This window comes from Passer montanus, unplaced genomic scaffold (genome assembly GCF_014805655.1).
Source record: "Passer montanus isolate IOZ18808 unplaced genomic scaffold, ASM1480565v1 scaffold28, whole genome shotgun sequence".
NCBI lineage: Eukaryota > Metazoa > Chordata > Aves > Passeriformes > Passeridae > Passer > Passer montanus.
This window is the reverse complement of record NW_024367483.1, coordinates 5,635,952-5,924,309: the sequence shown is the minus strand read 5'-3', so window position 1 is coordinate 5,924,309 and position 288,358 is coordinate 5,635,952. Positions and strand designations below refer to the sequence as shown.

The window sequence follows — 288,358 nt, the reverse complement described above, 5'->3', positions numbered from 1 at the left end:
GAAGGTAGTGTTGAAGTAAGAGACTGCCTAGTACATATATTTCAACCTGGCAGGAGTGACTTTTAAGTTGGACTAATCAGTTAAGCTATCAATTAAAGATGAGGCTTGACTGCATCCACTAATGAGGAAGAAACAAGGTATCATTATGAGTTGTCAGTATATTACTATTTATTTTCTGTGGAAAAAAAAAAGACACATTGCTCCAAATAGCACAAGAGGGAACAGAGGAGAAATGACTGTATGGAGATGTAGGACTGAACAACAGACAGAGAAAAAGGTACTTTTTGGCTGGCAGCCACTTGCATGTCTCATTATTGTTATTTATAAAAGATGCTTTGTTTTGCACTTTGAGAGCATTTCCCACTATTCAGGAACAGAAGCACTCTTGCAAAATTCTTGAGGAAAAGAACCACACAACCCAACAATAAACGCTGCATGATTTTCCTCATCAATCTGTTTGGGGAGATGGCAGTCAGGTTAACCACGACTCCTGCTTGATCCTCTCAGAGCTAAATTATGCATGAACAGTGAAGGCACAGGAGAAGCCATCACCAAGATGGTCACAGAACTACTCTTTTCAATGAATTCATTGATGTGAGAGGAAAAATACATAATCAGAGGAGGGGGGAGGGAACAGCACAAATAGTCAGACAAGTTGAACTCCAAGCAGCAGAAGACCTTGACTCTGTTTTAATTTTATATATTTAGACCCTTAATATTTTTTGTAATTAAAAGTAATTTCTGAGATATAAAAGTTAGATTTATGCCTATCACATTTTTATCAAATCTGTTAGAAACAGTTATCTAAAACAATGACAGACAGTCAAAACAATTATGTGACTGCCTGCCTTCTGTTTTCCAAAACCAGCTGTTCTTCAGGATGCTTTCTTTACTTATCAGGTATAAGACAAGCTATCAAAACAAAAAGCTGTTTTAGAAAGTATTTAATTATTTAACCACAGTAACACGTTGAAAATGTTGGATTCTTTGCTATCCTGCAGTTTATTGAAATTACCTCGTTGAGATATTTATGAAAATTTACCTGTTATTGTTGCCAGTTTGGGGGTTGGTTGTGGGTTGGGTTTTTTTTCCCTTATCTTCCTTAAAATGTCAAATACACTCAACTATGATTTTGAACAGTCACATGATATTGCATGTCTCCTATTAAGAGCTGTTAATTAATGCTGTTCTATTAACAGATGTTTTATTTCTTTTTTTTCAGGTAAAAATTATGTTATTCACATAATTGAAATTGAAATCTTTAAAAAGAACCAAAGAAGCTTAGTACTTTATCATGAGGCGATTGTTCTCCCCCAGGAACCTACCAGATTCCATTGAAAAGTGATATTAATTTTGATATTGTCTACAAAATCAGTATTTACCAGCCAGAGTATTAAAAAGAACTCTAAGCCAATATATTACCCCCCCCCCAGCTGAGAATTGTACTCCTATCTTAAATTAAGTTATGAATAATTCCCATCCACTTGGGATTAACTCTGAAAGAAATTCCAGAGGGAACCAGCCCAGAGGGCCAGAAATAAAAGGAAACTCTTAAGCAGGCAGAGAAGAAATTCAGCTGCAGTGGAATTATCAGGGTCTTTCCTTGCTGAATGTACCTCAAACCTCTGCTTGTGTTGGCCCCAGGATGGTCCCAAATGTGTAAAGGCGTCCAAGGTGACATTATACAAAAAATGGATTGCTGTCATCAAAATGTATCCTTTTAAAAAGCATGATTTAATAAAAATAATGATACTATGATGTACGACAAAGTACTCAGTAAATAAGGTTTTAAGGTGAGAGGACAGGGAATATTAGCGAAACCTCTCAACTATGAGAAATAAAGTAAAATAGAAATGTAAAGCCTTCTCAATATACAGAAGGTGTAGAAAAGAGAGAGGGAAGTGAGTGAAAATGCACACAGTAATTGTAAATTTTAAAGAGAAAACCAGAATCCAGTACTTTAATTACCCTTTATTACTCTATCTAGACTCAGGAGCAATATTTTTTCTAGAAATATTTTCTGTGGACTTATTTAAGGGCAACACTTCCAGTGGAAGACAAAACTTAGTCTGGAAGTAGATCATGGTAAACTCCAGCCCATCCCTGCCCCGTGGCCTTGGCAGGTCCCTGCACCTGGGAGCATCTCTGGCTCCAAATCCTCTTTTCCCTGCCATGTGCACAAAGAGCTCTTCAGATACACTACAAGCACCAGGCACCAATCTTCCTTTTCTAGCTGCTGCCACGCTGCTAAAGGCAAAAGCAAGTGCAAAAAATGAAATATTCTTTTCACCAGTTGCTCAGCAGTGCTCTAAGGCTTAGCAGGTAAGAATTGAGACTCAAAAAAGCAAACTAGTCTAGCAAAGCCTTCTAAGTTTTGATCCTTAGCAATTCCAGCTACATATTACTTTAGAAAACTGAATTATATAAATCCATCAGCTCATGTTTATCATCATGATGATTTTTTAAAGATTATTAACACTGTGGTAGGATTGATTTAAAACATTAATTTTCTCAAAATACTAGTCTCCTACAGGAAAAGAAAACAACCTGCATATGATGTATTACACGTGCTTCACAGTGATATGTCTTACTATGCAAAAAGATACAACCCAGAACAAACTAGAAAAAGCTAGACAAAAATGTAACCTGAATGTTTTTTCAGATGGAACTCACAAGTTATTTGTTAAAAATCAGAAGCCAGACTTAGTGGCAAGCTTCTGAAAACTTGCACAGCTCTGATAAGACAGGACATCTTTCATAAATATTCATTAAAAATTACCTTTTCTGGATCATGAATTTTTCAAGCAGACATTGGTTTGACCTCTGCAAGAAACAAAATCCAGCCTGTAGCACGTCTCCATTTTCTCACAAAAAAACCAAAACAAAACAAAACAAAAATAAAACACAAAAAACAAACAAACAAACAAACAAACCAAAAAAACCAAACTGGCTTTTCTTGTTGAGCATCTACTTTTTTCCACTACATGAGGCCCAGGTCAATTAGCCTTGTAATCCAAGCATTAATATTAAATTCAAATTACAGACTTTAAATTCCAAAGTGTTACCTTCTTATTTTCTTGAAAAATTCATTGTGAGGCAAGGCAATGGCTTGCATTTCAAACAATTTTCTAATCTACCATCACCATTCTTCACACATCTTTCAGTTCAAACAAGACAGTTGTAACTGGTAATCTTAAAGCACTTCATTGACATCTCCTGGGCTAGGAAGACTGGAATACATTTGTAAATCTTCTCAATCTGTTTTTTCCTGCTGGAAACTGGGGACTCCCTTTGCACAAGTGTTATCACACCAGGTAAAACATGCAGATTATTCAGTGCCATCATCACTGGTTAGCAAGAGAGGTACAAATGGGTGCTGGGATAACTGAACTCAGGTGTGCTGTGCTGAAGAGACCCTGACTGGCTGTGATCTCTCCCCAGGGTTTGTTTCACAGGGCTGTTTCAATCTAATCAGATAATTACTGGTAAAGATTTGCTATATCCTTTTTCAAAAACTTTAATTTTAAATTATCAACATAATGTTGGCAGCTTCAGCTCTTTTGCTGTTCACCTTTACCCTAACATCTTGATGCACAGATCAAAACACCACCAGCCAATGCAGACAGAAGCAGAGAGCTTTACACCTCAGCTCCATAGCTAAACTCGTGCAGAAAAAGAGAATTATGCCTTGTAACAGTATTTCAACTTGGCTGGTCAAAAAAAGAGAGAAGCACCATGCTTTGTGCATGCTGCTGCATAAGCATCATCATAATTTCTCCTTAAAATCTCATTATTTTAGAGTTACTAGAAAACTAAGGATGGAAATGAGAGATTTCCTTGCATGATTTGTCCTTGTCATAAGAATCTGAATTGGAAATATGTTAAGCAACATAACAGACATTTTCTCTTCTGATGCTCTATTCAATTCCTCCTCCCCCCAGCTTGTGTGCAGGCAAACCCCATGAACACAGATCTAAATGTAATAGAACCATAGCTAACAGGGAAAAAATTGGGAAGCTGAAATCTTTAAATTTTGGCATGCTCTTACAAAATTCTGCTTACCACACCGTTCTCAAACACCCTAATTCATTTAAGCAAAACCACATGATTTATTGCTTAAGATGAACGTAAAATCCTTCCAGTGCACAAACTCATTGGGACATGCTAGCAGGGTTTAAGCTGTGTATTCATAGAGCTTCAACAACAACAACAAAAAAATTATATGGGGAGAGGTTGAATTGTGTGTACCTCGAGTAGCAGGGTAGGAGCAGGCATATGGCTGTATCAGCACACCACAACCTAGGCATAGTAATAGCTACATGGTAAAAAATGATTGAAAAATGTTCAGCATTGGAGGGGACTTTTACAAACTTCAATCTTGCTTACTTAACTCTTTGTTTTTACATGCATTTCTTTAGTTTGTCCATGACAAGAAAAAAACAAAATAAAAATTACAGTCTGAATTCCAAAAGAGAGTGGTTTGTTCAGTATAGAGGACAGAAATGTGTCAGGGGCTTTTATTACATTTTACATCTCGCTGCTTATGTGCAGAGAGAGCAAGAGAGAGAGGAAATGAAGCAACCCAGTTGCCAGAGAATCAAGATGTGGCAAATAATATATGCTCCCCCTTTCAAAGGCAAGGTGCATATACACATATAGGCTATTCATTGTGAACAACAGAATTGCTATTTGCCTATTTCAAATGGAATCCAAATGTGCCAAGCACAGCAAGAATACTGAGAGCAAAGAGTGCTTAATATTCTAGCCCAGCTCACTGAAAAAAGCACTGAATTGACAGAGCAGTGTTCTGTAGAGCAACATGATGTGTCTGCTTTAAATGGAGAATAATGGATTTAAGTTTAGTGCAGAACTAAAGGGCTCAATTACTATTCATGAATTCTGAAATGTTCTACTACAGAAACTCCTTTTGCATGAAATGTTCATCAGAATCAATGTGTGGAACTACAAAAAGTAAACCTTGCCCCCTCACACAATACAGTACTTACCTAGATTTGTGCATTTACAAAGAGCATTGCTGCAGCATTTATCTAAAGCCACCTAGACTACAAAATAAACTATTTTAAATGTGCTTCAGAGGGTTGCTGTAGGGAAAGCTGCTGTACTAGTGCCATTTTTTGGTGCTATAAGACAAGTGCTGCAGCGTTTGCCTGCCCTAGGATGGGACTAGTGTTTCAGGAAAGCTGTTTTCATGAGGTCTCAAGAGAACCTTTTGGGCAGCAATGTGAGAAGGCCAGTTTGCAAGTCCTTTGAAGGGTTTTTCTAACATAGCTGGATTTTTGTTACAAAGTGCATTAAGACTGGTAGTTTCAGAAAACTCTTTTTATTCTTTCTGTAAATATTCAAAAACTCAATCTTCATTCACCACAAAGTCAGAACCAGCACTTACATCCTGTACAATTCAGTATTTCTCTTGAAATACAGGGTTTTTCCCACAATTTAAAAGCCTCACTGTCTTCCACAGGTTTAGTCTGTAAAATTTTTATGCAATATGGCATTTGATCAGTAGCTAAAATGCAGTCAGAGAATTGTCTCTTCTCTTGTGTTGCATATACAGGCATGTATTGAAGTCTCGTGGAATTATTCTTGAAATCTAAGCACATGGCTCTTCAGATATGGTTGCCCTTTGCAGTTTGCAATACTCATTATAATTAGAGCTAATCACAAGGAAAAGTTCTGTTCAGAATGAGAAAAAAACTAGTGCAACACGTCTTTCATATAAGATGTCGCTGATATTCCCCTTCTAATTATGTTCAAGTAATAATCTCCCTTAAAAATTCATATATGTTTTGCTTCTTTGTAACAAAAGGCCAAATTAATCATTTCTCTGCTTGGAAAACATCTGCCATTCAATATCTATTAGCATATAAAGGATGACAATTCTTCAAGCATTTGTGTATCCTGCATTATAATTGAGATTAGCACAGGATTTTTTTTGTGTTTGTTTATTTCCCCAAAACACTATCTTTTAAAGAGTGAAAAGTTTTGTGTGTTTTCTGAATGTAGAGATGAGTGTCAGTCCTGAAGGGCTTTCAGGGGCTTTGTGTTAACAAGTTCCTTCTGTTTGCATATTCCATCCCTGAGAGCAGCACACGTACAATTTCCTCATCACTGTGTGCCATCTGGAGTACGCTGCTCGAACTGCAGGTTGAAAAGAAGGTCTGAGGAGTATTTTCATTGCTTGTATCTGGGAATATTATCTATTTCAAGGCCTTTTTCTCAGATAATGCATCTGAAGTTTGGTGAGGATTTTGACAGCATTTACAGTAGAGTAGGAACTTCATTTTGGAAATCCCTTTTTTCACCCTGTCTGCTGTCCTTCTCCTCAGTGAGCTAGAATCCAGGAGAGATGAGACCCAACTCTGATGGCTACTCCTGAATTTTTGTGGTACCTTGACTAAGTAGCACAAGCTACGAACAAAACCAGCCATGATTGCTGATTTCAACTTCCAGTTCTGAAGAACTGAAGTAAAAAAATCACCTACAAAGAAATTGCAACAAAGAGATGACAGTCATCCAGGGTCACTCAACAAAGAAACTTGAAAGCCAAGTTAGCTTCCTTTAAAGTTTTAAGTCATGTTTTGAGGAAGAAGGCCAAGAGCAGGTCTGGAAATAACTACAGGAACAGAGATGTCTTTGCTAATTGCAAGTTCATCTGAAGAAGGAAATTTCACAGGAAAAAAGGCTTCTGCTGCCAGGGAAATGCCACAGGGAATGAAACCCTGACTCCTTAAGCAGCCACAGCCTAAGACCAAAGAACAGCAAAAGCAGACACATGGTACGTTTCCTTGCACTAAGAAGTAGTTCTTTTCCTTCTTTTTTTTCCCTTCTTTTTTCTTTCACACACAAAAATCTATGAGTGTCTTAATTGGGTTCAAAACCAGGTATTTCAAAAGGTGAAACTGCAATGCACCTGAATTTCTCTGGCACACCAGAGAAGATTGGGTTGGATCTATGAGAGCTGGATCCAAGATTCTGTTTTCTAAGAGTCTCACTGACCCATGGTGTGGGAGCCAAGCTTAGAAATATTGTGAGGGTGTCTTTGTAGCTGAACTTCCACAAGGTTGTATGGCAAAGAGGTTCAACCAAAATGTTAATGTTTAGAGAGGCAAAATTTCAAAATCTCAAAATGCATTTATCGCAGAGAGTCAAACAAAAGGTAGAAAGTCAGCTGGGTACAACTTAGTTCCTTCAGTAGCTAAGAAAACACAACCATATTTTCACAGAGGAGGCAGCTTTTGTTCTCCACATTGCTGTTATGAATGGGGACTGCTGTGTTACCTTGAACTCTTTAATGCATCTTGGTTAAATAGTGACAAAAACTAGACTCAGACAATTTATTTTATGCAATCTAATGTCGCTGGGCTACAGCTGAGATTACTTTAGGAGGGAAAATTTAACAGGGCTCATCCAATTGAAACAGTATAGATTAACTCTGTTGCCATAGAAACATATGATTTTGGCATAGCGAATACAAGAACAGTACATCTAGTCTGGTATTTCACTTCTACTAAGGACTATCATCTGATTATTCAAGGGATGATTATAATAAGACACATATCATATGCACCTCTTCATAAATTTGAGACTATTAAAACAGCATTCTTCGGTTATCAAAAAGTAATGTAAAATTACCTCATATTATTATATGCACACTGAAAAGCACAAAAATTGCAATAATTAAATGTATGCAAGTATATTAATTTTCTGTAATGTAAAACGTCTGACAGATAATTATCTGAATTATTTGGAAAACTTTCAGACATTTTCAAGCAGATTTTATAAATGCAAGTCAACCTTCTTGGAAAAACAAAGTTAAATTGCATGTGAAATTATATTAGTAGCTCAAACATTTTTCTCTTATATGTCTTTAACACTTTGAGAGGTCTTTGAGTCTTCCTACAAATTAATGCATTTAATGTTATTTTTCTGATTGCTATGCCCAAGATAATTTCCTTTCCTGACTTTCTTGAACTAGCAAATTTCAGAGAAGCATAACTTTGGGCATCTTCCTCATGGGTAACAGGTTAGGGACCCCTTTCTTATTAATTTTTCTTTTTTTCCAAATAAATTATTCAAATATGTTATAAAGTAAATGCAATAAGATGAACCCAGTTCAGTTTTTCAGTATCCAGATTTTCATTTTAGATTGCAAGCAAAATATAGAGAAGCATGCTCTAGAAAGAATGAGATACTGGTAACAGCAACTCCGTGAGACTGGAGTCCACATTTTAATTGTGGGACATCTTGATATTAAAGAGATATTCATTCTAATAAGAAATGTAACTCAGAAACTGCAAAGTTTCAAGTGACAATCTTCACTGAAATAAAGGTATCTTTTTCACCCGATATTCAATGTCACTTTCTTTTCTCTTTGGTAAACTACATCAGTATTAAACACAGAAGAAAGTTCACAAGTGATCAGAATTACACTATTTCTGTTTTGTGTGTGCACAGCCTTTTATTATTGTTCTTACATCGGAGCTTTGCTGTCTATGTTATATATCTCTCATTGCAAGTACAGGAAACATCAGGCAGACAAAATATTTTAAAATGTTTAAAACTATTCTTTCTAAGCAAGAATATTCATGTATATAAATACCTATGTTTACACCTGAACTCAGTTACTCTTATGGACAATGCATTCTGTTTAATTCTATTGGTATTTGGGGCCTCAGCAAACAAAATGCCAAAAATCTTTAATTTATTTTCTGCCTTAGTAGGAGACTTGAAATGTACATTATTTAGGGGCTTTTTAGTAAGTGGCTTTTTGATAGGACAAAATATCTTTATTTTAAAAGAAAAAATGTTATATTAAAATGTTTTCTTAATATTGTAGGCTGCCTATAAATTCATGCCCCAAAAAATCTTTCCAAAATAAGGAATATTGTGATGGGATGACCTCATCCAAGTGCCAGATGCTCACCCAGCAGTTTTCATTTGGTCACCTCAACAGGACAGTGGGAGAAATAAGACAGAAAACCTCATGGGGCAAGATAAACATCTTATCAGTATCCACTGCAGACAAAGCAGATTTGACTTGGGGCATATTGATTTAATTTATTGGTAATCAAAATAACTTTGGATTGTGAGTAAAAAAGACAAAAAAAATATAAAGTAACACCTTCAGAACCTTGCCCAGGCTCAGCTTCACTCCATCATTCCCTCCCCTCTACTTCTCCCAACAGAAGCAGAGCAAGGGAAGGGGAATGGGGGCCATGGTCAGTCCATAATAACTTCTCTCTGCTGCTCCTCCTTTCCTCTCACTTTTCCCTTGCTCTGGCATGTGGACAGCCAGTAGCAATTTTTAACAATCTACTTTTTAGATACACTCAAGACATATTAAAATGTAGACTGAATTTTGATCAATTTCAGATTTAGAAATAAGGCAATGCCAGACAAAGTTTAGAGCAGACCTGTCAGAACCCACACATATGTTTCTTTAGAACCACGTTCTGCTTTCACATGTTTTTCTATCTCACACTTGTCTGCCATCTGGGTGTGCTGCATTCTTCAATTCCCTGAGACATCTCTTAAACCAGACCAAATTAAGTTCTTCAGAATCATTCCTTTGCCACTATCTCCAAGCATGCTACCCACTGGCATGGCACCTCTTAAATCCAGGCAGCAAACAGAGCTAAAATATACTTCATAATTTTATAAAAAGCAACTAACCCACCAGATATAGCGGTATTCCAACCACAGGACAAAACTAATTGCTTTGATACAGGAAAGTGTTTCACCAAAAATAAGAAAGGACTGCTTAAAAAAAAAAAAAGACAAAGTACCTACAAAGTGGATCATATTACCATTTAGGTATTGAAAATGTGAGAAGTTAAATGATTTGTACTTACAAAATATTCTGTCCTTGCAGACAGCTCCATAGTCCAAAACAGGCATTGTTCTAGAGTTTGCTTTTCACTCTGCTTGGAACAGAATAGATCTGTTGTGCATCAGAAAAAACAATTACTTTTTTCTAAGAGTTTTTATTGTTTTGATATTATTTTATTATATCTAGTAAAGTACTAGAATCCATGGAAATAATGTATGTTTTTTATAAAATATTGCACCTTATCATGACAAGAGCCAATTACCATACTGCACAGATTATTTTGTAAGTGTTTGAATTGATTTTTCAATTCAGTCTGGAACATAAATACGGCTGATGGATGTACACAAGAATTACTGTAAATTATTTTTTTCAAACCTGAAAGGAAACATTTTGTGTGATAATTCTATAACTTCATTTTACAAGAAACATCTGGGGAAATTACTTTTAATCTATGTGATACCATACACCTAGTGTTTTGAAAATGGGAAAAAAAATTTCTATAGTTCTTTATTTCCAAAGAAACCACTTTTTTTACTGATATGACAAAACCCTGGAAAAGGACACACAATGGCAGATATTCTGAGTCCCATTATAAGCAAACACATATACATTCAACCTCACAAGAAGGTTGAAGATTTAACCTTCCAACATCTCATTTTAGATAACAATACTTGTACACTTTCTTCACGTCAGAGAAAGAAACCAAACCTTGCTTAGCAAATGTAACAATTGTGGAATATTTAAGTGTCTAAGATTTGAACTACTTCTTGTGTCCTTCCCCTGATGTATTTGCATTAAGTCTTGAATATGCAGGTCTGATTTACCTGTTCAGATGGGCAAAAAAGTATTCATAAAAATAAAAGCAACTTCCAATGCTGACCCTGCAGCAGCCAAAGTATAAAATATATTAGTCTTACATCACAATTCATCCATCTCTGGATTTATTTTGACAATATCCTGACATCTTCACCAGGAACTGGAGGGGAAAGAAGCACAAAATTTATTTTTTTTTAAAATGAGAATACACTCAAGCTGAGAGTGCTGATGCTTCCGGACTTCTTCCCACAATGATATCTTTTCAATGGAGAAATCATAATAAATTTTTTGGACGCAAATCAGGATTCCATAGGGTTTATTCTGAGATGATTGTGGCTTTCTACACTTTTAGTTTCCTATAGCAGTATCCCAAGTGATTCGGGAGTGAGCTAAATTGTTGAATGACATAAACATATTATTGAATGACCAAAATGTAGCTAAGTCTGGGAGACTTGAGAGCCTTTTTAGACACTTTGATGAAAATATAAATTTAGAACCATTTTGGAAGTTCTCTCTTTTATTTCACACAGTATTTATCTCAAAGGGTGCTTGTTAGAACAGTGCTCCCTGTTCTGGCCCCAGGTCCCTGAGGAACTCATCAGTGGTCCTTCAGGGATCAATGGAAGACTCCTACTTAACTGTGAAACTGAGCCACCATTTACAAACAGGGGTCCTTGCAGGACAGGAGAGGTCGTTTCCAGGGAGGTTTAAAGTGAAAAGAAAGAAATCAATATGTAGTTTTAAAAATAACTCTGTTCAGGGAGGAGAGGAAGCAATCATACAATGGGACATTTTTAAATTGTTTACTGTGTGTGTTACAGTGCCAGGCAGCAACTACAGCATTTTCTACGCCACACATGAAGCAAGAGGCATTTTTCTCAGTGGAAAACAACACCAATAAGTGACATAATAAATTGTAGCATCTTCCAGAAAGACCAATAATTTTAAAGAAAAAAAGAAATATATAAGAAACATTGGAAAGAAATGCTAAAAGCCATGCAAATTATCAGCTCAAGTTTGTAAATTTATCCCTTTGAGTGTTGAGTTATCTTATTTTGACTATTTTTCATTGAACAGAGGACAGTCTCACAAGTTTATGTCAATTTTTTTTGTATTTACCCGAACTAGTTTGTAGAATCATACTATAACCAGCTATTCAGCCTGGAAACAGTGAGTGGAAACATCAGTCAGAACCAGGTTTTCACAGGTTGATCAGCTCTCAACTGGCTGTATGAATTCTGACAAGTTCAAAGTGATTCACAGCTCTTATTTTGGAAAATCAAGTCATCAAGTTTCCAATTCTACATCCTCCTGAAATTTAGAGGTCCATTGTTAAATGCCTCACTTGACCCCCAAGTTCTTTTTAGAATTTGCCCATACTATTGCTCAAATTATGGCAGTATACCTGAAACCTGTGATACAGACATTAAAATGCAGAGCCTGTATTAAAAAAACTTATTTATTTTTGAGATCTTGGCATAAATTAGTGCTTGCAGGGAAGAGAGGATCCAAGATCTTTGCAATGACACCTTCAGTAAGGTCAGGCAAGACCCCCTGAACTGCTGCTCTGCTTGGCTCCAATAATGCAGCTGGCACGTGGTTTTAGCATGACCTCCCTGGCACATGCAGGATCCATTGCAAGTGGCTAATTTAAACTCCATTAAAAGCACCTCCTAAGTATCTTACAAACAGAAGACTGTTCTCCATGACCTTTCCTGCCTCTGCAGGAACAGTTGTTATTGACTATTTACAAGTGTCTTATCTCTGTACAATTTAATCAGTTTTGCAGCAGAAACCCCCGAGGCAGTGTTGAAAGGAAGGTTCACATTCTCCAGCACAGATGTTGATCATCATAGTTAAGGACACAAATCGGTCCTTAACTCTGGTGAATTCTTGTTAAAAAAGAATTTTTGTTATTTGCCTGGATTTTTTTTTCAGAAGTCTTAATTGAATTTTTATAATTAAATTATTTATCAAAACATCATCAGAATACAGCTGTTAAAAAACACCTGTACCTGAGAAAACAAAATATTTCTGTAGCACATGCTGTGTCACAAAATGCAGCAGTTACCCACACAGCACAAGAGAAATCTTCTCCCATTGCCAACTCCATTTTGAAATGAAGTTGGTTTTTTCACCTTTTACTTGCTGTTTTTTTCACCTTTTAAGAATTTCTTTCCTCTTTATCACTGAAGAAAAACACAAGGCCCATAAAATAAAACCCCTGTAAACTAGCATCAATGTTAATATTTAACAGTAGTCACAAATTCCTGGTTGTGGAGGTTTTTTTTTGTCTTCTTTGTTTCAACAATCAGTAAAATGTTAGCTAAAACAAAACTAAAACAAGCAAAAAACACCCCCCAAATCAACAGTGAAACCAAATGAAACAAATCCAGAATGGGAAGGAATGGGGAAAAAATTGCTGTAAAAAACAAACAAACAAACAAACCTGAGTAAATATTCCTAAAATACCAAAAAGTCATAGAAGTCTCATCCCATTTTCAAAAGACACAAAGGAGAAGCAGTAAGGACTCAGTGGGTTTAGGGAAGCATAGTTTTACAAGGGCCTGTAGTGATAGAACAAGGGATTAAAACTGAAAGAAAATAGGTTTAAATTATTTTTTTAGATTTTAGTTTGTTTTTGTTTTGTTTTTTTTTTTTAAGAACACTGCTGCTACTTTTCCAATACCAGAAAATGAGAAAGGAAATAGATAGGAAAGGTTTTTCTTTTCCTTGGCAATCAAACTACACAGTTGCCAAATAAATCTGTATTTTCAACTCCTATGAAAACTGCCAGCATATCATGGTTAACTCAAGTGTACAGATAATTGGCCTTAGGAGACTGGGAAAGTTGTTTTGAGAAGGCTGCTGCTCTCACTGATGGATTTTAGTAATATGACAGAGACAAGCTTCTGCATCTTTTGCAACTTTTCTGTCATCTGCGTGTTAAGTATTGTAATAATTTTCTCTTTGTTTTGCCCATTCTAAACTTGTATGTATTGTTATTTCGAGGCAAAAAACCCAACTGATTCATGTGGACTTCGTGGCAGAAAGAGACCCCTGAGCCTCTTCAAGGGCTGAAAGAAGGCAGCAACTGCAGGGGCAAGAAGAATGATGTTGAAATTTAGAAAATATTGGGAGAACATGATGCAGAAAACCTACTGTTACTTGGTCTCCCGGAGGCAGCTGTGTCAAGTTTCCTACAATTAAAAGTTGGCTAAAATTCAGTCTGGAAACAGAAGGACACAGAGACTGGAGGAAAAGTGGAATGTAAAGCCTTTACTCTCCTTTGCTGCCTAACCTGGCTTTTCTGGCTTTCTGTCTTTAAAAAGTTAAGCCAACTAGTTAATATAGTTAATAGTTTAAAACCCACTGAATTTTCTTTAACATAAAAATCTTGTGATCTTCCTTGGGAAGCTCACTCTCAGAAAACAAACAAAAGAAGAAAAAACAAACCAAAACCAAACCAAACCAAAACCAAAACATTCCAAAAAAAGCCCAAAACCAAACCAAACAAAAAAACTGGTCTAGACAGGTGTGCCTGCTGGTTTGGACCCTCATCATAGTTATCTATTTCCCTGTATTACCTGGCACAGGGCAGCTGTCAGTGGGGACCCTCTGTCCCCACAGGTCCTGCCAGGGTACAACAGGAAGAAGAGAGGAGCAGAAGTACCAAGCTGAAAACAGAAAAAAAGAGTAGAGGGGAAAAAATAAAGAGTGAAAGGAATATGGATCTGTGCAATTTGGGAAGTACAGCAGACATCTGGAAGAAATTAATGTAGGAGCTTTGTCTACTTGTGAAATCAGGTAGAGATACACTAAAAGAACTCTTTTATCCTAACATAACCTTTCAGATAATCAAAAGTTGCTTAGCAGTCTATAGATGGATCAAAGTGAAAACCAATTACCAGTTGAACCCATAAAAATTTGAAAACATAGGTCTCTAAAAGAATTATTTTAGAAAGTGAAGAATTTCATCTGAGAACTCCAGAAGAGGAAGAAGCTTGCGTAGGAAACTTGTGAAAATTTTTCATCAAATCTGAAATCCAAAGTTCTCTTGAATTAGAGAGTTTATGGAAACATAAAAGGTCAAAAGGTAATGGTATTAGAAATCAAGATCTGAGAAAGAGAGTGCTTTGATATCTAAAGTAATATTAATAAAATTATTACGGAATTAATGAATTAATAAAAGAAAGCAGCACCATAAAGAATAGAATTAAAACAAATGGACATAAAATGATGACCTTGGTATTAAACATGAGGGCTTTTGAAATAGGAGAAGGAAAACAGAGATGAAGTCTAAAGACAGAAACCTGCAAAATGCTACTGGAATGAGTTGATATAAGCTAGCATGAAAGGTTATTCAAAATCTTGACAAGGAAATAAACCTGGAGCAGTACTCTATGCTTGGATGGAGTCATTATACTTGAAATGAAAACATTTTGTGGAAGTCTGCAGTCAAAGAACTGAAACAACCTGAAGAGAAACAAAATATGAATCATATGCACAGTGAACAGAACTAAAAATTCCTTTATGAGAACTGCTTAAGAGAAATCCACAAACATAGGTTGTGCTTACATCCTTAAATATAAAAAACCTTTGTGGTTTACAGTTCACACTGATAAGTAAATATGACAACTGTAATTCCTTAAATAAATTATTTTGATAGAAAAAAAGGTCATGCATAACACCCATGTATGTTGGAGCTAACACCTTGGTGGGGGTGAGAACAGACTGTGGGCTACAACTTAATTATGGATGTAAAACTTGTGTTAACTCAGGCCATTTTAAGTGTATCTTTAAACTCAAGATTAAATACATACATTTCACAAGCCTGTAGAAGCAATGTAGGGGGAATCACAGAACCATAGATCAGTTTCTCTTAGACCTTAAAAATCATCTCGTTTCTGTTTTGGGCAGAGATACCTTCCCCTAGACCAGGTTGCTCAGAACCTCATCCAGCCTGGCTTTGAACACTTCCAGGGATGGGACACCTACACTTCTCTGGCCAAGCTGTGCCAGTATCTCACCACCCTCACATCAAAGAAATTTTTCCTACTATCTAATCTAAACCTACTCTCTTTCAGTTTGAAACCATTCCCTTTTGTCCTGTTGTTACATATTCCTGTGAATTATCTCTCTCTGCATCTCTCTTGTGGGCTCCCTTCAGGCACTGAAACACCACAATTAATGAAGCCCTTTGTGTTCCAGACTGAGCAAACTCAATTCTCTCAGCCTTTCCTCCCAGCAGAGCTGCTCCATCCCTCTGATCCCCTTGGTGCCTGCTCTGGCCTGGCTCCAGCAGGTCCCCGTCCTTGTTGTGCTGGGAGCCCAGAGCTGGATGCAGCCCTGCAGGTGGGGTCTCAGCAGAGCGGGGCAGAGGGGCAGAATCCCCTCCCTGCCCTGCTGCCCACGGGGCTTTGGATGAGCCCAGGACACGGGGGGCTCTGGGCTCCCAATGGCCAGGGCATGTCCAGCCCCTCACCCACCAGCACGCCCAGGGCTGCTCTGGATCTGTTCATCCCCAGCCTGGATTGGTACCAAGGGTTGCCCTGACCCAGGTGCAGGCCTTTGGAGCTGGGCCTTGTTAAACCTCATGAGATTCCCATGGGCCACTTGCTGAGCTCATCCTGGTCCCTCTGGATGGCATCCTGTCCTTCAGGTGTGTCAACAGCAAAATTTGCTAAGGGTGCTCTCTATCTGCCCATTTCTGCCATTAATGAAGATTTTAAATATCACTGCTCCCAGTGTGGAACCCTTATAGACACCACTTGTCACTGAGAAGGGATTGCTGATAGCTGGTACACCTGAGGTAATTTTTGCAGACACAAGTGAGCATGCATTTGCTACTCAGAACAGCCAAAGCTAAAATAGCAGAAAAGAGTAAATCTTTTAACTTTTCTCCCTACTTCTGCCCAGAAAAGAGAAGCTACTCTCAGTTTCTTCCAGAAAAGAAGATGGGAAAAGAAATGAACATTCAGAATTTAAGGTCTGACATAGAGGAGACAGGAGAGGAGATGCTGCAAGCAGCAACCTGGAGAGCACTAAGCCCCCTGAGGTACCTTGGATACTGCAGGGCAGGGAGAGCTCACAGGCTTCCTGTGATATCTTGACACAAAGCTCAGCTTTGCAGTCCCAGCTCACTTTTCTCTCCCGCTTGCTGCCTTGAGACACGTCTCCCGTGTGCCCCGCAGCATCCACTGAAGGTCAGGCAGTCCCACACTGCCTCCCTCCTCCTGCTGCTCCTCCCTGCTCCTGTGCCTTGCCTCGTGGGTGGAAACAGGTTTTTCTCCAGGGAGGCAGGTCAGCACAGTCATCTGGCAGAAAACATGTTGCTGTAGCAGATTTGTTTTCCACCAGTGAGCCAGCTGAGCAATTCTAGCTTGCAGAGCCTCCCTTACAGTTTAGTTAACCTGATACATTGGTTAATGACTCCCCTTTTCAGCTCTGGCAAAATCCTGATAATATTACCTCATGTACAACTGAAATAATTATTGCAAGATCAACATCTAGAGTGGGAAAAAAAAGACTTCTGCCCAGAAAGGGATGAGGGAATGAGAGAGGGAAAAAGAAATTTAATATCACCAAACCCCCCAGCAATCACAAACCTCTTGAATAAATTGTTAACTGTGTCAACAAACTACAATGTCCAAGTTTCAGTGTTGGATATTTTTTAAAGCTTTCTGCACTGGCCTAACTTCTTTCCTCACTGAAATCTCACCTTGGGATATTTCAATGACAAAACTTACTCTGTCACAAGAAAATGTGAGTTGCAATACATAAGTGGCATGTATAATATGGAGAAGGTGAGAATGAGCAAATCAATTTGCTGCTTATTGGAAACTTTTTTCCAAGGGCTGGTCACCTAAGCAACCTAATTATGCTATGCATGCAATCTGCTTCCCTTGAACATTCAATATTGATCTTTTTGTTTTTTGTGACTGCTGTATACAGAGACATAGACCACCTCTGGTGTTTAGACAAGTACCATGTCTTTCTAAAATAGATGAGGTTTACTATTATTCTATGCAAGAAAGTAAAAAGAGTTGTAATTCACACTCTGGTTTACCATTGGGATCTTGTATACTCTCTTCCCTATGGCTATGTGCAGAATATAATTACAACCCATTATTTTTTTCCTTATATTTTTTCCCCTACTAGGAAAAATGCAATATGGCTGAATCTAAATGTTTTGTGAAAATGAATAAATCTCAATTAAACACTTGCTAGGATGAATTCTTATATACAGAAGACTTGGATGGAGAGCTAGGAAAGGACAGGTTGTGGAAAGAATCTCTCAGATCTGAAATAACAATTGCTTCAATAAGAATGGGCAAAAATTAATAAAACCTCTCTGCTCCAAAAGAGACAAAGCACAGAATCTAGTTCAGCCATCCTCACTCCACGCTTTAAATACTCAGTAGTAGCCTGTTTGAAGTCTTTCTTCCTCTGTGAAAACCTAGCCTCACATTCATTTTATTGCAAAATGAAATAGGCTTCAAACCTTTGATGTTTCGTAAAATTGATTTGCTTTTCCACTTTAATTACAACAGTGCCTTACTTAGATAGGTGGCCAGCTTTTTGTCATCACACAAGCAATGCCTTGTTTGAGAAAATCCTTCCTACTCTATGCTAATTGGAAAGACATAGCCAACACTAAACATCCTTCAAGTGAGGCAACAGAAAAAAGGGGTGCAATGCACAGCTACATTTCTGTTTGCAGGTGGTCCTCTAATATTTAATTTATTTGAATAAATGACTATTCAAAGAATCACCATGATCTCCTTAGATAAAAAAAAAATAATAGGTAGAATAGTAAATCAGTCAGGTGGGATAGGTATCTTTACCACTAAGCTAACATTATATATACACACACACACACACACACACATATATATGTAAGGGTACAGTTCAATACTTCCCAAACTGTGCTGTTTAAACATAGCCATGATGTCAGACAAAAATCTGGATGGTATAAGTCCAGTAATGGTAAGACTATAGGTAAAGCAATTGACTGTCTCAAGTTAGGAATTCAATACAGAAAGGTAGATGATAACTTCTATTAACTGTTGTTCTGTACAAGTTTACAGTGAACTCTTCTTGTTAATAATTATGGTTTAAAAACAATTCTAAATCATGGCTTTCCTTAACTCAGTCTTTTGGTTTACTTTTATTTTTCTGAAAACTGCTGCCTATTATTACCCTAAGAGATGTAAGGTTCATGCTATTAAAAGGATCTCCTAAAAGGTTGAAAAGTTGATTGCAATTATTTCTGTAATAATATATCATAAAAAGAAAGAAAAAAACTCATAAATATGCACTTTCACTTATTTTTGAAGGTCGTAAGTAACACTGTTAAGCAGATGTTCTAGTCTAATATGAATGCTGAGGAGTGGGGCTGAGGAAAAAAAAAAGGGAAAAAAATCTACAAGAATGCTAATTAAAATGTGACAACAATTGATCGCGCCCTTTCACTGGGGGCACTTTAACAAATTTTTGCATTTGACCTTCACTGCTAAGCCACACGAACTATGAATTCATAGCACAACTAATTAATGATTGATCGAGCCGTGTTTGCGACTGCAGGAGGCTGGAGCTGCGTGTGCAGTTCCTGCGGGAGCCAGCTCAGTGTGCTGCAGCCCCGGCAATGCGGGCAGCTCGCTCGGCATCACCGGCGCTGGAGCGGAAATCATCCCACGCACACGGGGGAGCGCGGAGGGGCTCTCACGCAGCAGGGTGGCACTGCTGCTGGGCTCTGCTCTCGTGGGGAGAGAAGGAAAACTAAAGAAAAAGGAAGGAAAAGAAGACAGAAAAGAAGATGAGAAAGAACATGAAAAAGAAAAAGAAGACGAAAGAGAAGATGAAGACAAAAAAAAGATGAAGACGAAGAGGAAGAAAAAATAAAAGCAGAAGAAGAAAAAGAACAAGGAAAAGATGAAGAAAAAGATAAAGAAAAGCAAAAAGAAGACAAAAAAAGAAAAAGATGAGACAGAAAAGAAGATGAGAAAGAACATGAAAAAGAAAAAGAAGACGAAAGAGAAGATGAAGATGAAAAAGAAAAAAAAGAAGGCCAAAAGGAAAAGAAAAGGAAAAAGAAAAAGACGAAAAATAAGATGAAAAAGAAAAAGAAGACGAAAAAGAAGACAAAAAAAGACAAAAAGAAAAGGAAAAAGAAAAAGTTTTAAAACAAGACAAAAAAGAAGGCAAAAGAAGATAAGAAAAAGATGAAAAAGAAGGCCAAAAGGAAAAGAAAAGGAAAAAGAAAAAGAAGATGAAAAAGAAGACGAGAAAGAAGACAAAAAGAAAAAGAAAGGGAAAAAGAGAAAGATTTAAAACAAGACAAAAAAGAAGATGAAAAAAAGACAAAAAAGAAAAAGACAAAAAAGAAAAAGAAGATGGAAAAGAAAAAGAAGACAGACAAAAAAGAAAATACAGAAAAAAGACGAAAAAGACAAAGAAGACGAAAAAGAAGACGAAAAAGAAGATGAAAAAGAAGACTAAAAAGAAAAAGAGTAATTGAAGAGGAGTTTAGCAGCCCTGAAAACCTGCCCTCGTAGGAAGCTGTAATGAGAGCTTGGTGATGTGGTACATCACCAAGATTAAACATCACTGAGGAGCAGGTGGGGAGAGTCATCCACAAACTATAAATAAAGCATCATAATAGGTTCATACTCAAGTCAAATCTAAGTCCTTGTCATAGATAGGCCAGAGGAAGGTATCCATAGAGTATGAACCCAAAGAAATCGCACAGTGACACCTACCCAGAATGTGGGCATGGAAGTGGGATTGTTCAGCCAGGAAAAGAGGGGGCTTAGGGGTGACCTAATTGGGGCCCTATAGTACATGAAGAGAGCACACAGGAAAGACAGAGAGGGACTTTTTACAAGGGCCTGTAGTGAGAGGACAAGGGGGGAGAGATTCAAACTAAAAGAGAGTACATTTAAATTAGATATTAGAAAAAAGTTCTTTACTGTCAGGGTGGTGAGGCACTGACACAGATTGCCCAGAGAAGCTGTGGATGCTCCATCTCTGGAAGTGTTCAAGCCAGGCTGGATGGAGCTCTGAGCACCCTGGTGCAGTGAAAGTTGTCCCTGCTCATGGCAGAGGGATTGCAATGAGATCACTAAAGTCCCTTCCAACTAGAGCTATTCTATTATTCTATGTTTGCAGATTGCATTACAAAAGTATTCTTGCTCTTTTTGTTTCAACCAGGTATCCATTGACTTAACTCTATGTTCCCATGTTGTAACATCAAACAAAATGTCAGGAAATAAATTTTTACTCATCTTCTCCTAGACATTCACCAGTCTGCAGGTTTCTTCTCTTCATCGGCTCTTCCACTTTATGCTTTCCAGAAAGAAGAAAAGTTGCTTGTTCACACCATCTGTTGGAACTCTATAAATAATCAGGAGTCAAAAAATATGACCTTTAATAGCAACAGCCTAATGAGCTCCATATCTCACCGAAATGTGTCAAAGCTATCCTGAAAGGATCCTAAGCCTTAGCCAAGATAAGTCACACACATACAGTGACAAGAAATACAAAGAATGCAAGTTATGCAATTTTCATGGAAAAACCCCTTTATTGATCAATGCTTGAGCAGCACAATAAGGTCTTTGGAGACATAAATCATATAACTATATGAATAATTATATCTATTAGGTAGAATTAGGAACTTGAAAAAAAAAAAGAATGGAAAATTAATCAAAACAAACATTGGCAAATATTAATAGAGAATTAATTGTCTTTCCAGTCATATGTATGTCAACAAAAAGGATTGAACAAATCAAAATATTGCTATAGGAAAATTATATTGCTATCATTTTCCTGATGTTGTGGAAGTAGTAAATAGGTTATTAAATGTGTTTTCTCAAAGATGTGTAGACTTCCAACTTCCTCTGTTATCAGTAGGATTTAAGCAACTAAATGTGTTTATAGATTTCCTTATAAGTGTTTTCTTTAATAGTACTAAAAAATAAAAAATAAAGCCCTCCATATGCAGAGAGCTTAGAGGCTGTCTTACCTGCTATTTAGCAATGTTCTCTCTTTTCCCTATAAACAGAAAGATACAGTGATCTTATGCAATAATTTATTTTACCTTCAGGACACGAAAACCTTTCTGCTTATGAGTTACAAAGCCATCAAGAAATCTAAAATGACTGGCAAAGATATCAATGTTTTTTCCATCTTGAATGGGTCATAACAGGGCAGAAAATGGCATGCTAATGGAAATTAAATGTCAGCCAGAACATTTATAGGGGACATTATTACATACCCGGAGTAAGAATTAAAAAAAGAACATGCTGACTTTGGTTAACTTATTAATCAGAGCATGCTAGTGTATACAAACTAAGAAAGTCATCCTAGGAATTATCCTTTCTGGGACAAAGTAAATCATCAGTTCAGGACCTTCCTTCCATGTTAGCTCTAGTTTAGGCCACAGATATCAGGAGACACCAAACCATATCCTAGGATAGGGCAGGAGAATTGAAGCCATGCAGAGCTTGGTGTTGTGTCTCCAGGGCAGAGATGTACCAGCCCAACTGCACTCACAAGCTGCTCCAGAACAAGCAGAGACTACATTGCAAAGCTAGATTATGATTTCATTAAATACCAGGTTCACCAAGCTGTAATAATAAAAATTCTTGAAGAGTTGATAATAAAATATTGGAATATTCTGATGTGTGAGGCTTCACGGATAAAGAATATTAGATTCTCTATACAGCATAGATGAGTTAGTCACAGAAATAAATATTGCATTACTTTGAAATGCTGAACACCTTGATCACAAATCTGTCACAGAAAGGGTTTCAAAAAGGAGGCAGCTGTAACTCTGCAGTCTTGAATTCACTCCAGAGACAGGAAAATCACCATTTAATGGCTATTTCTCTAAGTTGTAGAAAACACAAAAAATGAAGCCAACAATAATGGTTAAAAAAAAAAAAACCCACAAAAACTTACATTGTAAATTAGAGAGCTTTAGATAAATGTTTTCTGACTGATTGCTCAAAGAGTAATAGCTCTCAACATTATTTCTAAACAATAGACAGTTTCAGTATTGATCCCAGTGATCTGGTTCTTACCTACTACAGTGTATAAAAATCTTTTGTGGAGGATCCATATTCAAATTCCTTGTAGGCCTGTACTGTGAGAAAATTCTCTTTCTCAAGATTTCTTGGCTTATAATTTATCACAAAAAAAGAAGAAAAAAGGGTATAGATTTTTCTCTCGAAGTTTCTCTTCAAATTGTGGGCTGTCAATCATGAAGGAAAAAGCAAGGGAAGGAGTGGGGTGAAGGGAAGAGGAAAAAAAGCATGCACATTTCCACAGACAAAGGAAGTAGAAGGTATTCCCTGTGATGGGCACATAATATGACACTGCTTTCTGAAATGAAATCCCCAAATTCACCCTCCCCCTTCCTGTCTGTCTTTCATGATGTACTGTTTGTCATATTCTGTTTTCCCATCTGGTGGCAGTTGTGTACATCTAATGAATCCTCCAAAACTTTCAACTTTGTATCCTTCTGTGGCTCCTCAGTTCATTTGCTGTTAACTTCTTAAAAGCTTTTCTCAGAAGCAGTCACTCAGGTGACATGTTTCCACTCTGCAGGTGTAAGGCAGGCATTACTGCTGCTCCCTGTGTTGCTTGCCCCATTCTAAACCCCATTTTTTATGGCTTTTAGATTACAGTAATAGGCACACACTATAAGGAACAATATTCACAAATGACCCCGTTGTTCAGTATGCTGCATCCCATATGTTTGCTTATGGCAATAAATCCAATTGCATTACTTCAGCTACAGCAGATTTATGCCTGCTTCCTATCAGTCAATGAATTGACTTTAAAATTTTGTTCAGAGTTTTTCATTACCTGTCTGAATCATCCCTTTCATAGCTATCAAAATTGGTCTCCATTGATACATACCCTCAGTCCTTACTTTCTAATAATAAATCTCAAATTCATCAGCCCCCTTGCCAGGTCTCTCATCCATGAGTAGCAGAGCATTCACCTGTTATGCCCCTGAGCTGTGGAATTCCCTGAACTCAAGTCTCATCTCCAAATCCCCTGAGCTTTTCTAATCCCTCTTTGATTCACACTTATTAAAAATTACTTTTCATACTTGATCCATTACTGACACATGCTGTAGGCTTTACTGACAAAAAATAGTTCTATTTTCTTTATAGATGATGCACTTGACAATGTCAAGGCAAAAAAAAAATAAAATAAAATAAAATAAAATAAAATAAGCCCCTTTATTGGCTTTATATACAGATTGCAAGACTTGCTTTTCTCTATCTTCCTTTTCTGGAGTTAAGCCTCAGCTCATCTGCTTAGGCTGTGGTGTCCAGACCTCAGCTCTGAGAATAAAAGTAGGAAGTCCTATTGCTATTAGCAGCATATTATGAATCAAGTGCAGAGTACTGAGTAGGCATATAATAAAAATCTAATTTGTAGTAAAGAAATTTTACAAAACACTAACACCCAATCATTCCTGTGGCCTAATTGGGTGCCACGCTCAAGAAAGCTGAAGCAGAGTCAGAAAATACTCCAGGACGTTCCTGAAGGGATTCAGGTGTTCCAGTATCCAAACTCTGGACTGGGACGAGGTCTTTTGCCAGCAGTAGGTATGCTTGTGTCTTTCCTCCACACATTCAACCTGCTGCTTACCCCTTTGAAAGAACACATCTTGTTACAGGAGCCCAGACATTATTTGAGTGCTTCGAGGGGAAGCACAAGCAGCTCTGAAGCACATTAGGGCTGTAACTCCTGAGGGTAGGTGTAATCTTGCCCCAGGATCTGCATCCAAGTGACCTATGCTTCACCTCACCTCTTCAGGGTCAAGTCAGTGACAGTTCTGAAGGCAGGTTTAGCCCAGAGGAGCACATCTGTGGGAAGTCTGTATGAGAGAGATTCTTTTCTGATCATTTACAATGGCTGTACTCATAATTATTTGTGTTCTCTGAGTTTACTAAACTTAATAAACAGTGAGTTTTCAGTGATTTCTAAAATCTTACACATCCCACTGAACCCCATGCAACAGAACAGTGCTCAGCCCTGGCTGCTCTCTGAGCCCACGTCTGGGAACTCTGACCTGGCTTTCCCATGGAAAGAATTGCCATGTGTGTGCTTGTTCTGTTACCAGAAATAATGAATAGCACCGGTGAAGGGAAAACTCAGATAGAACAAATGGGCAAATGATGGTGGCTTCTCCTTCATATTTACATTCTACCCCAGTTAGACAGTCTGTAACATGGCCCACCATTTATCATTCTTATCTTCACTGGTTGAGTTATAAGTCTAAGGTTTGGTCTGATATTAATAGCAGGTCGCCCACTCAATTTATGGCAATGAATTTACTCAGCTAGATTATCTGTTCATTGAGTTTGCTTTAGTCCTCTGGAACTTCTTCACTCTTCTCTGGGGTGGTTTTTTTTTTTTTTTTGGTAGGTTTTTTTTTTTTTTCTTTTTTAAATCAGCATCATGGTTCAGAGAGTTTCCCAACAACCACTTTAAATACTTGGGTGCAAGTTATCCCACCCTGTAATTAAAAAAAACCCTTGTTTTGTTTTGTTTTGTTTTGTTTTGTTTTTTAATCAGCATAATGGTTCAGAGATTTTCCCAACAAACACTTTAAATACTTGGGTGCAAATTATCTCACCCTGTAATTAAAAAAACCCGCTAACTTTAGTTCTGACAGTTGTCATTTAATGATCTCCCAGTTTACTGATAAAGAAGAAGTCCTTATCACTGTCAGATGTGATTACACCATGCTGGTTCTTTCCAAACCAGAACAGAAATATTTATTGGGTTCTTTTACCTTTTCTGCACCATAGTTGACAGCTTTAGCTCCTTTTCTAGGTTTTCTAGAGGCTGTGCACCACTCTCAGTGTTCCACATTTCTGCTGCACTGAAAGGATTTCCTCCTCTTCGCCCCACACTGTTATTCTCCCTAACTCTTCCACATATATCTGTAACTCCTAATTAGTAAAAAAACCCCATTCATTGAACATCTTCTCAGCTCTCAAGATGTTTTATGGTAGGTTTAATGAAGAACATTATTCCCTTTCAAATTATGAAGCTTTCTTACACCCTTTTGAAAATGTAATTTTCCTTTGGAACTCTGAAAACCTTAATCTCAACTACACTTCTACACAGTACACTCCTGAAGGAAGTTTATTACTGGCTGAAGAAAATTCTTCTTTGTACTTAACAAACAGACCCATATATTTTTTTTCTTAAAATTTGATATTTACTTCAATAAATCCAAAAATTCAATAAATATGTAATTCATAATGGATAAATACTGAAAATTGAGACTGTATGCTAGTCAGAATGCTTTTTCTGCCATAAATGTTTATCTATGAAATTTTTTAAATAGTAAATAGAAATTTTTTAAGGAAAAAGTCCCTTTGGCATGCCAGTCTCCTTTTTCAGTTATATTTTTCTTAAAGGCAGTGTGAGGAGGTACCTCTGCCCTTTCTATCAGATGTTATTAACATTGGGTCATGCTCAGGGTCTTATTTTCAACACCTCTAATGCAAAAGTCAATTACTTGTGGTGCTGTGGAAGGTAAGAGAGGAAACACATATGGGTTTTTGTTTTTTTTGGTAAAAGACAGAAAAACATGACTTGCATTACTCCTCAAAGGTCTGCTGGAGAGACTCCTTTGCACTCTGAGCCACAACACCTGCTTTAAACTGCTGGTTGCAGCAGAAGACAATTCACTTCTTCCTGTGGTCTTCTTAAATTCCCACAGCACCATTCTACTTGCAGCATCAGGGAATGCCAAAGGGAATGGCCCCAATGCCACATGCCCCAGGGGCACTGTGCCATCCCCCCAGGGTTTGTGTGTTAAAGGCCAGCACTGTGGGTTCAGGCTTTTCAGGGATCTAGCTGCTTATGCTGGGGATAGTAGGAAAGGGACAACAACATTTAGGGCTTTGAACTCACAGTTTAGAAACTGTAGGAGGGAAAGTGTCTGTTTAGTTTAAGTTTCTGGATGGAGAAGCTCCTCCAAGCATGACAGGCAGCTCAGGAGTACATACACAAGTGGCTGTTTAAAAATTTAACAAGCAGGCAGTGGAGGCTGCTGTAATAGGTTGATCAAAAGCAAGAGCCAGCATCCTGACAGTGAATGAGTGGTAACAGCTATGATGGGGTTGGACTCTAAAGGACCTGGAAGGCAAAAGCAGTTATTTCTGAAGCAGCACAGGAAAAGGAAAGATGCCAGAAAAGGATAATGAAAGAAACTGATCTTTTCAGTACTATCCACCACAGCTACAAGTGGAACAGAACACTATTTGTCAAGGCCAGAGTGAGGGATGTTGCTGTAGCTAAGAGAGGCTCAATGAGCTGGATACAAAATCCTGTATGGAAATCTTTTTCAGAAGTGCTAAAGGAGAATCTGTGGTAAAACTGAGATATTGTCCAGATGCTTCTCTCGTCAAAGACTGTGGGGGCCTGACTGCCAGGTAAGGGTGAGCACAGCAGGCAGGGGCTCTTCTATTCCTACTGAGCTTTCCTAATGGCTCCCTGAATGCAGGTGCCAGAGGTGGGGACAGAGGTGAGAAAAACATGTAGATGTTTTCATTAGCTGAGAGAAAGAGGGAGCTAAATGTTTGCAGAAAATATTACCTAGGATCAAACAGCAGGAAGGAGACAAGAAAAATAAGCTTTGAGAAGCAGCTGAAAAAATCAAGAAGGGGATAGCAGGATTAGACTTCTTGTTAGATTTCCCTTACTGCTCAAAGATCCATTACTTCATTTCGGTGGCTCATCCCTCACCTGCTGCAAAGGACTGCAGGGGAATAGTGATGTGGAGGTGGGGAGTACCAAGGCAACCTTATGCCAGCCTGAGGTGAGGCTGACAGAGCAGGAGACAAACTGAGCACTGGCAGACAGTCACCCATACTCATTTGGCACCAACAATCACTACAGCTTAGCAAAACCCTCTGCAGGCTGTTGACAATCTGGGAATCTTCTCTGAAAAGCCAAATCTTGCCTTTCTTTCTTTTTAAGGAACCATTTAATTTTTTCCAATGTTCTGCTTAGTCATTCTAACATATTCCTCCTCTGATTAGCTGTACAGCACATGGCACAGTGGGAGTACTCTGTGGTTACAGACTAATTCTAAAACCAATTTAAAACAATGTAGATGTAATTTACCATGTATATGCCTCTAACATTCCCTAGGCAGTTGTACCCTTTATTACAATCAGGGAAAGCCTTTTACTGTAGTTCTTCAGTTTTTCACATATTGCTATTTTTAAATAATGCTTTAAAAATACTTATAGTTCTTACAGAAAACTAATCCACTTACATCTCTACAGCCTGTGTACATACTAAGTTTATTCTTGCATAAGTTTTCTGGGTTTAGTTCTTGATTAAAATTTTTGTAAAATATAGTGTCAAGAAGAAAGATGCAGAGAATAATTCTGTTTATACATTGAAAAAGTCAGAGAAGAATCTACTGAGAACTGAGTCAAGAAAGCCAGGGAAAATACATATCTAAGAACAAATGTGAATGACATCATCAGAGGCAATTAACAGCTCAGGGAAGAGAGCTTTGGCTGGAAGCAAGACTAAAAGGCTTGGAAATCATTTGGAAAAGTAAATTACCAATTTACTGAAGATAAATTTTAGAAAATCTGGAAAGGAAACACAGTTGAGAGGACTCAGGCAGGGGCAAATCCTGCAAGGGAAGGAAAGATAAATTGGGAAAGTTACTTTTGTCACTCTTTGCCTAGATAACTGAAATGAGAGGGTAGGAGAAAAGTTTTGAGATCTTACCTTAAGACTATCATCTGACTTTCAAATTAGAAATTTTGTTACAAAAGTAAAAATGTGAGTAAACAATTTGACATTGGAAAAGGAGTGTTACCTTGCATAGAACCATACAGTACTTTATTATTGAATACTATATTGAATATTTGTGACAATTTCTCTGAAAATTGAGAATTTAACACACAAATTACCAAATACTTACAGAAAACCATGGCAAGTTGTAGAAGGAGATCTGAATTGGAAATCACTTTCTGATCTCCTGCATAGAGATACAACATATCTACAATTTCCCATATCCAGTTGGTGCTTGATCTCATAATTTCTCTCCATTTTATGCTGCCTCTTCTGTCCCTCAGGAAGCAGGTGGAGTGTCAGGTCCTGTTGGAAAACAAGGATGTAGGACTAGGACTTATTTTCACATACTTATTTCTTATCAAGTACAGCCAATTTGATATCTTTCCTGTATTATTTCTGCCATCATCTAAGATCATTTGACAAAGGCATTAAGGTATTCTTTTCAGAGTCTCTGACAATATTGTTTGTTCATAAAAATGATGAGGTTGCTGAGGAAAAGAGAGTAAAAAGGCAAGACTAAATCTAATAGACAAATTACATAACTAGGAGAACCCTACATATTTATCCCTTCAAATAATGATGAGAGTGTCCTGAGGTGAGACAAATACCTGAGTCAGTGTGCTCATAATCATTACATCAGAAATTCATTTGCACATAGAACCATCACACTTGAATGAAAAAAGGGTAATCCAAAGAGGTAAGACTGAGGTGCATAAAGCTCCCCAATGCTACAAAAATCCATTTTCCATGGTCCCAAACTGTAAAGTGTCCTGTGTTGTCTAATCAGTCTCAAAGAAAAACTGAGCACTCCACATAATTTCAACAGCACTACTCTTGTGAGTAAAAGAAGACTTCTTTGGTGAGGCTTAATGACAGCAATTAGTAAACTATCAGTTACATTAAATTCACAAGTTTGACTGGAAAAAAACAATCCTAATTGGTAAAATTTAACAACAAAACACCCAATTTAAAATTTGCATCCATATTTTTAATACATCAGACTGAAGATTCAGATTTCAGGTGTCCTGAATTGCAAAGTTTTCAGATGTTGTATCAAAGTGAGCATGTGAACTCCACATACAGAAGATGGCAATGGGAAAAGAACAGGTCAAACTTAACCCCTCTTGTATCTCCATTGAAGCCTACAAGATGCCCAGAAAGTTGGTGAAGTCCCCAACAACTGGAAAGAGCATCCTGAGTAGATCTGCTTGCATTATCAGAGCCAGCTAGAAATTGCTTCTGTAGATGAAGGCTGAGATTTATTCAATCACCTGTCAAAAGCAGGAAGCAGAAAGTAGCTGCAGCCAAAATAAAGTTACATGCATTATTTTACACAAAGCCCTATGCATTCCTGGAGGAAGGTTAAATTACTACATTTCTCTTTAGGCTAGATTTTAAGCAGAAAAACCAAGGGGAAAAAAAACCACAAATGCTCTCTCTGAATTAGTTTCACTCAGATAAACTACCTCTCTGATGGACATAGTAAAAAGTATAAGATAATTAAGACAGGAAAAGCATTTCCTTGAACATTAGCAGAAATGCTAGGCATGTTTCAGTGTCAGGCACAATTATCAAAAACCAAAAAATACAGAACTTAAATGGGACAGTCATCCTTGCATTATTTTGTTTCTTACCTTTTCCTTCACGGGCTGTCAGGTCATCCTTTTCATTACCATTTCCAAGGGTTGTTACAGAGCAGAGCTGCCTGGGATGTGGAGGAAGAGGTTCTTGCTTTTCCTTTGAGTTGTTAGTTTCTAACAGAACAGCTTTTAATGAAAAACACTGAACAAGAATTTTGTAGAGAAATGTGCCATGTCCAAGATGACCCGTGACCAGAGCTCACTGCAGAGTTTAGATCCAAGATCTAAACCTTTTTTTCCCTACCCAGTTCAGAGCAAAAATCTGAACACACACATCTCAAATGCGAATTCTGACCAGCAGGAATTCTGTACCGAGTAGGGGAAAACAGAAGAGGAAGGGGGGGAAAAATAGCTCTCTTGCAGCCCCTCTCTGCTCAGCATATAATGTTATCACCTCATAAAAGTCAGCCTTCCTCACTCAGGTGTACATGCTTATAAGCACATTAAACAGTGAGTTCAGCCTTTTGATCACAGATCACCACAAAGTACACACCAATAAACTTCATCTACAGTGTGCAATGGTATGGCTTTCTTTAAACTTTTTAAATGTTTTTTTTCAGAAGTGGGCAACCAGAAACAGAACTGGAGGAAAGAGCAATGTGCTCTTTTTACCAGGAACATTATTCTGTCCCTAGTTAGTCACACATGTAAAAGCAGGGCTAACTTTTGCTCAGACATGGAATTGGTCATCCAATTTAAAGATTCAGGCTCTGCCATCCAGAGTTAATTATACAAAACACAGGAAGCATCTCCCACAAACCAGTTTTCAAAACAGCCCTTGTGACCCAGGATCAAACAAACAGAACAAGTCAGAGTAAGCACCCAAAAAAGCGTGGAGAAATCCTGCTGGAAAGTTGTTTACACAGAAAGGGAGGTTTTGTGTGATTCACACAAATTTAAAAAATGGAAGATCCCAATAATTAAACATTAGGAGGGTTTTTTCCTTCACTGACAGAAGCGGTAGGTGAAGTACAGATATTCCCAGTTGTAGGACTGAGAGCACCAGTGCAATCTCACTGTCCTTCACTCACAGTCTTGAAAACACTTTCCTGCAGGGAGTTGAAAGCAAGCAATGAACTCCAGGACACAGAAGGAGCAAAGAGTAGCTTACAGAGAAGGTAGAGGAATATTTGAGTTGATCTTTTACTGTGAAGCAGAACAACATTTCCCCATATTCAAGTGATCATGCTTCTCTGCATAACAAGTGGTACAATAAAGAACAGGCAACCAGAACTTGTCAGAACAGAGAACAAGGAAAAGCTTGGGTCCCCCACACTGGATCCAGTAATTTAAGTTGAAGTTGATGTTTGTCCATCAACTTAATGTCCATCATCCATTCGGCAACCAGAACTTGTCAGAACAGAGAACAAGGAAAAGCTTGGGTCCCCCACACTGGACCCAGTAATTTAAGTTGATGTTTGTCCATCAAACAACTTGAATAATGCTTTTTTTGACATGTAGATTGCTTTTTGAAAGAGACCTTATATACCCATTTTTTTTCCTTTCTTTTCACACCACTAGAAGTGGAAGAGCAATTTCATATCAATTTTCTATTGAATTATTTTCTTAGTTTAGTTAGAGAAAGCAAAAAGACAAAGCATTGAACTATCCAGATCTTAATTTCTTAACATTTTATTGATAAGGAAAAGCTTGTTTTTCAAGCTATCCCAGTTCAGCCACTTTTCTGAATAAATAACTTCTTTTCTTCCTCTCATTTCTTTCTCTTAGCATGAACACAGCCTGACAACAAATGTACAGACAAACAAACATTTTCCAAACTAGAATTACAGAAGGAAATGGCACATTTCTCTGTAGGAAGATACTAAGGACTGCTGTTTATATGTGTCCAGAAGATATGGTTAGTTAAAGACCACATACCTAAATGTTCAAATTTCTTTGCTAATAAAGGTGTGTGCTCTGTTTGGTTTTTTTAAGTTGTTGCGTTTATTTTTTTTTTGTTTGTTTGTTTGTTTTTTTCCACACAAACACAGGAGTCCTCAAATTTATATCTTTAAAATATGCCTACAAATCACTATCAGGAGTTGAAATTCCCGCTCTTTGTCATTTCTAGGGAAGAACCTCAACCTGAAAATGAAATGATTGTTGAAAAGTTCATATCCTGCTAGGTATTTTGAGTTATCTGGAGAGACGTAGACCTGTCTGCACTAAATAAAATGCATTTTGTGAAAATTACTTGAAAGAACATCATGTAAGAAGTCTACACACATTGTAAAACGTATGACCTACAGAAATAAAAGCGAAAGGAAAAAAAACTTTATAAATAATCAAAAAATTCAAGGCTGCGTCTTTGAAACATTCATTGGAAAACACTTTGTTTGCACAAGAATTAGGATAGTCTACAAACTTCAAAAGTATTTTTAATATTTGTTTCTTATATTATTCATTATTAAAATTAAATGCTGTAGGTGAAGATTTTTACAGGAAGTTACAAGAGCTGCCTAAGTTTAAATGACCTTAAGTTCAATTAGATATTTTGGGATAACCTTGGCTTGTTATGGTTGTTTTACACTAACTAGTCAGACTACCTGTTTTCAAGGCCTAGCTAATTACTAGTCAGACACTTGTTTTGTACAGCTCAAATAGCTTTGGCAGTTGTTGAAATTATGCCTTCTTCCCTTGCTGGGAAAGTCAGAAATAACAAAACCAAAGTCTACCAAGTGTGAGCCTCAATGTCAAGCTGTGAATTTATACTTGTGTAAAGTGAAGACAATCAGAAGCACAACTTGAATTGCCTATGACAACAGGGGAAGGGAAAATAAAAAAAAATAGAACAAATAAGAAAATAATCATCATGAACCCCATGAGGAACAGATAAAAATTATCTCAGATTGCTCTTCTTCACCAATGGACTACAGTTCATCACCATGAAGTGGCTTTCTGTGCCAGACAACCTGTGGTGGCCTCTGCCCTGCTGCAAGGAATTCCTGCAGTTCTGTCATGTTCCCTCATGCCTGTGGGCATCCCTCTTCCACCCAGGATCCACCCTGCTCATTGGACCCGTAGGCAGGGCAAGGGGCAGACCTTGGTGTGCTCAGTGCCAGCCACGTGTGCTGTTGTCCCAGGTGAGCAGAGGAGGCAGCCACAGAGCCATCAGTGCAGCATTTCTGGACCTAAATCACTGCCTCCTGCCCCCGTTTTGGTAATGGGGATAGAAATGTGGTATCCATAGAAATGCTGCCCTTTCTGCAAGGATCAGTCATAAGTGGAAAGGTGGAGGGACTGACAGAGCAAATACATGTATTTTGTTGCCTTAAGGAAAAGGGTTTTAGAGAGGGAGTTGAAATTTCCAAGTTTCTTACATTCCTCACTGTTATAATACATTTTTGTCCACTCGCAGCTATCGGTTCATTATTTCAGCTCCAGTCCTACCTGCCAGGTTATTCAAGTACCATACAGTAAATTTGTGCTAGGCAGCTCCTCTCCTTTCTACTATTCATATTTCCTAAGGAGACAGCGCCGTTCTTACAAGAGGAAGCATTTAATTCACAGCCCTGCCACGGGCTCCCTGTGTGACCAGAGACAAGCCACTTAACCTTTCAGTGCTTTGGTTTCCCCTTCTCTAAAATGGGAAGAATAACAATGCATTTCTTACCTTTTATTCATTTTGTCTGTTTAGACTCTAAGCTCTTTCAGGGTGGAGGTTATCTGCACTAAGTTACAGGACTGCAGCCTTTATCAGTATAAAAATATCAGTTGCCGTGTAAAATAGTTCAGAATTTTTATTTTCATAGATGAACTGAAGTTCAGCACTATCTGAGCAAGTGCAAAATGTTCAAATGCTTTTTTAAAAAGCAAGAAAATTGCTCCACACTGCCTGTGCTTACAGATACTCTGCTGTCAGCCTCTAACAGGAGCATTTAAGCAGCACTGCTGTGCCTGGATTCTTGATTTGTGACAGCTGAGAATCTTACAGATGGAGGGGGGATTAGGGACTGCCTTGTCTCTGAATTCCCTAGTTTTCTTGTTCAGTGCATTGCTAATGTGATTTTAATGAAGATTTGCAGGTATGTTCTCGCTTGATGCAATGGTTTCAATATGCAGAGTAGCCACAAGGAACACAATATTTCTTGTTTCAGTCCAGAATATGTCACAATTTGGGGGCTTAAACTGCTAACATGTAAATGCAGCTACTTTGAATTACAAATAGAAAGAAAAAGTGTGATTGTACTGGCCTTGACTCCCTAGATTCAAGCACAGACCTTCCACCTTCAACAAGAGTGTTTGTGACTTTTTTTGATACTGGTGGAAATGGACACATTAGTCTACACTAAGACTCAGCATGGAAAATGGTAGAACTGCCTGATAAGCTTGTGAAAATGGAAAAGCATTTGTCTTTTAGACTCTCCACCTTGTAGTCATGTCTGCAGGCTTTACTGCAGATGCCACAGTCAGAGGGGCTTTGTTCTCCACTATGTGAGCTCCCACCCCTCCAAGGTAGCAGAGGACAAATCCTCCTGGGCTTGGAACCTGCTCTAGGGAGTTCAGCAAGGTTGATTCACCCTTCCTGGTAAATGTATACTGAGATCTTTGGGAAGACAGGGGGAGAAAGGGAGTGTGAGGGACTGCAATGAAGAACCATATCTTGTCCAACTACCAGCACTGTTGAATTATTAATGTTCTTTCTAGCAAAGGCTGTACCATGGATGACAAGAGCCTTAGCAATTAGACATGTCAACACCACAATAAATATTTTCCTCTATTCTTAAGACAGCTTGGATTTTCTTATAGTTGAATGTCTAAAGATCTCAACCTGTACTGAGATATTTCCTGATTAGCATCACGCTCAACTTTATTCAGCATTCAACTTTCTTTGTGTCCTAGACGCTGACTTGCATTTTCAGAAACAGCAAAGCTCCAAATCACAGGGACAATACAGCAACCATTTTAGATTTCACTCAATACTGTATATTGCTGATGGTCCAGGTTTCTAGGGAGTTGAAAGTTTGCCTTTGAAGTGCAGGTAGGAAAATGTATATTTAAGGAGTTTCAGATCCCAGCTTTATTTTTAATCATCCAAGACTCATGTTTTTCCTTTAAATCTGTCCTCTGTCAGCTCTTTCTGGGTAGCTTCTTTCAGAACTGATCAGAAATAAGTGACAGAGAGCAGAAATTCTGGTGACATTCACAAGTATTCACAAAAATCAGAGGCTTAGAGGAGGGTTTTAATTCACACTAAAATATTTGAAATGCTAGACATCCTGATTTATAAATGAAAGTGGGTTTGCATCAAGGTTTTTTATGATACAAATTTTTCCATGTAAAGCAATCATAAAAAAATAAGCATTGGAATCAGCTGGAATGCAAAAAAAAAATGAAACAAACCCACTTTAATATTAAATAAATATATATGGAATTAAAAAGAGAAAATATTTGTTTGTACTTTATATAGAGATGTCTGTTTACCTTGACTACGATGTGATTCTTGAGGTATCCTGCACAGGGTCAGAAGATGGATTTGATGGTCCTGATGAGTCCCTTCCAACTGCACATATGCTATGACTCTATGACCTGTTCAAAGTTTTATCTTCCTTTTTGTTCAAAGAAGATAGAAAATAGTTTGGATTGTTGTTCCAAAATTATCAGTATTAGTAAGCGTCATGGTTTAATACACGATAATATATTTTCATGCAAGCAGAAGCTCATTATTTCCCACAAAGTTGAAAGAAAAGAAAGATTTTTGTAGGGAGATACCATGAACACATTCGCACTTGAAATATTTCCTATAAGAAAACCTGTTAGTGCTGCAGAGGGCGCTGTCCTCCAATTCTGCATCTTCAGGGCATCCTGAGAGTTGGGAGCTCCCTCCTTAGCACAGAATGGTTCCTCTTCTCTTGACAGGGAGAAAAGATGAGCCTGTACTTTCCCTCTCTGTGCAAATAGCAGCATTAATGCTGTGCTACTTCAGGCATAAATCCTAAACAAGTCCTGTGGTCCATAATCACCAAAACCACAACCAAAATCATGTGCTGTCTAAGCAAAACGAGGAAGACAACAAACAGAAGGCAAACACGTATTTCTAAATATTTCATTGTAACCACAAATTATCAGAGGAAAAGTGTCAGGGCTGGAAGCAGCAGAGAAAAGCTGTTCATTTAGTAAACAACTGTAGATGGTAAAATGTAATTATCACAAAAGCAAACTTTACTAAGGGGATAAGTGTGAGACTGTTACAGTAAAAGGTCTCTTTGCATTTCTAATCTGACAGGCTGAAAGTTCTCTGGAGAAAACAGTTCTTAATAAAACCACAGAGGCAAGAGGCTCTTTTCAGCTCTTGTTCTCCACTGTGCCTCTGGTAATAAGCTTACAAAGCAAATTAAACTTGTTTGTTTGCAGTAGTGACCACGTGTGGAAGATAAACAAAAGCTTTGCTCAGTATTCACTGGCAAATATAAGCAGATTTTAGAAAATTAATCATTCTTGACTCACAAGCTGAACTAATAATCTGGATCCCAGTTCTTCTTTCAGCCTTTGAAAAATGTGATAACTCTTTAAAGTCGCTTTTAGGGATGAAGTAAATTGTTCAAGAGGAGTAATAAAAGCCAAGCTCATTCCATGACCAGCTCTCTAATCTTAAGCCTTGATACAGGAGATACCAGAAGCAACCCTAGACAAACAGTTTCTTCCTACATTTTCCTTTGAGAGTAACTTTCTCAGAAGTATCTTTAATACTGTAAATTTATTGAACCATTTTAAATGGGAAACCCAGTCTTCAGTTTCTACATTTTTATTTAAGTACAGCCAACCGTGTCGTTGCCATACAATTCTATAATTTAGAGCTTTATTGCTACTCAGTTGCCAAAAATATACATATGCAAAATTTGGATTGTAAAAAATATATCCTAACGTGGGACTGGTGAAGAAAAATTCCTATGCAGGGTCCTTGTAGCTTCTGTCCCCTGAGTGGGCACAGATTTTTTAAACACAAAGGGGAGACTCCCACACAATGTTAACAATCAGAGCTATAGGTCTCAAAAGGACAAAAAAAATAGTGTTGATAAGAAATATTAGATGCAAAATACTCCAAATGCAACCCTTCAGGACTACAAGGAGTTTTGGAGTAACCAGAAGCAATCTGTACTTCTATTTGCTTCCACTTCACAACAATAATTCTGTAAATCCCTGCTCTACAAAGTCCAGTCAGCTTTTGGAAGGTCCAAAAGGTCTTTTGAGAGAGAATTGTATGATCAGTTCAGCTGGTTCATTTGGGAACAGGCAGTTTGATGTTCTGAACATCATTTGTTTCTTCCTTTCCCAGTCCCCAAGGTCCAGAAGAGCTTCGAACCACAAAATCAGTTGCTTGTGTAATAAAACACCAACCAGCTCCTGAAGAGTTATCATAGCTCAGCAACAGGAGTTTGGTTGATAAATTTGATGACATTTCTTCCTTGATTCTACTGCTATTTCTCAGGCAAAGATCCCACTGAAGTTAAATGGACCTATGCTCTGGTAAAGATGGCTGCTCCTAATTTAGCAGCTGTGCCTGTGAATTGTTTGTGGCATCTTAATCACATTTTCTGATATGATTAAGGAGCCAACATTGTCTTAAGTTTCAGGGCCATAATGCCCTATTGATTTTGAAGCAAACTCCCCATTGATTTCAGTAGGAAACTCTAATTTTAAAATAAAGAAAAAAAAAGAAAAAAATAATCAATGGTATATTATGGCCCTTGGAAGGTAAACAGGACAGAAAAAATCATTTGAAGATGTTTCAGGCATTATATAGGGATTTTGTTTCAAAACATGAAGAAATAAGACTACTGCATTGTCTGAACTTTCTAATTGATTTCCAGGTTCAACAAAGTATAAAGTACAAACATGCAATGTTCATACCTGCCTGGGGGAAAGACAATAAAACCTGCTTAAGTTATGGTGCTAGGCATGTCCAGTGCACAGCTATAACAACAGCTGTATGATGGTCAGGGCAGAGCTGGACTGTAGTTTTCTCCAGATCAGTTATTCACTAGACTTGGTCAGAGAAAATATTTTTCCTCTAACACATAATCTCTGGGAATTTTAAAGTTTATTTGGGTTTGGCTTTGGGGCTTTGTTTTTTTTTTGGTGTTTTATTTTTTGTCTTTTTAACTAGAAATAAATTTATATTAGTGCACAACATTTAGGTTTAGAATAGATTTCTTTAAGCAAAACAAAATAAAGTAATACCAAACCCTAATAAAAATAGATAAAGCCTTCAACTTATATTACGGTAAGATGTTTCCAAAGAAAAGGGGGGGAAAAAAAGGTACTTTATTAAAAAGAATCTTGCATGCTTTTCCTGCAACTTCCTCTCTCTTGGTCGTGTGAGAACTCCGTAATGAGGAGCTACCAGAGCTCCTCAGCAGAGACTAGTTCTCCTCTCCAAGAGCATCTCTGAGCCTCTCTCTCAAAGACCAGCAAAACTTTATGGTGCATTAGCCTGTCAAATAAAATCTCTAAATTATGCTCTTCAATTCCTGGTTCATGTGGTGCTTAGCTTTGCTACACTGTGACTGTCCTCATCAGGCTACTCTTCACGCCAGTGCAGGTAATTTATTGTGATCACTAGCACTGTAAAAGCACCAGAGCCAAATGGATGGAGCCATCCATCCCACCCAGGAGCAGCGGGATCGTCCCTAACCAAGTGTGGAGAACAAGGAGAGGCAGCCTGGGTCGACCTGCAGCCAGCCATGTGTGCTGTATCAAATAGCACTTAGACTCTGGGGTGAGCCCCTGCTGACACCTCCTCCCTCCTTTTGCTGCTGTTTCTGTGAGAAACGACTGCACACTTTGAAAATTTTAGAAGGTTTATTAAACCTAGATAAAAATACAACAAGAGGACTACGCAGGGAAAAGCTGCAACACTGGGAACAGCCCTCATGGATACCACCTGGCCAGTTCATCTTAAAGATGGATGCTCAGTCTTTTATACTCCTGGGGGTTGCATCAGTCAGCCCTGGCCCCTCCCAAACTATGTCAGTCATCTCTTCTTTGCCATTTATTGAAAGCAGTGGAGACTGCTTTCTTGTAACTTGATTGGAGATCAGGTTTTTGTCATGCCACACCCCCTAAGCAACAAGCTTTTTCATTCCCAAGTGCCAAGGGGCAGATGTGCACACCTCCTTTTTCCTGTCCTAGACATCCCCGGCTGTCTGCTGGCAACAATACAGGGGGGAAAAGGGAACTATGGGGAGAACAGAGGACATCTAAACTACAATAACTTAACTGTACATCTCTAAAGCTTTTCTTAATGTTCTCACAATAGTTATCCCTTAATTGGGAGAGCAAATTATCTCAGTATCCATCTATAACAGTTTCCCCTCTCACCCAGGCTGGAAGAGGGGCTGGAGCACTGAACAAGTCCCTGTTTGCAGTGTCTGCAGCCTGACGAGCACAGCTAATCCCCCACGTACAGACTGGAGTCAGAGCTGCCAGAATACAGCTCTCTCTCTAAAGCTGAGCACTTCAGCTGCTACTGTCTGAGAGGAAGGATTGAGGTCTCTAGATGGGACTGTAATAGACAAACTCCCTGGGTATTGACACAGGTAGGTCTGCAAGGTCTGCAACACACTTGGCAGTAGGTTAGGTGTTACTTCTGATAGTGTCAAATGGCATTATTCCCTCCACTTCCCTTTCTTTTTTTGTGCTTGGATAGAAGATATTTGATCTTCCTCAGGAAGATCAAATTCACATTCAAATTACAGCAAGAGAGGAGAGATGTGTTCCTTTCCTGTCCTGGTATGGTAGCAGCAGTGAAAACTTGGAAGAAAAGGAAGAACTTTCTAGATCTCACATCTTTGCTTCCCTCTTCCCCACCCAGCACCCCTAAAATTAACAGCAAAAATCTTTAAACTCTAAATCTTACAAAGGGAATAAACATTAAATAGAGCTATTAGAAAATTGGTGTGTTTTGCTTTCTTTTGTGTCAGATTTGAGAGCAAGTCAGGAAAAATTTTGGTTTTTTAAATCTAAGAATGCAGTGAAAGAAGGAATGGATCTGAAGGAATAACTGATTGCTAAAAATGAAAGTTCTGCACAATCAACTCCACCTTATGAAAATACTTGAGTCCCTATGATGGTTTCTCTCCCTGCCCTGAGGAAAACAATTCCTGCATCCATCCTGGCACCTTCTCCCCCTTCCAACCAGCTGTTGTGGCTCTCCCAGCTGCCCAGAAAGGACCATCCACCCCACATTTCCATGGGATAGCTTCCATAAGAAAACACAAAACCCTGAAAACTGGAAAGAGTGAAAAAATTACTTTTCTAACACAATGGTGATGAAGGGACCTTCACAGACCTTTCTTCAAATGCTCTGTGCTTAGTGTTCAAGGAGAAAATAAAAATGATTGAGATGTTATTTTGTCTCAAAGTGAGGCTGGAAATGCAGTAACATCTCCAATAAAATGCCCAAGGGGGTTTTCAGATTGCAGTCCTGGCACATATTCATGATCAATGAATAACTCATGGATTCCAAGGTCTGTGGAAATTCATGAACATGTTACCCTAGGACTGCTCAAAAAAATAAAGAAGCTATCACATCTCTTAGCTTACAGATGAGCTTTGGGTGAGTTTTTAATGACAGAGGTACACAACAGATTATAATAATTCTGAAAATGAAGGCTAGTCAGGTAAGTAAAGGGAACTCCCACAATACACATTTTAACAGTTTTGTATTTACCTGAGAGACTCAAATGGCTCCTACAGAACAATTATGTCAATCCAGAAACAGCACATTCCAGGACAATGGTGTTCTAAGAAAAGAAAAGGAAAAGCATGTGTAAATATTCAGAATATTCCTCACACCACAAGAACCCAATTCAGAATTCAAACCAAAGCTGTGTCCTGAATGCATTGCCCCAGAGACTGGCCTTTCCTGTGGCTCTGAGATCAGCTGAAAGCCAATTATAATGTGTGATCCCAGGGAAAGAGGAAATTATTTTTTGTTATTCAAAACAGAATTCCTCTGTAACTCTGGCTGTAAAGTGACTTCTTGAATTTCTTTACATTTCAAATGCATCTGCTTCCTTGACTAGTAGTGTTTAGTATTTAATAAGAGGAAGAAAAGGTGATTCCACTTTTCAAAAGGCTCCTGTTATAGGTGGTGAATTTCAAAGCACTCCACTTGTTTCTGCTGTTATTTTTGAGTGTGAATGTCACAGAATAATTCTGCTGTTATTTTTCCATGTTATTTCTTAAGTTAAAAGACCTGACTGCTATGCATTCCAAGGTTGCCGATTTCCACTGCACTTCTTATGCATTCAAGCTTACATTATTTATACTGCTTTGTCTGCTGCCTTCATACCTAGCTGTCTTCTTCTTAAATATTAAAGTAGTATAAGGAACTTTTAGGTATGTTTTATACTTGAAACAATATCATATGGCACACAAAGTCCCTGTCTTGTCAAAGGACTACAACTCACACAGCTTTGTTTTCTTATTTCTGTTTGGCTCCAAACTGAAGCACTTAGGCATGTATTCTATTGTACTGTTTGCATTTGAAAATCAGAGAAGCACTACCAAGTGCAATATGCAATCAAATGTGATTAATCAAATGTGTCTGCAATCACACAAGATGGTCTCACTGAAAGATCATACAAGCTAATGTCAGAAGCAAAGGACAGGTTAGCAAAACACAACAAAACAAAAAAGGACAGCAAATGAATCAGAAGAGGTACCCCATCACACGGAGTCTGTCACTGAACTGAGGCTACACAGCAACAACAAAACTGTCTTCAAATAATCCACCTCGGTAACACCATTGATTCTCCAGTTCAAAATGATGCTGCTCTTTGGGGACTGGTGTTCAGAGCATCAAAAGTGCTCGCTTCAAAATGGAGAACTCAGGTGGCTGAAACAATTCTGAGACCCCAAAAGACCTTTCAGCCTGGGGAGGATCTGGATGGTATTTGCTGTGCAGTGCAGGGATTTGCAAAGGAGGCTCCCCTGGGGTGGATTCAGTGGGATAAGCTACCCATGGCCATGGGCTTGAACACCTGAGTGCAGGGCACAATAAGGAAGCTCTGCAGTGGAGAAGATTGGCTTGCTCCAAAGGCAGACAAGGCAACAAAGAGGTGCTTGCAATAAGAAAAACATCTCTGCAAACCGAAAGCTCACACTTCCAAGGGAGCACTGTCAGTTTTCTTGCTTTTCTTGAGGTTCTGGGCATTTTAAACAGGCTCTGGCAGAAGAATGACAGGTATTGGGTTTAGTCTCTTACTCTCCTTTATAATATCTGACAGATTTCCCTAGAATGCAGATATTCACAAGGAAAAAGCAAACTTACCGCTGCTTGGGCCTCACATGGGAATCCCCCTGACCCTTCTGAAAGACTGAGTGGTGCAGCCATGGGAGATCACCTGAGTGGATTTCTGTTGTTTGTTATAGGAGAGGGTAGAGTTCTTTTAAATCCATTTCCCTGGCCTTCATATTATTCAGAAAACAAAGTGTCAATCAAGTGATAACTTATAGGTCAGTCTATTTGTTTCTGGTTATTTCTTGTTATATTTTCTGCATATTTACCTGTTAATTAGGAAAATACTGTCAAGCATCACAAAACTTGTGAAGAATTGAGCACCCACTAAAAACTCCCCTATATTGAAAGTCTAAAAAAAGAAGTACCTTATCAAAAGCAGTAACTTGTAAGGCACCTATCAGTATCAATAGCTTATAAAAGATGGAAAAAAAATTACTTTCCATAGAGAGACTCCTACAGTAAGAATTAAAGGGAATTTTTGACAACTTCATTCCCCTTCCCTGGATGTACAGTGTCTATAGTCATTGCAGTGCACATAACAAGTAATAAAAATTTAGATGGATGATACAAACAAGATATTCTTTAAGGTATGAAATTATTCTTATTTGTCATTGATATTGAGACAGAATAAGCATTTCCTCATTGACAAATGAAAATAATTTTTATGACAAAAGGAAGAAAAGATAGAGAAAAACAAATTACTTTTCTTCAGAAAGAAAGAATTTTTTACCTAGGATACTCATGTTCCATGACACAAAAGAATACTGAGTATTAAATCTGAAATAGCATTCACATTTTATTATAACATAGATTCTAATAGGAATGGATTTCATTCTGATCCTGCAAAGCTGTACATAAAATTATTCTCTTTTTCCAAAACAAGTTTAAAAAAAAGTAAAGAAAATTTCACATTTTTAAATGTTAGCTATGTCTTAAAAGAGAGGCTGCATAGAACTCTATCATTGGGTAGAGTTGATTTGGTAAGGCTTATTTATCAGAATTATATAGCAACATGCAAACCCCTGGGGATACTGATTCTATTATATATTATTGTTCCTGAGTTCTGTGAATTTTTTAAAAGGACCATTTTACCAATCAAGCTAACAGTAGTTCTGAAAATGTTGTAGTAATCTGTATTCTTTATTAAGCATATATTTGCTGACTAAATGAATGCCTCTTGTTTATTTCCACAGGATAATAGCTCTGGTGTTATATTTGTCTGCAAGTCTGTTGCATGATTTGCTGCCACGGAGAAACGAGAGTTTTGGCAATGAGAAAGATCCAACTGCAGAACCAAACCTCAATTCCACAGAACCCACCTGATCAAGCCCATAAAATGATTGTGTTCTGCTGTTGTTCATTAACAACGCTGAACATTTAAGTCTATTAAGATGCATTTCAATACCTCGGCCAAATGCAAATGCCTTTCAACCTTTTCAGAGCAGTAAGATTTATCACAGTGCTTAAAGAATGATTGTGCCTCCTTTCTTATACAAACAGAATTTGTTTTCATGGGTACTATTCCCAGCAATTTAACAGCTATAATTCAGTGGGCTTGATGTACTCCTGTAAATATTTGTGATGGAACTTGAGTAACAGCCCTGGCATATCTACTTTGATTTACTGAGAGATACTTGCAGGAATGCAGTCACAAATCACACCGCAGTTCGCATTGTTAATTACAGAAGTAATTACACAGTTAAAACACCATACAGTGCAGAGAGCAGCTCCTGTCTGCAGCTCCTGTTACCAATAAGGATGTTGTTTTATGGTAGCACATGGGGTGACAGTTATGGCAAAAGGTAATGTTTATGAGCACATTTTCATCCCTGCTCTTCCATGATTAAATCATAGAAAATAGGTTGCAGAATTAATAAGCTGATTGTGACCATACAAACATGCCCTAGCATATGCAGATCTGAGAGGAAATGAACTTTCAAATAAAATTTCAGGTTGCATCAAAGTTTGTGTAGGCCTTTAAACCTAGAGGATTTTTACTACATTTGAATGAAAATAGTCTGTGCTGTTGAGGCATTAAAACATCCCTCAAATCACAGCAAATAACATAACTCTACAATCAATTCTTCTATTTGTGACCATCAATTCCCTGTAGCCACCATCAGCCCGATATGATGGCAAACACAGTGCTACAGCCTCTGCTTCTTCCATCTGCTCCTTGTGCCACCCTTCACTATGAGAGATTGAGAACAGCTCCCCTGAGCACAGCTGGTAGGAGAAGCAGATATGCAGTAGGTCCACCCCACTGTACCAGCAATTACTACAGAGATGAAGGCAAAACACCTTCCTGGGCCCAAGCACTGATGAAGAGATTTCCCAGTCACTGGTAGGGCTGCAGAGTAGCAAACTAATCCACAGGTACACAACACTAAAGTACGAAAAATAATTCATTACACTGATCTCATTGGTTCAGTATTCATTTTTTCCACTTATAGGTACCCCAAATTACCTGAAACCTTTAATAATACTTTTCCAATAAGAAAATTCTTTAATGTAAAACTATTGCCCAGAACTGGAATGCCCAATTACATATCTCTCTAAACCACACGTTCTTTTTAGTTTTTGTCAGCCTCAAATCTGAACACAAGTAAAGATTCTGCAAACAAGCAGGCTATTAAACTGAGTAAGGCTGTGTCTATATCACTAAAGAATCCTTTTGAGGTAAGTCTCTCTGATTGGATGTGAAACAGTAATCTGAAGTCAATAGATACCTGGAGGTATTTCTACCCCCCTATAGAACATGTTATTTCATTTTTGTTTCCTTGCAACTTGGAAGAAATATGTCTTACACACCTACAGAACAGGCTAACAATGCCATCCCTACAACTCTGAAACCCTCCTGTAAGGTTCAAGCATGGGAAATACTTGAATCTAATTGGAAGAAGGAAAGATGCATTGGGTAATAAAATTAAGTTAGTGCAATATATGAGCACCAGGAACTGTAATTACTCAGCTGTTCTTTGAGAAAAATCTCTGCCTTCATTTTCAATTGCCAACTTTCTAGAATTGTTGTGGCAAAATTACCCTTGAAGACAAATATGATCAGTCACTTAAAATATATTTCTGTATTAAGAAGGCTGCAGTCTTGTAAGGTATAAATCTTTAACACAGAGTTAGGTATATTACCAGTTAGTCAGAAATCATCTCCCTAAATGTCTTCAAGCCCCAGACTGGCTTCTCCAAGAGAAAGATCTTCAGCTAATCCTCTTCACAGTTATGAGGTCTCTGGGACAAAAGCCTGTTTCTAATTTGGGCTGTGTAGTGGGGTTCTCAGGAGGATCCAGCAGTGCCAGGGCATCAAACAGGAGCCTGGCTGCCCTCCACCTAAACCAAAGAAGCTACTCCTTCTTCAAAGCCTCCACACCCTCACTGCCAGGTCCTCCACCCTTGGTTTCTTTCTGGAAAGGTTGGTTTTTGCAGCAGCATTAAGCCAGGCTCCACAGAGGGGCACAGAAGGACCTCACAGAGCAGGTCAGAGCCTTCCTTCTGCCTTGTTTTGGGCATGCAGATAAAACCAGCAGCTGGCAGGGAATATTCTAAGTCCATGAGAAGGAAACAACTTCTCCTTTCACTGACAGGAAAGGTGTCATGTGCTGAAATAATCTGATCTCCAGAGATGTGAAGGCCCTCCTGGGGTGGCTTGGGTCCCCAGCAGCCTCTGTGAAGGTCAGTCACCAAGGCTTTCTGCAAACCTACTGCCACAGCTGTCAGTGTGATTTGAAGCAGGGACTTCAGGGCAGGCATCTGAAAAGATCCTTGCCAGAGCATAACACATTTTAGCTTGTGCCACTTGAGTTGTTCTGTAAATCCATATTGTTCAGTAAATCCACATTGTTCTGTAAAGTCTTGCTTTGGAGAGCTGGTAAACAACATGATCCTTTTACCTGTATTTAGAATCTGTTAGCTCGAATCACTTCATCATTTTAGAAGCAAAATTCACACACAACACTCCTTCTGTGAAGCTTTCATTTACTGGATCAGAATGCAATAATTACAAGGTGTCTTATGTCTGGGAGCAATTTCAGGAACAGGTATTTTGGCTGAACATACTGAGGAATATGTTTGCATTGGATAATTCCACACAAGAACGTTAACTGCATGTGAAGCCATCATCCTCCGTGGCCTGGCTTTAACCTGAAAGTGAGATTTTTTTCCAGGATGTAGCTTGCTTTCTTTTTTGCTAATGACAGGTGCCTCTGTAGTTTTGTGGTAGTTTTTCAGACTTGATACCTAAAGCATTTTTTTCATAGTGGAATAAGCAAGAAAACATGAAATACACATTTTTTACAACATGATATCCAAGGCTTTGGCCAAGCTTTCCTCCTGTTTTTCATCACTGCATGACAACATGAATTTGAGTGATAAAATCATGCTTTACTAAAGAGATAAAACTTACATGCAATTTGAAACTAGGCACTAATACACATAATGATCTTTTATCCTTGGTATTATTTGATGGACTACTACTCTGGCCTTTCAAACTATTCTAGTTTTCTAACCCTATCTGCATATAACCTATAAATGTGTGCAGGACTATTTATAATAAAATTGTCTGTGGTCACTCAATACAGGAGTACTATTTCAACTTGAAGTCTGCATATTACCCAAAAATGGAAGGAATCTGAATGAAAATTACAAGTTCAACACCACTTCACAAGGTTTTCTAAGTCATATAATTACATCAGTGAACACTGAGCTAAAGCTACAATAGCTGGTATTAATTCTGTCACAGAAACACTTGACTCAAGTGGGTCTTCTGTCCTGCCTGCAATCCTTTCCTAAATGTGTATTATTCACCCTCAATAACTAATTTTGCTGGAATAGAGCAGAAGCCTTCTGATATCTGCCCAAAGTCATTACAGTTCTCCAGAGTAGACATCATATTACTATTATTTTTAAATAAAAATCACGGCCATGAACAAAGTGAAAGTTTAATACTATGACCCTAAAGGAAGGTATAAAGGCTGACTCCAGATTAATATTATTCCCTGAGAATTTATCAACCTTTATAAAAAGGAGCTGTTAAAAACATGTTCAGGAAAGGTTTTCAAATTCCACCCCACCACATACAATCTGAATGCAAAAAGTGCCTGAGTTAAAAAATATTTTACATTGTATAATCTTCAAACTCTGAATATAATATTTAAAATGTACTGGTTAACCTTGGCTATAGATTTTAAATTTCCAGCTACAGAATTGGCCAGTAGGTATCAGTGCACACTGCCAGATGGAGATTTTTACATTTATGCATACAGGCACTGGAAAGATTTGAAGTTTTCCTTGCAAGCTGTTCCACTTGCTGACTGCAGCACAGAGTTTTACTGAGGCAAATGTAAGAGGTTATGAAAATGAGGTGTGCTTGAATCCCTTTAAGGATGCCTGAGCTGTTTTGCAGACCTGCACTCTGTCAGGGGTATAAAGTTTAACTCTCAGAAAAACGGGGCACAAATCCTTCCCTTACTGAACATCATGAGGAAATTTGGCTGGATTATGACCAGAGTTTATATGAAGTGCTGCATACTGAAAAATGCCCAAGAATCCAAAGTAAGGTTTTGCAACCTGAGGCCTTGTTACACGTATTTGTTATTCTGCTAAATTATCTCTTTTTATTATCATCACCTCAGTGTTCCTAGGTCTCCATGAGAAATAAAAAAAATAGGAAAAATCTTTGTGAATTTTTCTTATGCTGTGATCTCTTTCCCCACATTCAGTACAATCAAATTACCAAAATGAAAAGAGGCTACAGACAGTATTTCAAGTATGATGTGGCAGATAAGGATGATTCTAAACCTTTTTATTACATCCTTCATTCTCCTGATATACTAAACTCAGAAAGAGAACTACCCTAACCCTATAATATTAGCTGCTGCTCAAAAATCTGCAAAAGAGATACTGCTCTCTAAATCCAGTGAGCATATCTTGCCACCCATTTAAATGACTGCACAACTGGTACTACAGTGGTGAATTGGAGTGGCAAAACAAGGTTGTATCCTTTAAATTGTAAATGTATATACACATATGTATATTAGACCTTGGAGAACTTATCAGAATGCAATAGGCACCTCACTAGATCCACTTTTGTGTGATGTGAGTGCCCATTTTGGCTGGAATAGAGTTAATTTTCTCCCTGGTAGGTGGCAGAGAGCTGAGTTTTGGATTCAGTGTGAGAATCATGTTGATCACACACCGATGGTTTGGTTGTTGCTGAGCAGTGTTTGCCCAAAGTCAAGGACTGTTCAGTGTCTCAGGCTCTGCCTGTGAGGAGGGGCATAAAGATTTGGGAGGAAGCATGGCCAGGACAGCTGAGCTCAACTGTTCCACAGCCTAGAACAGCATGCCCAGTACATAAACTGGGGGAGTTGACTGGGGGGTCACTTCTTGGGATGGGCTGGACATCAGTGAGCAGGTGGTGAGGAATTCTGTTGTGCATCACTTGTATTTCTTGGGCTTAATGCCTCTCTCTCTTTCTGTTATGATCTTTTTCTTCTTCATTATTATTATTATTAACAATTTTTTTCAATTATCAGACTGTTTTTATCTGAATCCTTGGGGTTTATTTTCTTTTTTTCTGATTCTCCTTGCTCTCTCTACTTCCTATGTGGTGCTTAGTTGCCAGCCAGGGTTAAACCATGCCAGTGAGGTAGACATCCATTTGACTTAATCTGTTTTGCCCTTGACTAGATTACAGCCCCCTGCAGAATTAAATACTGTTAATGAGTTTTGGACTATATTCAGGCCTTGGGAAAAAAAGGGAGCTTCGGTTCAGGCAAACACTTCAGTGCAAAGGTATATACTGAAATACAGATTGTGACTGTATTTGGGGGAACAGAGTGATACCTACTGAGCCTCTACAGAACCTACAGGCTTGACACCACAATGCTATGCTCGTGCTCTTGCCAGCTAAAACATGGTCAAACAGACTATAAGGGAGAGGAAGAAGGGGAAGTGAAAAGCAATTTTCAAAAGACAGATATTGCTATCTTGTACCTGCCTGGAATATAGGAAATAGAGTCTATAGTTTGCAGCTACTAAATTTAGTTCACTGCCATTTCACTATCAGAAGAGAAAAGAATTAAAACAAGTTTCTGAAATTAATCATGAAGGAATTCTCATGGGTTTGCATGGTTTGTTTTTGGTTTTTTTGGTTGGTTGGTTGTTTTTTGTGGTTTTTTTTTTTTTGTTTGTTTGTTTTGGTTGGTTGGGGTTTTTTTGTTTTGGTTTGGTTTTTTTCTTGTTGGGTTTTCTTACATAAGCCAGTTAGCATCAATCCAGTCTGATAAGCCTATATGAAACAATAATTGAGACTCCTTTCCCAGACCACTCCTCTCCAAGCCAATCAAGTAGCTCAATCCAAAATGCTAAAGGAGAAAAAACATCACGATCATGGTCTTTGTAGACATGATCTAATTGATGTATCTTTGTCCTCAAAGATTTTGTGTTAAGATACCACACAAGCTAAAAACTTACAAGAATACGCTGTACTAAAGAAAATTAGGAAGAAAAACAGTATGAAAATAGAATGCAACAATCCCAGATCACTTAATTTTTTTCCTTAAGGCAGCAGTTACACTTTTTCCCATACCATATTCTGTTCTGTTCCTACTCACCCATTGGAGAGCTGCTGTCACAAGCCACCAATTCCTCCCAGTTGTGTGGTGTCTGGGAACCACCAGCCCTGCCTGGCAAGGATGACACAACAACGGAACTTCATCATCTTCTGGACCGTGGTGTTCCCTGTCTCATCCTTCCATTCTCAGGTGGATAGTTGGGCTCTGCCCACATCAATGATACCATTACTGCCACACTCTTGCAAGATGTTGAAAGATGAACTCATAAGATCCTGCTCTTTCCATGCTGTATTGCTCATGGACTTGCTTTTGAGGTGGGAGCCTTGTGGAAGCAAAGGGGAGAGCTCTCCCCTTCACAAGCCAGTGTAGCAAATGATTAGGGAACTTATTTTCCAGTGAAGTACTTCAAGGACTGTCTCAGACTCCCACAGGAGAGGTACAGACCAATTTTCTGCTCCTCTCTTATCCAAAAGAATGCAGGGCTAGGCTGAATTTTTAATGAAAACATACATGCAAACAACCCCCAATGTTTTTAAAATTACAGTAATAGTACAAGTAGTCTAGGATGGCTTAAGGGAGAGACTTATGGGTACCTGTTCATGTTATTTATGTCCAAAACAAAGACCAACCAATTAAAAAGTGTTTTTCCTTTAAAAATTGTGGAATAAAGAGGTTGGTTTGCTTTATTCCTCTAGACAGCTTAAAGTACAGCTGTCCAGCTGGTGGCAAGAAAGCAGCTTAGCATATGGTGATTCTTATCCCAAAGAAGACTCCTTCCCTGCTGTCTGAGGATTCTTTTTCCTTCTCCCCCAAACCCAACATTTGATAGCTGCCTAATTCCTGACTGAGCTGCACAGGGCTGCCTGACTCCATGCAGTGTGTGACCCAGATATGTAGCTTACTGCTTTGCAAAGCACATTCCCCTGCACTGACAGATAAATCAGTTTCTTGTGGCTGCTTAAAAATAGCAGCTTTAGCTGCTGGAGAAGTTCTCAGTGAGTGCAGCCAAAACACAAAAGGGAGTAATCCACCATGCTCTCTACAAGCCAGAGGAGAGCCTGGTGCACAGGCTATCACCCACACACAACCCCACTGGCACAGCAACAGAGCTACAAAATCCTCGAGGCACAGCAGAGGCTGTCAGCAGCACTAACATGATTAGCTCAGGGGATCTGCTTGTTTTCCTCCCACAGGCCTGGGAAGGGCGAGCACCATTCAGCTGGGGTGCTCCCCTTAGCTGGGTCATCTCTGCTCTAGGACCTAATAGCCGTAAAAAATGTCAGCCCTGTCCACCCATGCTGATGCTGTCAATGCCAGCCTGATAATCTTGTCACCTCTTCTCAGGTGTCAGCAAAATTTGGCTTGGCCGAGAGGTAACTCGGCTACTTGTCTCTACACCATAGCTTTTGGCCAATGGTGCTTGTTCCACTTCTCACTTATATCAGTTCCAGGCCCCTGAAACAGACCTGAAGAGTTTAAGAAAGCTTGCCCAAATAATAGGTTTTTTCCCTTACTGAAAACATTAGCGACTAAAAGGCTGATAAGTTAGTGAGAAGTGTCTCCTGCTACCTAACCTGACTTAATGCAACATTTCTTTTCAGACCCTCCGCCAAAGCTTTTGGCACAAAACAGCTCTAAAATATAATGAACATTATTTAAAAAAAAAAGAAACCAAAAAAACCAAAAAACCAATCCCCCCCAAAAAAAAAAAACCCAAAAAAAACCCCCAAAACCGAAAAAAAAACCCAAAAAAACCAAACAAACAAAAAAAACCCAACACCCTAGTAGTATAGAGGTGGCTTAAGAAATTAGCAAAGCAAGAGGATCTCAAGAGGATCTTCTTCATCTAGACAGTACACCATCTCTAAGATACCTAGATAAAATAAATACTGCCTGCTTTTGGATGTGGTTTGTTTGTTTGTTTATTTATTGTTTTGTTTTGTGTTTTCAGAAGACTGGGAATGTCATTAAATGGGAGCTGGCAATGGAAACTGCATAACATTTGTTACGTATCCTCCCTTCTGATGTGAGAATAATAATTTTTCGTTATGCACTTTGTGTTCTGGAAGGCCCATGATGGTGTCTTTGGAGCCCAATATGGGCCTCAACTGAATAACCTGAGCTGAGCAAGAAGAAAAAAATCTTCAGAAAGGCAAATACATCCACTGCAGTAATTAGGTCAGAAGGGTCTATGAGAAAGTCAGCCATTCTCAGTAAGTGTTTAATCACTCAGGGTGATTGGAAAGCATGTGCACATACACATCCTGAAGAAAAGAAAAATACTGTGGTGATTGATTCCCCTGAAAATTTCATATTAGACCCAGACTACTTACCCATTTGATTTGATGTGTATGTTTTCTGGAATCCAGCATATTTTCCTTGAAGCCTGTCAAATCTTGAATATTCATAGTAAGCTAGGCAAGGTGAGTTAAAGGCAGCAAAACCAAAATGAAACTCCTCTGACAGGTTAAGTTTTGTGGCACATGCTGCAGACAGGAGGTCACATTCTTATCAGAATAATCCATTCTGACCTTAAAAGCCTTTTGAACAATGTGAAAATACTGGCATGCCAAGATTTTTCTCCACATTTCATACTGCCCAGAATGAAAATTTTACAATGGCTCTGACCCATAATGGGAAAGATTTTTATGCCACTTTCCTGTCCCAGGTGTCTGTAAATAAAAAGTTAATTAAAAATGAGTAAAAACAAATAGAACCCTTTTTTACTTCATACAAGGGCAAAAATAAATATTCTCCCAGTTACAACATACTGGACGGTATGACAAATGACAAAAGAAAAATAATTTTCTCTTCTACTTTTCATTGAAGACATAATTTAGTTTTTTTTACTGGCTTTGTACCTTTACACACTGCTTGATGTTACCCCACTTTACCCTTCCCAGGGAGATCAATCAGCAGAACATATTTCCCCACAGGTACTCATTCCAGTGGCTTGTCCTCCAAATCAACAAGAAGCGAGCCAGCTCTAGTTTGGAAGCCACAGTGGCATGGAGTTCAATCCAAACTGAAATGCAGAGTCTCTCATCCTGTTTATGGTAGGGCCAGCCCTGAATTCATGCACTTGTGAAGCTTCCAGGTCCCAGCTGATCCTCTCTGAGTGTGGGCTGGATGGGAGCACGCCTGTCACTGTCACAGGAACAACTCACTGAAAAGGATGCTCAGCCTGCACAGAGGCTGCACATTTGTAGCCTGCTTGTGAGTCAGTTCTGCTTGCTGGGAGCTGGCATCCTCAGAGGGCTTCACAAATGCTCCTTTCAGCAGCTCTGGCCTTAAACTTTCTCCCTGCCTTGCACCTCCTATATCATTCCTGCTCCCTTAGTACTGCCCGTGTCAGCAATTAGTGGGGTTTGAGGGAGCTGGGCAGTAAACCTCCACTAAAATTGATACCACAATCACAACACTGGCCTTAGTGGTAACCAGGCAATAAACCAGAAAGGAGGAAGAGTAATTGCTGAAATTAATTGCTGCTAAAAAGAAAAGGGTGAAGGGAAGGGTGTGGGGGGGTGTATAAAAGTGTGTTCACTCTGCTACGCTGCAAATATACTGTTAGCACTGACTTTAGCCCTTTCAGAGCTGCTGCTGAACTGACCAAAAGCAGGTGAAGTCCTTTTGAATTAAGGCTAATCACTTCCATGATGAGGATCATCATTTCCAGTATCATTTTCAGGACAGTTAAGTGGAACACTATGGTTGTTAGCACCTTTGACTTCATTTGTGGCAGCATGTGTGGCACAACGCTGCTGAAACTGGTTCCTCTCTCAGGCCAGCACAGAAGGGCTCTCTGCTCTCAGCTGGCAGATATACCTTAAAGTGCCCAATGAAACCAACTACCAGGCATTAAGTCAGCTGCAGATTGTCCCTCTTTTAAAAGCAAACCCAAATAAAAATACCAAATATTTCATTCAAGATTTCTCCCACACGAGGTCATTAAACTACAAGAATGTGTTTTGTTTCATATGTGGTATGCACAAAATCCAAGAGGATGCTTGTAATTGAAATTTTCTGCTACTTTTGATGAACTGCCAGAAGGTTCTACATGCAGAAAGTAGAATAGGCAATAAGTAGCAGTAATTAAAAGTCCTGTAAGAAACTTATCATTTTGGAACCTACAATATGTTAATTACAAATCTCAGCATTTTACCATATGATGTAAAAAATGCCTTCAATAAAATGTTCTGTCAATAATGACTAAAAATCAACACCTAGCTTTTAGCCAATACAAGCTTAATTGATAAGAATTAGTTATATTCCTCTAAAAGGCAATACTTATGAGGCCTCACAATACATTTTTGGAATCAGTAAGTTCACATAATCCTTAAAACAGAAAAACAAGGTACAGTTTCTGTAAATCACCTATTTGTCCTTTACTAACCCAAGGCATAGTTACAGGAACCCACACCACCATCACATTTTACTAATAATCCTTGAAGTTTTCTATTCCCCTATTTTTCATGCAAATTTAGACCTCTTTAGGAAAAGAGAGAGGAGACAGCATTCAAAAAATCTTCAACATATGGCTGAAGTGAAAGACTTAGTTTAGAACTACTTGCCTTGATGCTCTCTGATGATTCAAAGTTGCCAGAATTTTAGAAAGGTGAGAAGTTCTTGCACTTAAATAGGAGGTATTTACATTTATATTAACCTAAAGGAAAGAAAAAAAAGAGAAAAAGGCAGTGCTATCTCTGTGGTAGATGATTTCTATCTTAACTCATTATAGGTACATATAACATCTCCAAATTTTAAAAAATCTGACCATTTATGGTAATTTTATCTTTGGATTCATATCTAGAAGAAAACCTGCAACTGTATCAGTCAGTTTAAAACAAACCTCTTAAAGAAGTGGTCATAATTTTTATTTTTCTGCAGTTCTGAAAATGCATATTGACTGCACAAGCCCACTATAACTGCAAAGCTTTAATCTCATTCCTATATTCTGGTTTTTCTCCAATGCTAAACATGCCTCTAGCAAAGCAGAGCTCAGCTCATTAGCACAGATTTTCAATCATTTCTCCCTCCCCTTTCTCCTTTTTTTTTTTTTTTTTTGGGTTTTTTTGGTTTTTGGTTTTTTTTTGGGGGGGGCAGGTTTTTGGTTTTGGGGGTTTTTTTTGTTATCCCTTTTCAAGTACTTTCTTTTTTGGTTAGCCATTAAATTTAAGATGATCCAGTACATAAAAAGCTGAATTATATCAACTGGCAATAAAAATATTTAACTTAAAGATTTATTTCTTTACTAGTTATGTGTTCTTCCCCAGTTACACTCCAAGGTCTATTGTAATACATCTGGATAAACAGTCTTGGTTTATTTTTCTGTAAAAATATGGATTCCTGCTGACAGCAAAATTTTATTGCAGAGGTATTGGAAAGTAATATCTGTTCACTGTAACAAGCTCTCCTGAATCCATGCTATCAACCAGAAACCTGTTGTGGGCCATTTGTTTTGTCTTTTTTCCTCTCTCTCTCTCTCTTTTAAACAAGTGGAACTGGAGCTGGAGCAAAAAGGCGTCCTTGAAGGACAGACCTGGAATGGTCATCGCTCAAAAGTGTTGGGCTGTGCTCAGATGCCATCAGTCAGTGCCCCTCAATTCCCTCTCGGAAGGGCTGCCTGTCTCGCATTCCAAATGCATTTTGACAGCCAGGTTTTCTTTCAGGTCTCTGAAAAGAGAATATTTCCTGACCCAGTACACCTGCTCCCATTAACAGAAAAAAAAAAGAAAAAAAAAAAAAACAAAAAAAAAAAAAAACAACCCACAAAACACCCAAAACAACACTTAAGCAAGGAATTCTTCTTCACTAAGATAACTCATCTTCAGCTCTGAAAACAGGGCTGCATCTTTTGAAGAGGGAGCTGCATACAACTCCCTTGAAGTAAGCACCCACTTATGGTGGTGTTCAAGGGTGCCAGGACAAGGGAAGAGATGTGAATCTTGACTCCATGTTTCAGAAGGCTGATTTATTATATCATGATATACATTATATTTAAAATGCTATACTAAAACTATACTGAAAGGAATAGAAAGAAAGGATCCATCAGAAGGCTAGAAAGAACAGGAGAGGAATGATAACAAAAGCTTGTGACTTTCAGAGAGTCTGATGCAGTTGCATCTTTGATTGGTCATTAAGTAGAAACAACTCACATGGACCAATCAAAGATGCACTTGTTGGTAAACAACCTCCAGACCACACTCCACAGCCATCAGATAGTTACATTTCTTTTCTGAGGCTTCTCAGCTAGAATAGGAGAAAAATCCTAGCAAAGGATTTTTCATAAAATATAATGGCTGCACCCACTCTCAGAAATACACTGGTCTAAATTCTTACTTATCCACACTGGGTTTTGTGAGAGACAGAAATTCATATTCTGTACTGAGTAAATGAAATGGAAGAATACAAACTTAGCTGATCTGAACTGCCAGTACACAGGGACATTCACACACTGACTAACAAAATTTTGATGGTACTTAAAAGAGCAAAGACAGCAGCACAGACATCTAATTTATACACTGCTAGAAAGGAAAATTTTATGTCATAAGCAACTTTGGGTTTTTGTTGTTATTTTTTTGTTATTTTTTGTTGGGTTTTTTTGCCATAACTGCTTAACTTTCCCTAATATTGACAAAAGAAATTTGCAGCAAGATCCTTCAAAAGTTCAGTCTTTGCCCTTAATGACACCTTGTTAGGTTAGGTTCTTTTCCAGCAAGAGATAAATGTAGGAAATTTGCTTTCAGAAGAATAAAACCTTAGCATTTTCCTTTTCACAGTTCCTGATTTATATTAACATAAGGAAGAGGGAAACTCTTGTCATCAGTAACCAAACAAAATTTAAACATGTGTAAACATTTCTAATATGAAGGCCAAACATGTTTTGAATCACTCCAAGCTCTCCTTTCTCTGTTCTCTGTTTTTAGATTACTCATAGTAATTTTTTTCACATGAACAGTTTTTCTACTTGGGATAGTGACAGCATTCATATTTCTACTAAAAAAAGAAGATGCCTGTGAGCATGTAAAGGGTGATCAGGGAGAAATCTAAGAAGGTTCAAATAATTTTTTAGACTTTTAAATTTTTCTCATTGGTACTATTTTAAGTCTGCAAGACAAATCTGATCCTCTGTATTACTATTCCCCCTAGAACTCCTCTGCCCCATTGGCAAGGCTGATTGGAATATCATTACATTTCAACTGCTAGGACTTGGATTTTTCCTACGCTGTTCTTTTTTTGGCACGTTGGAACATTTTTATTCCCCTTGTATCTTTTAAATATATCAGATTACTATAATAAATGATAGCTGACCTTTATAGACATGCTGACATAGACCCATATATCTTGTTTGGTCATTTACTTCCTAATGATGGTAATAAAATGGGGATTACTCTACTGGCTTGTTTAGCTTGTGGGTTGTTCCAAAATTACCTGAATCTTCATGCACTGTCCACCAGATACTGTAACTGAACTCATCATGGTTGAGGCTTCTGGTCACCATCTGAATACAAATCAAATAGCCACAGCTGGCAGAACAAGCTGCAGGTGTTTGGCTTGGTTGCCACAGCTGGATCAATTCTGGCCCTCCATGGTTAGCAGCACTTCAGTTCACCACACTGTTCAACCTTTCTCTTCCTTGTGATTGTCTCTTTTTCTTTGCATCTCTTCTTGGGCTTCTTACTTGGGAGAGGTTTAGAAACACATATCAGAGGATGTTCCAGCAGTAGGGACTCAGACATTTTGGTCGGAGATGATTTACTCAAGTTCAAAAAGCTCAGCCATCCATCTATTCTGCAAATAGATGCAGCAGTGCCTGAGGATGTGTTATATAATAATGATTTGAGGCATGTGTACATACTTGTACAACACACATGCTCCTCTGTCACAGGGCTTCCTTCCAAGCAACAAAGCTGTGCCAAGTTTATCATAACAACTCGGGAGTCAGGGAGGAAAACAGGAAGCTCTAAAGAAGGAATTACTATCTGTCAAGTGCCTGCGTACCTTGCCTTAAAAATTATTGTAGCGTAACTGACATGCATCTTTGTGTGTCTAGACACAGCATCTCTTCCTCCTCAGCTGATCAGACAGACTATGAAAGCAAATTTTCAGATGATTTTCATATGCATGTATAATCTTGAATGCATGCTCTATCATAAGTTCCTGCACAATCACAGGGCTTTTTCTTTTATGTGTATGGCCTGTATAGCAAGGATAGGAATTAACTACAAAGCACATCCTATTTATCAATTTTTATGTCAGGAAAGATGATGAATCCAATGCAACACTGATGGATTTCTCAAAGCTTGCAGAAACATCAGTCACATACAGTCCGTGACCTGGAGTAAAGTAGAAAACAATAAAACATGAGCAGAAATCCTCTTTGAAGTTGACCTGTAAATTCTGAATGACTTTAAATTCAATTCCTATCTGTTCTCTTATGGGCAACTGTCCTCCACATGGAAAGGTTTGGCATCAAATTCTGTTGGGACTATTTCAAATGCAGTGTGTATGCATGGAATTGCAGTCATGTTTCAGTCAGAAAAATGTTTATGAGCACATTAGAAATAAGAGTGAAAGCAAAATAAATTTTTATCTAAGGAATAATCAGTAAGCCAAGAAAAAAACTATTCTGTTCATATCTGAAACTACAAGTGATTTCGCCAGCTATTAACATGAAAAGTTACATGTATTGCAAATTCAAGTCATTTTATCAGAAAATATGATAAAGGCAAAATGATTCACACATATCACCCTGACTTGTGTGTCATGATCATTCTTTATACCTGAAAAAACAAACCATTTCCATTTCAGAAGTCAAAAATTTAAGACCAATGTCACCTAACATCCTCAGCCCAATTTATGCAATTTTGCTTCGAAATCTCCTAATGAACTCCTCATCCACATCAACCTGAAAAAGCTGAAATCCCAGAGATCTGATTTAATGTACATTTGCGCCTGGGCAAGCCTGGAGGGCAAGAATGCAAGTGTCAAAACAATCCAACTAAACCCAGGATACCTCTTGCAGGGTGGCCAACACAGATGACACCTTTGGCCCTTTTCTCTCATGCTGCTTTGCTTTCTAATCAAGGGATCAGAGCACAAACTGCCGCTTTGGGCAGATTCAGAATGCTGGTGGATAAAGCACCAGTACATTTTAAAATTGAAACTACATCAGACAAGCCTAGAAAGGATCTGGCCTGCTATAATACACTTTGAGCAGCCACTCACTAACACAGAAAGAGTTTAAGGCACTGGGATCATAGATCTTGTCAATTGCTCTGGATCTACCTGTAAGAGAAAGAAAAATTTCCAAAACATCCCTGCAAATACAGCTTCAAAATCAAGCTGTTAAATCTGTCCTGCATGAATACTAACTCATACCATCAGGACAGCAAGCAATGAATTATTTTAAACTGAGCCCTAACTGTTGTTGACTATATATGAACTCCTAAGGGGACTGTAAAAACTGGCAATTTAAGTCACTTAAGAGATGCTGAGTTTCAGATATCAAAATAAAATTGCCTGAAAGGTTCTTGCTGATGCTGTACATATTCCAGATTATGACAAAAAAGTCTTACCCTTATCTAAAAGATTTGTTAAATTGAACATTGATCTATGCTGAGAAACTTGAGGGCATACCTTCTTCCTCAGTAATTCAAGGAAAGCATCTGCATCTTTGTGTGTTTTAGCAGACAGAGAATTCCATTACTCCCCAACACCCCCAAACTGCAAATATGTCAGTGAATTAATTCAAGCCATATGGAAAAAAGGTGTTTGTTTTTTAAGAGCAGAGTGTCTGTACAGAATGCAACAGACTCTGTGACAGCAGAAGTTTCTGTTTAGGTGAAATGCCAGACAAAAGGATGCACTTCATCCCAGCACAGAGGTGGAATATCACACAGTGTCCATTCCCTTCCAAAGGCAGTATCCCTATTGCCCAAAGGTCCAGGCTCTTCTGAGGAGCAGCTCTCTTATTCCTTCATCATCTCACATTTTGCAATACAAGTCTACCTAAAAGGCTCAGGGCTTGCAGTCCTGGTGGAGGCTAATTGCCTACTTTCCAAAGCGGAGCAGAAAAGCAAACACTTTTAAAAACACCCAAACTCTTTTAAAAACACCAAGGAGTGCTTCATGAGGAAAAATGCACATGAAAAATAATTTGCAACCTGTCTGCTCTCAGCATTCTTCTTCTAACTTTTCTCTTTAATACAATAATAGCAACAATAGACTGACTCCAAAAAACTAAAACAAAAAAAAACTAAAAAAAAGCCAAAACAGAACAAAAAAACCCCACAAAACAAACCAAACCAAACAAAAAAACCACTAAAAAAATAGTTGGGCGTGGCTTGAATGTCATAGTTTTTTTAAAACATCCACTTTTCATAGATGGCAAGGAGTGGATATTAATAATTTTATTACATCATTAGCACCTTATATTAAATTTGACCTGAGTGACTAAATCAATGCTCTTTAAAATTAGGGTTAGGACTTGATTCAACACGAGCAGACACATACCTCATTTCGTGGCAGGGAGTTGTCCCCTCTTGCTCAGTGAGGCTGTGTCCATAAAAAGCACTGCATTGGTACTTTAGGGGCACACAGGCTCATTCCAAGCACAGCATGTACCTGGATTGCAAAAGCACTCTGGCAGTGTTAGGAAAGTATCACACCTTGCTGTCCTGCCATTCTGTTTCCAGGTCTAAAATCGGGGTACTGAATGCTGCTGCAGAGATCTGTTGTAGTTTGCTGGGCTCTACACTAAGGCATCTAAGTAGAAAAAAATAATCTGTTGTTCAAAAGCACATGAAAAGGCCTTGTCTGCAGTAGAAAACTACAACATACTAGAATATGGCTTCAGGAATACTGGGAATTAGGAGAGTTTTGAATGCATCATATCAAGAATTGCTAAATTAGCAGTAGTCAGCCAATGTGAATTCAAGGTTGGTTTTTGCTAACACTGAGCATAATCTCTTTGAAGAGATTGGATTTTTTTATTTTTTCTTTCCAAAAGAAAAGAGGTTACAAGTAACAAGTAATGCCTAATCCAAAATATGTTCCCAGGAAAAATAAATGAGGAGTTGTGTTACTGTTGGTCACTAGGTCAAAGCACACTGTAGTCTTCGCTGTAGTATTTACCTGGACCTAAACCTAAAATTCCAGCCTTTACTAAGATTTTTATTGTGTTATTTAGTATATAATGTAGTGCTATAAAAGCTTTTTTCCTCCCTCCTGCTGTGAGTTTGCTCTGTGTGTGCAGCCACATCCAATAGTGCCTTCATTTCTTGACCCTGGTGGGTTCGCCAGCACGATGTGATTTTTGTCAAAGAAATCAGGCACACTCTGCCAGCTCCTCCAGCTCTGCCATGAACACAGGAAGAAATGCCTCTGCAAAGGCAGGTAATTACAATCTACATAAAGCCCTGGCATTGTACACTCCTGGGATTGTCCACTCCTTTCCATCTACAAGGCACAGAAGCTGGCAAAAAGAATGATTCCACGTAAGAAAGAGGAGACAAAAAAAAGTCCTTTGAGGTTTTAGACCCATTTAGTCATCCTGCACATACGACTCTCTAGACCTAGCATCTGTACTGTCAGATTTAGGGCTATTTCATGTCCAGCAATGACAGCGTGCAGTGATTTATATGTAGATTCCACAGCAGTGAAGATCAGGACAAAAGCAACTATTCAGACTTCCAATGGAAGCCAGGCAAATGTAATTATAAATGGAATTAAGAAGAGTTATCTCCTTCTACCCAACTATTCTAGAATTTTCTGGGGGCAAAAGTGGTAAGGAAGATAACAAGCATGCTGAGAATCTGTATTAGGCATTTCATTAGACATCTTCTACTCTGCACTCTACTTTTTTTGAAAAGGTTTTCCTTCAATACTGTCTTTCTGAAAGAACATTTTTTCCATCTCTCTTTAACTAAAAACAACAGTGTATAACTAGGTCCTAAAGGACTAGAAAAGTCAAACCAGAAATTATAGAGAAATGAAATTATTTACTAGAATTTAGTAATTAGATAGCTGAGTTTCTCCTTGTTGCCACACCATGCACATATGATGATCCCAAATGAATAGCCGATATTTTTAAACATCACACAAAGGGAATTTCCAGCAGGGTTACAAAAAGATTGGGAAAAATCACTTTGCAAGTCAGTTCACTTTATTTTTAAAAGCTCGCCAAGGTCACAAGCCCAAGGAAAGCTTAATTAAAGTCGATGGAAGATGCAGAAGCGAGGCAGAAAGAATAAGATGGCAAGAAAAATCATTTTTTAAAACATATTAGATTATGTGAAGCCAGAGAGGCTTGACACCATCGATTTCAGAAATGGGTTAAAGATAAGGAACCAAGTATTGTAGGAATTACAATGAGGCAAAGCAGGCTGGGAACATCTGCTACACACATTCACTTTCTAATTCCAAGGTATACAGTGAAGGCTAAGACTAAAAGGTGTCTAAACCCAATAGGCTTTCATTAGAAGCCACACGCTTAACTCCACATGAAGAGAAAACAGCCCAGACAAGTGGTGTTACTGGGCAAACCTTTTAACCTTTCCTCTCATTAATTGCTAGTAAAACCCATCATATTTTGTCCCATACAACTTTGATTTATACACCCTACTGTACCCACCACCATTAAACCTGGAAAAGGTGTGAGGAGATTTCTTGCCCAAGACAACAAGCAGATTTTCATCAAGCTGAGAAGCTGTCTCAGTAAAGAACAGAACATGAAAAAACCTACAAGCTCAACTAGTGCTTATTACGCATAAAATTATTGCCAACATTTTATGACACTTCCATAAAGCTTCTCCTTTTCATGATTGTTTAACAACCAAGAAAACTCTCCACTGATAATGTGGAGTTATGCTTAAAGCAGTCTTTTATACAATTGCATCTTAAACTGACTTGAATGGCATAAGGTCAGTGCTTGAAGGTGCAATCCCTGTCAACAGAGCTATTTTCATTATCTGGGTGAAGAGTTTGCATCTTAACCTCTAAGACACTCGACTCCTCTCAGCACTCCTTGTCCTCTGGTGCTCTTTGCTGCAGTCAGCAGCACCTCAGAGGGGAAAATGAGGGGTGGAAGCTCCTCACATGCTGGATGCCAGCTACAGACATGCTAAAAACTTTGGAAACCAGCAGAAGGAAAAGCTTTCTGAGGGTTTGTGCAGAAACACAGAAGTGTCTGGAACATGCCACCGAACTTAATTTGTCAGGAGTATCTCTAGAATGAAGGTGGGGAAGGGTCCTCATTCAAGGAACTCCCCAAAAATCTCCCAGGAAGTTTTCAGATGAAAGGTTAATAATAATAATCCTTTACTTTTTAAATAGAAAACAACTGATTGCTCTTTCTGGCAAAGCATTTGAAAATACACTTCAGTACTTTATAATGCATGGCTAGAGGGTCTTGGGGAAGCAGAAGAGCTGTTTGATTCTAATATGTTAAAAGATTTTTAGCTTGAGGCAGTGCTGGCTAAGGGAATATTAGCTTTATAATCAATTTTACTACCAGTCTGTTGTTTTCCAGATGTGCTTATTGACTATTAGCTTCAAAAAGTAATACTTAGTCTGAATAAAATATAAATAGTTAAGAATCACTAAAATATTTATATATTTTTAACAATTAATAAGTTAAAGGGGTATATGTATACCAACATCTACTACACCTTTTCTTAGCATGTTGCTTCCCTTCTGACAGAGAATGTGACACTTATTCTATAATCAGATGAAAAAGAGAATGAAGAAATTACATACACCTGAAAATTCTGGAGGAACTTTGGAGTTCCCTGATTATGCTTAGAATTACCTCTCTGACTACTTGCCAAGGAAAGAATTTAACCAAATACAATATTACAATAGATTCAATGCTGCTAAATTTATGAAACCCATTTTCACTGTTAGTTTCTGCACCACCAGTGAAAGTATTGCCATTGTTACTGAAGGAAACCAATATCTCTTAGGTAGCATGTGAACTAGACATCTGCAGCTGCCACTTGTCTGTACACAGACTCTGATGAGCAAATGAATAAAAAAATACTTTTATTTTTCTCAATATGGTTGCAGTCCGTAATTATTTGGAGATCTTATGTCAGCAGTACTTAGCCTATGACATGCTTGAAAATTGTGTTTAGAGAATTAATATTGCTGTTTGTAGTAGGTCACCTTGGGATATATTTCAGCTCTTCCCTTTCTTGATGATACACTTCATTATATTTAAGTACATTCCTGGAAGAGGCAGACTGAAGCAAAGGCAATTAGGGGAAGCCCAGTTAACAAATTAAAAAGTTAAAGGGTCTGGGTTTTTCTTTTGAAAGACTTTTTTTTTTTCTTTTTTTTTCTGAGCAATTCTAAATATCTCTGGCTGTAATTTGGATTAGGTTAAGGAAGTGACCTACAATCCCTGATGGTCAGGCTTGCTCTCATTGCAAGGATATGTGGCTGTGTCACCTGGAATTCAGCCTGCTTCAAAGATTTCTGGTTCAGATGATGTGGGGCTCTGCTGGAGGTATCACAAGAATAATATCTCCTTACTGAACCTTTGGAAGAGTGTTTCAGTGCAGATTTTCATGGTTCAGAGAAGGACTTTCTCTCTTGATGCATCTTATTCATTGGCAGATATCACCTGCACAGAAGCAACAAGAAAGCACAAGGGCAGGGGGATGTGCAGGAAGAAAGAGGAAATTTCTTGAAACAGATCCCCCAAAATCTTGTTTGGATACTCAAGGACAAGATTCAATTTGTTATCAGCAGCCCATCCAGGTAATTCTGACTGGGAAGAAGTGTGTAATGGATGGGGAAGAAGTGTGTAATTCGTAGACAGAAAGAAAGAGGAAAAAAACAACAAAGATAGATCATTAATCAATCCAGGGTGAAGAATAAAGAATTTTTATATTGGGACTATCAAAGATCTGCTTGATCCAAAGTTTTCTATAATTATTCTATAAAGCAAAATATTACAGAAGTCTCATTATTGGAAATATTGAATTGCTATATGGAGTGTTGAATTTGTATATAGAGATAGGAAATGGGGCAATTGGGATAGTAAGGAACTGGGTCATTCAGAATCACAGAATCATTTAGGTTGGAAAACACCTCTAAGACCATGGAGCCAAAGACGGCCATGTTCACCTCTAAACCATTCACAGAATCATTTAGGTTGGAAAACACCTCTAAGACCATGGAGCCAAACTATTAAGTCATGACGGCCATGTTCACCACTAAACCATGACCCTAAACATCATGCCTACCTCCAGGGATGCCGATTCCATCACTTCCCTGGACAGCCTGTTCCAATGCCTGACACCCTTTTCAGTGAAGAAATTTTTTCTAATATCATGACTCATTTCTACTTAGAGTGTTACCTAGGGAAGAGAGAGGGAGTCAGGGAAGAGAGAGAAAAGAGCCTTCTGACAAATTTAATTGGAAAAGCAGAAATCTATTACTTTCACCTGAAATGGATTTGGTATAGTATGAAACTGATTTCAGCTTACAATCTAAAAGTCTACTTCTCAAACTTTTCTACAAATAAAATTTCACTCACATGAATACAAATGTTTGTGAAGGGATGAACATAGAAGTCAATAAAACATGGCCAGCTGTTTCCCTTTTGAAATAATTCCAGCTATTTGTGATATATTTTTCCATTTATTTTGCCCAGCCTTAAGTTGAACCTAAAGCCTAACTTCCACAGCCTTTAGGGGAAAACACAAAGATTTCTCTTCCAGGTAGGCTAAAGCAATGTTCTGTAAAAAAGAAAAGGTTTTATCATTTAGTTTGTTGAGCTCCATTATCCCTTACTAGACTCCAAATACTGTACCTTCAGTAAAAGACATAACCACCTTAATTTTTCCTCTAAATATTCAGAGGGCAGAATGAAAAAAATCTTTTGCTTTTTATATTTTTTCATGGGACACTACCTAAAATCTCCTATGCCAGGCTTAGGTAGTTCTCACAGTACTCTTTAAGGTGAAAATTTGCCACTGGGCACTGCCCTTAAAACCATAGCTCTTAATGGTGGTGATTAAGTGAGAGAGAAAAGCCACTTCCACTCTGTCTTTAGTTTTCACAGGATAATGGATACAGTGCAATCTTTGTGAAAACCAGAGATGTAAAGCATGGTTTGATCCTGAAAGTCATTTCAGTGCTGGAAATGGATGATTTTTGGAATAATGCCCGGTGAACTGCAACTTTCAGAAAGTCAAGAGACTGTCCTATTAAATCTAAAAGGTTGGTTTGGCTGGTATACAATAGATACTAAACTCAAAGTACAAGAGTCAGATTGACTTACTTGAGACATTTATCTGCTGGAATGATAGCCCACCTTTCACTCTGCTCTGCTGAACTACCATACTCCTAATCAAATCTTTATGGCCACAGAGGTATATGGGTGACATAAGGCAAGTGTCAAGTGTCAACCCAGGGAACCTAAGGCACATGGCAGAGTTATTATCACTTATTTTTCCCCATTTAGGAACAAAAGAGGCATATAGTGTTTAAACACTTGACAGAAATATTCTTTTCTTTCCAGGATTGACTTTTATGCTGTGTGACCCAATCCCTTCTCTGGGGTGAAGTTTCCTACTCTGTTATCCATGGTGATTTATAGGGAAGAAGGCAGAACGTGATACAAATTTCACCATAACCCAAGATATACTTTCATAAAGAGAGGAAAGGAGTTTCTGTGAAATACCTCTTTCTGTGAAATATCTATTTTTGAGCATTTGCACAGGACCAAGTCCATTAGCAGAAACCCCACCAAGAATGCTGTTTTACTCCATCCTTATAACAAGTCTAAAGCACTCCCCTTCCTAGCCCTCCTGTTTCTGAAAAAAGGAAATCTGGCATGAGGGATGAGCCACATAGCAGCTGAGCTGGTGACAGAAAGCTCAGGCTGCACTGGGAGTGTGCTCAAAGGTCGTATTAAAGAGAAATTATTTGACTTGGTCGTCTCCTGTCTTACATTACAAAGTCATGTAATTCCTTCTCCCTGGCTACCATCTCACAGAGATAACAGTTGCAGAGTCATGAATGCCCTTACTTGTAGTCAGCACAGAATTCTGCCATCTGATTTCACAGATATTGGAGGTGCCACTCGGCCATCTCCATCCTCATTTTCCTTCAGGCTCAGATTGGAAATGAGAATGAAACTGAAAGAGGAAATTAGCCCCTCGGTCACAAGTATGAGCATGTGAATGGGATCAGTGCAAACAGCTTATTTCTGCTCTTTCTTAAAAACAGAAAGAAAAGTAGTGTCAGATTCCTAAAGCTTGTTCTCAGTTTTAATGAGCACAGGGGAATAACACTGAAAAGACTTGTATGTTTCAAGCTGCAATACATCAGGCTGTCAAAAACACTGGAATGCCACACACTCTAATCTTTTTTCACTCACCATTGCACAGTCAGTACAATTATCTTGTTGCAGCAAATTGGGGAAAAAAGTATTAAGAGTAAATTAGTGTTTAAAAGCTATGAAATCTGCATTGCAGGTTGTCCCATTTCCTAAAGAGAGAAATATTATGAAAGCATTAAATAAGGATGTGAATTTTTAAGAAGCCTATTTCTCCTTTCCACAGTGCTGCAAATACTTCTGGTGCACAGCCATGGCATAATCTGTAATAGTATCGGTGACAAGGAAAAAAAATTAAAACTGGATGAGACCTGTAATTTTAGAACCAATACATAACAGCAAACAAATCTGATGGAAAATGCCATGAATAGTAATTGCCTGTTTGCAAAAGATATGAAGGTCAGGAAAAACACTGGGTGAAATTCAAAAGATGGGAATACATACTGGGAGAAAATAAAAAATTTCAATTCATGCAGATACCTTTCTCAGTCAGTGATAGATTTTCTTTGCATCTTTAAAATGCTAAGTGTACTCTTCACTAAAAGTAATTAATAGTAAATAATTTGAAAAGCCTTTTCTTTTTCCTGCTGTTTATGACTCTTCAAAACTGCCAGCATGAATTCATCTACTTCTACCTGCTCACAGAAGTTCAAGAGCCACATGCAGTGCTTAGATACTCTATTACCAAGATTCCCACACCACATCACAGGTACAAATCTAAAGGGACATGGACATACAGAAATATAAATGAGTAAGGCCCTATTTGGTTTTGTCATTATTATCAAGAAGAGGAAAGTAAGAAGAAAATATTAGAAGAACAGGTTGAGATGGCATATTTAAAAATTTTCCTAAAGTAGTTGAATGTGAAAAAATAAATAAGCCATCTTCTGTCAGTGATGGAGCATTATTTTGGAAACTGTGAGGTCTGATTGTCTGAAGTTCTAGAAATAATTAAGTTCACAGTTTCACAATTTGGCTCTTAGGGAGTGTTGCAATACATAAAGATTAGTACAGTCTGAAATGGTAGTTCATTCATAACATTTAATTACACAAAGGTAGTAGAAGAATAGTATAAATTCATTTGTCAGGTAAGTTTTGGATTTTGTTTTCATTTTGCTCCTGAAGGACTTGGCAGTGAGCAATGGATGCTGATCTGCTAATGATCTCTATGGCTGGGGCTTGATGCAGCTGTGGAATAGATGAAACCTCTGCTGTGATTATATGTGTTAATACCTCCAAACATCTCAGTCTTCACTGTTGCTTTGTTTCACTTCAGACTTTCAGAGTCTGGTTCTACTTTTAGTCAGTCCAGTAGACTGGCAGAGAATCCACACTAACTGATTCAATTGTAAAAACTCACCTTCTGATAGTGCTTTTTCAGCTGCAAGACAGATGAAGATTTTAGGATTATCTTTTTATCTTGATTCCACTTGTTGTTTCCCAACTAGAGGGGCAAGTTTATGTGGATAAGTTATGCACAGAGGCATTTCTCTCCTGTGGTAATGGAAGCCATAAAAGACTTAAACCCATTTGCTTCTGTAATTAAATCATCCATCTCAGGAGAATCAAGGAAAAGCTGCAAATGGAGACTTTTCAAATTAAGAAAAATTAGGTAGTAAATAAATGTTTAAAACCCACCCAGCTTAAATGAGTTTTCCTTTAATAGACTGAATTTCTTGCTCCTAAAAAGAAACAACAATAACAGCAACAAATCTGACCACCACAACAAATAGCAAACAGAAAGCTGAAGTTACTCCCTTAGTAATGGTTTATTCTGACTTGGAATATGAAGCTCAGACATTTCAAAACTGATTTGAATGGATTTTTAAAATTATTATTGATTGTTTGTCTTTCACCCTATGAAAGACCACAAAGAGATGAATGATAATTAGCCATTTTGTAATTATAGTGGTTGGTACATAATTGACATGGGTAGAAATTTAGCAAGTGTTTCTTGTTGTTCCTGTCCTTTTGAAGAAGTCTAAAAGGGCTTTTGTCAATTCACTCTGGTACCCTCATATACTTGAAAATATATTTTCTATTTAGATAAGGCTTCTTTTTTTTTTTTATATGTGCCATGCAGATTCAGGAAGACCTTTGATTATATTGGTGAACCGTGGGGCTGCTTCCAGCATCAATGTTTAATTGATTTTATAGACACAAACAACGAAGTCCTTGAAAACCAAATTCATACTGAAGTGGCTGAGCCTTTTCTGTTCATCCCTCTAACTCCAGCATTCAATTCCAGCTAAGAAAGATCACATTCTTCAAGAAGTATTTTTTCCCCACACTTTTTTTTTGGTGATTAGCTATAGAATTCAGTAAAGTGCCTGATGTACCACATTAAGAAGGATGCTAAGCGGTTTACAAATCTCAGTAATTAATGACTATTTTTATCACAGAGAATATAGGCGACTTTCTTATATCTATCTGAAACTCAATATAAGCCTCTATAAGCCTCCAGGCTGCATAATTGGTGCAATAGAGCTGAAAATGAGATGGAGGATATAATACAGCTCAAGTAATCCTGCCTTTAGCTGAAATGGAACAGTGGAGGCTCTGAGCATCCAGAATGTTGTTTCCACTAAGATTTAAAGCCAGCCAGCTGTCAGCTGCTGCAGTGAAAATTGTAGTGTTATTTACTTTCTTTAGTATACTTCAAAAACTTAAAGAGACACAACCATATTTACGGGCATTTTTTTTATCTTAAACAACTTAAGCAATGCATGCGATCACATTTTTTCTTGTTAGGGGCCAAATGGGTGCATATCCTTCATAAAAGTTTCAATTCAAGTACTCTGGAAATTACCTCAGGTCACAACATTCTGGAAATGATGCAATTGGTTTTACCTTCTCTATGCAGGAGCTGTGAGAAATAAAATATTTTTTAAATCATAATGGGTTTATAAAAGGCTCTGAGAACAGGAGGGAACATTGAAAAGGTTTATACAGTGGTGACATTTTAAGATTGAAAGAGAGTGCTTGTTATACAGAGACCTGATGAAATCTGTCAGGTTGGGATTTACTGTTTAGCACATTTACCTCAGATCTAAAACCACCAAAAAAAGTTTAAAAATAGTCAAATAAAAACCACATCAATCTCACCTTTTCTTTTCTTTACTGTTCGCATTGCAGAGAAGATTTGAATGAACCAATGAAAATAATGACAAAATTTTTAGTACACTTCATTTTAATTGGATATGTAACTTATTAGTAAATTATAAACCCAGTATATTGTATCTCATTTTTCTGTGAGAGCACTGGGAAAATTCCCCAGTGTTGTGGCTGAAATGCAGTCAGTCAGATTAGGGTTTGGGGTTTTTTTTTCCCCTCTCTAGGGAAATTTTGGTTACTTAAAAGTTATAACAGTCTATAACCTATGGTTTGGGGTAAGGATTATCCCCTTTTTTAATTGCGTGCAAGGAGCCTAGCAGAGTAGAGTCCAGGGGCAATGCTGTAAAACAATCATTAAATACCATTAAGCCTGTGGCAAGGGAGAAGGAACCAGTATAATCATTGTACATCTTTCCCCCCAGATTCACCCTCAGCCTAGGGTCTAGCTCTTGGTCTGCTGGAAATTACATTTTTGGATTATACCAGAAAAATCCCATTAATGTTTCTGCCATTGCCACAGTCCTACTGTGTTTGTCCTTGCGATAGATTCATCGCCCCGTTCTGCTTCATCATCTGCATGGCTGAAATGAGAGCAGCAATTCTCTGTCTCAGGGACATGTGGTGGATTTTGAAAATGATGTGGAGCCAGAGAACAATGTCATTACTGTTTAATAATGGTGAATGATACTCAGAAGCTTCTTGAGCCTCACAAGTCCTGCTCAGAACATGCAGCCACCTCAGAAGGGGAGGCAGTCTCTGCTCCATCCAAATGGGCTGTGTAAATGATGTCCTGTGTAGATAAATGTCCTGTGGGAGCTGCAAACCATCCTCCCCAATCACTGACCCCACTGAACCTCTGTCCCTGGATAAACACTGCGGGACTGTGACCAGAGACTGCAGGGAGAAGCTTCAAGGGCTGGTGGTACCTGGTCAGTCTCTGTCACCTCCCTGCAAGAGAATGCACACATCCCTCAGTGCCCTTAACTAGCCCATGGATGGGGTAGTAAAAACTAATTTACCCCAGAGACCCTGAATTCTGTATTCTGCTACTTTGGCCCAGGCAAAACATTACTTATCTCATTAAGAGATAAGTACTTAGTTTCAAAAGTGCAAAGATGAGGAATCCTGACTTTTATGGATGGTCAGAAGGCATCTAAATATCCTTCTTCTCACAACACAGTTTGGACCTCAGAAGGAAATCTATGCCCTGTATTCATCTCTTCTGAGTACTGCATCTTTTATGTATTACTTTGTCTTTATGGATTATGCTGCAAAGAGTTGCTAGGTATTATGGTAAGAGATCATATAGAAGGCATTGCTAAAAACTATTTTATCACATTTACATTAAGGTGGTGTAACCAAATATTTTGGCATTCACTGTGGAGCAATGCTTCTTTTTATGTTAAATTTTTAAAGTTTTAACAGCATCCAATTTGAACTGTTTTTTTTTTTCCTAACCAGGGTGAGCTAGGAGAGAGAGGGAAATATATTAAACTGTAGACATGAACCTCAGATATTTTCTTTGGTTCATGAAGCCCATTTCATCATATGAGCATTCAGTCCAGGAATTTAAGACCACTCTTTCTGAGAGGCAACTCTACTATTAAGAGACAGCCTTAGAGCTACAGAACATTTTGATTATGTTTCTGGAGTTATACATGACCAAGGCAAAGTGTTTTGATTTAATGGAATGCAATATTGCCACAAAAAACCTTCAATTAAAAAAAAAAGTGAGGAAGCATGACTGAACATTTACTCTCTAACAGAAAAGTAATAGAGCTGTCCTTATGAAGACCATGTTCTCTATTCATGTCTTGAAATAACAAATCAAAATTTTGATTTGACTATTCAGATCTCCTCTATTTTGTTCTATAGGTCTTCACATGTTTCAAATTTGCATATTCAAATGCACTCCTTATCTTACCACTATCATCTCTTTCTCTGGACTCCTCATCAACATTATCTTCTTGGTATCACACAATTCATTTTTCTATTTCCTTCTCAATATTCTCCCTTCAATTCCTCACCATACTGACCTATTTTCAGGAACAGTTTCTCATATCATCAGAAGTTGAATCCAGTGTACACATTAGAATTAAGTTCTGAAAGGCAATCTACAGGGGTAGGAGACACAAAAACCTTTACCTGTCATACTATCCATCCCCTGCAACATATGCCAAGAGGACAATATTGCTGTCTGGGTATGTACACACACAGCTACTGCTTTTTGCTGTGTCCTCCATCTTTAATTGCAGTTCTGGATGGCACACAGAGGGATTGCCCAAAGTTTAATAGACTTCTGTTGCAGGAAAAAAATTCTGTTAACAATGCATTTTAAATTTTACCTTATAGAATTTAGCTAGACAGATAAATGCAGAAGAGTTCCTAAGCCTCAATAATGCAGAATCACATACTAAGTCACCCATTCCTTAATATTAGAGGAACATTAAGGTTGGAAATTGTGGTGCCTGACTGCAAGATAACATGTACCTGCAGATTTTGAAGCAGACTGTGTTTGCCACATCAGAGTAGAGCCAGGAAGAAGACAAAACTAGTTATCCACAATTGGAAAATAATGATGGGAGGATAGTTATGTTATGTTATATATCAATAAAGCCATAGAATTGTTATCTGCTGAGCCCTGTGGATGCATTAGATGCCATAGAAACTGTACAAGAGTGGAAGCCCAGGCAGAGTGTGAATAATCTGGCCAGGTAGGTGTGAGAAGCTGATTAAAGAGGCTCAAAAAAATGGGAGGATAATTGGAACAACAAATTTGTTTTCCTGCAAGATTATCAGGCCCATTTTGGTGCATTCAGTCTCCTGGGATCCCATAAACTTCCTCTGTCATGCTGGAGTAAAACACACTCTGAGCAGAAGCCTAGGAGGAGCATTTACCTCTCATCAGCTTGACCTTGATGTGTCCACAGTGGAAAACCTGATCTGTGGGAATGGCACCCTGGGTCTGCCTAACCTGGCCACTCCTGCTGCCACCTGCACTGCTCTGTGGCAGCAAAGGCAGGGGTCTGACAGCTCTGCTGTCCCTCCCCTGGGACAGCAGGGTGTTGCCACACATAGCAGGACAGCACAGAACCTGGCAGGGAGCTAATGAGCACTGCCAAGGAAGTAGGGAACCTTTGCTTCAATGAGATTGCAGCCTCACAAGCCAAGGGATGGGAGATGGAAGGATGCTGAGATGTTTCTGCTGTTTCCTATGTCAGTTATTTACCTTTGTTTACAAGCCTGGCACCACATTTATATAAATATATATAAATAAAGAGTTGTGGGTGCATCTCCACAGGAGACTGGATGTGAGCATTGCCAGAGATGGAGAACTGGGGCCAGCCCTGTATGGTAAATAACCATTTAAACTCAGGTTCTGCTGTTAAGGAAACTTCCCAGTGTGACCATTCACCAGATTCTCTGGCAGTCACACTCCCAATGTCACAGACTGTCACTGCTGGGACTGTCACCCTTCACTGGGATGGCTCCAGTGACCTGGCAGGTCCTTGCCTGACTCCCTGCACACCCACTCACAGTCAGACCAGGCTTCCTCACTGGCTCAGTCCCAGGATTTCCATAGCAGAGCCTGAAATGTCTCATTCCACAGTAACACACAAACAGCCTGAGCTCCTCCAAGGAGGGACCCAGAGCAAAGGAACCCCTGGGCTCTCATCCCCACACAGTCCAAACACACCAAAGTCTCTCTCCTTCCCAGCCATCAGCTCCTGCTGTGTCTCTCAGTGTCCCTCACCTGGCTGTGCCACAGCTCCCTGTGTCCTTTGCTGTGCCAAGGGTGGCAGCTCACAGCCTCTCGTCTCAGGTTCTCACCCAGAGCTCAACCTGCAGCTCAATCTGCAGCTGCACCCCGAGCTCCCTGCACCAAATGTGTTCCCCAACACTGCCATCACATTGCCATGGCAATACCCCCTGGGCCACCCCTGCAGCCCACCACATTGCTCTGGAAGGATATCCCAGACATCTAGGCTGAGTTCTGATCCTGCTCAGTGCATCACATAGCAACAGCACTTACCCACAGCAATTCAGGCATTGAGGTGCTATTTTGTTTTTTGTGGTTTTGCTCAAGAGCATTTCTGTGTAGCCTGAACTGAACATGGTCACAAGTATTTTGGAGTCTGCAGTTTTGGGCAGAGGGAGATGGAGCTTTGGTCAGGGAGAGGGATGAATTGAGAAGCAGGTAGTGAGTGATCCTCTCATGGAGGAAGAGCATTGAGCTCTCATCTCCTCTCCCAGCAGGTGCCGTGAGGAATCTGGTCACACTCAGCCTGGCTGCAGAGCAGCAGGCCTAGATACTGTCTGCACACTGACAGAAAAAAAGTAAACTGCAAAAGTAAACAACCAGTATTTATTTGTGTAATTAAAGGAGACTAAAACATGATAGAAATATCTAATCACCACAAGAAATCCCGTAACCAATTTCCAACATGATTAAACTCGCATTGTTGCAAAATAAAGCAATCTAATCAACAGCCTGTGTTCTAATTACGTCTACCTGATCTCAAAATATTTCTGAGCTTGTTTATATCCCCAAGCCCTTTTATCTTGACGTACTGTAAAATCATTTCTAAAATGAATCAGGTAATGTGTTTTTCTTTCCGCGGCAGGTACGGCAATGTGAGCACAGGGAGGTTCAGAGACCACTGCCACGAAGTGATGATTGAAAATCTCAGGCAAGGGGGGGGGGAGCAATGGAGAGGGAAATGAGAGTGCTCAAGGGGAAGAAATAGGCCTACTCCTGGAAAAGGAAGGAAAACACACCGTATACAAATGAGGATATGACAGACTAACAGGGGGAGAAGAAAATATACAGTGCAGAAAAAGAAGGTAGAAAGAGAGATGAAGGCAGGGCAATCAGAGACACCCAGAAGTAGGATGGAGGTAGTGGAGAGTATTCAAGACTCCCTTAAATTACCAATAATCATGTTTAAAAAATTCACATTTAAATCTCCTTCTCACATTGTATTGTTTTATTCATTTCAGCATTTCCTCAAACCTGATCTTTGGTCTCAAAGCCATAGAGTTCAAACAGTTAATGATGGTTGGTCAAGGAGGAGATGAGTGCTTGAGAGGTGATATATGCACACAGCTGAATAGTTAATATTTTAAGTTACCTCCAAAAGATAGGGAAGGACAGGGACTTTGGGAAGTGGAAAAACTATCTTGTTTCGCTATACAGAAAAGTGAATTACAAGGTTTACACCATAATATTGGCTTCTGGATGCTACAGCAACATGCAGAATTAACAAGCATGGTGTGGCTGTGGGAAAGGCAACATGCTTCAAATTAGAAGGACTAGAAATTGGATCAGCAGACTAAGCACACAAATGATGGAGAGGGAAAAAGAAATGCAGACTTTCAGGGTTTTATTTTCTATTATAAATTCTCACATAAGCCAAACTACTTAAAAAAACTACTTCCCCCACACACATACATATTTTACTTCCAGTGTTACTATTTAAATAAAGTTTGCCTCCTGGAGTGCTGAAAATCAAAAGGACCTGCAGCACACAGGCAGAGTCCCAATTAGAAAGACTCCAGACAAAATGCTGCACAGTGCTGCCCCTCATTTCTCAGACAACAGGAACTTACCCCAGGTAAGAAAAAGATAAGTCACTTTCAATCAGTGTGACAACGGCAAGGCTATTTGGACAGGGGGAAAGATAGAAAAGATAACTTTCAACTGAAAAATGAGCAATATTCAGCACTTATAGTGGAGGCAAACATTACCACCTTGTTTTTAACATTCATGAAGATTTCAGATCTTTGCTGTGAAACCCTTGCTCCCCAGTTTTCTTGTTTCTTTATGCAACCAGAAGGATATTATAATTCAGAAGAATAATACAGAAGACACAAAAATTCCTTGTTTAACATCCATGGAATAAATTTCACTGCATGAAAGCTTTTTACTCCTCATCTATTTCATTTTAGATCTCTGAGATTTAATGCTTTTCCCATTGTTAGTCACTATTAATGGCAAGAACTCTTTTTATTGAGAACAGTACCTGAGAGGGTAGTCTGTCCTCACTGAAAAACAGCAGGGTTCTGAAATTTTGGCAGGCTTCCTCAGAAGCACATCTAGAGGCCCCTCAGTGCAAATAGGTATTCAAAGAGGCAGCAGCTGGAAAACTAAAGAGAGAAAAAAAATGTTATTTTGACAATGACCTCCATTCCTAAATTAAAAAAAAAATAAAAGAAAAGAGGAAGAAATAGAAACCAAACAACAGCTTTGTGAGCTGTTACCAGGAAATGTCATGGATGCAGCCTCAGAGCTAGAAGAGAGGAAAATCTTGGCTCAGATTTTCACATTTACTTTGTACAACACAGGGCCATGCAGGAAGGTTAAACAACTTCTTGTATGGACTAATTTGCTTTGTTTGGAACCCACAAATACCTGTCTCACAGGAGATTTTTCCCAAGGTCTAAAGGGCATTGGGTGCCTGAAAGCAAAGCCAGGAAAAGCTTGGAGAAAAAATCATTTTGGGAGAATGCCAGAAGATCAGACTAAGATATTCTCCTCAACAAAAAGAGGCAGAAAGAAAATTCTAGCAAAACAAGAAATGTGACCAAAAAAAAAATTCCTGGGTTAAAAACTGAGCAAGCCACATCTTTAGAAGAAGGCTAGCAATCCACAGGAATCCTTACAAAACCTGCAGCAGAGGTTTGATTGTCACTCAAGTATACCAGTGGCTATATCACAATACAGAGGCATTCAGACCACTTTTATACTAGGGCAGGCCTGATTATAGGCAGAAACCTAATGTTGGCTGCACAAAACTCAGCATGTAATAATTTATCTTTTTTCCCTCATCTCTTCTCCTCTGGCTGCAGTGTTTATATTACTTAAAGTGCTCAAATCTCATTTGTTTTTGCATATCCCCTCTAAAAAGGTCTCTGAGCTTCTGAGGCTTTGCTGTTTATCCCAACACAGAGGCAGAGAAACAGGACAATTACAAACTTCCAATTATGCAAAAAGTTGGTGTAGTTGCTGATGATTTATATGTTGTTTCATCTTTTATAGGTCATCTTAAAAGTTAACATTTAAATTATTTGAGAAATTCTGACTCTTAAATTGGCTGTTTCAATAACGTTATTGCTGCTGACTCCCTCGAGTGCTTGTGCTCTTAGTTTCCTGATTTTAATTATTAATCCACCACCACATGTTGTGTTTCTCTGTAGCAGCAGAAAGGTTAATATTCATAACCAGTTTTTTAGGTTATTTTTAAAGGTAGGTGAGGAACAGTGCAGGGGAAGATGGAGGAGGGAATCGAGTTTTAATTACTTGTTAATATTGCTATCTAGGTTGTGGAGCTGATAGCAGCTCTGCTCCTTCCCAGGCTCTTTATGTGCACATCCACAAGCACAATTCCACCCAAGGCTGAACATCACTCCCTGTCTCTCTGAAATTACCTCTGTGCCAGCTGCTTTCAGGAGCCTCTGACCAGCAGCTTTTGCAATACTGATCTGCTGAAGTAATAATTGAAGGGAAATATTAAAGAATCATCCATAAAAAAGAAAGCCTGTACACACATGGAATCTCATCTAATCTTATGCTGCATTAAAATACAAATAAAACAGACTGGCTTCTTTCTCTGGCTGGGAGGGACCAAATCCAATTTCCATGCTGTGAAAGCACAGAGCCTGCTGGAGACCCGAGCTTCTCTCTGCCTTATTCTGTACTGTCTCAGACTGATTTTTTTCCTGACAAAAATCTGGACTTAAATAACTGGCACAATTTATTCCCTTCTGCCTGAGTCTCCAGAAAGTGGAAAAGCTTTTTCTTTTTCCCTCTACAAAGACACACTGAGAAATCTTCCTTTATATCAGCAAGGATTTCCATCGCAGACTCGACTGTACATTTATTATCAGAATGTAATATTTGGTCCTTTCCCCATAATGGGTGCACTCAACTACATCATTTATGGTGAAGCCAAAGTGAGAAAGAAAGGAAGAAATGAAGAAAATCCTTCCATGGGCAATCTTTCCTCCATTTTTTTCCGCAGGATAAGGTAAAACCAGTTCACAATTAGGCACATCTGAAACTTAAATCAAAGCTCAGATTTGCCCAAGACAGATCTCTCTACATGTCCTTGTGTAACCTCCCTGTATTCACTTGGGGAGGTTCCTGCTGGGACTACTTGCTTTCATTTTACCCTAAAAATAAAGTTGAAAATGGATCAAATTGATACCCTCCTGTCCTTTAAACATAAAAAGAAAATTCACACAGACACACTTTTGTACCATTTTAAGTTCTCAGCCCATTCAAAATGAGACCAGAGGCCACTTGCTTCCATTTCCCAGTCTCTCTCCTCCTTTTGCCCTCAGAAATGAACCACCAGCAGCTACAGGGTGTAAAGTCTTGCTCAGAATATTAAAATGAGAAAACTGCAATCTGAAAGGTAACCCAGCAGGTATTTATGGAAGACGGAATAGGATACCTACTACACTATTAATTTTCCTCATCTTACCAAGAGGTTCAGGATCATCTTTTTAATAAGGAAGCCCTGGATCACCAATATTACTCAATTCAAATTCAAAAATTAATGTTTACTTGGCACTCCTGCTGTATCTACTCATGCAAAATGCATTCCAAAGCCCATTTCCTCAGGTTCTAAGGGAGTGGTTTGACTACAGCCCTGTCACATACATGAAATGCCAATTGCCATCCTGACAAGAAACCCACAAATTTACCTGATGAACAATTGATGAAAAGAAAAAAAAAAAGAAAAAAAAAGGATATGAATATGGTTTTTGTTACCTTGTAGGATTGCTACAGAATTCCTTTCTACTGAATGAACCTCATGGACACTATAATTGCCACACAATTTTATTTTATTTTATTTTCTAGCAAAATTTCTTTTCTTTCAGACTTATAAAGCTTTGTTTCACTGCCTGTTCAGATACAGGCAGCAGTAGAAAGAAAAATTATTCCTCATATAACATTTTCAACATTTTCACTCACTTATATTCAAAAGAGGACATTTACTTATTATCCTGTACTGTAAAGATGATGCAAATATTTATTATGCAGTGCCATTTGAAAAGTCTTTTTTATGTTCTACATCAAAAAGATGAAGTGAATGAAAACTGAAAGTCTTGCTGCATACACAGGAGATAAAAAACTATAACCTGTAAACTGCACTCTGTTTTAAATTGCTTTTTCAAATCAGAAAAATGATGAAACTAACCTCAGCTTATTCCCTGTCACCAGTCAAAACATGCATGCTTGCCCATGGCTTCATGCAGAAAGCTGAATTTTGACTAAGATTACATAAAGCTAAGACAAAATACCTACAGAGACACTACAGTGATGCTTCTCTGAAAACATTAAAGTGCTCTTTCTGCATTGTCAAAGCCCTCTAGATGGCATTCTTTAGCAAACTTTGGTGATTGCAAACATTCTGGCCTCAGTGCAGTTTACAGTGTTTTCACTAATGTTTTAAATTAATCTACTGTAATGACTGTCAGTTTAATGAGTTATTAAAAGATATTCATGCTTTTGTAGTGCAAAGTGTAACAAAAATAGAATAAATAACATTTCGTTTATTGCAAAAGTTCCTAGAGTAAAATATATTTCTCTGTCTGAAGTGCATTGCAGACTTTAGAGAAAAGCAACAGTATTTGCAAGCAATTAAATATTTTCTGGAAGAGGACACATGCCTGCAAAGATTATAGTAACCCATCTTCCTCCTGAAGTAAGGTTTATAAATGAGAACTTCACTGAGTTTGAATAAGTTTCTCTGGTAGGGATTCTCGGAATGGTTTTACAAGCAGAACAACTTGTAAACAAAAGGAAAACCTGCTGCTAGGACCCCTGCTTAGCCTTACATCAGAATGCTGCATTAATTTGTAGTAGGCCCACAAATGTCAGTCTCATTAGATGAGCAAACACAAATTCCTGTATAACTCAGGCTCCCTGTTACAGCTCCATGGAACCCAATAACTTTGCAGAAGTAGATCCCAGCAGTGAGGCAATGTGTCTGGGAAAGGGCAAATCAGAGAGATTCTGACTGTCACCGCCATCAAATAAGGTGGCAATCTCCAACATCAATACACACGCAACACATAAACACACATATATGGACTGGGATTCTTCTGTGCCCATTCAGCACATGACCACTAGACCTAAACAAAGGGATTTCTGAATTCCTGACCCACACAGAAATACCTGATAATAATCTGGGGCGTGTCTCCAACCCTACATGCTTTGCTAAAGAATGTAGATATTTGAAGCAGACTTGAAAACCAAACCCCTACACCTGAATCATTCGTTCGTTAGTTTGATTCAGTAAGTACATAGGTGTTTCATTTAGTTTTTAAACCCCCAAATTAAGCCATGTATTCCCTCTTGTCTGTATTCTACCAGATGGATGCTACCTCATGCCTTATGCAGAATACCACAGGAAAAAAGAAATGAACAAATGCTATATAAAAGAAGAACAAGCCAAAAATACCCCGGGGTTATTTCAAACTCCAGCAGTTTTTTGCAGGTGTTCTGGGCTTCAACAGCACAGTGAGAGTTTTTCATTCATGTTCTGCCTGCTTCCTGGAAAACAACACTGATGTGAATATCCCAGCTAAAGAAAACAAACCCCAATGTATATTTCAAAGGGAGAACTGGCTTTATATCCTATGGATTATTATATAGCTGTGCTCACAAACTGTGCCTAGGCATCTGAGGCATGTTGAACTATTCAAGCATAAACAGAGCCAAGAATATTTATAGTTCTATTCTGTCATAGTGGATGTTGCAATTGGACAAATAATAGGGCCCAAGGTGACATATACTATAATATTAATAGAAGGGCAGAGTGAGAAATTACCAAACTGAAGTGCACAGAAATCTACAACCTACAGCAAGAACACCCAATGTCATAAGAAAGTCATTCCAGACTAAGAACACATGGATTCAGATTCCTTTTAATCATTTTGTCTATTGTGTACTCTGTTTTATGATGGTTTAATTGTAGCTGTACTTCAAATGTGGTGCACTGATGGGGGACAGCAGGGGAGCATTAGGCGTAAAATTTAACTGCAAAGCTCAATGCAATCCTAATTATGGTGCTGCTATGACACCTCCATAATTACTCATTCTTATCCACTGGCTCTACTAAAATAATTCACAAGACAGAAAAGCAAGCTGAGAATGCCAGCATTGTCACTACCAACACTACCCAGGACTAAAACATGGTGATGCTTGGCTTTTCGACACCCACGTTCCTCCACAAAATTTACAGGAGCCTTATTTTAAGCTCTGAGTTCCTATATAATTCAAAGATATTCTAAACTAGCTAGAAGGAAATGTGGAAGAGAGAAGTGCTTAAAATTTCATCTTTCTCAGGCATCTCTGTGTGATCTGTGTTAGCTGTTTTTATTCAGTCAGGATCTACAGCCCTGCAGGACTTGGGAACCTTTTTAACACAGGCAGGCAACTTACACTTTCCTTTCAAAAACCCACTAGAAATAGAAGTCGTGCTGCTATTTTTTTCTTTTCATAACAACCGAGGAGCAGAGCATTTCATTCATGGACAAAATAAATAAGCATCACCATGCCTTTGTCCCTCTCTAGACCAGGCATGCAGTGACAGGGCTGGCATTCTCAGCTTGCTTCTTGTCTTGTGAAACACTCAGCAGAGATGGTGGATAGGGAAGAGTGATGATGAATGTGTCATAGCAGTGCAGTAATTAGGATTGCACTAGGTTTTGCACTTGATAGGGGAAGCATGGATCAATCTTCAGTCCTCTCTTTGCCTGGGGAGTGCCCTTATCACAGGGCTGGGGAGACAGCCCTTCACTTTTTTTTAAAGGCTGGCCAATCTAGCCTCCAGCTTCACAGTTAGGAGACTTTCATGGGAAAGGACAAGCAAGGGTCTGCCTTCCTCAGATGGAGAATCAATTAAGACTTCGTCCTTCACATCATAATACAGGGACATGTATCATATCAGGTCTGGGGAACCTTCTCAGTGCTTACTCTTCTTCCAGATACCTTTATCACGTGATGGAAGATAAATCAAGCCTGGAGAAATAAATAATTGTTCATGAAGATAGAAATCTTGGCAACACTATTGAGAAAAAAGAAAAAAAGAGTTCTAGCCACCTCGAGTACTCCACTAAAATAATATAGGTGTGTATTCACAGCCCTTCCAGCATCAAGTTATTCTGCCTATTCTGTCTATTTATTGTTTTACAGTATATGTCTCAAAAGATCGTCAGAGTTGGAGGAGCTACAAAACTCTTGATAACCTCTAACACACACTCTGGGGTGTGAAAAAAGGCAGCAGCCTCTTCTATCACAGAAAGGTTAAAGAGCACTTGTTTTGGCTGTGCAGAAAAGGTCAAGGACAATTACCAAAACTCTCATTGCTGTTATTTCAGTCTTTCGGTCCTCCAATTTTAGGGCAGCTTAGGCAGGGCACAAAATAATTTATTGGATCATGACGCAAGAGATCTTTAAATTTTAACAACAGAGATACAGATTTCCTTTAGTACTGGCAATTCCAAGTCATACAAAAAGTTCAAACACTTGGTTTGAAATAAAAAGCTTTAAGAACTTTTGAAACAGTGAAAGAAACTACACAAAATGTTGAGTTTTTGGGGTTTTTTCTGTTTTAAAAGGAAAGACTGTAAGAAAAAACAAAAACATAACAATAAAAACAAACAAACAAAAAAATCCCACAAAAAAACACCCCTCCAAAACATACCTGAAACCAGTTTCTGCAACAACAACAACAACATACAACTGTGAATCTGAAATGAGACACCACTTACTGCAAGAACATCAAATAAACACTAAGTTTGCAACACTGCCCCTGCTCAGCTCATTCATTTACTGAGTGCAAGGTTGGTTGATAGGTACTGACAGCAAAGGTTAGATCAACTTCCCAATCTGCTGGAAGGTGCTTAAAGGATTAGTACCAAGGGACTTAATAATATTGAAAGTACTGGATTCTCTCTGCTGTTCTAGGTTTTTGCAGGGAGCTTCTTTCCTCTGCCTACACAATATTAAAATATCTAATCAAAGGTAAAATCAGGTACACTTTTCATTTCCTGATTATTTCCTGGCTGATTTCTGAAAATTGAGACCCGTTTCACATAATCAAACTTTTAAACCAATCTGGACTCAGAAGGCACAACCACAAATCCATATATATTCAACAAAACCAGAATATGCATGTTGACTGTAAAGATGGACTGTTTTTTTTCCACAGTAATCATGTTTAAAGTAACCAAAATTTTTTCTTCCTAACCCAAATTTTTTGCTTAAAAACAATCTACCTCCACACTTCTGTTATATATGTGTTGAGATATATATATATATATATATGCCATTGATGTTCCCTGAAGAGTAAACATGATTTAAAATTCAAAGTTTTCTCTTATATATATATATATATATGCCACTGATGTTCCCTGAAGAGTTTTCTAAACATGATTTCAAATTCAAAGTTTTCTCTTCATGACCACTGACAAAGCAAGGCAAAGGAAGTTTCAGTGCTTCACTTCCCTGAAGTCAGTTCAGGATTCACCTGCCTGCCTACCAAACATATATCTATAATGTATAGGGCATGTGACAGCTGGTCAAATAGACTTTTACAGGAGCACAGAAGTGGAAGTTTATTCAGAGTGTGCCTGATCTCAGCTGAATTTAGAGGTCTAAGATAGACTAGAGGTCTTAAAATCCAGTGAAATACTTCTGCAGCCCATTTGCTGATCCATCCCACAATATGAAAAATGACATCAGATTTCCATTAATTACAGAGAAAAAATAAAAATCAAATGTCTTCAGAATGCAAACCTACAAAATATTCTGGGTTCAAATCCGCCTTGCTTTTTCTAAAGATCTAAAATCCAATTATTGCATCATCCATTAAATTGTATATTCACAGGTCTCCTGATTCAAAATGCGTGGAGAAATCCAAAGCTAGCTAAATTTTCTTTACTCTCCAAAACACAACTTCTGATCTGAAGCCAAACATGGAACACAGCAAACCAAAAGGGATCTGGCTGAAAGAGCTGTGGAAAATTGACGTGAGAAAGGCTAATGGAACACAGGCCTAAACAGAGTCATTCTGCAGCAATGCAATATGAATATTTCAAAAGCAAAGACATCACTAAGAAAGATTTTATAAATATGTACCTAAAATGGAAAAATCCTTGAAAATGCATATTGTCCATCAATTATTTTTCCCCCTGTAACAGTCTGGGGAATATCAGGCTAACCTAGTTCTTGTTACCACTTATCCAGTTCTTCCTGACAGGCTTACAAGTGACCACACCTGTAGGAAAGAGGATTGCAAGGGAGAGGTTAGAGATTCATACAAACATCTTCGGGTAAACACCGCACAAAGAGAAGAGGAATTTAAAAGATGGAAAAGGTTTTCTATCTACAAAATGAACGATATCCACATTGCATATAAAGTTTTCTCTTTCATTATTAGTGGTTCAGAAATAAAACGTAAAATCACATAAGAAAACTATTAAATCTGAGTTGTTTTGCCAACACAAAAGAGAAACATGTCTAAATATTCGTTAAATGGGAAACGAGCTTCCTTCCTAGTGTCAAAATGTTCATCTGTATCAGAAAATGAATAATCATAGTTACGTCCTCTGCTATTTATTCAAGAAAGAAAATTAGGTGCACCATATGTAGGTAATTTTTGTCTCTTCTCTAGGAACAAACCATTCTTCTCAACTTTAACAATCCATCACAAATTTTTTTGCCATCAGCCCAAACCACCAGCTGAGGGGATTTTGCTAATTAGCTACAAGTTGCAAGGTGCAATATTCAGCCATCGGGTTGTTTCTTCTTCTCCTAAATAATAACATAATCAGAACATGAAAATGCTCCTGTTGGCTTTATCTTATATTCTTATGCAAAACAGTTATTTAAGAACCAGAGTAAATATTGAGAGTATTAACTAGTAAAGCTAATGGATGATAGAGGCCCCATGAAGCTAAAAGTAATGCCAAAATGCTCCAGCAAACGAGGCCATTAGATTTTCCACCCACTACGCTGCCAATAAGGCAAATACAATGATTTCATTTATCTAAATAACTGCTGCTAGTCACAGATAATGGCAGCTTAAGCTACTCAGTGTGCAGTAGGCCACTTGGAGAAACAAAACAAAAACAAAGCACACTGCAGAAGAATAAAACAATTGTGCAGTAGCGTGTCTGGGCTCTGACAGAGAGTGCCCATTATTCCTGGCTACCAGAAGGAGCACTCAGGTGAGCAGATAACTGCCTGGATAAACAAATGTTCATAACACAGTTCACACAGTGAAAAACTGGCCCACAGACCAAACCTGCACAACCTTGAGCATAAGTAGGCTCTTTCTTTTTCTTTTTTTTTCCTCCTTTTTCATGCCTGCATGTACCAGATAAAGTCCCAGGACTCCCAGCCAGCGATGAGAACAAATGAGCTGGTTCAAAGGGCTGTTGTGAGGCGCTCTCTCACCGTACACAAAGTGCCATTTTTCCTTTGCGTGCTCAGTGCCATCTCTAATCCAAAGCAATTGCCCTAAGGTGCCAGACACATACAGAATGAGACAGCCAGCAACAGTAAGAAGCATCAATCTGCCTCCTCCAGATACTAAATGTTGCTGGACTGAAAACTCGTGCTTTATTCTGTCTGTGTCCCACCAATTCCAGAAGAACTCATAATAATCTCAGCTGTTGCTCCTCAAATCACCACAGTAATTCTGTAATGAATGTGTCACTAAGGAGAGAAAAGTCATCTAGATTTACTCAGCAAAGAATATAAAAAGGGGGCTTTAATTACAAACAAGATGCTTTATTTTCAGGCAGTTCACAGTTAATTTTTTCACACTGCCACCGCAGGGAAGATCTTTCAGCTGATCAGCAAGCAGACCTTGAGCCACATAGTTTACAATGCAGAACTCCAGTGTAAATGGAAGTAGTGGCTGATTTACACTCTGCAGCTGAGGGCAGTAACTTTCTCAGCCAAACTATGTAAGCTATCCATGCTCATGTAGAAACCCAGGGGATGGAGGGAAAAGAAGTGTGGAGAGGAATTGTCAATAAATATTTCTAGCACTGTTTGCCTGAAGATGGTGGACTCTGTGTCATGCTCTGAAGTGAGCAAAATAGTGGAAAAAACAGCAAATGGACTGGGTGTTGGTTTCTCAGGCTGCTTGTCAAAGGGCTCCAAAACCTCACTGATGCATCCCTTAGGCTAGAGAAATTAAATGAAATATTGAAAAGCATTCAAACATGTTACAGCAAAAAAATATTGTGGGCAACAAAATGGCTCAGCTGGTAGCTCATCTTTGATGAGCAGGTACTCTGGATTCCAGAAGGGCAGTGTAAAGTAAACCTTGAAAACTCTCCCAAAGAGCTTTGGGTTGGCTCTTTTCTTGTGTCTGCCTGGGGGACTGACAGCTTCAGTGGCAGAGAAAAGAAATTAACATTAAGAAGGTTGTGAAGAAAGATTAGAATCTAGATTATCAGTACTCACATAAGATAAGGCTTAGAAGGACAAAGGTAAAACAAAATTATCAAACAACTGTTCTGTATGACTGAGGAAATATCATCTCACCAGAAGAAGCTACCACACGGGAACAGCAAAGCATTTTCCACCCTCTGAAACAAGCTGGTTTTCTCCCAACAGTAACAGCATAAAGATAATTTAGATTAAAATAACTGGAGAGCATTTTAATACAAAACCATTAAAGGAAGGACTGTCCACCTGCAGGCTGAGGTGCAGCTGAACCAGGAGCACCCAGGCATGGAGGAAGGCCACCAGCAGAACCCTCAGAGCAGGAAAAATATCTTCCACTCAATGCACAGCTCTAGGGCCCAAGTAACAGCTGGTGGAAAAAGACATCAGTGCAGCTTAACTGATTGTTCTGAAGTTATCTCAGGAAAGGTGCTCTCCTCAAATATTTACCTTCTGAACTAGCAGAGGCTGTGACCAGACAAAGTTTGAGAAGCAGCTGGGCTCACACGTGCTTAACAAGGGAAGGACCAGAAGTCAGCATCAGTGCAGGAGAGAGAGAAAAACACAGCTTTTTTTTGTTCAAAGTACCTGAATTCTGTCATGCATTTGCAGCACTGCCACCAGCCCTGACCTTGAAAACATCACTTCCTTGCTCTGCTCCTTTGCATTTCCACCTGTACAGCACCTGGAAACCATTATTTTAACCTGCAACCTGTCATAATTAAACTTGATGCATTCAATTTTGATTTAAAACTCCATGTTTTATGTCTTTCACATATTTCAGTAGAAGAACAGCTCTTATTTTTTAAAGGAACACTTGACTCCTTTGTTGTTAATTGTACAAAGTGTATTTTTTCCTTATTAATATCTCTATAATGTAGAATTTAATTTACTTTCCATGATTTTACTTTTAATTATTACCAGACTCCTAAGCAATAAACAGAAGAAACATATTGATGGGACAAGCCTTTTAAATGATGGGACATAACAATTATTAATTACAACTTAAAAGTCCCTAGCAGCACTTTTTTGCTATAAATACTGTCTGACTTCAAAAACTTCAAAAGGAAAAGACTAGTATTGTACAACAGTCAATTAATTAGATATACTGCAGATACCTTTCTAAATTAATTTGATTATTAATAGCACAACTCTCAGATTTAAATTCTGACTCAAGTGTTAGCATCCATATATTTTTTTCAAGGATGAATATATTAGACTGCATGGGCCACCTAATTTAATTGCAAATTATTTTCTCTGCTATCAAGTGGTCTATTGTATGTTGAGTTCACCTTAGTGCACTTATTCAGACAGCTGTGCTAGGTGGCAAAACTTTAAATCATCCATAAAAGCAAACAATATTTTGCATTTATTCTCTCTGTTCTCTGTTATTTTCTGTGGAACATGTCAGAATTTTTTTCTTAGTTTAAATAAAATGATTGTAAAATAGCACACCTGTCACAAGGAAATCAAGACTGTCCTTTTTAAAGACATGAAAATGCTTAGCATCTTTCTGTTGTAATCCCAAGCATGTTTGGGAACTGGTAATTTCTTTTCAGAAGGAATGTCTCCACAGGAAGGGAAGTTGTTTTGTCAGTTCTGTGAAAGAGCTTTTAATTACCTGCATTTAATTGAGTCTTGCACATACACATTGGGAAACAATTTGTGAGGTTTTCTGAGTCAACAACATAGTTCACACAATAAATCATTCTTTCTCTCTGTACTTAACTCACATGCTGTCTTTGAGCCAGGCTTTGTTGGTATTCCAGGGTTTTTTTTTCTTTTCAGGGAATATGAAAAGCACAGAGAAACAATCTTCTGGTCCCAATTGTGTGGCATGGAGCAGGTCTGGGGTCAGAACAGGACAGCTCCATTTTCTTCTCAGCTGCACCAGTTAAACTTTAGGAGACTGGACAAGCCTTGTCACCCTCAGTTTGGCATTTCCATTGAAGTGGAGACAAGTGTTACCCATTTATGTTGCAGTTTTCTGAGAACTGAAGACACAAAACCTGCACATGGGAACAAAATACCTCATGACTGCTTTGCAGAAGTTCAAACACCAATTTGGGCAAAGTTGAAATAAGGCTTGCATTTTCCAGCTTGCTTCTATTTGCAAAGTGGATTAATTTCAGCAAAAACCACTGATTTCCAACTGTGGTCATGACTTCCTGCAAAGATAAAGGGAAGGGAAGACATGACTAAATGCTTGAGAAAAAATCCAAATATTTGGATTGCAGCAGAGCCCAGAGGTCCCAGATAAAACCAGCAGAAAACTGCCTCTGTTCTGATGTGTTCCTCTCAGGGATAGGATGTGGGAAAAAGAGTAGCTGTAGTACTATTTAGCTAATTAGTGTCTTAGTTTGCTCTTTGTTTTACACAAGATGTGAAAGGTTTTCTGTGGACAAGTCAGAGCACAGAGTACACCAAGGAGGAAATGCTAAACATTTTAAAGACCTGACTGCACTGGCTGATACTCTGGCCTCCAATGTCTTCATGAATTGATAAGAGTGATCCTGCAGCGAGGAAGACTTTTAGTGAGTTATTATTTCACTCAGTGTTTTCCAAGATAGATAAAATCCAGAAATATACTTCAGAATGAAGTAGTGGTGTGAATTTCTGCAGCAAAGTCATGGAAATCATTGACCACTCACCCTTGACAGACCCTTCCTCCCGATCCTTGGCTCTTGTCCCTGGCAAATTCTGCTACAAAGGAAGGTTAGAACAAGCACATATCACTAATGACAGAAAAGATACAAAGCTGACACAAGAGAGTGGTACTGATGTACAGGTAATTCTGGTCTCCTGAAACATTGACTAAATTCCTTATGGAAATTTTAAGGCATAATCCTTCGGGAAAAAATAAATCCTATTGAGACAGACAGAGGGAATACTAATCACATGTCTTGTCAATTCTTCTCCCTATCCATAATTAGTAGGGAATATTTGCCTTGAAACAATCTCTTTTTCTCCTTCATTCATTTGATCAACTGCTTATCCCTCACCTGGAGCCATAATCTCTTGTCTGAAGCTTCATAATCTTCTGCACTGCTAAAAGGATTAGGTATCCAGGTGAAGCCTAAACAGCAGGAACAGATGATCACATAGGAAACAAACACTATTCTGATTTTTCAGATGGCACTTTTCCCCACAGTAATTAGGTAAAAAGAAACTCTAACTACCACTGCCTCTTAGAAAGCAAAGAAGGAACCCTGTAAACATATAGAAGAATAAAAAACCAAAAAACCCAACACAAACCTTAAGACATTGCTTTTTAAATAATTCTCCCCCAAACTAAAACTGCATAAAACTGCAAAATGAGTAATATTAAAAGAGAATAAGAAGATTAAGGGAAAAAAAAAAGAGACAGAGATTATTCTAATGCTTTAACAATTCGCTACAATCTTTACAATGCAAATATTTTATATTCTGAAAACAAATGTCACTTTCTCTGAGCTTCTAAAAAACTGGTGAAGCTGAACTGGGGGTGGGAAGGTTACATTTTCTGTCTGTAGTTTTCACCTGGCAAGACTGACTCTGCCACTGTACAGCCCACAAACACATTCTCATTTCTTTTATAAATTTATAGGACATTTCTTGCATGTGACTTGTTTTAAAGCCAGGACATCCATTAAGGTTAAGCACTCTGACTGCATGTGATCATTAAAAATGCATGAGGCAAATATTTGTAAAATTCAATATGTATTTAATTCAAAATTCAACATTTGTAAAATTCAACATTTCAAAACTCAAAACTGTAGGATCTAAATCCAGCCAGTTCATACCCTTTTGACACACCTGATACTGGAGACTTTTGTTATTTACCATTTCACTCTTTTTCAACTAGACTTCTGACGTTACGGTCAAATACAGTTCTCACTAACTGGAAAATTTTCAGTAATTGCTTTGGTTATCTAAATATGTGAGAAAACAAACAAAAAATTGAAATGCATTCTTCTCTTTCATTATGTCTGGGTATACAATAAGTTTTACAAAAAGCAAACAATGGCAGACGAATATGACTTTTTTGGTTACTCAGTAGTGCTTATATGTGGGAATTGGATGAAGTGACAGCATCACCTGGAAAATGAAGCCACTAGACAAGCAGAAAACAAAGTCAATCTATTCAAAACCAGATAATTCTTCATGCTTCCCCTCTTTGGTTCAAGTGACAAGGTGCTCCTACTTACTAATCTACCAATATTGTCTGTGCCTACTAGTGTGTTAATTTCTTCCCTGGCAGTTTAAGGAGGAATGAATCTGCTTGTCTCCATCAGGAGCCTATGGAGATTTACAGGTAGTCAAACAAGCCAGCCAAAACCTGTTCCCAAGAAGTGCAGTGTCCCTTTCATCAATTAGGATAGATTTCAGTGAGTGAGTGGACATAGCAGACTGCACAAGGTTGGAAAGGTTGTTAAAGATTGCAAAAACTCCAGTCCAATGTAGATTGAGTTAACAGATTTTTACTGGTGGAACCAGGCCCTTCTGTGCTCCTGCCACCAATGCAGGGGCAGCTTCTAGAGAGCTGTCAAAAGATTCTGTCCAAGCAGACAAAACTCAGCACCTGAGCCAGGGGAGCTGATATTTGCCTACACCTACATTTCTTCTGAATGGTTACTTAAAGTCTGATCATTTGGCAGAACTCACTGAAAAATAGCAGCCACACAGCGTCAAACTTCACCTGGCAGTCCTGTCTACTACACTGTTATAGACAACTACAAACCCTTGTTTTCGGGCAGAGATATCCATGGAATTGGGAGCAAAAATTCAGCAGGGGTTTGGGCCAGACAGAAGCTGTATGCTTATTCTGTGGCAAGGATTGCCTCTGGTGGTGTTACACACTTAACATTAAGCTGAATTTGAAAAAATGCAACTCATTAACTTGAATTGTGAAAGCAATGTGAAAGGGCATTAGAGGATTTTTTTTTCTTTCCCCCTCTCTTTTTCTCCCCCCATTTTGCTTTTCTGTGAAACCACTACCTCTCTTCCAGGAGATGTATACACTGCCTGGAGGTTTCCAGGGAAAGTTACCCTACCTAAGACATTTGTTGTGATCTGAAAACCCCTCTCAACTCCAACTGTGGCCAAAGGCAGAGGAACAGCAGTGAGCAGGGTTTGCCATGCAGGCAGGCACAGGGCTGGGCTCATTCCCCTCATTCCTCAGAGCAGCCTCAGGCCATTGACCTTCCAGAGTGAGCTGCAAAGCTCATCTCTTTCCTTCACGGAATGGAAAAATGACTTAAAAGGCAAAAACCAAGACTAGAAAAGCTATGATATGGAACAGCTTTTTTTTTTTTTTTTCCTCCTTCACATTTGTATTCATTATTCTAACTACAGCATATACTAGAAGAGCCTAGAATTTAGGGCAGGTGCTTTAAATGTCACATATAACTCAAATCCAGTAAATATCTCAGAAAATTGGAACATCATCAGTGATTGCTCAATCACTAATTAACAATGAAGGACCAAAAATCACTGCAAATGTGCTATTTGGCCAAGAATTGACTAAGAGGTAAAGTGTGGAAAAGAAAGTATGTGTGCGTTAATGGAATATGCAACATTTGAGAGCTGTGAGCACCTGGGGAAGGTAAAAAGTTAAACTTTCTTAGACAACCTTAAATAAGAATTAAAGTCACACAAATTAGGGATAATTAATAATTGGCAACAAAAATATTCTTTTTGAGTTCTTTTTGAGTAACAAAGCTTTAAAAAAATATGTAAACATCACAGAGCTAAGGTATCAGTTTCTTCAAAAGAACTTAAATTTAAGTTGGGCTTTTATGTTAACTATCAGCCATTCAACAACAAAATTCACTATCTGTGGTGCTCAAAAAAGACTATGTTAAAGATGGATATGCCATTTATGTGAGCTGTTGACCAAGAACTTATAAGTTGATGAAAATAAGGATCTTTTAAATATTACAGCTTGAAAACATTTTGATACACAGTTTGATAACTTATTGGTTCAAAGACAACAAGTGAGAAAGAAGTAGAATACACTAAAAAATGAAATTATAGTAGGACAATGTGACTTTTATATTCAATGCTTGCACAAGATAAATTTACTAAAAACTATCAGATTTATGTTCCTAGAGAGGGGATATGTTGTACATCAAGTAATATTTCTTAGTAAAGAAGAAAGAACCAGTGTTCCTATTGAATCTCAATTGATTTGTGCTGTGTTGCTGCCAACACAGACAAACACAGGAGATTAGTAAAGGGGGAAAATGCTTATTTTATATATAACTGGATCAAATGTGATCCATCATCCATGAAGGCACAGACTGTGCAGCTCAGCTAAAACTGCTCCTTGCAGCCATCTGGTCTGGACCATCACCTGGCCAGTCTGGGCAGTCTGTGCCTGCCAGGTGCTCCACTGCCTCTCAGGTGCTGTTTGGGAATCACCTCGTGTTGTTTTGGGGCACAGTCAGGGAATAAAGTGGATGAAAACAACAGAAGGAAGAACAAAACAGGCACTGGGGCAAAGTAGCAAGAAGTTCTCCAGGGTACAGAGCTATGATTTTTTCTCTTTCAATAACTCCAGCTGATCTGCCAAAGTCAACTTAACTCTCCTCCCTGTGTTCAGGTGCTTCGGTTTCAGGGTTGGTGTTTTGGTTATGTTTTTTTGGTTTTTTTTTTCTTTGGTTGTTTTTTTGGTTTTTTTTAAAGTTTTTGGTGCGGTTTTTTTTGTGTTGTTGTTTGGTTTCTGTTTGGTTTTTTTCTTTTCTCTTTTTTTGGTTGGTTTTCAGGTCAGGGGGAGATAGGGGGGTTTTTCGTCTGGACCATCACCTGGCCAGTCTGGGCAGTCTGTGCCTGCCAGGTACTCCACTGCCTCTCAGGTGCTGTTTGGGAATCACCTCGTGTTGTTTCGGGGCACAGTCAGGGAATAAGGTGGATGAAAACAACAGAAGGAAGAACAAAACAGGCACTGGGGCAAAGTAGCAAGAAGTTCTCCAGGGTACAGAGCTATGATTTTTTCTCTTTCAATAACTCCAGCTGATCTGCCAAAGTCAACTTAACTCTCCTCCCTGTGTTCAGGTGCTTTGGTTTCGGGGTTGGTGTTTTGGTTATTTTTTTTTTCTTTGTTTGTTTGGTTGTTTTTTTTGGGTTTTTTAAAAGTTTTTTGGTGGGTTTTTTTGTGTTGTTGTTGTTGTTTGGTTTCTGTTTTTTTATTTTTTTCTCTTTTTTTGGTTGGTTTTTAGGTCAGGGGGAGATATGGGTGTTTTTCAGTTTGTTTGTTTTTTGGTGGTTTTTATGTGTTTTTTGGGGGTGTGTATATTTTTTTTTTGGTTGTTTTTAAAATTTTGATAAAAGATATGATAGAAGATTTTTACCATTGGATTCAGGTAGGTTCAATTAATGACCTGTCACCTTCAGTAAACTAATTCAAAACGTGTCCTCCTTTTCTTCTTCTGACTCACCCACACTCCTAAGTACATTTCATAATTTCTTCAAAACTCCTGTTGTCCTGGTTAACGTCAATGTTTCCAGTTACTCTACTTTTTTCTCATTTAATTTGCCTCTTTGTTTTGCCTTTCACTCTATTCTCTCTGTATTTGCTCTAAGTAGTTATACTTAGGTCCTTAAAATCATTGCAGTAGTAAAAAGTAATATCTGGAATCTCTATTAAATAACATAGCTGCCCTGCAAGGACTGCTAAATTCTGACCAACTCTGACTAAATTCAGCCTAGTTCATTCTGAGAGAACACCCACAGGCTGCAAATGAGATAAAAACACACGTGCTGAGGATGTTGAGATGTAATAACACTGATAATGTTACATGGGCTCACATCTTAATAAGGATTCAGGGAGATGTACTGGGAAAATTTGAGGAAAAAGACAGAGCAGAGGGAAAACAAGGAAGAGGCCAAGCAGCTTTAGTTCGTATCTACTCTAGATGGAGTAGGAGAACTAAATAATCAAATTCCAGCATCTTAAATCAAGGCACTGGAAAGCTAAATTTCTAGTTTATTACATTAAAGTTATATTGCTTGTTAGCTCAAGTGTTTAAGCCCTTTTCTTTTTTAGTTCAAAAATGTTAAATTTTGTAGTCCATCAATCCAACCATCTCAGAGCTGTTACTGGAGCTAAAAAACCTCATAAGGGAAAAAAATTAAAAACAAATTAATGTGAGAAGATGAGATAAATCAAGTAGTGAAGTCAAGAGTAAATTATCAAAAAGATCTTTTATCAAAAATGAATAATTTTTTCTACTTCAAGAGTAACCCATTAATTTTATTTCCCCCACTCCATTCCTTAGCATGATTGTAGTTCAAGCAGCATAATATAAAAATAGGCTTATTAAGATATGAAATATGTTTAACTCTCATCATAAGCACTACATTCCTTCAAAATTTAATTTAAAAATATATATAAGTCAGGAGAGCATAAAAGCGTTTGCACTTTTCAATAATTAAGGGGAAAAATGCATTTATAATTGGCAAATGGTAAGCAAAAGTGAGCCAGAAAAGAAATGTCCTGGGTTGGATTTGGCAACTCTGACAGTACTCTGACTGCTTTCATTGACCTTAAATGAGCTTTTGCAGCATTTCCTACAGAGCAATTCCAGGGATGTTTTTCAAAAGACAGGATGTAGGAGGTCCAGTGTGATTTGATATCAGTCAGGCAGAGTGATTCCTTGTATATTTGTACACATCACTTCTACATGAAACTGAGCTCCCCAGTCCTGAAGGAAAAAGGGACACAAAGTAAAAAGCATAAGAGACGTATTCCTCTTTAAGGCTTTTATCTCACTGGCATCCCTCAATCAAGCAAGCTCTTAAATCCCTGTTGGAGTGGCCAAAGAGAGGAGATGGGACATGGCAGCCCCTCCCTGACACAGGTGTACCACGTGAATCCTTTGGCAGTGGCTTATACCATGTGCAGACTTGTTCATTTTGCTTGCTCACTTCTGCACAACCCTGTGCATCCCAATTCTCTCATGGGATAATTACCAGATGAGGAAGCATCAAAGGGTCCTTAGGCCAAGTCTTCATGGTGCTAAGGGAACATCCAAGGGCACTGCCAATCCCGAAAGCAAGAACCTGAGTGACAGATTCTGACCCTGGGGAGTCGGTTGCAGAGGTTCTCAAACATTATGAGATAACTGGCACAACAATATCAGGGATTCTGGGAACTCGATGAGAGAGCTTGCAATAAAATAACAAGGTAAATCACAGCAGAGCAGATTGGGGATGCAGCAAAAGTACTAATGGTGAAGGCAAAGTAATAAAAAAGATGAAATAGTTTGCCAGTCATTATCAGCTCTTATTAGATTATTATTATTTGGCTGAGATACCTGTATCTATATCTCAGGAACTGTAGGAACCCGAATTCCATTTCATAATTCATAGGCAGCCTGAGAGGTAGGCAGAATTTTTGGGCAAATTTACAATATTAAAACACCTCTTCAAATTCAGTATACTGAGCCTTGAATCCTGCTTTCCACTTCATGTAATTCTGATGCTAAGCTATTAGAGTCCTGGTAATTATATCTCTGTGTCACAAGACAAAACCACAGCTTTAAGGAGGAAATATAATAGTTCTCACCAACCTAAAATTTGTGATCCCAGAACTTTCCCGACTGACCTTCTTAAGAGAAGTTCAATGAAAGATTCAAGAGAATCTACTGAACAAACAAATAGCACTGAAACCACTTTAGCAAGAGCATTCAGGCTTACACAGACTCTATTGCTGCTTTAGCAAGTTGTCAGGGCAACAGTTTCACCTAATATTTAAATAAATATACTTAATGTGAAAGAAATATACAAGCATATTTTCTTGTCTCTATATTTCCCTTAATGAATGTAGAGCCTATAAAAAAGGCCCATTAGCAGAATTCCACAAGAGGAAAATCAGTCTTTTTATCTGGTTCCTAAAAAAAATATTAAAAAAAATCTCTGTAAAAGAACAATCTAATGATGTGTTAAGAAAGTTTTCATTGTTTATTTGTTATGCATATATGTCTAAGAATTTCCTAATTAATCCAGAACTTTTGTGTTAGGTGTGTTCAGGCATACAAACAGGAGCTGTTCCTGACCCTAAAGCAGATGGAATCTGGTAAGTATCAATGCAATCTTGCACTCAAACGGAATAATAAGAAATACATTTTGTGTGCATATGCGTAGGACACACACATACCCAGAAATGTCCTTTCTATGGAGACAAAACAGCCTTAAAAAGGAGAGACAGAACAGTCACAGTGGGCCAGGTGTCCCTAAAAGCAAAATGTAGTGCTTCAGTACCATTTCCACTTAAGGTCATAGCAAAGATCTGGTCTAGCTTTCCGCCTATTCAGGATCAAGGAATTCAGGTCCACCTTGCTCAGTTCCATAGGCACATTAAGACCAGAACATCCAAAAATGATGATTGGGCCAAATCAAGTGTTTCAAGCATTACAGAGCATTGTTTTACCTTGGCAGCAAAAATTAAGAACTATTTATATGATTCTTAAATATTTGTATATTATCAGTGTGTTAAAAAAAACCAAAAAAAATTCAATTATTCACTCAGAAAGACACTGACATCTGCTTAGGAGGAGAAACTAATTTAAAGTTATTGCTGGATTTTTATGGAAACTGAGGAATTAATTTTCCTGGAGGACTGGAATGAGAGTGAGAGCATCAAGGGCAGTGTTCATCCCATCCAGCTCACAGGTGGGCTTTTTTCATTGCTGCAATTAAGGAATAATTTAGTAAGGGAAATGCATTGCAAGCTCTGAAAGCACTGAATGAACTTTCTGAAATGCATTCTCTTTGTGACAGTTCTGTCAAGTGGGCCTGGATCACTTTTACTTCTGAGCTTCTGTTGAAGATGAAAACCATCCCCCATGACCCCTTATGTGAATATAACAATGAAATCTTAGAATGGTTTGCGTTGGAAGGGACTTTAGAGGTCATCTCATTCCAATCCCCCTGTCATGAACAGGGGACACCTTCCACTGTCCCAGGTTGCTCAGAGCCCCATCAAACCTGGCCTTGGACACTTCTGTCCTGTGCCTTGGGCAGCCACAGCCTCCTTGGGCAACACCTCCCAGCACCTCACCACTCACAGAGTATAGAATTTTTTTCCTGATATCTGATCTAAACCTGCTTTCATTCTGAAGCCATTCCCCCTTGTCCTGTCACTACAACCCTAATAGTTAATAGTCCCTCTCCATCTTTCTTGTGGGTTCCCTTCAGGTGTTTTTTGTGGCACCAGGAAGCACCAAACTCAAAGACTGAGAACCAGCTCCTGATTTTGAGCTTATGGCTGTACCAATGGGAATGGCAACCCTCAGGTGAAGCAGCCTAAGAATGAAGCAGGGAGTCTCCAGGGAGTGAGGGGAGCCAAGTGTTCCACTATGTGTTGCTATATAAATTAAACCCCTCCTCACATTAAAAAAACAAAAACAACAAACCAACATAAAACTTGTTAGCTTTTAAAAATCTTCTGTCACACAAAGACAAATTAGTCCCAGCTAAAAAACCCTCCCGAGCCAAATTACAGTTGCCATCCAAATATCCTGTTGGTAATGATTTCATTCACTGAAATGTTACATGCACTGCTTCAATTTATAAATCTGCATTTCAGATGAAAAAGTGCAAAATAAGGTCTAGTAAATTAGATATTAAAGATTTTGCTACTGACTGCAGTTTCTGTTGCATTAGACAAGCACATTATTTGCCATAGCAGGCAGAAAAACAATGACTAAAGGCTGTTATTATGCTGTAACAGCTACATTAAGATAACTGCAAAAATAATTGTAGATTCACAACATCAGCTCTGTGTAAACAGTTCCAGAAACATTTCTATACTTTAATTTGGTTTTTGCAGTGTTACATAAAGAATAGGGTTTAAGCCAAGGAATAGGGATTGACAATAGTAAGGTCTTGCTGGCCCATTATGCTACATCTGTGTTAGCAAATATTTTAGGAAGAGATCAAACTGGCTGCTGAGCTCCTCACACTACTATTTCCATGTGGTTTGGGCAGTATGCTCTGGATTAGAGACAGTCTTACCTCCTATGCTGAAGCTTCTTGACAGGAAGATTTATTAGATTCACATGGGAAGTCCTTGCAGTGAACAGAGGCCGCACATGGGAATATTGGAGGTCTAAGAAAAATACACCAAGGGACATCCAGAGTGCTTTTGGAGAAGAGGCTGTTGTTTATTTCCACCTCTATAGAATCTACATGCTTCTGTCCCAAAATAGCTCTGGAAACTGAGTTAGCACATGGCAAGTGGAGACCATCCAGGGACTCACTTCAAAACTGCACATTACTGCCCTGATCTGAACCACTGCTGTCAACACAGACTTGCAGGGCTACCAAACAATTTTCAGCACGTTTAACTTTTCTGAACTCAACTACCACTTTCCTGTTATCACTTTAAGAGGTTCAGGCCTTTTAGGTAACACTTCTAGAAAAATGTCACATGGCATTATTACACATCACTTGGTTAATTAAGCAGCATAATTTGCGGAAATATTGTGCAACAGTAGGTTGCTGTTGCTAATGATGTGACTTAGAGATGCAGAAGTGGGTATAAAATACCACAGAATGTGTACTTAAAAAATAAGGCCACATTATTCATGTTCCTGTGGCAGAGAGATACATTAACAGACAATTTCAAAGCAAGAGAAACAGCTTCACTACAGACACCTACCAGAGATATCTGGATATTTGTGCTCCACATTGATTCCTCTATCACATGCCCTCCATCCCCAAACAAACCTGCCTTCCCCAGAAAGAGGATTATCAGACAGGTACCTGCTGCTGGCTCCTTGTGTCATTTGCCAGCAGCAGCCACTGTGAAAGATGGGATGAGCAGCTGATCAATTCCAGTAAGAACTGGGAGTTAGAAACACTAAACTCTGTGTGTCTGTGCAGCGCACTCAAGGTTTCATATCCTTGTTTACCTTGGTCATTCTGTCACCTGAGTTTGTGACATTGCACTTGTAATCCCTGGAGCACAGGCAGTACCTGCATACTGGTATGGACATGACTGGCTCCCCTAAAAGAAATGGGAAGAGGATGAATTTGATTGTACCAATCTAGGAGGTGCAGAAGGATTCACATCAATTGTAATCCCTGGAGCACAGGCAGTACCTGCATACTGGTATGGACATGACTGCCTCCCCTAAAAGAGATGGGAAGAGGGTGAATTTGATTGTACCAATCCAGCAGGTTGCAGTAGGATTCACATCAACTCACTCTCACTCATACACTGGGCATCACAGCAACCTCAGCAGGAGACGTGTCATCACAAACCCTTCATGTCTTCATACTTTGCTTTGCTTCCCCCAGTCCAATAGGCTGTATCTGGTGAGTTTTGGAGTGATTATCTCAAATTCTGGGCAAGTCATCTGCCACATATCAGCTTTGCAAAGTGAAGATGCAAAACTAACTTTGAGATATATGCAAAGATATATGCTCAGACTTACCATTTTTCCTAATGGGGAAAATTTCCAAACTGCAACGTATAAGCATTGCTCAGCAGATGACATGGAGTAATAAATTTAAGAAGCTGAAGGTGGTTTATTCACAAACCTCTGATTGCAGCTTACATCTGTGCTGTTCCAGTCATTGCTGTGAAGGCAACAGCTGAAGCACTACTACTGATCATTTCAGGTCAGGAACAGCCCTGAGGAGGGGCCTCCAGGCCAGAGTGACAGAATCTGTAAAATCTGGGGAAGTTAGGAGGTAGGAACTGGACCTTTAATGATGAAGTAAAACATTGGTCAATGCATTTGTTTGTGCTGCAGTTCCCCGTGTCTCCAAGCTCCTGAGAGATTTGTCTTTAATAAACCTTTTGATGGGCCCAAACCCTTGCAAATACCTATGCATCAAGATCTCCACCTCCCTGGGAGGTGGGAGACAGAGAAACAGAAAGGGATAGAGACACAAGGGCTGCTCAGAAGATCCATGTGGCTTGATGAAATAGTAAGAAAACAGAGGCACAGAGGGCTGAGTCCTGGGATGTGGCTGGGCTCTGCAGGGAGCACAACCACACCTGACACCTGCTTACATTGTCCAGAATAAACAGGGAGATTGACAAGCTCTGTTCAGGAAAAAGCAAAAGCAGACAAGACAGGTTGAAAGCTGTGCTTCACATCAAAGCATACCACGACTTGAAACCCATCAAGGCTGTTAATACCAAAGGTCAGTGTATATAATCAGTCACAGCAATATCTACCTGTGAGCTACAGCCAGCGAGAAATCAGCAATTAACTTTTATGTTTAAACAACCTTGCACAGTGTTTTACATAACAAGGTGTGTATCACCACTCAAGCTCAAATGGGACTATTACAATCAGCCACTGTAACAAGCAGGCAGTGCAAGGCAAGTGTTTCCTGGTGAGAGCTTCTATAGCAGCAGCAGATGCATAACTCCAGGACATTTGCTCCTTTCATGTTTTGTACCAGCTCTACCCAGTTGGGCAAATCATATTCAGCTTGTTTCTAATGCTTAGCCACATTACAAAATTTCTTTGGGATTTTTTAAAATTGAGTTAATTGTCATAAAGAACTGTCCTCTGTGTTAATCCATGAGTGTGAGGAATTGCACTGCACTTGTCTGATAAGCTTGAGGCCAGGGGCTGGTAGATCCAGAAGGTTATTGAAAAATAGAAGGAAGAGTAATGTAATACTCTGTGTAATAGCACAAATAGAGCAAACACAAGTATTGAATGCAGCACTCACCCCCACTGACAGGCAGCAGGGAGACTGAGATGTCTATCAATTGTAAGGAGTCAATTTTCCAGCTCAAGCTACAGATCTTGGCAGCTTATGCCATTCTAGAGTTGTATTTCCACAAAATCAGTTCCCCAGTCCAGTTCATCACTTGACATCACCAGCATTTGTGCAAGGACCACAACCAGGCCAGCCTGGCCCACCTGGGAAAAAAGATGCTGAGGGCATCTTTGCCCCAAAAAGCACCAGGCAGAAGCTACACAGGTGACTGGAATTTTAGAAGTCCAAGGAGACCTATGAAAAGCCAACTCAACAGCCCTATCACTTCACATAATTATTAATTTTTTTCCATAAAAATGGCACAGTAATTCAATTACACAATGAATTTAATGAAAACTCCCTTTAAGCAGTTGCATACACTAACAGAGTTAAAGCTGTGAGTGTCCATGCTCTGCACATAATGGAAGCATTGATTTTGAATAGTATTTTTATAGAACTGTTCTGGAAAGGTTTTTGACAAATCTCTTCCTATGAAAATGCTCACTTGTCATAATCCAATATTTTTTTATTAAAAAAACCTGTATTTCAAATACTGGAATATTTTTTCCTTGGGAAAATAGGGGATTTTTTGGACAAAAACCTGCTCTCTATGCCATACAGCTCGTCTGCTCCATTCCATGAAGTGATCAACACTAGGTCCTTTCAGATAAACAAACCTGGATATAAAAATTCATTTCAGTTTTGGACATGATGTGCTTGTATAATTTGCTTTCTCATGCCAGTCTAAAGACATGCTTTTTTTTGGTGCGCATAGGGCTAGCTGTTTTCTGACAAAGACACACCACAGTCAAAGATTTAAAGTTATTAGTGGCATTGTAAAGGCAGGAATTTAAGTGGTATTTAACAAAACCAGGAAACATCTTCAGTCTCTCCTCTTATCCCCACCCTAGAAACTCCCAAAGCAAGGCTAACCCCACCTTCTGACTGATGACTGAAAACTGGGATTGCCTCAAACATTCATAAGTAGCAGTGACACAGGTTACAGAACACAGAAAGACTCAGTGTTGCCTTTGGTCTAAAACCACTGCCACGAACAAAGAAAACAACAAAAACCCAGAAGCAGCAGTCAACAGCTGAAAGAAGCTTTGTGCAAAAGTAATGGTTAAATTCCATGCATTTTAAAGGTCAGGTTTTTATTTAATGTTTCAGTTAATTTTCCATATCTTCACTGAACCAGAAGGTAGCCTTCTGCTAGTAGCTTCTATCCCATCCTCCCCTTTAATAATGAGCAAACTTTTATGAAAGGTTTTACATTAGAACTTACTTCCATTTTGAAGTAGAAAAAATATTTTTACACTTTTCTACAGGGATAATCATATGCCACTACTGCAAAAGAACAGGTCCAAGAACTTCCAGCATGAAATAGAGTGAATATATAGACTGTCTGTTCCCCCACACAGGTGACACCTGAACAGAAGGATAATTAAGCTACTCCAGTTGTCTCACTCTACATACAACCCAAGTAAACAGAAGATATACACTCAGTGTTTTGTGAAAGGCAGCTAAGGAATGCTGGGATATGTCTCCTCCCTTTTATTTGAAATTACTTTAAAATTACTTCAAGTGACTTCACCTACTTTCCTCCTGCCAGCAAATTTCCCTCTGAGGTGGACAGCTGACTCAGTTTTTGCTGGAGGTGGTGGGTTGATCCCAGAAAAAAGCCAAACACCCACATGGGGTGCTTGCTTAGCCCCCTCTCCTCCAAGATGGTGAGGGAATAGAAGGAAGGCAAGAATACTTCAACAGGGAGAGCAAAAGGTGCATGTGTAAGCAAAGCAGAAGCAGGAATTCATTCACAACTTTCCATGAGCAGGAAGATGTCCAGGCACTCCCTAGCAAGGGGTGAGTGAGGACAGGGTAGGAAATAGAAGGCCTTCACACTGCACAAGCACCATTCAGCAACAGCCAAAACACAGATTTATCAACACTATTTTAGCATGAACCTGCCCCACCAGACCCAGCCCCCCAGGACAGCTGGGTGCTTGCTCCCAAGTCCTTCTGTGCTGGGTTTGGCTGGGGTAGTAACTAACTGGTATGGGGCTGTGATTTGGATTTGTGCTGAGCACAGAGATGGTAATATGGAGATGCTTATGCTATTGCTGAGCAGGGCTTACAAAAGGGCCAAGGCTTTTTCTGTTTCTTATACTGCCATGTTGGCAGGGAGGCTAGGGGTGCCTGGGAGGAGACACAGCCAGGACAAGTGACCCAAAGTTCCCAAAGGGATATTCCAGACCACATGACATCCTGCTCACTGTACAAGGTAGAGAGAAGAAGAAAGGTGGGGATGTTTGGAGTGATGCCATTTGTCTTCCCAAGTCACTGTTATGTGTGATGGGGCCTTGATCTCCTGGAGATGGCTGAACACCTGCCTAACCATGGGAAGCAGGGAATGAATGCCTTGTTTTGCTCTGTTTGTATGCACAGCTAAGCTGTCTATATTTCAACCCATGAGTATGGGGCTGTGATTTGGATTTGTGCTGAGCACAGAGATGGTAATATGGAGATGCTTATGCTATTGCTGAGCAGGGCTTACAAAAGGGCCAAGGCTTTTTCTGTTTCTTATACTGCCATGTTGGCAGGGAGGCTAGGGGTGCCTGGGAGGAGACACAGCCAGGACAAGTGACCCAAAGTTCCCAAAGGGATATTCCAGACCACATGACATCCTGCTCACTGTACAAGGTAGAGAGAAGAAGAAAGGTGGGGATGTTTGGAGTGATGCCATTTGTCTTCCCAAGTCACTGTTATGTGTGATGGGGCCTTGATCTCCTGGAGATGGCTGAACACCTGCCTAACCATGGGAAGCAGGGAATGAATGCCTTGTTTTGCTCTGCTTGTATGCACAGCTAAGCTGTCTATTTTCAACCCATGAGTTTTCCAGCTTTTACCCTTCTGATTCTCTCCCTGACCCCTCTGGTGGGCAGTGGGCAAGTGGCTGCCTCAGGTTTGGATGCTGCCTGGGATTAAACCATGACACCCACTACAGCACTGGCAGCCTGGTTTCTTCAGTGTTTGCAGACACACCTCTCTTCCTAAATGCACTCAATCTGTCCTGTCATAAACCTCATACCACCAGCAAAGACAGAATAATGTGAATTTAATGCACTGAATATTCAATAACAGACTGTCCTTGTTCCATACATTTAAATTGTCATTTGTGAGGCACAGCCAGAAGAAACGACCAAGTTGAGAAAGTTTGCTCTTAGCTTTTAATGATATGGAAAATCTGAAGTTAATTTGACGTGGAGTCAAATGGCATGGATGATTAGTGCTGCATCAATTTTAATACTCTCCTAATATTGAGAAATTATTGTCTTTGTCTTAACTTTCTAAGACAGTTTTCAGACCTAGCTCAATTAAACACTTAGATTTTTTTTATCTTTTTTCAAAATAGCTTTGTAAATATGCAAAACCATCAGCTAAGCTCAGACTGATTTCTTCATACCTACTAGTTCTTATGTTTCGTCCTAATGTACTTTAGGATTTAATTTACCATGAATAGCTGAGACTTATTTATATTTACAGGGTACATATTGTACTCACAGGCATGAAAAATATAATTTGTCTCATCTAATGAGTCATCATTAGCTTTTGTTTCTACCTTTCCATAAGCAGAATTTTAACGTATTCAACTGGAGTTATTTTTACCCAACAACTTATACAATTATTTTTAAGAAGAGCAGTCATATGTCAACTATTACTGCAATTTATTTTCACATAAATCAAAAATTGAAACAGCCTACTTAAAGGAAACATTCTATGAAGAAAAAAAAAAAAAAATCCCTTTATATAAAGGCAAACATAACCAAAATTTTTGGATTTCCTTTTTTTTTCTTAAATGCTCATCAGAAAGACACTTCTCACAAGAATTTGAAACAAAACTCTAGATAATCTGGAAAACCAAACACAATTTAAAAGTAAGATTGGCATAAGAAACAGCTCTCCATCACAGCAAATTATACTCTCAACCCTTTCAAAACACTTGCACCATAAACTCTGAGGTGTGAAAACACACACATGTGCACAGTCTTCCTTGGCAAAACACTTCCAATTGATTGTTATAAAGATGCCACTTACAGGCTGATTCTTCTGAAACTGGGATCCCAGCTAAGGTAAGATACAGGAAAATATGCAAAACACTGCTTCATCCCTGTAGCACTAGTTCAACAATGACAACATGCCTGATTTGGAAACATCAGTCAGTGACAAAATACTTAAATGCAGAATACTTAAATTCCTAGAAAATCAAATTATGAAGCAGAAGACAGGCAAACCATACACCTCAATGTATCCCAAAGAGAATGACCACATTTATTTAAGGTAAAGGAAACAATTTCTGCTGTTCATTCAGTTAATTTTCACTCTTAACTACAGAGTTACTTTTAAGCTCTGAGAAATGAGATTCAAATAGGCAGGAAGTTCTTCCTTTAACCATTAATAGGCTAAGAACCTGGAGTCATGGAAGAAATGTGGGAGCTAAAACTATTTCAAGATGATTAAAACATCATTTGAAAACAGAATTGTGACTGACAGATTAATACACAAAAATATCATCTTGCAGTATCTGCAAGTACCACACAATTGCTTATCTGGTATCTTATTGTTCACACAGCTGCTCTCCCTTTGGTAGAGTATTACCATTTCTATCTTTCAGAGCACATGGTTAGAAAAGTCTTTACTAAATTGAATAGAATGAGCAAAAAAAAAAAACTTCATAGGAAAAAAACCCAGAAAGCTCAAAGAGTTTTTTCCAATTACATTTGTTTTCCAGAAGTACTCACCAATTTTAAATGACGACTCCATTCTTCATCTTCATAAAAAACCTCAGGACAGTAAATCTTGAGTTGTGGGAGGAGGAGAAAACAGTGGGGAAATATAAACTCACTGCTCATAGAACACACCATGGTGGATGCCTGCCTGTTATCACAATAACCACCTGCTCTGGAGAGTAACTTGAATTAAGTGCAAAGAACCCTTCCCACACACAGTGGAAGACAGAGGAAAGGTCAGCCTGACTCTTCAGATAAAGTGGCAGGTGAAGGTGAGCTTGATTTTTCATGATGCATTAGAGAAACCATAGAGCAACAACAACTGGGGCCAGGGATAGCAAGAATTCCCAGGTGACAGGGAAGTCCGCATTTCCAAACATTGTAATATAAATCTTTATCAGTCCTTTACACTAAGAGGTCATCTTTATAGAGTTTATCCTTCACTGTGTCTGAATATCTGTGGAGAGCTTTGTGCTCTGGGATATATCACCACAGACTACTTCCTTTACTTTGCTGATGGAGATGAGTAGTGCTGACTTGAGGTGTAGCCAAGCAAAAAAGCTCTGGAGCTCATCTGCTTCTCAGAATGTGCCAGGCTTCAACCACACATGGTGATAACCTCAGTACATGAGTCTAAGAAGGGGCCCTGGTTGCAGTGTCATCAGAAGGAAGGTGAAAGCTGAATTTCTTTTCATAATCCAACAATATTCAAGGAGGAAGACATTGGCTTTCCATGAGTGTTGAAAGGGAAAATTTCCCAGTCTTGCAAGACAGGCAGTAGCACACTCACCATTAAAATGCAGAGGTGGGCTCCAAAAAGCCCTAATTATTATGCTTTCTGTGTTTACATTGCAAATGTAAACACAGAAAGCATATTTTGTCATTCACTTTTATTAATCTATCATATTAAAGAAAGTATGCATAGGTCAAATATTAGACCAATCTCATTATAAATGCTTCTGACCAAGACAAGTCACAAGTCCCTGGATAGAGCAAAATCTAATCTGTCTTTCAGTGTTAAGACGGCTGTAAAATCATTTTACAATGCAAGGAATGAAACCATATATGCATTTGTTTTCTCCTCCTCAGAGTTTATTTTGCATGTGATTTTACAGTTTATACTTCACATCATACATTTATTCCTTCTCTTGAAAAAAGGTTTGACACAGACGACTTGCCATTACATTTTGAAACCTGGAACTTGTGCCAATAAAATAAAATTAAAAAAAAAAAACCACCCTATAAAACATATTAGATCAATACAGTGTAAATATAACATGTATTAGAAGTTGCTCATTATTTCACTACAAGGAAAACAATCTGGGAGAAAGAAAAAGATAATCAGTTCCAGTTGCTAAAACAGTTCAGTATATTTTATTTAAAGTCATAGCATAACAGGAATGCTTTTATTAGCCCACAACCAAACAATGATCAAACTGGTGTAGAGGAAAATGAAGCATGATCCTATGGTACTCAACTGCAATATAACATTCTCTGCCACACAGAACATATCAGACTGGGGATGTTCACAAAGCCCTTTCAGTGTGAACTCTGCAAAAGACTGTTTTCCATCATGCTGCATTATTCCATCCCTTATTTTGCTTAAGAAGTAAGCCACAAGTAAGCATTCCAAGAACTGTGAATAGATTGTCAGTGTTGGCACCAACCATTCAGTAGTTTACACAATGGTTCACAAAGGAAACTGGATAAAATTATGACTTGGAAATGGTCACGGACATCTTCCTCTTTGGCTACTTTAAAAGTTAGAAAATTCAGATTGGTACAAAAGACATTCATTTCAGAACCAATTCAAATATTTTTTTTAATAAATGGAACAAAATAAAGCATGTCTCATTAATTTGGTATTAATTTTCCAGAATACTCTGCAATACATTTTCAAATATACAAAATCTTACTCTTTACAAAAAAGTTGTAGCTTGTGAATAAACTCACTTGAATTATCTTAGCAGCACTCCAATAATTAACTATCTTAATTTTAATCAAAAGAACCACCTTAGTTTGATCACTGAATTTTGAGACTGCTTCTTCATGAGAAGCAATGTTTCAAAAGTTATAAAAGTGCAAGAACATCATCATGTTCCAAGCTGAAAGGCAGCTTCTGGAAGCAGTGAAATCAGTATTGCAAGGTCCTGATGTTAGTGAAAGATATGCAGTGTGAAGAACTACACTTTAAGTACCTCTTCCAATGTGGTACTGTTGCATTAAGACCAAAACATGCTTCTCACTGAACATTTTAGTGATCTAAATAAAATAGTTGTGTAACTTTTGTCCATCTGTAGCAAGTGAGATGCTCAGACTACGTGATTTGGGTGGGAGCAGATAACCAGCACACACAATAGCATCAGCAGGCCCCCACTCAATCGGCCTGCTTGTTTTGCTGCCCAGCATTTTTGTGCATTTGTAATTAAATAAAACATGGCAAAGTACAAGACTCTCAGAGGACCTTCTCATCCATCTGGATAAGCATTTCTAATTCCATGTTAGACTTCATTGAAGAAGAGGAGCCTCAAATTAGGTCCCACAAACCGTTAAGGCTGCCTTTTAGCCAAAACCTTCTGTTTTATTTAAGCAAACTACTTACTTTTAGTAAGAAGCATTAATACATAATGAATATTTGAATGCACTATCAAAATGAGGATTATAAGAAATTACAAACTTTGGAGCAGGATCACTCTTATAATTCCTGATAAAATTCTGTAAACAACAATTTAATTGAGAATACCTGCTGCTTTGCAACACCTTAAGTGTAATTTTGTACTACTAGAACTACAAACCCAACATTTTCCTTTCTGCTTCTTTGTAAAGCTTCCTCAAAAGAGGGTCTAGCAAGTCAAGAGCTCTGCAATTACATGTGAATATTAATCTTACATTTTAAACACCTAATATTACTATACTCAGCCTCAGAAAGCCATCTTAGAGCAAGTTTTGTTATACTTAGTACTAGTACAGTGTATCAGCACTTCTTTGTGACTTGCTTCTTCGGTGGTGGTTACAGAGAACTTCACTTTGGGATGTCCGTGTTGTGAAGCACAATAGCAACTCTGCTTGGAATGTACACCTAGGAAAAACATGACAAGGAACAAGAACAGCTGAAAAACCCAGAAACCTTAAAGGACACAACTTCTAAAAAACAGCATGTGGAAAAAAACCCATATCTTAACAGTTAAAAATCTGTCATTTGGGCACTGTTGTGGGTATAAATATCATATTTAAAGAATGATTATTGACTGCTTAGTCCCTAGCATTGGAATTACACAAGATAAAAATTTTAAAGGCAGCCTGATTACAATCACTTTTCTACCTCTTTTCTGTTTTTCTTTTAACAGCCTATCGTGATATATTTTAGGTGGCTACCAGGAGAGGGCCTCATATGACTTACAATGACCAGTTTCAAAAACTTGAGAACATCTAGGTCAACAGACTGGTCAGTGATAAATGACAAAGTTTTGCAACTCTCTTTTGCTGTGAACTAAAGTTGTCCCAAGGCCTGTGATGTCATTTCATACGGGTAAATACCAGCAACATGACACAGAAGCATATTCTTCAAACTCCTGGCACCAATGGAATGTCAGTGGCTGAGTAATACAACTCCCTCTCAAAAGCGAACAGAATCAAACATTTAAATGATTGCATTTTTCTTCCCTTTTTTTTTTCTCTGAGTACCACAAAAATATCCAAACACATATAATGAAACGACTCCTCATAGATCACAAAAGAACTCATGGCAATGCATTTTACATGACATTCCTTCCAAGCTGAGCAGAGTCACAATCAGAAAACAAGACCGATATGTGGTATCTACCAATTACCTTGATGCACGGTACTCCATCAATTGTCAGGTCTATGAATGTGTTTTCTGAACAAGTCAATAAAAATGCAATTATAAAAGGTAATACAAGATTGAAGATTATTGGTTTCATTCTGACAATGTCCTCTTTTAGACTATCCTTTATCCCTCTGGAATGTCTAATATTCTGCAATTTCAACTGCGTTATCTGCTAACGAGAGCCTGATGGCATGAAAGGCCTTCATTGTTTTCAAAACAGAATAAAGCAATAAAGCAAAGAGCTTTAGGAATAGGAGAAAAAAAGGAAAAGAACAGCTGATCTTCATTGAATCAGACAGAGCAGTGTCCAATACTTCTTGAAAGGCAGCGAACATAATGATTTCCCCTAAGGTTTCAGTGATAAATAGCTTCTATAAACTAGTGCAGGAGAGGAAATACTTAATGAAGTCAACTACCTCAAAACATATAGCTAAAGGAGAGATTCTGAAGTTGTGTACTGAGAAATTCAGTGCTCTGGGTTTGGATGATGAAGTGAGAAGGGAGAAGGAACAAACAGAAATAAGTTTTCTAAGAAAGAATTTGTAAAATGTTACTTCAGTTATGGGAAAAAAAATGCTAATGCAGGACACAGCAAATCTCAATTATATTCTGGTCAATAATGTGTCAGATTGAGGAGGAGTAAATTAGCCCAATTCCTTTAAAGTCAATTTACATCAGCTGGGAATCTGAGAGCAGTGTGGATCATCCAACTCCAACTGTTTCATTGACAAGCAGAATTTTAAAATTGGTTTAAGCAGAATTTCAGAAGTCATGCACACAATTGTATTTAAAGTTATGACAGATATGTTTTCCATCTGCCATGAAGAGCTGTATCTGCCAGCTTATTACTTTAGTCACTTGTTTTTTCCTTACCTAGGGAAATTAAACATACTTTTTAGAGTTTATCTTGGTGGGCTACTTGCTAAATCATAGAAAAGCCACATATGGCTCTATCTCCTAATCTTATTTCATTGGTCATGTAACCACCTCTGAGGCTATTTGCTATAAAAAGCAACAATTAGGGCATGAAAAATGCAAAAATATCAATTATTGATTAAACATATGATTAATTACAAATAAGATTATTAATTTTTCATTCCACTGGCGTACAATTTTTTAAAAGAAAAAATACAACACAACTATTAGATGCTACTTGTTACAAATACATAGGTATTATTCCTTTCCCCCAGCCCAACAATATTTCCAGAAATACTACATTCTATGTGCTCTGGCTTTATTACTTGTTTAAATAGACAGAACTCAGAACATTGCGTGATGGACTGAGGAAGAAAAATGTGACCAGTGAGGTTGGAAAGATCACTTGTCTTTCCTGAGATAAAGTGAAAACTGGAAGATTATCTGCCCAGGATTCCAGCAGGGTTTTCAATCCTGATTTCTCACCTCCACTCCTCCTTTTGACAGCCTCAACCAAAAAACTTCCTCAGCCTTTTCACTCCAGTATTATTCCTTTTCTTTCAGCACCTCTCACCTGAATTATCACTCTTGTAATAACATATTATTCCCCTTAAATTTATTTTCTCTATATTTTTCCTGAGTGTAGTGACTGTTTCAAGCCATTGTACCAAGTCAACTGTGCTCCAAGCATATGCTTCAATCTGCCATTAAATGACACTATTAAAAAAGTCAGGAATCCATTGCTGACAGGACAAGCTGAAATGCAAGCACTTAATTGTATGTTTGACTCCAGACACCTTCAAATATATAAAGGTATGGATAATCATTAGCTTCCCATGTGTCTGGATTGGACCTTGAACATTCAGTTGATCAATGATTCACTCTAATTCAGTGTCATCTACAACTGTGCTTTGTCCCATCACGCTGGGACACTGGTCCAGTGTCCACTGGTCCATCTGGTCACTGATCCAGACTCCAAACAAGATCAGCTCACTCACAATTCCTAAGACTCTCTCCTTGATACCAGTCAAGGGCTGCACACAGAGCCTCTGATTGCTCTAACAGGAGTGGCCAAGCCAGTTTTTAACCCACCTAATAACCTTATCTTCCCTGTAGTTCCTCAGCTCCTAGGCAGGAATGCTGCAGGAGACAAGGCTGAAAGTCTTACTGAACTGACTGGAGCAACCTCGTGCACACAGCTTGAGTCATTTCATCAAGAAAGCAATCAGGCTGACCATGCATGCTCTGACTTTGCTAAATCCAGGCTGGCTTTCTGACTGACCCATCTCATGTAACCCACTTGCTTGGGCACAGATTGCAGGAGGAGGTGGTTCTTGTCTTCTGTAGGAATAGCCCTACAGACCCCTCAGCCTCCTTTTTCAGCCTTGGTTCAGCTGGCAGAAATTTCCCCTGACCACTTATGATTTTTCTCAGATAATAATCACCAGCCTTGCAATCACATCACTGAAATCATCCAAGCCACTGGGTGTATCCCACTTATACACAGCCTCTTTAACCTACTGCTCTGCCACTTTATTTTCAGTAGTCACCATCACACAAAAAGTGTCTGAAAGCAGACTTGGAAGCCCTTGGAATCCGAGCTGAAAAAACGCACTGAATACTCCTGTATTGTCCACATTGTCCATCAAAGTTTTGAGTCTTCTCTTTGTCAAGGGACTTGCCTTTGTTTTTTTCCTTATCAGCAGATGTGCAGAATCACCTTCCTCTCTTCTTTGTTTTATATATATATATATATATAATATACAGCCTGAGATACATATCTAGCTACAAATACACAAGTACACTGAAAGTGCATAGAGGCTTCCTGATTAAAACCATTATAGGAAACCTAGGTATTCATCAGCAAAAACCACTACCAGAGATATGTGTTTTACTTTTTCTATACCCTAGGAAGCGTGTCTCAGAAGTTTATTCTTTCATATACTGATGCTGAATTATACACTTTCAATTACCAGCTTTAGTTCTACTGATCTCTGTTCTTTTAACTTGCTTTTTCTGATCATACGTTTTATCCCATTCATGTTTCCTTCACCATTTCCCAAGGCTCATTTGATGAATATGGACAGAAATGAAAACCCACAGAACACAACACTAAAGAGAATTCATTCACAGCTTGCCCACATCTTGACTGTCATCAATCAAATCACTCCCAGAGTCTCTCCTCTGTTCCAAGCTTTCTGCTCATCCTGAACACCCTTTCCAGCCACTTCCTCCCCTCCAGGCTCACCCATGTTGGGAAGGGCCTCAGGAGACCCAAACTTCCTGCTGAAAGCAGGGTGAGCTCTGAGGTCAGAGAAGGTTACTCAGGATCTCAGTGAATTATACCTCTGCTCTCTGTACCAATTGTTAACTTAAAACATCAAGCCCTCTAACGTTCACACCAACTCCACTATTTAAGAAAGCCAAGAAGACACCTAAAAACGCCCACAGGAAGGTTCATGAGGCCTTTTCTGACAGAAGAGTGTAACACGGAGATTGGAAAACATCCAATCTGTTTGAGACAAGATGACTCAGCTGCAAAGACAGTTTTTGACAAAGTTAACTTTCAAATGTTTAGTCATAAAATATCACTGAAAGTCTTTTTATTCTCAGTTTGGCAGGAATGGAGTAACTGCTGTTACTTCACCAGCAGATGTGCTAACAGAGAGGATGGTGGGGAATCTCGTTCATAAGTCAAATACAAAATGGGATTTTGTTGGCACTTTTGACCTTTTTATACTGCATGTCCATATGAGGCAGCTACACTGTCTGAAACTAGGCAAGTCTCACACAGATCAAGGCTTCTGGAACTAAAACAGTAGCTCTAGTAAAGAGAGAGAAAAAAAATTATTCTCTTTTAAATAAACAACCTCTTTCCCACCAGCTATCTATCAAGATCATAGTCTATTCATGCTGGCTATCTCAAAAACAGGACAAAACCAACTGGTACTACTACTGGCCAGGAATGTAAGATGTTTTCAGTCAAATTCTTATTCCTTATACTTTTTTTTTTTTCCCTGTGAATATCCAGAACACTTTTAGGGAAAAAAAGAGATTTAGAGTTAAGAAGAATACAGGAATACCGCATGTAGGAAGCACCTGCTAACAGCAGCAGCTATAGGCAGAAATATCACCTTACATATTTCAGGAGAGGACTAAAATACACAGCAGTCTCCAAATGTATCTAAAAACCCACAAGCAGAGGTTTTACAAATGACAACTGTTACTTTCAGATCTGTCAGACTAATTCAGTGCAGACTAACCAGGTGCAAGCACAACCAAAATTGGCTGGAACTGCAATGAACTACTCTTCCTCTGACTTCCAGGATTGGAAAACACCAAGCCCTAAAAATAATTTCAAGGTCATTTTGTAACAGATGGGAGAATTACTAGAACTCAGAGCTAGATCAGGCACTGCAGAAAAATACTCAGTAGCACATATTGCAGCTGGTAGATGCAGAAGGCAATGTCACAAGAGCCTGTGCCAACATTATCCCAAACTTTTAATTAAAATATGGACTTTAGACAATCTCCTGTCCCTGTATCACCACTAATTTTCACACATGGACACTATTCTGAGAATATAATTAACCATCAAAGAATAAAATAGATGATAGCTCTTCCTTTCAGACTATAATTTATTATACAAAACCTCACACATTTTGGTTTTCATTTTCTTAGGTTTTGTACATGACAAAGTAAGTGTGCTTAAAATAATGTGATGTTCTACCTTCCAATTTGTTTTTCAATTTACAGCTATACAGCATGAATATGCAGAAAATAATTTCTTAGATTGTCTTGCTTCATTTATGCAAAAGAAGTCCATATACTGCACAGGATGTATCTCAAAACTTCTGTATTATCTTCTGCACTCTTTTTTTCAGGTTGAGGAAAAGTAGTTAAAAAAAGACAGCAAAAACCCCTGAAAAACAAGTACTCTGAAGACAAAGATAGGAGGAAACAAAATTACTAACAGAGTAACTTCACATTACATTTGCTGGTGGTTTTAAGAAGTCAAACAATCAATGAAGAAATTAATTCAGAAGTCTTAATCATCAAGTTAAAAATCAAAAATACCTTTGTGGCATTAAATTCTGACTGATTCACCTAGTTTGAACAGGTAAGTTTCTAACTATAAACATTCTTTCATTTAATCTGTATATCTGTGCATGTCAGGAGAGAAAACAGTTAAAGATTACATCAGTCCCTTAAAATTCAATACATAAATCCTTATAATGAAAGTTATTTGAATGAGTATTTTCAAAGCTAAGGTCACTAAAAGCTTTTAGATCATTTCCAACTATGGGAAATGGGAGATTTTAATTTGTCCACAGACTTAAGGAAGCAGGAAGTTGCACTTTGACACCGAATAATATACATTAAGGTCAAGGTTAAAAACTGAAGCCTGTAATAAGGATATTCTTAAAATAAACTATATAATTTCACTTTAATTTAATGTGAAAAGGTTTTATCACTGAATGCCAAAAATAGAGAAACAGAAAAGACAGCACAGGGGACAGGGGGAAAGGAATACTCTGACATCTATTTATTTTTTAACTAATTGGAATGAACTACAGAAAAAGTAAATCTATGAAAGTCAAAATAACTTAAGCAATTACATTTCACAATAAATCATAGACTACTTTTCCAATGACACAACATCCTCTGCAATATTCCACTTAGCCTGCTTATTACTCAGTTTCTGTTGGTGCATGAAGTACCCTCCAATTTCATAAACATCCAAACCGGCATGGTACAAAAAATTTACTAGAACCCTTATTGATAGTTAGTTCTTTCCTACAGCAAAATTAAATCAAGTTGGATACCTTAGAAAAGACCAACAAGATATTTTGAGTGATGCACTATTAAAAAATTACACTTTTTCTTCCCCCTGCCCCAAATCTAAGTTTCACATCCAACCACAAAAGCCAAGTTAGGTACCAGCAAATGACGTAAACCATAAAGGGTCACTAAGATCTGACAGGGGTTGAAATGTGTGTGCAGCACTGAATTTACATCTTGCAAAGAGATGAGACATAAGCAAGACTAAAGGTTTCTAAAAGCATTCAAAAAAGCACAGACCTTTTATAAAACATACCTCCAAAAAGACTAGTATGAGAATACCAGAGTGGAGTTGCAAACAGAAATGAAGCTGTGGTAAAAAGAGTCTATTCTTACAGTGACAAAATGGTTCACAGCTTGTTATTAGAAAGTTTGATTGCATGGAATGTTATGTACATTTCATATATTTGTTAACAATCCATTATAGAAAAAGCAGTGACATGGAAAAATTAGTACAGTTATTTAAATAAGTCATATTACAAAGGACATTTCTGTGCATTTTCTATAGAGTTTTCAAGGTGTGTCTGATGATTTTGAATTCTGGCCCTCTAAGAGCTTTACTAAACAAGCCTGAAAATTGTACAGTGAAATGCTCAGCAATGCTTACAAAGCTTCATCTTCTTCCAGGATTCTTTGCTCCAGGAATTTCTTATCTCCCTTCTTCTCATTTTGATATGTCACTTTGAATATTTCTTTTATTAGGTGATTTTTTAGAATGAATCATGTCACATTTAATCTTCTATTTTTGAAACACATTTGTGTGCTATTAAAGCCTGACTTGAGAAGCAGAATTATTGCATGTGATTTCATTTTGTCAACCCTCTGGGCATGTTTTACTGAAAATGTTTACCCACACACCTTAAGGAAGGTGCATCTCTCATTAAAAAATTACTTCTTCAAAGTTTTTAGTGGAGGAAAAACTAAAGTTTTTGAAAAAAGAAACTCAAGTCTCATACATTATGAATTAAACAACAGGAATCATTATTAAACAACAAGAAAAGAACTTACATGAGTTTATTGATGTGGCATCATACATTATTTGAAAAGAAATTTGGCTGCGAGACTTTTGAGTTGGATTTTAGAAACTGCAATTAAGACTAAAGAAACTCCTAAGCAGGACAAATTACCCAATAACCTGGATATAAATTGCTATTTGATATAAAACATCTTTGTTTTACTGCAAAATAGCAGCTGGAGGCATTTACTGTAACTTTTGTTCGTTCTTGCATGAAGACCTATCTGCTGAATTTAGGTTTTCCAGATGTTTTTCCTCGATCACTTTTACATGGTGTCCTTTCACATGTAAAGGTACTTTACCTTTATTTGGTGCAAGTGGCATCCTCTGGGGGGTTGGCTGGAGCTGCTCTGTGAATTGGGTGGCAGAAGGACACAAGAGAAAGTTTACCTGGGTTTCCCTCTGACCTAGAGGTGCTATTGCCATGCCACAGCTATTGGTGCAAAAGTGCATTTGCTGCTGTGTTTGCCACATGCCTTATCTTTCACATATGCCTATTAAACCACAGCTCCACATTCTGCCACGCTTGTTTCTGGCTTGGAAGGCTTGCACTCACCATCTAATGGACTAAATGTGAAAGACACATTCCAAATCACAGTTAATTGGCTTGCAAAAGTTAAGTTAGTGATAGATGATTAAGATGCTCTCCAATCACCCAGGCAATGTATTTGAATTGGGCACATGAAGCAAGTACTCTGGAAGCAATAATTTGCTACATAACCTTCAGGAATGAAACCTCAGACCTTTCATTTTAAATTAGCACAAATACTTACCCATGCTATGAAGGCACTGTCACATGCAGATTCTTTAAAAAACCCCATTCTTAAGATCCTTTACACCAAGCACAACTAAAGCACAGAAATTCTTTCATGTTATGAAAATATTTTAAATCATGCAAATGAAAGAAATGCCAATACTCTGGATACAATGAAAGAAAGAGAGACAAAGATTAGAAGTGACAATAATTCTCAGGAGCTTAGACTTCATGAGAAAAGTTAAGATGTGACACTAGAAATTCATGTTGTGTTCAGCCACGGAAGGGAAGTGACCCACAAAAATCAGTGCAGATGATCCATTTTTGCAGGCTCTTAAGGTTACAAATGTAACTTATTTGCAGTTGTTCACATGTATCAATGTACCTGTGCATAGAGAAACACACCCTTCATCCACAAAAATGTTTTGGGTATAAAAATATACTTGGCAATACAAGTGATTTCAGATTTTTTTCAGTGAACTCTTAATTCCCAGCCTCATTTTCGTGTGCTTATGATCATATACACATATGTAAATGCTTACAGAAAGAATGGGAAATATGTGCACATAAACACATATACATACAAAAAGAATAGGGAAAATAACATTTTAAAATTGCTAATTGTGATGAGTCTGATTTCAAGAGCAATTAAGAAAGAGTTTTATTAGTGACCACCTCAGCTAACAGAAATTGTATGCAAGAATATGTCTCCCAGTTCATCTCAGGTGATTTATGGGAAACTCTTTATCCATGATTCATACCACTTTAGGACTGGAAATTTTTGAAATTCTTGATGTGAACAGAGAAATCCTGTTCCATTTTGTGAAGTTTTTCTGTAAACTGAGGAGGAAAAAGCCAGTTGGCAAACACACGATTGGCTCCAACTCTTGTTTGTAGAGTTAAGCACATGATTTTAAGACAGAAAAGGAAGATTCAGTTTCTGCAGAGCTTTAAACAAAGCAAGCATGAAGATGCAGTCTCTTGCCTGAAATAAAGTTAAAATAAAGCAAATTATAATATTAAGGATAGCAGCTCAAAAGCATATTATTAGGTTTTCGTGCATGTTGGCAAGGAACACTGTGTGCCAGACACTGCAAAAGTGCATGGAAATATAAAAGCCAAGTTGAAAGAGAAAAAATAATTAATATTATTTGTTACAACCAAATCATAATGTTATCTATACTGTATTTAGACAAAGGTTAATTTCAGAAAATAAATTTAAAATACCCCCTTCCCCCACATACTAGAAGAGACTCCATGTTTGTCCAAAGAATTGTAAAACTTACACAGATGAAAGTAAAACAAACAAACCAACCCCCAAACAGAATTTACTTACCATAACTGAATTAGGTCGATAATTGTGAGGATATTCCTCAGAGAAGTACTCTGTATTGTGGTCCAGCCTTTGATGCCCTCCATATTCTCCAGCATCAGAATCAAGAAGGATTTTATACTTAAAGGCAACTGTTAAGGAACTATGCCAATTACCCCTCAAACAGAAAATTAATCAAAGCAAAAAAAAACCTAGAAGAATTAGTAATGAAGTTATGCAGTAATGGAAGCTGATATATTCAACATAAAGCAAAAATTGTAACAAAATCTAAGAAAAGAGTAGAAAAACATAAAGAACATATAGAATTCATATGAAGTTTTGTCCTGAAAATTTAATTTAGCACAGTGACTCCTCTTAAAGCAAGTACCTCCCAGTATCTTCTGCAATCTACCATGAATGATAAGTTTATAGCATTACAGCAGATATCCACAGCACTTCAGGTGATGAACCAGACTAAAAATGTACCACTAAACAAAACAATGCATTTGAATTGCATTTAAGAAGTAGCATAAATGTCACCATCAAAATCAAACAGTATTTAGCAATATTTTTTCAGTCTGTCAGAATCTGATCAAGTGTCAATCAGAAAAGCATGTAATTTTACAGAAGAAAAGCCCACAACTCCTCTGAGAGTCTTCTGGAAAAGAGCTGGAATTATTACAGCATGGAGGAGCAAAAGAAAGAATATATTGTAAGAGAAGGCTTTTTAACAGAAAAATATTCTGACTGCAGTTGTTAAAATGGGGTCAATTATCTAACAAAGTGTAGCAATGAGTTGGAATACCTGTAGATACTTAAAAGAATTCAACAGATTTAGCGAAAAATAGAAGACAAAATAAAGTTGAAACAATAAAGTCAGGAAAAATAAGGAAATAAATGGGGAAATAAAGAGCTAACTCATATTCAAAATAAATTTCTTCTTATTTGGGACAACCATAAATAAAATATTGTACTTTTTTTAATTTCAGTACCTTGTATTTTATTGACTGGACATAATTAAAGCATCTTTTTCCCTTCTGAAGTTACAACAAAAAGCAATCTCCACTCCCCATCACCCGAAAGAGAGAGGGAAATAGCAATGCTCTATAATCCACAACCTACTTCCTCTATTCTTAGCCATAGAAGAATCTTACTTTCCTAGAGGTTGTATTTAATAGGATTAGGGATGAGTGAAGCAACACTCTTTGAAAAAAGTCAGTGGTTCTTAAACTGTTCTTAGGCTTCTGTGTTTGTTCAACTTGTTGAAAACAGAATTGTTTTCAAGTCTCTTTCCACAACTCCATCAGATGAGGTGGGAAATTCCCCAGCCACCTGCCTTACTGACTGAAATCCCTGGTGACAAGGAAGGCTGAAGCATGATATCACACAGAAGTAACCACAAATTTACTCTGAGGCACTTCAGTCTAAAAGATTGCAATGAAGAAAAGTAAATGCACATCAGGAGAACAGGACACCTGTCAATTAGCTCCCAAATCACAAATGGTAACTAATCCCTTCCCCACAAGTGTTCGCAGCAAAATGAGAGAATGGTCCAAAATTGCCAAGTTAGTTGTTGAGTTCTACAGGGCAGGTGCCCAAAGATCACAACATTCCACAGCAAAACCTTCATGTTTGTTATCTTTCCTAAAAAATAAAAAAAAAGTTTGGAAAATTATTCTTTGCCAGCTTTAGTCCTCATAGGTTTTCATGTGCACACCACACACACCTCTCCCCTCCTTTCTTTTATAAACGTGATCTAATTACCATTCAGTTGCTGTCATGTACAACATGCAAAGCCACAAACTACAAGATCCAGTCACTCTCTTCAGTGTCCTTTCAGCAGCAGCAATGTCTGCTATTATTGCATTACATATTTTATTAACATGGCAGGAGAATGCCTCCATCAAGCATTTTACACCTTGCTTTGGTGATCTGCACTATACATTAAATTTAATAGGTTATCAGTGTTGTTGAAAGGCCTGACATGTTTAATGATTCCCTCAAAACTGTTTACAGCAAATGCCATTGTCATGGCTATGCTGCTTTAAAAACAATTTATAAAATTATGTCTGTACTGCCAGAAAGTACTACTGAAATGAATATCACCATGTTTTCACACATGTATAGCAGATTTTGTGCAAATACTGTTAACCAGATCCTGAATGATGGGGTCAGAAAAGAATTTTAACATCTTCACAGATCAGGTATTTGTCTTGGAAAAATAACTAGTTTGGTAAACATGTTCATTTACCTTCCAACATAAAGCCTCACAAAAAATGTCAGTTTTCACATTTCAGAATTTTGCAGGCATCTAGTTTTCTGAAGATTACTTTCATAAAAACATTAAAAAACAGACGTGCATTTTAATTAAGAACATAATAGAAGTATTTTTTTATGCAGTGAGGTCTGTTTTGTTTCTGTGACAGTGTTGGAAATACTAGCCCTTATTCTCACAGGAAGATAAAAAAAGCCCGATTCCTGTTGGTTGGTGCTCCAGCTAAATTTCCCACCTACTACAAGGGAAGAGAGCAGCAAAAGCAATGAACCCCTGTATAGATAGAGGTGAAAATGGAAAAAACTGACATTATCTACCACATTAATAACTCAATCATTATGATTCTATAATGTTTCGAAATACATATTTTAACACAATTTTTAAATTTAATCTTCGTCATGTTTAGTGACACATTTGCAAAGGAAATGCAAATCATAAAAAAGAATAATTTGTACTTTGTTCCAACACTTACTGCTGATGAAAGAGACCAAGTAGTGCTTGTGCAAGTGATAGAGTTTAAGGGGTTAGGCCATTTTGCTTTTCATATTTCTTGAATTTCACTGAAAAAACTAGCATAACTAATTTCAAGATGAAGGATACCACTTTTGCTCTTCTCCACACACTGCTAATTTTGAAGTCTAAGGGTTCAACCTAAAAATTACAAAAAGCATATGGAAAATATTTGGCAAAATTTTGTCATGAAGTTAAACACCTTGGCCTGATAAAATGCAGCTCAAGGTATTTCAGTGACAGGTTAAGCCATTTAAGCACTCAACACATGCACAAGTACTAAGACAGAGGGGGGTACTGCCCCTTTTTGCTTCTGCCAAATATGATTTTTGTTTAAACCACATGCAAATTTACACATATGTCAATTCATGTTGGTTGGTGATTATAAACATAAAATACAGATTTACTTTTGAGCCAAGATAAGAAACCTTGTTAAAAAATCAGGGATATACACACATATAGCCACTCATTAATTTTAATGAGACTTCCAACACAGATGAAAAATTATTTAACAAAATCAAGTGTGGAATCTCAAGGAAGGAAAATGAGTAATTTCTGAAATCTTTAAGCCCTTCCTGTTTGTTCTCCATCCTTTCAGCCATGTTCCTTTTGAATAGAGGAAAGAAGGTTTCCATATTGAATTTTCACTGCAAACTGGCCTTGGAATCCAAGCACTATCCCACAGAAAGGCCCAGGCAGTATTAAAAATATAAAATTGGAAGCTCATGACTGCTTTCTCCATTAACATTCGAAGTTTTATCTACAATCAGAAAGCTAGACAGCTGCCCTAGATGTTGATTGTTTAAAGGCCCAGGCAGTATTAAAAATATAAAATTGGAAACTCATGACTGCTTTCTCCATTATCTCCATTATCTCCAATCAGAAAGCTAGAGACAGCTGCCCGAGATGTTGATTGTTCATATACCTGCAAACTTAAGCAAATTAGGCAGAAATAATTTGTTAGTTCAAGCTGTTTTTCTCATGAAAAGGCTTATGAAAGAGCATAACTTATGAAGTAGAATTCCAGCATTAGCACAGAAATATTTTTCTTTTTCGTTCACATAATGACTCAAAAAATGGGCAATAGGATACTTACACAGACTCACAGTGCTGCAAACCTCCTTCTCCCATGCAGATCAAAGAGGCATTCCCACATTAGTATGCTGTATTTCTTATTCACACCTATTAACCTTAAGTATCAACTACCTTGATGGAATTTAGCATTTGACTGATCCTAAATTAAGTCCTTTGTCTCAGCCTGCCAGAATTCTACCAGGCAGGGACAGTTACACAACCACACTTCAAAGGGGCGTCTGTGCCTTCAGCAATCCCATGCCAGTGACTCATTTAAATGACCTTACTTGCTCATTAGAAGCTCTAGATGCACGTTGTAAATGTCAGAGAGCCTGAATTAATGTAGGGATTAAAAAAATAGTATATTTTTGCAGCATTTTGATGACAATATTTGTGATTCCTCAGGTCAAATTTAGCTATTTGCTTATGGACAACTGTCTTTAAATCATAAAACATCCTGAGTTGGAAGAGAGCCACTAGGATCCAAATCCAGCTCCTGGGCCAGAACAGGACAGCCCCAAGAATCATATGTGCCTAAAAGCACTGTCCAAACACTCCTGATCCCTGTCACACTTAGTGCTGTCACCATTGCCTTGGGGAGCCTGTTCCAGTGCCCAATCACCCTCTAGGTAAAGAACTTTAACTAATTTAACCTAAACCTGACACAGTTTCATACCATCCCCTCAGGTCCTGTCACTGGTCACCAGAGAGAAAAGATGAGCACCTGAATGTCCTTATGAACCCTAAATTCATGCTACTCTGCTATTCAATCACTCTGGGACTACAATGCTTTGATACATGCTATGCAAAAATAGCAATATGTAAAATAAAGAAAGCACTCTTTCCCATGACATTTTTTTTCCACTTGAGCAGTATACGACAACTTGAAATGTCAAAATAAAGATAAGCTAGCAGCAACTCATACTGCTCAACATTCACAGACTCTCATGTTAACATATAAAATTAAGGTCTCATTCCTTGTACATCTCACACCAAGGTACAGTAATTTACAAGAACTGTAGCACAGAGCAACCCAATGTCAAGAAAAATAAGCCAAGACAGAAGACTGAAGTATAAGGAAGAAGGAAGAACTGACTGTGACTTCTCATACAGACATTGACTAGCTGAACGCCCAAAGAAAGACTTTCCAAACCTGGTGGGACCAGCAGGACTGTAATGTCTACTGACTACAACTTCTCATATAAAATAGAATTGGGGTTGTTGTGCCAACAGCCTACATACAGAACAGTTGAGAGAATGACGTTTTCAGTGAGTTCAGAACAGCGGAGTGCCTACAAAAATGCAGGCCAAGCAGGAAACTCTGTACCTTTCAACATATCTGATAACATACCTGAGAAGCTGTATATAAAAACAGTTTAGAGATATATATCATTACAACATATGGATAGACCAAAGCCATCCATTTAATAAAGGCACATTCAATGACATGTGTTAGGTGCACTTATTCATCTAGTTCAATGCACAAAGCAAACTTAAATCTAAGTATTGAAAGGATCATCCCATTTCTCATAATTCCCAATATAATTCAGAAATATGTTTAATAAAAAACCATTTGATCAATATATTATTGCAATTTGTCTCTTCCAGCTTATAACAACAAAGAGTATCAAATTAAAAATCCAGTAACTTATTAAAAGAAACAAACAGACTAACAACAAACTTTTGCTTTTAGGTACTTCCTCTTCATATCTAAATTTCAAAGGGATCATAAATAATTCCTTTTCAAGAGGAGAAATTGTTCTGAGGATTTAATATCACATTACCATATGTCCTAATAATAGAGCATCCTTTATTGAAGTCTTGGGTTAAGAGGTTCCATTAAAAAACTATACATAAAATTCATGGTTCTAATTGCAGGAGAAGAGTTTGGAAGAAAACTTAGTCCACATTAAAACACCCCAGATATTTAAAGAAAGTAGATAAGGAAATTCCTTTAGATATTAAATAGATCCTTACTCTTCTCTGGTGAGCTCCCCCTCTCACAGAGTACTGTGTGCAGCTCTGGGATCCTCAGGACAGGAAATTCCATGATTGAACTAAAGCAACTGAAACATGGAATTACCCTGAATGGCTGACAAATAAAGAGGAGGCTAAAACTGGAACTGCAGTAGTTTAAACTGACACAGCAAGAGTCACACACTACGCTGTGTTTGTCAAAGGACTTGAAAGAAACTGAATTTGGGCAACTAAAACTCCCCCAGAAAACCAGCATTAACTTTTGGAGCCCATAAGAATTTGGACACAAATGCAAAACCAGTCAATTACTTGAGTCATCATTTACTGCTCAGCTGATCTAAGAGCACATTCTCAGTCCACTCAGATTTAAAGTGTAAATGTACAAATATAAACTTTCAGATGAAGGTTTGCACTAATGCACTTTCCTGTGCGACTCCATGTGGCATCATCCCACTTGGTGGCTTTCTGCTGTGTATTTAAGAAGCGGGAGTTACTTGCTTTTTCATTCCTCAACAGAATTCCAAAAAAACAGCTTCACAAATCTTTAAATTGCATTTTTTTTTACTTTTGCTTTCTACAAAATTATCTCTTATGAAGAATACTAATTTATAGATTATTTTTTGGTGTACACAAAGAATTAAAGCAATATTATATTGGTGACATATTAGTGATTTCTTACCTTTTAACTACAGGTTGAAGTCATATAAGAAAAAAAAGACATAAAATCAGCTTCAATTTCTAAAACTTTTCCTCACAAACAGAACAGTAAAGAAAAGGATATTTTCCTGGAGTTTCAATACCCACTCTGTAGTCCACATAACTTTGGTATGGATGGAAGTTGAAAATAAAAATAAGACCTGCTCTCTCAAATGCTATGACCTTATTGGCTTCATGCTTTTCACTCACATAGGCCTAGGGGGAAAAAAAAAAAAAAAATCAACACTTTAAAAATATTTAATTTCTAATGATTTAAAAAAAAAGGAAAACCCCACTGCTTCTGTACCTCATTTCAAGTAATGTAGGTAAATATTCAAGGAACAGAACTAAAGGCATTAACATGCAAACGAAACTGTTTATCTATGAAATCTCATATGAAGTTTTTGATTACTAAACTGTAGCTTACTTTTTACAAGGCAACATAAATTTACAGAGGTAGAAGCTTGTTCAGCATAGAGCACTTGAAAAATTCTTGCTCAAAGATTGGTAATACGGTCTTTTCATCATTTTCCTTTAGTAAAAAATGGATTTCTTTTGTCAAATGAAATCTTCAGCCTATTTCTTATGGGAATCTGCATCACATATAGAATTATTAATTCAGAAAATGAAGCACTCAATATGGTTTTTTTGTGTGTTTTTTTAGCAATCTGTGTGAGAAACAGCTTTGATAATCCACAATAAATGGCTGTACATACCACCTTTGTTTTATTTGCTAAAGCTGTTAATAAATAACTAGACATCAATTAAAAAATCTTTAAAGTGGATTATTCTTTAAAGGGAACTAGAATGAAATAATTAAACACTGAAAAATGAAAACAATTGATCTTTCATAAAAATTACAGTGTGATACTAGTGTAAAAAATGCAAAAGCAGAACCAGCAGGGTGATGACTAGGAGACTATAGCTCACACTAGACTCTGCTGAAAGTTTTTCCTCAGAAATGGAGTAATTATTTTTATAAAGTGTAATGTCAGAGCAACTTATACTTTTTCAAAGCAATCCTTGGATTGGATTATGCACAATTTTATAGTCTGCTTTATGCAACCCACAGTTTCTGAATAAAAATAGGGAAAATAATAGGAAAAGACCTTGTTATGAAGCTAAAAGGAGACTGTTTCAGGTTTCTATTATCTGTGGAAGATATTTCAGTGCCATATTTTGACAACTTGAAATAAATGGTGAGGCATTACACAGCGCATAATAAAGCACTGTTTGAAATTTCAGCATGCAAATTTGGAAATGTTGTTACTCTACACATGTACCCAACTGGTGACTAAAACTTATAATTTTGTATATACAGCTTACCTGGGGAGATGCAAGCCAGCCAAATCTTTCCTCCAATCTATTCATATCTCTATCAAAGGCATTTAGAAATTTATAACGAAGAAGATCATCCTCAGTAAGATTAAACTGTCTTCTGGCATAGTGGTAGCTCTCATTATTCCCTATTCTGGGGAAGTCAAGCCATTCTGGATGTCCAAATTCATTACCTGCATTTAAAAATATTAAGGATTTGTGAAATAGCATGCTAAGAATACATGAAGCCTGCAAAAGAAAAATATATTAATGTGTATTTCCTTTCTACTAGTTTTAAACTCCAAAGAATCTGCTTCCATACATAAACCAGTCATTTTATTATTATGTCTCTCATTTTTTAATATGACTCTCAGAACTTCCACTTGTGTTTGCAGGGTTGTTTGGCGATTAAAACTACAAGAGCAAAATATCCATGGACTCCGTGGGAAGTATAAAGTGACAAATTATGAACTCCATGTTATTATGCCATGCTTAAAAAATTCCCCAAAACTTTTTTGTGCGTCTAAGTGCCATTATGTCTTAATTTGGTTTTCTATAGCAGTAGCTTCACAAGTCTGCCAGTCTCATCCAGATTATGTAGCCCAAAATACTACTGACTAGACTTCTCTTGAAGACAAATAGGTTTATTCAAACTTGGATCACATTTAGAAAGAAAGAAACAGGTTTAATCGAGAAAAAGTTTAGCTTCTCTTATGTAGAATCTCCAAAGCAAATCGCAGCTGTCAAAGCTAAAGATTCAAAGCAAGACCTCATTTGGGACTCAGTATTTGGAGTGATTTTGATGTATCCAAAGTTTTCTTGGTTTATATATTGTCATTATTACAGATTGCAACAACTCCAAATGCACTTAATAATTCCAACTCATTATATAACCTGAGAGTCCTGCAGACTCTCTGACATTTTGGACTATTAATTTGACATAGGATTAAAGGGTACCAAGCACCTTGCAAGTTAAACACTTAGTTTCAAAGCCCATGACTGTTGATTCATGACAAACATTTCAGAGATTACACAGCACCCACTCACTATAAAACAGAGACAAAAACATGTACCTGGAAATATGTATGGAAAGTAATATAATGAAATTTAAGAGCTTTTCTACTAAAACAAACAAAAAAAGAACGGTAAAAGAATCCTGATCCTCACATTTCCACAAACTGTTACTCAAGTTTTGTCAATGAACTGGAGCTTTGTGGGCTGACAGAGGGCAGGGATGCCAAGGGAAGTCGAGAGATTCCTGGCTGGATAACCTGCATGAGCATCCACCACCCATCTGCTGTCCCATCCAGCCTGCACTGCCTAGGGGCCTGGAGGATACAGGCAGCAGAGACAACTGTGAACTTCAATTTGTGAAATGATTTCTGTAATACTGTGTTTCATGGGAACAAAGAAATGAACAGAGGACAAAAGAGAAAAGCCTCATATATATTTAGGAGAGTCCTTCAGAGTGGTATTCTCTTTGTAAACGAACTGACAAGTTGTAAATTAAATTTCCTATTCAAAAGCTAAACCACTAAATTTCATATTCAGTTCAAAACTGGAGACAAATATAAAAGAATCAGAATCACAGCAGGACTTTCAAAATGACCTTGGAATAATGCTGGACTGAGCTTTTAAACTGTGCTAACAATACAGTTTGGAAAATGAGGAAAGATATTGCTACAAAACAGACACAGTATCTAACCAAATTCAATATTCTCTGAAGAGCTAGGCAAGGTATTACCTTCTTTCGTGATCTGCACACTATTGAAAAGATGAACTACATGAGATAGCTCAGCTAAAGACAGCAAAAAACATCAGAAAGACAGAGATGACACATCTCTTGAATTGATAGGCAACGAAATCATACCTATTTGTTCAAGAAAGAAACAACAATGGGGGAAATAAGCAATAGAAGATAGCAAATAAATTAGACTGAACTAGCCCATCATTTCCATAGATTATTTCACTGCAAGTACAGCAGACTTCCTTCAGGTTTATAATGTGTAACAGCTCCCTCACCTCCACTTGCTTTGCCTATTTCCCCACCACAGTAACTAATGTGCTTCCTTTTAAAAGGAACAATGTAAGTGCAGCAAAATACTAAAAGCAGTCTTAATTTCCTAACTATTTCTAATGGCTATTAAGAAAAAAAGGGAATTTTGTACAGTGCAGCAATTTGACAAAACACTAAGATACTTTCTGTTCCCAAAAACACAAGCTGAGATCTAAAGTATGGATGTACTTTGACAGTCTGTGTCTGTGAGCATCTTCAGGAGAATATGCTCCTGAGCCTTTTGTACTAGTTGCTTGACTGTAAAAGGGTCACTTACTTTCTCCTTATAGGAAGAAAAATAGTTCATAAATTGTAACAGAATGAATTCAAGCAGTTTTGGTTACGTTTTTAAACTGTGGTATAGGGAAAAGAAAGCAACATTTCAGATGCATCTGCTTCTTGTGATTCATTAAGGCCATGCATCCTGTAAAAAAATCCCATATCTAAATGCTACTTTTTAAAATTGCTATTTTTTTCCTAGTTTAGCTTCATAACAAATGACAGGAGGGACTAGGAAAGAAAAGGCACAGGTGACCAACACTTACTGCTAGAGACAGCTATCAGTTCACTGAATGTGAAGCATGATCTGCCTCCTTCCCCATGTTACACTTCTCATCTCTGACAAGAATCAGCAACATTCACTTCTATGCTTAGAGGCTTTTACAGTTATCAAGAAGTGTAACTGGGATTTATTTTCCTCTAATTAATTTACTGTTTGATGTAAAAGTCTAATCTACAGATTGATAAGAAGCCAGCTGCCACAAATGATGCAAATCAAGACAATAGAACTAATGTGGGGGAGGCAGAGAACAAAGCTGAAATTAACTGAAGTTTTGATTAGAGAAACAAAACAAAGACAAATCCTTGAAGTGCAATGCATGCTAATTTTATCTAGGAATTAATTGAAGTTTGCTATGTGCTGCATGTTGTGAACACTGGACAACTTTATTATGTACAGGATTTCAAGATCGCAATTCCAACAAATAAATTAACTTTCTACGACCATAATTAAAATTGATGTCACCCTTGTTTATGAGGATAGAAATGCATGAACACCACAAAGAAGTCAGGCTGCTGCAAATTCTTTTAAATTTGATCTGCACAGGTCAATAAAGTTTTCTTGATCCCTCTTCTTTAGACATCTTTAGTAGATATTGTCTCCTAAAGAATAAGCCTAAGCAGAACTGAAAGGATATTTAAAAGATGAAGCAGGCAGTTTCAAGAGCTGTTATGAGGAGTTGTTTGCATTTTGAATTAAGTATGACACTAAATATTTTAAAAGAAGTTAAAACAAGTAGTTTATTTTATACAACAAAGGTAAAAAGTTTAATTAAGTGTATAAGGCTAAACAAGGTTTTAAATGGTCTTCAGTTTGTATATTTCAAATCTAGATCTCTCTTTTGCCAGATAAATTACAGTAAAAAACCCAAACCAAATAACAAGAAACAAAGAATTCTCCTAAGAAAGACCAATTCTGTATCTCTATTAGGAAGGGCTGGATGGCTGATAAGATTTCTTACACAGAGGAACAACCAGGCACAGGCACAGTAAACAGGCCATAGCACTGCTTACTGTGACTTATTTTATTTTTCAACAGAATGTCATATGATAGTTATGTCCACATGCTGATATTTAGCAGAACTCTAGTTACACAGAAAAAAACTCTATTTATCTGGAATAAATTATTCTTTCATTTACTTATTTGTAATGTTCTGTCAAAGGAGTACTCAGTAAAATACCAGTGGCCTCACTGACAACAGTATTCAGTTCCTAAGGGCAGATGAATGTTTTCCCTTGATTGTTTACTGAGTAGAGCAAGAGTTTCTGCAGTTCACACTAACAGACAAGAAAAAAGATAAAGAGTACCATGAGAAGTTACCTAGGCTAGAAGGGACCTTGAAAGGATAATTACTTTATTAATCTACTCTTCGAAACTTTCAGGCCTGAAAGTTTACATTTCTGCCCTCCTTTCCCAGCGTAGAATAATATATTTCTGACTTATAACTTACTCAACGTCCTCATACAGTATTTAAAACAATAAAGTACCAACTAAACTCTTTGTGGTGCTTTTACACTGAAACAGTTTCCATTTTGCTATTTCCTATTAGCTGCATCCTGGTAAAAAACAAGGGATTGACTATGATACTGTGACATTTCCACCAGGCTCTACATGAACACAGCACACTATACATTATTTAGTCAACCACTTCCAAGAGCTCACTAAATATTTAAGAACAGAAATACTGCAGAACACATTGCAAAGGTTAAAAAAACCACCACGACAAAATAGACAAAAACCCCCCAAATCTAACAAAAAATACAAATCTATATCAAGGAACTTTTTAAACAGATGAAGCAGTCAGAGAAGTTCTAGCTGGATCTTTCAGTTTGGTGCACTGCCAATTATTAACTGGTACCACAACTGACAGGTTAATGGGCTTACAAAGTGAATTTAGAACGAGGCTGAATCGGAGAGGTCCAAGAAAGGCATCAATCTATTTGCCCTGGGATACCAAACAAATAGCAGTTTACTTACTAGTAAGAATTTCATTGTCTAATTTTGAAAGAGTATATAAAGAATTAAGAAAAAAAAAATGTAAACAAAAGGAAAAAGACTACTGGCATAGTGTTTGGCGCACAGGAAAGTTAAAGTAAATAATATTGAAAGTTCAGTATTATCCTGTTCCTGTTACAGAAACAAATCTAATTACTTAAATAACTTAACAACACAAAATGAGAAAATTTGAAATTAAAATTTGGAATAAACTTTAAAAAAAGCAGGGGGGAAAAGGCATTCAAAAATAGATGTCAGCAATCAAAACAGAAGGTGCATTGTGAGAAGCCCTGGTTTTCTTGAAACAGTACATATAAGCCATCAGAGTATACTTATGGTTGCACCTCTAAACCTCTTCTTCCCTAATGTCCTCTAAGGAGTACATTCCCAAGATTCCTCCTAGACACATATCACTGCTTTGAAATGAAATCTTCTTTCTGCCAGCTGCCTCCTGCCCTCCACCTGAGGCTGGTTCAACTCTGCCATGCTGAGAATGTATTTATAAACTTCCCATTAACGTTTGTTTTAGAAAAAACCTTCTCAAGATCCTCACAATTTTAAACATCTCTTGTCTGTCACTGTTTCCAGTGAAGCTGGGCACTTAAGGTATTTTCAAAAACACAATTATGTAATTACTGTAAAAGTCTTTGAAAAGGCACAGTATGATACTGCTACACTACTTTTTCCTCAAAGAAATGGAAAACTCCAAACAGCATCTGGGCACTGTTGCACAGTTCTTAAAGAGTGCAGAGACCCCTGATGTGCTCAGTCTCAATGCTGTGGCTGCCAATGTTAAGAGTCCTCTGATGCAGAAAACCAATCAAGGGTATTGCTAAGTTGCCATAACAGTTATGCTTCATTTCAGATAAGCAAATGGAGCTATTTGTTTTCTGAACATTACATAAGTGATTTGTGAATTTGGAAGGTACAATCCGTGTTTTGTTTGCAGGACTCGGCACTGTTTCAAAGAAACCTGATACTGTAATGTCTCCTGCTATGAACCTGCATATACACAAATATAAATAAACATAATATTAAAAAAAAAGCAATCGATTAGTGTATTTGTTTCTAAATACAATTTTACACAACAGCTGACATCTTAGGTGGAACTAACACCTAACTGAAACCACACTTCAGATATATGAGGATATTTGCTTAAGAACTAGTTGCCCTTGGCCAAAAAAAACCCCCAGTATTCTGAAACCATCATGGAGAGTAAAATTCAATATCCTACTCTCAAAATAAAAGTTTATAGAAAGAAAGGAGTACAAATTTTCATATTAACTTATAGAATTCTCACACAGAAAATCTTCAATGTTTGCAGAGAATTTTACCATACTGAAGAGTGAAAAAATAGTAAAGTTATTCTGAAATTAGCCACATTTCATATTAGATAAGAAACTTTCCGCACTGAAATCCTTTCAGGTTCCCAATTCAGTAATTAAATATCATGGCAACATGTATCAAAAAAGTTTTCGACCACAGTTGTATCTTCCAATTAATTACTGTTCAGAAAATAAAGACAGGGAACATACAGAAGTATTTTTCAATTGTTCAATTATTGTAGAATTTGACAACACCACTCCAGCATAATGTGTGCAGTGCTTGGTCAGTGCACTCAAACCCATCATTAAGGAGAAAGGCAGAATTGTATGTTAGCAACGTCTCACAATACAAAACATCTTCCAAATGAGAAGCATTTTAAAGTCAGGTTTCTCTTACAGTGTCCTCAAATAATTTTGTTTCAAGAAACAGACTCGCTTTAGTGAGCTGATAAAAAAGCATAGCCCTGGCAATATCCAGCCTTCCTACTGTTCAGCAGGGCATTTTCTTTCTACAATTACTTCACTTTCACTACTTAGCAAGAAGACATTCGAATTTTTATTGTACTTCTACCTTACAGCAAAAGAATATATAAGACTGATGCTAAATAATCATGCGCTGAGGATTCAGGGTCATATCAGGTTAAGGCTTGGATTTTTTTTTGTTTGCAGCTTGGTTTTGTGTGGGATTTTCGGTGATGGTTTGGGTTTCTTTACACAACAGATGAAAATAAATGCCAAGGACTGACACTGGAAAAGATTGGCCAACCACTCCTTTGGCTTCAGGTCTACTGCTGAGGGATGAATGAAATATGAGCCATCTGTAACACTCAAACATGCTGGGGAAAATAAAAATACAAAATCCACATTTCAAGAGTCATTTTGTCAATAATTGTTTAAAGTAGTCCTGAGAGAAGACATATCAGCTAAATAATCAGTTTTTCTATAGTTATTAAAGTAAATGTTATAAGGAGATTCACAAAGAGAACTGAACATGTACAGAAAGAACTGTGAGTGTGGGCAACAGATAAAACCAATCTTCTCACCCTGCCACTTTCAAATGCTGATACTAAACCCTTTTGTGAAATCAATACACAGCATAAGCTATAAATACGATATTTTCTTGGGAAGGAGTGATGATAGCTGTGTCTAGTAGCCAATACAAATGCTGGTTTGGTGTTTTCTAGCTCTATTTAAAGACATACCAAAACCACCAACCCCCATATGGAACACAGCACAAGACAGCAGTATGCATTGCTTTTTGGCATTTCCACTCAAACCAACACAGTATGATTGCTGGGTTTTGGAAGGAATTTTTAGCTAATAGCTCAAGGGAAAACATGGGGCTGCTCAAATAAACATCTAACAGGAGTTCAGACAGATTAAAGAAGAATGGTTAGAGAAGAATGACATTACCTGGAATAAAAATTAACTGACTCTTTAAGCAAGGAAATTACAAGTCTGCCAAAAACATCCTTGTGAAAGTGTGAATATTTTGAGCAACCTGAGGAGAAAAGCAGAAGCCTCCAGAGTTACAAACTCTCATTAGGCCTATGCCAAATTAAACAGTACATTTACATTATGATTCATTTGCCTTTTGCTTACTATTAAATAAACAGATTAATCAAGTACCATAACCAGTTTAAATTCTATGAAGTGGAAATAATTTCCTTATTGTTCCTCTCACAATAATTTGACTCCTTATCTGGGGAAAAAAATTAGCTTTGAAATACACTGATATTCCAAAAAACAAAACTGTGGCTTTGCTGTGCATTTCAAAAGCAGGATCCTCAGTGGATGGTAAATATTTATGTTGGTATAAACATAACTTATGTCTATGTCAGAAGAACATCCTGCATCAGCTTATTGACTTTTTGCACTCATCGTTTTCGAGTCTTTTGCTTCCCTCCTTCAACTTGTTCATTGTTAGCGTCACAGTTTGGGGCTCTGTTTGTTTATTTTTGTTGTAGGAAATTTTTTTTAAAAGACACTCTTACATAAAAAATGGAAGATAACTGGTTTATGTAAGACTCTAACCAGACATTTGAAAGCACTTTTTCTAAGTTATGTTTATTTGTCTTAACATATTTCAAAAATCCTAGCATAATATTCTTATAGTGACAGCATAATCTGTTGAAAGATCTCTGCTCATTAGAGTCAATCATAATGAGGATGTCTAAGGCAAGATTATTTGTATTGTTAGTGGAGTTTTTGTTTGTTTGCTGTTTTTGTTTTTTTCTTCATGGAAATGGGTATTTAAATTTTCAGGTTTGGGTTGTTTTTTTTCTAGAAAAAACAGTTAAGAGATCAGAAGTAAGGGTCTCTGGCACTTTGTCATGCTACAAAAAGGCCAGGTTTCAAGAAGGGTCTCATTTGCTTGATAATCAATTAAAGTACTTCTGACTATTAGTCTGTATATTAAAGTTAACTGTTCTTGAACAGAAAATGTATGGTTTAAATTGAGATGTCTTATCTGTAAATGAGATCTACTAATGAAGGTGCACAGAAGAAGTGTATTAATGAGAGAAACCTCTGATGATGTAATTCTGACCTGCTCAAAGCAGTAATTGCCCTGGTCTTCTCTCTCTCTTGTACTAGACTAGGGACCAAATCTTATATGGTTCTCAAAGAGATATTCTGAACTTTTTGCAAGATACAATGCATCTATAAGACTGCACCTGAAGAATGTTAAAAATCAAAATTCACTTAGAATCATTAAGATTTGCTGCTTCCACAAAAATACTTAGTTTTGGAATGCTCACTACATCAAATTTTAAAATGTAGCATAGATTTACAACTGCCTCAAGTGGACATTATGCATGCACACCTTATATGAAAGGAAGTGTCACAGCATCTGTTTTTAAGCATCTTAAACCTGATCATTGAGCCACCCTTAGTCACATCTCAGAGTATAAGAACAAAAAAGGAAAATTAAAATATCATAGCAATATAAAGCTCGTATGTTATTAAAATTCTTTTACAACTGTTTACAACCCCAGAAGAAGATAAAGAAAGGCTGTAATTAAGAACCAGCCTCTGAAGAGCACCACCTTCTAATACTAATATGCAATTAGTTATACCAGAATAATTGCTGGTCTTCCAGTATGAGTGGGCACATGGAGACTGTAACTACAGTGCAGGCTGGGGCAGATCTTTACAAGTGTCCTGATGGCAAAATGGGCTGGATTCACAATGCAAAGATAGTCTTGACTCAGCTGTACATTAACCACTATCAGCACAACTAGAAGCAGGAAAAAGGGGGAAAAAAGGAAAAGAAAATAAAGCAAAAAAAAGAAAAAATGGATAGCAGGCAGCAGTTTTTAAAGCTGAAGCAAAACCAGCACTCAGATAAAAAAAGGACTTTAAGAAATTGGTACTGATGGTACCTTTGCTGCAAGAAGCAGATGAATTACAAAACAGCCAGCAAAATCTATAGGAATTGAGCAGAGTTATGCAGGAAGGTGTTCAGCTTTTTTGTTGTTTGTTTTTCGTCACTGTTATTGTTTTTGTTATGTAAGGAGACAGGAAAAAAATAAATCTCACACTATAGAGAGAACAGTAGGAATTGAGCAGAGTTATGCAGGAAGGTGTTCAGCTTTTTTGTTGTTGTTTGTTTTTTGTCATTGTTATTGTTTTGTTATGTAAGGAGACAGGAAAAAATAAATCTCACAATATAGAGAGAACAGCTGTTCGTTGAAATTTAAAATATAATACAGAAAGAAAATAGACTGTAACTGAATGTTACCACAGCCTTTCAAAAAGCAGCTGTGGCCAAAAAAGCCCTTTCTGCATATATAGTTTCTCCTTCACAGTCTCCTTCCCTTCTACTTCTGAAGGGGACTTGCCTTAAAAATCAGCTTTAAGAGACATCAGAAGAGCCACAGTATGCCCTGATTTAAGTGGCATGATTCCACTCACCTTCCTTCAGGTAATCATTCGCACCGGCCAGAAAGACAAGAGAAAAGATTATGGACATTTGCTCCCTAATAACAGGCCATTTGACAAAGAGATTTTAAGAGGTATTCAGAGTATCATCGGGCAAAGCTTCTGCCAATTTTTTATTTGGTCTTCCAATTTTCACGGTTCAGTGCAGAAAATTTTTCAAACAGCTGAGGAACCCAAGACCCACTAACACACTCCATTTCCTGACAATGGGCACAGTATATAGGTAACTCCAGACACGTATCAACCCATACATTAAGAACTCTAGCATGGAGCATATAATGGGAAAGTGATGCAGTGCTTTTCCTGACTGTCCCTGTGGTGCAGGTGGGAGGAAAAGCTGAATTTTGGATGTGTGTTCTGGTGGCAGCTGAGGAAGGGATGCTCATGAAATCAGATTGGTTATCGGTCTTTACACATGATTTTTTTTTCAAATAACTTTGGTCAAAAGAGGTTAGGAAGCAACTAAATAGTTGTAAAAGAATGGTCTAGAACTGTGAACCTTTGAGATTTAACTTGTAAGAAAAAGAGGTTCACCATGAACCATCCCCTCTGTTCATTCCATTATCTCATGCCTCTTTATTTGCACTGGACAGCTAACCCTTCTGGCTTTGAAATTCAATAATTTGCTATATACACAAAGGCAAACATGACAGTATTTATCTCATGCTCAAAACATATTTAAATTAGCATTAAGACCCACATCAGCTGAAGGCATAACAAAGCTGTGAGCCTTTCAAGACGAAACTAACTAATAATTTTAGATTTTTCTTGTGACACCGAGTTAATGGACAGAAAACAAATTTAGACTGATAAATGAGAGTAAGAGCAGAAATTATTCCCAGATTACATTATGGCTACTCAAATCACGATAAAATTTTAATTTGTTTTTCAGTTTTGAAATAAGAAAAGCAATTTCATTTAGATAGACACCTCTAACTTCTTCCTTGATCAACATTTTACCAAAAAGTTATGTTCAGATGAATTGCTTCTTTCCCTACCCCAAAGTTTCACATAACTGCTGGAATAAATTCTGTATGCACACATTCATTTTTTAAAATATTATTTCCAAAAATAGTGTTTCAATTTACTGAAATATGAATGCATTTAAAGTACTACATTTCATGCTGTCATTGCACTGTACACAAAGAAGAGATACAGCTTTTTTAGGGGCCAAAATGAAAATATACTGCACATAATGCTTTTTCTGCCTCTAAGACAAAACTTCTTAGTCAAGGGAAAAAGTAAACTTTGATCTTATAAAAAAACTCCAATCTGCTTCCATGTCTGAAAAGTGTTGTTACAACTGTTTGAGGAAAGCCAAATATGTACAAACACTAAGATGATTTCTCCTTTCCCCCTCCAGCAATGCTGCATGCAAATTCAAAATAACAAAAGCAAAACACAAAACACAGACAAGAAACCATTAGAGATTACTTGCACAAAGACATTTTGAATTGGACATATGAAATTTCTCAGTAATGATTTTTCATTCCTTTGGGGATTGTTTCTTTAAAAAAAAAATAAACTTGCTCAAATGATAAATGCTTTACATGGATCACTTAAAAAAAAAGGGGAGAAGAATCCTCTGAAACAAGTAAAATTACGCCTTTATCTGCAAAAAAATATTTGCCAATGTCATTACTCATTTTGTTTTGTTCCATTTCATTCCTTTACACGGCCACATTATGGTGGTAGCTTATTTCAATGCTTGTTTTCTTATTTAGGTGTTAATGGGAACATTTTATTGTCAGAAAACAACATATCCTTTGAAAGCCTGCTACATCATGGTAACAGCAGGAGGGAAGAATAGAGAAAGGGCCCTAACAGGAGCCTGGTAAAAACTTCTCATGTCTCTGAGCCCAGCCTCACAGTATCTCAGACATGGATCACATCATCTCTTTATTAACTGGGAAATGAAAAAAAACACAAATCAAAAATTACTGAGAGAATATGACATGTGCACAGCACCTTTATTAAGATAAATTTTATTAATTTCTACAAGCCTCTTCCTGTATTTCAGTTTCCAGAGGCAAGCAATGGATTTAGTTCTGTATTATGTGCAGTGTACAAACCAATGAGCCTTCCATGTAGGGAATAAACTAAAACCACAGTCTTTCTGGCCTACAAATGTAAAGGCAACTAGTAAATACAAAAAGGAATTTGGATAATTTCTCTGAAAACTTAAATTATGTCTAGACTGAGCTCCACAAAATGAAAACTATTTTAAATGAAGACACTCCCTGCTCCATATTTAATTAGGACACACCTTTCCAACCCATAAGTAGGAAAGCAGGAAGGCTATAACAAGCTTAGTGCAATATTGATTCTTCTTTCTGTTTTCTTTCTTTTTTCTCTCAAACAGAACAATAAATTTTACATACTGATAAAATTCGCACAAATAAGGCAAGTTTTCTTTACGTCTATAGAAATGAATATGTCAATACTCCAGCATGCTTATCAGCCTGTGGGCTTTGAACAGTCATAGAATAATTATGGTTGTCTGCTAAGTCCCCCACTAAACCGCATCTCTCAGAGCCACATCTGATGAACACCTCCAGGGATGGTGACTCCACCACTTCCCTGGGCAGCCTGTTCCTGTGTCTGACCACCCTTTCAGTAAAGAAATTTCTTAATACTCAATCCAAATTTTCAGTGGTGTAACTTGACAGCATTTGTTCTTATACTATCACTTGTTACCTGGCAGAAGAGACGAACCCCCACCCGGCTACAACCTCCTCTCAGGTGGTTATGGAGAGTGATACGGTCACCTCTGAGCTTTCTTTTCTTCGGCTAAACCAAATGTATTGAAAAAATACAGAGTTTTAAAGAATTAACTATTCACATATCAAAGAAGAAATATGTAAAAGCTCTTTAAGTACAGTTAAATAGAACATAAGGATAAAAAAGCATAGTAACACAAGTGAAGACTTATGGAAAATAGAATATACATTCACATAGTATTTTGGTGTCTATAAATAAATACTACTTGGACTATGTTAGCCCAGAAGAAAGAAAAATGTGAGTTATGGAAGTCCACCCATGTTCAGACTCCTGCACTTTTCCCTTCAAGGAATATTCAGCACAATTCATGGCTTGCTAAAATGGTGGCAGCCACTAGGAGCTATAACAAATAACCAGTCATGAAAATAAACAAACAAGAACAGCTCAGCTCGAGCCAAGTTCTTTGTTTGTTTTAAGAGATCAAGATAAATTATGGAAAAGCTGCTGTCAGTCCATCAGTGTATGCTAAAACATGTTAATGTGTTCTATCAGATATGCTTTTTTCCCCCATTAATATTTTCAAATAAGACCATACACTTCTCCATTTTAAAGATAAAGGTTGTGAGCTTAAGCTGAAAAAGAGCTCACCTATAATACAGCCACGCAGATGATCCAGCCTTTCCTGTAGTACTTTGTACTAACAGTTAGCTGGATTAAAAAAAACTATGAGAGGCTTAAGGGAGCTGTTTCATAGCCTACAGATTGACTCTTAAATCAAGAGTAAGTGGATTACTAGATTGCTTTTAAATAATCTCTCTAGAAATGCCACTTGAGAAGATATTCTATGAAAATACCTTGCTTGCAGGAATTGCTCTCAATTTCACAAAAAGATCTGAATACTTCTCCTAACTGAGTAAAAGTTCTAAGCTTCTGGCTGTAAAAATACTGCACTAGTACTTTTGTCTTTGTGAATAATCCTGTTCTCCTTGAGATGTTAGCTACTTGTCCTGTTACTCCTCCTGCCCTGCACTTTAATGTAGTACATTAAGACAGAAATTGTTTATATTCAACAATATATTCAACAAGGCCTCCCAGCTCAAAATGTACCAGTACTATTTGGAAAAAAACAAAAACTAAAACAAAAAACAACAACAACAAAAAACCCAAAAAAAAAAAACCCAAAAAAAACAAAACAAACCAACAAAACTCCTGCACTTTAATGTAGTACATTAAGACAGAAATTGTTTATATTCAACAAGGCCTCCCAGCTCAAAAGGTACCAGTACTATTTGGAAAAGAAAAAAAACAAAATAAAAACAAAAACAAACCAACAAAACCCCCTCAAAAATTTCCCTCCAACAAAATTAATTTTTGGTTTAGCTAGAAGTAATTTTATAGTAATTTTATTGTATTGACAAACTCCCTTTCTAATTTACTCCACTACAAATTCCACCAGTATTTAGATCAGACAGCACAAAAGACATTTTTTTGCTGTGCAGGTGGTGAGAGAATGGAGAAGTTGCCCAGAGAAGCTGTGGATGCCCCATCCCTGTAATTGTCCAAGGCCAGGTTCGATGGGGCTCTGAGCAACCTGGTCTAGTGGAAAGTGTCTTACCCCACAGAAGAATTGTTGGCATTGATGACATTTAAGATATCTTTTGGTTGTTTCCCTTCCCACCTAAAACATTCTACAATTCGACAGAATTTCAAATTGAAGATCTCAAAAGACACTCAAGAAAGAACAGGTGAACATTTATAAGAAGATGTTCTCCTGCTAATATGCTTTGCTCTGCAGACCTTACAACTTCTCAGGAAAAACAGAAAATACCTTGTATCTTGAAAATCAATGCAAATTTAACTACAATGTTAAATATGAAAACAACAATGTTGTTCAAATTCTAATTCTAGCAAATTCCTCTCTGTGTGTTGGATTAATGGCCTCACAAAATTAGGACAATGAGAAGATTCTAAGCTAATAACATCTTGTAAAAATAAGCTCTTGAACAAAGAAAGACATCTTTTTTATTCCAATGTCATCACAAAGTGTTATCTCAGCTTAAGCTACATTGATTTGGGGAATTAATGACACTACTGAGATGAAATCATTATAAATTACCTCAACTGCATGCATTAAAATCCAAATTGCAATCTATGCCTAAGGATCTAATATGACAGAATTTCCAAATAGAAAATGTGTCCTGTGCAGTCATGTCTCAAACCAACAAACTCCTTCCTGAGTAACACATGGGGTTTAATTCTGTTTGGCTCTTCATTGCCCAGAGAAACCAGTCTGAGAAAGAGAAATGTGCCACCAAAGGTAGGCTTGAGATTACCAGACCTCTCTGCATGCTCCTACACCAGCTCACTAGAGCCTGATGTTACTAAATTACTTTATTTGGCTCACCTCTCTCTACCTCTTTAAAAGCCAACCTAGGAAGTATAATCAGGAAGACATTTTTTGCTCTTTGGTAGATGGCTTTGGAGAAAATAGTTCCATTTATCTCTCAGCCCTTTCCAGACTAGTGAGTACAGACAGACTGCAAAAAGTAGAAGTAAAACACAGCTGGGTGTGGTAAGAAGCTGCTGCTGCTTCCTTTCAGCATTGGGGGTTTCAGAAATAAGTGACTTAAAACAAGCACTGACAAATTATCATCATCAAAATTGCATGTAACACAATGAGTAGTAGGGAGAAAAGAAAAAAGCTGTAACATCCACATCACATTTACCCCTGCTTGAGTGGGTATGCTTACCCTTTTTTCCTGCTCTTAGAACACAAAGTTCTTGCATTTATTTAGTTTTTAACAGGCACACCACTTCTGTAGACACCTAGCATTCAGGAAATGAATGATCTCCTACAGTAAGCATTTCTTTAGTGACACTAATAAACTCAGAAATCAACTTTACTAGTCTGTTCTGTGACATGGCAGAGGCCAAGTTCTGGGTGAAAACCGTATCTTATTACATGAACTTACTGTAGAAGGTACAACAGAGAGAAAACTCCCCACCCCCCAAAAAGTTTATTCTCTCTTAAAATGTAAATTATAATGGAGACCTGAATACTGGACTTCACTTTTAGCCATAGATCAACTTAATATTTACTTGAAAATCTGAAAATATTTTTAATTTCCCTTCAGTTTTGCATTGTGTCTTTCAACCAGGGACACAGAGCACTAGAAGCAGAAAATAATCTCAAAAAGGCATTTAACATACCTTACAATGTGAAGGCTCTTCTGAAGCACTAATGAGTAACAATTGTTCATAGACTGAATCAAGCTTTATGAAATTTTTAAGTCACTGTAATATGTAACAGTTTAAAGCACTTCAAGTGTATATAAACAGAAGGCATTCAAAGCATTTTGTTTGAATCAAAGTTAACCTCAAAGGAAGTGTAAGATGGCTATGTTTAATTGCTTAAACAATGAATCATATGCAAAGTAATGTTTACACAAATGTAGCTAGAAAAATTTGCATATGTACATATAAAAATGTTTCTATATATTATAGTTTTAAAAACTTAGCATAGTTTGATACTACCTGGCAAAAATATTCTGTCTTTTACTCAAAGCTTAATTTTGGACAATATTGGATGTTTAATCAAAACAGATTCTTATGTACAAAACTGTATGTTTAAATGCACAACTTCTCAGAAATTTAAGATGTTTTCAAGACAGAGCTTTTACAATGGTGCTTACATTCTGAATTAAGAAAGCAATAAAATCTAAAAGTAAGGTAAATCTGTTGATTTTAAACTTACTTGAACTTAAGGTGAAGAGAATGGAAAGAAATATACTTTAGTCTTTGGATCTATCTTTAATTATTTTTTCCATAAAAGATAGATAAGTAAAACTAATCAATGTCATGTGTATATAGTTTGATTATAATTTATTGCAAAGAAATTCTGAATCTTATAGCTGTGGAGAGAAAAATAACAAACAATTATGGCAGGAGAGAATAACAGCCATGTCCTGTAGAGTGAGAAATCCAGGTTTGAAAAAGGCTTATTATAATGATATGAGTTTGTCATAATTTCTGTAATAAATAACATTTTTGAAGAATTAAAAAAAGAAATTCCTCAAAAAACCTGTGCTGAAAGGTATAGTACATAGTACAGTTATAATATATAGTGTAGAGTTATATAAAATTATAATGTATAGAGGCCTATTGCTATGTTCCTCAAAACAACAATAAAGGAAAAATGGAGGCTGTCATACAAACAGAAATAGAACTCTTATAACTTAGAGATTTATTTTACAACTTGGTTTATTATTCTTTAGCAAGCCCTCACATCACATCAAGTCTTATATTTGCAGACAAGGCTGCATGAACTCACACATTGATAGTGGAGATGTCACAAGTCTGAACAGTGAGCTTTACAAACCATACAATATGCAAGGCAACAGATGGAGCCCTAGGAGCAAAGTTTGAGACACTAGCAGAAGTTTCAACAACAGTATCCCATGATTACATGATGCTACTAAGCACAATTATAAATAAAATAAATAAAACTTGAAAAATAGCAGTCCCATCCTTAAAAAACCAAAACCACCCAACACCTTTTAACTGATGCAGAATGTCAGAATGCCTTGATATACCAAAAAATCTTCTCAACTGGTAATGCAGTCATAGCCAATACCCAGCAGAGGTAGGTACAAACTAAGAAAACATCAGCACTACTCTGAGAGAAAAACAAACTGCCACTCATGCTAGCTACCTCAATTAAGACTATTCCTTCTACAATCCTGGAAAATCCTACCTGGATTTCACTCCACATGAATACAGCTGCAGCAACTGTTTCTTCTCAAGCAGTTCTGAGGATGCTGCTGACTGTGAAAGTTTCTGTTTCAAGGTTTTTGCCTTGAGAGGTCATTGTGTGGACATGGATGCATCACCACATATAGATTGCTGCTTCTAACAATTTCATTTATGTATTTAAATAACATACACACATGTATAGTGCTTTATTCCCTACACTTTCAAGGAGGATGTACAGTCAACCCCCAAAACAGATTCCTAATATTGGAACATAATTTGTGAAGAGAGGTGGGTTAAGACTGGTCTGTGTGTCATTTAGTTTTGAATTATGAGACCATCTCTCTCTTTAATTGTTTTTCTCCCAGTCACTCTAATGTGTTTTGAGCAAGTGTAGAAATGAAGCTTGCTTCAATCAACTCTAAATGAATAAATATTAACAGTTTGCACCTCTAGACCTTGCAGAAGAGACTGTCGAAGTGACCTATGAAGCCTAATACATAAATGTGGATTCTTCCCACTGCCACTGCCCAACCCAAGTTGTGAGTGGGGTTGCATATGGGGTATTATGCTACAAGGTTGGAGGTGGCCTATCACTAAATCTCTGAGAAACTGTAGGTGAGATTTCAGATTACACCCTTGCTTTCTACTTTAAATTTAACATAATTGTCAGGCTGCCATGGAATTAAAGCACCTGCTGGAACTGGCAGCACATTTGTCACCTATCCTAGGCAAGCATATTAAGAAGGATGACTTCAAACTACCTCTCCTAAAGCTGCAGCCTGTACCAAGTGAGCACTTCAAGGTTGCTTATCCAGAGGAGCTGACTGAAGTGAGTGAGTTTAAAGAGCATATGCTCTCCCAAGGCCACTTTTTAGATAATGGTCAAAAAAGACACACTGTAACCAGTGCACAGATCTAAGATGCATAAGAAAATGAACAGGAAAAAAAGTGTTAAAATGCAACATGCCAAAGGGAACCAAACTCCCTTAGGTTTAAGCTAAATATTATTCTTGATATAATTTCTTTTTCATCTAGAATAGATAGCAATAAAAATAGTATTTCAGATTCTGCTTAAAGCAACATTCCTATTTATATTGTCAGTTATGCTGCACCATTTTTATTTCATGCTTCTAATTAATATTATTAAAGAAAATGGTACACACTTTTCTCACACTGATATTGGTGCTACTGATACAGTTTTTGTACCATTCCTTTTCTTGTTTGTCTATATTTTTTCAAGAGCCTGCTGTTATGAAATTCCTTAATTTAAAAGTAAATTTCTGAAAAAATATCTAAATTTCTCTCTCTAAAATACTCCAAGATGATGATGCATAGCATTTTACTTTTAAGGGCAAAGAAAGAACAAGGTCTTATCATGAGAAACTCTTTTGGTTTTTTGGCAAAAAAACCCCTAAGACTAGAGAAGGTGGATAAAACTGCTGTGTAAATGAAGTAAAAAGTAGAAAAAAGGCAACTTAACACACAAATTAGATAGTAGTGAAACAAGTGAATGTCAACCCAAACAGTAACACTATCAGTCAATGCTCATGATAGCAAAAAAATGTTCTAATTACTTCAAATAACTTTTTAACTATATACATTTATATAGTCTCAAAAATTGTTTTTCAGGGAGTGAAACTTGGTCTCTGGAGTCTTAATTAAGAGTTGTTTTACTATGGGAGAATCATGAAAAATAGCTAGGTGTTCATGTAGCAACTAATCTCCATTTAAATCAATGGATTTGAGCTTAAGCCAATTTCAAATAAAAAAAAAGGAACCCAGGAAATGATTGTTAGCATGATGAAAAGCAAGACCCTGTAGGGGCATAAAACAGTTAGTATTTTTGCTATGAAGGATCTCAAGGACCCAAAATACTATTTAAGGCCCTTTGGGTATGTGTATTCTGGGCAACAAAACAACTACCCTCACTTGTCTAAATCTAGAGACACAGATGTATCTTGCGAGATAAGGAGAGACCATGGAAACAAGTCCACTGAAGAACTGGCACAGCTTTTTCACAGGTCTTGCAGGCTTTCCCTAAGTGCAAGGCACATGCAGTGAACACGAAAAATACAAAAGGAACATTTAAAGAACAACAATTACTGTTGTCTACAGCTTGTCTTCAGCAGCAGAATGAAAAATGAAGCAAAAAGAAAATGCAAGGATGTAGAGACAACCGTTTTATAGTGCTAAGTTCAAATATTATTTTGAAGAAATTGCGTGAGTCTTTATTTACACTGAAATTAAACATTGCTGGGTAACAACAGTGATTGCTTCATTTTCAGGCTGAGATCAGAAGATTCCTGTAATACTCTACAAGTCTTACAACAACTTCTATTAGTCCTTGTTTAGTGCTTGAGGAATTATGCTCAATCTCATGCCCTTTTGTTATTTTGTAGGGGACTAAAACTGACAATTAAGAATTTTAGTCAGATACCATTTTTTTATTTTGGATTTGTTTTCAAATCCTGATATTAGGGAGGGCAGAGATCTATGGCCCTAAATATTTTTGCATATACTTTCTGGTTTTAAGTTAATTAGATGTGTATGGTATTTCAGTATCACTCTAACTACAAACAAGAACACTTGAGCAGGGAGAGGGAGGGTTTTTTTCTTATTATTTACAATCAAAAAGACTACTTTCACTATTTAATATACACACATTGTAACTGCTTGAGCCTAAAATCCTGATATTAGGGAGGGCAGAGATCTATGGCCCTAAATATTTTTGCATATACTTTCTGGTTTTAAGTTAATTAGATGTGTATGGTATTTCAGTATCACTCTAACTACAAACAAGAACACTTGAGCAGGGAGAGGGAGGTTTTTTCTTATTATTTACAATTAAAAAGACTAGTTTCACTATTTAATATACACACGTAACTGCTTGAGCCTGTAAGTGTCATTAAAGTTCAGACATTCAAATGTGCATTGTCTATGTGAAAACCTTCGTAGAAAATTAGTAAAGAAAGAAACCTCTTAAGAAGCACATGTGCTTCCAACTAAAGCATTGTGCAGAAGAACTTGGAATTTTTGTGACTTCCTAAAATTCTGTGTCACCTCCTCACTCATAACTGGCCTGCCTCAGTATTAAAATCTGTCTAAAACAGGAGCTGAGCTGCACAAACTACAGCTACATCGGGATTGTTGCTCTCTTCCTGCTCTGAAAGAAGAAAATTTAGACACAGCAAAAGTTTCAAAACAATTGCTACTTTTTTACTATTACTATGAAACAAACTGGCCTTCCAGAGAGTGCATTCACTACTGCAGGACATTTATCATTGTTATTCCCATTTTCAGCCAAGCATATGGAGTTTCTCCTTTCCTAGGTTAAGTCTTCCATGCCAGATGCACACACGGAGCCTGAGAGATCACCTGGAAAGCTGCTCATAAAATCAAAACATAGACTGGAGGAAAGAATGCTTCCAAAGGTTTTTGTTACAAGGGAACCAATTGACTGAAATGACAGAACTTTCCTATTCACATTTAAGTTTGCATACAACACTCATTGCCAATAGTAGGATATAAGCAAGTGGAAAGAAAAATAAAAGTCTCCAGTGAAAATTAAACATCCAGAAACATGAAAAATAAGAATTACAACTTTCAGTATTTTTGCAGTGGTTTCTTAGAGATACATGTGAGAAGGACAGAGAACCATCCAGCGTGAAAAGTGAGAAAGATGAGAGAAAGCCACAATCAGTGTTTGATGCACAAACTTCTGTCAGCAGGAATCTGCTTGCATATATAGAGCCCAACGATGCTCCAACACAAGTGTAATTAAATATTATTCCAGAACTTCAAAGAGGAATTCCAGGATATAATTGAGAATACAGATTTTCACTCCTGACACAACATTTTTTAGATGAGGTTTCTTTCTCCTTAACGTGAGCAAAGCATTCAGAAAACAGGTTGTTTCTTTGCTGGGTTTTCAGAGACAGAAAGTACAACATTCTTAATGGAAGGACCTAGGGAAGCACAGAGAGGCACCTAGAATGCCTTCTCCAGGCACTGTGGAAAGAAGATTTCCTTCCACTCCTTCCCTCACCCTACAGGAGGCTTCTCTTTCTTACGTTTGGCATTCACACAAACCTGCAAGTTAAAGAACTCATTTGTCACTGTATTTGCTTAATTAGATAGCATGTTGCAACATGCATTTTAAGTCCACAGGACTGCCAGCATTCTGAATTTATATGTTTTCTCCTCCAACAGTTACTACAATCTTTCCACCTTTTATACATAGCAAACTATAATGTAGTTACCGAACCATTTGCAGTACTCAGAGATACCCAATATTAATTGCTCAATCAGCCAGCATTGACACACTAGATTTAACATGCCACATTGCATTACTGATTATATTTCTAATCTTACTAAGTCAATCTAGGCCAAAGACACCTGCAGTTTAGCTGGAGTATTCAGTAAACACCTGTTTCCTTAACTATTACAGTATCACTAGTTTGAATGGAAACATACACCTTGAACATTTTGATGCCTGATTGCACACTTCATAAATATTTATTTCATTAACACTTTTTCTTTTTTTTTCTCAAGAGTGAAGCAAACAACCTGCATTTTCTTGGAAATAATAGTTTTACTAGTATTGCATATGGTGAGTTAGTTTGTTCTGTACCAAAATTGCTCCAATTATTTTTAAGAAAATCAGCACAGTATTTTCTGAGTTTTCTCCTAATACAAAGAAAGAGAATATGTACCAGTATAGGTAAACTTAAATCCAGTGTCACCATTGTCTTATGTTCTCCAGGTTTTTAATCAGAAAATATGATGTTCAATATACCATTATGGAAGAAGGGCAATATACATCCAACAGTCCTGTTAAACTTTATATAACAAAATATTTAACACAAAAGTAGAAAACAGTGCTAAGCTAAAATTTCTATAATTTTCAAGTGTTACATTATCAGAAAATCAGATGGTGATTTTGTAACAGGCTTTCAGTACTTTTGTTCCCCAGGAGACTATCACAAATGTTACGCAGAACTTGTCAGACTAACATTACAAAATTTTTACTGAAAAGTAAGAACTATTTTGCAACGAAGTTAAATAATGTGGGAAAGAAGGGACAGCATAAATAGCTTTCAAATTTTCCATAAAGCTAAGATATTCAACTTTTAAGATGACTTCATTAAACCGTAACTTGCTGATTAAATTGGACTAACAATTGAACTTCCTTGTAGCGACTGTGCTCAGGAAGTAACTCAACAGTTTTATGTTACAGTTGATGGACCAGAAGAAAGTACCACTAACTCTTACAATTTCTGTGCTTTGATAACAGAATGTACCTCCTGTGTCTGTGATTTGTCCTTGCCTACCTCATTAAGCACAAAGAAGCAATGAAATAGGTCAACTGATTCCAGACTACTTCCTGACAATTAATAACTGAAATAAGCACAGAGCTATCTTTAGTAAATTCATTGTTACCCTACAAAATTAAAGCGAGTAAAAGAATAAAGACAAAATACAACTCAGCTGCATGAGCCACAGCTCACCACCTGACAAATTTACAAAACTACAATTAAAATACTAGTCTGAGTTGTAAAAGTTATTTCTCATACACTTAGAAACCATCTTGATTTTATTTTCTTGCCTTACCATACATCTTACAGACAGAAAAACAATGCATATTACCTTTTGTAATAAATCTATAAAAGCATTTATGCTCCAAATTTCAGCACTGTGATAAATACTGTGGATATAAGACGATGTCAGATCATTTTATTTCCCCGCCACGCGTTCTGTAGATGAGAAAATGAGAGACTTTTCCTGAGATTACTTACCCATGAAGTTCAGATAGCTCTCTCCTCCGAGTGCATGAGTAATGAGACGAATCATTTTATGAAGCTGTATCCCACGATCAATAATTGGCGTCAGAGGCATGAGCACACTCATGTTTGTGTACATCTCTGCATCCATCAGGCGAAAGGCCAGGGTCTTATCACCAACCAGGGCCTAGAACAGTTCAGAAAGACACTGAAGAAAATCCTTGGGTATAATAGAAGTGTTTCTAGGTTTTGATTTTTTTTTAAAAACAGGGGGTCTGTATCATGGGGGGAGGACTTGCAAGATCTTTGCATGATCCAGTGCCTCTTCCTGAAGGAAACTGCCAATCATCATCAGGTCATGGTGACCCTACATTCTGATCACTGCATCTGTGCACTCTCTGATGTGCCATATTGAACTGGTCTGCTGCCAAAAACTGAGGCAGGGATGTCCATGAGCTGAGCCTGGACTGGATGTCAGCCCCAGATGTCTGTTTCCCCCTTGTAACTCTCCCCATTGTTACTGGGGTTCCGGGACTGTTGGGATTGAGTGTACATGGTAACAGATCAGCATCTGTCTATCCCCTGCTCCTACATTTCACCCAATGGGATCATACTGCATAATTACTTCTAAGAACTTTTTCACCTACAAATTTCAAATGTGAAATATCAGCATCAGCTCAGTAAGTCACGACTGACCTACCATTTGAGAATTTTCATAGGAAACAGAGAAAATAAGAAAGCTAACAGCTAAAGTAAAAGTTCCAGGAATGTAAAAATAAATGGGTATAAACAAAACTCTGATTCAGATATGCAGAGTGAATATGAAGCATTCACTTATATGCAATCAAGAATGTGATTGATTTTCTGTCATTTCACACAAAAGAAAAAACTGAATTACTAACTTGCTAGTGCTCACTGCTCCTAGAGAAAGGCCACAAAATGCTACTCCATATATTAGCAGGCAGGTAGTGGAAAACATTTTGGAGCATTTATATTTAAATAGCTGATTTTTGTTCAATTAGCCCAATTCTTATTTTATACTCTTGAAGGAAAACTTGCTAAATTCCAGACATACAGATGAATTGTAAACAGGTCTAGCTTAAAAGCACCATCATCCTTTCATTTTCCAGCTGACAATATAACAGCATATATAGATTACTCCCTTAAGTAAAAAAATACTCTATTTAAAGGAAAAAAAAATTCTATTCAACAATAAGAAGACTGAAGACTGCAATGAACAACTATTTTCTGGACTCAGAATGGGCATTTGTTAGTGCCATTTAATATCCCCTAATCTTTCCATTGGAAGAGCAGCTAAGTGTTTCACTATTCATACTATTCATGTTTTCTGTGGCATCTGTGATTTTATAAATGGATATATTTCCCCCTTAAATGATCTTTGCTACCCCAAAGAATCTTATTCTGTTTAGATTTTTTTTCTTATGAAAATCAATCCTCACCTGCTATTCCTCCCCAGTTTGTGGGGTTTTTTTCCCAGTTATGCTGTATATCCTTTAAAATACAGGACCAAGCCTGTCTCCAACACTGAAGATACACAAAAACCAGGAAAGACTGCAGCGGCATGCTGATTGTGCTCTTTGCTCTATTCCACTCATAATAATTCCGGGACTGCATCTGCTTTTTTGACAGCTATTAGATTTGGAGTTGCTATTTTCACACTCTTCTTATAACCACAAGACATTGTATTCTGACTGGCAACAGTCAGCTCATAGCCCATTACAACATATAAGAAACCAGGACTGTACCCTCATGTGCATCACTTCAGGCATCTTCAGGCTGAATTTTATCCACACAATTTATTTTTTGTTTCTCTAGCCTACTTTTCACATACCAGCCTGATGCATGTCTGTAATCATAGTTTTCTTTTAATTAAAAATAATGAGATTTTTTTCCCTAAGCACAACATTCTAAACTGAAAATGCAAAGTGATATGGAAAACAACTCAATTGCTAAAAGTCACCATGAAATAAAAGCACAGCAACAGTAATGTTACACGTTGTGCTTCAGGGTGAAGAATCGATTTTGATGAAAGCAGCTTATCATAGAATAATATATATTTCCAAGTAATTTCTGAAGTTAATTATCAGGATCATGCATTAAATAAACACTGTAACAGACTCTGAGATTAGAATGTAAGTTGGCACACAAAATGAATGGTAAACTCAGAAGGCTCTTTTTAAAATATACAACTTTTTTGGACATTTCTGTTGAGATTTATTGTAGAAAGTATAGGAAATGGAATATCAACCTCTATTATACAAAGGAAAGATAGGTTACTTAAATAAAATATATTTTTTTAAATAAAAGGTTTAAAGATGCTAATTGTACAATTCCCAAATTATGTGTTTTCTGACTCTTCAGAAACAAAAAGATTGTGGGAGATGAGTGTTATCCAAACTCATCATTACTTTTTCTTTTTTCCACATACACAGAACTATTATAATTGCTGTGCTTTGAACCAAACTGTTACAGCATATTTCATTTAGGTCTCAAAATAAAATGTTTTCAATCCTTCCAGAGAGTAAAGACTTTCATGAAGGGAAAAGTCACAAATTTCTTAAATTGGCATATTGTTTATGCTTATCAGAAGTAGTGTTCCAATTTACTTAATGGAAACAGGATTTTCAACTGCATGGATACACCATATCATACACCATCCTGTCTTCTCTGGCAGGCAAAACAAGAAGCTTCGACTCATTTCTTGAAAAGCAAAACAAAACTGAAAGCCAACATTACCCACACACTCCAGGGAGGATTGTTTTACTAAAATTAAGGATCATAAAATAAAAACACAGCAAAACCAAAAAAAAACCAAACCAGAATAAACCAACCCCCCCAAAAAACCTAAACAAAACAAACAAAGTACAAAAAAAAGCAAAAAAAAGAGCACTAGTCTAAATCTATCTGCTTCTGAAATTCTTGCCATCCTCCTCAACTCCTTTCCCATTTAAAAAAACAGAACAAACAAACCACCAAGCTCCTAAACAAGATCTTTTACTTGTTTATGAAGAAACAGCTGAAAATACCTGGTCATGACTCTCTGCATAAGCAATGTACTTTTCTTCACACCGTCTGTTTGTCAATGTATGCACAATATTGCCCATATTCCAGTCTTCATCTTTCAGCTCCTTAATTATCTACAGAAATAAAATAAAGATAAAAGAAAGATCACTAAAAAATTGTTTTAACTAAAAACATGTAACATTATCGCGGCACAGAAATTTCCAGTGGATTGTGAACTGTATTCTCAAAACTTCAAGTTTTGAAGTGATGAGCTTTCTCTGATCATCCAAAGAGTTGTTTTTTTCTTTTCAATTTTCCCACCTGAATATAATATGTAGCATACTTTGTTTCTCCTCTACCTCCCTGGGAAGCTCAGACAACAGGTTTTGCTATTTATTATGTGAATCCTCTGATACTGTGGATAATGTGATTGATAGGACCTGCAAGAGAGCACTGCACCAAAAGCAAGGAAGAAATATGTGGGCACAGACCTACCTGGTTCACAATATCAGGAAATGCAATCCTGGCATATGGGAGCTTCCAAATAAAGCTTGGGCAGTGTGGTGCTACATCCTGATTTTTAACAACTTAAATTGAATCCCATTAATAGGAATTTTCTGCCTCATATCACATTATTTCCTTCCTCTGCTAAATCTAGCTCAATCTCAGTGCTACTTTGCTCTTTTTTTTCTACACCACTTTGTAGACCTCTGTTGATCATTATGACTTAAATGTATATACATAAATATATAGACATAAAACCAGAAGTGATAAAAAGGCAATAGCATCAAGATGGCCAATATCACACTGTAAAAGTTAACATTATAATTGTTATTGGCCATATAATCCTAAACAGTCTTTTTTGACCCCCACATTGTTTTGTTTTTTTGGTTTTTTTTTAAAGTCCATAAATTCTGACTCTGAACACATCCAAATCCCTATGTAGCATCATATTATATCTATCTTGAATCTGAACTAGTACAACCACTGCTGTGAAAAAGAGTTTATCTTTCTTACTTTTACAGATTCCTCATAATTAGTTCATGGAACCTCTTGGAGATTCTTCAGTTTTCAAACTGACTTTGGCAAGTTGCCTAGAAAATTTCCTGTTAACTGGTATGTACTTTAAAACTGGAGAGAGAGTAAGCAGTCTAGGAGAGTTTGATAACAGTTGATAAACTGTTTATCTGAACTTCTCCCTTCCAACCATCTCAGCTTTATTTTTCCCTTCATGAAATGTGGTAACAAACTCTGGCGTCACCTGTTTCTCTAACTCCACATCTCTATTCTGGTCACTTATTTGCAGCTGCTTTGGCAAGAAGCTTCCTGCCCACATCACGCCAAGTTTTTGCACAATGCCAACCATAACTGATTTGCACTCAGCATCCCATCAGTGTCCCATGCTGTCCCATGTCAAGTGCATGTTTAAGCTGGAAAAACTGACATTTTCTCCAGTTAAAGAATTTGCTGCAGCACAGTTATGTTTCCTATCCAAGTATTGTGAATTAAATGAAGCAGACTGTATCAGAGATTGCTAAATTAGATTGTAAATTTTTTGCACTTCTAAAATTCTACAGTCTGGTTTTTTTCCCCATGTAACATGAACTTGGAACTTGCATTCTGTTTACCTAGGAAATTGCTCATCTTGCCTGCCCTAAAGTGTGTTATGGAACAAAACAAAAAACAAACTAACAAAACTCCAAGAAACCCACAAAATATCACAATTAGGTATTTGTTGTTAAAAAAAAAATAAATTAGCCCTTACTGCATTCCAGGACCTAAATGTCTAAATTACACATTTCAAATCTTAATGATGGTGTCTCTGCTGGAAAAGCTGTCAAGTTTATCTTCTGAAAAAGAGGCTTGAAATCTGTTTTTCAATTGACCCTCTACCTCCTAGTTACAAAACTGAAAGATGCTCAAGGTAAGCTTATGTTTTTATTACTATTCTTAGCTACACACTATATTTATTGAAGCATTAATGGTCATATAAAACATTTATTGTTTTCATATCATCAGCACATCCCAAAGGATTTGGGTGAAATATTCTATCTTACTGAAAAACGTTGCCTAAAACATCACTAGAAGCCTTTTCAGATCATCTAGTGTTTTATGCCTTTTCTTGTGATTCTCTATATCAAGGAAAAGGTAATATAAATCCTTACTGTAGTCAGAATTTATTATATCTACAGATTTATATTATTCAGTTTTGTAACCCTCCTGTACCAATTGCAGTTGTTTGTGTAGCTCACTTAGGTTTACTTTGCTTAACTTTCAGGTCTATTTATATTCAATGCCAATTTTTATGCCCAGTGTCAAGAGGGTTTATTGCATGTTTTTGGAGTGATTTTTTATTGTTGTTTATATATATATATTTATATGCATATGGTTAATTTTTTATCTACCTGTTCACATTCAATATAGATTACACATTCTACAGCTGTGGCAAGGCACAGGTCATTTCAAAGAAATAGAGCTTATGTGTATTGTATTAAAAAAACAATTATCAGCTGGAATGTGAATCCCAGCTCCTGAACTTCCTCACCTGAAACCTACATAACATCTGACAGCTCTCATTTGAGCCTCTAATACCTGTGCTCAAGCCTGTCAGAATTTATTTCAAGAGCACATGAACATAAGATAAAGCAAAACTTGTCAGTAGGATTCAGAAGTGTTTATGTGTGCGCACTGACAGAGAAGCATCCCACCCTGAAGAGCAGAATGTATTTTTTAAGTTCTCACCTGTATCCACTTATCTGGAATGGCCATGGCAAGTCGATAATCAAAACCCCCTCCTCCCTCTGCCACAGGCCGACAGAGAGCTGGCATTCCAGAAACATCCTGGAAGAGACAACACCCCACAACATTATTTCCACAGCACTGCAAATATCACTGCATATTTCCCACCATATAGTAGTACTGATATACAAACACTCTATAAACAGCTTCACAGATTGACCTGGTTTAAGGGAGAAAAGAACAGACTTAAATCAGCTATTACTACACCCAGATGTGCTGTTTGAATGCAAAAGTTATGGAGAAAAGCATTATGACTTTTCCCATCAAATACTCTACCTCAGAAGACTTTAATAGAGTAGATATTTTAATGGGAAGACACCTCAGTAGATGCAGAGTTTGAACTAATTAGCTCTCTTGAGCTCCAAGTAATCAATAGAAAGTACAAAGTAGTGAACAAAAGTCAAATTAAACCTCCATTTTGTTTATTGATATTTTGCATAAGGAATAGCATAAAAAAAGGTTAAATATAAAGCACAGTAAGGAAGAAAAATACATTCTCTATTCTTTTCCCAAAACCAAATCTATTGATCTGGCTAGTCCTGGAAAGTGACATGCTCTCACTGCATAATTTTCCAATTTCATATTGATGGATGTTGACTATTCTTAAATATATAATTCCACATTTTCAAAATATTTATTTCACCATGTTGTTAGGCAATTTTATCATGCAGCATTCTTTTCTAAAGTTATCTGGACAGAAAACGCAAGTCTCTAACAATTGCAAAATATCCATCAGTACTGAATTTTATTAACTTTTGTTGGAGAATGGCTTCTCACTAACAGCAGTTATGGATTAACAAACACCTCTTGCATCTACACCAGAGAATTTATGGAATTAATACTGACTAGAACCAGGGCTTAATTAAGAAGCTCATTCTGATTTGCTGGATTCAATCCAGTTTTCAATCCAATTGCTGCACTGGAATAGTGAAAAAAGATATTTATGCTTCAAGTCATACACATATACACATACAGGCATAGAAAGACACTGACATAAGGGAGGAGATCAACCAGATCACCAGCAAGCTCGTGGATGGCATCCAGAGGGACTGGCTGAAGGAATCAACCAGCAGAAATGTCACACAGAATGTCACCAAGCTAATCCTGACCCTGGGATGGGCCACCTCCAGCATCCATAGGGGCTGGGCCAGCCAGGCTGGGGAGCAGCTCTGCTGGGAAGAAAGACCCTGAGGCTTTGGGCCAGCAGCAAGCTGAGCTTAAGCCAGCAGCCTGGCCTGGCAGCAGGGATGGCCAGCACATCCCAGGCTGGGTGAGCGGCACAGCCAGGAGATCAGAGGGAATTATCCCCCCTCAGTCAGCAGCCCTTGGATCACACAGAAAACTGTGTCTACATTCCACATGCTGTAAAAAGCAAATAGTGAAGCAGAAATTCTTTACAAACTTTTAGATGTGATAAGAATTTCAAAAACTCTCCTAAATCAGTTAGCAAGGACAGACACAGACTTTTGGTCTCTAGGTTATACAGGTCATGATGATAAGAAACTAAAATCTTTTTCTGTAATGCCATGATGCCAGTCTGGAGGACGTCCAAATATGAGATTTAAGCAAGTCCCATCTACTTAAATCAAAATAATGAAAGCCGGATTTTTGGGAAGTAAAATTCCAAATTTAACAGCATTTATATCTATGTCTACAAATTTTAACTGGACACACACAAAAAAATCATGAATAGTTTGTTTAGTAGATCAAATGTACTTCTACCAGGAAACTTCCAAACCTGGTACAGTTCTCAGACTACAACGCATCACTGATCTTCCACAGAGCGGGCAATGAAGTGACAAAATGTGATCCAAGGGGGGTGAAAAAAGACTTCAGGGCCTTGAGACAGTTGGTAAGGGAAGCTGAGGCAGAAGCCCTTTTCTCCGCTATAACTCTAGTTGAAGGCAGTAACATTGAAAGACATGGATGAACTGAGTTTATTTATGTATTGCTCCATAGCTGGTGTCACTGCCAAAATGTTGGGAGTTTTGGCAGTGGAATGGCCAGGTATGCTGGCTTCAGACAGGAATCATTTCTCACTGAATATCTGTATTGGACCCAGTTTAAGTGGGGCCATGGGAGCCTCATGAGGTTTAGCAAGACACAAGTCTCGGTTTGGGGAAACCCCCTGTTATCAATCCAGACTGGGTGTGAACATATCCAGAGGAGCCACTGAGAAAGACTTGGTGGATGAGAGGCTGGACATGACTTGTCAGTGTGCTCTTGTATCCCAGAAATCCAAATCTGGGCTGTGCCCAAAGTGGGCAGCAGAAGAGAGAGGGGATTCTGCTGCTTGCTGCTGAGACCCCACCTGCAGGGCTGAACCAGCTCTGGGGTTCCAGCACAGGAAGGACAGGGACCTGCTGGAGCCAGGCCAGAGGCGGGCCATGAAGATGATCAGGGACAGAGCACCTCTGCTATGAGGAAAGGCTGAGATTTGGGATTGTTCAGCCTGAGAAAAAAGCCTTTGTGATGACCTAATTGTGGCCTTCCAGTACCTGAAAGGAGCCCACAAGAATGATGGAGAAGACTTTTTGCTAGGCTATGTACTGATGGGACAAGGAGGAATGGCTTCAAATAGGAAGGGAGTAGGTTTAGATTAAATACTAGGTAGAAAGTCTTTACTGTGAGGGTGGTGAGGCCCTGGCACAGATGGCCCAGAGAAGCTGTGGATGTCCCATCCCTGCTCACGGCCAGGTTTGATGGGGCTCTGAGCAACCTGGGCTAGTGGAAGATGTGCCTGTTCATGGCAGGGAGCTGGAACCTGATGATCTTTATGTTCCCTTCCCACCCAGGCCATTCTATTATGCTATGATTAAATAGAGAATTTCAAAGCATTTGTTCAGACCAGGTTTGAAAAGAGCTGCATATAAAAATAGAAACCACAGCACTGGTTTTTTGCCTGTTTGTGTCTATAATACTTCAGGCATGACATAATTTTACTTAACATTTTTTTCTTCCTATTATAAAGAGCTTTAATTGACACTTTATTTAGAAGATCAAAATGAAAAACAACAGCAACACCTAAAAAATTAGCAATTACTAAGACAGTGAATATACAGAATATTAAAAAGCTGTAAAATCATCAATTAATTACATTAATTAGGGAATATATTATAATTAGCTATGGCCACAGAAAAACATTTTTCTCACATGGCACTGATTCTATAGGCAAGCAGACATTCTTCACTGCCTTTTGTAATTTTCAATTATGTCAATAGTTTCTCCTTCTGAAATTCTCCTTTAACCATGAAGCACATTGATCAATTCTATGATTCATGTAGCGACTTCCCGAGGCAGAAAATTATGTATTGAAAAAGAAGCAGCTCTCAACTTAAGCATGAGAAACTGAAGACACATCTTATTAAAAAAAAAAAAAAGAATTCTTAGGCCAGGTAATACAAGACAACTAAACTCAAATTCTTTGGTAGGAATGCTTATAATCTAGGACTACCTAGAAAATTAACTGATTTAATTTCATATAAGCCTACAGTTCAATGAAACCACCTCCAGTTTGCTACTGATTGCTCCCCAGATGCTGTTTTGGTAGCTTGTCATTAAGCTCTTAGCAGTGGCTGTCTATGATAGAAGACTTCACCATAAATAAGAAATGAAGTAAAGCAGTATTTTGCTTCTTAAAGATAAAGAACTCTTTAGCAACACAAACCCTTTTATTAGAAATCCATGTAGTCCCTCATGGTATCAGACAGACCCCACTTTTACTATTAAACAAAATGAATTATTTAAACACGATAACAAAAGAAAATCCTTCATGCTTAAATTATTTTTCTTCTGAATAAAAACAAAATATCAGTGAAAATTAGAATTTTGAATGCTCTGCTGTTTCATACTCTTAGAAGCTCCATGTGCCAGAAACATTTTTCAGTCAAAAAAATTGATCTCAATCAACTCAAGTAATATAGTGTATTTACTCCTTTAGAAACCTGAAGAAACTTAATAATAAATTTAAATTACCCTATATATTTTACATCTATAAGTTTATTGCATTTAATTTGAAAGGTAATTGTCAGATATACCAATATAATTCAAAATATGCAAAACATCATTAGGGCAGTTAATCTTTAGTACAACAGAACAACTGACAAATGGCTATCATGAACAAGCAATAAACTAATAAAAACAATTCTTATTACAAGTTCAAGGTGATGAAGAAAAAAAATAAAAAGAAACTGCCACATTAATTAATAATCTATTAATGCTGAGAAAATTCCCAGAGTGCATATTCAGGTTGTTTTTTCCCACCAGGCAAAGTCTGTCCACTAATTAATATTTTTCAGCTCATGTCACTGCTTGAGTACCCAAAGCGTGACTTGATAATTAACAGGAAATTCATATCCTAAAGCAAACTAATCAATATTAAAGTCACTGAGGATGGCAAAATGATCTTACCTCTGCTATGGTTATGCATTCTGGGTGCAAGGTATTAATCATATGATTGGCCAGCATCAGGTAACACAAAGCATCTTCATCCACATGTAGGCCAAAATACTCATTGTAATCTCCACTGAACCCTGTGCCTAATAAGAAGTTTTAAAAGCCACAGTTAAGTTTTATCTAGAAAACATAGGTATTTCACTCAATACTTCATTTTATAGGCACAGGACATATTAATGATTTTCCATCTATCCTCATAGCAACAAAGCAAGACAATTAGCAAATCTGGATTTTTTTGATCATTCACAGAATATCCTGAGCTGGAAGACACCCATTAAGATCAGACTCCAATGCCTTGCCTTGCACAGGACCATTCCCCAGAATCACACCCTGCATCATCCAGGTGTTTTAGGAATTTTCTGAACCTGTTTGTGCCAGCTGTTTTGTGCTCCCATCCAGCCATCCACTGTGGCACTCCAGCCACAGAACTCATCCCATCAATTTGGCTTATGCCAATCACGTCAAAATCCTGGGACTGGGCTAAAGCTTTGAGATCCTCTTTTTTGTTCCTCACGTGTGTGTTGGTACAGAAGCACTTCCAGTGTGGTTTGTTACAGCTGACACATTGTGGAGCAGATTGAGGGATCTTCCTTATGCTTCCGTCCTGAAGTTTGGGTTGTGCCATCCCATTGCTCATCACTAGCAAGCCTGGTTTTGGCCCTTTCCCCTTCCCATCTAGTTCCAAGCTCTACCAATTAGCTCCTGTACTAAACCCCATTCCTCCCCGCTGAGAAACAGTAAACTTTAGAGCACTATTTCCACAGCAACAGAGCTGCACAGGAGCGCTGAGATCAGAGCTGACAAATGGCTCACCAATGCCGTGGTGGTGATACAACATAGACGTGACGCCGTCAAACCGGAATCCATCAAAGCGATAGTCTTCAATCCACATCCTCAAATTAGACAGAAGGAATCTCAGGACTTCCCAGCTGAAATAAATTTATTAAGCTTTACAAACCTTGGGATAAACTAGAGTTCCTTGTACCATGTCCTCCACTTGCATATGTGGTACTTCTACCGTATATTTTATTATTTTAATGACTTCTCTGTTTTTCATTAACCTTTCCCTAAAAGATTTGTCTTTAAGTCTTTGCCTTTTTACTGCACAAAATCTTAAGACTGGAGATAGGAGGTTAGTAAAAACTCTCAACTATCTACATAGACATCTAACAAGGTATTTTCTGAACACATATACTATATTTTACTACCCATACTTGCTGGTGTAATTTTCCTTTCCCTCTCTGAAGATGGTTACTCTCTGTGGGAAAAGATGTTATAGAAAAGGAAATAAAATTTTAATAGGCAAGAACTTTTCCCCAAGATTTTATGGACTTATAGCAATTTTAAGGCATAATTGCTGTTGAAAAGCTGCCCTTCCCAATTAATGACAAATCACATGTCACCAGCAGAACACGTAATCACCTACTGTGTTGCAAATTTACACATTTGAAAAGTAAACCAAGGAAAAGTTGAGGAGGTATATTTTGAAGTTCAGAACATCAGGCGTGATATAACACACACATGCACAAAGCATGGAGATGAAATCAAAATATAAAAGAGGTTCCAAGATGAGCAAGCATGTGGAAACATTCACAAATAGATTTTGATATTAAGGAATAAAATAGTTTCATGAGCAGTTTTACTAGTATTCATCACCTCCTCTCCCTTGGCATTGGTCTCTGTAGCTTTAAAAGACACCCACATGTTCTTTCTCCTCTTTCTCTGTTCACCCTCCATGGCACAGCCCTCTCTGACACCCTCATGTGCATCTCCTGCAAGCCGCAGCTCTAAAGACCCATCTCAATCAGCCAACACAAGATGTAGTGAAACTGGTTTTGCCCACATCTTCAACACTTGCCAAGGCTACAATTTGTCACTAAGCAGTTTCCCAAGACAGCATAGCTAGAACCCCACTGCCTACCAAGTTTCTGTTCAGAGAAAAGCCCAGGAGCAGGCAGGGTCTCTCCAGCCATGCCCTCTGGGTGAGACAGAATGGGTAATGCTGCACAAACCACACCACAATTTACCTATGCACGTGGTAGGCATAGGGTAGTGAAGGGGACCCTTCCTACATTTCATTTAACAGACATCAGAAACAGTAATTTCAGGAAGAAATTATGACACAAGGAATAAACTCCATTTTGACAAACAAATGTCACTACTTTCCTTCTGCCAAAAAACTTCTTCATATGAAGGATGCTTCAAGTCCTGAGTAAGTGGTATTAGAAGAAAAGATGAGAGGCTATGGACACACTATAAAGTCAAATCCTGACCTCACTAAGTAGACAATTCTTATTAACCTCCATAGAATTTCAATATTTATCTTTCTGCATACATGCACTGCACAGAGATACACACTTGTGCATGTAAAGTCAGAATTATTACCAAATCAAAACCCCCAAATTTAGGAAATGTGAAACAGTTCACTGTGAATTCCCTCAGTACAACACCTTTCCTGGGCATGCATTACATGACAAGATTTTTTTTTGTTGCTGTTCCATTACTACACTCCTCTGCTTCAATTCATCCAATTCACAAGTTAACAAGTCACTAGGAAGATCTCAGGAGCTTGTCTGAAGAACCTTTCATATATTTATTAGTTCTCAGGTGAGATGGCTTACAGCGAATGAACAAGACTGAGATTGCTCTGATATTGAAAGGGATAGAAAAGTATCAAAAGTCCTACAAACCGGCAATCTGGTCACAAAAAAGCAATTTTGTGCAAACATTTGCTGTATCTTTTTCTGACTCAGCATGAAATTCACAGAAAGCCATTTCCTGCAAGCTAAATACTGTGAGAAAAGAGCACAGCATTTTAATAAATAAAAATAGTATCTCACACAGAATTAGGATAATGCACACACAAAGACTACATTTATGACAAGCACTATCCAGACTTAAAAGTTATTTCTTCTCATTACAAACTTCTTGACTTTATAACCCTAAAGTCCTTAAGATGGTGAAGAGAATTTGTACATCTGTAAAACATACACAAAAGTCTCAAAATGGATAACAAATGTAATTTTTTTCCACCATTGTTGGCACTGAAGATTGATCTTTGGGAAAATATGGAGAACCAGCAAGAACATAAATTGTAATGACTTTTAGATGAAAAAGCGACAAAAATAAGAACAAACAAGATGAATTTGTTGCACCGAAGTATTAGTCAGAAAATTTATGAGATCAAAAACCTGAGTAGGAGCAGCAGATGTTTTCCAAGCATCTGATTGCACATGGGAGAGAAGATCATAAATAAATAAATAAATAATCATTTTATCTCTTATTTTAGTCTAAAATTGGAAAAAATCAGCTTTAGGATAATTTTTAAGAAGTATATCAAGTATAGCAACCATATTGACTTTTAGAGAGATAACTACACAGCTCCAAAACATGAACCAGAATAACAGATTTTTTGAGACATGCAAATCACAGAAACCATACAGAGGTTCATTTTTCCAAGTCAATTTGTTCATGGGAACAGCAGTATTAGGCATAGAAGTTGACAGAACAAATAACTTTGCAGAGAGCCAGCAGATGCCAAAATTGAAGAGGCATAATTGAGATACAACCACTACAGAAGCAGTAATCCAGGAACATTTCCAAAACAGTTCATTCCTGTATTTTACAGACAGATATGGAAACGGGATAGCATTCATTAGGAATGCAATTTCTTCTGGAAAAAAGCCACATCTTAAGTTCTATCCTAAAAATCTCACACTTATGCATATATCAAAATTGAGGGAGTTCTTTCATTGCATGCATCATCAAAGACAGGAAGGTTATGCTGTATCATCATTAAGGATCAGAATGATTTACAGTGTGAGAAATCTAAGTAATTCAGAATTCACTCAGACATTCAAAACAAAGAAGGTCTTTGCAGAGAAGTATCGCTGGATTTTTTTCCTTCACTCTTGGAGCCCCTAGCTCATTTATTAAAACCGGATTTTTTTGTTTGAAAAAGTGAAATGAGCACATCTACCTAGATGACCTAGTTTCATGAGGTGATGAGAAATTTAACAACTTTCCCATACTAGGTCAGCAGAAAACCTGTGAAATTGCTTATAAGACACACTAGTTTTTTACTTTTTTTCCTCTATACTAACAAAAAAAGCAAAATAATGATTCACCATAAGCATTTTAAATTCCAGTCCACCATGAACATGAAATATTTAGATGCAAGCAATGCAATTAAACCAGTTAATTTTGTCACTATGGACAAAAAATAATATTGGCTGTGTGTAATACAGTTTGAAGATGTAATTCTTGAACCATATTAATGTTGACCTTCAGGAATTGCATTTATTACTATGTATTGGAGAACTGCTGACCTTATAAGAATACAGACTTCTATGATGATATACCTGTTTCAGTTCTTAGTGCTTAATTAACTTAAGACATAGTAGCACTGAATTGCTAAATCTTTATTTCTAAAATTACCCCCAAACATTTCAACAGCTGACTGGCTGAAATTCAATCAAAAGATTGCTGAACAAAGAAATGGGCATTCAGTTTAATAAATACATTGCTAACTGTAATGCTAACTTCCAGGAAATCTGGTACAAGCTATTTAACGGCCTAAACATCTAGATCTGATACAGAGGTGTTCTTTTTCTCACCACTCCTTATGAGCATGGAGCAGTTCCCCTGTTACTTAAATGCACTTTGGTTGACTAAAGTTATATAAAATGGTAACCAGCCTTATCCTATTTGGAAAATAACAACAGCAACAATAAATCCCTTTTTATTTCAACCTCCTTAATCAATCACAATAATTCCCCTCTGTCATCTGCATAAAATCATTGCCAAGATGCCAAGTCCTCTTTAGCCGTAAGGGGTTGAGAAGCTGAAGCAGTGTGGCAGTGTTTAAACCAAGGGACAGTCCTGACTCCCAGCACTACACTGTCCTCAACACCCACACTCCAGTTACTCTGAACAGCGTTCCACAGCAACATACTGAGCTCTGTCAGTCAACAGAATGTAATAAAGTCTTAAACAGACCCAAAGAACTTTGGTCTGGCAATCCAAACTGCACTGTGTCTCCAAAAATGCAGACAACAAACAAAAGAGCTGTCCTCTTGGGGTGTATGATAACCTGGGAGCAGAAGGGGTCAGTGGTAACATATAATTTCCCTTACATCAGTCCCCAGAAGAGACAGAAACAGTGAATTAACTGCTAAATCCAGGAAGAGGGTTTTATTCATAACAACAGAAATTGAGGATCTATTGATGCTAGCATAATTACAAAGCTGATAAAATTACATAATTACAGACTGTATCAGATAAGTTACTGTGTGATTTAAAATTTTCTCTAATAGTTAAAAAAATTGATACTTATATCAATAGTTGTGGCAGAAGACGTCTTTGCTTAAGCCTTAACATCCTATTCCCTGCATTAAAATTAAAAAGCTCAAAAGTATTTGAGAATTTTAAGGCCAGCCTTCAGGAAAAAATGTCTTTAATTATTTAAGTAGTACTACAAAAATGTCATGAGAAATCAAAGTGAAAGGACTATTTTTAAATTTCGAAGCATTTGTTTAGTAAAGATCTGAAGTCCTTTCACAAACTAAATCATATTGATTTCTTTTAGGCAAAAGTTAATAGTGGTAAATTAACTGGATGCAGGGCTGCAATTACTTTGTGCCTTTTTGTGGGCAAAATGCCAATTCTTCATAAACCACAGACAAACATACATATTATATGCATAACATATAAAATCATAGAATGGTTTAGGTTGGACAAGACCTCTGAGATCATTGAGCACAACTATTAACAACACAGTGTTTACTACTAAACCATGTCCCTGTGTGTGCCATATCCACACAATTTTAATGCTGCCAGGGATGGTTTTTCCACTGCTCCTCTGGGCAGCTTGTCACACAGGCCCACCCTTCCACTGATGACATTTTTCCTGATATATAATCTTGAGGCCATGTTCTCTTGTCCTGCCACTTGCTGCCTGGGCGAAGAGACCCATCCCACCACACTACACCCTCCTGCCAGGAACTTGTAGAGACAAGTAAGGTCTCTCCTGAACCTTCTTTTCTCCAAACTAGTCTGAGTTCCCTCAGCTATTTCTCATAGGAGAAGTAGTTTGGCTTTACATATACATATATATATATATATATATATATATCTGCATAATAACAATACTAATGTATATTATACATCATCCACATCATGTTTTATATATTTACACTTTTCTATTTAAAAATTCTAATAGGCAGAACACTGGTTATTATGCAGCTTTTTTGGTCTGGTTTGTTTTGAGAGCGAACAAGAGCAGCAGCTTTGAAGAGGCAGAGGGTTTTCCATTTTAGTTAAAATTGGAATTCTAGAGTGCCACACCAGACAACAGCCCTTCTGCAACCATTAATCCTAATCCTCAAAGTCCACTGCTATGTAGGGAGGAAGCATTTTTTCTCAATATGCTGTAAACAATATAATAGCACTATGCATTTATTAGACTTATATTCAGTAATTACTTTGGCAAAATGAATTCTTAGAAATAGGCACAGTTTATTCATATAGAACAAGTAGTTCTGAAGTGTTCATGAAAGTATTTTAACTTTTTTCCCCCTCAAAATTCTACTTCCTCTGTTGGTACAAAGCAGTACCATACAGCAAGGTGAAACAAAAATTTCCCAATTTTTGATTGCTTAGACATTTCATCAATGCTTTGTAAAGACATCTCATTTTAATTGTGCAGTTAATTCTGCACCACCTCTCCCTCATATTTTGCCAATGAATTAAACATGTTTATGAATATATTCACATGACCTTCCTGAAATGCCATTTGCACAAAAAATTTTTCTCCTCAAATGAACTATGGACTATATAAGGGTTTAAAATAACCTGCAAGTAAGCAACGCTGTCCTAGGCTTACATTTTTATGGCTAGTCCTATCCACACTTGGTAAGAGTAAACCAGTATCAAATAAGGCATTCAGTCATTTGCCTTATAAAATGGAAGCAATAATTCAAATACTACTCAGCAAAGGTTAGGTCCTGCAAAATGTGAATATAAGAACAGCCTTGGAGGCAAAGCAGGTAGGTACTTATTGTAATGAAATTTAATACTCTCGATTCTTTTTGCTCAGTGGGCTTCCTCAGGTAAATAGAAAAGAAAAAAAACCAAGTAAGTACTGCAGACAATTACCTCAGTTTTAAGAGAGCCTGCAGGGCATACACATTTCAAAATCGAGAAAGTATCAAAAAAATTAAAAACCCTTAAGTGCTGATAAAGCCTACATGGATTTCAGCTCTGATTTTGATAAATTAGTATTTGTCCCACTTACATTCTACCCAAGTAAATTATACACTAATAACATAAAAATCTTTGAGATTATTTAAAGTTATGTTCTCCCAAAATAAGTCTCTTAGACAATATTAAGTTTGTTTGGCGATATAATCAACTCTGCACATTAACAAACAAAACTTGCTGTTCTACAAAATACAACTAAAACACAACTAAAATGCATTGTCAGAATTTGCATACAATTTAATGCAATTCATTATTTCCATACTTAAACAGTAGTTTACTGTTCAACACTGAGTTTGCTTTCAAAATAAGTCTAAATCTAGTGCACAAATAGCTACAAAGTATTGCAGATCAGGTGACTTCATTTTAAACAAATCACTATCCTGAACTTTACCCACAAAATGGCACGGGTTGAGAAGGGGACTGGTAAAGAATCAAGTGAATTTCAACTGCTTTGTTGTGAGGTGCTTTTTCTCTCCTGAAATAGTATGCTACTATATATGTATAAGAATAGACAATAATTATCCTCAACTTTCTTTATTCTCTATTTAGGAAAACACAATTATACTCAAAATCAATTCATTCCATTAGCAGTGACAAAAATATTAACTCCCTGGCCAATTGTTAACATTTTTAAGCTCTACTTTCTCAAAACCATCTTATTAAAAGCCTGAAACAGTACTTTCTAGAAACCTAATTTCACTTTTTACTTTAAAATACTGGTTCCCTAATTTATGCTTACACAAGTGACTTCCAAGGGACACTGAGAAGGTGTCTGGTTCACACACAAAATCTTTAAAGCATTTGTATTATGCCTGTACCTTCAAAATGCAAATTCAAACTGGTTTAATTTGAATTCAGTAGCATTTTTTTTCTAATGCTAATGAATAGCAACAGGTATTTAAGCAGCTAAGAAGCAGAATTCTTCACAAAAGAACACTTTGAAAAATCCCAAATAAAAGCACTAGAGAAGCAAAGAAAGACCAGACCTCTGCCCTTGAGAAAATTCCAGGATTAGTACCAACAGATCATAAAATACCTGTTTTTCCTGAAAGTTAGAGAGCACTGATGATTGAAAAGTATTTTCTGTGTACAGATAATGGCAAATCATAGTTGCTGCAGTGGTGTGAGGCTCAAGTTCATCTGTACTATGATATCTTGTACAATAGCTTCACAATCTACCATTCAAGTATCCACATACTACTACAATTTTTTTAAAATAATTACCTTGCAATTCCCAAATCAAAACTTTAATCCTCAAGCAACAAAGCATGTCAGTTGCTTTTTATGTTAACATAGTAAAATCAACCTCATAAGGAATGTAAGTTAGTCTCACATAGAGAAGACTGAAAAATGGGCAAACTTTTGCATTTTACCAACCTAGGACATCACCTCAGAAGATATTATCTGAATATCCTTTTACTTTAGACCCTCAGAGTCCAGTACACTGAACCGCCGAAGACTTAGCTGCCTGTCTGTATTTTATTGTCTGAAAGTCTACCCTTCCTTCATCCCAACTAGGCAGTTGGTACCAATGCCAAATCTACAGAAGGATAGGAAAATTTTAAGACGAGTGAAAGTGTTCATTATCAGTCATCATCCAGTACAGACAACACAGGAAGCTGCTGAGATACTGACTCCATGTCTTGAATGGCAATCTACTGATTTCTCACCCTGGGGAAGCAGGGGCTAAGGAAAGTTCACTCTTTATACTAACATTAGCTAATATAAGGCTTAGATTACTTCCTCTCATGCTTCCAGATTTTATCCTCAACATCAGCAATTCCTCTGGATACAGTTCAAAATGTTCCTTGCAATTGCTCTGGATACAGTTCAAAATGTTTAAGATGAGTGAAAGTGTTCATTATCAGTCATCATCCAGTACAGACAACACAGGAAGCTGCTGAGATACTGACTCCATGTCTTGAATGGCAATCTACTGATTTCTCACCCTGGGGAAGCAGGGGCTAAGGAAAGTTCACTCTTTATACTAACATTAGCTAATATAAGGCTTAGATTACTTCCTCTCATGCTTCCAGATTTTATCCTCAACATCAGCAATTGCTCTGGATACAGTTCAAAATGTTCCTTGCAATTGCTCTGGATACAGTTCAAAATGTTCCTTTCAGCACTGTGGGATGAGACTGCTCGGTTATGTGACAGACCTTGACATGGAGGACAGTAAAGTTTGTACAATTAATTGTTACCTTCACAGAAAAACATTTCCAGTGGAAAGCTTGAAGAGCCTGTCTTAGATCATTCCCAACACAAGACTCAGGGAATCTGCAAGGGGAAGCAGCCACCTGGCAAAGCTGACCCAGGAATGCAGCAGACATTCTTTGAGTAAGTACAGAATGAAAAGCTGTTGCATTTCCACAAACCAGCACTGAAGTTCTGAAGTACAGAGTTCATACAAAATAGAAATCCATTCTTAAGCACGGCACAGTATTTCTCTCGTTGCTGCACTTTTTCAAGTTACATTCTTCAAAAATGTAATTAAAGAAAAATATTAGCTCATACTGGGCTGTGCCAACAGAGTTGTGAACTTGCAAATACACTTTCTGTATGTTTCATAAATACTTTTTTATCCAAGAGATCTGAAAAACAGGTTTGCATTCAAAGACACCAAGTTTTTAATCTCAATTTCTTACTACTGTCATTTTGACTATATAATTTGTACTTCATGAAGATAAATATGACAACAATAAACACATCTATGATAGATTGTGACTGTAGCTTTGTTAGTAAAATACATGGCAAAAATATTATTTGAATCATCTCTGGAATAAATACCTACAATGTATTTCTTGTATTGATTCAGAGTTATACTTTGTTTTATCTATTAGTCTATTTTTCAAGCATTATGCACCTATTTTAAAACTTCTTGTGACCTGAACACATTTTACCACACCTACTGTCATTCTTGAACCACCAAATTTGTAAGCTCCACAAAAGACAGGTGGGAAAGACACTGTGCTAAAATGTATTCAGTTGTATTCCCACTAATTCAGTGAAATTAAATTGTTACAATGGAAACCCCAGATAGTATCTTGAAAATATTAAGAGAATAATTAGTGTCCTTAAATAGAAATTACAAAAAAAAAAACAACAAAAAACCAAAAAAATCCAAAAAAAACCCAAAAAACACCAACATATTCAACTGCCTAAAGTTTTCTTAGAAAGTTGTTTGCAAACAACACATTCGTCCACGTTTGAAAAAGCTTTGAGTTATTTACATTTTTAAGTCAACAATGGAATGAAAACTCACACAGCAAGGCAATAGAACCCTTTGATAATTTTAAACCAACTTCTGTTCTTCTGCAATAATGGATTAGTGCATGAGATCTTGTACAAAATCACAGTACACAGAATGATCTGTCTCCAAAGGGACCTTAGGGATTATCTAGTCACAATGCCCCTTCACCCCTAGTAAAGCTAAGAAGATTTTTAGAAAGTTAGGAGAGTAGGTACTAGAAAGAGAAAGAATTGAGAATTAACTGTAACTACAAAGTGTGAAAGTAGAAACAGTTATAATAACATAGTAAGTAAGGATATTAAATAATAGTTCCAGTTTTAATTAAAATAGACTTTAAGATTATAGAAAAATATGTTCAGTGAGATAGTAGAAGGTTTTAAGTTTAATTATGGTGTATTGTTAATAGAAAAAAAATGTGTGTATGTACCTTAGTAGTTTTGTTTTGTTTATGAGAAAAAAATAATGACACTAACACACCCCCTTGCCACTCGCAGAGACATAGTCAGCTTGGAGTCCTGTGCAACCTGAACTTAAACATTTCTAGGGATGGGGCATCCGCAGCCTCTCTGGACAGCCTCTTTGGTGTCTCATCACTCTCCCCATGAAAAGTTTTGTTCTTATGTCCTTCCTTATGATCTAAATTTACCCTTCCAGATTAAAACCATTGCTCCATGTCCTGCTACCTGTGTCCTGTCCTGCATCCCTTCCCTCAAGCCAGCCAGCCACACCCCACAGTTTGGCGCCATGCAAAAAGTTCAATCCCAGTATGTTCTTTAGGGACACTACTTGTTACTTGATTTCCATTTGGAAATATTGATCTACCAGTATATTTCATGCATTGGAAATATGTATTTATTTTTACCACTAAGGTCTTTTACTGAAATGCCATGAATTTAACTGAAATGAAAACAACTATTTACCTACTACAAATATCCTCTATTTCAGATCATATTTCAGTGCAACTATTACTGATCCTGGCTTATGTGGTAGCAGAATGATGACAACCTTTAATTAAAATATATCTTAAGTGGAACTTCATAATATTATAGAAAACAAGTTTTGTTGTCTAGACCAGGACAGAATACAAAGGAAACTAAATCTAAGATGCTCTGAAATAGTTTAAAGCAAGTTTGTCCTTACATATATTGACAGTCTAGCACTGCTGGCAAATGAGTTGCTTAAGCCACGGACTCTAATAAAATGTTTCTGATTTTCAGAGTTTGGGTGAGGATAGTTCTGTGCTAAGAGCAACTTTTGGTGGAACCTACAAAACATTTCCTCTTTCCAGTACACAGATAATGAGTTTATAAGAATGTTATTTTGAACTACTTTCTGTAAGTCACTACCTTTTTTAGCCAATTTATTAGCTGGATAAAGAACGTCCAGCTGAAAGCTGTTTCCCATTTCTGGACAGACTTTCAGTTTCCTCCCCAATTAACCCAATGACAAAATAATTACCTTGAAATTTCTTATAACAAAGTCAAAGTAGATTTTCATCTTTTCCAATGCCCTTATCCAAGAAGGTGCTGGCAAAGGAAGCCTGGAAACATTCATAATGTAAATTTTAATGTTTTGTAGTCGACTTTTTTTCCTCTCCAAAAAGTATTCACATTGTTAATCACCTATGGGGCTTAAACATCCACCCTAGGATGGTTATAAGCCCCTAACTAATTTGTAGGAAGAAAAATACAGAATTTAGATTTCAGGGTAGTGAATAGTCTAAAAATCACGGGTAATAAACACCAAACACTCAAATCAGAAAATGGGGAGAAATATAAATGGAAATCTTTTGGGATATTTTTTTCTCCAGTGTCTGACTGACTAATTACTCCAATTCATCAACTGTTTGAACATAGAAACTATGAAATCTTAAAGGCAAGAGTTTAAATTTAACAAGAAAAAGTAAATTTCACTGGGTCATTATTCCTAAAACCAGCTGTACACATAGTATTTTAAAAGATTATGCAATTTGGCTCCTTAAACACCAACTTTTAGAACTTGTTTCTGAATGTCCAAGCTTAGTCCATTTAAAACAAAATAAAATAAATCTGTTATATTTAAATTACTTAACTCATAATAAGAAATCATTCCGGCTTGTAGCTGTGGCTATATTGACAGTCACAAAATGTCATTTAGACAAACCTGACACTTGAAGCTAGTGAAGTACATATATTTACTCTGTGAAAAAATGATCTTTATTATTGTTATTTATTACTCTTAATTATTTACCAGCCTAATTTGGTGTCATAATAAGTGAAACAATAACTTAAATTTTTTTCCACTTTTTTTTTTTTTTGCCTTTGAGCACGAAAGGAAGGGAGGGAAGACAAAGGGGAGTTTAGCACCGCTTCCACCTGCTTGCAAAAGTCAGAGTATGAAAATGTAATACTGTACTCATAGGGATGATTTCACTTTCAGTTGTGGTTTAATAACAAATGGATTCTTTCCTCAAAAGACACCAATTTCTCTATTACTCTGCTGGAGAACTGTCTCAGAAAATTTAGATATACTACTAATAATAAGCCTGTTCTAAAATATCATGCCCTAATCAAAGGTGCTACATTGCAATCAAAATGCTGCTAAATACAAACAGCAAGAGGAGAAAAAGTTAATGACTCCAAAGCACTGAAGAAAAAAATAAACAGTGCCAATTTCTTTGAAGCTTTGTGGGTTAAAAACATAGGCTGTAGAGTCTAACTTTTTTTTTTTTTGAAAGGGAGAAAGGAAAATGGCTTCACTTCACATAATGAAATGACAAATTCTATGGTGCTTACATAAATCCCTGCAGCCAAGAAGAGGCAATCTTATGTGTTTATTTAATCAGGAAAGTGACAACAGTCATTACTTTACTTTCTTCACACATCTTAAAGGAATAAAGAATAAAAATAAAGACCTCAAAGAGAATTCTTCTCTTCATTGTGAACCTTTTTGATAAATACACTCAGTTAAACACTCTTTGTGCAATGACTAAATATATTATAGGTACAAAAAAAATCCACATTTTTATTAATAATTCTTCAGAGAACTTAATACTCAGCTCTTTCTTTGAACAAATTAAGTCGTCTCCTACAGAAAAAATTACGAGACCACACGGTAGTGACTATGGATGTGCTTTTTCATTCTTGCTTATTTCTTCACATGTATCTATCCTTAAAACTAGACTTGACAGGACTTAATTATTGTGCAGTAACACTAAATAAATCAAGGGGTAAGGTCTAAAAAGTATTACTTGCACACTTGCTTTCTCTGCCTGAAATAAACTCATTAATTGTAGTAGAATAACTTAGAAAAACTTGTGTCAACTATCTAAACTAATAATTAATCACACGGGCAATTAATTTCATTTTTTTTCCCCCAAATAACTTTATACCAATTTTCAAGAGCTGACAAGGAATTGTAAAATAGATACATACAAATATTGTATAAAGAGTTAGCCCCCTCATCAACAAGAAGACCCCGGGAGGAACCAGGACAAAGAGATGTTTGATTGCAGTTCTCATGGCAAACTAGAAAGACCTCTATAAATTACCTTTTTTTACAAGAAACTGCCCAAAACAAATCCATGGGGAAAACAGCCAAGGAAATACAGTATGCTATTAAAAAACCCAAAAAACCACAAACTACTCTTTTTCCTGACCTGGTATAGAACAATTCGCTTTGTTCCCAGGGATAAAGCTTTTAATAGAATATCTTACTTATTCATTAAGACACTTTAGACATGATACAGTATTTCAGTTCTTCTGACTTGCCCTGTAACTACATCAGCCAGAACAGAGCCAAAAGCTGCTCCCTGTCCATCCATTACTATGATAACGGAACAGTAGAACCATTTTTTAAATCTTCTTTACAATTTCACCAGTAATTTCTTAAGTATCAACTCTAACAAAATTTCTTTCAATAACAACAGCTCCAAAGTCATTCTGGCATTTAAACAGCCCCTACAGAAAACATTTCTATACAGCTGAGTATGTCCTTATAAAAATTCCCTAAATTTTGGAATCCTATCACCAGTACAGGGCCATCCCTAAGCTGAATCTCAGTCAGTGGCTACAGGTGGGAAACAATTTTTTGGACAGAGACAGCTACTCCCTGAAGCAGCAGGCTGCCCAGCTCTGTTGTATGCATTGCTCTCTATCTCTGTCTTCCAATCACAGTTCCTAGAGACAGGAACTTTTGTCTTTACGCCATTCTCCAGGAAACATGGCATCCCTTTCAACACTAAGTAATATATCAGATCAACATAATTAGTTGCAAATTATTTCTGATCTGTTTGCCAGACATACACTACTGACTTTTGGAAATTATACAGCATTTTGACTGTTTTCAACTTTGTAGACATAGCCATTAATTGATTTTTTCCCCTGTTATTTATTTTATGCTCTTTAGAGTGAGCTTGCAAAAAATGGATTTCAAGTGGATCTGTGCATTATACAACATGTACATAATAGAATCAAAAAAAAAAACCCCAAACAATTGTGTTAATGTTTCCATCTTCTTTCCCTGCTATGAGTTGTACCATGCCTAATTTTCCTCCAGCCTTAATTTTCTTTGGATAAAACCCTATTAGAAGTAAGTCTAACATCCCTTATTTCATTTGTACATTCTTCTCAAACTCACACAACCATCAGCCTTTTCTCCAGCACGATGTTCTATTCACAACAGATGCTGCTCGTGTAAACTGCTGCAGCAATCACTTAAGAACATCATGGAAGTTGTCAGTTAGTGTGGATTACTAAATGCAAAATCATTATTGCATTTAGATTGATGCAAAATCATTCTCTGCAATGTGTTGAATCTTAGCAAATTTTACATATTTATTAAAATACCATAATCAACTTCATGTAAGTGTGACTGCATTTATTCTAGATATGATCGAATTTAAGTGGCTACAAGTGGTCACCTCTATATTTCAAAATGTGCTACCTGACAAAATTTTGAACAAGTGACTGCAACTTTTCAGTGTGCCTTTCTTCACATCTCAGTATCTTGCTTTATTGCTATACCACTTTCTGTGCAGCTTCACACAGAGGACAACTTCACACAGAGGTTTGAATGCTGTGTTGGAGGTTAATTTAGGAAACTGGACACTTCAAAGAAAGCTACATTGATTCTTATGCAAAGCTCCCAGTTTTAGAGCACCTATGATTTAAAGCTTCACAGTCTGTTATACCAAAGTACAGTAAAGTAAAACAATTAAGCTTGTTTAATTAAAAACTTTAAAAATTAAAAAGTAAAGCAATTATACAGCAGCTTTCAACTTCATGCACTATAAATCATATGATCATGGCTGAAACTTTTATTTTTTGCACTATTATTTCAATTTTTCTGATTACATTGCAGTATGTTCCTCTGCATCATCTCTTCTGTAAATGCTTTCAGTAATCACTTCCTTCAAAAAAGACAATTTATAAATTGTAATGTCCCCATACTTGAAAGTGTTTGCTTACTAGCATTTATAATGATAACTAAAATAAGAGAAAACAAAAAGAAACAAGGATTTTTAGTTATGAAAGGTCTTAAACTTTAAGGTTTAAATTTTATGAAGTGTTTTTATACTGTCACAGTCACCATCAAAATCCAGTCTATTAGAAACAGAGTGCTAAGGAACATAAGCCGACAGTGTTTTTAAAGACAATCTTTAATCAAAATAATTACATTTATGAGGGGTGAGGGGAAGAATAAAAATCTGACTATTATGCTGCAAGTAGTGCTTCCTTAAAACAGTCATTAAGAAATAATCTTTGCCAGCCAAATGAAATTCCAATGCATATTATGCAGATCTTTAAATACAGAGCTTCCCTAAACTAATTTGGTAGAGGAAGACTGGCAGGAAATGAATTAAAATCAGAACAGCTTTATGTTTTACATAATGAAACACAACTTACATCCTTGTTGTATTGTAATTACCCTAGAATCAACAATACACCAAAAAGACATCACATGACTGAGAACCTCTCTCACTGTCAACTCTCACTGCATTATCTTTAGTCTAGCTGGAATTATGGTCAAAGATTCTCCCCAGTGAAAACATATTTGTGACAACCATGGCATGGCATTGGAAATGCAGCTGGGAGAAAGCCACCTGCACCTTGCTAAATCCTCAGAAGCTGCAGAAGAAAAAGCTTCAGTTCTTACACTCTGGGAAGTCAACTTGATATGATTCACTAATTATGTTCAAGACACCCTTGCTTGCTTTTCCTTCTCCTCTTCCTGTGTCTTAAACTGTGTCTCAAAAACTGCACAGCTTCAGCTTCTAAGAAAATTCCTTAGCTGAGAGAAACCTGAAAAGTCTTTAGATTAGAACCAGACACAATAAAAAGGCAAAGTTAAAGACAGGTTTGTTAGGAGCACTAGGATTCAAAAGGAAGAACATAGAAAGGCACAAAACAGTGAAGAGGACAACCCAGTATCATCAAGGGTGTGTGACAAGTAGTGGCAGTCGCCTTTCTCCCAGCTGACTGACACCTGCCTGGCCAGCAGAGTGTCATCTCAGAAGCAATGAGTGTCCTAGCAGCCTTTAAATCCTATCTATCCTTCGTGCACCTGAAGCTTGCAGTCAAATCTTTGCACTCTAAAACGTGTGTCAATAAAGGGCCCCTGAGGTGGATGGCAAGAACACACACACACCGTGTTATCTGCAGTCTGTATCTGGCTCATGTGTCAATTTTCCTTAAAAGCATTAGGCAAGGAACCAGAATCTTTAATGCCCTGGTACCCCAGAGTATCAGCTTAAATCTATTTAAAATGCTAATGATGTAAGCAATAAACAGTAGCAGTGAATCCATTTCATCCTAAAAACTGTTACAAACCATGGGTATGCCCCCAAAGAAGGCAATAAGTCTTTACCTCCACTGATATTTAGAATCCATCACTGAACTGAAGGAAAACAAAACCAAAAATATTCTGTACAGCTATGTTTAGAGAATTATGAGCCCAGACAGGTACCCTATTAACCAAATACTAAACTCTGAAAGATTCATGTTCCAATTCATCAATTTATTCCATCTACTATCATCACCTCAGTGGCAGATAAAGACTGGCAAAGTAGGCAATCAGAAGAAAGGAAAACAATTTGGGTGAAGAACAGCTGTTTAAGGAAGAACTAAACACAGAGCTGCTGAAGATGTTGGAAGATAAATATGTCTTTAAAGAGTCAGAAGTCAAGCAAAATCAGTGGACCTTTTCTCCTCAGAATATCCAGTGTAAGGTTAATGCAGGATTTAAACACTGGGTGGCAGAAAAGGCCACTGTCTTAGCATCCAAACACAGATGCATGTTTTAGATGCAAGAGAGCACCTGAGATACCTGCCCGAGGCTGGACCACAGGACAAGGGGAAAATAGCTTCAGGTGACCCACCCCACTCTGGAGAGGCAAGCTGGGGAAGTGGCCACCTACAGCAGAACAAAGACACAAGCTTCAACACCTGGCAGCTGCCCTGTTTCTGCAGCACTGACAGCAAGGTTAAAAGCAGTTTCTGAGCTATGGCAGTTTGTAACAAACATTAAGAAAAATTGAATTTAAAAAAAAAAGAAAAAGTAAAATGTACTGAGCTATAATCAGCTGTTCCACCAGCAGTTCAGAAAACGGAGTTGGAGAGAACATCTGGACTGGCAGCAGGGGACTAGCAAGTCATCTGTTGCCCTGATGTAAAAACTGTGGCTCATGGGACAAAGTGTTTATTATATACACTAAACCCTACCTGTAGCATTTCAAAGCACATTTGGCATGGATGTCACTTGAAACTTCATAAAACTGACAAAGAAAAAACATAACAGGAGATTTCTTCCATTACACAGCTTAGTTACAATTTTTAACCCCAAAAATATGGACACAACATCCTGTCTCAAAAAAGCCTTGAAATCAGGCCTCAAAAAAGGCCCAAAGGAGCTGCTGGGACATCTGCTGAACCCAAATCCTTGCAACCAATATAATCTCTTACTGATCATACCGTTGTATTGAAGAAAGCTGGACTAATTAAAATCAAAACTGCATCGTAAATCAATCTCTTATTTTTGCACCAAATTCAGCTCCTAGACTGTGAAACAACTTAAAATTTTGCCTAAGTGTTCGGGTGAAAAGCATCACAGTATTAAAAAACCAAAATAAACCAAACTAACGCCCCTCCAAAAAAACCCCAATACCCAAACAAAAAGCAAACAAAAAAACAAAAAAAAAACCATCCCTCCCCCAAAAATAAAAAACACCCAAACTCTAAGCATCACATGAACTTTGAATTTTAATTCTACCATTATTTCTAAAGACACACAGAAACATATCAGTTTCCCTACTGACATTCAGTATTGGATTAAGACAGAATAGAATCCAACAAAATCTATTGAAGAGGCAGGAAAAGCCTTAAAAGTCAAAACAATACTCTCGGACCTCAACAAGTCTAGAAGGGCAACATCATTTACACATTCTATTCCAACGCCCCTCCAAAAAAACCCCAATACCCAAACAAAAAGCAAACAAACGAACAAAAAAAAAACCACCCCTCCCCCAAAAATAAAAAAAACCCAAACTCTAATCATTTACACATTCTATTCATGTAGTGCTCTGGGAAAAATCTTTACCAGGTAATATCTTGTTCTCAATTATTTTTAAATTGTTTTGCCTGATTATTATTTTAGACACATTTGCTATTTGGAGAAATGAATTTAAATTGCAACACAAATAATCACTCTAGTTGTGATCCCACCTGGTCTCCAGGGTGTACGACATAATTTCTAATGAATCTGGCAGCTGAATAACCTTTGAATATGATTTTAGGAGGAAAAAAAAATACTTTGCTTGTGCAAAATTAATTACAAGTAGAATTCGTACTTAAGATGGGAGGGTGTTTACATGCATTTCAAGAGAGCTACCTTTAACAGGAACACAACAGAGACTTTTAATTTCCTCCAAAACTAACTGTACAATGCCAACTAGAGCCAGTCCAGAGCTTCTGCCGCCCCTTTTACACTAAAGCATTTCGCTGTCATGAATTCAGGGCTAGAAATGTCACAATTATTAACAGGAACCAAAGTAAATTATATAAAAGTTTGCTTTTCAACAGAAAATATTAAAATCAACAGCAATTCTCACTGAAGTTTTGTGATTCTGGTTTTTGGGTTGTTTACTGAGAGAAACAGGATGGATACAGATATAGACAGACAGGATGGAGATGATGGAGAGGAAGAGTCACCAAATTAGAACATTTGAGGAAAAAAAATACCCAGGAACTAGACTTTAGAAAAACTCACAACAATGTGCAAGAACTATGAAAATGATTAAAGTAAAAGTTTCTCTTTGGTTGATTTTTAAATCTATGTTTATATTCTTCTATTGAAAATAGTTAAGCAAAAAGTATTCTGTTGGCCAGCTATCTTCTTTGCAATTTCTCATTTCAATGAAATTGAGTTGTTATTCTCCTGTGACAACACCATGAACTGCATAATTTTAAAATATCATTCATAGTTTACAGAAAAGCTCCTGCTTCATACAACACTAGTATAAATATGGATTAAAATATTAAAATTAAAAATATGCCTTTTTAAGTAGCACTATGGTGTAAAGATGCAGTATCCAGGCCCTCCACTGAACAGGTTTACTATTGCTTTTCTTGTAGCTACTCTCTACTTATGTGAATTTTACTAAAAAACAGTATTTAAGTACACAAGGGATATAATCCTTTTTTTTTTTTTTAGCATGGATATGGATCTTTTGCCACATTCTGTTACAGCAAATATTCACAGTCCCCTTCACAGACAACTGAATAATCTTGCAAATGCTGTGAGATAAACTCACTTACATCTTGGCTTTCAAAGAAAATGTAGACAGACTAAACTGATAAAGCAACTGTTACTTAATCTCCTTCACGGTAGAGAATTAGTTTCTCTCAATTCCAAAGTGAATTGAGCATTCTTTGCATTTGATGTTTAAGTACCTGTAGATTTAACAGCTCTTCCCACTACAGAAGGAAAGGGATTTAGTACAAGCTCTATACAGGATAGAAGGCTGTGCTAGCTGAAGAAATTTCACTCAGCAAGCAAGCTTTTCTGTAGACCATTCAACAGACTGTTTGCCGTCATTTATTTTGAGCAAACTTTCAACATCTGCCAGCAACTTCAGTCTCTCTCACAGATTTTTATACTTGTCTCATCCAGACTAGAGCTGCTCATCCACTGGTATGGAAATTAGCAGAATGCCAATATATACTAAATTGGGTAAAAAAAAGCCAAAAAACAAATCCAACATATTCAATGAAATGTCAGTTTGATTCTTTCAGTTCTGCTTGGAACCTGCACATACAAAGAACAGTAGAAAAAACGCAAGCTATTTTTTAATCACTTTTGTGAAACTTACAATGACCATGAGGGGGTTTTAACTCTTCAGCCTTAAAACTTGACTATAAACACAAAGAATATTTACTGTATCAGGTATGAGGATGAAAGAATCCCTTAATGACTAGAAAAGTTCATAGCATCCTATGCTTGAAGGGGAAAAAAAGGTTTCCACAACCATTTGAAAAGAGAACTATGATATGCAACAGCAAATCTGGAGATGGGAGGGGATGGGAAATGACCCTCAAGGGACACACAGTCATCCAGTGCAGAGCTTCAGTTTCTCTGGTTTTTGCTATTCTCTAATCTAATCTCTCCCGCTCACAGCTCTTCCCACTTCCCCCTTTCTGCATTCAGTCTGGCACCTCTTCCAAAGCCACAGCATGAAAAGAAATTCCACAGGTACGTATCACTGACCCAACCAAGCCATGCAGGCAGTTCTTCACTTCTGAAGGAATATTTAACATTGCCAAGTGCAACCTACAGAGGAGCTGGTTGTTTTTCTCATTTATAAATACTCCCAAACACTTAATACCAGCACCACTTTCTTCTCCAGCAGGAAGAACCAGAACAGAGGAAGGTCCATAACCACATTTCATTGTCTCACTAGAGACATTGGTACTCACACACTTGTTGGTTACTCATAAGCATCAAATGAAATAAGATGTGTAATACTATCATATTGCTATTAAAGCTTTGAGATTATTTGAAATGCAATTTACTTGAGTATGAATTTAAAGCCTAATAGGAACGACTAAAATGCATCTTATAATAATTAAATCATGATTAAAAATTAAATCACAATATACCACATCAGAAACTCCCCCTGAAATGACCCATTAAATTGTCCCAAATAATAAGTTACAAATAAAGAACAGCTCATCCTACTAAGTACTGAAGTGCACCAGTTAGTTTTCACACTGGTCTCTTGGCTTATTTGACACTGAGTTCCATTAACAATTGGCCTATGCTATGTAACATGACTTCTGTGTAATCAGATCCATCCAGTCCATGACAATTCAATGCAAGCAAGGGAGAAAAATAGGAAAAAACAGGAAATTGAACCTGCAGCACAAGAACCCTAACAACTAAGAGGTTAACAAGAGACCAGAACTCTACAGTTGCTCTGTGATAAGCCACCAGAGGAACATTCAAACGCAACCTTGAAAGGGTTAAAACATACTTTTGCAACTAATAAGATCACAGCAGATTATACATTTCAAGGGGGAAAATAAGAGAATCTACCCTGGAATGAGCAATCAATTATATACAGAATTTTATTAAGACATGCTTTAAGGAGCTTGTGAAGTTACTACACAAAACTTATTGTGGAATGTTTAGAGGAACAAAAGGAAAGGGAAGAATCAAGGTGGTTCAGGGATCAACAAACAGAAAAAAATGTGAGAAGGAGACTAAAATAAGCTGGCTGCTTGGGCCTGTTTCTCCATTTAAACCAGTGAAACATTCAACATACAAGATCAATCTCCTTGCCCCCAATACCTCAGAGAACACAGAGTAAACAATATTAAGTACCAATAATCAACTGGCATTAATACATGTTTTGACACACACTATATTTATACTGGTTAATTAAGCTTGCTCACACTGGGTCTCTAGAAATGTATACTGAAAATGACCCCTGCTCTGTATTAATTGTTGACTGACCTCCATAAGCTCTTTGAAATGGAGTTAGATGTCCTGAGGGAAAACTTTTCCTACATTTCAACAACCTGACAGTATGTCAATAAGTTTACAGAGCTTACAAGTTTTCATCAGCTTTTCTTATTATTTTTATATGCAAACATCATCTATTACATATACGTGACATACTATATATAGCAGGAAATATTAATATGCATAAAATGCATAAAATACACAATTATATATGCCTATATAACATGTATTTAAATTTATATTTATAGAAAAATATGTTTTTAATAAAAATAACTACACCATTATATAATACATACAATGCACATGACATATAAAATGCACATAAGTAGTCATAGATGACAGGAAAGTAATGAAATTGAAATACTGTCATTTAGTGTTAGATTTTAAGGATTTAGGCAAGTAGAGGAATTTAACTCCAGCTACTGCAATTGTTAAACAATCCAAATGACTTTATCAGCTTGGTGAGGAGTGTAGTTTTAACAGAATTGCTATGAAATAATAACCACTAGCACAGCTGAAGTGACATTTTATACTCACTTTGCATAGTCAAAGAGCCTGCTGTCCCAGAGCTGGTGATTGCCTCTATATCCAGAATGGAAGAAACAAGAATCTGTACCATCAAACTGGTTGAGACCATCTTCTGAGTTTTTTGAGGCGTGGCTGTGCACCACATCAAGCAGGACTGTGATGCCCATGGAGTGAGCAACGTCAATCATTTCCTTCAGGTCGTCAGGAGTTCCGTACCGGCTGTAAAACACAAAGTGGTACCATCAGGACTCATGGCTGGCAATGCGGAACATTCATCATGGAAACTAGATCAGAGTCAGCAGTTCTTCATCACCTACTCTACAGATGTACACAGGTGATTTTTTCAGCCTCTTAAGCAGTAGATATTGCTTACAAACTAACAGTTGAAACTGTTTTTCCTTATAAGAGTTCCATCATCCACACAACATTTTGCAGAAATAGTCTGTTTTATTCTTCCCTTTTTAATAATACATCAAATTCAATATAAAAGATAACAGATACAACTTAAAGCTTCTATTTAATACTGAACATTTCCTTAGCTCATAAGGGACAAGAATATATTCATATTGCTGGAATGAAGTAACACAATGATTACAAAAGTAAATGTACAGCCACAAAGACCACAAAATACACTATCAGCTATTTTCCTGCTTTGTTATTTGTTTTAGGCACTATACAGTTTTCTTATTTTTTTTCCGCTGCCTGAAACCCTTTTTTTCAACTAACTAAGCTAGTTAAAAACTGCCTATTTAAATTTAGCCTAGTTGCCACTTGATCTGCTCTGAGATCAAAAATAAAATTTAAAAAAAAATTACTTCCACATGTATAATAATTTTCTTAACAACTACCTGAATTCATTTTTCATGTAATTGTACCCTATACCTCAACTCTAAGTACAGTCTGTTACAAGTAAGGGAAAGGGCTCCCACGGAACACACAGAGTCATGATTTTAATTAAGTTCATTGTGAACAGTGTATAGTTCTGTTTGTCCTAAAAGAAAGCCCTGCACACCCTGTTTGCTCCTGCCAAGAATTCCACAACACCAAACCCATGCATAAAGACTGATGAAGGTGGATTAACCAGAATATGCTATGGCAGCTGAAGTTACTTATAAACTTTTTGTCTGTATTCTGTTGAAAGCATTTCACAGAGCAGCTGATCACTGTGCCAAATTCATTTCAGATTTAAGAGGAAGGTAGAGCATATAACTAAGCCATTGCTTCCCAGTATACACTTTCTTGCAAACAGACACCTGCATGCAATACTGATTTCAACGCATGGGAAGGAAGAGAAAAGGACAGAGAAGATGCTGGAGCACTTAAACCTACCTTGATGCTGCAAAGAAACTTGTAACCTGATAACCAAAACTGGCATAGTATGCATGTTCCATAATAGCCATCAGCTGGACACAGTTATAGCCTATAATAGGAAAAAATATATAACAAACAAATGCCTTAATGACAGTAAAAAGAGTGTTCAATTCCATAATAGCCATCAGCTGGACACAGTTATAGCCTATAATAGGAAAAAAATATATAACAAACAAATGCCTTAAGGATAGTAAAAAGAGTGTTCACTACCTGTAACATATCCATTCCAGTCTCCTCTCATTTTAGCTGCTTCTGACCCTAATGGTTAACACCTAAAGATTCAATAACTTCCACAACGCAATTCTACCTAATAGTTTATACTAACATGATCTCCATGGCAAATGAAACAGTCAATTTGTCAAGTGATCTAAACATCCTGAATTTCCAAGATGCATACAGAAATGTGTAATCCTTATTTAACTTCAGAATATTAGTTATGCCAACCTGCATAACCTGAACTGCTTCAGCTTTTGACACTTGCAGTCAGGGTTAGCCACTGGCTACAAATACTATGACAAAATCACAGGATGGTTTGGGTTGGAAGAGAACTTAAGATCCTCTAGTTCCCACTCCTCTGCCATGGGCAGGAATACCTTCCACTAAACCAGATTATTCAACACCCCTTCCAGAGATGGGGCAACCATAACTTCACTGAGTAACCTATTCCAGGTTGGTGCCTCACCAACCTCACAGTAAAGAGCTTCTTCCTAATGTCCAAACTAAATACATCCTGCTTCAATTTGAGGCCACCCCATCCCTGGTGTCCACTTGGATATCAAGCCATTGACTGAAACTCTTGAGTGTGACCATCCTCCTAATTCCTTACCCACCAAGTGGCCCATCTGTCAGAACCACATCTCTCCAGCTTACACACAATACTATAACTTCATGATATATGAAACCTTTTTTTTCATTCAGCAAAATCACTTTTTTTCCAACTTTAATAGTTATTTCTTCCCTCTACAAGAGTCTTCCAAAAAGAAGAACCACAAGTGTAATGTGCTTTTATGCCAAGTTTACCCAAGAACCAAAACAGTCAAGGAGGGTTGGGGAACACACTGTGTTGTATCTCCTAAGATAGTTCAGTGCATTCTTAAGGAAGGGAACTCTAAAGGATCAGGTTTTATCTACAGGCTATTAAGACTCACACCACCATCACTTCTCTGCTTGAAGAAAATATTCACTTCATTCCTTAGTTTTAACAAGATGGTTTTTATTCTTCCTCAGTTTTTTATAGCTGTGACATTTAAAACCAGAGCTATTATTAGAAGACAGTGTGAGCTCAGCAATTTGTCAGATTTATTGCTGGTTTATAATTCAAGTTCATACTTATTTTTATTTACACCATTTTTATAAATAAACAGCAACATTGCATCAAATTAATCTCATTCAATTTGCTTGCTACTTATTTTGCTATTTGTCAAGCACATATTCCTACAAACTACTAATATATTAGAGTTCTCATATAGTGATGTCTTTAAGCTTGTCCTAAAAAGTAAGACATTCCAAAATTAAATCTAATAGAGCTGAAAAATATATTTAAAAAATACTTAATCCCCAGAATGTTTACTTAATGTAAACAAGAAGGAACATTAATTATAATTTCCGTATATCCTAAATTTGATACTGCTTTTATTATTTGGTGTATCAGCCTTTCCATGACATTTCTCTACAAAGAAAAAATTGTAGGCAAAGCAGAACGCTTTCCTAACTCTGTCAATCCAATTAACTTCCTGGGACAAGTGAAATTCCTTGGCAGTAAGGCGTCACAGATACATAATGTAAAATCCAAAACTGCTTTTTATATAATGTAAAATCCAAAAAAGCTTCCACATGTGCAAACTCCCTCATCTCACCTGCAAGCTCAACTTAACCAAAAGGCAAAAGCCGCAAAACATTGACTTAACACATAAAGCTACAAGAAATCGTCTTCTTCCGGCACTCTGATAAATAAAACAGAATTTTAAAATAATCAAACACAAACACAGCCACCATTCACACAGGTTTCAGCTGCACATGCCATGATTATTTTACAGCAGTGTAAAATACATATTTCATCACAAGGCAGTAAGAGGCAGTAACTTCTAACAATGTCCATTACAGAAACAGTGCAAAGACACCATGGGAAAAAATAATTGAAGTGAAATTGAGGTGAGCAGTTTTGCTGTGGTTCCTGAGATAATGTTACCAGCTCTTTCACACATCCTCTCCAATACACTAGAAGTTATTTTCCTGAAGAAGATCTTTCATATTTAAAGTTTCCGTGTTCTGATACTTCTGAGCTACTGTTCAGGGATAAAAGAAGTATAGCATGCTTATTCTGGCAAAACAAAAAATATCCAAGTATTTCTTTTGCCCCTTCTCAAGACTAAGCTTTACACTAGAAGAACCAATTAAGAATGATTTTCTGAAGACTGTCACAAAAACAGGTCCTTTTTCAAGCTGAAAGCAAACCATGCCAAAAGCAAATTAACTTCCAGAACTTATCTGGGCTTTAATAATCATATTTTACTTAAAAATCTGGAATAAACTTTAACTCACATATCCTATTTCAGCCATTGTTTGTTCTACATAGATTTCACTTGTTTATAATTTTTGCTCACCTAAGAATCTATTTTTATAACATGTGTAATTGGGAAATTCAAAAAGCCTCTAGATACTTGACAGTTATCTTTTCTAACAAGCACAAGCACATAAGTATTATCTCTGCAAGCATTTCTGGTATTACTTACCAAGATCCTTTATTCTAGGTAGTACATTGTATGTGAAGTTTTTATAAGAAGCTACTTTGCCTTCTGGGGAAGCAATACCCACATGAGATTCATAGATTCTTAGGCTTTTTAATCTCTTGGGAGAAGGATTCTTATGCTATAAAAAAAAAAACAAAAACAAAACCAGAGTTGTCATTAGGAACAGCTTAGAAGTGTTTTCATAATCACATGATTTGCACAAGATGAAAAACAATTCAGGTTTATTTTGTTTTTCCTCTAAGAGCATTCTGAACATTTCAGAAGCAATCGACCATTTCAAACTGTTAAAGCAAATGTCTGTTTGAAATTAACGTCCTTTATGAACAAGAAACTGGACGTTCATGATTCAACACTTTTCTTATATTCTTTTTAAATTACACTTCAGTGTTCAAACTGATAACAGCTACTCCACTTGATGTCCTTCTGAATCACTATGAAGCTTGTTTGAAAATAGAGAGAGAAAATAGTAAGATAGGCTTTTATTTTTTAAGCATATCTGCTTTTTGCAGGTACATGAAATTGCTGCCTTATCTTATCTGAAATTTATAAATGTTATTCATAAAGAATAACTTTCCACAACACAGAATCACCTATATTGTAAATACTTAATATTAAAATAAAATTTAAAAATCTCGTCTGTAGATCAGCACACAGCATTTCTAGATAGGTGAAAATATTTGAAGAATAGAGAGGTCATTGAAATTAATATCCTATTTGTTAGTTTATTATTCACAGGAAATTTTGAAAATGTAGAACAAAACTAGTTGAATACACACATGTGAACAGAAATTAAAGAAACAATGTGAAGAACAAAACTTCTGGTTGAGACTTGTTCCCTGTGATTTATTTCCACTGGACCACCTCTAGTATTCACCAAAGGACTTGTTTATTTTTTCCATAAGGCCTTATCTGCACCCAAAAGTTCAAACCTCGTTTTCACTCTAGGTCATCCCAATCACTGCATTCCCAAATCCCTACCCATTCCTTTTCTTGATGACATTGAGATGTCACACAGCATCATACACAGAGTATGCCACTAAATTGATAGACTACACACTTTAACAAGAGTTAATTTACATTATGTTATCTATTTTTAAAGAAAGTATTTTCCATGCCAGTAACCTTTTTTCTTTCAAGCAGTTGTTTCATAATTTGAGGTGGATGCAAAAATTTAACTCAAAATAGAGGTTACAGCATCTCTAATATAAACCAGTGCATTCCATTTTTCATGGAAAAAACATGAAAAAGTTCAACATGAAACAGCATCACTCAGACAGTCTGAAGTTTCCAAATGTTCTCCTAGGATATTTTTCATATATCATGCAAAGATTTCTCTCCCTTATAGCCGTACATGAGAAAAAAGAGGGCTTTAAATTAAATAATGGGATTTTCCTGATACAAAGAAACCAGGATTTGACTGGAGCATTGGCACCTTATTTTGGAAGTTTTTTCTGACTTTATGGAATATTAACCTAGTGTTGAGTCCTGAACATTGCATTTGCAGATAGTCAATCCTTAAATCCAGTACTGATAGTTCCCTGCTCTCCACCCTACCACGAACAGCCATCTTGTCCCAGAACACCCTTGCCAATCTTGCCTAACAGGTGGCAAACCAGGTTTAAAATACCAGATTAATAACTATTTTTTATATATTCTACAGGAAGCTGAAAAAGCAGCTCAAAAACATCCATCATTAAACTTATTTATTTCTGTCAAAACCATGAATAAAAGCCCTTAATCTCTCAGCTGTTTTAACTAGTTTGCAATCTCCTTTTATTTTCTTCCAAACAGGGAAACAAAGATAGCATGATACACCTCTTGAAAATAATATTGAAGCCTTACTATATATGACTGTGGTGGATTCCAGTGAACCCAATCATAATTCACTTTGTCTTCATCACGGACCACATATCTTGCCCAGGGTGAAATACGATAGAGGAGGGCGCCGTTCTGAGCACGAATCACCACCTATAAAATAACACAACATATGCAGGCAGTCACTTATAACTCATAGAACGCCTTCTTTGCAAGCCACAGCACAGAATGAAATAGTAGACTACACAGAAATTTAATTTAAAGAACACACAAACACACAATGCAAGTCAAGAGATGGAAGAACAACCCTGCCCGCAGGGATGATTTGCAAAGGGACAGTAAACCAGACATGTCAGACAGGAGTGATGTTCACCAGCAGGAGCTGAAAGGTGAGAATATACATAAGATTTATATAAGTAATGGGAGAAGAAGCCTTCCCAAATGGATTTCTGTTAGGTTCCCTAATTACCCCTGTCACTGCTATTTCCTTTCCATGTTCTGATAAATTTAAATAGACATGCAGTATAATGCCATTAGGATGAGAACTGTGATTTGTTTAACTTGGCAAACAAAACAATCTGCTATGGCAATTTTAATATCATAATTCCATCTTCTTTTCCATGCTCTGAGAGTCCTTAACAATGTCACATAGCCCGGAACCACAAACAACATAAGAAGCACAGGACAGTTTTTGGGTCAAGGCAAAGAATAAGTTCTACCTCTCTCACATCCTCCCACCCCATCCCACCTCCCCTCTCCTCAGCACAGAAGGAACAGCACCACTCTGATTTTGCTTGTTATCTTGGCTGCCACTAAAACAGTAACACAGATGGTTTGCAAATTTAAAACCTAGAAATGTACAAGCAAGTGAAGGCACAGAATTCTTAATTCAGCTTTTCTTAAGAAAGTGATGACTGATGACTTTTTAGTTTCATTGTTGGTAGTAGGGGGCTTTTTTTTTTTTTTAAAGAAAAATGATTAAATTATAAGAAGTCTCAAATTAAAAGTTTTGAGGTTTTTCCACCTTTTAAAATTTTTTTTAAATTTTTTTTTTTTTTTTACAAATAGTGACTTATTTTTGCTCTCAATTTCTAACAGGTAGTCTGGAAGACTGAATTATCAAATTGCCTTTTCACCTCTGGCAAGTGTCTTTCATTGTTTTGACAGATTATCTGCATCCTTAACCCAATCATGCAAGAAGGCAGGATCACAGAATCATGTTTAGTTAACCTTTTAAAGGTCAAAGAGGAAAACATGTATATGCAGACAGTTAATGGAAGTTGATAGAATAAGGCAAGGAAGAATGACTGCTGTGCCTCACTACATAGTATTATAACTCCAACAATTCAAAATAGGTTTGATAAAATGGAGTAATTAATACCAAAAACCTTACCAGAAAAAGCTTAGAAAGTTATTGCAAACACTGTAAAGCTGAATGGAACTTTTTTTTTATGTTAGCTGTGCTAGCAAAGCTGACCCAAAGAGTATTTCTGCAAATTCTATCAACACTGTGAAGATCCTCCTTGGTGATAGCATTGACAATTTGCAAATTATTCTTAAAATAATAAAAGTTATCTCCTCTCTCTAATATCACACTTCTGATGCTGCTATTGCTTCTTTTATTATTTTGTCCCAATTTACCCATCAAAGAAATAAGATGATTACTGCATATAATAACCTACTCATCTTGGCATTCCTTTTTTCTAATATTTTAGCATAATTCATACTAGACAGGCTTATGAAGGGTGGGCACATTTAAGAAATGTGAAGTAATTAATCTACATTCAGAACATTAATTAGCTGTAGTACTGGTTTAATCCAAAAATTATACTGGAGGGGGAAAATGTAAATTTCTTTACTATGATATATTAATCCAGTCACGTACTGTCTTTAATTAAAGCCATTAAGCAACGAAAAAGTTAGGAGGAAAAAAATATATCAGAAAACCATTTAAATGACCAACCATCAGTTATTTCACTTTTTCAACTTCTACAGTTACACCACACAACCAATCTCTGTATCCCATCCTTCTGAAAAAGTATAAGAACTTCTGTTGTTCTGTAGTCACTTAAATTAACCTTATTTTCCCTCATTTGTGAGACACAAGTGCATTTGTTTTACCATTTATTCAGAAGTCATTTTGTTCAAGTGCTAATTTTGCATTTATTCAAAACATCTACAAAGCCAAATTTAAGGGTTACACTTTTCAGGAATTGAGAGACTTACAGGAAGTTGTACAAGTTTCTAGCAACTTTCACATACAGAATTTTAATAGATAAAACTAAAACTTCCTGGAAACACATACATTCATTTGTCATATATTATGATAGTAATAATACAGAGTCATAAACAAGTTGTGAAAATCTACAGGTTGTGTTTATACACTTGAACAGTCTTAAAACTTTAGAGTCTGCTCTATTTTAAGGCTCACAATCTAAATTTTTGGGTTCATTCATTTTAAAACTTTGCTTGCAGTTCTATTATGCAAACATGTAAGAAAACTCCCATGCTCAAAAGAAAAAGTTAACACATAATCACAAGGTTGGAAGAGACCTTTAAGATCATAGAGTCCAACCCAAATCCAAAAACATAAGTAATGAAATTTAACCATGCAGATATCAGAAAAATCTCAAAAACTGTGGGGAAGCACTTATTTTAAACAAGTAATTATAAAACTAATTTGTTGCTTTCTTTACAATATAGGTGGTAATATACCCAGCCATGGCTATAGACTAATCTCACCCCTACACGTAGAAACCTCAAGTTCGCTCATTTGTTGCTGTAATTTTTGAGTATCATGGGCAGTGCACAGAGAAAGCAGAGTCAAGAAGAACAATCATTACACCACCAGAGCTGGTAAAGTTGAATTGCTTCCTTGTCTGGTTTGCGGAAGCATAATCAACAGTGTCCTTACAGATCTACCAAGTGATCTCTGACAATTCCAATTCATTGTAGCTATGCTTGTTTAATACTTCTCTTAATTTCATGTGAATACCATTTACAGAGTCTCTCCTAGGCTTAATTATCAAGCTCTATACTCAATCATCTTACTCCTCGCTCCTGATATTGTATACAGTTTTATTAATAAAGTTAGAAATAAAAATTCCAAATGTTTTCTGAAGTTTCTTGAGACAGAACTCCCACATCACCATGCTTAGCTGAAGCATGAGAACAGGAATTGGAAAAAACTAAATGGCACTACAAAACAAACAGCAGTTCAGCCTAAGACTGACAAAAATAACTCTAATGCAAACAGTCTGACAGCTTTAATTCCCGTATTTGCTTTGCTATTTCTTGAAACAATTACATATAATTAAAATAATAATATAATAACAAAAAGAAGTAAAATTATAATGCACACATAAAACAAAGACAGGTGCTCCACTCACCCCAAATTATGACTTGTGGTCCCTTCTCTGCAGTGTCCAGATACAAAAATTAGCTGCTGTGTATACTCTAAATGTGCTGTTACAGATTTTACATGCATAAGGAATACTAAATATAGTCATTACACAGCACTTTTTACAGAGTAAATATAAATCAGTTTAAAAGATACTGTTCCTCCAAATTAGTTTGAAATGAGTAAAAACAAATTCATAAAAGTTGCAGCCTAACCAGCTACTATGTAGTTCATCAAGACTTTGTAGCTGACTTCACATTTTCTTATTAACTCAAAAAATTGTTATCTAAAGAACATATATAAAACCATGATGTTCATTAAATTAGGCTTTTTCAAACTGGCCTTGGGATTTACCTACTTCATTGTCAGAAGGCATGTCCCTGATCATTCTTCAACATACAGAAGGAGACACATCCCACCATCTGGTATAAAAACTACAAGCCCCCATTAAATAAAACTTTAAAAATGTATACTGCTATAGCATGAAACACGTGCCAAGCAAACTGACAAAAGCTTAGCCCCTCATCCCAAGCAACCTCTTTTACAGTTATTTAGACTTAAGTTAAAGAAAATCCTAGGTAAAAACAATCCCTGTATTTCTGCTCCTATTATTACAGAAAACACTCCAACAAGAGGACAAGCAAGGGGGAAAAGGAAATCCAAGTTTCTGACACAAACTATATATCCTCCCCAATTAGTTAAAAACCAACAAAAACTGATTAAAAAGAAAGAAACCAGTATCTCAAAAGAGTTACATTTCCACTGTCCAAATTTGGACAGAATGGAAAAATACAAAATAACAGATGTAAAGAACTTGCCACCATTTGCATTACCACCTCTTTGTGTAAAACATGAGATAAAGTAATATATTATCAAACTGTATAGTAGATGGACAACATCATGATTTTCTTGTGTCTGTGTGCTGAAAGGGAAGCATCTTAAAACAGTAAGCCTGTTTGTAACTAGATCAAAAAGAGGGTTTTCCCCCTGTTTCCAGAGCCTCCATGATGGCTTTCCCATTGGAAACTTCTAATAAGAATTCAAAGTAGGTCATGCTGAATTTGCCTACATCAACTTTAAAAATAGCTCACCTAAATAGTTTAGGGTTTTTCCCCACCTCCCCTAGTGGTAAACATTCAAAATCCTTGATTTGACCTTTAAATGTCACATGATTCTGGCTTCCAAGCGAGATATAAATACATGTAAATAAATGATCTCACAGAAATAAGTGTCAGGAAGACAGAATGAAAACGTCCTTCAAAACCCAACATTAAAAAGTCAATTTGCTCTAAAAATGGACTTGACACAGACACACAATTTATGTAAGTACAACTGCAAAACAACAAAAGTGAAGACCTCAACCTATGCTGTACATTTTTTGTATGCAAAGGTTAAAAATTTATGTTTGGTATTCATTTCCCATTATAGGGATGTTGGGTGTATTTTCAAAGTTTCTGTCTGAAGTGTACAGCATATTAAAGTTTAGCATCCCAAAGTACTGTAATAAGTGCTGCAGATTTCACAGATGAGTACACCTAACATTAAAAGCATGATCTTAAACCAGAGTTTTATGGCATCAGTGCTAGTAAGTGATTCATTCTGAAGAACTTTCAGATCTGAATAAAACCACTAGAAAAACAAATGTATGGCTGTAGTCAGAGAAAACATAACCAACAAAGGCTGGCTTTGAAAGTATGTAAGAATCGGTGTGCAAAAGTTCATTCCAGTTTTCCAAATGCTGAATTAATGGAAGACAAAGCAGGACCTAAACCTCACAATAACATTAGTACCAAAGTGACAACGTGTTCCATGTCTGTCCACTAGAGGATAGGAAATTCATGGAATGGGGAGTAGGTTGCAGGATAAAATTACATATAGGGGTTATGAGTCTGTTTGATGATGTTTGAAACTCTCAAAAGCAGTTTATTACAGTTAAGGGGAAACCATCACTCTGAGGTCAGTCCAGTATCATAAAGAAAACGCAATAACACATAGGAGCAATTCAGAAGCTGAAATAGGTCTCATTTAATGTAATGATGCTGCCAATGCAGGACAAGTGAGATTGAAAGGCCTTGATTTTTCAGGCATTTGAGACTCTTGGGTATCCCATTATTCTGCCTTTCCAAAATAACACAGGCCTTTTATATCACCCACAGCACATCCAGCAATTCCTTCTGGATGTCTTGGGTCATTTAAAGGAAAACTCTGTGCTTACATGCAGGCAATTTCCAACCTACTGTGACTCAGGGAAATCTGCTGGCTTTTTACGAACAGATACCAGACATTTTTTCTTAGGCAATCTATAATGATAAAAAGTATGAAAGGTTCACAACAAATGTAAAAGCTTTGTCACAAATACAAATTCAGATAAAAAGTAAATCCATGTGTAAAAATGGAGCTTAATGTGGTTGTGCTATTGTTATGACAGATGAAACTGGAGTAACAGGACACAAACTACCATATTCAAAATTTATGTATGTTTATGAATATCCCTTTTTTCTTTGTGTTTACCTACCTTCATCTTCACATCAGCTCCATTTGGCTACCCCAACTCCCAGTGTACACAAAGATCTTCAGAACAGCGTGAGAGAAATATTCAAGAGAAAGTTGCTCAAGATCAGACAACTTCTCTGCTTAACAACCACTCCTTTAGCTTTCAGATTCTGCATCTAATTCATACATGAGCATTTAATTTAATTAAGATGTGCTTTCATAAGGTGTTTGCCTCTGTTTCCACTAATTAGGAGACCGGCTCAAACATTAGAACTAAAAAGCCACGCTGCCATTCCTTACTTTTCAGATATTTATTTTTATTTAAAAGTATAATCTTCTGGACAAGTTCTTTAATTATATATATATTTTAGAGATATTCCTGCTGTTTGAGAAATTTGTTATATAACATTTTACCATTTATAGTCCAGCTGAGGAAATGAAAATAACAAAATGATAACTAAATAACTGATGAATATATGCAAACCAATAAATTGCTCTGAAACACAGTATTATTATTTCATTATTTTAATAGCTTGAAAACACTTAGAATGATTCTTGGTATATGTGGCTTTTAATACAATGATGAAATTAAATTGGCCATCAAACCAACAATAGCTAATAAAATGAGAGAGTGGACTCAGCTTTAATATAAATATGGAAATGGAAGTGACTTGTTATGTAAGGGCAATAAGATTATTTCAGTATTTTACAATCTACAGTATTTCATTAGCTTCAGATGCATTCATTTCTGACACAAAATTATCCAAATATAAAAGCCACAGGAATACAGGTGGAAATATCATTTCATCTCAATAACATGCATCTAACACAAAAGCAAGTTCAATGCAAAACATAAAACACAGGCAGGATAAGCTTTTAAAGACTCCCTAGAAACTTTATATTGGATGCTGTGATAACATAAGATTTCTCTACTACAAGAAATTTATTAGACATTTAGCATCAAGATATTTTCCTCCCTCAGTTGTTCTAAAAGTACATGAAAATTGAAAACAACTGCTGGAATACCAAGGTTTTTTTAGCATAATGTGCTCTGTAGAGTATAAAAGTTTACATTTTTACTTTTGCTGTAGATAAAGAGGGTAACCAAGAAAAAACACTACAAATTTCCAAGAATACAAAAGAATCTGACCCAATATACTTTGGATACATTGGTGCTAGAAGAAAACCTGGTGTTAGATTTTATTTCATTAATGCTGTTCAGTTTCAAACACAGGTCCTGCATTCAAGACACCAATACAACACTGTTTTTCTCTTTTACCTTCAATTGTTCATCCTTTTCTCAATACCCTCAAGTTGCTCCAGAAACAGAATCCTGGAGCTGTTTAGGTTGGAAGAGACCATGGAACCCACAGCTCCCAGCACCGTGCTCACCACTAAACCATGGCCTGAGTGCCATATCCACGTGTTTTCTAAAACTTCTGAGGACAGCAAGTCCATGCCTTCCCTGTTCAAATGCTTGACCACTCTTTCCTAATATCCAATTTACACCTCTTCCAGCACAACTGGAGGAAAAGTCCTGTTTGCCAATTGTTACCTTGGAGAAGAGACCCACTCCCACCATCAGCGGAAAGCACCTCTCCCTGTACACCCCCGCCCGTCCTATTCATCCTCAAAAAGAATCAATCCTGATTTTAGCACCCAGGATAGAACATGTGATTCTGATGAGCTCCTGCCATTAGGCAGTGTAAACTGAGGCCATTTACAATAGAAAATAAAATCACATCACTCCCTCACAATCACAGAGGAAAACAGAGAGCAACTCCTCTCTTTCTACAGGTCAACACTGGTTTGTGAGAGAAGCACTGGAATTTAGAGGCAATACTTCAGTATGTTTGGTTCTTAACGCATAGGACCAAAGCAGAACACTTCCTAATAACACAGTGCAACCTGCTGCAGAGCCCAGGACTGGAACCTAGAGTTTCTTGTCAGAAAGTCCACTTTAAAGCAGCTTTAGATAAAAATACAAAAGCCTGATAAAAATTTGGGATCGAACAGCATGGTAAAGAGCATTATTCCATAACTGTCTCACTTTACCTGACAGATTTTTAGAGGCCAGATAAATGTTTCTCTTTAATAGCCTCAGAAATAGAAAGCAAGAAAAGAAGGAAACACAGCTTCTGCACTAGCGTCTCGCTCTTCCTGCTCCTGCACAGCCCTGTAACAAAGCTCAGGAGAGGCAGCAAGGAAATGAATTGATCACAAGCTCTTCAACACTTCAGCTTCCCCAACTCAAGAGTATCTTCCCAAATGAACCTTCACCCAAACTGGAAGGGCAAGGAGTACGGAAAAAGGGAGATCTTCCAGAACTCAACTTCCCCTGAAAAACTCTACCATACTCTATTCATACTGCTCCAAATAACCAAGAAATGGAATCTATCTGTCAAGATGCTTGCAGACTGAAGTTATTTCCTTACAGTGAATTGATCATAAACCTTGAAATGAAATTTTGGAAAGAATGGACAGCATGTTGCTTCTTCCAGGCTGTTCTCCTTCCTAAATTACAAATTGGTTACACTGGTAAGAAAAAGTAATAGAACATTAGTCACATTATTCCTTCCCCCAAGCTTTTATTTTCCTGATCAATTTATGATTACTATCAAAACTGAGTCAGACGATACAAACCAGTTGTCTGGTTTGCTCTTTTTCTTCCTAACTATTTTCTGAAAAAGAAATCTGCTAAAGGGACAAGCATTAATATCAAATATTCTTTAGTTATCAGACATAATAGTACTTTTTAGGTGGTTTACATGTTTAACAAATTTCTGCAGACAAATCTGTGCCATTCAAAAATCATTGGAGAGATTTATTTGCTCTGTAAATATACCACAACATCAGCTATTGCAATCTAAACTTATGGATATTAAATGTTTGTTCACAATTCCCCCTTTTTTCCCCTTCCTTCTCCCTCAATGAAAGAAAATAAAGTAAGACTAAAATACAATCAAGATACGAAAGAGGCAAAAGCCTATAATCTAAGCCAAGTCACGAAGTCATGCCTTGATTTTCCAAAAGAGGGAGATGCAGCTCCATTTGTGATTTAAGTATTTCAATTGCACTGCAGAACTTCTGACATCTTTAGCTAGTTTACTAGATCAGGTTAAAAAGGAAAGCTTTTGCTCCTTTTTCTATTTTTGTGCTTCTCTTAGAAAACTAAGAGAAACTGTAGTAACAAAAAAATACAAAAAACACTGTATTATCTATTTGAATAAAAAAGTAATTCAAAAGATGGAACCAGTAACCCAGTATTAAAAGCTATCTATGCAGTTAAAAATACCATAGGAAAATCAAACTGTCAGAATTCAGGAAACCTTAGGAGAGTTGTTAAAAATGAAAGCAACATCACACATAAACTTTCCCAATTGATTTTAACAGTCAAGTGTATAGAAAATACTTCCTTAATCACCCAAGTACATGGATTTGTAACTGTTAGCTACAAAGGGGCAGAATTATTGGGTATGAGGGACAGCCAGCTTATTCTCACAAAGGGAAAACACACATCTGTGCTGAAGGAAAGCATTAAAATTCTTCTTTCAGTCTAGAATCCTGATTTTGAAAACCTTTTAACAAAAAAAAAAATCAAAGGTAAACTGGAATCTCTAGAATATACAGTTGAAAAAATATTTTCCCTCCCTATGACTCAATCAGAAACAAGTTACTAGAAGAACAGTGATGAAGCTTAAAGACTATAAAAATTTGTATGCATAATATAGAAGCATTCCTGTATGTATTCTACTAGTCTCTTACTTAAGAGGCTTGGGTACAAAGAGCATGGTTCGAAAAGCAACCATAAAGAAAAAGCACATTACACATACAGTAAGTGTAACTTCTTACAGTTGTTTCAAGCCATGTCAAGTAGAAAAGCTGATGAAGTATGTAATACAGGCACCCAAGCATTAAGTATTACTTATCCTGAACTACAAAGCATTTGTATCAAGGACAATTGCTGCAGAATGCACTTTGCAATTGGGTGGCTGTGCCACACTGCAGAGAATGTCAGGAGCATTCCCTAGAAAGTGATCCTACCCTCCAAACAAAAACAATTCCCATGAGAATCACAGCCATGCTTATGTATTTTTAATATGGACTCTCAAAATCTTTTTCAAGACCTCTTCTTCTTTAAGATGCCTCCCTCTTTTCCTCAAGGAAAAAAAAAAAAACAACCACCACATTTTACTTAAATTTTCACTTAATAGTAATTGAAACAATTAAGTCTTCTGTGTGGATAAACTAAAAGTAAAATATCTTAAAGTATTTTTAAATAGCAAAACCTCTAACCGGAGAATTGTGCAATCTTCACGTCACAGGACAACTAAGCTTGCCAAAATAAATGAACAAGAATATTCTGAAGGACTGAACTCAGCCTGCAACAAAGGCTCCAAAGAACAACAGTCCACTGCATTACAACAGCTCATTGGTGCTACAACCTCTCCTGTGACTCCATGAGGAGTTGCACTTTGTTTACTAAATCCAAACAGGCAACGCCAAGAGACCATTTACCTCCCAAAGAGATAACAACTCCTCCTGATGGCAAACCTCATCTGTAACCCAAAGAAGTCTACAACAACTTGCTGAAGGGTCCATGGCTCACAATCACATGGTGAAACATGAAGGGTACTGCCACAGAATTAATGTTCTAATTGTCATCAGCATTACTTATATCCAGTATATGTACAAAATATACATATATACAGTATATATATAAATGTATATGGTACATTATTTAAGTTTAGTAACTTCAAAATCTCAGGAGTATAAGTCTGTTTCTTCTTCCACACAGACTATGTACCATGATGCTGCAGAACACTTGTTTCATTCACTTTTCAAATTTGAAAACCTGGTGATTGTGTTTTGGGTTGTGTTTTGTTTGGTTGGTTGGTTTTCTTGGGGTTTTTTTTGGTATCCTACTGACTAATTAAGACATGACATTCAAGTGACACAGAACTTGGCACACTGAGCAAGGATATTCCCTCTTCCCCCAGGCTAACGTAAAAACCAAAATAATTAGAAGTGTTTCTACATGTACATGAAAGAAAATAGCAAACATTTCTTCAGGAAGGTTTCCACTGAAACCAAGTGAGTACCTCTGCTCAGGATATCCAAGACTCCCTTTGTAAAAGCCATCTGACTGCACATAACCTATCTCATAATGACAACAATTTCCCCAGGAACGTGTTGTCTTCTCCAACGTTGGACACTTAAGATCTAGCTAGACAGGGTGCTGGGCCATTGTGACCAGGCCATGCTCTTGTCAAGAATGACTGGACCAGAAGATTCTTGAGGCCCCTTCCAACCAGGTATTCTGTGTTTCTATTTACATCTTACAACCCTGAAAGTCCACCACATCTTTAACATTTCTGTCCCTAGAATCCTAGCCACCAGCCTGCCATGATTAATAGATTTCCTGAAATTTCACATTCTCATTATAAACACGTTTTTGACTGCAGACTGCTGGAAGTGCATGAGACCTGAACTCCACACCAGTCTGGTATTATGCTGCTGCACCTCCTGATCAGCAGGGTCAGCTGCAGCACCATCTATTTCATTGGTGACAGTAATTACACTTGATGAATTTTACTAGCAGTGGTTCCCTGACACAGATTAACCTACCTCCTCACCATATTTGATTCCTTTTCAAGGGGTACAAGTTTAACACAGAACATGCAGATCTACTAGGAAGTATAGGATAAAGTGGTAAAACTGTAAGGATTAACTTTTGAAACTATTCTTCACAACTAGCTTTCCTCTACCCAGCACCTCAGGAATACAAGTGTACTTTAGATACTTTCAATCATTTTTAATAAACTGTTAATGCTGTGTGTCAATGTAGCTCTTTCCTTTGTACACTTGAGTATTAAAAAACATAATACATTTGGACTGGAAAACTATTAAAACCAATCATAGTGAACTTATAAGCATTTTGTACAAACTGATGAAAGAACTGTGTTGTTCATGCCTGCCTTGATCTTGTACTGGCCTTGGCACCTACAACTCCTGTTCAGCAATCACTGAAACCACTCAAACATGCAACAGTATCAGTAGAAAAATACCGTGTTAACAAGTGTACAAGTTACCAAATTTAATCACTTCATTACAGTACAAGATACTCCCTCAAAATATAAACATCACCATTTAGATATATAGAATATATATACACACACAGAGACACGTGAAAAAGAAAAGGATACAGACGTAACAAATAATGGAATGCAGAGCTTTTAAAAAGTTTCTACCAGTTTCTGAGGTGTTCTTTCCAGGAAAAATACATGAAATACATTTCATGAATATTAAAGTGATATTTAGTTGCATATATAGATTCATGCACCTACCCAGCACATTGTCAGCTAAAGTGTCAGATGAGTTTATTAGTCTAAAAAATTATTGTTCTGGTAGTAATTTCAGAAATTACATACCTATTGTCATTATTACAAAGTTGATTTTTTAATTTTATATATTTATTTGATATATTTAAATATATCCTCTCCAGCTAGAAAAGAAAATTTAGTGGTTCTACTATAGAGATTATTTTCCTAGTTAATGGTACAGGGCAGCAGGTAGCTCTACTATAATTGCCAATATTTTTCAAGTACTGATCTTGCCATTTATTCTTATTCATGTGTGAAGATATTCTTATTCATATGTGTGAAGATATTTCAGAATTTGACCATGAATTTGGCAAATTGCATCCTTTAAAAATTTAAACCTAGTTGAAAATAATTTCCAGTCTCAATTTTAACCAATACTATCCCTAAACTCCACTGACACTATTTCAAAATTATGTTGCCAACCACATGGAAAACTTAATTTATAGGTATATTTACACAGTTGGAAAAATCATTAATAAATAAACAGTAAAAGGACAAAGTGTAACACTGATTAAACTCCTGCATTAATACAACCACACATAATGAGACTTGCTATAGAAGTTTATCTATGATATTTTTTTTTAAAAGCTCGCTGTGTCCTCTAAAATTTAATTAAGAATATCAAAAATTAAGGAAAAAAACCCAGTCATTTTCCACCACAAAAAGTAAGTACTTGCACCCCAACTGCTACCTCTGTAGAATAACAAACATGCTGATGTTTAAGGAAAACATCTTTCAAACTACCTCATTAGAAATAATGAGAGGTAAAAAGCCCTCTTTTATTAAAGGGTAACATTTGGCTTTGGGTTTAAATCTTTGCTCACTTGTGACATCTGTCAGAAGCTTAAAAAGCCAGCACTACCCTACCATAATAGCAACAATATTTGTCCACTTAACTCAGTCTAAGTTCCCAATTGATCCACAAGTGAAAGAAAAAAGATACCCTTTTCTAGCAGGTAACCTTATTTTGAACAAGATAGATGTCAAAATTCACAAAGGAGTCACTCAACTATCATAAGCACCCATCTCTTCACACAGAAAAGTGTCAGAAGATTTACAGCAGATTTTTAATTACTCATTTTCTGCAATGTTTGTATTTACTTATGAGAAGACTGCCTGAAGAGCTACAGTAGACAGCCTGCTACTGTTTGAAAACAGGCAAACGTTTGACCTCTGCTCCTCATTTATTTTCCCACAAAAATATTTTGTGACCTGATCTAAATTAGTGTCACCGACTACACTCCATCCATTTCCCATTCTGGCTTAGATATTACTTATTTAAAAGAAATGACCTTGTTACCATTTCAGAACTTGGCATTCGCCTGTGTGGAACTGAAGATCAAAACAGAGTAGACAGAAGCTAAAGAAAAGGACCTTCTGGAAGAGACATTTCTTCCCCTAACAGATTAATCACCACAATAATATCTGAAGTTAACTATTTTAACTTAAGTATTTAAGAATCATGCTGGTAAAAGAAACTTGTAAAGCTGTGATTCCCTTAGACTTCTTTAGTAAAGAAAAATGGGAAATACTTCCACTACTAGAAAGATGCCTGTTGCCTAGTCTAGTGTAGACACCAGTGCCTGTGTATTTCAATATTACCTCTGCAATCTGCATAGCAGTTTCTGTCTGCAAACAATCAATTTTCTCAGCTTCTACATGAATAAACAACAGCAAAACTGTGCTCTAACACACAAAATACAGACATTTATGAACAATCATAAATGTTTGAACCACATAGCTCAAGGACAACTTACAGAAAAGCAGAAGCTTTCTGCACCCATTAGGAGAATGGGAGAGGGTAAGATCAGCTGTAGCGTGAGGATAAGGTACATGTCTACCATGGGAATACTCCAAAAGCTTTTGTGATAAAACATCTTTGAACTACCTTAACTACAGACTTTTTAGGTTTTTTCTGTTAGTCCCCTCATCTGACTGCATTACAAGTACACACAGAGAAGTGTTGGATTCAGTCCTGAAGGCACCACAGAACAAAAACAAAGTGTCATGAAATATTATCAGCAAAGCTACAGATGAGGCAGGGAGTAGCTCCATATGGATGGAGCCATCAATTATAACTACATACACTCATGAATCAAGTTCCTAAATATTTGGTCCTTTTTTAAGGAATATACTCCAAAGAAAATTTGTTTCACAGGCAGTATTGCTTCAAAAGCCTGTTGGACAATAATGTGCTGTGAGTGTCAGTGACAGCCATGTAACTTTGTCTAAAATTGACCACAGAAAGCACAATTAAAGTGACAGGGTAGAAAAAGCCTAAAAACAAAAATTCAAAAGATACCCACTGGCAGAGTAGAATGTGGTTTTTCAGAAAATTCAGAGCAACTACAGAAGTACAGCAATTCATCTTGAAAGTACATCAGTACCAAGTGCAATCCATGGCAATTCCACATATATACAAATTATGTATAATGCAATCCTTGCTTTATGGAGTTTATATGTCAAAGAAAATGCTGAAGAGGAAGAAAATATTATCAAGACCTTACTTCAAAATAAGGAGATATGACCAGTGATTACCTAAGAGGAAAAAAAAAATCTTATATTGCTCCAAAAGCATTTAAGATTCTATGCTTTTTTTGCTATTGTGTTAATAATTATCAACACTCATCATTGTTCGCACCTCTAATCTTTACAAAAAGCATAGAATATTCTAGAGTAGATAAGAGTTTTGCAGATAAAACAAAGTAGGTAAGTTCTGCAACAATCAAAAAATCTAACCTACTTGCATCTCAAAACCATGGAAAATACTAAATAGCCATTCTATCCTCTCATAATTTGCTGCATAATCACTGAATTTCTAAGTTGCAGACAAGTATTTTCTTTCCTACTCTGTAAAATAAAAACAGCTTTCTCGTCCTTGAATGACTATTCCTAAACTTCAATTTATCCTTATTTATTACTGGGATTATTTCATAAGGCATAACAAAAAGCATAGAGATTAGCACACACACTGAGTAAGCATTTCCAGAGCATTTTACACATATCTTTGTTTTAACAGATTTCTTGTTTGCCTAAGCAGATTTTCAGCAGGAAAATAAGGATTTTTCTTTTTACAGCATTCTAGTTCTGTTGATGGGACCTCTGAAAATGCAGTAGTATTATACAAATACTTCCAGGCTCATAATTTTCATAGTCTATCGGCAATTTCAGTACATTTTTTTCCTTTACTACTTACTACTGCCCTCTATTAGCACCCAGTATCTCTGAAACTCAAGCTCTGAGTGCAACAAAGCACATCTCTGATTTAAATCAATATTCACCTAGAAATCATCAACTCTGCTGTGAGTTAGTTGTTATTAGGTGTATTTGCACTAAGCACACAACTGTGGCATTTGACAGCTCAAGAAATTTTCCATTAATTTCGGAAAAAAAAACATTTTAAGCTCATGGATGCTCTTGAAATACAACTGTGTTCAGTTTCACTTAAGCTTTCACTCAGTACTGTGAATTCCTAAAAGGTAAATTTAACAAACCTGCATGTACTATTAAAACAACAAAAAATCACCTAAAAAGCCATAGTTAAAAGCATTGCAAAAATTACCAAGTATTGAGATTTTAATAGGATCTTAATAACAGGTAGTTGCAGCAAATACAGAAAGATTTTACCTATATATGACTTATTTTTCAATTATCAATTTGAAAACTGTTTTCCTCTTATGACATGGTGCAATACTCTACAACTACATTTCAGCCACATATAACTGTTCCCAAAATCTCTCTTGGTGTCTTATGACATGGTGCAATACTCTACAACTACATTTCAACTACACATATGACTGTTCCCAAAATCTCTCTTGGTGATGCTTAACATTTCACTCCTTTAGGTCACTTTGCTCAACTAGATAAACTGTTTCTGCTTCTCAGAACAATCAGAAGATGATAAAGTTACTTACAAGAAAACAAAATGGACAGTAAATGAGCAAGAAGGATTACAAGAGTTAGAGTAAGTCTAGAACCAACACCTTTAGCTTTGACCCATGGGGCACAGGAGAACGGCCATTTTCAGGTGGAATAAACAACTCCCACTTCCCATATTCCAACTTCTTATAGGGATGAGAAGATGGATTCCAGCCATCTGCAAAATAAGAAACAATACTAAGTGTTCATCTTAAAATGAATCCAATTACAATTCAAAAGTGTAACTGAGTTCCATCTTTCTTAGAATAAATTCCAGTGAGAGCAGACACAAATACTTATATGCCTGATACTGCACAAACATTCAAAAGGGGTAAAACAAAATGCCACAGTTTTAAGTCTGCAGGAAGATTCCTCTGTCATTAAAAAAAAATAACTGAAGCAAGCTGAAATCCCATAATTCAAGATTCTTTGTCCTCTTTGGATTTACTGAGCACTAGAGATGTGCAGGGATGGTCATTATGGCCTGTCCAACTGAACAGAACAGACACCTGCCAAGGGGGTCTGGAGTGTTTGTAAGCACATTGAAGGTTAACTCCTCTGAATGGAGTGAAGATATCACTTCTGAACTGACACATTTCAGCAATGGAGTCATTTCTAGACTCCATTTCTACAAGGAAGTAAAAGGACAAATTTGAAAATTTCTTTTTTCTTTTCGCCTTGAAATGTCTACTTCACATAGTTCAAGGCAATAGACTCAAACTAAATAGGAACCACTCAACACAGAAAACTGAATTACAAGATATTAAAGCAACACATGTTAATCTTCCTTCACACTCATCTATTTGCATGCCATGGCCACTTGTAATAAGAAAAAACAAAAACAAAACAACAACAAACCAAAACTCTACACATCACTGAAAGAAGAAAAAGCAGACTTCAGATTAAGAATATTAACTCAGAGTTGTATAAAACAACATTGGTACTAGATATGTCAGTTTAAAAGTATTTCAATAAAAAATGGACAGTTAAACTGAAGCAGGATCATCACTTTTGCTACCATGGAAATCACAGCAGGGGAGGTAGGGAAATGAAGAAGGTCTATCCATCAGCATATGTATCTTTCTAAATATCAATAATCACAAATATTATCTGCTGTGCAACAAAAGGATAATCCTTCCTGGCAATGTATGGATGTGTTGCATTTCAGAAAAAGACCAGACTGCTTTCAAAGTTATTGGTTGCATTTGCACAGCTGTTTAAACCCAAGAACTGCCAATCTTTAAAGAACACTGAAAGACACAAATAAAACAAGGCCACACAATGTGACAAAAATTAGCATGCCAGACAAATATTCTGGTACCTACTCATTTTAAAGTGGAGAGTAAAACAGAAATGTACTTAATTCAGTATTCTATTTAGATGATAGTTTTATCATGTTTAAAGTATTTGGATAATGGAGCTAAATTTCATATATTAGAAGAGAAGAAAGTATTTAGTAAACTATTACTTAACAGCAGAAGAACTTACATATTAGTAAGATTTAAATGATTCCTTCCCCTTGGCTTTACACTGAAGTTTCAATCAAGAAAAATAACAAATACTACTAATATTTACTAGGACTAACATCAAACAAAAAACACCTTGACAATTAAGCAATACTCCTTAATAAAATGTCTAAACTGCAAACTATAGTGTTTATACAGTAAAATATAGATGTATTTTTTATTTCAGGGCACAGTAAAAAAGATGTAGAAAACTTTTAAAAAGTTGGGTTTTTTTAAATTATAAACAGCTAGACTGTCTCAAATAAACATTCCAAAGGCAAAAATGAGAAAACAGAAGAAAGATGTTAAAAAGTTGCAAGAATGTTGCCTTAAAAACAGGTTAGGATTTATGATAGTCAAGACCCAACTTGGGGGACTTACTCTAAATTCTTTCCATCTTCTTCTCCTCCCAGATATCCCACCATCTTCATGGCTTCTCATGAAACTCTTTCCAACAGAGCTACACCTTTTGATTCAATGCACAAACTGAACCACATATGCCAGGTGATGAATATTGAGTAATATTAAAAATTACAGTAAAAAATTCTTAGGCCTAGTTTTCATAAAACTCACCCAGGGGAACCTGCATGGAGTTAATCATATCCACCAAAACCACTGCACTCTTACAATATTGAAAAAAAAAAGATTCTCATAACCGCTACTAAAACCACATCTTCCCTCCTTCAGAGAGAGAATTGTTACAGCTCTACCTATTTAAATATTTCTGCTCTCCACAGACAGATTTGATAATTCTGCCAAAGTTGCCTGAACTTTCCCCTTCACCTGCCAGCAATGCCAGATGCTCCTGTTAATCCCTCCTGTTCCCAGCCACAGTCCATGACTGCAAGCCTGTGGCTCATGATTTAAAAATAAATGAAAAGCAATACCCATCTTCCCCAGATGGTCCTACTTAAATCCACTGTTTACTAATTACCCCTGGAGAGGAGCTCACTTAGAAAGATTATAACAGAAAACACTGCTTTGTATTAATGCCAGAGGCATAAAGAACATAGAACACCCTGAAAACTGAATATTCCTTTCAAAGAGAGAGTGGCTCATGTTTATCTCAGTTTTACTGCTTGGTTTTCTGATTTTTCAGCAAAACTTACCCCAAAATGCCTAAGGAAAGAGAGAAAAAAACAAACTCAACTAACCAACAAGTGATTAGCAGACTACTATGAAGATGAAAAACAAAAAGTCAAAAGAAATATCCTAGTTTGAGAACAGAGACTTCAAAGATTCTGCCAACTACAAATAGGAAAAGGCTGAGGGGATTACCAGCAGAAGTTCAAATAATCAGATTGAACAGGTATTGGGGAAAAAGGACACCATCACAGAATACTCATAAGCCATACACAAAGGCAAAAGCTTCTGTACAAGAGTTCAAGCCACAGCTATTGCTTAATCCAACACAGGAGACATCTTTGGTAGCCTGATACTTTGATTTGTCTCATCTCTGTGATTGGATCTTCCAATCCCAACCAATTATTAAAACACTACATCCTACCTCAGCAACAGGAGGCACAAGGGAACTTCTTGCCCAAAACTACACACTTAGCATGCCAAAGAATCATGAACTGAGCTTTAATGTAGAACAGAATTCAAAGCTATAAAGGTTTGGTTTCTACCATTTGTGACAGAAAATCAATTTAAATGCATATTTCCAGCTAAATGACAATTTGAGTGACTTCTTGTTCAATCTCCTGATTTTGTTTTCACATTGACAAGGATATAGCATGCACCTCTGAGGCTCATGCCTGAACTTGGGAGTTTCATACAAGAAATTAACACTTGTCACAGAGGAAAGGAGCTGTTCTCATATATTACTCAAATAATTTACTTTGTCCAATACAATAACTGTAGCTGTTTTGTTTCTTTCAGAAGTCAAAAAACTTTATGAACTAAAGCTTAATTCTCAAGTGAAATCAAATCTCTTATAGCAACTGTATTTCCACATACTTTCTGATCAACTAAAGACACCTAAAGAGAATAGAGTTCAGCAAATACACAGCACCCTTGAAGAAAGTTTATCAGACAAGCAGGAGTTCAGACAAGGGAAAGAACATCAAAATCCCAGTATCCCGACAACATACCTGTATCCCACTTTATTAGAATATGAAATCAGAACATAACTGGAGATTCTCCAAGGACACTGTTCTGTTCTACACATTGGCCAATTAGGTCTTCCTCTCCTCACATTATTCATTTTTATAGCAGATTACATTAATGGTTTAGCTGTTGGAAATCAGGCAAATAGCTCAAACACTGACACAAAAACAGGTGTCATTACTTCTCAGATAGGATGTTTCCCTGTATATTAGTGACACCTTATATTACAGTCTGCTGCTTTTCATCATCTGCGCCCACAAAAATATAACACTGACTTTACTCATCAAATGTAGATATTTTTCTCTAAAAAATCTTGAAAGGAAGCAGTAAGAAATTCAGCATGATATAATGACAGTACCTAGAATCCACTTAATTAAAAATCTGAAATAAAAAAATCCCAAAACATTCTGATACATGAAGTTTTTAGTCAGCTGTCAGATACCAAAATTATGAAGTACAGTGCCTTAAGGTACTCTCTTTTCACTCTGAAGGGACCATGTCAGAGTTTAAATAATAGACAAATATCCTCCCAGAAACAACTATCCTACCCTCCCTCCACCCTCCAACGACAGCAGAAGTCTTCCCAACTAGTGCAAGGAAAAGGAAGCAAAAACCAAACCAGATATTCTAGACTGATCAACATTTTAGATCAATGTGAGCTGGAAAGGAGGAAAGGGAAGACAACTAAAAGACCAGAAAGCACAAATATAAGAATGTATTATAGCAAATGCTGACTTTCAAATTAATACATGCATACTTACTCTCAAACTTTTTAAAACCAGTAGCTTTCTTTTTAAAACTAACAAATTGTTTACAGAGAACCCACTGAGCCTCTGCATGACCAAATACAAATGTGAGTGTTCCAATTCCCAAATAAATTAGGTGGGTTGCTCTCAAAACTCACAGTTCAGTGACTTATTTTGAAATAGCCAAATTTAAAGCAGCAATAAATTGACAGCAGCCACTGGGTTCCTCAGCAATAGGGCACACAAATGAAATATTTAGTGTTATCACTGAGAGCTTTTGAAAGAGCTATAATGTTGAGAGAGCCTCCAGTGTTGGAAATTTGGCTGAGTAATTGTCTCATACACTTGATTTACTGACATGCTGAAAGTACTAATTGACAAATTTAAATTTAATGTTTTTAGATGCTCATTTAATACTTCTTATATAAAGCTTTGTACTAGAACACTAACAGATACAATACTTTTTCTGTCCAATTATAGAGTTTTAAAGAGAGAAAAAAAGCTCTGAAAGCATTGGGATTTTCCTGAATTCATATTTTTAATTCTCCAATCCACTTACAGATTTGTGTGCTTTTTCTAGTTTCTAGCTTTTTTTTTCCAAAATGCACACTGATATTAAGAATTTTTCTATGAATTAGAGCTATCCCATTCATTACAATTTTCTCAGAATAAGATATAAAAATTCCATTATTTGTGTCAAAATACCTTAATAGCAAAGTTTTTTTTAATTGTTATAAGGCATAGAAGTCACTCAGAAAAATCTGTACATGTACAGGACTAAGGCTTCACATGTATATAATTACAAAAGTAAATTATTCATGTTTATCTTACATACAATTTGTAACAAAGATTATCAACTATAAGCTTAATTATAAATTTGGAAAAAAAAAGTTCAAGGTCTCTGTACACAAGCTATACTTGCAATTTTATTTTTACTAGTTTTTGATCCTCAAAAAACTTAAGATGAAACAGCAGAGACTAATACTTTGTGTCTTTACATCAAACATTAAGATATTCTCAGAAAATACCATATTATTAAGTAAAACACTGCTATTCATCTCCAAAACAATAAGCATGAATTCAGTTTTTTATATTATATACCACCATATTTCAGTTTAAATCCTAAAGAGCTTCTGTCATCTAAGTTCAATATTTATTTGTCTAAGATTTCCAACTTCCCTGATGTGGTTACGCTATGGCTCTTTTTATAAAAAAGTTTTATTAAAAAAAATCTTATTAAAAGCAATCTCAATATCCAATTTAAACACAATATAATCATAAATTTAGTCTGAGACTTTAACCTGCTTGAAAACTTAAAGAAAGGTTAAAGGGATTCAGTTTTAATTAAACATATCTGTAGCAATCTAACTCTAAATCTTCGGGTTTTGAAATCCAATTTCTCATGTGAGTATTATTCAAGATCATATGAATTGAATGACAATCTTCCATGGCTCCAGTCTTTCCAAGTACACTATTGTCCCCTTTGGGAATGAATACTTTACTATGACTGACTGATACATAGTAGAAACACAGTTTCCCCACATTAAAAATTAAAAGAAATTCATTGTATTTCTTCATTTAATTAGTGCCTGGATACAACTACTCTAAGATATTACCCCCTAAATTTCTGCTTCATATGATGTATTACATCAAATATTTCAAATGAAGTAGAGTTTAGAAAACTATTCCAGTGTTTAGCTACCCTATTCTGATATACATATATTTCCTCCCCAGCCTGATAAGACAATTTACAAGCTATAGCCTCTTTTCAAAATATTTAACTTATTATTAAATATCTGGTTTTAATATTAACATGTCTTAAAATACATATTTAAAACAAATGCACTCAAGTCTTTAGCTGAGTTGAGACATTTAACCTGCACTCATCCCATGAAAACCTTGAGCAATGGATGGGGTTGCAGCAAGTAGAAGAGAGATAAGGAGGAGAATTTTCTGCCTGTTTATACACATAAAACTGACCTATGAAAATAACCTGATCTATCTGCCTTGCAGTCTATATTGATACCCGAAATCACTATTATCTATCTAGTAGGTGAACTCATTATTCAGTGTTAGAGGACATATCCAATTTCAATATTAAAATGCAAGAACTACACGAACCTATTTATCAATGTCTATTCCAATAAAATGACAAGCAGCACTTTAAGAAAAGCTACTTTATCATTCACTATGCTAGTCCTATCAAACAGGATCATTGGTGAAAACAATGTTGCAATAACTTTTCTGTTCAACTTCTGCATCAAAACCAGGATTTTTTTTTTAAATAAAAACCTGCCTAAAATAAAGAGATTTTCCTTTTCATAGTTTCCTCAGACAGAGGTAAGGAATGGCCAACATTCAGCTTTGTGTTTAAGCAGAAGTAGTTAACTGCTTGAAAGAACTTTTTTTCATATAGTTTCTTTGCAATATAAATATACTGAACACTCCCTAGATCAATATTTTTGCAAAATCAAAGTCAGATAAATAAAACTGCGTGCTTCTGAAATGCAGCTAAATGAACAAAATAATTTCACAGAAAGTCCCTGTTCAGTAAGAACCAGCAATGCAAGACCTAGTACTTTGGCAGACCTAACTGAAGAGAGAGTAGAGGTGAAAGGGAAAAACAGAACAGAGCCCTCCAAAACCCTAAACAAAAAGGACAGCAAGTATTGAGGACTGAAGGGCAATGATGAATGTCACTTTCATCTACAAGCTTTAGAACATAATTTAAGTGTACCTAGCCTTCAAATAAGAAACAAACTTATAATTTTGTTTCAAATTCAAAGGGAATAGTCTTCCTGGTTTTCAGAGCAAGCAATGCAATTCTTCTACATAATACTGGCACCTTCCCATTCTGCTAACACCTTTTCTTCTTCTGCCCTCACAAACACAGAGTGGATACTCTTTCAGCAATATTTAGTTTGATTTTAGGCTACAATTTTCCAGCAGAACTTTTGTTTAAACTCTCAGGATGGGTGGGGATTCTCAAGGGTCTTGGTCCTTAGACAACACTGTTGCTTGATCAGTAAAATAAGATGAAGAAAATAATTTCACTGTTATTTTTGCTTCTCTGCATATAGTTTTATAAAAGTCTAGTTATAAAGCTTTAAAAGGAATTTCAGGAAGTTTAGATACAGCCTCGAGTTGCAGTGTGATCCAGTGTGATATGAGTCACTGCCTTTGGGGTATTAAAAAAACGCTTAACACTGACCATGCAACAGAAACACATCTTCATAAGCTACTGGAACACAGAGAAAAATATTATTCATTTAAGCCATGTCACATACTTTTTACTATCAGAATTTCACCATTGTGACAAAATTTTCTTTAAAAGAAGAGAATATTGATGTAAAACATTGTGCAGTGGAAAAGAAATTTTCCTAAGAATACTTACTGAAGTCACCTGCAAGGAACACTGCTTCTGCTCCCGGTGCCCACTCTTTGCAGTATATTCCACCATCTGGAAGTTGGTTAACTCCGAAGGTTTTGTAACTTTTCGTAAATTTATCAAGGCCACCTTCACTTTCCTCAATGTTCTTCAAGTGGTTATAAAATAGAGAATACCTTGCAATGAAAACAGAGAACATTTTTTAGAAAGATTAGCTAGCATCTCTCTTCTATTAACTACCGCAAAAACCTAAAAAAAAAATAAATTAAACACACTGACACAAGATTCACTGCTCCCTACTGGAAGAGGAAAAAAATCTAATACAAACCATGCAACTTTTCCATGGTTGTTACACAGTTTAAAATTACAAACTTCATGTTTGTCACTGCTTTCTCTACTTTACAGGAACATTTTGCACTTTCAGTCTAAAACTACAATTCCTGACTGGCAGCCAAGAAATCCCAGTATTACTACACAACAGGAGAACTTCACACTCTGAACAGCCTAGCACTTTTCCTTCCATCTTATTAATATCAGACACAACCCTCCTAGGGAGAGCTGGATAGGCCTGCCACATCTCTCACAGCCAGTTTTAATAGACAGACAATCTCAGGCCATTGAAAAGTTTGCAGTACAGCATGTCAGCATGGACAAAGCCATCTGGTCCTTGCAGAAAGGGGATTATTAGGCAACCTCTTTACAGAGACAATCAGCAAGACTTTGCAAGTCAGTCCCTGACACTGCAACAATTTGGAAAAAAAATACAGCTTCATAAAAGTAATTATTTGGACCATACCCTACTTACACCAGTAGAAATTTAAATGTCCTAAACCTCTAGCATAAACCTTTGCCTGCAACAGCTTAGAGTTTTTTTGACGTATTTTGCTATGCTTTCTCCAAGTAAGTTTCTGGAATTGATGGTAACACCAGGGGTACAATATAAACAAGATAGTCAACTTTGACCCCTAAATTATGAGCTATTTTGGGCAGAAGCACAGCTAAAAGCTGCATTTGAGCATTTAATTAATGTTACCTGTGCAGGTTTTTGTTGTTTGTTTGTTTTCAGTAAGACACTCCTGAGGTAAATTAGAAATGTTTTTTCATAAACAGTAAAGAGTCCTCTGAAGTGTATAAAAACCAGTGAGAACCCCAGCAAAACCAAACTCATCAGCCTTATTACATTTCCTACATTTTGCAAGAGGAAATATAAACACTAAACCAGCACTAAGGAATAACACCTTGGTGTTTAAAGACAAGTAAGTCTGTTAGCAGTGTCAGGACTCTGATTTGTTGCAAAGTTTTGATATTTTTTGGCCCTTAATTAGTTCAAATTAGCATATTGAAATGTCTAATTACTAGTTAAGGTAAACAGCATTACCTGTATTAATTTACAGTACTATGACTACTATTAAGGGTAATCTCCCAGTGAGTTTTTATTATTAAGACTGATGATAATCTTTAAAGGGAGAATTATTTGAAAATGCCTCCAGGAAACACTGTAGCAAATACACTCAGAACTATTTTTGCCCATCCACCTGCATTATTCTTTCAAAATTTGCTCATGGGTATAATCCTCAGAAGTGCATTATTAGCTACTACTGCTCTGATAATCAATTTCATTTATGTCCTTGAGGAAAAATATTTTGTCAGATTTCCAACTCTAAGCATATTATATATATATATATATATATACACACAAACTCAGTTGATCAACTTACATTTTAAATAGGTGCAACCAAAGATGTATATAAAGCTTAAATATATATATATATATATACACACACAAACTCAGTTCATCAACTTACATTTTAAATAGGTGCAATCAAAGATGTATATAAAGCTTAAATACAGAAACCCAGAGCAAGTCACAAATACCCTCAAAATTTTACCTATATCATCTGGTAAATTCAAATCACTCTATTTTTGAAGGGTTCTCCTCAGGGAAAAAATAAAACAATCACTATAGTTTTGAAATTTAAGTCATTCTTTAAAATATTGTATGATACAAGAAGTATAGTAATATACATATAGATATATGTTTTGTGTATATATATATTTAATTGGTTAAGGAAAAAAGTACATAATAAGAAGCATATTTGGAGTATTATCTGCAAATCCCTGTTTCTCTGCCTGTCAAAGCTGTTTCAAAATTGCTGCCTGTCACATGTATTGATTCCACCTTGTTCCACCGTAGCTGAAGCAGGATCTGTTTTACTTTAGGTAGCTGCTCTAACTTCAGAGAAGAGCTAACTGAAGCAATGAGCTTGATACAGGTAAAAGAGAAGATGTGGTTTTGAAATATATTATCGAACCAAAATTATTCTTTTCCTCCCCACTCTTATCACAAATACATTGTCACAGCTTTAAGAACATGATTAGTTGGATGTGGTATTTCCCATATCCAGCACAAAGTGAAAGGAGAGGCAAGCTTCATTTTTAAACAAAAGTCAGTCACAAACCCTTGAAAGCTGCAGAAGACGGAAATGAAACCAGCAGGCCATAAAGGACTGAAAGTCTCAGTGCAGAAAAGGAAAAGGCTACAATTCACGTCACATCACCTAGAGGTGCAACACATGCCAGTGGCCTACTCCTCTTCCTCAACATGATCTCTTCCTAGGAATCAAACCCATTCATCTCCTTCAGAAGAAATAAACATCTAACAAACTCAGGATTTGAATGTGCGATGGATGAAAATGGACTTTCAGAAAGCAAATATGTGATTCCGTATCTTTGTGAAAAAATCAGTAATACAGACATTGTAAACTCTTGATTCTTGTCATAAAAGTGCTAAGAACACCCACTGCTTCAATTTTTGCCTTTCAGTAAATTCAGAGTTTAAGCAAAGCATGACACAAAGAGACCATGGCATTCAATATATGAAATGATCATAAGTATCATTGTGAAAAAAGACTACTTTTTAGCTCACTTTGCAGAGTGGTGAGCAAGATTACACGCTCAATAAATTATTTTTTGGGGAAGAGGAAGGGTAGGCAAGAAAGGGAACATATTAGAATTGTTGAGCAAGGATGTGTAACATTTTTACAATAATGACTTTTTATACAGGACAGACTTGGAACAAGAAACACAGCATCATGTACACTGAGTAAGAATGCTTCTTGTATTTGTACAGAAGCATGCTGCTTTTAATAGACTCAGTTAATTCAGTTATAATTGCTGCATCGCATTGTGGACAAAGATTTTTGCAACAACTAGTGTTTTCTGTAATTGATCCAAAATTATAATCTAGGAAGAATTTATTCTTTTTAACCACCTCCTAAGATTATCCATTAAGGAACTGTAGTTTGCTCAAAACTCACAAAAAAACTCACCAACTCCTGAAATGGATCAATTACTTTTGCTACAAAGTATTGCACTCATCTCAGGACATGAAATACATCTGGACACAGAACAACATTACTTGTCACAGAAGGCCTTGTAAAACAGCAGAAAGGCCTTGTAAAGCAGCAGCTGTAGCCTGTTGCTCCTTGGAAGGAAAGACCATGCTCATGTCTAGATTTAGGGAACTCTAAGGTTTTGCTTTCATGGTATTTCAGCTTTCATTTCTACATTACTAAGGCTTGTTAAACACTTTTTTATCTTCCAAAGTGACACAGAGCAAATGACAGGGATTTTTTTTTTGTTCAACCAATTGCTAATATTTATATTGTTTAATAATAGCATACAAGTCCTAAAACCAGAGATAAACACTTGATTAAGACTACATTTTGTGATTTCTTCCACACTGAAAGTTATGTCATGTTCAGCTATGCATATATATACTTATATGACAGACTCTGAATGCATTTCATAAGTGAGAATCTCAACATTCTGGACATGGGAACAGTCAACCTCAGCATCTAGAGCTATAAGTCAACAACAAAAGACTGACATCTACCTTCATGCTTTTCAAGTTCTAAGAGACTGCAGTGTCTCTTGAGATTTTGCAATTTCTCAGCATTAATGACACTGGTGAGGATTAAAAAGTAAAAACTGTACCCAACTGACTTGAAAAGTACAACCATTACCTTTGGGACAAAGTAAACATAAAGAGAGCAACAAGAGGATTCACAGAACTTCTGAACAGAGCATCTGAAGTGACTGAAAGAAGTTCCATGTGAAGTAATTTACTACAACAACACAAATCTGACAATTGCAGGCAGCAGAAGGGGGGCTGCTTATGTTGTGCTCCTGGCATTTTTATGAAAAAGCAGGTTTTTCAAGTCCCATATTCATTAATCTAGCCTCTGTTAATATATCAATGCTTCCTAAAACTGAAATTGCTGCCTTCAGATTCGCAGAAAAGATTTTCAGTCTTAGTACTAGCCCAAGAACAGCTACTACCTAGATTGAAACAAAGTACTACTCTATTACCAAATGCTTTTACACCAACATTTTTGCCCTCCCCATCATTATTTCAGTGTGAAACACTGGTAATCGTAAACATCACCTAAAACACAGTCACAACAGTCTTTTCCTATTGTTACATTCATAATTTGTAACACAGCATTGCTTTAAAGCCCATGCTTTATATGCAGCTTTGTTTAAAGCCTTACAATAGAAGTGTAGGAATTGGCTGACTTTCCATAGAAGCAGGATTAAAACATCAAACATGAATTACTATAATGGCTATCCAGTAAAGGGATATCCTGCCAAAAAAAAAAAAAAAACCCAAAAAACCAAAAACCCAAAACCCTTCAAAGTGAACACAAAGACAATATTACATCAGCAACCACTTCAAGAATTGACACGTCAGGTAAGCAGTTACTCCCCACACTTCTATCACTAAAACACTCTCAAATATTTTGTCCTACGGATACCTCTACAGCTAAAACTTATGCAGTAGAAGTAAAGTGTTCTCAGTTCAATGGTAAACTATACAGCCTTATACGAAAACACGTTCTATTTATTTTGTAACTTTGATATACGAACACCCTAGTCCTGCAGTTCCAATAACCACTGAGTTAATAAAAGTATTGAACCCATTAAAAAAGTCTCAAGTATAAGTTAAAATTGTTAGCCTCAATATGAAGCATAAGAAAAATAAAGCTAAGCTTCTCCTTCCTCCCCAAAGTCAACTGCTTTATTGAAATAAGTCTTTTGGCAGATTATTGAACAGTCTGATGGTAAGTCAAAGCACTGAGTTAGAGCACCACATAAAGCTTTCACAACTTTATTCTTCCAAGCAGAAGAGGTACTAACTCTTTCCTGGCCACCTCATAAAATAACAAAGAGGTATTGTAGTATTTTAAACTCTTAAATTTAATCAGATTAGCTTTAGTTTCTCAGGCATCACAGGAATCTAAACAGAAACTAATACAGCAAAAAAAGGACTTGGCAGCATACAAGGTACTCTCATTTAAAGAGGCTGGTGCAGAACACCAAGATGGCTACAAAACTTCAAGACATTGTTATGCCCGTTCTCATAGGTTTTTTTGCAAAGCTGTTATTGCAGTTTACAGAACAGTCAGTCAGCTTACTGTAAGACCTGTGGTGACAACATTGAAATTAATGATTTTAGCCCCTTTTCTGCTTATCATGCTGGTTTTAGTAGCTATTCATCTTTTAGATTTTTTTGTCCACATCAGCTTTTTGGTCATAGTTTATTTATACAGTACTGGCCCAATATTAATGCTAATTTATTCAAAAGATGAAAGCAAGTATGAGAGACTTTGATAATGGTATCTGGTATCCATATGGAAAGCCCAATTCTGCAGATACCAAAGGGAACAGGAAATGAAAGAAAATACTGAGTGAGGTACTCTCTGTAACCAAATCCTCCATTTTCCAGCAAGTACAAACATTTAAATTAATGTCAGTGTCATGGACAATAGTCCATAGCTTTATGGGATTGTTCACAAATTGCCTCTTTCTAATATTTCTGCAATCACTTTGAAGATGCAGTTACAAAGACTTACACTGACACCAAAGCTAGTGCAGAGTCCCTGCTAAGACCAGTGAAGCCCCAATTCTCATCTTCCCCTTTAGTCTGTAGCCAGTTATTCCCTTAATCTCTCACGATTCAACTGGTTAGAAAGCAATGGCTTGCAGGAAGACTGAGGTAGGAGAGAAAGCTCTTCCTAAAGCAAATTTCTGCAGCCCAGCAAATCAAAGGCATCAGACCACTCTGAACTAGAATGATGCAATACAAGCAAATTCCTGCTGGCAGCTTCTTCAACTTAATTTGTCACTAGTGAAAATATACCAAAACAGGAGCCTTGGGTTTTACTTCATTCTTTTCTCCACCCCCTATCATGCACTTTTCATTTGGCCATTCAGAGTACAGAGTAACCACACTTCAGGAAAATAAGAAGTAAAGGCACAGTAAATCTTGGGTAGATATGGCCACTTGAGATCAACAGATTTACTGCATTTTCAACTTTTACCATTTTATAGTTGTAGTTGATTGACTTGCACTTTCTGCAAGCAAATCATGTCCCATTCAGGAAATTTTTTTAAATATACATTTAAATAGATTACAGACCATCAACAACATGCAACTCACACAGCCTTTGAAGTGTTAGAACAATTCTGAGAGAGATGCTTGAGAAGCACATATAGCCATAGATGATGATTATAAAGATCTGGGAGATGACCACTTAATTTTGCTTTTCTGCAGGTTAAAAGCAAAGTTGTTACATGATGCTGAAATCATGATCTTAAGAAGTTTCCCCATAGAACATTTGGGGAATTCGGATTTATCTAATTGCTCCATCCGCAAAATTGTTCACTACAAAGCAATTTGCCTCTCTCCAACATCAGAAGCACACTTTTAGCTGAAAACTAAGGCTTCCACAGGTTGGCCAATGGCATTAAGTTTCTCTCAGGAGTAATAAAATCAACAGCTACCTAAATAAACTGAGGACATAGTTATTCCAATAAGGAACTTACACAGTTAAACTATTTACGTTGTAATTCCTATCAAAATCATGCTTTTTTACTAGCTACTAGAAGACCATCTAGCAGAGAACTTGTAAGAGTGAGAAGGAAAGGCAAAAGCTTGAAAAATAACTTTCCAAATTTTCTCTACTTGGCAGATAATTAATAACTCCCAGTTCTCTTTGGATATTTCAGAATGCTGAGGTAAAGCATTTATGCATAGAACACTAATGTAGTGCACATCCCAAACTAAATGCAACATCAAAAATTAAGAAATATTTGCTTGGGATAAATAATTCATGATCACTTCTTCTGTTGAAAACCATCAGCATAAGACAAGGCATCTGATTCAGCATCACCTCATTGCAAAATAATTTAAAGTGCAATGACATGCAAGTCAAGCCCTAATAAAACGTCTAGTACATAGAAGCACAACCAAAAACAGGTAGAAAAAGGGGAACTACAGGTTTTCTTGACATCCTATCAGCAATTTCTAGCAGAGATGTAAAGACCTATAAGCTGTGAGGTCTAATAGGAATAAATATAATTTCACAGTATTTTAGCAAGAAGATTATTTGTTGCTGACCAGCAGCACCTTCCCTGCTTTAACCATTAAGGTAACCTAGTGGCTTTAGCAGCATTTGACAGCTGTAATGTTTTTGCCATCAGCATCAGAATGAACACACACAGTTCTTAATTCAGAACCAAATGCATTAGAGATTACAAAATATACCAAATGCAAACTTAATGCAATCAATTATTAACAATTGCTCCACTGGCTTATCTAAACCAATCCCAGTCCTAAAAACAATCCCCCTCCCACTCACCTCACCCTGGCCAAGATTTAGTGGCTCTCTTATACACATTCCTGTTCATCTCTCACCCACTTCAGTTTATTAGAAACACACGGATGCACCTCACAGGTTAAGTGTAACAAATTACTAGTGTTTAGAAGGACCAAGAGACATTTTCTTTCCATCAGAAGACCAGCAAACTACTTAGAGACATCAATTACAGGAGAAAATAAGAAAGAACTGTGCACGTATCAACACTTCCTACAAGAAAGCCATTTACTTTAACTCTATAATGGAATAAAAGGTATATAGTAATTTTGAAAAATTAAACAGAGCACACACTCCTCAAGGTAAGGAACAAACTAAGAAAACAAAATACAAACAAAGTAAGAAACAAAAACAAATCAAAATAAAAAAAAAACCAACCTACAGACAAAGCCCCAAACCTTACACAGCAAACAGAAATACTAAGCTGTGCTACAACCTTCTGGAATGGCACAGCTATGTATATTCTGTATCTGCCAATGCACTCAAGACAGCTTCCCTATCATGAGGGCACAGTCTAAATAAGACAGCAATTACAAAATAATGAGAGTTCTGTACATTTTTTTCTCTGCATGTAAGGAGACAAATTTACCAGCAGCATACTTCATTTATTTAGGTATAGGATTTCTTCATTTCAGAGTCATTGTCCCACGATTCCTCTGCTAAGTAGTCTTTATTATGCATGAGTTGTACACTAAAGCCCGTCTTTTAGCCATAATAATTTGTTTCACTGTTGTGATGATATCTGAAGTTGATGGAGTTTCTGGAATTAATGTAACTACAGAGAAACCCCATCACATCTGAGCAGAAAGCTGCAGAAACACAGCAACAGATTTTCTTGAAATCAGTAGACTGAGGCTGCGTTAGCTCATGTTTCATATTACACAAGAGAAAATAAACTGAAAGGTCAGTTGAACAGTTACAGCATTGCCCTTTTCCAAGGTAATCAGCAGAGCATGTAGCAAAGACGTGAACACAAGCGTGACTGGAACGACAGTAGCTGATAAAGAGGCTCTTGCTGCCAAAAGCAGAGGGACAAGACACTGCTCTCTCTCAGTGGCTGTCGAGGAGTGGGGCACACTGTACACCTTACTTCACTAACTCTGATTTATTGCTTTAATTTGAAATTGTGTTCTTGCTAAACATTCAGGTTTCCATACTGCCGAAACACACTAAAAAATGTAACACCGGACATTAATCACATTCACGGATAACCTACAAGAACAATATAATTATTAATTTGTTTGTAATATGGAAACAACTGAGTCAAAAATTCATCTGGTTTACTAATGCCCTTTTATTATAAGCTCATGAATTCTTCTTGTTATTCAGTACTATTTAACTGGAAACCAAATATTAGATTGTCTCCCCATGCTAAAAGTAGCTTGGGGAGAAAACATCCTCCTCTTCTTCTTACATCCTCTTCTAAGCATGTATTTATTAGTAGAACATTCAAAACTGTTTCTACTCATCATATCAAAAAATGCTTAGAAGTACCTTAATCTAGGAAGAACTCAGATGTTTTATTTACCAGAATTCATTTTAATGAAGCTGTAAACAACAGCTTATTGATTCCTATTTGATTCCACTGCTAGTTATTGCTAACAGACCCCCTTTGTGTTAACAGAAATCAAGGTCTAGTTTGGGGGAGAGTCAGGGATTACTACAGCACTACTATAAAGCTGGAATCAAAACAAAGTTGTTGTGCAAGAGACTTCAGGGAAAAAACAGTTTTTTAAAAAATAATTTGTAATTCTCTTCTTGATAGTCAAGTGTTATTAACTCTTGCAGGACTTCAGTAACCTGAAAGCACCAGATGGCATAATTTCTAAAACATTTGTGAGGTGAGAACCAGCTCATACACCTCCTATGGCTTGTAAAAGCCCTGCACAGTGACAAAATAACAGACTTCAATAACCCTTTAATTTTGTTTTAAAGCTGGTTTGTATATTGTGGATTTGGGTTTTTTATTAGCTTGCCACAGCAGCAAACATAAGAAGACACGGGTTTCTTTTCAAACTCGGATTTCAAGTCTGCTGCCTCAGTTTGACTTCCATATTGAAAAGCTGCAAGTAACATTGACTGCAATCAATGAAGCTCAACACAAGCCTAAGGACTTATCTTTCTAAATAAATTCACAAGAAATTAAAATGGAAAGTTTTATTTGTTTACCAAACAGAAAAAAGGCTTTTAAATCAGAAGTCAGAACTCCTGATTTATTTGAAATAAAACACCAGATATTCCTCACTACCTTTGTCACTCATCCCAGTCTGAAGGAAACACAGTAGAGTAAGAATTGTTATTTGAATTCCCTGACAGAAAACTGCCTAGCTGCTCTAGCTGCTGCTTCATTTGCTCATTTCCACAAGTCGTATTTCACCTCCCTTAAGAATATGCTCCAGAACTTAAAAATAAACTCATGATATAATGGGTAAGATCAACAGCTTGTATATTTAAACTATTGTATAGGTCACTATTTGAAAAATATGTTAGAAACTTAAATAAAAATTCTCATCCTTGATAAATACCAAACAAACACAACCTTCCCTTACTATAGGATTGTTTTTTTTGTTAAACTTAAAACCATCTTAAGAGACTGTCAAAAAGATGGTTTGAGAAAAGGTACTCATATCAACACCTGGCTTCTTTACTGCCTCTCCAAACTGTTCTTCCTATAACAATTTTCCTTTCCATAAACATACAGTATTCCACCTAATTAAATACTTCCTTACATTTTATTAGCTTTAGAATGTGGATGTACTCGTGCATCATCTAAAAGACAAGATTTGTTTTCTTTTATCATGCACAAGCATATACTCCTAATCCCTCTGTCATGCACACAAATATCCTGCCATTGTAGGTTTCCTCCTGGCCTTTAAGTGTTTGTCATCATCCACTTTTCATTTACTTCTGTATTTTATCATAACAACCAAAACTTCACAGTACTCCAGGAGAGAAAAGCCTGCGTGAGATTTTTGCACAGCACCATAGCTAGAAAAACAAGTATTAAACATGGCATGAGAAGGAAGGACTATTGCTTTTATTACTGACCACTATGCCAGCTTTGATCATCCATCACTGGTTTGATCAGGGAGTGTTGTCTCTGCAGGCTCAGGAGCTGGGAGGGCTGTTCACACAGACCACACATTCAACTCCCCCAGCATGCCTGCTCTGTTTGCTGGGTTCCCTGTAACGCCTGGGAAAAGCAGCCTTTTGAGAAGACCATTTTAAGGGAGAAAAAGTCACCTCTAGTGATTGGGAAATAAGATCTGGGATATTTGGGGGCGGGGGGGTGAACACCATTATCACACCAGCGCCAGTCACCTCAGCAGAGGCAACAGTGGCTTCACAGCACAAACTTTTCTAAATTTAATTCTTTGCTGCTGTCACTGCAGACAGGACCAACAAGGGAAGCCAACCACTCCAACATTTACACAGTCCACAATGCCAAGTCCTCATAATTTACTGTCAATGTACTTGCTAGAAATATAATTAGAATTTGTGTACTTGAGAAGTGTCTGTAACTAGTCCCAGGCAATCAAGTCCATTCCCACAGGAGCCAAGCGAGCTAAAAGCAAATATTGTTGTTAAGGGCTGCTATGAGTAGTATGTCACATTCATGGCCAAGCATTTTCAAGGTGCAGTCTAAACAGTTTATTCCAGACTTCAGTTAGAATGAATACTGAGGTAAGAAATACTAGCCATTAACAAGTTTCTATCATCCAAAAAAGGCAAAGATTTTCCAAGTTGCTATACTGAAATTTTTAACCTTTATCAAAAACAGGACACTTCAGATTTTACATAGTCTGGCTATTCCTGTGGAACACTAAGGTACCGTATCTCTTTGACATAATCTCTAATCTAACTAAAACTGTATAATTTGCTGAATCACCCGAATCTGTTAAACATACCCAGCAGCTGTTGGATTCATCCCACACAGCCCCTTCCACATGATTTAAGCTCCTAAATACATACAGCATAACTTCCAAGAAGCCTCCCTTCTGATGTGATTTCAGCTGCACTGGATGTTAGGGAGAGCTCAATAATTTTAGACATCATTTGCTTTGCAGCCTCCAAGAACATGAGTGTTATCTACAATGTGACTTGTGTGTCACAACATTAGAAAGCTTATGATTCAAGTTTTGAATTTATATGACTAAAGAAAATTTCAAACAAAATAAAGGGACAGTATTAACTAGTGCTTCATTACTATGCAACACTCATCTCTTAACTCAAGGCACATCGAGTCAGTGAAGTTTACAGCAGAATTTTAAAAATCTGAAGTGATTAGGTAACTTGGGACACAGAAAACCACTTGCAGCAATTCACAGCAGAACTACAAACTTAGAAAGTGTGGTATTGCCAGGGTTAGTCATCCTGATACACTGCACATGCAGGTGTAACTACTCTTACTGTGAAGTACTACTGGGAAACCTTCAGAGATAATGGAATAAACCCTTATCTAATATTAGGAGTTAGGAAATAGAGGATGTAACAGAACACTTCATTTACTGGGTAGATAAAATTGTTTTTCTGCAATTTCAGGTTTATCTTGTCTGCTTAAGACTATATGCACCTTCTAAAACAACTACTTAAGTTAGAGCCATCTTTCATATAAACTTTTGACATAAGCTTTGTTTATACAAAACCTTTTTTGTAGAAAATTAATATTACTAAGCACTCCCTACAGATGGATAAGCATAAACAGCAAATAGGTTCAGCAACATAGTAATGGATTATATGCTGGACAGAATTTTCCTTTTTAGTAATTTTCCACTCATTATGACATTCTCATGATTACTCAGTACATTTTTTTTTCTCTTTATAAAGGAACTTAGACATCTTGCACTGGCTGATCTGCTTGAAAAGCTGTATTTTAAAGTACCTGTCTATCTTTAAAGAACAAAATAGAAAAAACAGTGTACTATAGTCTTCATTGAAAAATATAAATATGTATATGATTATCTGCAAATCTGACTGTTTACATCCTCTCTCCCACCTGAAACTCATACAACAGAACATAAAAGTAATATCTCTTTTACTGGAACTAAGCCTAGAAAATACTACTAGCTCAAATTTCCAGGCTGGAGAGCTGCCAAAAAAAAAACCTACAAACTGAGCCAAGCAGGACAACAGGTTAGTCCCAAAGCTTCAGTCAGCAAAGCCTCCTTATTTGAGGTCAACTTGATATGCACCAGCACAAGGGAATAACAAAGCAGAAAAACCATGAGCCAAAACTTCAAGTGTTCAGAGTTTTTTAGGAAATTAACCTCTTCATTTGTGAGCTACATATGAAGAATGAAGCTGGTAATAATGATAGTAATACTTCCAAGGCATCAAGGGAGAAAAACAGTATTGTTAGCTATGCAAAGAATTAATGTGTTTAAATTTTTATCACCTTTTATTCTTTGCATCAGAGTAGCCTGGCTCTTTATTATTCCAGAAATAAATATGTAACTTTTAAACTGTATATAACCCTCCCAAAAAGCCATACTTAAACTTTTTCTTCTACTCTTGGAGAGCCTGAACTCACATTCAGCATTTTCAAAGCTACACATACATTACCATCTATACCATAATCACCTATTCTGTCCCTTTCAACACACAGTTTGTGCACTGCCAGGCAGAAGCCTTTTTCAATTGCCAACTGAACTGGTACAGGATGAAAGATTTGAGAGTAAAACACATGCAAAAATTGACAGGGGGTGCCACCTAGAGAGAAGAAAATAAATATTCTCTTAGGACCAAGGCTCCATTCCTGTAGGTTTCACATGCAAGAAAACAAAATTCTGAACAATCCAGTCCCAATTCAACATCAACCCAGTCCTGAGCAGGAGGCTGAGACTCAAACAGCTTTGAGCAGTCCCTTTCAACCAGAATTGTTCTCTGAGCACTTAGTACTTCACATCTACTGTAGCTAGACAGTTTTGCTTTAAAAAAATAAATTTTAAACCATCACAAAGCATGTAAGATATATAAAACCAACAATGGAGATCACGACAAATACTACCAGCACAGCAAATGCCAAAGTATTCTAATATATCTTGGATTACTGGCAATCACATACACCTCCCCTAAGCTTGCATTAATTTTCTTTGTGTTTCTGTATCTACGCACACAAGAATTCCACATGGCTAAAACACACAAAACCATGGAAAAAACAGCCCAGCTACTACCTCAAAAGCATCTATCTTCCTTTGCAAAGAACAAAACATACCTCTACATCACCAAGGAGGGAGTCAGACAGTTTAATTCACTGCAATGTGATGGCTAGAATTAGTGTAATGCCACACATCGTGTAGCCTCTTACACAGCAAAGAGCTGCTAATATGTACCTCCCTTATTTTTAAATCTGAAGGAAGACTGAATTGTTATAGTCCATCATTCATATACTCAAAGAAAAATTCATCATTATTCTCATTTCTTTTTTTTTTGAACTGAGCATCTAGTGTCTTTAAGAATGTGCACACCAAATGAACTCTTAATTTCTTTTAAATGTAAAGGCACAGAGTGGGTGATTATGTGAAAGTTTACAGATACCTTTGTTCAAAAGCCCTGGTGTGGTGTTCCAGTGCAGCACATTACTCATTACGCTTCCATTTGGTTATGACAAAAAGCTTCCAGAAACACACCAGACAGACAAGAGACCAGCAGAAAGGCCCTTCATTCTCCTTCACAGTCCTTTAGTACAGGCCAGACAGACAAACACAACCCAGAACCACAGCTTCTCTCCCAAATCCAAATTATCATGCAGCCCATACAGTTACGTTTCACGTCCTACATGGTGCAAAAGCTCGTTTAAGGTTTCCAGCACAAGATGTACATATCATGTGAGGAGGAGAACAATAAGCAGGGCTTGAATTTAAATGTTCTTTTTTTCTTTTACCTGCACTGGAAAGCACCCCTGTGCATGGCAGTGGGACTGGAACTGCATGATTTTTAAGGTCTTTTCCAATCCAACCATTTAAAGATTTTAGGAAATACAACTGAAAAAACCCCAAATTTTCAATTTGTCAGACAGCTTAAGAGAAGCCTCTTAAGTTTATCAATTATTCCTAATCAAGCATAAATTTTCAGGTTGCTTACTGAGTTAAAATCCACAAAAACTAGATTCTTGAAGGTTTAGTCAGTATATATAATGAACAATTTGAATAAAAAGTGATCCGGACAATATTAAGGAGTCCAAACCAGCAATTCATCTCTCTTTCTAGTATTAAAAGAGCTGCTAGCATGGCATTGCACTTGTGTAACACTTGGCTTTTGGGAGAGGCTCACATCTGCTCCCCAACACAGATCTCAACTTACACTCATGACATAACTGTTCTGTTAGACCCTTTAAGAGCACACAGGATCAACTCGGCTTCTCCGTCAGCCCTCCCATTTAGTTCCTCAGGCTCCCAGCATTTTCCAAGTCCAGCATTTTCCAAGCAAAACACTGGGTCCCACAGCCAGGCCCTGACCTGTTATTTGCCCACAACTTTCCCTTTTGGCAAGGCCTTCCTCCTCCCTTTATATTACAATAAAGGTGCACAATGGCAGGCAAAAGCAAGAAACGTAATTAACTTAAGAAGCACATAAGATATGATGTAAGTATTTTTAAGATCTGCAAACACATATATTTACCCTTTCATAATACTTGAATTCAAGATACCTCTGCAATAATCACAAGGGTTGTTTATTGTCAGTAATGTATGATGACATGATTTTTGTTTGGCTGTGTTTTGGTAGGATACAACATTTCCCATAATATACAGCATTCCCTGGAGTACTGACAGGATCATATCCAATACAAATTGCATCATGAATAATGCAGAAGCTATTTCTTTAACATTTGACAGTTACCTATATTTCTAAAAATTTAACAAAAAAAGCACTTAAGTGCTATCGACTAATAAAAATTTCTTAGTGATATCTAACCAGGATATCAGAACACCAAGAATTAGTGAAGACTCACACTGAAACATGCCTTTACTTCACCTGAAGGTTGATTGCCATCTTGCTCATGTAGACAGATGATACAATGATGCAATTATTTATGCTCCCTGCATTTGGCCATCTCCCTTGTCAGCTATCATAACAGAGCACAAAGGAACAAGCAGGCAGAAGCAAAAATCCACCACAAAAGTTATTGAGATTTCATGGGATCTGCAATTACCATGTCACTGCTATAACCATCATGAAAAACAACACTACAGGTTGCAATTACAACCTGTTTGCTCCAGTTATTTTATGACCACCCTAATAATTGTTTAAAAACCCTACCCAGACAACTCCCACACCACACACTTCCCCTTCATAGCTGGAAAACAGAACACAGCCGTGTCTGGACACCTTCTGAAAGAGATCTAACCCAAGCTTTCATGAGAACCTTTAGAGCTTCTCTGCAAATCTGCATTTCCTATTTTCCTTTTGCTCCCAAGTTTGCCTTGGCTCTCACAAACACTCACATCCTTTAGTTCTATTTTTGTTGAGGCAATTAATGTTTTTAAAAGAAGTGGAGTGAAGTTATTAGAGAAGACAGGAATTCAAATTTATATTACAGTAGCCACTTTGTGTGTACATGCATTTGAGTGTAGGAAATTCCACTGCATTCATCCAGTCCCAAATTTGCTTTGACTATATTATGAATGGTAGAAACAGCAAAGTAGATTAGAATCTTATGCTATTATGTGCAACAGTACCCTAATATTTTATCCTCATCATGTCACCTCCTATTCAGGCTTCCAAGTCAATATGAGTTTTGAAACACTAAACTTGTAATCTGATATCCTACACTGCAGCTGTAACACACTAGTCTGTTTGCTGGGGAAATGTACAATTCTAATATTGTTTAATAAATAGCTCTGTCATTTAATTAAGGTCACACATGTAATCTGTATTTGGTAAGATCCATCACTGTAAAACCTCCCCACTTTATTCCACATCACAAAAGAACCTTTCCTGAGTCCATCTGTCAAGACCACAATTTTCTCTTTGCTTCAATTTCCTCATGGTTTCTTTCATAATTCAAGTGGATCAGTTGATGAAATCGTATCAATAGAAACAGCAGGAAAAAAGAAAATCTTAAACCAAAGCTTTTAGCCTAGGAAATGATGCATTCACTGCCATAGTACATGCACAACATGTACTCTACATGCCAATCTCTACTGTTTTCTAGATGCCTCTTTGCATCTTACAGGCTATTCAATTTTTACCAGGTAAAAGCTCACACCCCACTGAATTCTGAGGTTTTTACAATGCCTCTTGTCCTCTGAAGGGGAAAGCAAACCACAGCAGGAACACCACCTTGATGAAGCACAGCAAGACCCAGAGAACTCTCAACCAGCACTTTTCAGCTCCTTCCCATCTTCTCCAACAGAGCTGTTCATGCAACCTCTGTCTTGGTCAGCCTATTCTGTACAAAGCTTTAGAAAGCTAGAAAAGTAATTTACAAGCTGCAGGGGATGGATACTTTCTTTACACTGACATTTGAGAATAAAAAACTTCAGCAAAATAGATTCAGAAAGCTAATCTACTGCAGATAGATATTAAAAAAACCTAAAAAAACCACCCCACCTTCTAGTTTAAAATAAAAATACCTATACATCTGAAACATTTTATGGGAATACACCACTGCAAAATATGAAAGACATTTAAAAAACAGCCACAAATTACTGTTTATGCCTACTTTTCTGTTACAGTACAGTTTCACTGCCACAAGAATTATGGTCCTTTAAAAAAAAATACACTTATCCTTATTCTTCTCCTATTCATCACTTATGCTTTTGCATGATCAGAAATGTCAAAGCTAGGGTTTGGAGCCATCAGATCAAAATTATGTTTCTCTATGCCAGGAAAAAGCAAATGTCAGCTTCCAACCTCTCCAAAAAGTTAGTAAAAAGTTAATTTATATATTTAAGATTTTATACTATTCTTTCTCTGATACTGATCCGTCTTACCTTTCTTTAACTAGAAACACTCACTGAAAATACCAGGAGTAATTCTACCAAAAAAAAAATCCCTTCAAACACCAAGAAAACAGCACAAGCCACTTCTGGTCTTTATTCTCCTGCTTTTTCTCAACTAGTCATCATCACTATGGCAATTCATGGAAAACCAAATACCTGTTCAACTCAACAATATCTATGCATCGTCTGTATTCAACAACATTGTAACAGACATGACTGTAAGCACCATGTTGTCTGACACCTATAATGGAGTAATATTGATAGAATGAATGCCAGAAAGGGTTCCAGAAGATAAAAGCCTTTGCCCTTCTCACAAATCCCTGAATTTCTTACAGTTCCTCGCAGGCAATCCAAACAGCCTGGGAAAGAAAACCAAGATAAACTTAAGAAACATAATAAGAGAACAGCACTACATAACATACTACAAAAAATATTGACACACTTGGCACATCTGCTCTTTTGAACAAGCAAAGTCTGGACAGACAAACATTAGTTTAGAAAAAAATGTTAAAAAATAAATACAAAAATCACCACAGTTTACTACTATCACATTGCTTTCCTTCACACAGACTAAACATGGCTTGCATTAGACAAATGTCATGAAGCATTTAATAAAAATCTATCTGTGAAGAAATCTCAGTGGCATTTTTACAGTTATTTAAACAAGCAATTACATACAAAGAACGCTGACAAGAGTCAACAATACCCAGAGCAGCCTTTGAAACTGATAACCCACAGTAATCAGTGGAGTCAAATACCTGAAGTTCAATCTGTTGCCTCTTGGTAAAGTCCACAAGTTGCACAAACATGGTGTCAGACCTGCTTCAGTCAGCCCCAGTACCATCTAAAGGAATTATGCAAGTGCACCCAGGAGCTGTCTCTAAGCCTTCCAATGGTGAAAACTGTTTTTCTAAAACCAGGTTTACATTAGAAATGCTTGCCAATGTATTAGCAAACACTACCGGTGAGTAACATCCTTCTGGATGTAAAAGTCCTTACTGGGTATGCCATTAGATGAAGGCATTTATGAATACAGTTTTTAACAGGGCTGGACTGGGCACCAGCTGTAATTCATATGATGAAAAGTATGTTCTTACACCATAAACTGTGTCAGTGTTGTTCACAATATTGGTAATGCCTTTTTGCAGACATGTACTACTTTCTATGGATTTTCTACTTCAGTATGTCCCTCTTTTGGTTTCCCTGTCAAGGAGTACAATTATTATCCAACCTCCACCCCAGAACTCACTACCCATTATTGAGAAAACACTTTAAATTGAATAACAGTAATGACAGGTATTGGGTTTGCAGAAAACTGTTCTGATCTCCACTGCATAAGGACAAACAAGCTGTTCAGTGAGACACCTGGAGAAGAATCAGATTTGGCATTTCCTACATCTGTAAGGCTTGGGAGCTGCTTCTGTCAGAAATCATTATGGTCAAAGTGGTCTACAATGACACTTAATGGACATAATTGCCGCTTACAGCTACCTCCATTTTAAGCTGGAAATTACTCAAGTCAACCCTGACTGCTGCTGAAAGCTTAGTCTGAGGTCTACTTTGATGGCAATTTGTTATTTATGATATTAGGGAAGGTCATGCCTTACTTCTTGTTCTGCAATCCAAAGTCCCCCATCTCAGATGAAGTATTTGCTTCAGCTGTAGAAGAAAGTTTGTTTATGTCATTGCTTATACTACTTACTGCTATGCAAAAAGCCAAATCGCTTGGCCAAAATAGAGAGTGTCTGATAGTCACACTCAAAGACATCGTTTGTTATCTTGTAATACTCAGGCCATAACTTCATGGTCCAGAAGAGATCCTATTCACAATGCAAAGATACGTTAATCCAGTCATTGTTATTGTGCGGTAACAACATTCCTGCTTTACTGGCTGTGCTAAAATAGTTGACATCCAAGCCCTATTTCAGCCCAAATTTAATAAAATTTCAAGTGAGAAGGATCATTAGTTGTATTTAGCCACCTAATCTTTTTCGTAAAGCTTTTCCTGTCCTTCCTGAATTCACAAGCTGTAGCTGAAATACACACATCTCCAAACACAAACTGAGTGCATTAATTTTACTCATTTGTAACCCACAGACACTTTCTACCAATTAAAGTTGTAAAGGACTAGGTTAACTTAGTATTATGAACACTTTTTCACTCTATTATCAGTTCTCAGAAAAAGCAGGAGATTGCTTTCCTCAGAAGAATAATCATGTTTTCGAAAAAAGATTTATAGACTGTCTTTCACTGTCATTTAAGAACCTTGTATTTTTATTATCCAGTTGAAAAAGTTAGCAGAAATGGTTTAAGTTCAAGCAATGGATGAATGAAATGTTTTAAAAATCTACTGGGAGCCTTGCAGAAAAGGAACTAGTGACACCTGCTCTATTTGGAGCTGTTCTTAAGGCCTGAGCATCTTGAAGGTTCACCTGAGTAGCAGTCATTGCCTGAATGTGAGGACAAAGTGAATTTTAGACTAGCTTATGTACCATCTTCAGTCCTAAAATATGCTCACACCTACCTCTGGAACAAAATACCTTCAAGAGAGAGAAAAGGCAGCTCCTGCTAGAAATCAGCATTCACTGCATGGAAATTCTGAGGAAAAAGGAGCAAAATTTATATGCATGTAGCAAAGCTAAATGTGCCCACATAGTATCAGTATATGGCAACATTAAGTCTGGCAGCAAACTTCTCTAACCTCCCCCAGGTCTTGCCTCCTGCAAACTTGAGCTGTTCAATCATCCTCTACCACAGCAACATGAAAACACCACACATTTCGTACATTACTTAGTTAGACACTGACATTATGACCCAAAAAGAGTAAAAAAAGGAAGCATCATATAAATTATTAGGGTTTTGAATTTTTGAGGAATTTTCTCCATTCACCTACATACACATCAATTGTGGCATCTAAAACTGAGGGCACAGGGGGGACATGAAGAGGGAGTCTTCAGCTTTGAAGTGTTTTTAACTACATGAATTTACAGTGCTCAAGTGAAGTAGCAAGTAATCTGATTTATGAACTCCTACACTTATTTATTTTAGGACAAGTAGCTAATAGAAAAAGCTCTTTTGTCCAAAATTTTTGATGAAACAAAGAAAATGCAAAGAAGTTTGGCAAATATCTCTAAATGCTAACACTTCTTATTTATAAAGGTCTGAAAGAACTAATCACTGTAATCACATTCAAATTACACTGCAATAGCAAGCAGATTTTTAATAGTAATCTGCTATTTAAAGAAAAAGCTGTTACAAGCCTGATTTTTTTCCCCCTTAAATACCTTCCAATTGTTGTAAACAGAATTAAAACAAAGCAGCAATATTTTGAAAAAAACCTTTCAGATGTTTATAAAATCAGGCATTAAGGAACTCTTATTAGAAAATTTGTAAAAAATAAGCCATAGATTAAGTCTACGAATTCTATAAGCCATAGCTAAACGTGTCAATGAACTCCAGTGGAGGTGGAATTTACACACAGACCAGAAAAAACTCCTCAAAAAAGCTGTGTCTATATATACTTATGCATTACACATAAAGTGCAATTAATAAAGGTATTTTTATGGTCTTTGGGGAAAATACATAAAAGCAGCAAACAACAGAAAAACTACCATTCACACTCAAAATAAGCTTTACATCACTAAAAGTTAAGCTACAACTACCTTGAATTTTGCACAGACTAAACACATCTTTAGGGATCCGATTCCTCCCCATTTTGAGCAGTGAAGGTTTATGTTTGGGGGTTACATGGGGAGATAGGGCAGGGAGGAAGAGTTAAAACACAGACCATTCTGATACTCTTACCAGTACCAACCTCCTGCCTCAACTGACCTTTTTAATCCCTTTATCACTTTAGACTTTCCCCCAGATGGCCTGACAAAGCAGGCAGCAACACCTCCTTGGATTTGCTTTCTCCAAGATAGGGGGAAAGCTGCTTAGACAGTGGACACAGAGCCAAGTGTGAAACCCAAATGCTATGCTTTGCTGCAGCCTCTCTCCCACCACTTTGGGGCTTGCCAATGAGATTATTTTTGTACTCATGTTACTGCTGTGCAGTAACCCAAAAGCACCTGTTGCTGCTCGAAACAATTGATAACCAGCACCAAGAAAGTAGCCAAGAGCTGAAGAAAAACAGAAGCACAAAAAGCACCATAACTATAAAGAATATGGGCAAATTGGTACAGTTATTTAAGACTCATAAAGGCTAGACCAAAGGAAGAAGATAGTACAGCCACCACATTATTCGCAAGATGAAAGATTTAATGATATTCTGACAATGACCTTTTTTTTAAGCTGTATTTTTCTAAATAACTTCCTCTTTAAGTGACAATAAAAAAATGTACAGAAGACATCTGAGCCCTACTGAAAGGGAAACAAAAAACCTTTTCCAACAGACTGTTTCACTGGGAAAAAAACTCACACACATGTTCAGAGAGGCCATGCCATTGGCAGAACTAGACACATACTGTTTATTTCCCAGAAGTGAAATATTTTATTAAAAACAATATCCATTTATTCAGCTTGAAAGATATGATGATCCATGAGCTTTCCAAAGATTAACTTAAAGCTTGGGAGTTCACATCAACTGAGAGACTGTATTTGGTTGTTCAGACAGTAGATTTAAATTACTTGGCTCATTCAGCATGCAGAAGCTTTACCTTGCTCTCCACTGCTTTAACATTCTCAAAGGAAGCTGTAGTCTAAACAGCCCCTAAAGTTATAAAGCTTGTCTTTTTTCAGCTTTGTTCCTTCCTTTATTACCAAGGAGAGATTTTCCTCATTCCTTCTGTATTTCTCTTAGGGATGTCAAAGGTTTTCAAGAGCGAGAAGGACAACTGCAGAAGGGTGGGACACAGGAGATAACACAAGATGACAAATCCCATCAAAATACAGACTGAGAAAGGATTTGAAAACTAACACAAAGTATTTCTTTGTCTTAAATCTTACACTAATGTACCAAGTATAAGATTGTTCTCTAATTTCTACTTTTTAAAAAGGTAGATTTTAGCTCTAAGCTCTGGAGATCTGCTGTACCAGCTCCTGTCCCAAACCATCGCATCTGCTGTGTCAAATGCTTCTATGGAGTCATCACTACTGTTTGTGTAACAATATAAACCTATTGTGCAAGTATTTACATGCTACCCAAATTTCCTCAAAAAAGCTGGCAACCAAAGCAGTATTGCAAATTCCCTATTTCTATAAAGCTTCAACAATTTCCTAAAGGAGTAGCATTTTCAAGAAAGAAGTGTTTATTCAGGTCAAATTAAACCTTGCTGAAAATGATCAAAGAGTCATAATTTCTTATTATGAAAATGGAATTCTTTTCCTTTAACTGAGAAGCATCCATGACCTTACAGTTTACCAATCCCTGTCATACCAGGAACATTCAGACTGGGGATATATCCTACAACAGGAATCAAACAATTATGTTAACTATTAACAGGTGTCAAATAATAATGTTAACTTGCTTAAGCCTGACACATAAGACAGAATTTATTAAACTTTTTTTTTTGTGTGTTTTTGCTTGAATAGCAGGTACAGTACAATCAGGATGCCCCCTAAAGCCTAAAGCTGCTAAAACGAGCTGCTGACTCTTATGTTCATGCAGTGAATACATTCTAGATGGGCAATTTCCAAACAGTTGTGGTAGAGCAGCATGTTTTCATTTACAACACAGTAACTCAGCATGATTTTAATAAGAGTCTTTCAGACAATTCCCCCTGGCCTTCCTGCCTTTCTTCTGAATCATCTTATCAAATGCTTACACAACCAAAAACTGATGGCAATGCATTCACATGTGACTATGCCCCCTGGCCTTCCTGCCTTTCTTCTGAATCATCTTATCAAATGCTTACACGACCAAAAACTTGGATCTGATGATGGCAATGCATTCACATGTGACTATAGGGAATGCCTGGAGATACATAAATGTAGCCGGACTCTCAGGGACACATTAGGAAAAAGAGAGTGCCCTCAAACTAGAAGTTTGACCCACACACAGCTGGCACATTTTAGCCACCATCTAATACACTGTTTTCTCAAAAATAAAAAAAGTGCCCCAACTAACTGTCATAAATGACCTACCTACATCTATGATCAGCACTAAGTTTATTTTTCACTCGTCCCAAGGCAATGTCTCCTACAGAACCTTCTCTAGCAGCTCCCTCTTGAAGAGAAGGATGAGAGCAAATGAAGATCACACTGTAACCAATGCCCAGAAATAGAGAAGTAATTATCTTATAATCACACAGATTAGCAAGTACCCTTCAAGATCCATGTAGCTTGTTTACACATGCCAACTTATCCACACTTCCAGAAGCTTTTTTTTGACTGAAAAGTTAGGGTTTGGTTTTAGTGGAAGAAATTAAAGAAATACTTATAAGCTTGAAGTCCTTACTCTCCTAATGTAATACTTCAGCAGAATTCCTCCACATTTCCATTCCTACCATAAAAGACAGCATCAATACTTTGGCATATCATACCTGAACCACTTGTAAGCAGGAGAATCCAGATCCCAACCTCCCTTTAGAGACTCTGAAACACAAATTTACTCAATGAACACAACACCAGTGCAGGCAACAAGAGCTGAAACTCACATTTTCTAGTCCATGAATTACGGAAACTAGCACATCTCAGTTAATTTTGTGTGACTGAGCATCACTCCTTTTGTACATCTAGGCAACAACTTTCTGAACTCGGCATAACCTTTTAGCAGTGGCATTCCTTTTCTGGAGAATGTAGGCCCACCCTTACAGGAACTTCATATCCACTTCGGAAATGTTTTCCCTCTCCACCACTAAGCACAAGGGCAGATACACCAAGAACTGACAGGGGCAATGCAACACACCAGGACAGCAAGGATACAAAGGAAACAAAGTATCCTATGCCTGAACAGCAGCTTCAAAGAGAAAAGGAGGGTGTCTAACAGAAAGCATTAGAGCTACCCCTACCTGCAAGTAATACCAGTCAATGGAATCACAGCTGAAAGCCTAAAACTGTCAGTAAGGGGTTTTTTTTGTCAAGACCAAGAGATTATAAGTTTAGCCTTAGAATTTCCCAGATTCACTGAACTTTTTTTTTTTTTTTTAACATCTTCACATAATAGAACTAATTGAGCTGGGTCCTTTGGCTGGTCTTCAGACATCTATTTTACCAAAAGCCTATACTAAATTTTAATTTTAAGTAATGCCCAGACAATATTCACTAATTAGGTACTTCCAAGAGCAGCATCTTGGAGGCATATTCTTTGTAGAATCAACAGGATTCATCTCTAACAACTGGCCTTCAATTTCTTAATTTGAGGGGCTGTAAGAACATCAAACTGTCAGATACTTGGGGAAGAGGCAGGCGTATTCCAGGTAGAAACTTTTTTTTTTCTGAATATTCTTTTTCCAGAGGAAAACTTATGTTTTTAACATTTTAAATACAAAGACCTGATCTTGTTGCACTAGACACTTTGCCTGAAGACATTATTTTCTTTTTAACCTGATGAATAACTGTATGAAACCAAGTTTCAGAAAGTACAAAGCAAACGGAAGCCTGAGTGAGAGGTTTCAGATCTCTGACATTGAACAAGCCAAAAGGAGCTATCTTTTGTGGAAGGCAGAAAATAAGGGAACAGCTAGGATTAGATACTGGGAGTAAATAAAAGGTAACGGGGAGCCTGGAAGAGAAGTGTCTACACATAAATATTGAAATTGAAGAGGGGAAGAAAAGTATCTTCATGAGATAGGATGTCAATTTAAGACAGTCCTCCATAAGAATGCCTTCTTTACCTCTTTGAAGTAGTAAAGAAACATGCATAAATAGCTGAATGTAAAGTATTCAGCAAGCCAAAGCTTTTCCTCACTATTACAGTGAGACAGTAATCAGATTCCTGGTCACGTAATAAATTATTCTAGAATTCCAGGTAAATTCTCAGAATTGATCCAACATGCTCAGATAATCTAACACTGCATAACAGAGCTGAGAGGACCTCAATTCATTTTTTTGGAGAACACCAAGCTTTAATTTTTACACAGAGGCAACTGACCTGCTAACAAAAAGCAATACCTACATCCTTATACTTCCCTTATATTTTTTTAATAAATCTGGCAGCTATTAACAAAATTTCAGCTTGAATCTTTTGGTGAGGGCTACATCAGACACATATACTAGATTGGCACATGTAAGTACTTCCTCAGACACTTGAAAATTAAGGTCACCAGTGAGATAGTCAAATATGCTTGTCACAGTTAGCATCCAAATGCACATGAGCTAGAGACTACAATAATGCAGAAGGATATATTCCATTAAATTGTCAGTGTTCTAGAATCAACAGAAGTCTACTCAACTTATGGGATGACACCAAAACCAACAAAAATGCAGCCATATACGACATGTTTTTTCATGAATACTTAGTTCTGCCCACCCAATACAACAGTCTGTATGAGACAAAAATGTGAAAGGAAAACACAGTTTTCCTGATGGTATACAATAGTTGTGTTAATTCTGTGGCAGATCATACTCTAGTCCTTCTCCCCTTTCCATCTTCATCTAAAAATAGAATTCTAGCTCAGTCACCCTTCAGCTGCCATTCCCAAACTTGTTAGACCCCCAACAGCTGCCTTCCTACTCAGCCCAATCAAACCCACTTGACACCTCTTCATTCTCAATACCTCAGTCAGGTACCCACCACTGTTCCTCTTCAAAAAAGATAAAAAAGATAGAACCAGAAAGCAGCATTAAACTGACATTAACCAGATACAAAAAGGGCGATAAAAATGGAGGAATAGTATTTCCCATTTGCAAGAATGAAGGGATCTCAGAACACTACAAGAAAGCTATGAGCCAAGTGACAGGACATCTTGGTAACTGATACTGCTACAAAAGCCACTGAGGACATGTTCCCATCTCGACCAGTACAGAAGGAATGGAACTCCTCTCTCTCAACCCATTCATATGGCCAAGCACTTTCAGAAGCATTTTATCTAGCTCAACAAACTAATGTTTTTTGAAGACAAACACTGAAGCTATGCATTGGTATCAGTTTCTTATTTATTCTATAAATGGAACTACTGAAAAAAAGCTTTCACCAAAGGCTACATAATCAGTAGGTTACAGAGGCAGCTGCATGGTTGGGTAAAATATAATAAGCCATGCACATTGTTATAGCAGAAAATTCTAATAGGCAGCACTTTCTAACACCAGTTTGTAATTCCATAAATGCAATTACACCACAGGCATTAATGGTTTTAATTGAACCAATTATGTTCTAAGAGGTAAAAGACTAAAAATACATACTAAATTATACAAAGTCTTTAGTCTAAATAACACTTGAGACTTAACAAAATACTTGTGGGCAAACATATCGCAGATGGTCAAACAATGTAGCACAGCAATACCCACACAAACACTATCACTTGGGGATTTTTTTGTTTGTCTTTTTAAGCAAATTCTTATTTATAGATCTGAATAATGTATATTTGGGTCAACACTGAGCAGTTCACTATATAGACACTGATTTCCCTTCATCCCAAAGAAGATACTCCTTCCTTGACTCAGGATCAGATTCAGGCATTCATCAAAGGAAAAAAAAAATACAGATTTCTATTTTCCCCATGAACACCACTTGCAACAGGCCCAGGCATGACAAAGTACTGAAAAGGGAACATGACCAGAAGTCTTTCTTCCTCCTAGTCTCTCATTTAAAGAGGATGTCAGTCCATCCTCCACACTTAGGGCATTACTAGGTCTTACCATCACATTTTAGGCATTACTTCTCTAGAGAAACCCTTTGTTCCTACCAAAGCACTCATTCAGCATTTCTCGAGGCTCTATGAAAGAGAGGGAAAACAGTCAGTTGTCTAAAGCACAAAGCTACACTTTGCAAGAGGTTAAAGGAGACAATCCTTGAAACCAAGAGGAACATTTTCAGAACTTGAGGCAACATCACGATTGATTTCATCATGGATCTGGCAATTCTCAAGGTGAATCAGGATAATCTTATTATACTGCAGAATCCAGTCTGATGTGACTAAAGCCTGTCTGTCCTTCAGCAAACCACTCCAACAGAAATGAAAAACAAAAGAATGCACAAAGATCTCAGTATTAGCTACACTGCTGTGCATACCTGGTCACCATCCCATGGGTGAAGGAGCACAGCACAGGGCAGGAGAGGCCTGCACTTGCTCAAGGCATAGAACACACTACAGCCTCTCCAGAAAACAGCTTTTTGTTTTCTGGTCTGCCTAACTATGGCACACAGGCAGGGCCTGAGAGATGGGTTTCCTCAGAACAGATGTGCAAAAGCTAACTTGAGGAGGCATGGGCTGCTCATGTCCACTCAGTTTTTAGCTATCTACAGGTAGAGGTAGCTGAGACCACCCAAAGAAAATAATGAGCTAGGCTGCACTCCAAGGGAAACAGGGAAAGCAGACCAGAAGCAACAAGGTTGCATCAAGTTACAGTATTAAAAAAGAAATTTCCACAATTTGGCTAGCCAAATACAGGGAGAGGCTGCCCAGGGAGGCTGAAGAAACACATTCTCAGAGACCCAACCAAACAAGGTCCTGAGGAGCCCAATCCAACACATAAATGGTCAGTCTTTGAGTGTGAGAATAACCAAGTCACCTGTACAGCCTCTGACAGCCATGGTTACACAGCTACAAAGTCCTCTACTAACAATCACCTGGCCATGCTAATACCCTGCCACAGATAAGACAGCAGATAAACTCAAGCCCAAAGGGCAACTCAGCAACTTGCTGATGTCACTGCTTAGATTAGGCCCCAAGTCTTGTATTTCCCATCACTTATACAAACTAACTTTTACTAAGCAAGATAAAGGGAGGACTGTATCACATCTTACCCCACAAGGCATAATATAAGGATGTCCACCAACAAATGTTTAAAAGCTTTGTTTCTCAAGCATCCTTAATCCTCTGTCAAAAGCCCCAATTTTTATTTCTTTAAGCAATACACAGTATAATAACTATAAGCTGTAAAATTTCCATGACTCCAGGATGATTCAGTTTAATATTAAGTAAGATCAATATCATTGCAAACTCTAAGAAGAGGTTCAGACTACTACAGGAAATGCTGCCATGTATATTGTATTTGAACAAGTCTCCTTCACTTCTGTTTTTTTCCAAAGCTTCCTAATCCAAATAAGTAAAATACTTCAATGCTACAGGGTGCCAGGCATCAAATCTGCCTCCCATTCCCTTTATCAGGAAAAACTTGACTGACCATCTGAACTGAGAGACTGCATGTACTTTTTCTGTCTAAACTATTCAAGTGTAAAAAAAAAGTCACTGGGCAGAGGTAACCAGAGCAAAGTTAGAGAAAGTTAGTCAACAGTAACAGAAGGAATAATGAACAGATTGTCCCTGGCTCAGCAGTTGAGTAGCATCATTTCTACCCAGTTTTCCTACTCTACAAAACTAAATTAACTGCTAATTTAGTCCTCCTGTCCTACCTATGATGAGGCCATGGCAAGCAGCTGACAAACAATCAACTCTTAACACACAGATTTGCTTAACAGCACATATTCCTGGCAGCTTCCTCACAGCCTTTTCCTGCACCACCATGGTGTAGAAAACCAGATCCACTGAGTTATTTAACGAGTCCCATACCACAGTGATGGGTCATACAACCACCAGTTAAATGCATCAGGACCCTTCAGCCTGGAACAAAGTTCACCTAGCTAAGGATTTCTGACACAGTGCACACAGCTGTGCAGGGCTGTTCACCACCTCCCCCAGCAAAGGAACTGGACATAAAGTAAGCAAATCCCATGTACTGGAGGCCCCTAATGAACTAGTTCACACAAACGCCAATTAGGCTGCAAAACTCCTTTCTCCTGGCCACTCTTGACAAAACACACCCAACACCATTACATACAGACTGAATCAGAATTCATAGAAACTGCAATGAGCATTGCATGCAGACACTAACAGGCATTTCCCTGAACTTAGAACTTCCCCTCCCTGTCACTCTCCACCATCCACAGGGTGTGCTGCTTCTTTGGGCTTAGAATAAATCATCCAGAGATTGCCACAGAAGTTTTCCTTTATTCTTTTCAATTAATCAACAGGAGGATACATGCTTGCACAGTAATTCTATGGCAACTGACCAATTGGAGGTTCAGGAGCCAGAAAGTGACAAGATAGAGACAAGACCATCCAAAGCTCTATGCTCCAGATGCACAAACCTGAGAAGGACAGAAAAGTTTTGCAAACTCACTGTACTCAGTACAGTCATACTATCCTCAGAAATACAAACACCACTATCCACAATATGACTGTTTTGATGGCAGGCACATTCAGGGAGCCCAAATATTTTAATGAATATTTTTATTAAGAGCAAGATCTTCCCATTTATTAATTCCTACACCCTGGCTTCCCACTGAAAAAATTAGATGTTTTACAGCACTACATGTATGGCCTGGAGCTTGTCAGGAACCACTGTATAAACTCTCAGTTGTTCGGTCATTAAGAGATTAGTTTGAGAAAATGCTCTGCAAGTCAGCCTAATAGTTTACTCAATCCTTAATCCTATTTTACAAGATCCAGATTTACCACTATTCAACACCAGAACCCAACAGGACACCTGGTAATGTTAAACCATGTAGAACATAGGAACAGAAGAAAAAAAAAAGCCAAAAAGTCTTTTTCAAAGACTGAAAAATAAAAATAAAATTATATTCCTTCTTACATCCCTCATATACAGAGACTTTTCCAGACTTCTGGGACACAGGGCATTAGTCAGTACTACAATTATTTTGATTGCCAGGGGACCACTAGCGAAACACAACGTAAATGTGCAACATAAAAGCTCCCAATGGCTGTGTTCAATCGGCGGGTGAGGTTTCAGCAGCTTTTCCAGGCCAGCAGCCTGGCTCTGCAGGATGCAGGCCTCCTCTTGCCCAGGCTGCTACTATCAAGCTCTCACCCAGGCCCTGGACAGAGGGTTGGTGTCACAGTTCCCAGAGAGGCACAAAAAAAGGGATGCTCAGACCAGCAACCTGGCACCAACCTAATGCACACTCTGCTACTTCATGCATTGCAGGTCTGCCGAACAGCTGAGCTGGCGGTTCAGGGACACCTCAAAACACGCGCCTGCAGGAAAATTCTCGGGAAAGGCGAGATTCAGGAGCAGTTTATTAACAGATTGTTGCTGCTAAACTCTTTTGTTAGCGATAGTAACACTCAGTGCAACACCTTCACACCCTGGCTGCATCCAGCTCTGGAATTCCCAACACAGGAAGGGCATTGACCTTTTGGAATGAGTCCAGAGGAGGCCACCAAGCTGATGAAGCATTTCTCCTATGAGAAAAAGCTGAGAGAACTGGGATTGTGCAGCCAGTGAAAGAAAAGGCATAGGGGTGACCTGATGGCAGCCCTACAGCACCTGAAGGGAGCTTACAGGAAAGATGGGGCCAGACTATTTACATATAGTGACAGGTCAAGGGGAGACAGGTTCATGCTAAGAGCAGGTTCAGATTAGATATTAGGAAAAAACTTCTTTATTGTAAGGCACTGGAACAGGTTAGCCAGTGAAGTTGTGGCTGTCCCATCCCTGGAAGAGTTCAAACCCAGGCCCGCCGGATGCAGCTCTCAGCAACCTGAACAAGTGATGGGTGTCCGGCAGAAAGGCTGGAAACAGATGATCTTCAAGGTCCCTTCCAACCCCAACCCTCCTGTGATTCTCGCAAGCTGTCCCCGGCTGTGCCCCATGGGCCCGGGCGCCGCCCCCCGCCGCTCTCCGCAGGGCCGCGGGCGCAGCGCTGGCGCCCGGGGACTGCCGGCTCCGGACGGGACGGCCCGGCCCCCTCCGCCCGCGGCGGCGGCGCCTCCGCCGGAAGGGAAGCGGAGCCGCCCCGGCCAAGGGGAGGGGAGAGCGCGGGGGAGGGGACACCGCCCGGCCCGGCGCCCCCAGGGGCGGGCGGGCGGCCGCCCCGTGCTCCCCTCCGCGCTGCGGTACCTGCGCTGGAAGTCGGTCCGGAAAGGCGCCAGGTAAGGGTCGCGCTCCAGCAGCTGCTTCAGCCTGGGCGGCTCCGTGCTGGCGGCGGCCATGTCGCCGCCGCGGGCTCCGCGTGATCCGCGGCGCCGCTAAATACAGCCGGGCAGGGGGCCGGGCGGGCGGCCGGGGGGCCGGGATGCCGGAGGTTCCCGGCCCGGCCCGGCCTCCCCTCGGCGGTGGGCTCGGCCCGGCAGCCCCGGCTCGCTGCCCGCGGGACGGGAAGGGGCCGCGGGCGGCGTGCGAGAAGCGCCGGTCTCCGAACGGCATGGGGCGACAGCAGAGGAAATAAAAACAACTTGCGACAAAAAAGAATAAAGTATTTGCGGGAGCCGACCCGCCCGGCAGGAGGGGGATGTCTGCCTGCCGTGGCTCGGCAGTCCCTCAGTTTGTTTTCTTAGTGGCCCTTTGATGTCTTTTTCAGCGTGTCAGCTGTCGGGTGAACACTGTGTTCCCACACACAGAAAGCCCACTGCGCACCCCAGCCAACAGCAACAGCCCCCCAAAGCAGATTTGGCATCATCATGAGCGCTGGAATAAATTTCTCGACTGTTTGATAGGGTGCTGACGGGCTCACAGACAGCTCAGCAAAACAAGACTCTGGGGACATCCCTGAGTTCTCATAAACACTGTGTCTGTACAGGAAAATGTTGCTTTAGCAGACACATAAGTTCCAAACGCGGTAAGGTTAGTCCAGCTGAGCCTAGTGCAGCTCGAATAGCACAGGTAGATTGCTGTGCAAGTTTTTGACCTAATAGCAACATGTCTTGTTTTTGGATAGGCCATCAAATATCCAAGGCAACTAATCACCAGCCTGGCCATGCCTCTAGGCCACTGAGCACTTTTATTTAAGGTCCAGCAATTTTGCTTTGTTTTGATATGTAGTGAGAAAGTTTATTTAGAGGCCTCTTTTGAATACTTTTCAGCCACCATTTATAAACTTTTCAGCTTTGAGATGCCTTAACTCATTCCCACAACCATCTCCAAAATTGTCGTCCTCAGTTTGAGACTCATCCCCTGTCTTGGCTTCCTCTGAATTTAAGTGCTGTTTCTCCTTCCTGTCTGCCAGATGACTAACAGCACCGTGTCTGATCAACACTAACAGTTCATTTATTACTTCTCCTAAAACTAGCTACAGTGAAAGTTTCCATAATGATTTGTTTCATCAACAGTGCATGCACACTTAACTGTATTTCCTTCCTTGTAGTAGTTTCTAATTGCACAGGCAAAAGTCCGAGTACCTTTATTCTTTTTCTCCTTATGGAATGCAACAAATTTTGTGTTCTAAGACTGTGGGGCAATAGTCATACTGTTTGCTAGAGCAGTTGCCCTAACATGAGGCCCAAGGAATTTTGGTTTGGTTATTGAATGAAGCAGCATCTATGCTGTAGCAGAACTACTTGTCATATATTATTCTGATAGATCTAGATTTTTTTTTTTTAATTTTTTCACAGTGGTCACAATTTCTTCAGTCACTGGAGACTGAAAAACTATTTTTAAAATTACTCAGGTTTCTCAAAAATTTCTGTGTGGCAGTGATTTCAGTGCTTGTGCTAAAACGTTTTAACAACTCTTACCATTTTCTTTTTGCTTCTTTCCATATACTGTGTGCATTGTATTGTTCTGCAAATTCTCCTCACTCTTACACTTAAATAGCTTGGTCAGCTAAAAGGAGAAGAGAAATTCCAGCTTATTACCAAGAGCCAAGAAATTGGGTTTTTTACAATAGTTGCACGTTACATGTGCTGCTGCTTTGGGGCTTCCAGGTGTTTGGTACTGGAGACAGCACCTGCTGGTTGAAGTGGAGGTGGGAGAGCAATTCCTGCAGCCTCTGAATGCATGAACATTGGAGACAGGAGCTTCAGTCTTAGCACAGGTTCTTTGGTTTTATTGATTGTCAGGAAGCCCAAGCAAGTTCCCAGTGTTGTTGCATTAGATTTGCAGCATAAACACAAGAGACACATCTATAAATGAGCATTAGCAATTTGTGTAGGAATGTAGCTGTGACTTGCACCTCCCTGGAGACAGGGATCCCTTTGTAACATTCATTTTAAGTAGAAATGACACAGCATCCAGCCTCATAAACAAGCAGTGTTGAACTTCGGGAAGTTAAATTCTGCAGATAGCCCCTGTCCTTATAACAGACACAGCCCCAGTGGTATATTTAACACTCTGTGAACCAGAATATGAATAAGCATACCATTTGTATCTACTCATGTTTCATTTTACAACTTGGGCATGATTTTATCTGCCTGCTTTGTCACAAGTAACTGCAAGATACTAAGGCATATGTTATTCTGAGCACTGATTACACCATGATCCTGGTGTTCCCACCATGAGCCGGGGTTGGCTCTCAGGACAGTGCCATTTAATCCTCTACCTGGAGGCAAAACTGACAGTTCAGACAATGAATATTGTCCCAACAGCTGAATGCGTCTTTGTGCATTTGTCAGGGATGGATACAAAGCTGCCGGCTGCTGCTGCCAGTAGAAACAGAAAGAGGAGGACTGTTGGGAATAACTGCTCTTTTATGGGGACAGCAGTGGATCATATAAGAATGGAGTCTAAGACAATGTGTCTGGCACCCAGTTACCAGTGAGGCTGGAGTATGTCAGTTACTCCAAAGTAGTCTTTCAAAGGATGTTCATGGTTAAGTTATGTATACTTTAAAATTTTGCAGAATGGTGCTTGAGCAGTAACTGTATGGTTAAATTTATAAAACCGATTTAGATGTTTTTTTAATATGCAAAGTTCAAATATAAACCTAAATTTTGAAGACAAAAATGTCTACTTCTGTCATGAAGCACCTCCATTTTGATTCACTGATAGGTGGCACTTGATTTGCAAAACACGACGGAGATGATAAACCATAGGAACTAAGGCAGGAAAAAAATCTTTTTTCAATAAGGCACTTGTTCAGATTCTCCCTCATCAATAGTTTATTTTCATATTTCAGCCAGAATGGATCTGTGAGGTCTCTGACCTTGACTGGCTCTTATAGAGCAAATTCCTGAGTTCCAGGTTCTTCTAAACCAAGTGGCTTAGAGAAGTGCTGGACCCTGGTCCTGGCCTGGCTCTGTAAGATGCTTCCAGGCCTGTCTGAGTTGTCTTTGGGGTACAGGCTTCTGCTCTGCAGCTGATACAGAGACTGACCCAGTCGCACAGTTTAACCTGTCTGAGAAGAGATGGCAGGTACCAAAGGCAGCAGGATATTTTTTTAACTCTGTGTTGAAAACATTGAAGAGTTGCTGATTTCTCGAAGTGACAAGTCACAAGGCATGTCCTTTGTATGGTTCAATTCAATACTTAAAGGCTATATCAAGACTTGGTATCCTTTTAGTCTGGGCAGAACTCCTCCCAACTCCTTTTCCAGAAAGTGTTTTTACATCTAAGTGTGGTTGGCCCACTGTGTTTGCTTGCATGTGGGGAGATGCATTTTTTATTACCACTGCAACTATCCTACCTCTCGCAGATGAGAGACAGTCCATGGGCAAGAGCTGACAACCTGTGAACTTGTGCCTGTACTGGATCTCATAATGCAAACTATCAAGAAAAGATGTTCCTGTGGGCAGAGACAGCTGTTCAAAAAGATTTACTCTTCAGTATTCCAAAATAATGGATTCTTTAAGACTCCCCTATCCTATTAAGCCATTTCAGACATCTGAGCATGTTATGGGTACCAGCCCATTGCAGCCTCACAGTTTTGGACCAGTTTCTTCACATTCAGTACCTAATGCAAAGTGGAGTTCAAAGTTTGAAGGAAAATTAGCTTATTTTGCCACGTCAGCCAGCCAAACTTCCCCATGTTATTTGTTCAAGGATCCATGAGCACAGTTGTCATCCAGATCCAAAGCAAAAGCCCCCCTTAAAAAATAATTATCCTTTATCTCAGTAGTCTTCCCAGAGAGGTCAAACATAGGGCACGGAGCTGTAGCTCACTGCAGGGTGGTTGTAGTAGGTGACCTTTAAAGGTCCCTTCCAACACAAGCTATTCTATGATCCCATGAGACTTATCCCTATCTTTGGATTCGCCAAGGTGAGACACATAGGAGAAAGGAAATGCTCAGTGTTGCACAGCTGCTGCCAAACACCACATGACTGTTCCATAATTAAAACTACTACAGCAAGGATTCAACTGTTTGATTACATATGAAGAACAAAGCATATATCCTTAAAAATTGCAGCAAACAAGCAAATCACAACAAGTGTCTGTTGGTATGTTTATTAGTTTAGAGGTGTCAGAATTTTAAGTTTGGGGTTTATTAGAAATGTAGGGTATTGATATTGTCTTTTAAGGCATCACCTTTGCCCTGTCATGGTTTCAAGAGCTTTACATAACAACACATCTGCAAAGATCAAAACAAATACACAATCTGAAACATTAAAAAGCCAGTTTCAGGGTTGTAAATTTCCAGTAAGCACAGTTGATGGGAATGCCATTTTCGCTTGCCATTCACAGCAAAATAAAAACACATTCCAACAACCTGAAAGTCCTAAATAATGACTGCTTGTTTTCACAACATTGCAGTGTGATTATGCTTTGGTGTCCTGATTGTGTATAATAGATTATAAAAAATGGAAATGTCTTTCAAAGTTGCTTACACATTAATCAAGACACTTCAAAGTGTGATACCAATTTTAAAATATCCAGATGTAGAACAGATGTAGAGCAATATTTGTTGTGAAAATGTCTATGAGTCTTACTAAAAAATCAAGTAAGAATTTGTAAAACAGTTCACAGATACAAAACACAAATAAAACCTTCAGGAATTTCATAATATTTTTGGATGTCGTAGATACTGTCTGTTGTATGCCTTCTATATTTCTCCAAAGTAATTACTGCCAATAGTAACACCTTTCTACAACTTACTGCAATTTTCTGGTGTTTGCATATGTGTTTATGTATTGGAGGAAGTACATAAAACATTCTGAACTCTCTCCTTAATGCCATACCACAATACTTTGTAGCTGTCACCTCTGTTTTACCATTGTGTGTTTATGTCTAAAACATAGAAAATGAGTAGCTTGAGCTCTCTGGGATAGTTGCCCCAGAGGAACATTCTTGCTATTATTGCAGCAGCTCCTGTAGCAATGTATTACTATTAAAAAAGCAACTTATTAATGCTTGCTAAATATTGTATTCCTTATATCCAATACAGTCAGAACTGAGAATGAAACCCCCACAGCATCAGCAGCAATTTTGTTTTCTTGCTGTTCATTATCAGGTCTTTCCTAAAACCCCCGAGGAATGATCTTACCTTGGGTGTTTCTTGGTTGCATAGTCCCAAAACACTACAAGCATTTAGGCTGCCTGGCCTTTTACTCAGAAAAGAAAGTGAGGTTGCCAGATAATCATTCAGAGGGTAACACATCTAATCCTTCGGGAGGTCAAGTGAGGTGAGAAGAAAGGAGATGCATACTGCTAATGCTCTGACAGCTCTGTCAATATAAATTCATTAGTATGTATAGAAGTATTTTAGATTTCAAAAACCAGAGTAGTACCTCAGTTGTATGCATGAACTCAAGTCTCTCCCGAGTTCACCGCAGGAAAAGCAGATGGATCTGGTGCAAAGTGTGTGTGAAATGCAAAACTTTTGGAAGTCCAAAATGCTTTCCACAGAGAGCTTTTTAGATCTTGTCAATATTAGTTCTGGTTTACTTTTTAATGGCAGTCAGTGGCATTTGACCCTGTTCATTCTCAGGTATGACCAACAGTGTGTTGAGTGAACAGAAAGATAGGGACAGATCCTTAATGCTACACTCAAAAATTTTCTGTAGTTAGAAGAAAACACCAAATATGGAATTAAGAACTTCTTGTTAGTCCAATTAATATTTTAACACTACAGTTTTTCAAAGTATTGGATAAATTTGGATAAAAAACCAAAAGCCAACACCCTCATTAATAATGCATCTCTATATATATATATCCAGTGCATACTTGTTATGCAGAAAAGGCTTTAGCACACAAAAGGGTCTGAGAGTTAACTATGTATTTTTGTCTTATAATATCCCCAGTACAATAACTGAAGGTTTAGCCTTCACAATTCCAGTGATACAGAGCTGCACTTACAGGTGTGTAATCTGTTGCCATAGGTGATTTTACTGTATGCAATACCATTTTCTATAGGAAATTTTTTATGCCTTTGTGATTCACCTTTTCTTCTTAGAACAAAGACTCTACATTTAAAACTCCACATTTCTATAATATAGAAATCTTCATCCAAGACAAATATATTTCATTTTTGTTGAGAACATCAATATTCATGGATTAGGAAGAACTAATCTGTCTTCACATAGTTGTTTTCCCTTGCTTGGAGATAAATCCTTTAGGATGGATCCTTTTTCTCTTCTTAGAAAGGTTTATATCATGCTCATTTTTAAAATCAGCCATGGCATTTCAGTTAAAAGAAAAGTGGTATGACTTTCACTTTTTCTATATGTATGCAGTTTAACAAAATTATACAGTAAAGAAAATTAAGTGATACACAGCTTCTAGTATAAATAGATTTGGAAGGGATTGCTTAAACTGTGTTACCTGTGTGAAATAACAGGAGCAAATATAATTAATAGTTATCTTAGTTACCCAGGCACCCAACACCTCCTTCAGTATGCATTTCTGAGGATATATAGGATTATTGGCTGCATTTCAGTCTCCTGAATATTTTATGTTGAAGTACATACTAATAAAACAATTACTTCCTTACTACTTAGTATGAAAATTTACTTCATGTTAGTAGATAACTTTTTTAGATAACAGGTTTTTTGCAACAAGCAGCTAAATATTTTTATTTTAATCCAAATAGCAATCTTCACTGGTAATATATTAATTAAAGTCATGTATTATATGGATAAATTTTGTTTTTTCAAGTTAATTTAGTCCCAATTCCATCAGAATAGCTTAAGTGATGTTGGCTCTCAGTCAGTTTTCCTCAGTTTCAAACACCCTTCCTTTCTGATGTTTCTGAGCCTTCTGTTTATCTTTCAAAATTCTCTCTGGATGAGATCCTACTCAATCCCACTAATCCTACTCAAAAAATGGTTAATATTGGTGGCTAATCTCATTTTAGTTTAAGCAGCCACTGGGTGCAGATTTCGTCATGCTTGTACCATCAGCTCCTGCAACAGGGCACCATCACTGCTTACAGCAGTTCTGATTTCTCCTGGTTGAATATGCACTTCTTTGTTTCTTTCTGCATTATATTATCTTCTCAGGCAGCATCCAAGCTCTCTCCTCATTTTCCACTTTTTCTGTTGTTCCATCAGGAGAGCAGGCCATCCCCAAGAGGAGAGGTTCCCTTTGGTGTCTGTAAAGGTAGGGCATAAGCAATTAGACACCTTTTTCTTTATACCAGTCTTCAGTTAGTGATCTGCTAGTTCCAGGATCACTTCCCTGTTTTGGTTTTTTTTTGTGTTGTTTCCATGTGTGTTTGTTCTAGATCTGACTATTTCCTTACTACGGTATTTCCTACCATTGTATATGTGCATGAACTCTTCTCTGCCTCTTTTCACTTTGTCATCCTCCTTTTGCCACTTTTACTGGAGAAGAATATATGAGAGTGAATGATGACAAAAATGAGAAGTATTTATAGCATCTGAGTCATGCACTGTGATGGACTTTCTGTTTGTTTTTTTTTGCTTGCTATTATTCAGTGTCCCCTAGATCACTTCTTCCCTCATATGGGTTGCCATCTCTTTCTGTACTGTTCCAGTGTGTACAGGCCCTAAAACTAAATACATTTCTGTGTCCAGGACATCCACTACAGGATTTAAAATACACCCTGGTCATAATTCAAGGCTTGCCTGTCTCTACCACATACATTTCAAACTGAGACTGACAGCTTTTTCTGGTCCTAACATATCTCTGCTTTCTTTTGGCTTGTGATCCATCCCCAGATGATACAATCTTTCAAATTCTCTGCCTCTTTTTCAGGCTCCTAGAGTGTTGCATATCCACTCACAGCTGACAGTTGCTACTGTGGAAACAGCTGGATTGCAACAATCTGCATGTCCAAGGTTTAGTCCCTGCTGAATGTGCCATTCCCTCAGTCCAGATATTTCTTCTACAAAAGGAGAGGAAGACAGGTATTTCTGGGAGCAGAGTGGACATGTGTAGTGAGAGGTTGGATTTGGTTGTCTCCTTCCTTGATTTCCCTGTCAGCCTATCTGATGTTGTCCTTTACAGGTAAAGCCATAATAAAAACAATCTGTACTCAGCTGGGTCATGAGAAAGGGACAGAGACAGAGATCTCTGATCACACAGGACTATGCCTTTAAAGCAAGTATAAGCAGATTTGGTGCTTTCATTCAGTATCCACCTATCATCATCTTGCTCTGACTGCCATCTGTTTTCTCCTCTTTCTCTCAGATTTTCAAGAAAGTTTCCCTGTCCCTCACAAAACCTGCTACTTGCCATGGCAAGGTTTGGCTGGAGTAAGTTACAGCCAAATCATAAATTGATGTAACTACTGTTTCTCTGCCTTCCTTGGATTGTCAGTGATCCTGAAGCACCTGAGTTGCCCAAAATTCTTTTGTAGTAAATTAGATAATTGCCAGCAAACGGGACTGCACACCTGCTGCATTTGATCCCAGTCTTCTATGATGACCGTAGGCTTCCTCCTACAAAAGTTTTTTCAAAGGTTTGGTTGTTCAGCAACCCAACTAGAAGGGTTCACAGACAGTTTGTTACACTGAAAATCTTTGCTACACCATATACACACTCATAAGAATTTACTGTTAGCCCAGTAAATATTCTAACAGTATAATTTATCTGATTAATGCAGAAAAGCCTCACTTTTCTGGTGTTCTGGTCACCTTTCCAGTTGCTTCTAAGTCCTGAGCTTGGCAGTCTTCCTGATGCAGACAGGAGATGGGACTTGCTTTGTAGTCATCAGCCCATGAGGCCTACAAAAGAAGAACAGTGATGTTTATGTTGGGGGATTCTAATTCCTCAGCTTTGGGTAAGTTTGCATTTATTTTTAAACCTTATAACATCTGCTTCCCTCTTACCTATTCCCAGCTAGTTTGAATATTGTGCCATATCTTTACTCCTGGGGTCTCAGATTTCTACCATCCTCTGCAATTTTATTCCTCTATCACTCAACCATTTACTTTGCTAAAATCAGTAGTTTCAGCAATATAAAACTGTAATTCCTTAGTGGAGAATCCAGGAGACAGGTTAGAGACAAGCTGATTTTTCAAAATCACAGTAGTTTTGCTGAAGTGCACAGTCAGCAAAGCTGTATAAAACTGGAGGTCACTGCATTGTTAAGTTCAAATTTGTCATTGAGCTTCTCAGGAAAAGCATCTATAAATGGAAGACATCATGGATGTTTGTACTATTCAAAGGCCTGTTTTACAGCCTGTCAGCAATTCAGTAATTTGTCAATATAGAATATAAAAAAACCTTAAGCCCAATATCTCTTTCTATTTATTCTGCTTTTGTATGCATAAATATGCATTTGGTAGCATTTACCAAATTTATGTTAAAATCCCAACAGATCTTATGAAAAACCTTATATCTATGGCTTTTGGGACCATGAGCAAATCAGCTCATTGTGCACTAGTCTTACATTAGCCAACCGTAGAAATACTTAAGCTAGAAATACTTAAGTATTCAAAATCCTGTGTCCTGGTAAAAAATTACAAATATTTTTATGTGTTCTTTTATTCCAGTTCTTTTTTTTCAAATAATTTAAAATGTGAATAATTGTGTTGGGATAAATGAGAACACACAGACCTGTAGTTATTCTGAGTCTCTGGAACCCATCTGCCATTTACTTTATGCTATCACAGAAACTCATAACACAGTGTTCCAGCCAAAATTATCATTACAGATTTATATTGTTAAAGGTTGTTATATATCTTATTATAGATCTATCATAATACATTGTTATATATTATATACTATATAATAGGATCGTTGTGTACATTATTATATTTATATTTACTTATAGATATATATTTTTGCTTTAATAATAACCTTCTATACATTTAACATTTTTTAAATCAGTGATACAGTTTACTGCCTTTGGTCAGTCAGGTTGATAGTAATGAAATAGTAGCCATAATAGTACTCTCTATTAAGAATAGTACACTATAAAGTAGGAATATTTCCAAAAGTCTTTCATGCTTTACCTCATTAAAGCTTAATCTCATAAACCACACTGAGTCCTCTCCTGACATGTTTCTGGTTGTCATTATCTGGTTCTTTTACTGTCTGTGGTTAAGGAATTAACTTGTGCAACTTGAGAGGTTTCTTCATTCATAAGTTAATTGTACACACTGTTAGAATTATTTGTTCCATTTCCTCCTTCTCCTGTTTCAGCTGCACACAGTTAAAATACTGAATTACTCTTAAAATTAATGAATTATTTGTTGCTTCTTGACCTAAGCACTCCTGCAGCTGTCTCCTCAGCAACTCCTGTGTTGCCATCTGATTCAACACGTGCACAAGAAACACTTGCAAAGGGAGCTGAGTCATTCTCTAAATCTGGAACATCGTCCTTGGAACACAAAACTTTCCTCTGCAGGACTTAAGGGCAAGTATTAGCTGCAAGTATTAGCTGTGTCATTTTGCATGGGATGTTTTAGCTTCTCTTACTTTAAATTACTAGTGTGTCTCACTGAAAAGCACAAATTAGCTGTATCCACCAAAATTTTCTTCATGACCTTTGTGTTGCAAAGTGCTAAATACTTATGTTCTTACTTCTGTGTTCTATTTACTTTTCTTTTAATTAATTGTCATTTCAAAATAGACTCACAACTTCACTGAATTGTTTTTAGTATATACATGTAATTTCTGTGAACTGTGACTACTTTGCTGTCATTGAGGAACCCTTGAGTCTCAAGGAACATAATCTCCTGTACAATCAAACTGTTATTCCAATCAGAACATTAAAAGATGCTCACTGTGAATATCAATCTGACTTAAGTAATGGGATATAGCTAACATTTAAGAGGGCTGATGAATCAGGACATGTATTATACACCTTAAAAGTGAGGAAGAAGCAAGATCAACTGTTTATGTCTTATTACTTTCTTAGCACTATAACATTTCATACACATTCTTTGCATTTTTAAATGGATGGACTTGTTTCCATCTTGCCTCTGTGCTTGCCAAAAATGTGTGCTCTGGTAGGTTGAAACCACTCTAGCACTACTACAAGTGATTAATACTAGGTTTATTTTCAGGTTTATGTCCAAGTTGCTGGGTTACTTGAAGCTCTGAATAAGATTTACATGAAGACTTGTGAAGAGCTCTGTATATGAGTTACATTGCTCAAAATAAAGCTTTTCAGCTGACTTCTTCAGTATAATTCTTTTCATGTTGTAGGAATTTTCATGTTAGGTCTGTTTTTGTAAATACTGCCTTTATTAAATTTTTAAAATCACAAAGTAATACTTTTTGCTTTAGGTTTATTTTCTTGATTTATGTGCTAACATGTTTATCTTCTCCCTCTCTCTTGTCTAGTTCTATTTTAACACTGATTTTTTCCCTTTGTTTTACAGTAAGTCATGTGGCATTGACATCCCTAAGAAATGTAAAATTAACATGGAAGAAAATTAAACAGCATGTCGATGGATGAGATAGGCATGATGGTTTCTCCACGATGTCATTGCATGTTGATGAAGGGACAGCAGTATGAAACATGAGATGCTAATGTCACCAAAATACTACCCCGGTTTTGCAAGGAGTTGCACAAGGAGCCATTCCTTTTCTGCAAAAGGAAGGCTTGATTATTTATAACTGTAAAAACAAAACCAGAAAAATAACTGCCACGTTTCCTGTTTTCTTAATTTCCTTTCTATTCCATGAAGTTTAGATATTCTTATTCATTAGAAAAAGGCAAACTATCACCTCTTGTCTCTGTTTTTCTCAAATCTAGAAATGTTTTGCAAATTTAATTTAAAACAATGTCAAATGTCTTGCCCTGTTTTTTTCATTTTTAGAATAAACTGAATTGTTTCAGCTTTTAGTGTTTGTCCTTCTTGTTCACATGATTTCATTTTTATATCAGGATTCAGTTTTTTATAAAAATCAAGACCTTTTTCAATACTGAGGACCTGCAGTGGGTTCTGTTGTATTGCTGAATTAAATTAAATTAATTTTATAACCTATTCAATATTTGGAAACATGAAAACAAGTTTTTGTCTGAGTTTAAATCAGGTACACTATGCCTTTAAGGTTAATATATTTTACATAGTGCTTTGCATATTAACTGAAGAAGGTTTGATTAGTTTTATTCTTTTCATTCTGTAAAAAAAGTATTGTGCATTGTGTATTATCTCTGTTAGTAAAAAGTATAATATCTTCTCTGATAACTTTCTATTATGTTAGAGAAGATTCAACAAAGACCTTCGTTTCTTTTGTCTTACATTGTAAACCACGATAGTTAAGGGAAAAAAAATCTTTCAAGAACATGGTATCTGCTTGTAAATATAATACTGTCATTCATCATTAGAGATAACACACAGGGGTTATAGCTGTGTGAGCTATTTAAAAATCAAAAACAGCACACACAGAGTGCAGCCCTGTTTGAAGGAGCAGTACATAAAAGTTACCCCTCAAGAACATATCGTTCTGAAGGGCAACCAAATATAATTATTTCATGTGGTGCCACATAATTGAGATGACTTGGAATTCCCCCTCTTGTAGCACTTCTGATCTGTCTCTTAAGTTTGACAGGGTAAGGTTAAATCTCCTTCTGTCACGGGTTGGAAAGTACTTCTGGTGTTAAGAATAGCTCATTAAAGGTAGAAGGAATGTCTCATGTACATATTAATTACCATAACACTCAGTGAATGTGTCTTTGCTGGCAGAATGACATACTTTGCTGCTGTATCAATGAAAACTGTTTCTTGTTGGTTAAAACTAGGTCCAATGGAATAAAAACCTGGAAAATGGAGCAAGATTTTTTTTAAATATACATTTCTGTTCTAAACAAGTCAGCACATATTTCTTCTAAGAGAGAATTTGAATTGAACATAGGACCATGATAATCTGGGACTAGAATTTATATCTGGAAAATTGAGTGTCTTTATCTTGTTTCAACTGAACTTGCACGATATTCCTGTTACCTGTGGATACTTAGCACACTGCCACTGCTAGACATTTTGACATGGCTATTCAAGTGCCATTTTGACTGATTTTTCTGTAAGGCTATGATTATCAAGACCCAAAAGGAACATTAAATTACTGAGCGTATTCTTCTACCAATTTGACTGAATATTCCCAGAAATGTTTCTAAGAATTCACTGACTGTCAGACAGCAATGCTTTTCTATCCAGTAGCACTGTCTCCCACGGGATCAGAATAGTTGCTGGACCTTGCCTCTGCCTAATCTCTTCATTTCAGTATTTCTGAGTGACAGGGCTCTGCCCACGTATTACTGTAGCAGAACTCCCCTGAGATGCCCTCCTTTGAACCTGAGGAGCCTCCAGCAACCCAGATTCTTTATTTCTGAATATAAATCTGCTTCTCATGAGTGTATCTCTTTAATGTCTGGCTTTCAGTACATCTGGTTCTTCCTACTCTGAGTGTCCCACAGCTAGTAGGTTTTCATGAACCCCAAAGAGGCACCTCTCTGTTTCTAACCTTAGGATGATTTGCCACTGTGTGACAATTCTCTCTGAGTGCCATACCACTGTGCAGGGGCTTGTGATCTCTCCAAGAACTGTTTTACAGAAGAAAGCAACATGTTTCTCCTTCTGTAGCTTGGTGCAAAGTTTATCCACTCCAATATATGCAGGAAGCAATCCTGCCAACAGTATGCCAAGCAGTACTGCCAAGAGCCACGGGTGCCCTGCTCAGCAACCACTGTGTTTTTCACTGCTGCTCTGGAGATGTAGCCCCCTGGCTGTGTTTGCCCTGAGTTTGGATTGTAAAACTTCAAACTGGAAAGCAAGGCTGTAAACTGGAGAAAGGCAAAGTTATTCCTCAATTCCAATTCCACCACTTCTTTTTTCATAACCCTTGACGTATTCTTGGAAATATTGCCAATCCCAATCTGAGTCTGCTTCCTTAATAAATTTCAAGCAAATTCACCATGAAAATACTAAGCAGATGAAGTGAGATATGTGTAACATTCCTGAAGCAGTTATTCCCCCAAGTTCTAGTCAAGTCAGAGACACCCTGCTGGTTAGCTTTCTCTCAACATGAGGAGGGATGAAATAACTCCTTTATTAATTGTTAGAGAAACCTTAGCCTAGGTTTATTTTAACTACTGCATCAAAGAAACATGATTGTTTATAACAGGATGATTCTATGTAGTATTACAGATGGCAAATGTTTGGTTTTGGTTTTTTTTTTTGTTGGACCTGGTTCTTTAGCCACCCTAAGCAGCCATCTTATGTTCCTCTCTTCTCAAAGAAACATCTGTGGGAGAAACAGGGCAGTCTGAGGCCTCAGGAGAGTTCTCAAAGCCCAGCTCACAGATAAGACAGTTTACTGTAATTCATTTCCTAATCTGCTTCATACTGCTTTACAGCATTATTCATTCTTCTCACCCTTAGGACTTTTTAATTTTTTTTTCAGCCTGCCATACCAAAAAGCAAGTTACAGACCTTATTTGATCCTGAAGAGCGGGGATGTTAATTGGGTTGAAAATGGTAATGATGCATCTAATTCTGTCTTATCTACACTGCTCATCCTGCTCTCAGGACACCTGAGTGCACCTGCATCCCAGAACAGAGGCTTGAACATGTATTTTTCTGTGTTACACCCAGCTTCTCCCTTGACCCATTATCAATGGTACATTACCCAGTGACTCAAATATGAATCCCACAATATTTCTTCTCACTCTATTTCTCAGTAAGAGCAAGTACATGCTCCAAACATTTTTGATGTATATTGCCTCAGCTAAAGCATAATTAGCTTCATGAAAAGGAAGCGGGTTAACCAGCCCCACCTTAGCTGAAACCACTGTCACCTTTACATTTCAGACTTTTATTTGGTTCTTCAGCTGTTTCAATTACCAGTCAAGGAGGGTTTTAAGTCCACAGCATAATAATACTTGCAATTACTAGTAAATAGCATTTCACAGCACTAACCAGTCTGTCCTTACTACATCCATTTCAGGCAGGCAAATAAATGTTATTATCCTCATTTTACAAACACATTGATTAAGTGACTTACCTAAAGGCCACACATCAATTTCAATGTCAGTGCCAAGATTAGCACAGAGAAACTTCTGCATTGCAGGCACTGAAAAAAGTGATTGCTATTATCAAGCCCACCCCCCTTCAGAAACAAACAATCATTTTTCAGCTGTGTAGTCAAATAGCATTTACTCTCCTCACATCCCCCATATATTTTGTCCACCTCAAGCTGCTCCCTGATGAAGGCTCAAAATGGTTCCTAAACATGTCTTTAACATGGGAAGCTTTTCTATCTGCCTTCTGCTTTTAACACAAGGGTTGGAAAGCACTGCCTGCAGAACCTGTGAAATTCCCACAGTGATAGCTGAGCCTACGGAGGCAGAAGGCAAGGGCAGGGAAGGGGGCAAGGGGCCCATGCTGCTCTCCAAAAGGCAATGTGAATGTGAGTAATGATAAGAGGAAGCAGCAGGTTCAGGATTATATAAAAATTAGGATGATCTTTTACAGTCTCATTTTAAGAGATTTTTTTGCCTCTCCTACAAAGCAAACTTTCAATTTTAAGGTTGTGTATAACATGTACAATTCTCTTTCATACTGCTGTTGTAGCTACTGTTTGGAAATTGTGGTACTTGCATTGGTAACACTGGAAGCGGAGTCTTCAGCTCTAAAACACAGTAGCATCTCTAGTCCTCAGTCTGCTGAGCTATTGGGAAAATTGCTCTATTTTAAACCCCCTTCTTTTGAATTTGGAAGGAGTTTTGGATTTGATCTCTGTTGTCTGGTTTAGACCAACAGACTGTGTCTGTTCAACACCTAACTGATGAGTACAGACCTTACTGCCTGCATGAAGCCATAACACAGAATATCACAACATGCAAAAATCTGCTAAACGTTATTGAGTCTAAATGTAAAAATCTGCTCTACTTACAGGCAGTTATTTCTAAGGAAAAATATATGGTGGCTATATTTGTTTCCCCTCCAGAAAAGGTCTTCCTACCTGGAAAACAAACAAAACAGGGAAACTCAGGACAGCACTTTTAATAGCTAATTAAGGCTGTCTAAGGGTGGCGACCTTTTGTTGTGATTTAGGTACAGGTCACAAGATCTTCTTGAATCAGCTTCTAAAAGTGACCAAAAAAAACCCCAAAACATAAATCTTTTGAACCACAGTAGTTTAGTTCCACAGCAGATTCACAAAGCTACCATTAGAGCCCACAGTGTCATCTGCCAATGCCTGAATTTGACCCAGTCATGGAAGCTGATCCTGTGACAGCATCTGAAAACTGATACATTGAAAAACTGTTGAGCATTTATGATAGATGCTGGTATTTCAGAGCAGACTCCCAGGCAATGAATTACATTCTTAATAAGCAGACGTGACAAAGTCAAATTTAGAAGTAGAATTCAAACTAGTTGCCAAGTTTTTAACTGAAGGGCATTTCTTACTTTTATTTTTTTCTTTTAAACCATGTGCATGTAGACACAAGAAATGTGTGAACTTACCTTCAAAACACCTCAAATATTAACCATATGAATTATACATATGCCTTTTTCTGCAATTTAAAATATTATTTCTTGCATAAAACTAACATCATTCCATTTATTGCTGTGAGTCATCTGTAGATTGCAGTATCAGAATTATTCAATAGGTTTATGCCTGTCAGAATTTTACATTAGCTCCATTATTCACTAACAGTAAAAAAAAAAAAAAAAAAAAAAGGCATCTTTTTAAATGAATGCTTAAGCATGGGTGTTTTCTTGTCACTTCATTGGCTTGTCTTCTGTGCAATTCTAGTCCTTACTCTTCCACCTCAGAATTATTAAAGTGTCATATACAGAAGTGATAAGTTTAGCTGCATCAAACTGTGATAGAGGGTTAATCTTGCATAGGGAAAAAGCAAAACATGTCCGGATGGCCAGAGATGTGATTATGTGTTCTGAAGCCTGATAAATATTGTATCATGCCACAATTTAAGATGCTCAAGGGCTTCACAACCTTAATTACATTTTAATCATGGCAACTCTGTTCAATTATGCACTTTTGCTTCTTCAAAAATAAAGCACTTCTGTCAGATATTATGGCACATCTGACTTGCAGGGCTGCTGCCCTATTTTCTTCAGGGGTGGTCCTGGATGTTGAGAAACGCAAACCAAACGCTTCTGCATCGGGAGAAAAACAGTGTAACTGAACATACAATCAAGACTATAACAAGAGGAAATAATATGGCAAACAATACAATAGTAGAAGAGAATAGTTTCTTGAAAATGGGCATTCTCTTTAGCTTGAATGTTCTGCAGAGCCAGTAGCACCTAGTGCTTCCTGAAGTGCAGTGCACTGCACAGTGGGAATCTCATTTGAGGTTGATCCTTAGCTAATACCATGAACATGACTATTGAAAAGCAAGTTTTTCTTATAGTTCTTTCTGTTTTGTAATTTATTTTACTGAGTGTCTCATAAACTCTGTTCTACCTCCTTGCTAAAAGAAATTAATGATTTTGACTAGGCACTTCAAATTCAATCTACCAAAGCACTTAGAGGCATGCCTATGTCTTCTGAAACTTTTAACACACTTATTGCTTTTGGTGAAACTTCTCACAATATTTAGAGTCACAGGCACACAATGTTTCACTGGATTACAAGTTTAGCCATTTTTTCTTTCTTTGCATTTATTTCTGTGAAAAGAAAACATATTTCTATGTTTGTTTTTTTTTTAAATATCTCCAGTGGGTTGACGATACTTCAGCATTTTATTATGTTTTTTGGCTCAGTTTTCTTACTCATAGGTTCACAGATAACTTGTGTCTTTCATTCACTTCCAGAAGTCCATTCATTATTTTAATAAATACCTCAAGACAGTGGTAAAATGAAATTAATTACTCAGCTGTGCTTTGCAAAGAAAAAATTATTTTCAAAAAAGAAAAATTAAAATTAAAATTATCTGGTGAACTTAAAATCTGGGGCAGAAAGCCTTATTTTCACTTTAAGGAGCCCCTGCAAAAAACAGAATTATGTTTGTCCAGAAGCACAACTTGTGCAGGAATTGTTAGTGAAATTCTCTTTGTTTCTCATGTGCAAGAAGTCAGGCCTAGCTGATCAAAACACTCCCTTGTGGCCTTAAAAGTCTCTGATGACTTTTGAAGCATCAGATCAATGTTATGTTATCTTTGTTTCAAAAGAACAATCCTCTGTGATCATTACTGCTGTGCTAGCTGATCATTTTAAATTAACATAACACAAAACAATTTCACAAAATCAATTCATATTGTTCTCTCCAGAGTTCTAATTTTAAATATGGGAAAAATGGAGTCAGAAAATGGGTCTGTGCAGGAATAAGGTGCCTTACATTTCCCAGCCAACAACTCTGTTGTGGTTGACCATGCCTGGAGGCCAGGACACTCTTTCACACTAAAGCCACTCCTCACCTGGACAGGGGAAAGAAAATATAACTAAAGGTTCATGGATTGGGATAAGGACAGGGAGAAATCACAAACTGATTACTGTCATGGGCAAAACAGACTCGACTTGAGGAAATTGGTTTGATTTATTGCCAGTCAGATCAAAGTAGGATGATGAGAAAGAAAACATAACTCTTAAAATGTGTTCTCTACACCCCTTCCTTATTTCCAGGCTCACCTTCCCTCCCAGTTTTCTCAACCACCTCTGCTTCAGCAGTGCAGGGGGACAGGAAATGGAGTCTGAAATCAGATTATCACATCTCTGCCACATCTTCCTCCTCAGAAGGAAGAATCCTCACACTCCCCGTTCCAGCATGGGGTCCCTTCCATTGGAGACAGTCCTTCATAGTCTTCTCTAATATGAGTCCTTTCCATGGGCTGCAGTTCTTCACAAACTGTTCCACTGTGGGTCTTTCCCATGGGATACAGTCCTTCAGGAACATGCTGCCCAACATGAGGCTCCTGTGGGGCCACAATTCCTGCCAGAAAACCAACTCCAGCATGGGCTTCTCTCTCCACAGGGTCACAGGTCCCTGCCAAGAGCCTGCTCCCATGGAGTTTGCAGCTTCCTCCAGGTATCCTCCTGCCCTAGAATGGATCCTCCCTGGGCTGCAGGTGGAACTCTGCTCCCCTGTCCCCTCCCTGGGCTGCAGGGCCACAGCTCCTATACCTTGGTCTCTCCAGGAGCTGCAGGGGGATCTCAGCTCTGGTGCCCGGAGCACCTCCTGCCCCTCCTTCCTCATTGACCTTGGTGCTTGCAGAGTTGTTCCTCTCACTCTCCTCTCTGTCTGTCACTGTACACATTTCCCCCCCTTCTTAAATATGTTATCTCCAAGGCACAATCACTGTCACTGCTGGGCTCAGCCTTGGTCAGTGGTGCCACTTGGAATTTGCCACATCCTGGAGCCACTTGGAATTTGCTCTGCTGGACACAGAGGAAGCTTCCAGCAGCTTCTCTACAGCAGCCACCCTTATAGCCCTCCCTGCTATAAGAATGTGGCCGACCCAATACAACCTCCATTATCTCGTGGTGCTTTTCAAATAAATGATTTCATGTAACTCACAACTTCTGAAGGGATTTGAAGGTTATTGCCTTCCATTCATTTCCAAGTAGATTGGATACTAAAAATAAAAAGTAATGACTCAGAGCTTACCTTTCCTGAATCTGGAGCTGAAATGGTAAATATTTAATGAGGGAAACTTTTTCTTAAATTTTTGTTCTTCTTTGTCCTTCCCTGTAATAAAAAGCAAAATTAATTTCTGAGCACATAGCTGTCCAGATACCACACTCATGGATAATCATGTTCCCATTGTATAGACACACAATCCCCATCCTGCAAAAACCTGTGAGGATGAAAATAGCCCCAGTAAAGACAGTGAGAAAATAATCAAAGAGCTACTGTTCACTGTGGAAAAAAATCACCCAGATACACAATCTTTCCTTTCATGCAATGCAATGCCTAATGAACTGAAAAAGCCTGTTATCATATACTTTACTGTCTTGATATCACTGGAACATCTACAAACAAAATATATGTATTATGCAGATTACAGTAGCTATTTTTAAAAATACATCTTACATATATATGAAATTACCATTACTTGGGAGCAGAGGGCACAGTGCAGCATTTGTCCTGTAGCCTGCCTATCAAACAAGGAAAAAGGCAAAGGCATGAGGCTGACAGTCCTTGTGCTTTCCTTGCAAAGTCTGAATAGCTGAATATAATTTGTTTCTAATTCTCATTGTTAAAAGACATTTACTTAGAAGAAAAACCTATTAGGAGGAAACAGATGATGCTTTGTGCATAACCAAGTGAACAAAGGAATCTTTTTACCAGGAACCATCATCTCAAGGAGACGCTGCAGCTCCTTTGGAAAATTTCTCTCAGAACAGCACAATATCTTTGGCTCAAGGTAAGAGATAAATAAGGGTGTGCCAGCAGGGAGAAGTGTGAATAGGGAGTACAAGGAATAAAATTGCCGAGCTGGATATTTCAGCTCCCTCTCCAATCATCTTCCCACACTGTCAGATCCACACAGGCTTCTGCTCAGATCCTTGGTCTCTGAATGATTTCAAAGACACTTTTTTTTTTTGCCCTAAGATGGAAAAATAATATTTTGGAGGAAGTAGCTGGCATAGAAACAGCAAGTCTCCACAAATCTTTATTGATCCTAACAGCTCCCTGCCAAAAGCAAATGCACAAACTGTAGGCAGTGAAAGTCCAAAGGAGTTCTAAAAACGAATTACACGCAGGAAATAGCAAGGGAGTTCTCTGGGCCTCCCCACTCCATGAGATAGTGTCAGCTGGGTTGGGGATAATCTCAATTCAACAGCCCCTGGGGCTCAGATTGCCTGTCCTGCTTCCTATCTGGTCTTCCCATGGCAGCACAGGCACGGTGGAGCCTTGGCAGGGAAAGGAGCTCAGACAGCTCAGCACGTGCACACAGCTCAGGAGAGGAGAGTGCCCAGCGTGTGTTAACTCAGCCTGCAGAACTCAGCAGAATCAAACTGTACCCTGAAAATCCTCCACTCACACATACACTGATTTTCCTTTTTGCTCCATCACTACTGTAAGAAGATATTATCATTGTCCTTTTGCTCTGCCAAGCACAAGTTTTTCCTGCCAGTAGCATGAAGACAGAGATTTCTACCTTTCAAGAAGCAGCTAACAGAGTATATCACTAGTAAAAGACACAGCACAGTGCACAAATGTGTGTACACAGGCACCGCGGGACAGAGTGAAGCTGTCTGGCTGCTGAAGGCATCCTGAAGGTCAGCGTGGTGCAAAACTCACTTTGGCATCTGGTGTGATAACCAGAGCTTGCTAATGATCAGCTCCTGAAGCTGAATTGCCAGAGTAATCAGCTTTAAAGATATTTTAAGAACATCTGTACTCACCTGCAGGTCACGTATCATAGAGGTATGTTATGAATGATGTCATGGCTATTCTTCAGATTTTGATTTTTTTCTAAATTGAAATGATTCTCTTTGTTCTAAAAGGTGAACTTGCATCAAGGATTAGGTTTTCATTTAAGTTCTACAACAGATATACAAAAGAACCCATGAAATTCACAAAGAAATCTGGATTTCCTTAAAATCACAAATGATTGAATATTTTTGAGATTATTTCTAGTTCAAACCTAGGGGTATTTCCTAGAAAATTCTTGTACCTGAAAAATGCATTTTCTCAATAACTTGGACTGCAAGTTTTACTTACCTTTTGCTTTCCAAATTCTGTCAAGGTGAAACAAACACAAATAAACTCTTCATAGAGATAAAATGTAGGGTTGTTTTTTTTTTTAAATGCATTTGTACCATGAGACTCAGGATACTTTGGGAAAGCTAAGTGGATGAAAGCTTCAATTTTAAATTAACTGGCTGCTTTACTAAAGCATGGTAGGAAAACAAGATGTTAGCATGCTTTTCTTTTATAACATGTATTTTTCTGCATTTGGGGGAGGGCAAGAGGAAGCATAGAGAGTGTTAGAAAGACCCAAGAGGAGCAATCTTAATGGAACACTTATAGCTTCATTTTACCCATCAAATGATGCTAGCCTAGGTTATGTCTCTTGGATCTGTATTCCTTGGCTAGGAATCTAACATTTAATTTCTTTAATCTCTCCCAAGACAGAGTAATGAGGTTACCAAACCCTTCCAAACTTGTGAGCTACTCACAACAATATTGTTAGTGTTATTACTTTTACTCTTCCTTACAAAAAATGTGTGATTTGGGAGTCCAGGCATGAAAGTCAAAGTGTCAGAGATACTCAGGGGTGCTGCTACCTGTTTCCTTCTGCAGGCTCTACAGCCACTGCTCAAGCTGAAGAGAAGACTGGTTTTTGTATTCCCAGATGGAAAATTTTCAGTTGCGCTAATTAAATAGTGTGCATGGCTCCAGGTTACAGCAAGTCACATATCACTCACGGTCTATTGTTGATTGGTTTTATTGTTTAGCTGCCCGAAAAATCTATGTGTCCAAGACAGATGCAACACCTTTTGGAAGATTCTTTTGCAACACCAGCCATACTTACAACTTCAAGTGAGCAATACTGTGCCTCATTATTACATCCTTGGGCAAAATCAGAGAAAAAAGATGAAATTATTTTATGAAGTTGTACAGCAGAACAGGGAAAGAACCCAATCCCTCCCATCAGCCTCCCACTTGCCCTGTCTCCTGGACCAACTTGAGGACAAGCTGTGTGACTACAGGCTTGCTGAAGTGCATTGTTTGCATTGTCTTGTCAGGAATTTAATTTCACAACATGACATGCTACCAACACAAGCGTGTCATTGCAATTTAACATGCATTTTCTTGGCATGTTCTATATCTCATTAAAGTCTCATCTCCTTAGCCAATACCATATGCTACTCATCTGTAGCAAAGCTCTTAAATGTAATGAAAAAGGTATAATGGCAATTGAGAAATGAACTGTTGACCAGCACCCTACAGCTATCCCAATTCTACCACACCACTGAAAGCAACAATATTGCAAGAGCAAACCCCTAACATCATTGTCTTTCAGGTAAAAAGTATTGGGCTTAGAGATGCTCTTCAGTTAGTCCAGTGTTGTTACAGGAGTCTCAGACCAGGAGACAGACCTGTGTCAATGTGTAGGGCAAAGATCAATTTCTAACTTTGTTTTTTTCAACTGAGAAGAAAGCTATACCATACTGAACATCTCTGTTTTCAAAAATAATAATGCAAGTTAAAATATTCTGAAAGCAGTTTGAGACCATTAAGTCACCTTTTAAACCTGTTGATAGGTTTTCCTTCTCCTGGATTTTATTGCTTTTGAGTGACAGTAGGAATTTTAGCTGTTTTTCTGACAATGGGCAAATACACAGATAGTTTTTAAAAACAGTTACTTTAACAGGCTTAACATATTAGTCATTGGAAGTTTATTTAGTCATTATAAATTATAGTCATTATAAAACAAAAATAAAAGAGCTAGTGGTGATAGAGATTAATCAGGTTCTGTCCTCAGACTGTGAAGATAATTATGATAAATCAATGTGAAAAACTGCTGGATTAGGTAACAAAACAAGTTTAGACACAAGAGCAGAAGGACAGGCTGCTCAGAATGACTGCTGAGGATGCAAATGTCTGTCACTTTGCTGTTGGGAGCACTCACCTGCCCCAGGAACTGGTTTGATCCTGTGCTTGCTACAGCCACCTAACCTGAAAGGCAAATCTTTGTGGGTCACTGTCAGCAGGAGTTCCAATTAAACAAAGGCAACTTCTACCCCTTCAGTATTAACAACAGCTTCTTGAAGCCATGTATCTTGTCTACAGTGCATCACTAATTAAATCTAAATTAAATTTTACTGAGCAGATTGCCAGGGCCTATAATTTTTCAACTGTGATAAATCCAGCTTCCTGATGCTGACTACATGTTCACTAAAGACAAAGATCCACTGAAGAACAAATAATTTTGGCCTTTCTTGGTATGTTAGGTTACATCACAAGAATTGAGCTGGTAGCTTTCTTTGGATGGGCAGTATAAGGCACATTTATATTTAGGCTGACATTTTAATTGTACATACCATAAATTATGTTTGGAGCTAAATCAGAGTCCTCAAGATTAAAAAATAGCCACATATTCAAAATTAAGCTTTTCTATGTTTCTTTGGTGGCAGCTTCTTTTAAACACTTCATTTTCCTACATCTTCCTCTGTCAAAGCTCTATAAATGTGCTAATGGTTGCTTTATTAATGGTTGCCTTGGTCTCACTGAAATTTTTTCTTTCTTTCTGTTAGTATAATCTATCTTTTGCATGCCTTCTGTCGGGAAAAAATTGTACAGAATTAGATGGACCTTTATAAAAGAGCACAACTTAATGTTAAGTTTTAATTAAGCAGTCTTTTTCATTCATTATTTTTTCTCCTAGGAGGCTCTAAATCATAGTCTGTTTCTGGCTGAATATACATAGATTACTGCCTTATTTTATCTTTATATTTATCTATTCACTTTGAATGAACTTGGATGAAGCTTAAAAAGTTTCTGAGGATCCCATAAATTATTTCGCATATGCTCTTTTTTCTGTAAACACTGAATGAATAAAGTCATTTTGCCAGACAAACCCTGTAAAAACTGATTACCATTTCATTAATCATTGACAACAAATTAGTATTGTGAAAACAAAATGACTGCACTCTTACGAAAATACCACTTTCTCTATAAAATCTGGAAGATGACAGATGATTTTACGTGCCTCAGTTTCTGAATGCCCAGCTTAAAGCTGAACGGTGCAGGGCACCAGCTGGAAAACAAGGTTCTCTAGGTGTAGTCAACGGATGGGTCTAATTTGTGCAGTGTGGGGGTGAGGAGTGTGGTGATGCCTGCAGTTCCTGCCACAATAAAAGGTCACTTCCCTGGCTTTGCTTATAATTATCAGTCTTCCTTACAGCCTGTCTAAAGCATCTGCCTGTGCTTTGTTCAGCCTGTCAGCTAGTCTGAAATCCTTAAGCAATCTTGACTATTAATAATTAGTATTTATTCTGGATTTATTATATAAAATTATTAAGAAATTTCTATTCCAGATGTCTACACAAAGCTATTTCCCATGAATGATGCTCCCTGGAAAAAAAAAGGAAAAAAAAGGAGTGAATTAATACCATGCATCTTTTATAAATAATAAGAAAATGATTCTTAAATAAAGATGCTTACATCTGCCTCTTGCTCCAGATGGTGCAATTTAGCTGCCTGTGTTGGTTTTGGTTTTAAACAAATACTTAATCCACCAATTGTCATATCAAGAATTCTCTATTTCTCAGAGCTGAAGCCTAAACTGCATTGCTGCTTTAATTCTCAGAACAGGGAGTTTCTTGTCTCACAGGTCAAAAGTACAAGGAAAAAAATATTTTTAATATTTCAGTGCAGCAGCCACACTTGTAAAATTGCCTGGTACTGTACCCTCCTGTTACTAGCAAAAAATTCAGGCAGCAAACTTAATCTAAAATTCCCACAAGGTCTGACAGTATGTAGGCAGTAGGGCAGACCTGAAGCAACTTATTTTTCTCCTTTTCTTCCACATCACGTGATCACTGAGTTTACACTTCTATTCCAGCCCCTGGGAGTATCAGTTGCACCTTACAGCAAATCCTTCAATGTAGTAACTCTGTGTCCTTGCCCTAAAATCTGCCCAGGAGGAGGCAGTGAGCAGGCTGCAGCTCTCTGCCAAGGACAGACAGGTGCTGGATGCTGTTTTCCCAGGAGAAGCACAGCGGAATGGCACAGCTCCTCCTGAGGAAACCAGAAAAACCCCAGTGTGCATGGGATGTCCTGTAGGAATATAAAAAGCACAGTATGTATGGTTTGACAAGGTCCTAGCAAAGTTATGGCCCAGATCCACCATATGAGGAGCATCTGTAGAGATCTTTGGATGAGATTCACCTGTTTGCTGGCATGATAAGCAGAGATATCCCTCTGCTATGCCATGCTGTGGCAGCAATTTTTGCCTTGAAGCTTTGTTGCCAAATATATTATGAAATAATAAATAAATTCTAAAAAGTTGTAGAGTTTTCCCCTTTTATTTTTTTTTAGAATTGTACTCTTATAATACCAAATTCTTAGACTGATTTAAAAACTTACAGTTGTCTTGAGACTTTCATAATAAAATCAGTGTGCAGTTTGAGTGAACACATTACTAGCTAGATTAAAAACAGAGTAAGTGAATGCGTTTCCAATTATTATGTTAAAAAAGTGATTGGAAATCTCTAGTTTAAGAAGCTTGTGGAAAAAAATTATGACTGCTTTCCATTATTTAAATGAAAATCTTGAATCTACTTCACTGAATTTTACTCATGGAGTAATTTTGGAGCCAGAAATAATTAGAAAGTTAAAATTTAAATGAAGATAATTTTTTATTCATTATTTCTTTGTAAGTTTCTTTACTATTGTTGACAGTTTGGAGTTTTTTTTGTAATTGGTTTCCATCTGATTTTTTTTTTTTAATTAAGGTAAGGAAAACACTTGGAATAACTTAAGCATGATTTGATTTACTTCTTCTTTAGCTAAACTGATATGTACTTCTATTATGAATCTTTCTCTAAAGATAAAAATCTCTTTATTCTCATTTGTTCAGGAAGAATTGTAGGAGGGTAGCTACAGCAACCTAATCTTGAGGGTGTGTGCTGAGTACCCAGAATTTTTTACCATAGTGGACATTTGATCTGATTTTAGCTGCAGCTACTAGCAGAGCTGTTTCAAACAGGAGTAGTCCCATGACCCCTGAAAATATGCAAATAAAAGCCATGGCACTGTAGGCAAACAGCGAGCAGCACATTTGGGATCACATTTTAGACTTAAATCTATTCTAAGTAATTTTCCTACAGCTAACACATCTAACCAAAACTACTGAAATGCCTTAGTGGAAATCCAGTAATTCCTTGGGCTGATTGTCAGATGAGAACCAGTCCTGTTAAGCAGCTCCCTGTTTAAATGAGTAGTGCAAGATAAGGGATACTTTAGGAAACTCTTCCTGGCCGCCTCGTGGCTATTACTATCATTTCTCCACCTTTTACAGGTGTCTGGCTGTTGGAATGTGGCTTTAAAAATGAAGAACTAGCACCTCTGTGGGTGTGAAATGGCAGGAAAGAACATCCCTTGTCAGCTCAGAGGCGCCTGCCAGCTGCACAAGAGCCCTTCTTGGAAAAGGGCCTGGGTCTGACTAAGCACTAAGTCACAGTTCACACTGGAGATGTTGGCAGAATTCTTTGCTGTGGGCATCATTTTAACTTCCTGACACTGACAGACACCTGTGCCTCTTTGCCTGGGATAATTAACTCAGAATGCCTAAACCCAAGTCGATAGCCTTTGCAAAACCAGCTTAAATGAAAATCATTCTCTCCCCAGGCTTTTCATACAGCTTACAAAGAAATGCAGCCTGAGTGTTGCTGTCTCTCTGTGAGATTGAGTTGTCATATCAACAAAACAGAGCTACTCTTAGCAAAGCACTGCCCTGCTTGGTTCAGGATGTTCATGCAACATCAAGCTATCACCATTTTGTTGATATACAGTTTTTATAGATCTGCTAAACTATTGCTAATCTGTCGGTTCAGACTGTTTCCTTTAAAGCTCAAAGATCTGTGACCAAAAATTATGGGGTTTTTAACTCCCCATTTCCCAACAGACTTTGACAGTAGTTGCCCACCATTCTTTTTTCTGATATACCTAAAGCACTTTTACAGTTGATGGATGAGATCTGAAGATACTGCACAATACCAAAATCTTCCCAGGTACAAATAGCCAATTATAATGCAACTGAGGGTTGAATAAATTCATTACTGACCCTGGAGGTAATAAAGTGATGGCCAAAGGTGGGGGGTTCATTATCTGTATCATTACCACAGCTCATATGACTCCCATGTTAATGCCAGCAATTAGTTTGCTCAGGTTGTCCATGAGAAATTTTCTGTATGAACCTAGCAAACTACATTCTCATCACTTCGTTCCAGCTATCCAAGACAGAGACATAAACACTGTGAATGACCATATATCTATTGATTATGAGCTTGGACAGACTTAACACCCACACAATAATAAGACATGTCCAAATAAGCATTAGGGTCCAAGGCAGATCAAGCGTGCAGCAATTGTACCTATCAGCCTCATTAGCTAACCCTGACCATCCTTCATGCTTCACAGAAGTGCTTTCTGCATTTTAAAATATCATTAATGGGGAAAAAACGTGTTTGGGATCCCAAATTATTGCTTCAGTATAATGTTTTTCTAATGTGTTTCTATGAGCATTGGAGCTAGCTGTTCATACATAATTTGGGTTGCCTTTCTAAGCCATCAGAACCGCTCCCACACAGCACAATACTGTATCAGGTGTGGCTCATGCAAAATAAAAAGTGCAACAGAGAAATGCCTAGAGGCAATTACCTTTAAAAGTAGCAGTTTTATAACTTCCGCTGGTTGTCTTTGTGCAGCAGAGGATGACTTCCATTTATTCATGTTCCCATGAACTTCCCAATATTAGCATCCCTCACAAGATGTGAAAAAGATGTGTACTTTTCTTTAATCCTTGTGCCTTGTTAACTGAGGAGTCAGCAGGAGCAGAGGGTGTCACTCAATGTAGTTCATGAGCCTCCTTGGTAGTGAGAATGCAAAATGATGCCATAATTGATGAAGAGACACCAATCACTTTTCTTTTTTAAATTCTAATTTTTGACACCTAGCTTTTCATCACAATTAAATACGAAGTAAGCCTATAAAGAAAGTGATACAAAATATTAAGAGTGAGGTACATTAAAATACTTTCTTTTTTCTTTTAGGATGTATTTATTAAGATGACAGAATCCTGCCATGCAGTATTCAGGATACTGTGCCCTGAAATGTACAAAAGTAGCATGCAGAGAGATGAGTTTACTTTGTTGTTGTTATTTCTGTATGTATGTTATTTATAACACACACACACACACATATATATAATACATATATTTATGTATGCATGTACATGTATATATATGCATATATATATATGCACATACATGCATATATATATGTGTGTGTATATATATATCCCTAGAATATTTTTTTTAGCAGAGCAATAAATTGAGCATATCTGTGCCTTCCAGATCTCAGGCTACTGTTGTAGTTGCCAAGCTACAGATCATCAGAGTTCTCAACTTTCACTGTACCCATGCCAGCTCCTGCAAAACAATATAATGCAATGATGTGAAGGTGAACATTTTTCAACAAAATTTCAGCTACCTTTAGCAGAATTGCTTCTGTATCTTTCTACATGTTGCCATAAAATAAAAGAACCTAAATACAATGAGAAGTGTTTTTCTGACATTACAAGACTGTAAATAGGACAGTGCAGCATAAAGAATGATGCACTAAACTAGAAGTCCTACTATTATTTTAGTATTATACATGAAAATAACCCTCATGGTTTATCTCTGTTTGTAAAAATAAACCATTCTATTGCCTGCTTTCAGTGTGTGATCCTGCCTTCATGCCTATATGAAGGTGTAATTTGGCAGGGTCTTTAAACTGAGATCCTAAGTGTCCATGCCTTATGAGTGCTCTCCTCAAGAGCCAGCTGCAAAAGCAAGAGGAGAGAGGAGTCTGTCAGTGAAAATAGAGTTATGGCTAAATCTGAGATACTCTGTGATATAAGTTACTGAAAAATGAAAACAATCTCGCAGAACATCATTGTGCAGGCCAAATGAGCCATGAGAGATTTGGTGGGTAGAATGAAAGGTAATACACCACTGTAATAACTCCAGCAGCTTAAGGACAACCTGTGAACTGAAAGTACACACCAGCTCCAGTAAACACAAAGTTGGGAAGTCAGGAGAGGTCTAATCTGCAGTCCTTTGAAACACAAGGTATGCTTCATCTTTTAGTAAAAGTTTGATCTCCAATACCAGACTTCAACTTTCAATATCTTGCACTATATAAAACATCACGATGCCTTTTTCTTGAAAAAGACTCATTGTTGGCTCATTATCTTTACTTAATGCCTACCCCATATACACAGTAACAGAATTCAAATGTTCACTTGAATAGAAAAAATAGCATGGACATGTACTGCCAACATCACCCCTCAAAAAAGTTATGTTTGGAAAAATTACTTGCAAAAAAACAACTGCACATTACTTGATGGACAGTAAGGTGATGTTCCCAGTCCACTACCGTTACCCCAAGCACGGAAAAAAGTAAAAATAAAGCATTTTCTAAAGCTCTGTGATAAATTAGGAGCTTCCAGACAGCTTAGAAGGGCTTGTTTGCAGGAACTCATCTCTCATAAAAGGCTTGTTGCAGCTCTAGGGAGGAGTAAAATAGCTACTGATGACATTCAAATCATGATCTGTCTTCTCAGTCATTAATTTTAAATATGATTCATACTCTATTATGCTGTGGAAACCAAAGAAATTATCCTTTATTGTGTCTAGCCATTTTTCATCACTATGTACTCATAATGACCAATTTTGCTCTTCCCTTCTGGTATGTGCTTGAAAATGTGCAAAAAATTAACCCAGATATTTACATTTGCCTTTAAATCAGCTTCATAAGGATTTTCCAATGTAAATACATATTTATACAATATAAAAGAATTATTAGCATTCAAAATCTATAAACAACATTAGCCTTTAAATTGCTAAATGTTAGGGTTCATAAATTAGAAACAAGTCCAGGTCAAACCTCAGGGAACAAGCACTATTGAGCTTTTTCCTACTTAAACACAAATACATACAAAAATATACATTTGTATGACTGTCTAAATCTGTGTGCAGTTTAATAACCATTGAAGTTAATTCCAATAACTGATAGGTTTGTAATATTTATATTCTGTTGCAATATCAATGGCATTTTGGTTCTTGGTTTGATTTGGCTTGTTTGGTTTTTTTGAAAAATAGAACACAGAAAAAGATTTTGGCTTACATTTTCAAAAATCCAACTGCAATTCCTTGTTTCAGCTACATGGCTTTGGACAAATCATTTAATCTGTGACTCAAAATCCCACATGTAAGTTGGAAGTTTTCATTTTGCATTTCCATGCAAAATAAAAGCTACATCAAGCTACAGGCACCATTTCCTTCATGTTTAAGAGAGGGTGCATCCTCTGCATCCTCCTAATCTCAGCTCAGTTGAGGCAAAGTTTTTCCTCCAAAGCCTGTATGAGACATTACTCTGCTGGAACTCCCACTGACATTTATTTCCACGGGGCACAGTAGTGGAATACTATTTTAATGTGCCTCCCTCCTGCCCAGGTGTACATTCACTGAGGAGCTGCAGCAGCAAAGCACAGAGTAGCTCTCCATCACTGCAGAATTACTCCAATAAATGAGATAAAATCACAGAGCTAAGTCTCACAGCACACAGTCCAAGCTGATAAATATCTGATGGATTAGGATTGAGAACTAAATAATATTTATTAGCACAAGCTACTTATTAAATATTTTCATAGCATCATAGAACATGCTGAATTGGAAAGACCCCCCACCAAGGATCATTGAGTCCAACTCCTGGCCCTGCTCAGAACCATCCCCAAGAGCCACAATCTGTGCCTGAGAGCTTTGTCCAAACATTTTTGAACTCTGGCAGGCTTGGGGCTGTGACTGCTGCCCTGGGAGCCTGTAGGCAGGCCATGGCATTCAGCATCATTGCCTTCTGCAAAGACAATGTCATTTTCACTCCTTCATGTCCCGCAAAAGAATTCATCAGAGGTTGCTGGTTTATAACAAAAAACAAAACAAAACAAAACAACTTTAAAAAAGCCTCATTACTCTTAAAATAATGTTGATGATTGTAAGACATAATAAATCTTGTAATCTCCTAGATTTGTTTTTTTCCCCGAATAAGGAGAATAAGGAATTACCTCTACCAGTGAGTGATAGTAAATGATATTATGCAGCTCATGCAGCTTGTCACATGTGAAGCAAATCCCACACCTCCCACAAGTACAAGCTTCGAAGAGGAAAATTTCAGCTTAATCACTAAGACTCAATGTTAAATTATGTTATTGATGGATTGAAAGTAATCATGAGATTTGAAGTAGGGAAGCCAGCATTGCAAAACCTTAAAAGTCCTACAAGAAAAGAGGAAATATGTATTTAAGTGCAGGGTGTCTGTGACAAGGTGTTGGCAGCAAGGGGGCTGGAGGGGTGACATCTGTGAGAGAAGTCCAGGAGCTTCCCTGTCCTGGACACAGCCAAATCCACAATGGATGTGCCACAGGACATCGACCAAACAGGTGGCACTGCTGGGAAAACATAGTTAAGAAAGGGGAAAAAATGCTGGACAAGGAGAAAAGGGACCAAAAATAGTGTGAAGAGGAGCCCTGAGGCAAGAGGAGGAGGAAGAGGAGGTGCTGCAGATGCTGAAGCAGCCTGTGGAGCAGGTATCCACACTGCAGACATGGAGGACCCTGTGGTGGAGCAGGGAGATGTGACCTGAAGGAACTGTGGACTGAAGGAACTTTTTCCTGAAGGTTTTTCCTGATTTTTCCTGGACGTTTATCCCCAAGGACTGGGGCCTGTAGGAAGGACCCATGCTAAACTGTGGACTGAAGGAACTTTTTCCTGAAGGTTTTTCCTGGAGGTTTATCCCCAAGGAGTGGGGCCTGTAGGAAGGACCCATGCTGGCACTGGGGAAAACTGTGAAGAGTAAGGAGAGGCAGAAAGGAGAGATTATTAAGGCACCACAACCTCCAATCCCCAATCCCCCAATCTTGGAAGATCTACATAAATTCTGAGTGTGAAAAATACACAGAAACAGCATTAATCCAAAGAGTGACGTCTGTAGGATCAAGTAAGGGAGCTCATGAAAAAAGGCAGGAATTCTTAGAGCCATTATAAAAGTAATTTAATTAGCCTTCTCTCTATTCAGCTTTTTCAAAATGTATTTGGCAAGATCCCTCTTTGGCAATTAAGTAATTCTAAGCCATTAATTGTTTCAAAGTTTCATTGCCAGGAGAAAGAGACAATACACCGTGACAAAGGAGATATTCTTGAAAGAAAGTGTTGGTGGAACTGTGGAAAAGGCAGGAGTGGTGACAATATGGCATTTGACATAATTTTTAAGTTGCTTCTTTAAGTCCAAAATTACTCAATAAAGCAAGTAGTTTAATGATTCAGTTTAAATTTTGCCACTTCTTCACAAATTATGGATTCTGCCATTTAACTATTATACAATTTATTTTGAGAAATGGAAAACAAGCTACTGAAATAGCTCAAAATACTGAAATTTTGAAGCAAAACTAAGTTACAATTACAATTTCATTCCATGAATGTTTCCATACTATTGAGCTTTTTCTCCTTGATTTGCCTTCTGTGTATATATTTGTTCCATGACAGATCTACTTAAATTCAATGCTGTAGCTTATCATTAAACCTTAGGTAGGCTTAGGTAAGTACAGTTCTTTACAGTTCTTCTGAAAATAACTTTAAGAACAGAAGGTTACTGTGTGAGGCTGCATGGTTTGTTAGAAAATAAGAAGAAGGACCAAAGAATTAGTTTGGGATAGTCTGCAATACCAAAGGCAGCACCCTGATAGCTGGAAGTGCATTAATGACTGTAAGAAACAACCAGAAATACAGAGAAGGAGAGCAGAAATGAACAGCCAGCATAACTTCAGCAAAGTTAAACAAACAGGCAATTCAACAGAAAAGCTGAGTTTTGTTCAGCTTCCTCTGCATTATTATAGATTACACTCATTTATATCAGAAGACAACTAATCTATACTGCATTTTCCTAGTGGAAATGCAACAGCATCAAATATTGGCTACCTGATAAAGCAAAAGCAAGGTAAACTCATAAAATTTTCTATGACGATTGTTCTCATGAGTTTACATAATGCAAGCCAATCACAATAATTACCTCCCATAGCAATTTTTCACTGAGCCTTGCCATATTCCTCAGAATTTTACTTCAAAAAATGCATGTTTGCAGAATTTTAAGGAAAATATCGAAGTTGTTGTGGAATTAATCTTGAATAAATAATCCAGATCCTCAGTTGAAATTGTTCCCATTTTGACCTCTGACATGTCAGAAAATAACTAATAATCAGACAAGCAATCTGTGCTGCCCAATTAATTGGTTGGAATATAAAAGTTCCTCATATTTTGTTCTTGTGTTGTGACATCTAACTTGCTTAAAGTCAAAATCTTGACCACCTCTGGATGTTTTGTTTATTAAATCAATTAAAACACTCCTAGAACAAGCCGCAACTTGTAGAAACAAGCAAGGACAATTTATATGCTGAATAAAATTTCTCAGCTGGAAAACAATATGAAAATTTTGTGTATCTGTTCTCATAATTCTTTCAAGAGGTAGATTTTGGATTTCAAAGTGACCAATGTATGTATAGCCACTTTCCCCTCACCTGTTTTTAGTCTTGTCTCAAAATCAGGGACAGAATTGAAAGGTGCACTGAGGCAAAACATCATGAACCAATACATGAAATTTAATATCCTAAAGATATTTCAGCATGCCTGAACAATAAAACAGTGATTTAATTATAACACCTATGACCATTAAGTTACTTATGTTGCAGATATCTCCTGTGATTCTTTACAAAGCTTTAAACAACCTAAATTTAATAATCTCAGTTTATTAATCTTTGTAGTCTAAGTAATTACCTTTTTTTGAAAATAACTAAGATGATTGATGATAAGAAATTAAAATTAATTATATAGTAGTGAATGTATGATGTAATTCAGCTATTGAAATTGCCTTGGTATTGTTAGCAGCTAAAACCCACTTCTCTCAAGTGTTCAACATATATTTCCAGAATTATTTTGGGTGCTGTGCCCAGTAAAAAAATAATGCAGAAATTTATCTCTGAAGCAGCTCAGGAAAAGATATTTGGATAGTCATTTAACAAGTGTAAGGTGGGATTCTGTCAGAATAGAAGGCCACATGCTGCTAAAATTTTGATGTATATAACCTGACATAAACGGGGCTCCAAATCCCAGGGAATGCAATTAAAGCCACATTTTGCATAGGTTCACATTCAGTAGAATTTTCATATTCTACTGAATATTTCATTTATATTTTCTTTACATAAGAAAAACATAGAAAAGAATATATAATATATATATAATATAATATATAGTTGATAACAGATAATATATAAATTAATGTAATATACTAAATACACCCATTAGAAATTTCCTGTATTTTATTGTTTCCTTTTATACTGATCTTCAATAATGACCCCGTTTTAATTTATTTAATTAATAATATTTAATTCATACGTCTTCATAAAACCATGCCACCAATTTTAAATGGTTTTGTATAAAACTTGTAAGGCAACACTATTTCAACCTTGAGCTGGCCCTGCTCCTGTTCATTGCAAACTCACTTTTGGTCTAATCCTATCTACTTTTGCATTAGTGAAAGTTTATCTGTGTCAACATGGGAAAAACAGAGCTTTAGTTTTTTTGCTTTACATGCCTTACTACCAAAAAAAAAAAAAAAAAACAAAAACCCATCCAAACCAAAACAAAACCCAAACAAATCAAAAATCAAACAAAAACCACCCATCTGAAGAAGCTGTCAAATTCTCTGCACCTAGGCTATTTCTCTTGCTTTTATTACCAGGTAGTGGAAATCCTTCAAATTACTAGAATATTTTTTTCTCAGTGAAAACATTGTATATAATATTGGAAAAAAAAATCCCACGAGTAGTATGAGGAGGAAAAGAACCCTCTTTTTTAATATGTTGCTGCAGTCAATGTTCTTTGTAATTTATTTTAACCCTTAGAAAAGGGCTTAAGCTGACTGCAAAACTCTTATATACCTTGCATGCACTGAGGCCATATAGAATCTACCACAGTGGCTAAATGAAAGCAATTTCATGTGGGTTTTCATGCTGTGTGCAACTCTTGGGCTTCTTGAGAAAAAGGCCCTTCTGGCCTGGGAAAAGAGAGAAGCCACACTTGCCTTGAAGGCTGACCTAGGACAGAGGCTAGACTGAGTTAAAGAATAAAGTAGATATTTATTATAAGGACTCAATGGATTCACCTTGGGCAGCACAAGAGCCCAGCCAGGGCTACACCCAAAATGGTCACAGAATGAACAACCTGTGACAAGGTCTCTCACTTGTGTAAGTTCTGGTTCATATGCATATAGGAGTTAATTGTCCAATTATAGCTTTAGCTTATGAAGTCCCAACCTTGTTTTTCTCCCTTGTTTCTGCTCTTGGGCCTGAGATTTGGATCATTTGTCCTTGGTCCCCAGCTAGAGCAGGAATTGTTTGCTCTAGCTACTCTGTGAAGAGAGCTTACCATCCCTTAAAATAAAGCTCTGAGCTACACACTAAAGCAGCATAGATTTTGAAAAATATAAAAGGTAAAACCTAAGGCATCAACACTGGAGCACACTTTAGCTGGCAGCCCTGTGGACATGAGATTGGGGAGAGGAGGATTCCAGGTTAAAAAAAATATGCCATAACTATATAGTTTGCTGAGTGGGAAGCTTACTGTACAAGAAATTAATAAGTTTTATCTAAGCTATTGCTAAGGTTCTTTCCCTTTAACAGAGTGTTGAAATGTCACAGCATAAAGAAATTAAGATCAAGCTGTCAGTTTCTGATCAGTCTCCTACACACACTAAGAAAGCAGAGTCATTTTCTGTATATATTTAGGGTGTCATTTTCTTAGCAGGCTACTTAGTTTTAAATGAGATATCAGTTAAGCAAAATTTTACTACTCATAAATGTATGTTTTGACTCATAAAAAGGAGCCCTTATGAGTTTTGCTACAGACAGAGTCTGAAGAACTAAAGTTTCTGGGTTTAGTGTGTGCCTGGCATATTTGCTGCGCTGTGTGCTGCAGATCCTATGGATCACTGGATCAATCCCAATTCCCATGCCAGTCTATTACCTTCTGCTGGAAACAACTGGCATATTCTGACCTTCTTAAATACTGATGTAAGTCCACTTACCCTTCCTTCCTACACAAACAGACTCCTCTGCACCAGAATGACAGCACCATAAAGATATGTATATGCATACATATGGATATAAATGTAATCTCTATAAAAGCAGTAGAGTATTTGCTTTTATTCAGTTTTAAGCAGAAATTCAATAATAAAGTTGCAAATATCTGTGTATTGCTCTTGGCAGTACTAAAAATAAGTCATTTGGATTAAACATTTTCAAGCAGAACATTTTATAACTGAAATAATATTATATTTATTCAAGATCCCCTTTGCTTTAATGCAATTTGTCTGAGATCAAGTACTAATTTCTGTTCCAGGCATAGCCTTGGGAAGATAAAAATATTAAATACAATTCTTCATGGGTTTTAAAAAATCATCTTGCCTTATTCAGATTATCACCACCAGTGAGGCCTAGGTACTGTAAGCATTCATGATTATAGGTATAAGAAAAATACCAAAAGTGTATGTAACAGGCTCGACTATATTCTATATAGGTAGCTATTGAATTGTAGCCAGAATTGCAAAATATTTTCAGGTTCTCATTTTCTTAACTCTTGGAGTCTTTTTGGTCAAATAAATTGCTTTCTCAGTTTTAACAAAAATCTTTGCAGTAACTGTTAAATCAAAAGTTTAATTAAAGTTGCTAAACTGAAAAGCTCTACTAATTGACAGTGTTAAATACAGAGTAGTCCAAAAGTATGAATGAGGAGTAAATTACAGATGAAAGGACTGACAAGTAAGGAAACCATATGGGTAGTTTGATATTTACAAATTGAATCTTAATATAAAATGTAATTTTGCCTTCATTTTTATCTTTATTGCCTCCATCTGAAGTGAAAGTAGTGTCTGAATTCTCACTCTGCCAAATGCAAGCCAAATACCTTCTGCAGAACTTATTTTTCACAAATTTAAACAAAACCTGCTGAAAACTGGTCTCAAATTTCCATCTTCTGTTTAAGACTGTTTAACATTTATAGCTCTCTAGTGAAACTTAACAACAAAAAGAGTATTGGTAATTCTTCTAGTCTATGAAAGTCTGAGTTTCCTCTACAGAATGAAAATAATCAGGGTTTTTGCACAGTTTCTAAACATATTAGACTCCATGTCTTTTTGAGTTACCTGTTTACTTCCGATTGGTAAAATGCCAAACTGATTTTTAATTGCAACCTTGAAAATTAGAAATGGAAAGTAGAAAAATAAGTGAAACAAATCATCTGTTGAAAAAAGCTGAGGGCAGTTCTAAAGTTCAAGAAGCTTTTTAAAGAGACAGAATTAATGTTATCTTTGTGAGAAATGCTTATTTTGGGTGTCTGCAGTTAAACCTTGAGGAGTTTAGCTGGAAGAGTTAAATGCCATATGCTCAGAAAACTGTAGGAAGAAAATAATATAGGGAAAAGTTAACATCTTGACATTAAATTATGAGCTTTAATAAAAATTACAATATATTTTTATATGATCAGGTATAATTGACTACTATGGCAGGTAGTAAAACAATAATGAAAATACTTGTTTCATCTGTCAGTATCTGGATGCACAAGAGCTCTGCAAAAAAATCATGTGTCTTTGAACTGAGTTAAATTGCTGTGTGAAATAAATCTGTTTTGCTTTCAAAATCTCTGTTCTATAGATAAAAGTATTGTATTCTGGCCAGTTTGCTTTGTTCAATGGTATAGAAAAATGTAGTCTAAATTTCAGGCTCGCCTTCACCTTTTATGATATCTTCTATTGTTTTTTGGTTTGGTTTTTTTTTTTTTTTTTGAAATTGCCTATTTTCATTACTAAAATAATCAAACACATATATGATTGCAAAAGTGCAATATGGTCCTTAAACCATGTAAGTAAATCTTTTATGAGTTGTAGTTTGAATTACCCCTACTCTGGAAAAAAACTTTTCTAAAAAAATACTTCATCAGAGTAGTCATTAACAGCAATTATATAGATTTCTTTTGTTAAGTCTTTAAAAGATCCCTTTTTTCCTCCCAAAATTTACTAAATAGATGAAGCAAAAGGGAGCAAAGCATCTAACTTACTGAAGATCCTTGAAAATCTCAGTTAGTGTTGCTCAAAATCATTAGATGCTTAAATTCCTTAAGGGATCTGAACAATTCTTTCAACAAACATCTATAACTGATTTGATGTGTAGAAATAGTTTCAGTGCAGTTTCTGTAAAAAGTTGTTTTCATAAGCATGCTTGGCCAAAGCTCTGCCTTTCAAATCTCCTGTGTTTTTAACAGTTTCCTCAACTTTCTTGTTGTGAAATTGTTACAAAGAAGCTTGTACTAGTGAAACTCATTTTTCCATTGGCAGGGAAATAACCCTACACTGGTATTAGGCATATTCATTCCACTGAGCAGATTTCTTATACGTATTACTGAAGCCATAATCAAGATCTTGTTTTTTAATAAATATTCAGAAAACTAGAATGAATTCTTTTTCCTGTGCATCACATATACATGTGTGTACATATAATACACCTTATATAAAAATTAGATACCTTAATTATAAAATATACACCTTACATAAAGAAAAGTATAATTTTCCTTTTCATTCCAAATCAGCCAACCAAATTCTAACCTGTAGTTTTGTAACATTATGATATCATGAAGATTTTCACACAGGGAAAAAACTGAAGCTGTTTGACTTTACACATAATGGTATTATAATATTATTACAATATAATCAGCCAACCAAATTCTAACCTGTAGTTTTGTAACATTATGATATAATGAAGATTTTCACACAGGGAATAAAACTGGAGCTGTTTGACCTTACACATAATGGTATTAGAGTATTATTACAATATGTGCATCAAACATATATACTTTATAGTATCATACCAGACTTACAGTCGGAATTAATTGTGAAATTGCAAAATATTTTATTGAAAACCTAGTATTTCTATGTTTGTAGAATTTAGTTCAAATGGGACTAGCCTTGGCTTCTATGAGTCTCATTAGTAAATCCTGGTGTTTGAAGAATTGTCCTGCATTTTTCGATTGGACTTGACTCGCTTAGGGTTTGAAAGTACCATCTTTTCTGCTAGCTGCAAAAAACTGATGCTAAGGTTTAAAGAGCAGAACTCTAGCAGAGATGAAGAGGAAAGTAGAGATAGAAGCCAGTTGAATCCTTTTTTTCTGGATACAAACAAATATTGAAGGAGCTGTGTGAAAAACCTCCAAACAAATGTATCTTAAGGTCTATTTCAGATTATCAAGTACTCTGCTCTGTTGTTACCTCTGATGCTCTGAAAATACAAAAAATGAAGAATTGGTGATGATGACAAGTATGTCCTACGAATAAGTAGCTCTCTCAGAGCACTGCCAAGATCTAAAAATGGCCAGATTGTGGAAGCTGCAGGCTGTCTGCTTTGTAGATGACAGGTATCCTGAAGAGAACAAAGTCAAACACTGCACCACATGTAGGCCAGAGAGATGACATTGCTGGAGATATCGTGCACATTTTGTGACTCTGACAACTGCAGTGATAGCAGACTGGAGAACAGAAATAATAGATGTGTATGTGCATTTGTTTCAGGGAAAATTTTCAGCCATATTCACTTAACAAGGTGATAATTCAACTTACTGTAGAGGTCTCTCTTCTCCATTTTACAAATATCTCATAATTGTATGTTTGAATATTTTTTCTTACCAACTATATGACACATACAAGTGAATTATTTATTTATACACTTTTTTTCAGTAGAACTAAAAAGTTTGAGTTTTGCAGCTCAAGAAATAACCTCCAAAATGTAAAAAATATTAAATATTTTTATAAACTGCAGCATAAAAAAGAATCTTTATGACAGAAAGTATTTCTAGCCAAAATACCTTTTGAGAAATAGTTTTGTGAAAAAAAATATTAGGAAGTGATAGGGCAGTGTAATCAAAATGCTCCCAGTCCTTTGTGATCACACTGATTGAACAGAGGGGATGATCATCATTCAATAATTAATAAAGGAAGCTAAAGAGTAAAACAAGAAGTTTTTATGTCCTGTTACTTTCACATTATTTATTGTTAGAATCACGAGAATGATAATCATAAATGGGCATAACCCATTTTGAGTGATCTTCATTTTGCTGATGACATTAATCAGTAAAAGAAATAAATTGTTTTGTTAAAAAGGCAAAAATAATGCATACCTGTTAATATTTCAGCTACATTTTGTATAAACTTCAAGTCTTTTTACTTATTCAGAAAATGATAGGTGCTGTATTAGTGACATCAGGCATACGGTGATCTTAAGGAAAAAATGTCCTTCAAAAACTTGAAATATTTTTGGCTAGAGAAGCATGATCAACACTGACACAATAATGGCATTTTCCAATGCCCTCTCTCCTTTAGAGATATTTCTGAAACACCACAACAGTGAGGAACTTTTCTAGAATGCACTACTCTTATCAGGAAGGTCCTTCTAATAAATTGAAAAGAATTGTCATTGTTTTCTAGAAGTCTAAGAAGTGCAGACAAGCTGAACACATCAGAGGTGAAACATGAACACAGCTATATGGCAACTTCCATAACAGCTTCAGCCTAAAAAGAAAATAATAGGGGAGCTGACTGAAATCAGATAGAAAAGTAAGGAAAAAACCTTCATCATCACCAGGAAGTTCAAAAATCCAATCCCAGAATACCTAGTGACAAGTGGTGCATAGTTTTGATGGAACACAAGGTGTAAGCACAGACATTTTGGAAGCATTGCATGACTTTCTGTTTTCAATAGGATAAAAATAGGTCACCCCAGTGTGGATTACATTTTTACTTCTGACTGTTGGTTGATCTCTCCTTATAATCTGAATAAGAACAGAGATTTAAAAAAATAACACTTATATCACAAATAAAGGGGTGATATTTACTGAATGCATGTAATAAGAACTGCAGAATAAAATGGTTATTTTCCAGTCTGAAATTGTCAACAGGATTTTGGAAACTGTTTACTCAAGTAGTCAATAGGAAACCAAACATTACCATGGTAACTATCACCTTACAGATGCCGTAATTTGTATACTCTTTAAGTGGACTTTTTAATTGTCATTTAATTTAAAAGTCTCTTCACTATTTTGTCCTCTCTCAAAAAAACCCTTAAAACAAGAACTGAAAACATTAATTCTATTAATATTTTATGCAATTAAGGCTGCCATCTTGCTAGGGTGTATGTCTACAACCCCAAATTCGAATGCCTACCTGATCTTTGGGTTGAAGAGTCAGAACTGAGTTGGACGTGGCAGTGATGCACAGTTCTAGACCACTGGCAGTGAAGTTTTTGGTCCTTTGGAACACTGATCTTGTGAGAGGTTTCAAGGCATGCACACAGCGACTCACAGGGTGTGAGTGAGGCTGAGGCCATTCTGGCCCTTTTGAAGGTGGCTCATCTCATCTTCTATTCTGTAGAATCATAGAATGGTTTAGGTTGGAAGAAACTTGAAAAATAATTCTGTTCCAACTCCCCTGCCGTGGGCAGGGGCACCTTCCACTAGACCAGGCTGCTCAGAGCTCCATCAACCTGTTCTTGAACACTTCCAGCAATGAGGCATCCACAGCTTCTCTGGGCAACTTGGGATCCTTCTGTGGGTCAAGATATATCTTTAACAGTTAGAGACAGGATAATATCTTTTATTATCTCCATGTTTCAATCTAAAAGTTATTTTTCCTGGTTCACATTTTCAACTACAACACTCCCTGAAAGCTCTCCACCAAGCGTTCCTAGCTTGAGATCATAAACTTCCTGCTTCATGTCTTAAAGAGTTTCCTGACTTACCTTCTTTCAGTACCCCAGCTGTGCTGAGGGTGTCACCTGCTCTAACAGCCACAGTCAAAAGCATAGGCAGCAATTTATTGATTCAGGTTTCAGGTTTTGTAGAACAAGGCTAAAATGGCTCAGGCCTTAGATGCATGGGGGACAACTTGCAATACCTTAGATACAAACCATAAGAGGAATGCACAACTTGAAAAAAAACCAAAAAAACCCACAAAACCAGAAGGCATAACAGGCAAGTTACAAGCCATTCATGAAGAACCAGTGGATGATTTATACCAGGGTTCTATCTGTTGCCGTCTAAACCAGCAGGAGAACAGTAATTGGTACACAAAGGAAAGAGAAACAGTTCTGAGAATTACACAAGTGTAACAAAGAAAAAGAGAAAAATTATAGCATTAAAATAATCTCATTTTAATAAGAATGTGCAAAGTTCTGGAAACTGAATTGGGCTTTTGGCAGGGGAGTCAGCAGGCTGAATTTAAATGTTAATTTTGATCTGTAGTGCAGAATGCATTAGGCAATGAAGGTTAGATACAATTTTTTTGTAGCAACTGTCCTGTCAAATGGTGTTAATTATATCCTAATTAGTTTACAACCCTGTAGCTAGTCCATCTTACAAACAATTAGCTGAGAGATTTTATTAGCCTAGCATTTGATATGAGCACAATAATTTCTACATTTTCTTCCTCCCATCCCT

At 37.2% G+C, this 288,358-nt stretch overlaps 1 protein-coding gene and 1 long non-coding RNA gene across 7 annotated transcripts; one reads left to right on the top strand and one right to left on the bottom strand.

The window, feature by feature from the left end:
- Positions 1-107,501: 107,501 nt before the first annotated feature.
- On the bottom strand, positions 107,502-245,086 carry GBE1 (1,4-alpha-glucan branching enzyme 1). Of its 6 annotated transcripts, none has more exons than XM_039713236.1 (17): positions 244,918-245,086; positions 213,300-213,469; positions 205,611-205,723; positions 189,379-189,504; positions 187,519-187,654; positions 184,745-184,835; positions 183,425-183,634; positions 161,191-161,306; positions 160,333-160,460; positions 155,866-155,964; positions 153,147-153,257; positions 150,115-150,286; positions 126,979-127,163; positions 125,738-125,868; positions 119,145-119,262; positions 117,357-117,404; positions 107,502-109,514 (listed from the first exon to the last, which is right to left on the bottom strand). In XM_039713236.1, exons 1-17 carry the CDS (start codon positions 245,007-245,009, stop codon positions 109,458-109,460), a joined length of 2,103 nt encoding a protein of 700 aa, XP_039569170.1. In that variant the 5' UTR covers positions 245,010-245,086; the 3' UTR covers positions 107,502-109,457. The 6 variants fall into 6 exon arrangements, with proteins under 6 accessions (XP_039569170.1, XP_039569169.1, XP_039569172.1 ...); XM_039713235.1 differs by having other exon boundaries at positions 117,357-117,399; XM_039713238.1 differs by lacking the exon at positions 117,357-117,404.
- Positions 244,774-255,490, top strand: LOC120504079. The gene is made up of 4 exons (XR_005627928.1): positions 244,774-244,949; positions 252,884-253,035; positions 253,773-253,910; positions 255,345-255,490. It is a non-coding gene; the product is annotated as an uncharacterized LOC120504079 (long non-coding RNA).
- Positions 255,491-288,358: the final 32,868 nt, after the last annotated feature.

What these genes read in the sequence shown, in the direction of transcription:
- GBE1 (XM_039713235.1), bottom strand. Translation starts at nt 245,009, where the DNA reads ATGGCCGCCGCCAGCACGGAGCCGCCCAGGCTGAAGCAGCTGCTGGAG. An exon ending in GTTCCTTGCAGGTGACTTCA is followed by an intron (nt 205,724 to 213,299) that starts GTAAGTATTCTT and finishes CTTATTTTGCAG; the next exon opens with ATGGCTGGAATCCATCTTCT. An exon ending in AATGCATAACCATAGCAGAG is followed by an intron (nt 155,965 to 160,332) that starts GTAAGATCATTT and finishes TGTCTCTTCCAG; the next exon opens with GATGTTTCTGGAATGCCAGC.